Source organism: Brienomyrus brachyistius, chromosome 16 (assembly GCF_023856365.1).
Source record: "Brienomyrus brachyistius isolate T26 chromosome 16, BBRACH_0.4, whole genome shotgun sequence".
NCBI classification, from domain to species: domain Eukaryota; kingdom Metazoa; phylum Chordata; class Actinopteri; order Osteoglossiformes; family Mormyridae; genus Brienomyrus; species Brienomyrus brachyistius.
The window spans coordinates 14,754,335-15,014,918 of NC_064548.1; the positions used below are offsets into that span (position 1 = coordinate 14,754,335).

The 260,584-nt window shown below is 41.4% G+C and overlaps 14 protein-coding genes and 1 long non-coding RNA gene across 82 annotated transcripts; 12 read left to right on the plus strand and 3 right to left on the minus strand.

Annotated features, from left to right (window-relative positions):
• The first annotated feature begins 5,947 nt into the window (after positions 1-5,947).
• Positions 5,948-26,264, plus strand: gpr156 (G protein-coupled receptor 156). Its single transcript, XM_048979656.1, has 11 exons — positions 5,948-6,137; positions 6,476-7,142; positions 12,282-12,464; positions 13,092-13,219; positions 14,101-14,236; positions 16,404-16,514; positions 18,492-18,617; positions 20,056-20,151; positions 20,918-21,154; positions 22,853-23,014; positions 23,948-26,264. The coding sequence occupies exons 3-11, from the start codon at positions 12,348-12,350 to the stop codon at positions 25,247-25,249; spliced, it is 2,415 nt and encodes an 804-aa protein (XP_048835613.1). The 5' UTR covers positions 5,948-6,137; positions 6,476-7,142; positions 12,282-12,347; the 3' UTR covers positions 25,250-26,264.
• A 1,912-nt stretch (positions 26,265-28,176) lies between these two features.
• LOC125710202 (glycogen synthase kinase-3 beta) lies at positions 28,177-74,839 on the plus strand. Of its 7 annotated transcripts, none has more exons than XM_048979657.1 (12): positions 28,177-29,179; positions 53,109-53,302; positions 56,856-56,939; positions 66,332-66,385; positions 66,710-66,820; positions 67,401-67,531; positions 67,791-67,897; positions 68,383-68,480; positions 69,236-69,343; positions 71,793-72,012; positions 72,331-72,429; positions 72,607-74,839. In XM_048979657.1, exons 1-12 carry the CDS (start codon positions 29,092-29,094, stop codon positions 72,672-72,674), a joined length of 1,362 nt encoding a protein of 453 aa, XP_048835614.1. In that variant the 5' UTR covers positions 28,177-29,091; the 3' UTR covers positions 72,675-74,839. The 7 variants fall into 7 exon arrangements, with proteins under 7 accessions (XP_048835614.1, XP_048835616.1, XP_048835615.1 ...); XM_048979659.1 differs by having other exon boundaries at positions 71,826-72,012; XM_048979658.1 differs by having other exon boundaries at positions 69,236-69,331.
• Positions 74,840-87,488: 12,649 nt separating this feature from the next.
• Positions 87,489-118,063, plus strand: LOC125710206 (cell surface glycoprotein CD200 receptor 1-A-like). 7 transcript variants are annotated; one of them, XR_007382937.1, is made up of 9 exons: positions 87,713-88,141; positions 89,064-89,138; positions 89,564-89,878; positions 107,343-107,606; positions 107,711-107,819; positions 109,957-110,034; positions 110,545-110,853; positions 113,226-113,374; positions 115,628-118,063. XR_007382937.1 is itself a non-coding variant. In XM_048979716.1 (7 exons), the coding sequence occupies exons 1-7, from the start codon at positions 88,072-88,074 to the stop codon at positions 109,020-109,022; spliced, it is 861 nt and encodes a 286-aa protein (XP_048835673.1). In that variant the 5' UTR covers positions 87,489-88,071; the 3' UTR covers positions 109,023-110,093. The 7 variants fall into 7 exon arrangements, 6 of the variants coding, with proteins under 6 accessions (XP_048835673.1, XP_048835672.1, XP_048835668.1 ...); XM_048979716.1 differs by lacking the exons at positions 110,545-110,853; positions 113,226-113,374; positions 115,628-118,063 and adding an exon at positions 90,047-90,178 and having other exon boundaries at positions 87,489-88,141; positions 89,564-89,890; positions 107,475-107,606; positions 109,007-110,093; XM_048979715.1 differs by lacking the exons at positions 109,957-110,034; positions 110,545-110,853; positions 113,226-113,374; positions 115,628-118,063 and adding exons at positions 90,047-90,178; positions 108,068-108,604 and having other exon boundaries at positions 87,493-88,141; positions 89,564-89,890; positions 107,475-107,606.
• On the minus strand, positions 89,536-135,223 carry LOC125710212 (uncharacterized). Its single transcript, XR_007382938.1, has 5 exons — positions 133,462-135,223; positions 133,224-133,259; positions 130,170-130,263; positions 120,018-120,135; positions 89,536-89,657 (listed from the first exon to the last, which is right to left on the minus strand). It is a non-coding gene; the product is annotated as an uncharacterized LOC125710212 (long non-coding RNA).
• LOC125710211 (uncharacterized) lies at positions 94,959-102,308 on the plus strand. 2 transcript variants are annotated; one of them, XM_048979722.1, is made up of 7 exons: positions 94,959-95,102; positions 96,232-96,321; positions 97,104-97,244; positions 99,205-99,513; positions 99,866-99,992; positions 101,641-101,680; positions 101,980-102,308. In XM_048979722.1, exons 3-7 carry the CDS (start codon positions 97,178-97,180, stop codon positions 102,067-102,069), a joined length of 633 nt encoding a protein of 210 aa, XP_048835679.1. In that variant the 5' UTR covers positions 94,959-95,102; positions 96,232-96,321; positions 97,104-97,177; the 3' UTR covers positions 102,070-102,308. The 2 variants fall into 2 exon arrangements, with proteins under 2 accessions (XP_048835679.1, XP_048835681.1); XM_048979724.1 differs by having other exon boundaries at positions 97,170-97,244.
• LOC125710209 (uncharacterized) lies at positions 119,203-121,348 on the plus strand. The gene is made up of 5 exons (XM_048979719.1): positions 119,203-119,476; positions 119,924-120,238; positions 120,374-120,637; positions 120,761-120,884; positions 121,012-121,348. Exons 1-5 carry the CDS (start codon positions 119,467-119,469, stop codon positions 121,109-121,111), a joined length of 813 nt encoding a protein of 270 aa, XP_048835676.1. The 5' UTR covers positions 119,203-119,466; the 3' UTR covers positions 121,112-121,348.
• On the plus strand, positions 128,476-131,008 carry LOC125710210 (uncharacterized). Of its 2 annotated transcripts, none has more exons than XM_048979720.1 (6): positions 128,476-128,735; positions 129,048-129,113; positions 129,958-130,284; positions 130,445-130,510; positions 130,618-130,732; positions 130,872-131,008. In XM_048979720.1, exons 1-6 carry the CDS (start codon positions 128,678-128,680, stop codon positions 130,933-130,935), a joined length of 696 nt encoding a protein of 231 aa, XP_048835677.1. In that variant the 5' UTR covers positions 128,476-128,677; the 3' UTR covers positions 130,936-131,008. The 2 variants fall into 2 exon arrangements, with proteins under 2 accessions (XP_048835677.1, XP_048835678.1); XM_048979721.1 differs by having other exon boundaries at positions 128,478-128,735; positions 129,958-130,272.
• A 55-nt stretch (positions 135,224-135,278) lies between the features above and the next one.
• On the plus strand, positions 135,279-144,095 carry LOC125710207 (OX-2 membrane glycoprotein-like). Of its 2 annotated transcripts, XM_048979717.1 has the most exons (8): positions 135,282-135,911; positions 136,111-136,844; positions 140,102-140,440; positions 140,532-140,828; positions 140,921-140,971; positions 141,073-141,134; positions 141,812-141,863; positions 141,975-144,095. In XM_048979717.1, the coding sequence occupies exons 2-8, from the start codon at positions 136,745-136,747 to the stop codon at positions 142,037-142,039; spliced, it is 966 nt and encodes a 321-aa protein (XP_048835674.1). In that variant the 5' UTR covers positions 135,282-135,911; positions 136,111-136,744; the 3' UTR covers positions 142,040-144,095. The 2 variants fall into 2 exon arrangements, with proteins under 2 accessions (XP_048835675.1, XP_048835674.1); XM_048979718.1 differs by lacking the exon at positions 141,975-144,095 and having other exon boundaries at positions 135,279-135,911; positions 139,172-140,440; positions 141,073-141,863.
• Positions 144,096-144,851: 756 nt separating this feature from the next.
• On the plus strand, positions 144,852-165,542 carry LOC125710203 (nectin-1-like). Of its 50 annotated transcripts, none has more exons than XM_048979668.1 (18): positions 144,853-145,335; positions 145,829-146,167; positions 146,300-146,590; positions 146,676-146,726; positions 147,065-147,134; positions 147,331-147,372; positions 148,262-148,291; positions 148,670-148,708; positions 149,114-149,134; positions 150,853-150,882; positions 151,152-151,190; positions 151,706-151,729; positions 151,835-151,861; positions 152,651-152,677; positions 153,032-153,052; positions 153,178-153,201; positions 153,317-153,335; positions 153,584-154,504. In XM_048979668.1, the coding sequence occupies exons 1-18, from the start codon at positions 145,278-145,280 to the stop codon at positions 153,653-153,655; spliced, it is 1,224 nt and encodes a 407-aa protein (XP_048835625.1). In that variant the 5' UTR covers positions 144,853-145,277; the 3' UTR covers positions 153,656-154,504. The 50 variants fall into 50 exon arrangements, 42 of the variants coding, with proteins under 42 accessions (XP_048835625.1, XP_048835637.1, XP_048835638.1 ...); XM_048979680.1 differs by lacking the exon at positions 153,584-154,504 and adding an exon at positions 154,686-154,842 and having other exon boundaries at positions 144,855-145,335; positions 150,853-150,891; XM_048979681.1 differs by having other exon boundaries at positions 144,856-145,335; positions 150,853-150,891; positions 153,583-154,504.
• Positions 165,543-166,410: 868 nt separating this feature from the next.
• On the plus strand, positions 166,411-184,500 carry LOC125710327 (OX-2 membrane glycoprotein-like). The gene is made up of 9 exons (XM_048979913.1): positions 166,411-166,439; positions 166,653-166,769; positions 167,574-167,649; positions 167,946-168,267; positions 168,571-168,897; positions 170,051-170,335; positions 171,111-171,212; positions 183,407-183,544; positions 184,457-184,500. The coding sequence occupies exons 4-9, from the start codon at positions 168,111-168,113 to the stop codon at positions 184,498-184,500; spliced, it is 1,053 nt and encodes a 350-aa protein (XP_048835870.1). The 5' UTR covers positions 166,411-166,439; positions 166,653-166,769; positions 167,574-167,649; positions 167,946-168,110.
• On the minus strand, positions 178,334-186,196 carry LOC125710118 (uncharacterized). The gene is made up of 5 exons (XM_048979434.1): positions 184,064-186,196; positions 182,713-183,036; positions 181,574-181,735; positions 181,368-181,408; positions 178,334-181,261 (listed from the first exon to the last, which is right to left on the minus strand). Exons 2-5 carry the CDS (start codon positions 182,945-182,947, stop codon positions 180,899-180,901), a joined length of 801 nt encoding a protein of 266 aa, XP_048835391.1. The 5' UTR covers positions 182,948-183,036; positions 184,064-186,196; the 3' UTR covers positions 178,334-180,898.
• A 4,091-nt stretch (positions 186,197-190,287) lies between these two features.
• LOC125709901 (splicing factor U2AF 35 kDa subunit-like) lies at positions 190,288-194,809 on the plus strand. The gene is made up of 5 exons (XM_048978891.1): positions 190,288-191,152; positions 193,452-193,501; positions 193,763-193,861; positions 193,993-194,126; positions 194,680-194,809. Exons 1-5 carry the CDS (start codon positions 190,939-190,941, stop codon positions 194,807-194,809), a joined length of 627 nt encoding a protein of 208 aa, XP_048834848.1. The 5' UTR covers positions 190,288-190,938.
• A 1,227-nt stretch (positions 194,810-196,036) lies between these two features.
• LOC125709900 (cystathionine beta-synthase-like protein) lies at positions 196,037-209,519 on the plus strand. Of its 2 annotated transcripts, none has more exons than XM_048978889.1 (15): positions 196,037-196,170; positions 198,377-198,628; positions 198,832-198,938; positions 200,567-200,701; positions 201,964-202,043; positions 202,505-202,709; positions 202,975-203,066; positions 203,332-203,457; positions 203,719-203,803; positions 204,045-204,150; positions 204,423-204,500; positions 204,708-204,842; positions 207,796-207,904; positions 208,421-208,505; positions 208,882-209,519. In XM_048978889.1, exons 1-15 carry the CDS (start codon positions 196,160-196,162, stop codon positions 209,010-209,012), a joined length of 1,737 nt encoding a protein of 578 aa, XP_048834846.1. In that variant the 5' UTR covers positions 196,037-196,159; the 3' UTR covers positions 209,013-209,519. The 2 variants fall into 2 exon arrangements, with proteins under 2 accessions (XP_048834846.1, XP_048834847.1); XM_048978890.1 differs by having other exon boundaries at positions 196,061-196,170; positions 198,512-198,628.
• A 3,636-nt stretch (positions 209,520-213,155) lies between these two features.
• Positions 213,156-217,675, plus strand: LOC125709700 (alpha-crystallin A chain-like). 2 transcript variants are annotated; one of them, XM_048978388.1, is made up of 3 exons: positions 213,156-213,457; positions 214,381-214,503; positions 216,894-217,675. In XM_048978388.1, the coding sequence occupies exons 1-3, from the start codon at positions 213,272-213,274 to the stop codon at positions 217,092-217,094; spliced, it is 510 nt and encodes a 169-aa protein (XP_048834345.1). In that variant the 5' UTR covers positions 213,156-213,271; the 3' UTR covers positions 217,095-217,675. The 2 variants fall into 2 exon arrangements, 1 of the variants encoding a protein (XP_048834345.1); XR_007382813.1 differs by lacking the exons at positions 213,156-213,457; positions 214,381-214,503 and adding an exon at positions 214,655-215,193 and having other exon boundaries at positions 216,894-217,031.
• Positions 217,676-226,840: 9,165 nt separating this feature from the next.
• On the minus strand, positions 226,841-236,859 carry LOC125709699 (serine/threonine-protein kinase SIK2-like). Of its 2 annotated transcripts, none has more exons than XM_048978387.1 (14): positions 236,730-236,859; positions 235,538-235,752; positions 235,241-235,357; positions 233,154-233,217; positions 232,748-232,909; positions 232,251-232,375; positions 232,003-232,126; positions 231,554-231,759; positions 231,128-231,277; positions 230,914-231,012; positions 230,580-230,805; positions 229,901-230,149; positions 229,578-229,737; positions 226,841-229,367 (listed from the first exon to the last, which is right to left on the minus strand). In XM_048978387.1, the coding sequence occupies exons 2-14, from the start codon at positions 235,688-235,690 to the stop codon at positions 228,920-228,922; spliced, it is 2,283 nt and encodes a 760-aa protein (XP_048834344.1). In that variant the 5' UTR covers positions 235,691-235,752; positions 236,730-236,859; the 3' UTR covers positions 226,841-228,919. The 2 variants fall into 2 exon arrangements, with proteins under 2 accessions (XP_048834344.1, XP_048834343.1); XM_048978386.1 differs by lacking the exon at positions 236,730-236,859 and adding an exon at positions 236,443-236,705.
• Between the last annotated feature and the right edge of the window lie 23,725 nt (positions 236,860-260,584).

Consider the following 260,584-nt stretch of genomic DNA (forward strand, 5'->3'; position numbering starts at 1 on the left):
CATTTGGATCTGTGAATGCAATCAAAATAATAAAAGTGCCAAAAGTCTTGTATTTTGGTTGGTTACTTATGATTAAGGTTAGGGCTGGGTAGGGGTTAGGGGTGTCGTGATTGGGATTAGGGTTTTTCCCCATAGAAATGAATGGACGGTCCCTATTTAGATAGGAAGACCAACTTGTGTGTGTGTGTGTGTGTGTGTGTGTGCGCACGCATGAGAAAACCCGCTGATTAACATTGTAAAGCATTATTGCAGGACTGCACTTGTAAATCCACTCCAACTTGTAAATTTAACTAGTTTCTGACCGACTCATTTTTAAACTTGTTAAATTAGTTTATGACCAGCACAGCAGATAAGCAGCCCCTCAGCATTTTTCCCGAGTCTCAAGACTGAGCACGCCGGGCCTGGTTAAGGTCGACAGTTTCTATCTCTGCACCATTGCAGCTTTCCACACAGGCACACGTGCCTCATAGGTTTTTGGTCCTAGGATGAAACCTATCAATGATAATGTCTCTAGGTGCTTCAGACTGTTCCTTGACCCATGTTGGGCAATGTTATTCACAGCAGGGAGGAAGTATCGCTCTTTGGGGTTCTTTAGAACAGTCGTGTTGTCAGCTTTCAGTATCTTGTGTTCTGACGCAATTATGGGACCCACGACTTGACAGGAAAATTAGCTTAGTGTAAATGGGGAACCGCTGAACCTTTTGTTCGAGGTATTTGACACTTGAGGCTGTCGAGTGCTTATTGCCAGATTAATTCACATCAGTTTGTCAATGGTCAACGGACTACTCGTCAGGCCATGTTGCATTTTTTCACTCATCCGTAGTTCTGAATCCGTTTTGATGCACTCAGCAAATCTACTCTCCAGTCATGCAGTTCATATAGGACACTCTTCACGATACTCTGCATTGTTGAGATATAAACAGTAACGTTGTACATTACACAGCTAATTCCGCTAGTTAGCCAGCTGCCGTTGAGAACAAATTTCGAGTTTGTATCTGACACATTTGCATATGAACATCATTACATCATGCAGACAGAATACAAAGCACCTCCTTTTCACCTCAAAACAAAGGGCCCCGTGTATTTCCATTTAGGCCTGCCTTTCTAGACGCTGTTTTGTTACACAACATTAAGGGTCCTTTATTCTCTAGAAAGTTCTTCCAAACAATGCTGACAAAATCCATTTCTGCTTCTCTTTATCCTTATTTCTCGCCTGAACAGGGAACCGAAGGCTTTGATAGGTTTGAGAGACAGATATTTTCCCCCTGGTTTGTTCTTTGGCTCGATTGACCTTTGTTCCAATGCTTTTCACCTCTGTAGAGCTCTCTATGCCTGAATTGGACTTCCCACTGTCACACAGTAGAACTTCCTCCAGGTCTACTGAATACTGTTCACTGTCTGCTGACTGAATTCTTTCTCTGAGCATTCCGGCTATCTTGAGAAACACATAATGTGTAAACGTGGGTTGGCAGCTCGACTAGATGGTGTGTGTGTGTGTGTGGTGGGGATTGGAGATGTGCTACTATTCAGTACACAAACTTGTTATGAACAATAACAACACCCCCTAGAGTCATGATAGGAGTCTGATAAGTTCTCTCTACTTGGAATTCAGGTTCTTAGCACAGGCTGTGAATTCCTAAATCCCCCCCCCCCCCTCAATTAGATTAACAGAGCAGTTACATAATGCACAGTGTGCAGTGGAGGAGAAGACATGGAAGTTAGCAGCTATTTCATAAAGCTATTCCCTAATTTTAATTCTTATAGTTCTTCATCAGGCTTTCATGAAGTAAAAACTATTTGAAATGGGACAGTGAAAAGATTTGGTCAAACAGATTTCATGTCATGGAAGTAACTGCAAGGACATCCCTTAGCCAGGCAGAGGATCGATTTATGGAGACCATTCTAGATCAATGGTAGACCACTGGGCCAGAAAGGTTATCTTTACCACCCATAAACAAATATATACCACTCTGCTTAGATCTTCACCTACGTTAATGATGGGTTTACAATCCCAAAACTTCTACATAAAAACAAGATTAAGCTGACTAATCAAAAAGCTTAGAATGACAACCGCGTTAACATGCAACAAAGCACCGATGTGATGTCATATTTTTCTCTAATTTGACAAGTTCTCAGGAGACCATCTGCCAATTTGTTATTCTCAAAGGAGGAAAATGGTTTCCTATATTGTTTTTTGTTTCTATTCTCCCCCCAAACTCATTACAAATGCAGCCACCGTGCCAGCATTCATGCATGTCCTGCCTGCCACTTCAAGAAAATTGCACCTACTGTGATAGCATAGAGCCGCACGAGGATCGTGTTACCACAGCTGCGCGAATGCCAGAGGGGTGCAATAGTCCTGTCAGCTGAAAACTAAGACACACGTGCAAAAAAATAAAAATAAATAAGATCCTAATGCAGGGTTTACCCAAGAGCAAGCCAGAATTAACAGATTATGAGGGGAAAGCCACCCAAAATAAAGATTAAGTTCTATTACAGAAACATTACCATGAACATTGATTTTATCATATTTATTATACTGAGATGAATGTTTGGAAGGAGGACCACTTACAACTGGACACTTGATATGGTCTGACACCACATTCCTAACTGAAAAAGGTCATCTACTCTTACTCTACTCTTTAATACGCTCAGATTTTAATTTATAGTTATTTCTATCTCTGTAAAATACTTTTTTTGCCATTAAAATGCCCCTTCTTAAGTTTCTGCTGGGATAATAAAACCTGAATTTTTGAATCTGAATTACACTGAGTGTCCCCTCGGTGGAGAAAAGGCCGACACATATTTCAAGCGATAGAGTGATGTAAAATTCCGTGCAGAGCAGCAAGTCCTATAGCAGGGACGGATTACGGACCGGGTCAGCGGGGCCGCTGCCCAGGGGCCCTTGGGGTGCAGGGGGCCCGTGGGGCCCCTAGCCCAAAACAATTTGCAACGCTTATCAACAATGTATTTTCGTTTGTCTATTTTAGAGGGCCGACATTCTTTGATCTTCTGCCTACAAGGGCCCCTGACCCTATAGGGAGGGCGTTTGGCTGCCAAAGGCCCTTGAATTGTGGTGGTTGTGGTGGTGGTGCTGGTGGTGGGGGGGGGGGGCTCATGAACGTTTTGCCCAGGGGCCCATACAACCCATAATCCGTCCCTGCCTATAGGGAGTGCAGCAAGTGCAGGAACTGATTAGAGTCACAGAGGCACTAAGCTCATCTTCACCACAGTAAAACGAGAGAGCAAAAGTCAGCGGCCAGAATACTGCTGGCACAAGGCAGAGACTTTATTCTGGGTAGCATGACCGCCCTAAATACTCGCAGACACCCTGTCCTGGTATGTTCTCTGCACGACACAGGGGAAGCTTATCAGAGCAAGAATACAGCCCTTATTACACCGTGGCCCTCTGGCTAATGTGTATTGCATCTTGTTCGCGGGATTTGCCAGCTTAGCTGATATGGTGATCTGCTCGCTACCGCTGAGCCCTTCTGTCTCTCTGTACCGTCAGGGACATGCACCAGGGGAGTCAAAGTTCCCCAGCCTGATGTGGTCAGCGCTGTGTTTGCGCTCTGCTAGGGCCCCGGCCATGTATCATCACTGTCACTCCAGATACTGCTGACATTGGCGCTGACGCTGCCCCTTTCGCCACATCAACTCCGCTGCTTATGAACTGAAATATATAATTAAAATGGGTGCTTTTGTGTATTGGGCAGATAACAGGCTCTTGTTCACTGCATTGGGGTAACTGTGTTGTAAAAGGCACTATATAAAAATAACCTGAATTTAATTAAACTGAATGAGAGCAAAAGCAGTGAAAATGAGCATTAGTCAGCTTGGTTTAGTCATATCTGAAATGTTCAGATAAACGGCAATGAACGTCTACTTAATTCCATCTATCCATCTATCCAACCATCCATCTATCCATTTTCTGAAACCGCTTATCCTATTCAGGGTCATGATGGCCTGGAGCCTATCCCAGAGGCTATGGGCTCAGTCTACTTAATTAAAAAAAGAAATTAAGACAAAAAACAACCATGACACCAAAACAAGTAAGACGTTCTACTGTATGTGTCGCTCTATAGTAATGGTAACTACACTAAATATCATGGTTATTTTTTTTTGTTTGTTTTTAGGAAATACTTTGGTTGTTGGTTTTGTCTGTGCATTTATGGACAATAGAACTTTTTTATCGCATGCAATAGTTGACAAAACATATCTTAATTTCCTTTGTCGATGAGCTTCTTGTGATAAGATAGTAAACAAGGTGAATGAGTTCGCGGACCTTGTTTCTGTAAGTGTGACAGGTCCAAGTCCTGCTGGGTTTATTGTAGTGCAGCGATTCTCAACCCATGGGTCGGTACCCAAAACTAGCAAACACTCGACCAATCCAAGAAGTCAAACCACAGATGATTAAGTTGAAATTCCCTGGCACATCCAATCAGATTTGTGCGATAGGCATCGATTGGCGTAAACTGCAGAGTGCACTGTGCGCTTGATCATAGCGTTATTTTAACCCGATACTTGATATAGGTTTGTTACTGAGTTGGCATGGTAAAAAAATAGGTTGTGGTACCGAAAAGGTTGCGGACCGCTGTTATAGTGTGTGATTTGTTCCTTGCAAGGCCTCACTTGCGTAGATAGCTGGTTCAGCTTACCTGGGCTCAAATTTGTCTTTCCAGCTTTATTCTGAGATGTGACTTTAGGATGGGCACCTGAAAAAGGTGTCCCCAAAATAGCACAGTGAAGTGATGGTGGCTGGCCAGTTTAAGTCATCATGCAAAGATTTGTCATTGAGAACGGGTGATAGGGAAAGGTTTTTGGTTTACTGTGTGTTGTTTTTTTTAGCCTGGTTGCGAGTATTTTTAAGATACCCTCATGTTTTTGCATTGCCCTTTTATAATAACATAAATAGCCCAGACCCTATGAAAACAGTGAGTTGTAGGACTGTTGGCAAACACTTCTTTCCATACTCATTATTAGAATAAGCCTGTCCCTGTCTGAACATTTAAGATGGTGGACTGAACTAACCTGGCAATGGGTCTCTCAGAATTGTAGCTGGTCAAATAGCACCTTATGTTCCCTTGTGAAATATTAATTCTGCTGCAACATGAGTCTGGATGCACTACACCTGCTTCAGTAAACCTGATCCTGATCATTATGATGGATTAGAGATTACTTTCTGCACAGTGGGCAAGATAAATAACAGACTCTGTATCCACACCAGGGTAAATGGAGGATAGAATGGAACAATGGGTGTGGATCCGGCTACAGTAATGGAAAAGGACATTCCTTTCTGGTTGAAATGCAATAATTAGTGTTGCCCTATAATTAAAGCATGAGTCCCCCGAGCATTTGCGGGTTAAGCTGACATAATGTTTCTGCATATCTGTTCTTGTGAACATTGCTCAGTCCACTGAACGGACTTCAACTCCATCCGAAGTACTGCAGTTTGTTACTGGTAATAGCAAGCACTGCCATCTACTGGTCCATTGACATACTGTGTTAATCACGCAGGACTGAAAAAGGAATTCCGGGCCTAAATAAAGCTTATTTTCTGCAAGGACTTCCATAACTACAGAAAAGGATTGCTGTCACGTCACTCATTTTTATGCCGATTGTATCCGACAATCACACATTACCCATAATTCGTTTGAAATGAATACTTTCCTCTCCTCCATTCATTGAAGTGAGTTTTTTTTTGCATTAACAATTGGCGGACGGAAATAACTCCGTCTTCATTCTCATGGCGGGTTTCCCTGGATTAGTAAAGACTAGATACCTCTCTGACTCTGGGTGAGACATTTTGAACGCACAAGAAACATTTCACCGGCTGCCCTTTCGGAAAGGTGTCTGAGCGCGCGGCAGAGGATGTGTTGGCGCAGCTGCAACGCATATGAGTAAAAAGCCAACACCCTCAGAAAACACAGAATATGTTTCCCCTCTTTGTTAATGTCGTAATGGGGCTGGGTTTAAACATTTATTTTTGTTTCCAGCAACAATGGACGGTGAGGTCTGATAATGAGATGTTTTGACGATATGGATTTGCGGATCAACAAACACCTTGTTTGCCGCCCTCCTCCATGTGTCATCCAACCCGCCTACCACGTATCTTTCACCTGGGTGTTGGTCAGGGGGTGGGGTCTACATATTGTTTTATTAGTGGTCGCTTAAAACAGTAAAAGATTTTTTTTAATTGTCGAAACCATTTCAGAAGTACCTTATAGGCCTACGCTTAAAATCGTTTTAATTTTATAGCTGCATCTATTATGTAAAGGATGTCGCGATGTCAACTTTTTAAAACATTATGATCAGTTGTATGATAAATCTTCAGCAAGTTTTCCAGACGACATCCGCGAAACATAGCATTACAGACGTGTAAAAAGGCTACCTGATGAATATTTTATTTTAATGATTCCTTTTTTTTATTATTTTAATCGCTTTACTCAAACTAATTCTTTGTGATGCCTTTTAGCAGGACACAATTTTATTTTATGGCGGCTGCGATGGACCACTTGAAAGTGCAGATTATTCACAGATTATGGCTATATTAATGGTAGATACGCTTTTTGCATTTATCGCATCGATATTTTCGTTTTATGCCGTTTATAGTAGTTTGTAGTAATTTGTATGCTAGATAATGAATGACTCTACAAGTGACGCTGCCTCTTGCGGGAACGTGGATTTTATTAAGTAATTCGCATTCATTTACATAGAAAGGGTTTATAAATTCGAACTCGCGGCACTTTGCACGCGCTTGAGCACGCGGACAGTGTTACTCCCTTCTTCGACACTCCCGCTCCCATGCTAGTACTTTTGCTTAAAAGCGACACTTTGTAATTGAGACGTGCCTCTCCTGTCCCTCCCTTTTCTCGGCACTTTTCCTGTCCCGGTTTCTGTGATGTGCTTCGGTTTTCATCAGTCAATTGCCAGTTCCCAGTGTTTAACATGAATCAGTATTAAGCATTGCTAATAACTGAAAATGTTGCTACTTCTGGATGAACGAAAGCACTTTTTAAGCAATCGAGGCGCCAAGGCGCAATCCCTTAGGAATTTTGTTTCGTTTTGTAAGACACGGACTGAGGACAGTCGGGAAACGCTGGGATTATACATCATTGGAATGGCATCAGCCTCGTACACAGGTACGTCTGGTCTCTTTGGATATTTCTTTTGACTTTCCCCTTTTAAGAGCTACACAAGTAGCACAAAACGCAGTCCTCATAGTGTTATTATCCCCTTACTGTAAAACTGAAAAGGTCTTCAAAATACCATCCAGGATGTTCAATTTGTAGTCTATATGTCTGAAAAAATATGCAGAATCTGAGATATACTGTATATAACTTGAAATATATGATCATTGCAAGCCAAAAATAGTAAAGTGTTGGACGTGAGCTCATTGCAACATTTCAAGCCCTAATTCACGCACTAATACTTCGAGGCAAAGGAATTAGACGATTAATTAACTAATATTGTTAGGACAATCTTCTACACTTTTCAAGAACGCTGTCTGCAAAGTTTGCATTGTCCACTACTTAGTTGAACGTTGAACCAGACGACGTTTTATATGTATGATCAATGGAATTGTCACAAAAAATGTCACTTTAAAAGTGTAATTGGGTGAAACATATTGCATTTACTACTTTAAAAAGTGCAACACGCTAGTGGATAAAGCCTGTATTCCCTTTGAATTACGGTATTATTGTGCTGCGCGTGAAGGGGGGTACCCCAATAGGCTTCATTTCTTAGTGTTGATCAGCTTAGGCAAAATTTCTAAACGGATTACACCAGGAAGAATTTTACAATATCACAGTCTACCCCAAAGAAGTTCTGTCCGCCTGCAGTTCTTTTCATTGATCCACCCCCATTACAAAATAATATTAAAAACCGACGATAACACGAAAAGAAAAATTAAGGGGAAACCTAAAGATCCGCAGTCTGCTAAAATTGATTTTAAAAGAAGTCTGAATAATATGTGAAAAGGATGGGCTTGAAAACATTGACAAAAATTAATGGAGGACTAAACGTCAAAACGACAGTTATAAAGACTTCTAAAAGGGATCTGTATTAACAGATTCCCCACGAAATGTTTTATTTTATTATTATTTTTTATCAAACTCTAAGCGTGAGGTTAATTCCTTAGACTTACATCAGTGTAGGTCTCACGGAGTGTGATGCATTTTCATCATTTTGAAGAAAGGAGAGTAAACCCACCTAAGAAATACTGCACATTAATAACCAGTTTGCAAAACCTATAGACACGCGGCGAAAGGAGCGAGACCCATTCATTAAATCATCTATATGTAACGTCCACGTTTGTCTAACTCTTACATTTCTTTCCAGAAAATAAAGGTTGCAGGTATATCCCTACATTTGTCTTTTCAAAATGTAATTTAAAATTAGCATAACTGGCATCATTAGAGATCCATAAATAGGCCTAAATATAACTATGCGCACGAATTAAAATAGTTACGTAGACGTTAAATCGTTTTTTGCGGTTTCTGTTAATAATGATACTCAATGGTGTTTTCTACCCAATAATAATAATAATAACAATAATAATAATAATAGTAATAATAAAAGTAATAAAGTTAAGTAACAGGAGAGACTGCATTGAATGTTTGAATTAAATAATTTACGGGGGTGAGAATGGGAACCTTTCCTGAAGTATGCCTATTTTAATTTACTAACTAATTTAAGTTGTAGACCTACGTTATACTTTTATGCGAATAACAGTTGTAGAATTCATGATGCGAGGAGGGAGAGAATAGTGTGTTTCTCTGGCGGTTGTCTTGGTGTTTGGGGCTCGTGTTTCCGCCAGCGCGGTGCGTGCAGGGCCGCTCACCAAGGAGAGGTCGAGCTCTTTGTAAATCCGGTACCGTGTGCAGCACAACCTCTCTGACCCCTCGGCTGCAAATTTCAGGATATGACAGTCATCTGCAGCCCACACAAAGCCTGGAATGCACCGGGAAAAAATACAGGTGGTGGTCAACTTGAAGAGGCATTTTAGAAATACACGTCGTGTAACCCGTTTATAATGGAAAATATTTTGCGGTACAGAAATAGCACGTTGCGCGTAGATTGCGTGTTGCGATATGTTGCGCATAATGGGAGTGTGAGTGCTTAATCACCCAGGAACAGGAGACGCTCAAACCAAACAATAACTGCACATTAAAGCCTTCTTATATGCATTTAAATGCCTCCAGTTAAATGTTTGTTATTTTTTCCCAGCGTGTACAGGGGTGGCCAGTCTGTGCAGCCTTTATTTGTTTGTGACAGTCTGCACTGTATTCCGTAAACAGAAATCCCCGGCAAAATGGAGGATGTTAAATGGATATAATTGTTCTGTAAATTGCAAACAGGAAATGACACACTTAGCTGGCTCTGCGAGCAGGAAACTTTATAAGCCAGAGAGATGACTATACCCTGAGAGACAAGGGCAAGAAATTAACTGTTTTAAATTGCTAAAAATATAAATAAATAATTCTTATCACTATTCGCGTGGCAGTAGGATAATTTTATTCCCAGAGGGTAATTAGCATTTTAATTGTGATAGATTATACATGTGGCATTAATTATAGATATCCCTTTCAGAATTAAATGATGTATCATGCTGTATAAACAAAGAAAAATCTATTTTTATAACAAATTATTCTCTCTTTATAACAAATTATTCTCTACAAAACCCCAGCCAGTATATATATATATATATATATATATATATATATATATATATATATATATATATGAACTAAAAAACATACCATTCCTAATTTTAAACTTAGAGAAATTTACAGGGTCTGGGTAAACAGCATCATTCGAGTGACATCCTTAGACTCTATGGACAGAACCATCCCTCATTAAACAGCTGTTTATTTGCTCAGGGTTGTGGAGAAATTGCACAAAAGGCAAAGCCTCAGTGGCATGTCAGTCAATCAAAGAGTGAAAAATATTCACAATCCAAATATTACAGTGTATGTCTAAAACATCAATAATCACAGTAATCCAATGAAACCTTCAGATCTAGACAGAATACAGGATATTTCGGAGAAATATTGTATGTATTGACGACACCAAATAATAAATGATATGTTGCAGCAAAAAAAAATGTAGGGAACATTATGCAAAAACTATGACACACCCAAAGAGAAGGTGGTAGGTGAATTCTTTGTTCTTTGTATTCTTTGTTCAGGAAATCTGAAAATAAACATTTATCATGAATATTTTTACACTTAAAATACTGTTATCATTGTTAAGTGTATCAGTGAAAATGAATTTTAAGTAATATCCTGTTTTATGATGTATCCCATGCATGACGTTTCCTTCCGCACTCAGTGTTGCCGGGCTGATTTTATAAAAGGACTACAGTTCCCTTTTAGCCATTCCCAAGTGATGTCGGGGAAATTTCTGAAATAGCCAAACTTGAAGTGTTTTTAACTATGCACAGCACCCTCTTGTGGTGAATAGAATATTTGTCAGGAATGTGGGTAAATAAAATTGAATTTTAAAGTCAAATCGTTTAGATAATTTCACAAAAAGGTAAAGGAAACATGGAGGGAAAGAAAAACCTGATTTTCTGAACTGACAAAAAGTGAAAATAATTCTTAAAAGTAATTCTGTAAGAATATTCCTGAACAGAGTAAAGGTGCATACAGCACAGATAAAACTGAGAGGTACATAATAGAGTCACACGGTGCCAGATTTCTTTGTGCAACGGCCTGAGAATTTATATCCAGTTTTAAACAGACTGTTATTCAGGTGAATGTTCTAGGATGTTAAATGCTGAGAAAAAAAACAAAAACACACTTTTAACGTAACATAACATCCATCCATTTTCCAAACCACTTATCCTACTGGGTCGCGGGGGGTCTGGAGCCTATCCCGGAAGCAATGGGCACGAGGCAGGGAACTACCTAGGATTGGGGGCCAGCCCATCGCAGGGCACACTCACACACCATTCACTCTCACATGCATTCCTACGGGCAATTTTAGCAAGTCCAATTAGTCTCAGCATGTCTTTGGACTGTGGGGGGAAACCGGAGTACCTGGAGAAAACCCCACGACGACATGGGGAGAACATGCAAACTCCACACACATGTGACCCAGGCGGAGACTCGAACCCGGGTCCCAGAGCTGTGAGGCAACAGTGCTAACCACTGCACCATAACATAGCATAATAGAAATAACACACAGAAATTTTATTGAATCTTGTCTAGTGGAAATTTCTAACTTCATTATAAGTCATTGCTTAGGGAAAACAGTGAACGTACAATCATTAGGAGCATTATAAGGAGGCAGCTTTTGCCCCCAGGTTCCAGCTGATGAGGGGTGATGAGAACCTTTGCTCTAACTTCACCGCAAATGCACCAGCATCCATTACTTCCAATGTGGTCCAGAGGCCTGGCCTGAACCTGCTTCACACATTAGGACACTACCACATAAAACTCACCCCTTTGGTATCTCATTTATGTAACCTTCCTCTGCAAGGGCTCTTTCGATTAGTGAGCTCGCTCTCAGACATATTTAGAAAATCCCTCTTCCATTATATAGGCATTATCATGGCCAGATCCAAGCACAGACAGACGAGACAGCTGCCTAGGGCCCGATAGTCACAAAGGGATCCAGACAAAGTCATAGCAAAGTATATGTTGTATACATTGCCAGCAGAATAGACAATTACCTGGGGCCCCTGCGTTGTGGAGGAAGTGAAATGATCATCACTTTTCTTGGTGGGGGGCTGACTAGTTTAGGCTTGGGCGGTATGATGGTGATAACCCGCCCCACACACCCCCACCCCGCACATTTTCTTGGGAAATACTGGAATAGCGTCACTTTTTAAAATACACTGAAAATACCGTATTCCAGAGTTTAATGTCTGGACTGTCACATCAAAATTTTAATTAAAAATAAGATACTGCCCGAGCCTAGCGTCACCTGGGGGACAGAGGGGTGCTGGCGATAAAATTTGCCAAGAAGGGCTAGAGGGGGGTAGTAAATTTTGCTGACCAGGTGGGGAGGAGTTGCGGTGATAAAACTTCTTGCAAATTTTCTGCCACTGGATAGCGGAGTGACAGATTTCTGGGACATTCCGCATCAATCAAGGCAGTGAGGAGCTGCGGTCAATTTGCGGAGACTTCCGTAACTTCTGGGAGAGGTGGGATGTCGGAATATATTGGGGAATCTGGCAGTCATACTCAGTAGTTTATTTAGCTGTATTGCCCATGAAAAATCTTACCTGAAAAGGCAGACAGTCACCAGTCTGATGTTGTCTTCTAACCCTGCAGGGGTGCAAATCTGGCTGTGTGGCATCAGGATGATGGTGTAAGGCCAGGCTGCCACCGGCTGGCGTTATGGACACAGCCCTGAACTGCAGCAAGGAGTGCAGCTCTGGTCGCTGCCTCATCGACCCCTGGATCAGCAGCCAGGAGGCCTGGATGCTCCTTCAGAGGCTGTGCACACTCAGCACTGTAATTACACACTGCTGCTGTAAATACGCACCGATTCACTGTGGCGCTATTAACACGAACCTTAAATACACACTGACTCACCGCCCTGTTCACATGAACCACTGGAATTACACACTGATTCACTGTCCTGTGAACATCAACCACCATGATTTCACACTGACTCACTGCCCTGTTAACATGAACCACCAGAATTACACGCTGATTCGCTGTCCCTTACAAATGATGTCACCAGTCAATGTGTGAGAGCCTGAAACAGAAACATTTAGTATTAATAATGGGAGGATTGATTCTTGGTGCCTATTTACTGCAGAATGAACTAAAGAAATAACTAATAGAAAATTAGGGCTTGTGGTGATGGTTCATCTTCAGGTATTTGCAGGGTGATTCTTGGCATTTTTGCTGATGTGGGGCATAAGAGGGGCCTTAATTTATGCAGCGGGGCCAACTTTATCATTAGCCAATGACATATTTAGAATCCGTGCGTGACAGGGGAGGGGTCACTCCAGGGCCTGTCAGCTTTCAACTGGGGCCAGTGTCCTTGTGGCCCCGCCCCTTTACATGTTTCAGTATCTATGCGGGGCTCTGGACTCACTGCTTGTCGTGTCTCGTCCGGCCCTGTGGGTTCAGGCAGGCTGGGAGGCTCCTCAGCGACCCCTGTCCCCAGTGCTGCGTGCGGTGGTGTGGACGCTGCTGTCGTCCGGCATCCTGGTAGCCCTGCTCTTCCTGGCGTTCACCCTGCGCTGCAGGAACAATAGGTACGTACGCCCCAGAATCAGTGGGCAGGACCACACCTCCCTGTAGGGCTGGACCCCGCCAGCTTGTCTGACGCTAAACCTGTAATCTCCAATTCAGATGAGGGAACTATGGAAAATCTCAGAAAGAAGGGCAATTCAGCCTAATAACAAAATATGCCACATCCATGCCCACACATTTCAGGGATGTGGAGGAGGGATAATCGAGAGGGTCGGAGCTGGCTAGGCATGGGCAGTATTATGGTAATATCGTATACTGTGGTTTTTTTGTTAGAAAATATCCAGATGCTCCAACCACATTATTGGAATTAGAATATCTGACGGTTTTAGAAATGAGATGGTATTAAAAATTAGATATCACCCAAGTGTAGTGCTGGCTGGGGAGGGTGGGTGAAAGGCGCTTGTTGGGATGTGGGTAGCAAATTTTGCCAAGTGGGAGGTGGGGAGGGGGGCTGGTAGTGAAATTAGCCAACTGGGTTTATAGGGTGGCAGTAGAATTTGCTGACTGGGAGGGATGGGGTTGTGGTGTTAAATTTCATCGCAGAACAACAGATTTCTAGGACACTGCACATCACTTGTGAGTGTCTGGGCGCTACTGTCAATTTGCAGGAGAGGTGGGATGTCTGTATAGAAGTTGTTTGTCATTATAAATCTCTGTAATTCATGAAACTCTACCAAATATTTCACTGTGTTTGCATAACATTTCAAAAATAACATGCCATCATTTGATACTTTTACCAAATGTGTTGATGACAGGGTTTCTGTTGTGCGTATTTGGGATTGCAGTTTACTGCCTTCCAAGCTCAGCCCCTGCTTCAGTGACGGGAGCATCCGCTCTTTGTCCTTCCGCGCTTCCACTAAAGCCCTGTGCCTCGTGTCCTCAGGATAGTGAAGATGTCCAGTCCCAATCTGAACGTTCTCACCCTGTGCGGAAGCCTGCTGACCTACAGCAGTGGCTTCCTCTTTGGCGTGGAGGAGAAGTCCCTCCTTCCCAGTGCTGGGCCCAAGACCGTGCTGCAGGTACGTGCTGTCATCCGACGTGCATGCAAGCGCGCAGTCGTGCAGGATATCGTCTGTGAATTTCAATTTTGAAGCTATTCTGAAATGCGTCGAAGTCTGGGGATGTCTCATGTTCTAAGATAAGGGGAATAAACTGGGTAGGCCAGAAAAATCTTAAATATTAATATGAATTTTAATATTAATAACTTTTTCCACAGACATATCGTTGTTCTGCTCTCTCATCCGTGGAATTGCATCATCAGAAAAGACGTTCAGTGCCACTTCACATGTTTCTTCTCTTTGAAAAATTAACAAAAGCCTATTTGCTATGAAGCTACCATTGCAGAATTGCTGTTGCTGAGGGGGGGGGGGGAGGGGCTTGTTTTTTGCCAGATCAACGGTGCCTGCAGGAGATTTTGATTGTGGTGGCCATCAGTGAAGAGTTACATATATGGCCAGGTTGAATGTTTCTGGGGCTCCGTAGCTGAAAGACAAAGGATATAAACATGATGTAACGTTCATTATTTATTTGGGGGGGGGTTTGCTGAAGAAAAAACTGACTGATTTGAAAAAACAGGTCGACCGGGAATGGAGGGTTAGGGTGGGGCATGATTGATCAGGCAGGTTTATTGATGTTTATTGATGTTTATTGATGTTTATTGATGTTTGGTGGCTGCATGTTTCCTAGGAGCTAAGGTCAGCCTTCTGCTCCAGCCCTGGGCCTGATCTATGCATTATAATAATAATAATAATTATTATTATTATTATTAGAAATAATAATATTATTAATGTTATTGTCTGTAAACCACATGTGTAAAGGAATCAAGAAACAGCAGGTTGATTTTGGTGTTGTAGAGGATAGAGATTCAAGACAGAAGGTCTCTGATTAGCAATTTTTGTATATTTGACTCCCGTTCTGTGTTTCCTGGGACGCCAGGTCCACCGTCACCATGTTGGTTTAAAGAAGATGGGTAAATTGGTGTGTTTATTTTTTTTGCTATCCAATATCAATTTTGTTACAAATGTATGTATGTATGTATGTCTGTATATATATATATATATATATATATATATATATATATATATATATATATATATATATATATATATATATGCTTTGTGATCTCAGATAAGTCCATCGGTACCTGGTTGATGGATAAGGTGGTCATTAGATAAAAGGTTAGTGGAGATGCCCTTGGTTGTTTGCGGGATGCAATGCAGCGCAATACGAATGCGGCGCTGCGTAATTGGAGGTGAGGGGCAGGCTACCAGCCAGTCATCGACCGCTGCAGGTTCAGCCTGAGATGGCAAGACTAATGCCTGGCAGCTGAAGTCAGCACTGCCACATACGGGCTGGCATGCGGGCGAAGAAGAGGCTGGGTCACCCCAGCATCCGTGCTAAAAGTGCTGACAGACATATAGGCATTCACAGTTAGTACATTTTTATACGAATCTCCTGCCTTATCAGAGATCTGCAAGTTACGACACAAAGGTGGTTGGTGGAGGTTGGGTTTTGAACACTAGGATATAATGCTGGTATGTTCTTCTCCTCATTTATGGGGCCTGACTCACATCCTAAATTAATTAATCCTTAATTAATCCTAAATTATTCTCTGCCTTGCGTCCGTATCTACCAGGATAGGCTCTGGACCTAACGCCCCACAACCTTGCATAGAAAAAGTGGTATAGAAGGTGAATGAATGAATGAAGATGATATGAATAAGTATTTTACTATAATAATTATTAATAAAGTATTTTTTGCCAAGCTCTGCTGTTTTCCATGGAAATATCAATGCCATGCATTTGTCAGTCATGGGTAAAAAATGTTTCTTACTCACACCTGACCTTCTTTAGGATGGCAAAGTCACCAGAAATGCTGGTATGTTATGTATGGTAGGTCTGATTTTACGAGCTGATGAGCAAGTGCACTTGGCATTCCTGCACGTCTCTGTTTGTATGGCGTGAATGTAATGTCAGGAAGATTATGGGCTTTAGATTGCCTTGTTTACATGTCTGAGCTTGAGAGATGTGGTTTAATAAAATGTCTGTAATGTATCACTTGTACGTCACATGGTAACTCTTCACTGGATGCCTGTTTACGGTCATACCCCCTTAGGCAGCTCGATATTGAACAGTTGTTGTCCCTGAGCATTGTGGGAAACCATAACGCTGTGCCTCTCTGTTCCAGGCCCGAATCTGGACGCTATGCATTGGTAGTTCTCTGGTGTTCGGACCCATCCTGGGGAAAACTTGGAGGCTGTACCGGGTGTTCACCCAGCGAGTTCCTGATAAGAGGGTGGTACGTGACTTCATCTCTCCTCTTCCTCGCTATCTATGGTACAACAGTGGTCCAATAAGTTACAATTTATGTTTAGGATTTTTTTTATACCCAGGTAGACCTGGTCATTTTGCATTCCGAAAAACGTTTTATATTTTACCGTTTCAGATTTGTATTTCTTTTAAAACATTTCACAGGTCAAATAAAAGCATCTAACTTTGCACCTCAAGTTCTTATAGGAATTCTGGCTGGGAGCATGTATCTCAGTAATATCAGCTTTAGGTATTGTGGTGCTCACCTGGGTAGCTTGTCATAGTAGGCTGAATGTTAAAGGCAACAGCTTTTTAATGAGGCAATGCATTCTGGGATTATCTGGGATTTTCTGCGTACTTAATACATTTAAATAGTCTAGTGTATTTTTTTTCCTCAATACTTAGTCCATCATTATAGAAACACATTGATACATCTGTGATCTCAGAAAATCCAGAGCCTTTTAAATGAACCCCAGTCGTAGCTTTATCAGGAGCGTTATTTAACTTCAAATGGGAATCTAAACTTTGTCCCGGCCCTGGAAGAAAATTTAAATGAGTGCCAGCGCATGTGGAAGTTGCTGCTTCAGCTGTATTTTCAGTTGCCTGGATTGCATAGTTATTCTTGTCTGACAGGAGCTATGCAAGTGGATAACTAGAAATGAGATAGGGGCTAGAAGGGCTAGACCTGAAATTATGGTAATTTCCCAGAGGTATGACAAAGCAGTGAGGAGGATCGGTGAGCAGGTTGTTTGTCACTTGATGGAAATGGGTAAACTCAAGGGTCTCATGTCCCTCAACACCAATTTAAATGCTAAGCTCACATAATTATATACTTATAGAGCTGTATATTTCACTACAACAGGTTGGATTAAGCAGCATGCTTGAGGACCCTAGAGCTGAGTACTTCCTGGGACTTGAATCACCTTCAGTGCACAATGCCATGCCCTTAACCACCATGCTACCTGCTGCCCAGAGTGCCTTCTGAAGTACTACGGCCATTTCTAATCACAGACGAGCATGCTTTAACGTTAAACCATACCAGGAACCTTTGCCACGGTCTAATTAAAAAATGAACTTTGCGATGAGGCTTTATTATTACGTGATTTTGTTACCATTCATCAACCGGTAGATATGATACTAAGGAGATGATGTCACTGCCACATTGCTATTTTTAGTGCCACGACTGAGACGGAGGTAATAAGCTCTTAGCTGACATATACAACCTGACAGTCCTGCCAGCTGAAGTTAACAGGTATATAACGATAATTTATAGTAATGATACCTGGACACAGGGGCGGCATGGTGGTGCAGTGGTTAGCACTGTTGCCTCACACCTCTGGGACCCGGGTTCGAGTCTCCGCCTGGGTCACATGTGTGCGGAGTTTGCATGTTCTCCCCATGTCGTCGTGGGGTTTCCTCCGGGTACTCCGGTTTCCCCCCACAGTCCAAAAACATGCTGAGGCTAATTGGAGTCGCTAAATTGCCCATAGGTGTGAATGTGTGAGTGGATGGTGTGTGAGTGTGCCCTGCGATGGGCTGGCCCCCCATCCTGGGTTGTTCCCTGCCTCGTGCCCATTGCTTCCGGGATAGGCTCCGGACCCCCCGCGACCCAATAGGATAAGCGGTTTGGAAAATGGATGGATGGATGGATACCTGGACACCTTATTTGACTTGTATGTGGCTGGCATGTTCGAGCTGCGTGTGGAGGGTGGGATTGGATAATTGGTCGGTCCTGGAGCCCCCAAAGATTACATTTGCATCCGTTGTAACTGCACTAACAGTTTTTGTTGTTCCTGCTCTTCTTTCTGCTTCAGTATAGTACAACATCAATTGCGGATATTGCTTTAAGCAAGCATGCATGCCCGTTGGTTCTTTGTTGACGTGTTCTTGGAAAGGACATGTCATAAAAATAAATAGAGCTCAGTTTTGCTAAGAGTGCTCACCAGTGGAACAATGGTGTTTTCAGATCATCAGAGATTCCCAGCTGATGGGTCTTGTGGCCTTGCTGATTCTGATAGATGTTTTGGTTCTGAGCACCTGGGGTCTGACTGACCCTCTCCAGTGTGGAAAGTCCATCAGAGCAGCTGCCAAGGTACAGTACAGAGTCATTTCGCATTTCACCCAGGTGTAATTTTTACGTTACATCTGCTGCCAGCCACTCAGGATCAGATATAAATTGCATTTGATAGATGACATCTGACATAGCCCTTATTTGAAGTCTTATCCATCCACACATATTTATATCAATTTTCTATAAAGAAATCAAAATAGATATTTTAAAGAACACCCTGAAATACATCATCATCTCTTCTTATTTGAATTCTGTTTTATTTTAATGTAGATTTTATCTATTTTTTCATTCTATTTGTAAATCCATTTTATTTTCAAACATGTATTTCACTAGTTATAGATGTTTGAATGTAGTGATAGGTTGGCTATAGGTTGGTATTTGGTTTTTCCCTAACTTGAGCCTGTAGCTTCCAGGAAAGGGATGGACTGCCGTGACTATAACAATCGGGTATAAAAATGGATGGATTTATGAATGTATGGAGCAAATCTGATTGGGTGAGAATAACTGTGAATACCACGCAGGATTTCTAGTTTGTGTTAAAGTTCATAATGCCAGGCCACCAGTCCTCCAAAATGTATTCCTTTACTATGTATATGTCAGGGTCAGTTCCTGTTGACCCACTCTGTGTCCCTTCCCCGTTTGGCCAGCAGGCGTTGCTGGTCATCCCGTCCCTCGTGTTGTCAGTCTTTGTGTTTTGCCCTGTTACTTGTTGAGCATGTGGTTGTCTGTGAATCCCCCTGTCATGTGTTCAAATCCTGCCTTCTCTATTTTTGTATTTTGTTCCCTAGTGTTTCATTTGTAGTGTATTGTAGTTTTTCTACTTCCTGTGTCTGGTGATTTGTATTTGGTTTTGGTTCCGTTGGTTTGCCCGTTCTTGTGTTTCTCCCTGTCTGTTATTCCTCCAGTGTTAGATTTTGTTTTCCCTATTTCTTGGTTAGTTCATAGTTTTAATTCCTTGAGTTAATTATTAGTTTCACCCACGACCTGTTTTCCCAACCTTGATGATTAATCTCACCTGCCCCTTGTTAGTCTTGTTACCTGTATTTAAGTCCCCTCTGTTTAGTTCGCTAGTGATTCGTTGATTGTTTGTGAAGTTGGATGCTGCTTACTTTCCCTGGTTTGTAATTAGTCTTTGTTTGAGCCCTTGTGGTTGTTTTGTAAATGTTTTTTTTTAGTTCAGTTACTAAACCCCATTTGTCCTTTGAGCCACCAGTGGGTTGTCCATTCCCTATCTGCCTCAGCCTTGCACCAAGTCCACCCGGATCCTTAACAGTATATTTCCCTCACAAATAACCCTTCACCCTAAATGTATTACACTAATTTTTGAACAAAAGTAAGTTCTTATAGAAAAATGGTGATTAATTTGGGATCTTTGCAGATACTGGTAGCGCATTAACCCATTTAAAGGGCTAGGTCTGCATCTGCTCTTCTGTGATCTAGCGCCATCTCTGTGTCGCAGGTGGTGGAACATGAAGTGTCCTACTCCTTGTTTCAGCAGGAATTCTGCTCTTCACACTACTCTGATATCTGGATCGTCCTTCTCTCAGTGCTCAAGGTGAACTGGACAAGTCAGTTCTACCCACCCTCTGGACTGACTTCATTCGCATGTATTTGGATAGCTGCTGTTTTTAATGACAGTTTACGGTTTTTCCACTATGTCTGTTTACAGCCGAGTGTCTTACTGGATGACTAGAGTAAGTAAGGTTATTTAAAGTGTGAGTGTTCTTCAGCAGGGCCTCTCCTGGGCCTTGAGTCAGTGACCTTCAGGGTACTGTGTTTTTCATGAGACACTGTATCACCCAGTCAGTAATAAGCACCACGTCATCCCTTCCCTTACAAGTGCCATATCCCTTACTGTCTCTCTCTCTCTCTCTCTCTCTCTCACACACACACACACACACACACACACACACACACACACACACACACACACACACACACACACACACACACACACACACACACACACACACACACACAGAGACTCCCTCTCACTGTGTCATGCTGCTGCTTCCTTCAGTAGCTTTTCTCTGTCCAGCCACTTGCTGCATCAGCATGTCTACAAAGAAGGTCCTACAGGAATCCCAAAAGAACTGATTCATGCTGACTAGAACTGAATTCATTGCTAGCGCTTATGTTTTTTGCACAGTGCAATAAAAGTGAATCACGATTTCTTTGCACAGTGAATGACATTTAATTCATGGTAACAAGTATGGGTCACTTGTTTTTATTTAACTTGTCCCACTGTAGACAAGACCTATTGGATATATGCCAACAATTTCTTGTCTCTCTGCCTCCTTCCCTACCTTCCCCCTCCCCAGGGCAGCCTCCTCCTATACGGGACATACCTAGCTGGTCTAACAAACGATGTCAGCTGGCCCCCGGTGAACCAGTCCCTCACCATAATGGCGGCGGCTTGCCTAGTCACCCTCTCGGTGGCTCTGAGCATCCCTGTGTCCAGACTTTTGCAAACGTGGCCGAACGTGGTCTACAGTGTCGTGTCGGGGTCCATCTTCATCTGCACACTGGCCACGAACTGCTTGCTGTTTGTGCCTCAGGTGAGCATTCATCTTCAGAGTTCACCTTTTAGCGATGGAACATCTCTTACCAAGCTGTCGTTTGACTACAATGGATGCAGCTAAGCAATCACACTCACGGGTGATACAAAAACTATTGACTCCCATCCTCTGTCAGACGTAGGATCTAAGGGATGGGTGCTATCACTCTTCTCTTAGATATTTAATAATGTTTTGTTCTGCAGTGACACACAGCAGGCCCCATTCACTGATGAGAGCAAAAAGGAGCGCAGTCACAGTGGCCTTGGTGTCGGCTGTTTTCGAAACACCAGGCGTACGCGTTCTTCCAAATCCCTTTTAACAAAAACTGCAAGTTTCGTAAGAGGAAACAAACAAATGAAAATAAGGAAAACTGCCTCAATAAGGATTTGGAACAAGAAGTGGAGAAGTGGGAAAACAAATGTGAATGTGAGAAATATCCTTAATGAAAAGGTCGTATATAGGTCACATGACTTCAAAGGGCTAAGAAGCACTTAACTCCTGTGTGCTCAGTGGCTCTTGGCTTTTCTTTATCTCCCGTTAAGGGAATAGGCTCATAAAATAAAAATGAAACTAAATGAAGGTCATGGAAGGGCTCATCACGGCTAATAAACGAATTAACATGGACATTTGCAAATCCTGAAATATCTGGAACTTATTTGGCTAGGACAACTCAAAACGCTGAACCTCCAGTGCAGATAGCAATCACCTGTAATCTCTTCAGGTGAAATATCTGGACCTCTCATCTCGGTCCTCTTTTACTGGCTTTTCTCTGAATTACCGTGAGACAAGCAACAGTTTGTTCAAGATAAGAAGTATAAGGCAATTTCTGGGACAGAGTTTCTGCTTCCTTCGTCAATGGCAATAACGATCTTTACTCATTACTCCTGACATACTCAAATCCTTGCAGCTATCGTCATTTTACAATATAAAGAGCACAATGTATTATGAACGTACTTTTGTAATGACACTACTTGAATCAAAAAGCTTAATGAACACCATCTACCCATGCGATAAAGAGGTGAGATGTTGCACGAGGCCCTTTCATTTGCATCCTTTACATGTGGAACTTTTTGCAGTGTCTGGCTCAGCAGGTTAGGTGGGTTGTACCTGTGGTGGGAATGTCACTGGTTCCAGCCCCAGACAGGACAGATACATCTCTCTTAGGCCGTTAGGCATGGCCCGTGACCCCCCCTGAATGCTCCAGGGGTAAAAGATAAATGGCTGACCCTGCACTTGGACCTGCAAGCTTCTCTCTCAGGTGTATACATGAATTTGTACACTGTCAGAAAAAAGAGTACCAAATTGTACCTTTGGTTGTCATTGGGGCTGTACCTTCAAGGGTCTGCCAGTTATACTCTAGTTGTAGGTAAATGTACCTTTTAAGGTACAGAAATGGACTCTGGGAACAACCCCAAGGTACAAACATCAGTGTACCCCCAATGGTACAAAAATGATCCTCATGGTCCATTTCTTTACCTTAAAAGGTACATTTACCTACAGTTATAGGATACAGCTGGCAGACTCTTGACAGTACAGCCCCAGCGACAACAAAGGTACAAGTCGGTACTCTATTTTTCTGGCAGTATATGTCTCAATGAAGAGCAAGATGTGATATGAGACAAACAAGCATTTCAATGTACCTGTACTTGTGCAAATGGCAAATAAAACATTATTTAATTTATGCCTTCCACCACCCAGGTAGCCCAATGGAAGCAGTTTCAGGAGGAGCTGAATCCCAGTTCCAGTCAGATGGCCAAGTACTTCAGCAGCCCCAGCAAGAGTCTGCAGTCCATGTACAGCGAGGATGAGATCTACTACCTTCGAGGGGAGAACAGCTCCATGAAAAGGCTTCTCATGGAGGTAAAGCCGGGGAGACGGTCAGCATGTGGAGATTCAGCCGGTGTCATACACCTCACCGCTCTCACTGCATGCATAAAATGACTGTTTAAATTTTCTTATCAAAACCATTTAGGCAAAGTTCTTTTTTTTTGCCTTGTTCCATTTACAAGATGCATAATTAAAATGCAATAGGTTTTCCATCCACGAGGGCAGCAACAACACAAGTACTGAGTCAGCTGGCGATTGTTTTGGTTCTGTCCGGTCGCCTTTCACGGCCATTGACATGCTTGGAAGATCTGGGAGCAATCTGTTAATGCCAATTCGCTAAACCGAAACCTGTACAGGAGTGCACAAAATAGCCAATGCCCTGTGAAATGGCAGCACGTACGGGCAGCCAGACAATGATTCTAAAGGGCACTTATGCATCAGTCAGCATTGGTATCCTGATCGACAATGCAAAATAACGCCTTGACCTGGAATGGGAAGTATATTCTCTGTTTAAACACAAGTGTTTTAGAACACATCCAATGTATAAAATTTGAAGAGAAGAAAAGATTCTCTTGAATTGATTGAAAAGATTTGAAAACAGGGAAATGACACCAGTGGGTGTTGTTTTTTAGGGTTTTCATTGTCCCACCCCCATATAATTTATTTGTTCCTCCCCAGTTTCTTTTGCTGTCTTAGCATGGCTGAACCATAATGAAGAAATTGCCCACACTAATTTCCAAAATGCTGGAAACACTTCCAATTGTTAGAGATTGCAGAACTTTATTCCACTTACTCCAGTTACTTATTAAATCATCCTGTGTATGATATTTGTAAACATTCTTTGATTGTTTATAAACATTACCGGCAATATTTGTGTGGTCATTTTTAAAGCAGAATGCCAAAAATGTTAGGTATTCCCACACTTTTGGTCACTAGCGTACGTGTACTTGTTGTCTTGCTTTGTAGAAGAATGCTGTGATTGACAGCCTCCAAGAGCAGGTGAACAACGCTAAGGAGAAGCTGCTGAAGCTAATGTCAGCTGGTGGTCCTGGTGAGCACCACGAGACTAACTCCTCTGCAAACCTCAACTCCTCCTCCACACAAATAACGCAAGTGCAGCCTGAATCTGCTTCATCATCGTTAGAGACAGATGCTACGGCTATGGATGTTCCTCTTCCCAGTCCTCCTCTTCCAGGGCAGAGAGTTACACAGAGGCCACATGAAAATGTTTCTAAGGACACTGACTATGCAGGGGACAAGTCAGACTACATTCCTGAGGGCAGCAAGAATGAAAGTGATGTAGCAGAGACATTATCTACGATTGCAACCGTCTTCAACACTATAGATTCTCCAGGTTCTAGGAATCTGTTGATGAGTGATGTACAACAGGCTGATTCTGGTAGTCCCATGGATAGTGTCACTAATAACAGTCCCACTGGAACTGAGGAATTGATCCCTCAAGTTAAGCGAGAGACACCTCTACTGGGAGGCAAGCATAACTTTGTCAGCAGTGAAAAGCTACAGGAGATCCTCCTTGACCTCAGTGTGGATGCCATTACCACGTCCCTCAAGTCACCAAAATGGGATAAAGGTCCTGCCAGTCCCAGTCCTGAGGAGTCCTCTCATAAGTTCCCCTACCGCTATTGCTACCCAGGCATTTCCCCCTATATCATGAGGAAGAGGAGGCCCCCCTTCCATTCTTCCAGGGCTGGTCTATCTTCATATTGTTACTCACGGTCTGTGCCCGCTGTACACCGCAAAAGTGCAGCCACCTCTTACCAAAATAAACACCCTCCCGTCAGCCCGAGCAGAAGTGAACCTGACACCACGGTGTGGCAGCCTCAGCGTTCGGACTCCGGGGTCCTCAGCGGCGGAAGGGAAGGAGAAGCCCAGGCCTGCCACTCCCCAGGCTGGCAGAAACCAGCCTCTTCAGGACTCCACGGAGGAGCCACACGTACCTGTACCATCATGTCCTTCTCAGGGTGCGATCCCAATGACGTTCCTACAGAGAGAGAGCGCCTCCGGGAAGAGCAGGAGCTGCATGAGGATCAGTACAGCTATTCCGACTCCGATTCCAGCAGCTCCGAGGAGAACTGCTGCTGCTACCACAGCTCGTACTGCAAGACATGCGCCCACAGACAGTACGAGTCCATGGACAGCACCACCTCGGAAACTTCCGACAGCGAGTTTGGTGGTTTCCCTAGCTACTGCCACATCATCCATCCAGTGGTAAATTTTAAAGATGACCTTCAGCCTACTTTTGTCTGAAGTCGCACCAGCATGCGATAATAAGTCACAGTCCTGCTGTAAGGAGTTGTGGAGTTAAAAAGCCACAATGACATGACTTTATTACAAAGACGTAATGGTTTTTGTGTTGGGTCATAAATGTTCCTTTAAATTTAGAATAATTAGAGGAAAGAGGCAGTATTCCTTTTGCTGTATTTGATTTTTTCTTAGGTCTTTGTTCTGTGGCACAATGTGAATGTATGCCTTACTAAACATGAGTTGACTTAGCTCCCTGTAAGAGTTTAAAAATTAATGTGATTTATTGCATGAGGTGCCTGGATTGCCACCATTTTAGCTCAACTCAAAACTTGCTGAACTGTCCTCTGTAGAGGTGAGCCTATCATATGCCTTTTGTGCACATATATTCTTATTTTAGTGTATTTTATTGTAATTATTTGTATTCAGGTATTACCAAGATCTGGTCTTTTAACCAGACTTGTATGTAGAATAAGTTAGTTTGAAGGTTATTCTGCCTTTGCACATTTTGAATGCAGGACCTGAGAATGAAATTTAGTATGTAAACAACCTGACCATACACTTTATTATCTTTTGCATATGGTTAGTTACTAAACTTGTTGGGGAAAAAAAACCTGTCAACAGTAGTATTGATAATCTATCCATTTTCAGGAACCATTTATTCAGTCTGATTAGCTTTTGTATTTTGCTAGGAAAAGGTTACTTAAACATACCGTCAACTCACAGTATGGTCAGTGTCTTCCTGTATTAATCTCTTTTGTATGCATTTTTTTTGTCTGTGACGGCAAGGTTTTTGAGTTCTCTGTACATTAGACGTAATTTATTTCAATTTCTTTCCTTAATTTATTACATGCATTGCATTTGAATTTTTATCATATATTCTATTAAATAACCTTGGGATAAAATCCAGCATGTAACATGTGTGGTTTACTACACCTGAAAGTGTTTTTGCATATTTTACTGAGAACTGTATGTATAAGCGGTAATTTGCCATACCTAGTAAATGTTCTGATTAATTGTCGATTGAGTTTTTGTATCTGACTATGAAAGTGTGTTCCTCTCATTAATCATTCCTGTATATTGCCTGCAAGCAGCTACAGGCCTGTTTAATTCCCTGCCGCCCCGCTACACTTCCATATATGCTCAGTGTGAAACCTTTGGATTTCGCAGGACTGGATGCATTTCTCTCTTAGGCTTTTGAATGAGAAAGCGTCTCCTTTCTTTCACCCGTTCATGTGACGGCAGACATTTAGTTTATCTTATCCTTCTAAATGAAAGAAAAATACTTTTCAATTTGCAGACGTGATGAGATGGTTTGCTGCTTGCAGAACCTACTGGTACTGATTTCACAGCTTCACTGTACCTCTGTCTGAATTCATTTGACTCATGACCTTGGAGTATGGCACGCATCGTCTCCATAAAGGGATTATCTGGTAATCCCAAGCAAAATGAATTTACAAGAGATTTTTTGGCAATTTCGTTTTAAAAAAGTACTTTGATATATAAATAACATCAGATCTTGACTCTGCGTTCGCTGTCAAACATACCCGTTAAACTTTGAAAGTTGGCCCTTGTCATCCATGTTCATTGACACTTCTCTGCCATTTTGCTCTAAACCCTTCACAAAATAAAGACCAGGATACCCTTCTCCTCATATGTTCTGGGTAAACATTTACTCAGACAATTAAAGAATTAAAATGACAAACATGCCTAAACTGTGATTCCTGTACTACTAAACAAAATAAGCCTACACGTAATACACACTAATTGTGGAGTTTTGGTTAATTGTATTACTGTGTAGGCATTGTGTAACTTTTACATTAAGACATATGTAACCTGCCACCTGCAGATTTCTCAGCAATCAATCTTCCAACCATTTATCCCTAACAAGCTTATGCAGTTGCCTGCTAGCACAGGGCAGAAGGCAGATAACCTGATGGTGCATTTTTGAGGGTGGAAACTAGAGATCCCCGAGGAAACCCACACAACAGAGTGAGAACATGCACACTTCACACTCAGAGTGAGATTCAAACTCCCAACTATGGAGGTTTAAGTCAAGTTTAACTTGCCCCTGAGCCACCCATCTGTGATTATAAAAACAGGTCATATTTTTTGAGTCTTCTCGCTTCAATGTACTTTTGAGTTTCATAATCTAGCCATAGGAATTGCTATTCCACTGGGAAAGGGACTGTGCTTAATTGATTCAAGAATAAAATAAGTTAAAATAGGTTGTAAATCACTACTTTTACTCGACTAAGAAAGGACAAAAGTTCATTCTATCTACATATTAGTATGACACTGAAACAATGAATACCTGGGTGAATCAGTAGCTAAACATATAGTAAATATGTATAGTAAAACTGAATAATTTACTTCAGTTGAATTTTATTATAATAACAATAAAAATAAATATTACATTTATTAACAAATACCATTATCAACTAAACAGACAATACTAAAGTACAATAAAATAAAAATAATAAAACAATTCTTCAGCTACTCGTTCCATACCACTTTTTTCCAGTTCATGAAAAAAGAAGGGGTTATACTCGGCCACGGCATATCATTGGACAAATTACAGGAGCCGACTAGCAACAGCGTTACTTAGCCACTGGGGCTCGCTTTCGGCGCCCGTCAAATTCTGTTGGTGCACTACCGGCTTTGTTCTTAACCCCATTGGTAGATGTCTATGCCAGTTTACTGTGCGCCGACAGATTCCCCGCCCTCCTGTACAGTAGCACTGTGCTTTGCGAAAAACAAGTGGAAGCCTTCGGCAATATTCGGAAAGTGTGACGGAATAGCCGCAGATTCATTGGGCCGCGGTAGTTTGATTTCTCCGCCTTTCTTCGTGGAACCCGCTTTTTATTGGTTTACGGAACCCAGTCTCCGCCCATGTCGGCTTGAGCGTGCGCAGTTTGCAATTCCCTCTGTAGGAAAGTGGCGTAGCCCTTTGCTGCATCTATGTACCAGCCCAGCCTTTGTACGTAACTTACGCACTGTGGGCTGGAGTGACAAAGAGCGAGCGGAGACAGACGGAGAAGGAATAAAAAAAGAAATTCAGAATTTGTGGAGCGGTATCGGCTAGAATCGTTTGCGGTTTTCCCCCCACAAGTAAAGGGGTCTCGATGGTGGCGTTTCGACCCGTTATATCATAGGTTAGGCTTCAGATTCTTACTTCCGCGTTTTAGAACTGGACGCGAGACTAGGTCTGTTCTGCCAATTTCATTTTTACATTTGGGGATTTGAAAAGATTTTTTTCTTCATTTGAACCGTTGGCCGAGCCGAGCAGAGGGGAGCCGCCATGGCAGGAGCAGTCGGATCGCTGAGTCTCCACCTCAGTATATGAAGGGTTATGGTGCGGTGCGACATTTACGAAGCGAAGAACGCCGTTAGCCAGCGCAATTTAGACCATGATTTCTCTATTTTAGATCAGCGATAAGACCACGGACAGCGTCACGAAACTGCACGGCGCTGATTTTAATATAAGGACGCAGGAAAGGGCCGTCGGTAGGTAATTGAAAACGGGCCCCCACCTCCAAAGGCCTGGCGATCCGGTAGATCGAGCTGTCCCCGGTAACGCTATAGATGCCTATAATCTAATGTTCAAAAAAGAGGATGATCTGAAGAAAGAAGAAAGCTGTTGGACGGATATATCCAGCTAACGAGAGCATTCGGGGAAGGGCTGACGGAGGAATCTCCCCCTCTCTTTTATGCATTAAATAACAGATTGAACTACTATCCGAATAACGGAGGACAATAAATACGAATCAAACCTATAATCGACGTTACGGAGTCAAGGGACAGTGTGGGTTTTTTTTTCTTTTTTTCTTTTTTCTTTGGATCGGAATATGTCGGGTCGGCCCAGAACCACCTCCTTTGCAGAGAGCTGCAAACCGGTGCCGCAGCCCTCGGCCTTCGGGAGCATGAAAGTTAGCAGTGAGTATTCGTGCGATCCGCCGTCGTTTCGTCTCGGCTACCGGTGCCGGTGCCCAGCCTTTATCAGGGTCAATACGATCTCCTCTTGGTGCTTTTCCTTTCATCCAGCAAGTGTCACCTTTTTATTTATAAGGGATTAAGAGACCTGCCACCCCTTGAGTTGGGACAACTTAAATGGGCCCCTTTCTTTTCTTTCTTTTTTTTTAACCGTGGTGGGGGATCTGCCAATGCAAGACTGAGGCGCTGAATTATCAAGATAAACCTTACAGCGGAAGGTAGTAGATGACCATCTCGATTCCGGTTGCTAATGGGTGACTGGCCTTGTAACTTCTTTACCCGTTATTTTAACCCGCTTAACTAGTTAAATGTGCTGTTTATTAGGAAGGTAATACCGAGGCTCGTTGTTCCTCTCTAACAATCGGCGATTGGTTTCGAGATAATTCACGTTGTGGACGAATATCTGAGGATAGTTCGTTTTCCGCTGGATTTTAACGTTCATGCTACGGGGAAGGCAGTCTGTGGTCATGACAGCTGGCGTCCGGCGTGTCTCATAACACCTGAAAACATACACTATATGAGTATTATATGACTTTTCTGGGTTGCTCTAGCCGTCCGTGTCAGTTTTTCTTGCTGACTGGCATTAATACTTATTTCCGTGGTTGCGATCATGTTCTCTGCGCATCCTTAGGCGTGCTGTCGACTTACAATAGGAACCAGTGCGACCCAGTGATGTACTTTAATATGTTGCCTTTCTACCGAAATTCACATTTTTATTTGGGGAAAATGTCACCTGCGAAGTCGGCGTGTGTGACATTTAGTTCCCTGGACACCTGTTCAGCCTCCCGTGTAGCGGTGCTTAAAGATGGAGCTCCGCTGCTCGGGTCTTGGGGCCGTGGGGGGGGGGGGGGTTGGGGGCTGTAACTGTCCTTGAGAAAACGTACTTCATCAAAACACCCTGCTGTTCACGTTTACGTCTCTATGGATAAAATCGTTGACTAAACATAATAGATAAATACAATTGCTGTTAATCGGTGTTTCGTTTCCTGTTTTCTGAGTCCACCGTTGCCAGTGATGACCCCCCTGCACGCAGCGTTGTTTGTGGGCTTCTGGCTGTGCAGTCTTCAGCTTCCCACTCCTTTTGATGTGTAAATGCTCCTGTGGTAATAAATGGAGGAGCTGTGTAACTCCGGGCCACCTCTGAAGCATCGAACGGACAGAGTAAAGCTGGGTGTCCTCACCACGCTCCAGGGCCGCCGTCCGCAGGACTTTCTCCCTCCCTGTCACTTTACACGGGAGATTGGCCTGCACTGCCTGCCATTGTGTCCTCTCAATTAAAAGCGTCTGCATATCATTTTGTTCATTGTGTTTTATTGTCTCTGGATGCAGCTTAAGCTTCTATATTCAAGAAACAACAGTTTGTGCGCTTGTGTGTTAAATTAAGATTTATTGTAGTAAATAAAGGCAGAAATTCGTGCATCTGGTCCCCTTCCGACATGGTTTCAGTTAAAGGTATTAAATGCTATTCACTGCTGATATAGCTGTAGCAGTACTGTTTGTGAGGTTGCTGTAGTCACTAAAATAGTGTGTTACATTAAAGTCCAAGTTGCTAGATAAGTGAGATTAATATGAATGGGGAAGGCAGACTGAATGCATCCTGTGCATGTGAGTCTGTGTCAAGAGCTGAGTGCATGTTTTTGGCCGGGCACTGGTCAGCTCGATAATGAATCCGTAGAGGTGCTCGTTCCAGCACTGCAGTGCAGTGGCTGCAACGCCCCCCCCCCCCCCCCATCCCCCCCGTGGTGCACAGGCCATAAATGCTTCCAAGTAGGGGTGTTACTGCTGAATCCTGCATCCTCGCTGCATTCTCAGTGTTGTAAAAACCACCTGTTCAGCTGTTCTCCCTTTGGGTCATTAGGGCAGTTTAAACTTGTCTTCATTGATTTCTTATTGGCTTAACATGGTCACACTGTCTAAATTAATGTTTATTTTTGTATAGACTGTATATTGGTATATGAAGTGCTTGTAAATCTAATGACTAGGGCATTCTTTTTTGTATTGTGTGGTCTGCAGGGGGGTCCTGTGATTGGATGAATCTGGGATGTGTGGCACATTTGGGTGGGTGGAGCCTGGGGTGAGTGAGGCTGTGATTGGGTGTATTCTGGGTGGGCGTGGCCTGTCTGGGTAAAACCTAGAGAGGGAGCTCGCTCACTTGGGAGCACAGGGTGGCGGTGGTGTGTAGCCACCTGACTGGGGCATGTGGGAGGGGGGGGGCAGCTGAGATGACAGCCTAGACTGAAAAGTGGAGACAGAGGGAGTAAAGGAGAAAGGCAGCTCAGCTGTGTCTTAATTTCTGGCGCAGACATGCTGGTTGGGAAGGGGCTGAGGAATGACAGTGATTGGCAGTCTCCATAATGAATGAGGTGACCCACACCCATTAAAGGATGTCTGTTTTTTTTCTCTCCTTCCAAAGCCAGAAGATGGGAATGTGATGGAAGATATACTGTGGGATTTGACCTAGAAGTACTCTTACCATGAGCACTGTGACCGAGAGGGTTGCATGCCTGTCTTTTAAGGTGTCTGGTTTTATTGTTGAGAAGTGCCTGGTTTTTCATGAAGTCATGGAAGTAAATAAAATTATGAAGTCATGTACTACCTCAGTAACTTCCTGTTCTACTCTACAGTTGCATTGTATTGTAGGTACTCTTGGAGATTAACTGACACTTATCCTTTCTGGTGTGCAAAACATAGATGTAAGACCAACATACTGTCCACATTGTAGTCTTGAAGATGGAATGTAAGGATTGGCAACCCAGTGGAAAAATACATTGTATCTTTTTATTTAGTTTTTTCTTTCAGATAATCAGTAGCTTGAATGAAAAGGGTGTGGGGGATTTGGTCAGATGCTATCTAAAAATGCGGCTTTACGCACTGCGTAATCTGTCGTGAAAGCAGCATTACGTAACATAGTTTTTATCTTACGCTCTTATTTAAAAAAGAACTGAAAGACGGAGAGCCAGAACTTCTGAAAGAAGGTACCAGGGTGAGGTTAGCCCTACAAATGAGTTATTTACTACTTGCACTGGAGCCTGCATCCTTACCAAGGCTGATGCAGGTCTTAGCTGGAGAGAAGCGCTCCTGTGGAGAGGTAGTCCAACACCCCAACCGGGCTCGCAGTTCTGTGGCTTGGCTTTGTGGGTTGAGTGTAGTGGACTTGAGGGGGAACCTGGAAGTTCATGGGGAAAACACATTTAGCGTTGGCTGTATTGCCATTTAGCTAGTTTAAGAACAAATTATGGTGCTATTGTTGGAATATATGCAATTAAATTAATGGTTTGTGTTCCTTTGGGTTTGGCCTTGTATAAGAATATCGAAGACACTGGCACATTAGTGGGGGAAAAATCCCCCTCCCCCCCATGACAAACGAATAGCGTCTTCCTTGGCTAAAGGGAACACTAAAGATTTGCATGCGCATCAGGGGCACTGACCCCATGGTGCTGTTTTTTTGGGCCACCCAGATTTTGCTGGTCTGCTAAAGAAATCCCATTGAGACCAAGAGGCGAGTTACGACCTGCTGTGTTCTACGTGTGGCTGCAGAACCCCAGTGGGGCAGAGGCCCCCTCCTCCCCCCCCCCCCCCCCCCCAATAAAAACTATCTAGGTTAGTGGTCCAAGTGTGGAGATGAACAGGTGCTCTTGAGGATGTCGTCTCCCCACCTCCCCAATCACTCCCTCCATCATGTCGCCTTACAAAATGGGGACCACCGGCTGACTCACCTCAGCGTGGGGACCTGCTAACTCAGAAAGCTGTGACTGGCTGTGGCTGTGTCCTCATTCTCCTGGTGTCCCGCAGAGATCTGCGTCACATGGTCACGTCAAGTGGGCTGCCAGCGATGCTGAAGGGAAGGGAAGCCCCTGCTTTTGGGTCCTGTCATGATCTAGCCCATAACCTGCTGCGCTATTAATAATGCTGCGGTTTACAGGCTTCTGTATTTGCCAGTTCTGCCCTGTTGACCTGTAACCCTGAACTGAAAGCTTACATCTCTTTAGACACCCTCATGTAGTTCCCTTGGGCAAATGACTGAGCTTGAATTGTTCTGGTGAGGTTTTTTTTTTTGGCTTCTGAAACAGTACGAACAAGTCACCTTGGATAAGCTAAGCAGCCAGGAGCTGCTGGTGTCTCAGAAAAAGCTTCCGGTTCCCCATCGACCTGCTCACCCCCCCCCCCCCCCCCATTGTTGTTTTAAAATTTCTCAATGGCAAATGTTAGTCTGAGGCTGTGCGTGCGAGAGATTGATGGTGGCGCATGTGTGTGTTTTTGTGCCCTTTCTGTGCCCCGAGTTCCCTCCCCCCACGCCATGAGTTGTCTCCAAGCACCGGGCCACCGTGCAGCGAGGTGTCGGGTCACGCCAGTGGAATCACGGGAGTTTGTGGGCCCTGCTGCTCAGATTTTATTTTTGTCTGCACCTGGGTACAGACTCATTTGTGTCCCCCTCCCCAGCTGCCACATCACAGGTGTCGCTCAGCTGTCTCCTCCTCCATTTCCAGCCACACGTGTCCTTGTAGAAATTCCCGGGGGATGAAGGAGCGTTCAAGCCAGCCATTCTCACCCCGGGGGTTTGAGCTATGCCTCTCACCCCACGGACCCACTTGGTGCAGTGCGTACTCTTTGCTGGCTTGCTGCATCCTGATTCAGAGGAAGGAGCAGAGAGAATCCTAGTTCTCCAACTGGGTCCGGTCTTTGCCCATAGGTCTAATGTCTTTCAATATGATTGGTCCAGGGTCTGTCCTGTCCTGTTTTTCTATGATAACATCATGACATGCATACATAGAATAACTCCACTGAGATACGGATGACTGAACCTTTGACCAAAACATCACATATTTCAAGAAAGTACCAAAAGTATGGTACTTGAACGTGTTGGTTTTCCACTGGCATAGAAACTGGTAACGGCGTGAGATGACATAACGGCGCGAGTTGGGGTATTTTGTACTGAATTTGAAAGATGTCTGTCGTATGTTATAAAATTGGATGATATTAACATTGCGTGTTACCTGTAATTCATACGTCGCTAGTCAGCTGGATTAAGATCAGCCTGTTTCTTACTGTCAGTTCTATACGGACATTATAGCACAGGGATTTTAAGTTTTGCTAAAACAATTTTTGCCAAAAGTTTTTACTCTGTCATAGGAGAAAAGGTTTAGCAAGTTTTTGTAATTTTAGTGATTATTCCTTTTCAGGATTATCTAGTATAGGTTTAAAAATCAGTTTAAAGTTTTACCTCCGCTGCTTTTGCATGAACGCTGCATGCGTTCTCCGAGACGATCATAACCATTTTCATCCTTGCTGGATGGGTTTTTGAGAAATTTATGTTCACTTTATAAATACCCCAATATTTATTATGGTAAAATAATACTGTCCTGCCCTAGTATATTATACAAAATACTTTCTTGTCATGCCATCCTGATCTTATATGTTTCATTCATTTACATATCCGTTATTATAATTTTATTTTTATTTTACTTCATTTATCGTTCTTTTCTGAGTTCGCAACTCGCAACTATTTTTAAGACAGCAGCTGTGTCGTGTTTCAGAAGCAGGCTATTTGCATAACTAGTTGACAAAGACAGGGTTTCAAGTCGCACCCCAAAGTACCAAAAAAGTACCCCAGTCGGTTTGGCACTTTAGGTCCTGGAATTTTTGGTACTGGTACTCGACCAGAAGTCAATGGAAAAAGGCAAGTGCTGTACCAAAAGTACGGTACCTGGTGAGGTGGAAAAGCGCCCTTAGGCTCTTGACACATGAGACATTGGCGGTTCCCCTTAATGCTGCGTCAGGGCAAGATGTCTATTTAACTACAGCATGTCAACCTGTTTTATTTCCCACTCTGGTCATGTTTGTCTCTCAAGATGCTGTTATTTTTGTTGGAGAGCCATGAGTAGAGTGAGAGTATGCATGTGCACAGGACTACATCTTCATTAAATATCTCAGAGTTTGCGGTTCGCCTGTCGGTTCCGTCAGATCTGCTGTTGGGTGGTTCCCGGCATCTCCCAGGCTTGTTTGACTAATTGGGATGAGCCTTTTTCCAAGCCTGGTCTTCATTCTTTTGGTCTAGCCAAACTCTTCATTCGCTGTCATCGTATTGCTGTTTTGAATTTAATATTTATATTAAAAAAGTGGACTTTCATTAAAATCATGCCGAATTAATTAAGCTGAATGCAGTTTCTGAAGATACTGTAATTATAATAGTGAGTATCATTAGCACAGTATTACTCTTAAGTCAAAGATGACTGGTTCTCTTGAAAGATAATGGATTAACTAAAGGAATAATTAATCAAGGTAAAATAAACAGGCATGGGTATTATATTGCATTTTGGCAAAGTGGTCACACAAGGTGAGCATATTAGCATGAATGTCCTCAGCTGACATTTTCTGTCCCCCAGTTTGAATTCATTCGCAGTTAAAAGCTCAGCCTGCATCAAAAGTAGCCTGGTGAGTTGTGGCCATTAGGACTGAGAGACAGTGATCCTTGTGGTAAGATTATGACAAGTTCGATATTAAGGATGGCTAAGCCAGTTTTTTTTTTTCTCTGTGACAGCTGACTTGACAGTAATAGTTTTAATCCTTCTGTCGATTACATTAGCATTTGACGTGCTCGGAGGGGCAATATGGGAATGAAGCGAAGGCTCTTCCTCACTCTGTTTGCAATGCCGTGGTGTCAGTGGTGTTTGCTTTCACATGGTGACAAGTGTTGAGTCTGCCTGCCTGCATGTCTGTCTGCGTGTCTATTTACATCCTTCCCTGGTAATTATGTCGGAGCTCTTGGCTTTTCATTCAGAATTTCTATCCTTGTGGAGTTTTTAAGAACTCGGTATGTAAAAGACTGGAGGGAAGCATAAAACTGGTCCGGAACGCTTAGAAGTTACTTATCATTTTTCTGTTTGGAAATGTCACAAAAGTATTGGGACACCTCTCCATTTCACCTACAGGAAATTTTATGACATTTCATTCTAAATCCATAGGTATAAATATGGAGTTGGTAGCATATTTCCAGCTATAACAGCTGCCACTCCTCTGGGAAGGCTTTCCACAAGAGTTTGGAGTGTGTCTGTGGGAATTTTTGATCATTCATTCAGAAGAACATTTATGAAGTCAGTTGGACGTGAAGGCCTGATTCGCAATCTCCGTTCTAGATCTATGTTTTCGATGGGGTTGAGGTCAGAGCTCTGCGTGGGCCAGTCAAGTTCTTCCACATCAATCTTTGACCCAACCATGTCTTTATGGACTTTGCTTTGTGTCCTGGGACACAGTCATGCTGGAACAGAAAAGGGCTCTTTCCCCAAACTCTTCTCACACAGTCTGAAGCATAGAATTCTCATCTGGCATTGCATTTGGTAATGTGACATTTGCATGCAGCTGCTTGGCCATGGAAGCCCATGGCATATAGTTTTTGCACTGGGGTTATTGACAGAGGAAGTTTGGAACTCTCCAGTTACTGAATCAGCATAGTGTTGGCACCTTTTACACACTATGCACCTCGGCACTCAGCGACCCCGCTCTGTTACTATGGTCTTCCACTTCGTGGCTGAGTTTCTGTTGTTCCTAAATGCCTCCACTTTGCAATAATACTCCATGGTCAACTGTAATTGGTATCTAGCAGGGAAGAAATTTCACAAACTGACTTATTGCAAAGGTGGTACCCCTTGACAGCACCATGTTTGAATTCACTGAGCTCTTCAGAATGACCCATTCATTCATAAATGTTTGTTAACTTGACTGCTTGGCTAGGTGCTTGATTTTTTTTTATGCACCTATGGCACTGGGTCTTAAACACCTGAATTCAGTGATTGAGAGATGTGTCCCAATACTTTGCCCATATAGTGCATTTCATAAACCATTAACGATAATGAATGAATGAAAAAAACGTGACATCAAGTTATGTGGATCTAACGGAAGTGGAGCTGGTTACACTACTTGTAAGCATTGTTGCCCCCTACACACCCTATGTCCATGTTGGGCCTGGCACACGCACAGTCCTTAGACTACAGCCTCTCGATGCCAGCAGTGACTATGAGTTACAGAAACAAAGGGCGGAAGTTCTGGCTTGATTAATTACTGGCCAGTTATATTTCATCATTTTGTGCTCATTATATCGTCGTATTATTATATCATATAATTCGGCATTCCACGCCAGGCTTCTCCGGCATTTCCCGTGTCTATACTGCCAAGACATCGGTGCGGCCGTCTTGTAGGTGCTGCCGTTTCTGTCTACACCCAGCTCAGCGTGTCGTAAGAGGTTGGGGAGCCGAGACGACGGTTAACCTGTCTGATATGACGGAGTCAGTCCATTGAAAGTAGTTCTGCTCTCATTAAATGTCATTTCTGAATTAATTTCTTACTTCAGTCCCTAGATCTTCATTTTTCCATGCAGAGTTTTCATTTGATTGAGAAAGATTCATCAGCATTATTTAAGGCGTCATCTTCCCGTTTTGATTCCTAATTATGCCCAGCTTCCATTTCAGTGGGTATATGACTCTGCTAGGTACATATTTGAGAATTATGGTGCTGCAAACTACAGGGAGACAGGTTGTGTGTGTGTGTGTGTGTGTGTGTGTGTGCTTTAAAAAAAAAAAAAAAAAAAAACATTTCCTCTTTCTTCATAGCTGGCAGCGGTGTTCATTTGTGTTTTTGCAACAGTGACCTGGCTGTACAAAGAGCAGCCCAGACTGCTGATGTGAATGGAGCCTCCAGCTGTGAGCAGCAACTGAGCCACCTTCTGATACACAACGGAGACCTGTTGTGACTATCCTAACCCCCCAGGCTACTGTCCTGTCGGACGGCCGGTGCCTCCTGCTCTCCAGATTATGGCTGCCACGTCAACTTATTTGCACCACATCTGAATACCCGGAGGTGGACTATTGGCACGTTAAGAGATGCTTTTAGGCATCCTGGTGCTCTTTGAGACTCGGGCTTGAATGTCTTGACCCGAATGTAAAGAGGGTCCGGCTTGCTTGTTTCCGAGCGTCTCAGCGCGTCCGAGCAGCGAAAGCTGGAGAGATGGTCCCATTCTCTGCGCTGACTTGTCTCTGCCGACGACTCTCCGTAATCAAAAAAATATGTCGGTACATTCCCAAAATTCTTCCTCCGGGCGCCTCTGTCTCAGCGGCTTCTTGCTGCGCCTTAGCTGCAGGCTTTCAGATAACCTTTCAGGTTGGAGAGCAAGCTTCCGGTGAATGTTAAAAGTAATAGTAATTCACAATTCTGAATGCCCCCGAAAAGTTTTTCTTCTCTCAGTCATGGAGACTAATGTGCAAGCTATTAATTAACCCAATGTGTGAGGTTACCTTACACGAGTTGGGGGGTTTTGTGAAAATGTAAAATTTGTGTGAGTATGTACCTTGTGACGTGTTACTGAGTAATTTCACTCTTTCAGGCCGCTTCGTGCCTCCATAAGATGTAGATTCTTCAAAATCATTCGGCAAACATTTCCTGTACATATTCAGCCACTGACTGCAGTTTTTTTCACAAACACCGGTTCATGGTGACCACAGCGTGGGTTGATACAGGGAGGCTAGATTTGATATTTCGTAAAAAAAAAAATGGGAACCCATTTAAATAACCAATTTCTTAAAAATTATTTTCTTATGTTTTAAATGTATTTCAAAATGCCGATACCATTTTGCACACCGTAAAGGCGTAACGCTTTTCGTCTTCTGCCCACGGTTACCGAATTATCTCTTGGTGGTCTGCGGTCAGCTCCCATGCATGCCTCGCTGCATTGCACCCATCACTAGTGGGAGTCTTCATTGACTCAATCGACTTTCTTCTGTCTCCACTGACTGTACAAGCAAATGTTTGGTCAGGTGGACTTTGAGTTCTGGTTTTGCGTCACTTCTCTGCATACGGGCAGTCAGGAAGCAATCGACTACTAAGAAAAGGAGGTACCTAAGTAGCACTTCTGACATCGAACAGATTTTCTTGTGGTAAAATGGTAACTGGTAAAGTTAGGTTATATTAAAGTTTTTGTCGGCAGGCTGACAGACATTGCGTAGTCCTGTCACTGCATAATGGCTAGCTGCTTGTTTGTTTTTCGTCACCCTTTCATTGAGTATTTTAGTCCTTTATGTCATTCCATAATGATTTGATGGGTGGGTTGTCTCCTCACATGTTCCTGTGTTTCTTGGATACTCTGTTTCTTCATGGTTGAGCTTGGAGGCTCTAAGCTGTTCATAGTGTGTGCGCCATGTGATGGACTGGCATCCCATCCAGGCTGTCCCCAAAGCTTGTGTCTTCTGCTGCCTGGGAACAGCTGCAGGCCCCCTGTAACCCTATCATGGATGGAAGGATGATCTTCTCAGAGATTCACATACATTCACAAACTCTAGGAGCTTATTGTTTTGTCAGTTGCAGTGTCATCTTGGATCAGTAGATTGGATCTTGCCCCGACTTTGCTTTGTAATTAGCCTAGTAGAGGTACTCATGAGTAGTTGCCCTAAAAAAGTGTTTCTATGATTGGAGGAGGGTAATCAATGACCATGACTTGTTCAACTCTGCTGGTTTCCTCTACCGCAGATGTAGTTTGGCTCTTTTTAGGAAAATGATTGCTCACTTTCCTGCTGCTTTGGACAGCTGTAAGAATGCAAGAGGTGTGGGATGTACCTGTGTGAAGGCTGTCAGTGCTTTGTTGGATCTTCACCTCCATTATTATCGGCTGTAGGGATGTAGCAGGCTCTCTCGCGTAATCAGCCGACTTCCTTCAAGCTGTAATTTTCCAAAAAAATATACCTCTGTTCCGTCTGTCAGTCCATCTGCGTGGGATTGCCTGTTCATTGGTGTTACTAGCAACTGCTTCTTTGAGAACCATCGCTCAGTATGTTTACATGGACTGCTAAGTCGAGCTACGGTTATAGCTTGACTACGCCATTTAATCGGACTACTGTCCTTCTCCCGCTATACATGCACGGGAGGGGAATCGATTTATTGACCGAAGTTTCTGACTCCACTACAATAGGTGGCGATATGGCTCCTTTCAGGTTGTTAGTATTCCAGTTGACCTATTACATCATAGATGTGAAAAAAATTCTAAAATTATTGATAGTGGCTGCGTGGACAAATTAAGTGACACGAGCTTTTATTGAGATCTGGTTGGAAGAACAGATGCAACATCAGGAAAGCACAAGAAATAAGTATTTTGTATAATATACTATGACAGTACTGGAATTGTTTTGTATATTGCAATGCAATTTGATTGAAACAAATATTGGGGTATTTATGAAACAAAAAAGTTCAACATAAATTTCTCACGCACCTGCCTAGAAGTGATTGAAACAGCAAGGATGAAAATGATTATGATTTTGTCGGAATGCATGCAGCACTCATGCAAAAGCAGCAGAGGTAAACTTTAAACTCTTTTTTAAACATATGCTAGATAATCTGGAGAAGGAATAAACATTAAAATTGCAAAACCTGCGCTGTTTTTTTCCTATGAAAGAGTAAAAATATTTGAGTGAGACTCCCTGCACTATAATATCTAGTACCAAATAGTACCAAACATGCGATGTTGGTATTAATATTGCACGTCATCCAGTCTTACTACAGGCATTTTTTGAATTCAGTACAAAATACCCCGGCTCATGTTGTGATGTCATGTTCAGCGCCGGTACCAGTTTTTATTCCAGTGGAAAATGAGCACCTTGAAGTAAAGTACTTTTGGTACTTTCTTGAAGTACCAAAAGTACAGTACCTTGTGTAGCGGAAAAGTGCCCTTCAGTTGAGCATGTTTACAGCCCTGTACATTCCGTCCGTATGTGCCACTATTCCTTGTGACTATGGTGTTATCCGAAGGCAGACGACATCGCTGTACGGTGCTGGAGTTCGCCAACAATGCGATCTCTGCCATGCTCCATGCTTCCTCTGTGTACTGGCTTCTTTTACTTCCGGGTCAAAGCCCAGAGGGGGAGAGTGGAGCATGTGCAGAGCACCTAGGCCAGTTTGAGAGCTTATATATGCAAGAGTAAATCGAAGCCCAGTCCCATTGTCTAGTTGTCTTAGTCCGACTTGGAGAAATTTGATTTAGTACAATTTCAGTCAGACTAACATGTTTACATGTACATTAAAAGTCCAGTTTTAGTCTAACACAATAATTCATTTTCCTTAGTGTGCATGTAAATGTACTGACTGAGAGAGGAACCGTGTCATTTAAAACTGATGGGAAGCCATTCTTGTCTGTGAAATTAAAGAAGCTTTATGATGATGTTTTTGCTATAGCTCTGTATTATCGTAGAATTAGGCATCTGTGTGTCTGTGCACTGTTGGCTGTTTCTGGGATTAATTTGCATGCAAACTCTGCAGTAGTGTATCTGTGAAGGGGTAAAACTGCCACTGCCTTATTAATTTTGCAGGTATGCTTTTTAAAAATATATATTGTACACCCACACATCTTCTGAAGGGTCTGAGGTACTGAAGCTCTGTATTTTTCAAATGCAGCTAATTACTCCTGAGTCACTGCTTCCCCAGCCAGTGGCCTTTTCTTCTTTAACTAATCTCCGTGTTTGATACCTTCATGGTTTAATTGATAATCTTCATTGATGGTGAGTCAGTCACGACGCGCTTTGCTCTTTTCATACTTTAAGTTTCTTAAAACGAGGTTTAATTGAGTATTTAGTGCCAGTTTTTATCTGTCTGATGCTTAAACCTACCTGTTTATCTGTGTCGTCTTTGGCTAGATGTAATCTTGCGTAATTTATGTCTGTGGGCTCTATAAGAAGGCTCATTTAAACTTTTCTTGGCCCGTTGTACTCTTTGCTCCGAAGATCATGTTTAATTGTTTCAACCTCAGTTTGGGTTAAAGAGAGTCCTGAGAATGGGTAACCGTCAATGGGGACATCTTTTTGGAAGACAGACATGCAGGCACTGTTCACTTGAAACGGAAATGTAGCCACGTTCCATAGCAGCTTATTCATACGCACATTCATTCATACTTAGTTGCAGAAAAACTGAGCGGCAGTGTTGGTGCTCAGCTTGACTGCCGCAAAAAACACATCTAAAATGGAAAAGGGTTGTCGTGCGATCGATTGTGCAAACAGATTTGACATGAAATAGGAGCAATCTTTTTAGAGACGGCCAAAATCTAAATAAGTATCGGACATGTATCGATCACATATGGCTGATACCTGATCCGTCTAATAGGTCTGGATCGGTGCCAGTACTGATCTGAATATCGGATCGGTGCATCTCTAGTAACGTGGCACTGTTTTGTTAATTGTCTGTAGTTTGTGGAGAAGACATTCAAGTAAGAATTTTGTTGTACTTATGACACTGCTGTTCACAATCAGAAGAAACTTAAACAGCTATAAAATTTTGAAGACGCTGTACACAGAGGAACATGGTATTTTTTTCTCTTGTCTCTGAAAATATTTAATGTTTGGAATATTTTCCGGCTAGTTATTTAGATTAAAAAAAAAAAAACAAAACTTCAGATGCCACTTGAATGCTAACTGTGCTGTATATAAACCCCCCCCCATTTTCTCTGGTGGAGTTATACTTTGGGTACCCATTGTGACCCCCCAATGGGACTCCAAGTGGAAAAGAACAAATGTCACACATCTCCAGGTATACTCCATCACAACTCAAGAGCTGCACCTATGGCGTAAGAAATGGGCAGCTCACAGCTTCAGAATAATAGACATTTCAGACTGAAATATAATATAATGCTAATAACTGCTTGTGGCTGTCAAGAACTGATATGTTTCAATTATAGTAACTGAACGGTTAACTCAGGACTTTTCCCTAGGATTTTAGAATGTTATGTCCTATCCATGCTGGCTAAGAGTGGAATTGTTTTACTGGCAGGTGACTGTGGTCCCTTCATTTTAGGAGATGCTTCTGTCTGTGGTGTATCTGTGATTCTACTGCAGGTGCACTGTGTCTAACCATGTCGGTACTGGCAGCTGGGCTGTACTGCACAATGGCTCCATGTTGTCTGATCCAGCCAAGGAGATGAACAGGAGTTTGGGCTCATGCCCTCCGCTTTTACTGTGCTATTAAATGGCTTCTGTTTAAAGTAGAGAGGGGGACAAGCCTGCGGCCCACTAATAAAAACGCCTCTGGGAGGACTGAATGTCCTCCGTCATCAGGTCTTTAAATTTCCTCCAGGGTCATCGGTAGCACTGTTCCTTGCTCCCTTTGAATAAGGAGCCAGTGACCACACTCCTGCAGTTTGGGATGCTCTGTAGAAGGAAGTGCTTCATTGGCTCATCTCTTACTGATGGAGATTTTGTGTGGAAGCCGGGGGAGGGTCGTGCAATGAGATCATCTCCCTGGGTCTTGTGTTGAGTGTGCTGCACCATGGGGGCACGCAGAAGGCTGCCCTGGCGGTAGGGACAGCTGTATCTCATCATTCAGGGCTGCAGTCCCCTGTCTGCTTGGCTGCCTCTCCCTTTCTGTCGCATTAGTTTATCTGTTTATAGGGGTCTGCGGAAGGGGGAACTTCAAAGCCAGCCCAGCCTCTTAAGTGGGAGGAGCTGTGCAAAGCATTCCCGGACTTGACAGGCCCACTTCAAAGGCCTCCAAGCAATACTGGCCCCCTCCTACCCCCATCTCTCTGAAACGCATGCAGACACACACATACGCACAGTTTGCTGGGTCAACATGCTTCATGTGTCAGAGAGAGTCTCTGGCACAAAGAAAGAGCTATTAGGACTCTGATGACTCTTGTATGAACTCTGAAACTGTTTGTTTTTTTTTGTTTTTTGTTTTTTTTGTACTTTTATTTTTGTTTGTGTTCCGAACCCTTTCACCCTGCTGGTGCTCTTGGATGGTGACATGGCTTGAAACCCATCCATAAAGGACTTGTTTTGCATGAATCTGTCCACCGCTGCTCCTTCTGGTGGTTAGGGTCATGCTACATGGTCTATTTACTAAAAAGTAGCTGGAATAGAGTTGGCTGGACAAGATGTTTTTGGAGAAAATTTATTGCTTTCAGGATTCCCAGCCACCCTGTCTTCTCACCATTTGCTTTCCTTTCACCAGAAACAGAAAGCCTCCCGTACCTTTTCTCATTTTGCAGCGGGAAGCGGTCTTTGCCGTTTCTTTTCTCTGTCTGTTTATTTGGAAATCCTTAGATAGACTTACAGAGGTTTCGCGCTGTATCTGACTGAAATGGTGACGTTTCTTGTCGGCTTTGCACATTTTCCTGGCTGGGGACCTCCTTCAGCGAGTGGTAAGTGGCTGACCTGAGCCACTTGTCATTTCTTTATTTATTTTTTTTGCTAAGTAATATGACAGGACTTTCAAGACTTAGCTATTTCCAATGCTTTCGCTGCTCTGGCATTCACATTCACCCAAGAGGACCCATCGCAATCTAGTAGCAATCCCTGTTGGCTCTCAGTGGCTGAATATATAGGTCTACTGGATTAACAGTGTTGTAGGCAAGGCTGAATGCTCTGTGTGTAATAGAAAATCTCAAGAACCAGCACTACTTGGATGTTTGAGCTGTGGAATGAGATGGGAGAACCCAGGGGAAAAGTGCGGTAACTTGTTGAAGATTCCAGGTTTGCACCCACAGTACAACATCTTCGAACCTGGAGCCAGCTGCTGAACCATCCTATTGTGCACTGATGAGGATACATGCCTGAACTACACGACTTGACCTCATTTGTGGTCGTCTGGCACTATATATAGTGTAACTTGACACCAGCATCATTCTGACATTTTGCGGTGGTGGTGGTGGTTTTTCTTTTGGTTTTTTTTGTGCCCTGTCAGGAACATAGGTGTTCTGGACGGTGCCTGTTTCGCTTTCTGCATTCTAAACGAGCTGGAAAGCAGGCTTCTTGGAAAGACGGGTCTGTGAAACATGATGCTGGACTCCATTGCGTAATGCAGATCAGAGGGATGCCGTCTAGCCTGGGCATGGAAGAGTGGCCGATGCACCAGGGCTCTGCTGGCCTCAGCCTGGAGCTCGCAGCTTCTGTTCCAGAGTTAAGCCTCTATGAGTATTATTATGGGTCTCTTATGTAATTTTCCCAAAATTACATCTGAGATGGTGTGGAGTTTGACCTGGGCAAGTCAGAGGTCAAATTCTTGACTTCTTACATATAATCCCAATCAAAGTGAAGATACTCGATCCTTCTTACAGTTGTAGAAATTAGGTGTCTGCATAGGTGCTCCATTAGTGTGAGGCATGACTGGAGAAGTGGCCAACCAGTAATCTGTGTAGGGTCAATCATACAAAGCTATCGCCCATGAGAAATCGTCTTGCTACTGTCCCATCCCGTGCACTTTGTGTGTTTTTTGAGTCCAGTTCTTAATATGCTTGTTTCTTTGTAACGGAGAACCAGGAAAAGGCGGAGATAAAGGCAGCTTTATTTATTTATTTTTGCAGAGGTTTCTTTCACTGCCCTTTTGCTCTCCCATCTCCCTTTGTGTTTACGGTAACGCATATCCAGTTTGGAGGCGGTAGTGAAAATGCGATGGTTCCGTTTGATCCTTTTGTGTACTCCAGCTATCGCTTACGAATGGGAGCGGACGACTCCTTTGTAGTGCCGCGTCCTTAATTTGAATCGATTGGCTGAGCACGATGCGGCTGCTCGCTTGTGGATGGCTTCCGTAATTGTTTTTGATCTTTAATTCTGCCGCATAAACGGCCTGTTGCGACGGCTTGGCAGAAACGCTGAATCCGGTTGCTATTTTGAGACCCGGTTTTCACTGAGGGTGGGGGCGGCAGCTCATTGGACGCAGCTTGTACCACCCAGAGTTGTGTTTATGTATCACTTCTTTAGCTGGCTTTTTAAACATTTTTGGGTGAAATGTAAGGGATGCGAGAGGGTGTCAAATTCGGGCTGCATGGAGAAAGTTCCCTCAAGGCTTCTGTTTTGGAAAAGTCCTCATTACGGATTTGGGCTGCCATTCATTTTAAAAGCAGGTGTTGTCTGAAACCATCCTGGAGGCTGTGAAAGGTGCATCCCATTGTCTTGCTGTTTCTATGTTTTTTTTCTCCTTTTTTGCTTTGCTTTCTTCTCTGCTTTTCTAAGGCTGAACCCCAAGATGAAGTCCTTTCTGAGTAAGCTTGCCTTTCAGTGAACATTTCATGAAGTCCCCATCTTAGACCTTCTCCCCATAGGTGGAGAATTGATTCTTTTTACCACATTTTCTCCACTCTGCTGTTTAGGTCAAAGCCCAGGCATACTGAGTTAAACCTCATAACTCATCAGTCCTGCTCCACCCTCTTGCATTTTTCTCCGTGGCTTTTGCCTGGTCAATATTGTGTGGGCATTTAAATGGCTGGTGTTCACCATGAGCTACCTGGGTGGGTAAAACTTTTTAAATGTCATATTCCAACACATTTAGCTTTAGTTGACCCGTCATTCGCAAAAGAGGCCTAACAGTTGAAGGCCAGGTGTATTTGTTTGTGTTTGCTGTGAAACCATGGTATTAAAACCCAGTCGTCTACTTCCAAGGTAGCTGGCATGTTCGATGAGGCCCGGCGGGTAACATGACAGACCACGAGCGGATTAGAGATCTCTGGAGCCCTAACCCCAGTTAAGGTTGGGGTCATCAAACCACTTCCCCATCCACAGACATGCTCCTGAGCCCAACTTGTGGTTTTTATCGCTTTTTCACTCTCGGGAGGAAATATTCTACCGCCATAATTCTAGGGACATTGCTGGGGAGGATTTGAACCTTGGCAAGCACCTTTAACTGGAGAACCTGCCCATGTTTGTGTCAGTGTCCACTCTCCAGCAGACTTCCACAGCCATCTAGCAGGAGGGGCTGTGCTCAGTTCCTGCATCAGTTGGCCCTGTTCAGCCGTTGCGGCGTAGGTGGCATGGAGGGAGAGAGAGAGTGTGAAAGAGAGAGAATGAGGGAAAGTGCTTTTATTTATAGAGGAGGTTCAGATCTGGGTTCCGTGAGTAATGCTGCCCTGCTGGAGGGGTTTGCCAGTGGGAGAGCGGGCAGCCCTGCAGGGGTCGCCACAGGAAGGCATCGTAAGGCTTCACTCTGACCCGCAAGGATCCCATGTGTGAGTCCTTTGTTACGGATCCAGTGACCACACTTCTCCTCTGGCTGCAACGATGCGTGTGGGACCCGCTGGGGATCTCGCGTTGTGGTGGCTCGGAGATGCACGCCATGCTGTATTCGACTCAACGGTCTGGAGCAGTTGAGAGGTTTTAAGGGTTACCGTATTTTATTGTGGATGTTAATTTGCCTCCTTTGGGCGCCGCTCCCTTTTAAACCTCCAATCGAAGTTTCTGCCTGTGTAAGCAGTTCAAGGTGTATTTGAATGGCAGTTATTTTGGATCAGACTGGAAGCGCTTTTCAGTTCTCATGCTGTCGGCCTTTACGGTAAATGGATATTTAGTTTCATGCAAAGGGTTGACTGGACATTTACACTCGGGGCTAGAGTTAGGCGTAATTCAAGGTTTGTTTCTTAAGAGAAATATTTTAAAAGGTAGCTTATAGAGGATGAACAGAAATTGGTATCGCCAGGTGGTCGTCGCTGTTGTTCCACAGATCCCCATGCACGTCTGCAGATATGTGCAAACTAATATGCACCTCCTTCTTCTTTTGCATTGGCCACATTTCCAACCACAAACCAAAGAGGTTTAGGGGGGCTTCCTTTAAATGCCACACTGGTTAGAATGTCGTGGGGGGGTGGGGTTGGGGCAGTCAAGTAATTAGCAGAGCAGCTTTTCTTAATGCTGCCCTTTTCCTGCCACAGCAGCATCCAGAACGCACTGCAGTCATGCACCGGATGAGTCCAGTCGATACAGGTGCTGCCTCAGAGGGTGTGTGTGTGTGTGTGTGTGTGTGTGTGTGTGTGTGTGTGTGTGTGTGTGTGTGTGTGTGTGTGTGCGCATATGTGTGTGTGCGCATATGTGTGTGTGCGCATATGTGTGTGTTTGTGTTTGCACCGCGGTACAGCTGACACATGCTGTTTTAGAGCCCGACAATGTCTTGTTTCTGGATTAGTTTATAATGCATTACTGCTTTTAAATTTTGATCAGTACTTTGTCTTATGTATTTTTCTGCTTTTGATGGGCTGGCATTAACATTTTATCTTCGTAAATAAACAAACATTCCCTCAGTTCCTACCTTAAACCATTTCAGACCCCCGTGTCAGTGTCTGCATCACTGTAGGCCTCATCCCAAAATTTTTGGTTTACTTGACGGCTCTGTGAGTGGCGGTCTGTGGCCTGTGGGGGTCCCTGGTGAGCGGCTTTCTTCCGCCTGAACCAGGATGGAGCCCCACGAGCCTTTTCATTCAGGTCGTCTGGGTCCCCCGGTGGACTGTGCCTGACTGAACGCGGTCACCTCGTGGAGGGCAGGAGACACTTTGACCCATTTCGCTTGACGCGGATGAGATCCGAGAGCGCCGGCGAGTTTCGGTAAACATTTAATTGGCTTTTGGGCGCTTTCGATCTTGACATGAACGCTTCTTAATGTCTTTGATTGAAAAGGAATAGATTCATCCCCATCGTTTCCTCACACACACTTTCTGTCTCTCACACACACACACTGTAAAGGCTCATACCACAGACTTTACACCCTCAAACCAGAATCCCCTTTCCATTAAAATGGAGCCTTTCTCTTTAAAAACATGCATGTGTCGATGTGCATAGAGAAACGCTTGCGTGCGTTATAGGGCTCCCCACGCCAATACTGAGGGGCTGAGAGGGCTGGGCTGCACCTCCCCCCTGCCACTCTCACACACACACGCCTGCCAGATGTGCCCCCTCCTTCACCAGGGACTTAAATTGATGCTGGATCGCCTGTAACTAACTATCAGAGTAACTTAGTTTATATTATTGATTTTTTACGCAGCATCCGGATAATTGGACCTTTCTCTCTAGAAATTTAAAAGTGAGAGTTTGCAGTAAACCGGACAGAGGGGGCAGGCGATTTCAGAGACCCTCTCAGTGGCGTATGTGATTCCTGCTTGTATTGTTCTTTTTTTGACTGGTTAAATCACCCCCCCCTCCTTCAGATTCAGAGTCAACCTCAGAACATGGTCTGAAAATAAAGGAGAGTGTCAGAAGGACGACATATTAAAACATGCGCTAAAATCATTTAGCACATCGCTGTGTGAATCAGCCGTTCTGGTGTCATGTACAGATCAGTTGTTATCTTCTGTTTATTTTGAGGTTTGGATCTCGGTAAAAAATAAAAGGCATTTATGATCATTAATTGTTAGGTGACTAAACCCTGCTGCTCCTGCCGGCTGCCATGTCTGACAGAGAGCCGCACACAACAGTCTTTGGGTCTTCAAAGCGATTTTTTTTTTTATTATTCTTTTTTTCTTCCTCCTCCACCTCACCCCCCCCCCCCCCCCCCACCCCCCCACCCCGCCACACTACTGACTATTGTGTACAACGTGTAGGCATGCAAGACCATTGTCAGTCTGGGAGTCTGTAGATATGTGTGCTTTAACTGCTCACATCTTTGCTGATTTTATCTCTTCAGTCGCTTTCAAGTGAAATCTGGGTAACGTGGCTCCAGCAAACACGGTAAAAAGGGGAGGCGTGAGTCACAGCAAAACCATGATGTTTGGTGATGCTTCAATTTGAGCCCTGCACACTGTATTTAAAAAGAAACTTCGGAGTTGGGAAACAGTCACTGAAATAGCAAAAAGGTGCAGAGGTTCTGCATCCCTCCACAGAGGCTACAAAACAGGGCTGTCAGCGACTCCACAGGCTACGGCCTCGGAGCTCTCATCGGGAAGGAAATGCCCGTTCAGGGAAAATGTCAGAGGGGATTTGAATTCGCTTGTTTGAATTTCTTACTGCCTGCTTTCCTAGGCCATCAACAGGGTTAAAAAAAAAAGAAAATTGAGAGATTGTAAAAGGTAAAGATGTTTATAGGGCTGCTGGTTTCCTTTAGAGTATCATTGCTCCATTATCAGCAGGTCAGTTGTTAGCTCACCCACTAATAACCGATCACTGGTCCGTGCGTGAGGAGCTCCTGGTGCCTCGATGGCTGCTGACACAACCTCAGAGCCCTTGATTCAAGCTTTAGACTTTCCGAAGTGCCCTTTTTCATATATAGTTAGTAACGTTTCGCCGGCTGGTCGCAAGCCCTTTGTGAAGTGTCTGAGGCAGCTTGCTAGAGTGAGTTCACCAGGATATGAGGCGACAAGGTAGGTGTGGCCTGCGGACGATGGCAATGGGTAGGTCTCTGTTCGGGGGGGGGGGTTGCGGACAGCTTGCTTAAAAGTTTGCTAAAGCGTGTTGTCTGCTGGTAAGGCCCTCCCTGTCTGAGCAGGTCACCCCCATTCGAAAGCCATCTCTGTACGTCATCTGTCCAAGGCACAAAGGTGCATTTTCTGATATGCAGGCTTTGCGGGAAAAGCAAGCACGGCTAACCTGAGTCTCCCAGGGTCGCAGGGTTTTCCGCCCGCCTCTGCTGAGAGCCGATTTGGCGTGTGCTACTGGGTTGGCTTTTTATCATCATTTTTTTTTCTCTGCTCCCACGGAAACCTTTGATCACCGCTGTGCGATTTCCCAAACAGAACTTGGTGAATGGCCGTGACGCGTACAGCGGTGTCGAAACGTCCCCCTTAAGGTTGCCAGGGCACTTGCCTGTGATCTGACTGCTGTGATGTGCATTTAAAGATGCTTGGTCAGTAAGGGAACTTGTATGTTGACAAACTGTGCACTCGTGAGTTAAGGGCGTTTAGCCTTTAGACGCAACCTTGTCACGTGTCTCTTCATGCCATCTAATAATTGGTGAAAGTGTGTTCTTTATTACACTGACAAGGTTTACTTCAGTAAAGTATGGGTTCTTTTTACTGAAATTTACATTCAGATACAGTTCCTTTCCAGATCTATCATGAAATGTGCGTCTGTTTTACTGCATATTAAAGGAGGTGTTTAATCAATCTTGTTGCAACTGTTTGATATGGTTCAAGGACTCGTTTTTTTTATATTGAAATAATTTAATTCAGCTTTACACCTGTCTTGTCTGCAGAACAGTGATTTCTTCCAGTCAAACCCATTACACTGTCACCAGCCTGGTTTATCTTTAACAGCAACTAACAAGACCTTTGGCCCTGACGCCACTCGCTGTCTGCTGTCACTTGTGCTATGTTAGCTTTGCCCCTGTCCCCCACCCTCAGTTGTAATAGTGAAAAGACTGAATTTAGTTTCGTTCTGTGATTCCTCTTCCTCAATCTGTACCTTTGACTCTTGGTGCTGGTTTCAGATCAGGGGTCTGACCTGATTTTGGTTTAGCGTGTATCAGGAAAGAATTCATAAAACCAGAGAAAAATGAGAGAAATGTATGCATCTTTTGTAAAGTCTCATAAAAGCTGTTCATTTGAATGTGTAACGTAACTGTTATTATCATGAGTAGTAACAGTTGGGGAGTTTGGAAGTGTTAGAGTGTTGCTTGTACTTCAAAGAGCTGCACATCTTGCATGATAATCCCACAGTTGGCATGGTACCGCCAGTTAACCCCTAAGCCAGATGTCTTTGTTGAGGGCCTGGTCCATTTTGCACCACGAGGCTCTTTGTTGGGAAATCGTTACCCGTCTGAGAGCTCGGGGCTGTTAACTGGAGCTCTGTGTGCTACAAAACATGGCCACCACCGTTGGCTGCAGGCTTCCCTTTTAAAATCAACCTAGCAGGTAGGTCTCTGTAAGAGGCCGACAGCGTAGCGCTGGGGTGTGGGAGTGGAAAAACCTACTCTGGAGGTCTGCTCTGGTCTCATTAGCCATGCGGGCAGTCGCGAGAGCAGAGGATCATGGGATTGAATTCCAGCAGGCACAGCTGCAGAAGCCGTGTAACAGATGGCTCGGCCGAGGTCTGCGTCAGGAAGGTATTTCAGAATGCATATGAAATGTCCCAGTGCCAGTGGCCAGGCCCTGGACATAAATCACGGGGGGGAATTTGAAACGGCTGGGTTGGCGTTGACTCATGGTTGTGCTGCTGTTGTACGCACGCACATTTGACACACTTTGTGACGTATTTTTAGTGATGCACCGACAAGGAAATTTCTGTGCCGAATGGATTTTCAGAAACGCATACTTTTCACGGTCTCTCTTTAAGGCGACCAATCAAATTCATTGTGCTGAAATCAGGGCTGCCGCGATTAGTCGACGTAGCTGATGACGTCGACGCTGACACTGCAGCGGCATCAATATTTTAAATCGACGTATTGTTTTTTTTATTTTAATGAAATTACCGATATGATTTCAAAAACGGTTCATTATAATAAATGTTTTCCTTTAATATCGCTGCATAATTATGGGGATAGTTCAGTTGTACACTGCAAAACTGGCGGCACTAGTGCTTTGGGGTTGTTGGGGCTAGTGTTATCTTAAACTAAAACAAAAATAACCATAATGTGACAGACTTAAATATGCGAGAAGTATTGCGGCACCACCAACGTCTTTTACCTTGTTTAACCGTAGTAGCTCCTCTTTTAAAAGGTATAGAGCTGTGTGTTCCTTCATCGCCACTTCAGTGCTTACCACATCCCTGATTTACTAAAACAGTCGCATCTGGAGTGCTCCTCTAGCTTAATTTAATAAGCATAAAGATATTCAGAAATTATGCAGATAGCTAACGTTTCGACATCACTGTACGCATCTCTCTAATATTTTAGGCAAACTACTAATCTGATTATCGAATCATGGGCGAAAAATAATGTCCGTATAGTTCCGAACGGCCAGCCTCCCCTATCTAAAGTCCTGCAATAGCATAAAGATTGTTGTTGTCGAAGTAAAATTTACTTGAGGAAAATTAATCATTTAGATTAATTGACCAATTGGTAAAATAGTTGATAGATTAATCAGTAGGAAAATAGTTGTTAGTGGCAGCCCTAGTTGAAGTACTTATTAGTAAATCCTCTTCCTGAAATTTTATCAGAGCAATGTTTTGTGGCAATATTGTTGTAACCCAAAATTAAACATGTCGCTCTACCTGTCACTCCGCAGGAGACAAAGATGGCAGCAAAGTGACGACGGTGGTGGCGACGCCAGGCCAAGGGCCCGATCGGCCGCAGGAGGTGAGCTACACGGACACCAAGGTGATCGGTAACGGCTCCTTCGGTGTGGTCTACCAGGCCAAGCTCTGTGACTCGGGCGAGCTGGTGGCCATCAAGAAGGTGCTACAGGACAAACGATTCAAGGTGAGGATGCCGGTGTAGGTCTGGTGCTTGCCTCACCAGCGTGGGTTTGGGGGAGGCACCCTTGAGTTTACATCAGATGGAAGTATTTTGAGTTTCAGAAGGTTTAGCCCGAATTTATTCACCGCAAGAAAATCCGGGCATGATGCAGTGTTTTTGGTGAGACCCAGCTTCTTATCAATCTGCTAACTGCTCTTAAAAAGGATCTCGGCTGGGGAGGGTATGTTGGCCCTGGGCTGTGATGGAGCCAGTGTACCTGAAGGTCTGAAAACTGTCAGAGAGCCTATGATGAAGCAGAGAACACTGTTGTGCTGTTCAGGGGGGCTGTATAAAGTGTAATGGTCTTGGTTATAGATGCGTCCAGCTTTCGTGTTCTCAGTAATTTGGCACCGTCCCTTCCACAGCTGGATTTTTTGATCCCACACTGTTATATTCAAACACACAAATCCCCCCTCCATTCCCACATCATGTGTATTCCTTTTTACTATAAAACCAGTGCAGATACCTTGCTGCTGTGGTATTTCCTGTTGTTTTTCCCCCTCGGGCTTCTCGGTCCAGCTGCATGGCATAAACATGCTTTCAGTTTGCGTGTAAGTCAGTAATGGTACCTGGGAGGGGGAAAAAGGCCCGGACCGCCTGTGTCAGAGGTCCGCCGAGGGTGGGTAGCTGGGTGAGTGGCCCACAGCGCTAAGATTCCCCAATACAGCAGAAGAGGTCGAAGTACATTTATCCATACCTGGGCATTGGAAGTACCAGAGGCTGTATGAACAAGGCCTTTTTAAGGCAGAGGATGACATCACACGAAAACATGGAGTTACGGGTCTCAGCAGGGGGCTGGGAATAGTGCATCTTGACGTGCCCCCTGACAGGCAGCAGGGCCCTGACCTTTCACCGACACACTACAAGGAAGGGCATAGAGCAAGAGCAGATGAATGAACATGAGAAAGATGTTTTTCGTCATTGGACCCCTTGGTGAGAAACATAAAAGCTGTATCCTGTCTTCAGTGAATAGAAACCCCCCCCCCCCCCAAAAAAAAAATACTTTGTAGACACAAACATGCGTGTTCTCTAACACACAAAGTCCTCATTGAGTCCTGCCTTATCCGCCCACACATGGCCTTTGCAGCATTAGTGTAAGAGAAGAATGTGAGGTGTGTCCCAGCAGGGTTTCCATACACACCCTGCTTAAGGCTCCTCCTTTGTCAGCTGGTGGGTCCCTTCAGCACCTCAGGACGCAGGAATTCCGTCTGTACGTTAGCATACAGCACCCTGTCTGCTCAGGAGACTTTCTGTATCTGGCAGGGATCGTGAAGTTCAGTGGTGCAGTTCTTTATTACACTGATGGTTCCGTCCTATGGATCCCTGCTGTGAAAGGTCAGGTGAGGTCTTTAGATTGCAAGGTCTTCAAGGTCGGAGGTCTTTGAAGACTACAGCCAAAAAAATGGCCCTGGTTTCCAGTGGTGAAAGACTAATCACTAGCCGGTCTCCTGACAGCAAAGATCTCCTATATAGTGTCCAGGGAAAAAGCTGGATGCGGTGGGCCTGGGGTACTGACTTCAGACCTGCAGGGTGTCTTCCACTCTTCAGGAATATCCTGCCCCCTTGGTTCTAAGACTTTGGTCACATGCTTTTTGTTGGATCTCCAGACCACTGTGCACTGCCTAGATATTTCCACAGAGAGCATAAAACCTGACAGATTGGTGTTATGGGGGTTTCTGTAAAAAGGAAGGTCCTTTGGCGTGTAAATATTTTATTGTTTCAAAGAAATATTGAAAATCTAAAAAATGTGCCAAAGTGTGCATGAGAGAGAGAGAGAGAGATGTGCAAGTGAATATCATCATGACTGATCTCTGCTGAGAATGAGGTTCAAGTTTGACGCAGAGATGTACATAATCACACCCCCCACCCTGCTTACTCAGCGATTCTCCCACGCATATCCACAGAAACACACCACACCCTCGCCTCATCAACTCTGATGTATAGAAATGTTTAAAGAACGTTGTCCAACAGTCTACAACCCACCATGCCAGAATTCCCACTGCCAGCGAGCTGTAGAGAGCATGTTCTGTGAAAAAAAAAAAAAAGTCAAGTAAAAAAAGAAAAAAAGAGAGATCTAGTGCCCCCCAACCCAAGATGTGGTCACAACCCTCGCATGATGACTTGTGGTCAGTCATCGGATTTAATTAGCATGTATGGTTGGTCTCTCTGGTAAGACTATCTCATTCTGCTTCATATGTGAACACACTTACCCTGACTTCTGGTTCTGCATTAAAATCGCCTCCCAACCATTGCCCTCCTCCTGAGTCAGCATGTTGTAATGTTTGACCGTTGGAGCCGATATTAAACTGTTGATAGTTGCCATGTGACTTTGTATGTTAAGTTACCAGAGTCGATCTCTGACATTGTCGTGCCAGCAAAGACCATGACGTCACCGGGGGTCCTGAAATAAACATTCAGGTTGCGATTTCACACCTGGAGGAGGAAGAGCACATTCGCTGTTTAATGCTGTTTGTAAGAAAGCTGTGGGGTTGTGTCGGGCCATTAAGTAACCATATGTGTGTGTGATCATCGCTCAGTCTAGATCTTCTCACTGCTCATGTAAGCACTGGCCCAACGGGGGCGGGTTGCCATAATGCTGAAAACACACTGAATGAATTCCCCCCACCCTGAAAGGGATTAGCATCTCTGTCCAAATTCATCTTTTTTATGCCACCAATCCTAAAGCTGTCAGGGGACCCCCACAGGCCAGGCTAGGTAGGCTCCCCCTCATTTTGCAACCTTGAGGCAATTCACACAACGATCATATGTATGATGTAATAATTTAGCTGTTAAAGCATTATGTATTTTACACAACTTCATTAGATTCAGTATTTTCGGTGCTCCTCTTTTCACCGTCAGTAAGTTTAGTGATCGGGACAGTGTGTGCCTTAGGAGAATGTATTCCTTTGCTTGAATCACGCTGGAGTGGCGTTTCCAGTGGAAAACATGGCTCAGCTCTAGTAAACATGGTATTAATCAACACCAGCCCTATGGAAGGAGCCGGAATTCCTTCGGTGTGTGTGTGCTTCAAAGGGCAGCTGAGCCAGCCAAGGGCCAGAATGTGGTCAACTGCATGTTATGGGATCGGAGCCGTCACTCCTTTTCATGCTCCTATTTCACACCCATCTTTGGGATTTTGGAGACACTTTGAATTGGTGTGTGTTTCGATTTAGGGGGATTTATCTCGTAACTCCGTCCTGGTCGCAGTATTTTTGAGGGAGCTATGTTTGTGAAACGGTGAGATTTAAAATATGCTTTTACAGGATAAGCTGATGTAATTGTTTACGGAAGGTTTGTGCGACGCCTGAGTTCCTACATCATCTCAGAGCAGAGAATTCACAGGTAGATAAATTTCACCCCCTCATGTCACTTATCCCTCTTTGAAAAAACTCAAGGCTGGTTGGGGACATTGGAGCTTGAACATTGATGTCTTGGCTTCAGTAAACCTGAAGCCTTCTCTGATTGCCCCCCTTGTCCCCCACACCCTGTATTGACCATGTTCTCCCATTCCTTTCAGAATCGTGAGCTTCAGATCATGAGGAAGCTGGACCACTGCAACATTGTGCGCTTGCGGTACTTCTTCTACTCCAGTGGAGACAAGGTGAGTCCAGGCCACACTGAGGTTACCATGTTTCTGGCAGAAAGTGCTGTGGAAGACCCTGGGAACAAATAGTAGATGAAGGGAAAGGTGTAGTTACCTGGGTCAGTGTACGTCCTGTGTTTGTCCCGCTGTGCACGGTGCCTGCAATTGCATGAATTACCCAAGTGTTCAAAGCCTTTCCCCTACTTCTCTAATGACCCAATCTGTAATGCAACTTGAGATTACAGTCTAATCAGCCTGATCAGATGGTTTGCTAATAAATTTTCCATAATGGGACCCTTTGAGGTCCTCGCATACGTTTTTCATTAGGTTTTGCCCTTGAGGGAACATTTTGTGTGTGCATGTGTTTGTGTGTGTGTGTGCATGCATGCGCACGCTCATGCAAGTACATGTGACTGTAAAAAGTGTGTGAACCCTGCTGTTCTCGCCGTTTCCTTCCTGTCCTCGTCGGGCTCGGTTCCCAGCAGCCGACCGATGACGTTTTTCAGTTTCCGGAGCGGCGAGGCGTTTTGCTGGCGAGAGCTTCCTCTCAGTCAGAGCGGCTAGGAGCTGCAAGTGGTATTCGTAAGCCTCTTTCGGATCCTGGTAGAGTCTCGCTCTACTTAGTGCCTTGCCTGTTGCATGCACTAATGTTTCAGATTATGATTCAGGGGTGTTTTCTGAGAGGGAGGGTGACGTGTGAACGCTATTTGTTTTTTTACATCCATCTGACATTCTTCAAGCAAAATCATTCTCATCCACAGTGATGCACCTTGCCAAAATGGCTAAAAGATTATATGTTTAGTGCTTCAGTCGTGTCGGATATTCATATTTTAAATACGTGTATGGTACATTCTTATTTTGTTTTGTGATTGTAAGAAGAACATGACTTAATATGAATAGCAGCAGTTTTGTATTAGTGAGGTATTTCTGAAATCTGGAGATTCATGGAGTTCTAAGTGTGTTATTTTGCATAGGACCAGGGATTTGATTGACTTGGCAGTCCTGGTATGTTCTGGAAGCCCAGTCTGCTAGGTGATTGCAGTGGTAGAGAATCAGCAAGCCCATAAAATGCAGTTCCGGTTAGTAATGGCTGTTAACAAGTCACTAGCAGGGATGGAGGGGATGGATGACACTGATAATGACATCCTAAATCATCTGATATCTACGGGTCTGCACTAGGGGCTTGAACTTTAGTTGCAACTTGGAGTCAGTGATGAGAGAGTGTGTGGGTGGTGATGCTGCATTCAGATGCCGCATTGGCGCTGCATCGGTGTTTCATGTTATATGCTTAGAGCGCAATTTAAAGCAAGTAGGGTTTTCATTTTGCTTAGGTGGAAATGTCTATAGTTGCCTTTGCCATCTGGTTTGCAGCAGGTAGTCATCCCAGGGTTTTTTGCAGGACGATTAGCTGACCTGACCCCCCACACCACAGTTCCTGCCCCACCTGTGTTTGCCCTCAAATACCCAGGATTGGCAGCTGGTCTTGGCACAGTGTGAACAGTTTCTGCTCTGCCAGCATACTTGTAAGACAGTGGCAGGCCAGAACTTCCCATTTGCAGGTCTCCCCTTACTTGTTACCATTTCGTTGACCTGGACAAATAAATCACGAGAAACAAAATGTCACCCGTGAGGTCGGAGGTCACTCTAATTACTTTGGAAAGCTTGTGAAGTATGTTGCACTGTAGAAACCTGCTGACCTCAGCTGTTCTCCTGGGGATTTGGGTTACTAAACACTCTCCACTAGAGTTATGGGATGTGCAGGTCAACTTGACTTCTGGCTTATCACTGTTCCATTGCCGATTCTGACTAAGGATTGCTCGCCCTGCCACGAGTGTTAAGCCGGACTTGATGGCAGCATACAGGCGGCATCAGTATGACGGCATTAAGGGAGAATGTTTAGGTCTTGCTGTGGCATCAACCCACCCCAACATTGACTTGGCAGGTCTGTAGTGATAGTGTTTGTCACTTACACAGCCCCGTTGCCATTTTGGCTATTTTTAAATAGTTCCTGTCTAACACAGAGCTATGTGGGCCTTGCTTCCCGTTTTCCACTCTGAGGAATTTTGCTTGTCGTTGGCAGCCAAATTTCCCTAAACTCTGTCATTGCAGCTATGCAGTGATACACCATGAGCTCAAGGAGCTGGACTGACCACCCCAACCCTTCCAGGTCTTATGACTGATCACCGCACTAAAATAATATGGTTGTCATGTCTGGATTTAGTCCTCTTGAGTGCCAAACTCTTGAAGTAGTTACAGCTACGATCTGCCTGCTGTCTGTTTTCTTGTGTAGCAGTGGGTTGATTACAAATATTCAGTCGTTCATTTCTATGAGTTTTTCCTGTGTTATTAAAAAACACATTTGGAAAAAAACACCTGAAAAGACAAACCTGGTTCTTTCCAAACTAAAAAATTATTGACCCATTTCAAATCTGCCCCTCATCAGCAAGGTTATTGATGAAGTTCTTTACAGGCAGGTAGAGCTAGAACTTTTCTTTTTGGTGGCTCTGGACAACTTTTAGTCACACCACAGTCCTGAAACTGCTCTCATAAAAGTGCTAAATGATACTCACCTGAATACTGATGCAGGTACAAGTTCTAGTGTTTTTGGACCTTCAGGCAACTTTTGTTGTTGACTCGACAGGTTGGAAAACTGGGCCTGGCTATTTGGATTAATTTTGACATTGTTCAGAATTGATTTAGAAGTCGAGGGTTATTTTGTTACTATTGCCAGATCCGAATAAGTGAATTGGTGTCCCCCAGGAATCAATTCTTGGGAATATTTTATTTTGCCTTTATATGCTTCTGCTTGGCCAGATTCTTCAAGAATTATGCACATTACAGCCAGATCTATTTATCTCTTTTGCTTAATGACTGCAGCTATGGACACTGTGTGAGTGCCGGGAGAAAATGAACAACTGGGTGCAACAAAACGTCCTTCAGTTTAACAAATGCACGATTGAGACTATTCTTATTGGTAACAAAGGGGGAAGGCTTTGATTTAGTTGTATTCCTTGCCTCTCAGGCTCTAAAGACAATGACCAAGATCAAAAATTTTGGTGTAATATTAGACAAGGATATTAGTTTCAGATGCCATATTAAAGCGACCACTAAATCTGTACTTTGTCATCCGAAAAATACAGCTAAATTCAGAGGCTTCATGTTCAAGCAAGACATGGAGAAGCTTATTCTTGCCATTACTTCCAGTAGGGTGGACAATTACAGTGGTCTCCTGACTGGCCTTCCCAAAAGGACCATCAGACAGCCGTGACTCATTCAAAATGCTGCTGCTAGAATTTTAAGAAATGCTTAGAAAAAGCCCATTACTCTTGTTTTTAAATAACTGCCGTGGCATTTACTATTATGTTTGATTTTTTATATTGGCTTATAAAACTTATAAAAGTCTTAGGCCCAAAATATATCACTTATTGTTTGACGAGTACAAGCCTGGTTAGTGTCTTAGATCCTTGGGAGCTGGTCACCTTGTCGTGCCTAAAGCTGAAGTTAAAAATGGAAAAGGCTTTTAGCCATTATCAGGTCCACGGTTGAACCGGTTCCAGAAGAACCTTAGATGTACCCCAGCCTTTGCCATTTTAAAATCAAAATTAAGCCTTTTAATTTTCTCATGCTTGTATTGTTTTATATCCTGTCATTCTATTCCCATTTTTGGAAATCGTTTTGTCGTTGTTTCATTTACATACACACACACACACACACACACACACAGTCGTGTGTGTGCATATCTTCCTTCACTTTTTCAAAGAACCTTTGAATATCCTCCCCTGGATTTTTCATTGATAGCCCTTTACTACAGTCAAGGTACTTGTTTTATATAGGTCTTTCCCTCTGTTTTCAATTACCATCTTAAGTGTGCTTTTGTATCAGAAGAATACTTTTATACTGTAGTTCTGATGGGCAACAAGGGCAGTATAGAACTTGGGCTGTGGAGCCGAGCTAACGAAAGGGCAGCATTTTCCACTTTCTGTTCCTTGGACTGCCATGCCAGCCATACTAACACCCCATTGTGCAGGCAAACATGACTTTTTTAACTAGTCAGGGGCAATTTGTCCCTGATGCCATGACCGGCTTGCAAAGCCTAGCATTGTGCAGCAGTGATTCACTGACTTGCTGGAGGTGGGGTGGGAAACATGATTCCCTGTCTGGAGAGGGCACAAAAGGGCGGGGCAGAGACCAATGCCGCAGTGAGGTCATGTCTGATAGGCTACTTCCGGCTTTCAGAGGAAGTGGGGTTGCCGAGGTGACACATGTGGGCCTCTGTGTCCTATGATGTCCTCATTCCATGCCAGCAGCAGTTTGTTTTGGTTGGTGAGTGTCCATGTCAGGCTATTTCCTGAACAGCTCCTTCCCTATCCTCTTCTCTTACAGTGTCTCACAGATTGAAGTTAATTTTGTCTCCTGGGTCAACCTGTAATTTCATTTGCTCTATAATCCAAATTGTGCTTTTTGCCCTTTGAGTTGAGTTTGCCCTTTTGTATTAATATACAGATATTTATGATTAGAAGTTTATTCTGTACTAGTTCCATCTTTCATTTGAATATTCACATTGCTGTAGAATGGGCCTAGCAGACTGCTCTTTGTAAATCGGATGATTAATGCTTTTGGTTGCATGTAGAGCTCGAGCAGGTGAATAAATGAATGTGCCAGGTTTGGACAGTGGTTAGAAAGCTCCGCTTTCGTGGTGTGACCCCAGGCAGGGTGGATGCCGATGGGTAGTGTTTGCATTGTTTTGAGATGTAGAGGCTTGTTTAGCTTGCAGGTGGGTTGGGGACGTGGTCAGACGCAGAGGAAAGCCCTCTGCTTTTGCGTTGTGTTGAGCCGCCCTCTGTGCCTGCAGCTTCCTGCTTCTTTAGCTGTGGGCTAGCTGGCTAGCTGCAAAAGCAGCCGCACGCGATGAGGTAATACCGGCAGTTCTTTCTAGCTGAGGGTCGCTAAAGGTCAACAATGTCAGGAGACTGTTTTCTGTCCTCCATCCCACAGCCATGCTCAGCTCAGCTTCTCTGATGAACTGTTAACTCCTCAGTTTAGACCTACCCTCAGCGAAGGGCCCTAACATTCAGGTAAACAACAGCACTCAATGAACACTCAACCCCTAAGTATATGTTATTTGTCAGTGACCTGCGTAATTCCCTGTCATTGATTTGACTCGCTTGTTCCAGGCGTAAAACACTTTTTTGCAGAGCTTTTATGGTGCCCTGGCTTGTGGGAAGAGGATTTTCTGGATTGATTTCAACCGGTGTGTAATAATAATTTGTGACATCTATGGAGGCAACTGGGCATAAAAGCCATTAGCAGTACAGCTTGGACAGCCTCCATCTGGGTGTGTTGCATTTTCAGCGCACAGAAGCGAAACGAAAGACGCTGAGGAACAAGAGAGCGATCCAGCCAGTTGCTGGCAGCCTGGCGACTGCCGCTACGCATGTCCCACTTTTCACATGGTCGGAAACGCGAGTGTGAGCCGGTGGCATTTCCTGTTTCCGGACGGTCCGGTTCAATTTCTGGTATTGCTGGAAAATGCCCTTCCTGAAAGTGCACAGGACAGAGGTGCTGATGCCACTTTCTGGGCCCGCTGTCATCGCAAAGCGTCAAGGGGCCATGCCGGCGTTATCGAGCGCTGGCTGGCATTCTGCTGTCGGCTGCCTGAGTACGCCGATGCAGGGAATAGTGTGAGGTGGCAGCAGCATCAGCAGGGAAATGGAATGGCAGGGTTCCAGGAAGAGCGCGGTTAAAACGTGCAACTCCTGTGCAGAAGGGTGACTTTGGATTCCGGCGGAGGATAACTGATAACGCGCTGTCACCGGGGGTGGCTGTGTGCGGAGTACCTGAGGTCAGAATTCCATAGTGCCCCCCCGAGTCCATTCATGGAACAAGAAGATCTCCATGTACAGAGATGCTGTTTTGCAGACCATCACTGAGGCCGTCATGGTTTAACAAGCACATTTATACTCTTGAATTTGGATTAAGGACATCTAGCAATCAGCTAATGTTAACTAATGTTCTTAGACAAGTTGAGATCCCGCTGTTCCCTCTATAAGGATCAAACAAGTGTAAACAGGTTTACTTAGAAGGAATTTCCTTCGTTGTTAATTGCCCGACAATTTCAAATGGGTCAAAAAGTGTTTCCCAAAAAAGAAAATACCTTGTAAGATCAAGGTTAATATAGAATAAATACCTTCTTAGGCAGCTTTTATTGTAGGCTGACACCAGTTTGAGCACAGAATATCACCAAGCTCAGCTCCTCGTCCTCACAGAGTGGCGCTCACCTCCCCCAACCCAGCAGACCGCTACCTGCTCCCATGTGTCGCCCAATAGCAGGGTGCACCTGTGAACCAATGGGCTTCCTGCGTGTCCAGCTGGGCGCCGCTTAGGAGCCAATCACCTCTCCCGTCTCGCCCTCTGTAGCCAAGGGATTGCTGTTGCCGTAGCAAGGCGAGGGGCGGGGTGGTGGTTGTGAGTCATCTTCGCAGAGCTAATTTTAGAGCCTGAACTGTGTCAGGAGGCGTTTAGCTGCTCTGCCTGTCAGAGGGAGCCAGCCAGGCGTCAGGGGCTCACTCGCCCCCCCCCAAGGAAGGTGCAGCCCAAGCCAGCGCACTCGGTGTAAGGCCATTGGGCCAATTTCTGTGGCACTGCCATGCCAGGTTGTTCAGTCAGATTATCATACGTAAATGAACGAAGGTGACTTCGGATTCTCTGTGCCATGCTTTTCTTCTGGGTGGGGAGTGGGGGGGTGTTTGCAAGTATGTTGTTTATAATAATCACAGACGGCTTTCATATTGGGATCTGGCAATAGGATGGTTTTTATTTTCTGGCAAAACGGTGTTGAAATATTAATTTGTCACTGAGAGCCGGAGGTGCGAGGGACCCGACTTAATGTGTGTTTAAGGCTGTTTCAAGATTCTCTGCCTTCATATGGAAGATTTGATGGTTAAGGGGGTGTTATTAAACATATAAGGTCACAGCTGCCCCAGGGACACGTGAAACACCTCTGAGGGGGTCCACCCACCATCGGGAGATTAGGCAGTCAGTCGCTTGTGTCCCGTGAGTCTCCGGCCTCTCAGTCTGCTTTCTGATCGACCTGCAGGGCTCGGGACAGAACGTGAACATTGGAGTCCGTTCTGGCGAAAGCTGACCGAGCCCCTCCATCATAGCACAGGCCTCTCGGGCAGGTCGTCACATTTTCCTGACGCGTGACTCAGCGACGCGCCTGTTTTTGATGCATCCGGGAAAATGCATCATCTCTGCCGTTCAGAGCCATAGGGTGAGGGCAGGTGGTGGACAGCAGCACCAAAGTCGTGGTCTTCCAGGTCTCCTTTAGTGAACTGTGTGTGGGTTGACATGTGGATAGCTAGATGTTTCTGTACCCATGATGTGTGCTACCATCTTCTACCCATATTCTGTAGCTGTTTATCCATCGTCTTTTCTCCCTCTTTCTGTCTTCTTCCTCTATTCCATAGACTTCTCTTACTGGCTGTTTGCCCAGTCTTGTCAGAAACACACATCCTTCAGTCATATCTGCTCATTTTCATCCTTAAAAATCATTCCATGTCAACCTCTGCCTTGACTCCAAAATGATCCTTTACGATAATGTCTCGCATGGAAGCCAGACTGGAGTCTTTTGAGGACTCGGTCTGGGATTGTTGCTAGTTTCTTGTTTCATATGTTTGAGGCTTTTCTGATAAGCTGTGTTCATCTTTTGGTGCATGTGGCAGCCTTGCTGTCATACAGCTCTCACGAGAAGCCCCAAGGTCAAGCGTCTGCGCCTCACGGGCCCCCCCTAGGGGGGTTGCAGGGAGAGCCGTCACAGCGACTCTGCCGGTTCTCGGAAAGCAGCGGCACTTTTTTTTTTGAAAAGCTGCTGCAGTCTGGCATTTTGGGTTTAATAATAGAAAGCCGTGGGGTTCATACTCTCCCTGGCACACTCTACTCTCCTTCTCTCATCCCCTCTTCACTTGCCCTTGTATTTTTAGAATGGACCATCGCGACACGAATAGCAGTAGAGCGTTTCACCTTGGACACCTGGCAGACACTTGGGCGTGTGCCCGCCTCTTGTGAGTAAGCAGGAAGGCGATGTTGTACATGGAGGTGGCCGCAAGGCACGTGAGAGGCTGCGGCTACTGGCCAGGCCAGTGCTGGAAGGTTCTATGTGGGAACCTGTTCCGGGGTTAGGGAACGGGTCGGGCTTTGTAACAGTAACGGCACCGGCTCAGTCCACCTGCCTCGTTCAGCAATACCATTTTGCAGGGGGTGGTGAAAGCCCTGTGCCTGCGATTGGAAGGTGGTTAATTCAAACCCCAGGATCAGAGCAAGGCCCTTAACCCCCAGTTGGCGGTTGACCCTGCTTTTTCAAAAAATGTTGCTTTGGATGCAAGCTACAGTTAAATAAAAAAAAATCATGTACTTGCGGGACATAAAGTGCGAAAAGGGTTTTACAGCTGTTTTGTTTGGTTATATACATTTTAAATAATTTCTAATCCATTTTATGAAGTCTTCCTGTCGATTGCATTTTGAAAAGAATGTGCACGTTTTCTGAGCAGGCTCGCTGCAGGTTCTCAGGCTCGCTGCAGGTTCTCAGGCTCGCTGCAGGTTCTCACTCGTGCTCTGGCGGGCACACTAAAGCCTGGCTGAGCTTGCACTGTAGGTGCTTCCATAACCTATAACGCCCATTCCCAGGAGGCACTCTGCTTTTGCAGCTAGCCAGGGAAAAATGTGTGATTTTCATCTGCAATATTAAAACATCTTAATGACATTAGAATCTTACCTAAATCAAACAGGCATTTGAAGGAAATGTGTAATTTACAAATGAAAGATGAACAAGCAGTCAGCGATTCAGGAGACTGAAAATATTGAAAACATAAATGAGGCCTATTGTTGGTGTGTGTTGGGGGGGTTAGGGGGGGTGGGGGCGGCCTACTGGTAGCTTTGGATTTGTAAAAATCAGCAGCTTAAACACAGTGTATTTCAGTATGGGTTTACTGATGCTGTCAGAGCTATCTTTATATTTTCCCCATATAAAACAGGAGTTCCATCTTCTGCAGTAGCCCAGAAGCACCACCTACACATTAGAACTCTATCGCAGTTGCTAATTTTGACACGTACGTAATTTTACTGCCAAATCTATCTCTGGGTTTCTTTCTGGGAATTGCGTTTTAGTGGGACGGTAAAGATTGACGCTTGTGGATGTGTGGACGGTTTCACACTCCCATGCCTGTGACTTCTCTTGATGATATGGTTTCTATGGACACCTGAAGACATTCTCTGCTTGTTCGCGTGCATGTGAGTGTGACTGCGTGTGTCGTCCCGTGTGCCTTTGATTTTTCGGATGGCAGTCGCTGTCCTGCCTCCTGCAGCAGGCGATGTGATCGGGGTGATATCTCTTCTTTTTCTTGGGTCTGAAGGAATTGTGCGGTTTCCGAAGGAAGTTGAGGCCTTCAGATCGATCGGTTTTTCAGGTGTGTCTGGCGGAAGCAGACCTGATGTTTGGCAGGTTTTCTGCAATGGGCAGTATGTGTGGATCTCACTCACATGTGCTCAGCGCTTCCTTGTGGCTTACAAAAACAGATGTGTTAGTTTGCTGGCAATTAGTTTCTTCTTCCCTCACACAGCAATTTACTTAACTTGTCGTCTCCTGCAATGCTGCTTGCCTTCAGGACCTGTGCTTTGTATCGGTGTGTCCACTCTAACAAAAAAAAGTGTGTTTTTGTAGATGTTTGTGTGCCATCCCTCCTAGCAAGAGGAAAGTGCTCTTAATTCCTGTTCTCTCCCAACTTCCACAGAAAGATGAGGTGTATCTGAACCTGGTGCTGGACTACGTTCCTGAAACAGTGTATCGGGTGGCCAGACACTACAGCCGAGCCAAGCAGACTTTGCCCATAGTCTACGTCAAGGTATGCTTAACGCTCAGCAAGGCCGTGCTACACCCTGACGTCCTCTAATGAGTCCCAGGAGCACATAGATCTCCTCTTGCTATTTACTATTGGGGGGGGGGGGGGGGGCTGTAGTCAGTAGTCATTAGACGATGGTAGTCTAATTACGGTCGTTAGACCAAAGGTGAGCAGCAGTTATTCTGTTGGTTTTACATTTCGTTTGGAATCTTTTGCAGTGCCCAAGCGTAGGCCTCTCTGTGGGTCACAGCTACACAGCAGGACGACCCCAATTAGCCGCCGTTCAGAGCAGTCGGTGCCGTGCATAGCTCCACATGGCACAGACCCCTTTGTAGCTGGCCTGCAGGGATCTGTGCATTCACTGATTCCATTAGGCACTGGAGAAAGATCAGCAAACTTGGCTCTATTCTCTCTCACCCATATGTTGACTCCTGTTTTTTTCCACATCTCCTATATCAAAGGCCACACAATATACATATTACATTTGTTGGGCTCCTCTATATCCATAGAAGACCTGTAAGTGAAGTAATTCTTCGAGACACATTGAAATCCAGTCTCATGCTGATATCTGATCTTTTTCTAGTTGTACATGTACCAGCTGTTTCGGAGTCTAGCGTACATCCATTCCTTTGGGATTTGCCATCGGGACATCAAGCCGCAGAACCTCCTGCTGGACCCGGAGACAGCTGTGCTCAAGTTGTGTGACTTCGGGAGGTGAGATGATTGGAAGTCCAGAGTGTGGGGACCTTCTTGTGTTTATGTTTCATTAGACAGAAGAGGATTGGGGTTACATTGGTATGGGGATCAGGAGAACGAACTGACCTGCAGAAGCTCTTGACTTCTGGTCAGGTCTCTCTATCTCGGATGACGAGAAAATGAATCCTTGGAAGACGAGACCTAGCATCTCATTCTGAAGGAGGCCATTGAGGCCACGGCTTTCTCTGCTACTGACCTTCTGGTTTCTCACCCACAGTGCAAAGCAACTGGTGAGGGGTGAACCCAACGTGTCGTACATTTGCTCCCGCTACTACAGAGCTCCTGAGCTCATCTTCGGAGCCACGGACTACACTGCCAGCATCGGTACGTCATAAGCCGCTCTCTCTGTGGGAGTCAGGCCTCAGGGAGAAGGATACTGGTTGAGGGGGAACCTCTTTGTGAATTGTCTAATTCACCCCAAACTCCAGGCACTTTGATCCAGAAGAGGTCATGTTCATAACCATAACAGCCTGGACTAGCTCTGTAGCTCTTGCATGACGAGTTCTCTGGCTTCTCAACCCACATCTCCATGAAAGTTCCTCCAGCCTGCGTCCAAAAGAATTACAGCACCATGGCTCAGATGATGAGCCGACTGATTTTAGTGTCATGAACGAGGCCTTTGAAAAGCTCTTTTTTAAAACAGCCGATTCACTGAGGATGGCGTCTACAGTTGCAGAAGAAGCACTTTAGGGCCTGCTGAAGGTTTCGATTTGTGTGTAGCGCTGTCGAGCTGCTTTAGCATTGTTTAAATGGCTTTCAGGTCCCTTTGACGGCTTTCTCTGCTTCTCACCCCACCGTTTATCTCACAGACGTATGGTCGGCCGGCTGCGTTCTAGCAGAGCTGCTGCTCGGGCAGCCGATCTTTCCCGGAGACAGCGGAGTGGATCAGCTGGTCGAGATCATCAAGGTAACAATAGCTGACGTCTGCACTGAGGTTTTGTCTACGTCATCCGGCATATTAAAGCCTTGCACTCATCTTGTCAGTAATGGTGTCGTGGACAGTGACTTTCTTAAGGTAGTGCAGGGTGGATAATGAGCTCTAGTTGACGTCATCCTCTCTATCTATCACATCACATCACATCACATTGCATAGTTTGTCGTCCTACACCTTTCTTACCCACAACACGTTCATTTTAATATAGTTGCTCAGCCTCCACACAGAAGTGAAATTTGGCTATGAGTTTTTTTTTCATATTTACTACAAGTTCTACCTATAACTCTCGTCAACCCATTGTGTCCCTTGCTAGCTAGATTGTCTAATCAGTAACCTAATATTTGTCTAGTTATATACATCTTGCATGCGTCTGTGTGGGAGTGTATTTATTTTGCTCATATCTGATTTAAATTCCACTTGTATGTGGAAAGGAGCGTGTATCTGGTGTGGTTCACGTGAGCTCAGGACGTTGGCGTGCAGGGTAAAGACCATGTGCTTCTGGTGGTTGTGAATTATTGCACGCAAGTGAAATTTGTCCTGTTGTGTACAGTTTAATTTGTTAATTTGCAGTTTTTTCTCCCGTGCAGTCAGTGGCTTCGGAGCAAGCTTTAATTAAGAAATAAGCCTAAAACTCATTTAAGTGGATTTCAGCACTGTGCTCGCGTTTGCTCTCACCTGTTCTCTGCTAAACGTGTCCCGTCCTCCTTATCTCTCCTCATCTCGCTCAGGTCTTGGGAACGCCTACAAGGGAACAAATCCGTGAGATGAATCCCAACTACACAGAGTTCAAGTTCCCCCAGATCAAGGCACACCCATGGACTAAGGTGAGTCAGCAGGTACAGGAAATCTTTTACTACCTTTTCATTCCTCCACATCTCCTGGCTTCTTGTCTCCATCGACCTCCTCGCTGGCCTTTTTTCCTGCTCCTCCCCCTGCTCACTCAGACCCAGGTTCCACGTCTCTACTTGCTCTCAGCTGAGAACTTGCTCACTGCTTTTATGGGTTATCATAATTATGGGAGGTACTATGATCTCAGAATGAGGTGGATGTCGGTCTCTTTGAAAATGGAAGGTTTGTAGATCAATAAGTTGTTGATGCATGGTAAGGTAACTCTACTCAGTTTAGTGTGGAGGTCGTCGCTGGTTTTAGGTGTCAGCTGGCTACAGCGTTCTGCCGTACTGGATACTTCAATTAAGCCAGCTAACTCATGTGGTACTAATAAACCAGTTTGGCATTTACTGAGATGAGTCATTTTAAATGAACCTTTTGTAGATGTTAATGTTTTAGAAGTATATGTTTAACGTCCAGGTGTGGATGTGACTGCTAATGCTTCTGGTTTTTGCCTCTCTCTGACCAGCCAGATGTGTTTCTCGTTAATTATATGGGTTAAACAGCACATTAAATTTGAGTCAGACACCCTAGTTACTCTGCTGCACTAATTTAGCCGATATGTGCGTGTTTTTAAGTGTCTCTTAAAAGCCAGGCAAGTTCTGGTGGTGTGCCGAGCAGGCTTACGAGAAGCCGTCCGTGTCAGTGCCTGTTCACGCAAGCTGGGTGGACCCGAGTATGTGGATCGGGTTTTATGACCCCTGCTCAGCTGTCAACGGGCCCTGATATCAGCCCTTACAATCGACCTCTGCCAGCTGCTGGTTTATCTCACTTCTGACGTTTTTCCTCCTAGGCCATCCTCTAGGGTCTCTCGTAATAAAATGATTCAGAGGAACGTATTCGGAGAAGGCTTATGACCAGTTTCTTGCCAGTGCTTTACAGTCTCAGAAGAGCGTTGGTGATTCGGTGGTAGAATTCTAGCTTCTCACATGGAAGCTTGGGTGTGAATCCGGGCCAGTGTAGTTTCAATTTGGGGGCAGCGTGGGGCTCAGGTTAAGCCGCTTTGCCTGCGACTGGAAGGTTGCCAGTTCAAATCCCAGTGCTAGCAGAGTGTTTTCACTGTTGGGCCTTTGAGCAAGGATGTTAACTTCAATTGCTCTAGGGACTGTCTGACCCAGTATGTATCGCTTTAGATAATACTGACTGCTAAATAAATAAGATGTAAGTGTAGGGAGCTGCGCTGGAAAGCTTAGCTTAATTTTGGGAATTTGTGATGTCGGTGTTTGTTAGAATTGTGCGCGTTGGTATCTGTGTCCCCCTCTTGTGGTTGACTTGATTGATTCAGTTCAGCGTGCGCATGCAGTAAGGCTTCCTTGGTAGCTATGCTTCGTCGCACCTGTGTATTTAGTTCTGCCAAATTTTAAACTGATTCAGAGCTACGGGGAGATGCTGAAGACTCGACACGAGTGCCAGCTTGCGTTTGCTGTCAGAAACCCACATATTGCTCCGGTCTCCCTGAATATCATCATCGCCATTGCCAAGTTTTCTGTTATCGCTCTCAGGCACTTAGTATCACGCAGTAGAGACCCATCTGTGGTACAGACATAGACGCATGCCTTTTGTTGTGGCGAGAGAATGAGTGAGATTGGTTTCCGTCTGCTCCTCCCCATTCCCGGGGGGGGGGGGGTCCATGTCAACGTGTCTCATTGGCGGGAGTTTTAGGACCAGTCATGGTCCTAAATACGAGTTTGATTTACAGGACATTCAGAAACCGGGAGGTTAAGCGTGGTCTTCTCTTCCTGGAAGTGATCTGTTGTGGATATGGAGTTTTATTTTTTTTGCTTGTTTTTTGCTCTCCTGCAGCAGACTAGAAAGAAAGAGGTTCCATATTCCTCTGATCAATCTGGATGACTGATCTGAAGTCAGGCCTTGTGTGTCTCCATCTGTAATGGACACCTGAATTAAGACTACATTTAGCTTAATGTAGAATGCTGAATAATGCTGAGCAGTATGGTCTTTGGGTCTTATCTCAGTTCCTCAGCTCCATAGTCTCAGAGATGCTTAAGTCGAATCCACTGGGCCCTCTGAATGACAGGCAGTATGTCTTTAATAGAATGTTGTGATTGTTGAAGGAGGAGGCTTTTTTTTCTCCTTGAGGAGTTAGTGAAGATCTGCACGCAGTCGCAGTCACAGAGAGGGTGTCCCTTTTCATGTGGAAACTGACATCAGGAAGCTCTTTGTGTACCTGTCCCTGCTGTCTGCCATTTTCTCTGTTTCTCATGCTCTGCACCGAATGAAATGTCTTGTTTCTGGCATCCAGTGGGTCACAGCATGTTGCCCTCACCCTTGTAGCATAGAGTTAATATTTAAATAACCTGTGTTGTAGTTCCGGTTGCCTTGAGTGCGCCCCCTGGTGGTGTGAGGTATTAGGTTGGCGTGGGTGTTTTCTTTGTGCAGCGGCAACACACTGCCTGTCTGGGCGGCCCGCAGGTGTTCCGGCCGCGCACGCCGCCCGAGGCCATCGCGCTGTGCTCGCGGCTGCTGGAGTACACGCCCACCGCGCGCCTCACGCCCCTGGAGGCCTGCGCGCACTCCTTCTTCGACGAGCTGCGGGACCCCAACGTCAAGCTGCCCAACGGCCGCGAGAAGCCGTCCCTCTTCAACTTCACCACTCAGGGTAGGACCCCACAAGGTCGAAAGTTAAAGGTTTTTACCGCATCCTGGGGAAATTTGTTCCCACAATGTAATTATAAAAAGGCACACGCACACACACACACCCACACACACACAGTTATGCCCTACATGTTCCACCTCCCACCACACAGCAGGTATTATTGTATTGCTCAGCTCAGAAAATCTTCCCATCTAAACTCAGTTTCCACGTTCAGGTTTCCATAAGTGTCCTGATTATACAGCCCTTGTCACTGGCATAGGTCAGTGTATCAGTGACAGTTTGGTGACGGTCTCTTGCTCTGTCTACCCCCGTCTCCCTCAGAGTTGTCCAGTAACCCCTCCCTGGCCTCCATCCTCATCCCTGCCCACGCCCGGAGCCAGCCTGGTGCTTCCACCCCCACCAATGCCTCTGCTGCTTCAGGTATGGCCCTTGGCTTTCTGCCCCCTGCCCCCTGCCCCTTTCCTGCCCCCTCCCCTCAAGGCACCGGGGTCCCCATTCCACCTCCTTACCCTCTGTGCTCTCCACCAAGGCTCCTCATATTTATCTGCCCCGGTGCCTCCCTTGCCCCTAATGGGGTCTCTTCTGTCCTCGTTTCAGATGCCAACAGTGGAGATCGTAGCCAGACCACCAACGCAGCCTCCGCCTCTGCCTCCAACTCCACCTGAGACCCTGCCCCCCTCCCCCAGGGCCCATCCCGCTGACCAGGCCTCACCTGTCGTCCTTGGCTGCCTTTTGGGGAGGAGTCGGGGGTGATGGGCGGGGTCACGCACACACACACAAAAAACCCACAAAAAAGGAGGAAACCAATCTGACCGAGTGCCCCCCCCCCCCCAACCCCCGTCTGCCTGTTCATTCGTGTGTTTTTATTTGTACAAAGTGATAGCGACTATGATGACTGCTATTCATTTGTGTGCTTGCTAAGAGAGACGTGGGGGTGGCAAGGGGCTGTTGAATAAGTAAATATATAAATATATAAATATACAGTAAATACAACATGTATTCATGTTTCTCCCTTGACAATCTCTCTATTGAAGCAGTATTGTAGCTATATTTATCTTTTCTCACTTTTTCCTCTGGGTTTGGGAGAAACCCTCCCCCCCCCCCCCCCCCCCCCTCCCCCACTTGTGACCTTTGACCCATTCTCAGAGCTCCTTGTGCATGGCTTGAGTTAGGAGACTCTTACCACAGTCAGTTTATAATCGGCTGAAAGCTATTGCTCTTTTTAGCAATTAAAGGGTCACAATATTTAATCCTTAAACCATTTAAAAAGCCCCCATTAACAAAAAAAAAAAATCTGGCAACCCCAGAGAAGGTAATTCCAGTGTGTTAGACAACTGTGAATGGTGCACAGTTTCAAAAAAGATGGACTAAATATTTCTTTTAGTAATGGGACTGGGGGAGATGACACGGGTGGGAAGTTTTTAGCGATTGACATCTGCATCCGTGTGCTCGTGTTGTACTCATACATACGGTTCATGTATTACTTTGCATTATGTAAAATATTTACAGTATATATCAAATTACAGTTCAGAAGTCAGAGGTCAAGAGCTGATATGGCTCTGCAGCAATATTTGCTGGTGCCTGAAGCTTCTCGAGTCTCTTCAGGAAGAGTCTTCTGTCCAGCAAGCACATTTCCTGCTTCTGTCAGTCCGTGTTGATTTTTATTAGTGACTTAGATTTGTATAGATTTTAAATCCCCCCCCCTACCTCTCCTCCCCAGCACCTCTTTTACCTTTCCTTTCAACTTATTTATTATTGCATGTGACTTGTCTAGACTTTGGTTAAATGGATCTGTCATAGCTTTGAGGGATTTGAGCTTGAACCAGGCTGAGGAGTTTTCACCCAAATTCTGAGGTGAGGTGTGGGCCCGCTCAGGACATTTATGCGACGCGATTAATCCGCTGTTCCTGCCGACACGTTGATACACGGTTCCTTGTATGTACACGGAACTCCTTTGGCTCAGGCTACGTTTGCGATATCCTAAACGAATCACAATTCTTACACAAAATTATTTAGAATAGGATTCTTCATTGATTGAACGAAAAATTCGGGCGCCTTACACAGGAGTTGCCATGTCCTCCCGATCTCCAGTGACACTCTTGGGTTACCAAGGGAGTCTGCGCCAAGATCTTTGGGCAATAATGAGTTAAAACCAACTGAAACTTAGCACGGGGGACTGGCAACGTCCGGAAAGTTCTGCAGTTTGATCTCTTCTCATTGGGTTTCACATTAGTTTCTGTGTAATTAATATGGCTTTGCTCCAAATCTATGTCCAGCACCTGACCTACAGTGGGATCAGCATGAAGGCAAAGGTGGATCTTAGTATTTTTTTTTTTTATTATTTATATTTTGATTGAACTTCCTCTGCATTCTTTTGTAAGTTTGGCTAGTGTGCTCTGTGGTTAAATTTCATATGGCTGCTGGGTACCTGCTCCTCCTACAGGAGGAGTCAAGTTGAAGGAACTGTACAGCCTTGGAGGAGTGTTCAGCTTCTCCTACTGACATCCTCTTTTCCCTCCTCTACTGAAGGAGCGTTGAAATTGGTCAGTAAGTGTTCAGTCTTTTGTGTTTGTATGCCTCCGGTTCTTATGGTCCACCTTGTAATCTGCACCCACCGCTCCTCATTACAGTCCTTCAACAAGTCTTACAATTGTAACAGAAATGTGTGTGCGTGTGTGTGCGCGTGTGTCATGTATATACGGATGCTCCTCACCAAATTCTGGCTTGTACTTTATTTTTATGTGTATGTTTTGTAAATATGCGGACCCAAGAACTGTTAATTAGCAAAAAAAAAAAATATTGATGATAAAGCAGGGGAGGGGGGATTCAGGGCAGAAATCGTTTATTCAAAAATGTAGATGAGCATTTTCCAGCCATATAGTTCAATCTGAAATGCACAGTAGGTGCCAGCTATATTATTGTAATAATAACTAGTCATGTATAGTGTATCTATAGTTTGGAGTGCCTTGCTTTCTTTAGGTTATCCCTCTTCTGTCCTTGAAACACCCCCAGAGTGCTGTTGAATGGCCGGCTCCCTCCAGAGCTTTTTTTTGATCACATCCTTTGCTGGTTCATCAGCTTATCTCCTTTAAAACCTTATATTTACACCTTAATTCCCATTCCTGTAAACATCATTTTGAGGTCACGCCGAGTGTTATTTGCGTACGCTTTTCCTAAGGGTCCTTTTGGGAGAGGAAGAAGAAATGCTTCAGGTAGGATACCTGGCGCTCTCCTCATCGTAGGGTGGGGGGTTCGCGCTCTCCTCATCGTAGGGTGGGGGGTTCGCGCTCTCCTCATCGTAGGGTGGGGGGGTTCGCGCTCTCCTCATCATAGGGTGGGGGGTTCGCGCTCTCCTCATCGTAGGGTGGGGGGTTCGCGCTCTCCTCATCGTAGGGTGGGGGGTTCGCGCTCTCCTCATCGTAGGGTGGGGGGTTCGCGCTCTCCTCATCGTAGGGTGGGGGGTTCGCGCTCTCCTCATCGTAGGGTGGGGGGTTCGCGCTCTCCTCATCGTAGGGTGGGGGGGTTCGCGCTCTCCTCATCGTAGGGTGGGGGGGTTCGCGCTCTCCTCATCGTAGGGTGGGGGGGGTTCGCGCTCTCCTCATCGTAGGGTGGGGGGGTTCGCGCTCTCCTCGGTGTAGGATGGGGGAGGGGGGTTCATGTGTGAGGCACGGCATTTAATTCCTGACCCTGTACCAAAGAGACTCTGCGTTTTCTCGGTGAACCGGTGAGCAAAGAGGCAATAACATTTCGTACTATAGGACTGTCATCTGCGGGACGCATTCAGCAGCACTCGGTGGGAGCAATATCATGTAGCCTCTTCCCAAAAAAAAAAAAACAAAAAAAAAATTAAAAACATGACAAAAAAATGCTTGCTTGTAATATTTGCGTTCATAGACGTGTTGCTATCCAGTCACCTGACCTGTAAAATGAACCGTGTGACCACTTCTTGTGACTAAAGTTAAATAAGAGTAAAACGTTATAAAAACGCAAAGTTTAAATACTTAAAAAATAAAAAAAGAAATGGACTGTGGGTTATATACAGACTATCACATACTTGTGAAAAAAGCTGTCATGATTTAAAAGAAACTATAACGAAAAACAACCTGTATAACATTACTACTTGAATGCCTGTTTGTGACTGAAATTTTTATTTCATTTTAAATATAAACTTTTTTCTGTGAAAGTATGCTAAATGTTTTCCCTTCCCTGTAAATATTTCCATTTTGTCCCTCTGTGTGACTTGGTTCAAAGAAATAGTTACCTGGTACTGTAATTTGCATTAAATAAAGAATAGGATAGCCTGGAAATGAACAAGTATGCATCTGTGCCTTGTCTTGTTGCGTTGATATTTGGAGTGGATTGCGTGTCTGAATGGACTGAGAGGTCTCTGGTCTTTAAAAAGGCATGTCCTGTCTGAGTACCTTTACCAATATCATGTAAACATTTTGTGGATTTGATGTACGCCAACTTAATGGGACTCTTGGCACCAGCTTGTAGATTTCAACTCCTGCATTGTTGGACTGAACTGTCATATCTGGTTTCCATGCAGGAAACCTGTGCCACTTGGAAAGCATTGGCAATGATGTAGCTAGCAACAAGGCTGTAGTCCATGCCAGTCAGATTTTTATATATATTTACAGTACACTGCCCTCCTGGCTCATGCTTGTTACATGAGTATTTCCATGGTTTTACCAGGACTGCAAGTTTTTCTAAAACCCAGGATTTCTCCTGTGACGAGACCATAGCGTTCTTTACAGTATTTGTAATCACTATCCACATTAGTCAGTTACTGACAGGTGCAGCAGTTTCATCCTTGAAGAATGAATTTTTTTGGTTAAGGTGTGTGCATTTGCTTCTGCATATAAATTAAATATACTGTCTCCACAGGACAATAAAATGCCCTTCATCTGCTCCTGTAACAGCTAAGACTTAATTGTGTTTATCCTGTCCTGTTTGTTCTTCCACTGGTGTAGATTTCATATATTTGATTTGTGGGACCTATTAGGCTTTTCTTTGATTTCTGGTAGGTCTGACTTGTTCTTTTATTGCATTACACTCTGCAAAGACTGACTCTTAGGTCCATGACATTGGTAGCTGTGTACAGGCACTGACCAAGCCCAGTACATGTGGGCACACGACCCTCACTATACCATCCACTGCTCTGCTCTCCAAAGACATGGTTTGGGGCATTAGTGAACTACATGGTTCCCATAAGAATGAAATGCCGCATACTTCTGTAGACCCCCGCGCTATACTGAAGTACTTCTCTAGCAAGACATTTGAAACATTCATTGTTCCCTGTGAAACCTCATCAGTAAGTACCTTTCATAGATCATCTTTTAACTACCTATGTTAAGGCATGCCTTGTTCTTAAGGGGTTGTGGTTCACCCTTATTAGGGGAAGCGTATGTATGTATGTACCACTTCTGCATTCACTCTGATGAGTGCTGAGGCTTTTACCTGAATGTTTGGTTGCCTTGGAGCAGGAAAATCCCGTGCCTGTATTTCTGCTGGCCGCTCCGGCCTTTATCTGATGTGCTGTACCGCAAATGCTACCCATAGGTATATTCTGAGGAAGAGCAACTGTATGACCTTCGTCAGGTTATTCGATTTGGCTAGATGCAGGGTTCTGGTGGTTGTAGTGGCAGAAAATGACCAGCAGATGGAGCCAATATTCCTTTAGCAAAGATGGCATTCACAGGTAAGAATGCTAGTATAGTTTGATACTCAAGTGTCTTCTGCGCAAAAAAATAAATAAAATGACACTTTAAAATGTGCCTAAAAATGTGTGGTAGGGGAACAAGTAAGGATAAATAAAATGTGTAACCAGCCAGTTTATTAGTCTGACACGGAAATTGTTCAATGTTCAATTTGCATTAACTGTTCTTTGAAAGGGCCCGTGATGTGGCACAGCACAGGTCTGCCACTCATTATGCACCTATTGAAAATTGAGGTAATTCTTTCCATTTGGGGGTTGCATAGTGCTTCTGCTGAGTCATATACAAACCACTTTCATTCATTCTGGTCTCTAGAAAGCCAGAACATATTTTTAGTGACACGAAGTAGTATGTGATCCATTCTATTGATTAATTGAATTGCATTCGACATCTCTGTGTGGATTAGTGAAACAAAAACTGCTGCCTGAAATAGTGTCATGTTTTGGTTACCAGAATTCTGCTCCACGTGTGCAATGGAGGAGCTGCAATACATAGTGAATTCCCCCAGATGGCAGCATTCTGTACAAAGGAAATGACGTGTAATCAACTTCATGTACTTTGGATGTTCTGATAGTCATTGACATTTATATATTATGGAGTGTTTTAGCAAATTTTATATCATATCTATAGCCAATAAGTGTTGCAATAAACCAATTCAGTAGAATTTCACTCACATGCAGTGTCACCAACTTTGGTCAGCTGACTGGAGTGAGATTTTCAATTCATTTACATGTATGTAAGAGTTTTATTACATTATAGTCTGTAGGGTTTGCAAAATACCCCAACGCTTTTGATGTAGTTAATTTTAGGTTTATGATGGAATGATATAGATTTATTGTAAGGTTTCTTGCGTGAGAATGAGTAAGTGTGTGTCACGAGAGATGTGCGAGTTAGCAACCCTGCTCGGACGTTCTGTTTGATAACGAGGAAGCTAAGCTGATGTCATCACCTATGCTCCAGTTTGCCATAAGAATCAGCAGGAGGACAATGTGACAAAGAGCTATTTATGTGCTTTTTCATGATTTTCAATATTCCAGGCTGCTGTCAGCTGTTGGTATTTGGTCAGGCAAAATCATAACATAGAAACAAGATCCAGCAACTTCCCTACCTGCCAGCCAGTCCCTGAGAAGTGACCCACAAGAATCACACCTGCTGAGCTTGTAGCGCCCTGTGGACGTTATGGATCAACCTGCTGAACCATAAGCTGGAATGTGTAGGTTGAACCAAACCGGGGCAAATATGACACAGTCAGCAAATACATTAAATGGAACTAATGACTGTTAAAGCTTCACGAGTTGCTTGAATCGTGTTTTTGAGATCAGGGAGAACTACCAGGCCTCACTCTTACGAACATGCCTTAGACGAAACAGCCATTCAACTACAGTACTGAATCTATGAGAACATAACACTTATGTTGCGTTTTTAAAAAGAAAAGCTATGTTAAAAGTAAATGCATATATATGAGGGTGAAATTACCCTTGTTTCAATCCCACGTAGTTTGATAATGACTTTCAGATTTTCAACTGTGAATTACCTCAATGGTTAATTGACCAGATCAGGCCAATAATGCAGCTAAAAGCAAATGTTCTGAGAAATTTAGCTACCATTATTTAAAGGTCTTCTCACAGTTGTCAGAGAATGTTCTTAGAATGTTAGTGGAGCCTTATTTCTGTGTGTTGCATTTCAACAACAATTCTGACAACCACAACATTATTACCTGAACAACCTTTTTAATACAACCAGTTTAGTTTTTATATTGCGCCTTTCTCAACAAAGTTGTCCCAAATCGCTTTACAGGGTTGTGTTGTTACATAAAACATAATTAGAGTAAGATACAGAACAGGAAAATGGATGGTCAGAACATGCGTTGACACATAAAGGCCATGTTAAACGGTAAAAGTCTGTAGCCTGCTCTGGTGTCTGCGCTGTTTCCAGACAAAGGTGAAGCTCTTGAATACATGTGTGACAACAACATCAAACAGGAAGCCCCATTCACCACCATAATTAAACAAGTTCTTTGTTCCCACTGAAGACCACAAGAGGCTTTTCGGACTGAGCCCTGTTCTTAACTAAAAGAACAGAGTAACAAACGACAAGGTCGTAAAAACTGATGAGAAACAAGCAGCCCTGTGCTGTTTCTGCAAGAATCTTGTGCACACGCTCAATACCGGTAGTAGCGGATGCCTTAACCAAGCAGGGTTCATGGGATGCCCTTTCAGAGATGATCATATTCCAGTGCTCATATTTCTGTGGTTTTCTCTGTTTTTCTTTCGCTTTTGTGAGAGATGTTGCCAGCATCCACCTGTGTCCTTAGTGATCACACTAGTCTGTATTTCAACAACGTGCGTTTTTACCTCATGCTTCAGTAATGTTTCTCACGAATATAATGACACTAATAATCACAAATATATCATTGATAATACAATTGCAAATAAAACGAACGCTATGTCATCTGCCACATAGTAAGTCTGATCTCACTGGTGGTAGCCATGCTGCGAATTACCCTGAAAGACGTGATGCAGCTCAAACAATAACAGGGCTACCTCACGGTGTACAGAAGTCCACCAGAAGTTTTGTCATCAGCTAATCAAAACTAATATTGATATGCTTGTCTTTATCTGGCACCAGAAAGGGTCAGAAGGTCTCGACACTAGACCAGAAACCTCACAGCCAAGGCAGGAAGAAGGTTTTCCTTATAGCACCAGAAGGGTGACATGTTTAGGGAAATGAGGTCACATGCTGCTGGAATCTTCTGGGCAAACCGTCTGGTTGGAGCGCACCCGTGACCGATAAATCGACGGAAACTGCTGTATGAGCAACTGCGGGGGGGGGGGGGGGGGTTGAAATTTGCTCCTCCCTGCCGGGTGTCACTTCTGAGAAGAGGCACTTAGGGTGCCCACATGAAACTCCCTCCTTCAGTTGATATTTAGGCACTTTCAGAAGCATCATGGGACGTGTGGCCCACATGGCGGTCCTTAACTCATACGCCCCCTACGTCTTCCCTCGCTTTCCCACGCATCGAGCAACCGATGCTTACTGTTACCACAGCGGTAAGATCTTAGGGGGGCTTCCCCTGATCGCACCGCATTGCACCTAGAATGTGACAACTTTGCTGCAGACGTTTATCATGAGCTACTGATTGACCGATATAATGCAAGGACACATCAATAAAGTTTCCGTCTGTCTATCAGCAATATTCAAAAAATGTACAACTGTGACAGTCCTGTAATGCTCTAAAATTCTGTTTCAAAGATTGCTGACTAAAGCAGGGATTCCTTGGGGAATCTTAGGTGGTTTCCCGGTGTCTTTTGAGCTTATTTTCCGGCTTTTGATCATGGACAATGCCAACCTGTTCGTCTCATTGTAATACACTATCTCATGTTTTACATTAGGACATCTTCAATGCCAATTTTTCTCAGTACAAGCGCAAAATACATAAAAAAACATTTCTTTCCCTTAAGGTAATACCTATTTGAACATGCCTTTGAGAAGCTTATTATACATTTTCACCAAGATGGACAGAAATACACTCAATGGGGCAACTCAGAGGCAACGATTAGCCTGGTTATGTTTGAATAAACCCAAGCATCAGCGAGAGGGTAAGCAAACTCAAAACCTACAGAGCAGAGGTGGGATTTTAGCCCCCAACACTGGAGTAGTGACACAATGCTGCCACTGAGACAGTCATATTTTACACTGATTTATGCCTTGTAGGCGATTCAGTGAAGGTGTTGGTGTTTTAATGGAACACAGAGTGAGGTATTTTGTCATCGTCTAATCATTAAAGAACTTCTTAATGCATTTTACCTGAATCTAAGGCCTAAGAGGAATTATTAGACCCTACAGACACCCACTTAACAAGAACTCCATTCTTTTAGGTGTACAGTCACTTCAAACAGAAAAATCTACTTATAAACATCAACATTTTCCTACAGCACGTTTATGGTAAGACCACTTCATCATAACAACTTGCTTGTTTGTGGGGGCTGAAAAATATGTGGGCTTATGGCCTGTATGATATTATACAGATGGGACTGTGAGAGAAGCAAACCAACACGTCTACAGTGAACGGTAGCATCACAGCTTTGCTTGATCTCACATACACTCAGAAACCACAGACCCCTATCGTCTATATGGTAAGTCTACTCTCTCGTGACCAAATGATATTCAGGTCAGATTAAAACTACAGTTTACAGTGCTTGAGTCAAGAGCCTTGTGGCTTTTGAATATTAGACCTCTAGGTTTGCAAAACAGTTGAAGGATGGAAGGATGGATGGATGGACGGATGGGTGGGTCCGTTTACAAAAAGAGCAAAAGAGAGATACATACTAAGAAATAAATCCTATGAAATCCAATGGTAGCATGGTTAGAACATTAGGTTACCGTTTTAAAACCTACAAGGGTTGGAGGAACCATCCTTCAAGCAGCTATTTTTTCATCTTCCTCAAATAAGGATGGCCAGCTCATGGTCACACACACCCTGCTTCGCCAGCATTTTGTTTACTTCTTCCATATTTAGACCTCTGTTGTGCTATAATGGCATGAGTGCGTTGCATGCAGATGATGCACACTTGCTGCAATACTTACTGAAGTGACACTGCCAGGCTTAAAACCAGGCTTGGTAAAACTCAGCCTCCGGTAACTAATAATAAGGAATGCAATAGCTGTCTGTTTGTATTACCTGACCATGTAATATTTCAAATAAAAATGTGACGATTAATAGTTTAACAGTATATTACTCTTAATCAATTGCTTGCATTTTGGGTCCTCCAGTTAGTTTAACTGGTATTTGCAGCTGGAGTGAAATGATAAGGAAAATACTGAGTTACGGGTAGCTGAACCACATCCCTTGATGATGCCTAGCAGCACTAAACCACAGAAGCATTTTTGTTGGTGTTTTTCCGCAAACCCCCACAGTAACAACTGAAAAGATAACTATACACCCACAATGTATCAGATAGAAGGCACACTAGCATTTGATTCACTGTTAATGTCTGATACACTATTCAGAATAGAAATATATTATATATTGTATTGCCTAAGACTTACAACTTGCAGCCAATGAATTATTGCTAGAATCTTCCAATCCCTGGATCTGGAGCCTGTCCTGAACTGGAAATAAACGGGTCATTCATTGTACTGGATGGCAATTCATATCTGGGGAAACCTTTCGTACTAAACAAGGCAAAAAAAGTCATATGGAGCTAAATGTGTCCAACACATTTTTGTTGGACAGTATTTACATTTTGTGACAGATTGTATAGCAGTGATCCACTGCAAGGACATGATTAATAAGCGAAATGCAGCCTTGTTCCTACATTTCATCGCCTGCCAGCGAACATTCTTTAAACACTGTTTGCGGCTTAACTGATTGTCGTGTGTTTGATCAGAAATGAGGTTGACACACTTCCTGAAATAAATTGCTGACAAGATGCTTAATTCAAGTGTTAACTTGCAGTATAGCACCACACCCCCCCCCCTCCCCCCCCCCCCCGTTAGCAGAAATGAGTTCGATAAAGCTACTAACCGCAATCACCGAACATGATGCTGCGTGACAATGTATCTCACTGCCAACTGTTCAAGGCAAAGTAAAGCAATGCAGACCTGTGTTTACTGCAAAATACTGTGTAGTTCATGTTGCGCTTAATGGTGGCATTCTTAAATTCCAAGTATATGATTGTTTTGTATTGTTTTACATTATGTGTCTTGAATATTTTCTGTATTATATTTTACTGATAAAAAGTAGAGTACACTGCTTGTAAAAAGATCAAAATAAATCCTATTCCAGACTAATTAAATTATTTACAATTACAATTATCGGATTTGTACCAGGGGCGGCATGGTGGTGCAGTGGTTAGCACTGTTGCCTCACACCTCTGGGACCCGGGTTAAAGTCTCCGCCTGGGTCACATGTGTGTGGAGTTTGCATGTTCTCCCCATGTCGTCGTGGGGTTTTCTCCAGGTACTCCGGTTTCCCCCCTCAGTCCAAAGACATGCTGAGGCTAATTGGACTTGCTAAATTGCCCGTAGGAGTGCGTGTGTGAGTGTGCCTTGCGATGGGCAGGCCCCCCATCCTGGGTTGTTCCCTGCCTCATGCCCATTGCTTCCGGGATAGGCTCCGGACCCCCCCGCAACCCAGTAGGATAAGTGGTTTGGAAGATGGATGGATGGATGGATGGATGGATGGATGGATGGATTTGTACCATGGCCAATTTAGGATTTGACCCTTGGGGGGGCTCAGCCCCTAGTAGGATTGGCACCTTATATGTGAAAAAATATAATGCCACCCCTGGGTCCACAACGAAAAAAAAAATCTAAATGTACGTGAAAATACAGAGAAAATTTGTTAAATGTAAAAAAAAATTAACTGAATGAACTGATCCTTTATTTGTCACAAATAAAGTATGAATTCAGGTACATTGGAATACTCTTCTTGGCATTTCTCATCATGCTTTGAGACACACACAGACACACAAGTATATTCAGTTGAGAGCGTGGCCTGGGGTCCGAAGGCAGGGCAAGCCATTACTCCAGAGCCCATCGAGCATATTCGTTTTCTAAATGTATTTTCAGGGAGGCAGATACACAAAATAGTGCGGCTGATGCTCCCATAAGTAAGATCTGGAATTGACTGTTTTGCACCATGATTTATTGCAGGAACTATTAATGTGAATTATCCATCCATTCATCTTCCGTAATTGCCTCTTCAATGTAGTCATAGTGAGCCTGGATCTTATCCCAGAAAGTGAGGTGCGTGAACATCTCATACAGGATGATTCCTCTGAATTTGTTTCCCATTTTTAACACTCATCTGCATTAATTGCATTAACGTGGTAATGTGAAGAAAGAGAATTAAAATGCTCTTTGTTAGAATTCCAATGAACCCAGGCAAGGTTCTTGCATTAGAAGATTAATAACTTGTGCATATTTTTTCCTCCATGGCTTTTAAAGCAGAATTTGAACTGATCCATGGAGAGGTTTATATAAGGTTTTTTTTTACTATGAGGTTTTCAGTAATTCATTCTTTTAATTTTACATATACCATAATTACTCCCATGCTACCAATATTAGCTGGAAGCGAATAGCTTAGTACCCTATTCCTTAGTGCAGTGGTTCCTTTTTGCACCACAACGAAATTTTACCAGCTCAGTTGTGACCCTATAAGCTGAACCGGCAATCTGCGCAAGTGAGGCTTTGCAAGGAACAAATCACACACTACGACAGCGGTCCGCAGCCTTTTCTGTCCTGTTTTTTACCAAGCCAACTTACATGACAGCAATAACCCTATACGAAGTATAATGTAAACGCTAAGATCAATCGCGCAGTGCACTCTGCAGTTTATGCCAATTAATGCCTATCGCACAAATCTGATTGGATGTGCCAGAGACTTTTAAATTAAGCATGCATGGTTTGGCTTCTTGTGGTGTTCACTTGCACTAAACATTTGCAGACCCAAGACCCGTTTATACAGGTTTATTCTAGGATTGGAGCGACCCATGGGTTTGGGTCGCGACCCATGGGTTGAAAATCGCTGCCTTACTGCACATGGCTGATGATTTGTTAATAAGAAATGCCATTAACTTAGGCACAAGGTAGATCATAGTTTGCTAGCAAGCAAATGAATAGTGTTTTAACGTCAGATGAAACTCAAACTGGATTTACCCACCAGGTGGACAAGCCCTCTTATCATGTCCCCGCCACCCCACCATGGGCAAACTCCAGTCCTTTATATCGTATCATCCAGGAATCCTCCTGTAGCTGAAACCTTATTACTCGACCCTGAGGGCACTCTCAGGTTTGTCCTTCGCTTCATTTATTATCGATTTCGGTTTCAAGAGGCCCAAGCCATTGTTTGAAATGCAAGATATAGCACAATCAAGTGATAGAAAGACAAAGAAGAACAATACTGAGGGACTAGTTCAAGTAAATCCTTCTGTGAATGTAGCTCAACAAATAGCATGTTGAATGGTTATAAAAGGTTTCTGATTCAAATCCCAGAAATGCATGTTGTAATCTTCTCTCTGTTACAATTTACTTTGAACAAAATTTGTCAAATATAATGTAGTGCGGCATATTTCATGCATATATATAGTGTATGTATGTAGAAATATTTATTACATATATAAATACAGACGCTCCCCGGTTTATGATGAACTGCGTTATGATATTTCGACTTTATGATGGGTGCTTTCAGAGGTTTACGTTAATGGTGAGTACTCATACAATCATTCTGTTTTTCACTTTCAGTACGTTATTTAATGAATTACATGACATATTTGACTAATGTAAGTCTTTGTAAGCATGTAAACATGTTTAAGGAAGGCTAGGCTAGGCTATGATGTTTGATAGGTTAGGTGTAGTGCATTAAAATGCGTTTTCACCTTACGATACTTCCACCTTACGATAGGGTTATCGGAATGTAACCCCATAGTAACCGGGGGAGCATTTATACAGCAGTCATACACATATACAAAGTTCAGAGACTAGAGAATAGGGCTTTTGCAAGGCTGTCAGATGGCCATGCTTAGGTAAGCTAATAAAATATACCGATGCAGCATTTTTGCAAAACCATGCAGAACAATGCAGGAAGCTGGTTCATTTTAAAAGTGTCAGTAACATGTATGTAGGCGACAGTGCATGCACTTCACAATTTCTGACAGATAGCTGATAGCAGACAGCAATACAATTACGTTTCGTTTATTTAGCGAAGGTTTTAATTCAAAGTGACGTATATTTCGTTTTTGAGAAAGCAGGATGAGAAAGTCCTTGGAGGAATTGGGGTTTAAGGGCCTTGCTGAAGGCTCCAGTGGTGAAAGCAGTCTGCTAGCCCTGATATTTTTGGATTATCGTGGTCCAAAGTAGTACTGTATGAAGCTTGGCCAAAAAACATAATGCATGCCGAGTTCCTTGCTATACGTTTACGAATGCACAAGACAGTTTATAACAAGGTATAGCGTTATTATATCTATAGCAGGAGGCTAAGCAGTAGACTACTTAATGGTGATTAATGTTAATGTTTTTAGCTATGAAGAGACACATAATGCTAAAATAGCACCAGTGTAGCTACAAATTCTGGGTCCCCTGTTAAAATGTCACCTTAAGCCCCCCGCGAGAGTTAGCACCTTTGACTTTCCATTTGAAGGAGTACGGGTACCAAAGTATATACGATAGACAGAATTTGCTGCATGATAGAATTTTGGATTTGGAGACCCTATAAAGTACTAGGCCGTCTGAATCTGTAAGTGTACACGTGCCTCCTCGACGCCCATGAAGTACTGCAATGTTTATAGCATAGGTTCATAATGGGGAAATATTATTTTTCTTGCAAAAATTTGCAGAAATTGCAAAAATTGGGCATTGAATACAGATAGCGGTTCATCTTGTATGTCTCCTAGCTTGTAGCCATAGGCTGAAAGACCCAACATGGCCCTGAACAGGATAAAGGGCTACAGGTTTATTGATGATGGATGGATGGATGGATGGATGGATGAAAGAATGACAGGCATACAGCTTCAACAAGAACTAGCTACACTTAGAAAGAGTATGCATAGTGCTGCATAATTCATAGGCTTCATGGTTAAAAATACTTTGATATAAAAACATTATTAATTTTCTTGCGTTTATGTTACATTTTAAAGGTATTTGAAAGTTTCTAATAGATGAGTTAGATTACAAAGATCAGTTAAAATGGTTTTTAATTTATCAATAGCAAAACACACAAAAAATGCATATCAAACTCCCTTCCTTCCATATGGGCATCACAGTGAGTTCCATACCATTCACATTCTCCTGCTGTTCAAACTAGTGTTCAAACAGCATCAGACTACTGTTTAGGCAGATACACATTCAAAACACAAAAACTCTATAAGATACAAATTGACTGTTTAATGTATGGCTTAATTGATAAACTTCATATCCATGTTTTCATTGAAAAGGAGCTGTCAATGCTGTGATATGCCACAAGAATCTGAACTCTAAATGAAGATTTCCATATTGTTTCTGCGGCCAATCATAAGCTTTGCTTTCAATTTAATTACAGAAAAATCACACAAAAGAGCAGAAAGGCGGGACCTGTGGATTCTCTAGTAACGCTTTAGTATGAATAAGTCAGTCAGTTTATGGTATCTCTCCCGAAAGGCCCCAAATCAAAGATGTGGTGACGTCTGCGAGGCCCCAAACTTTCCAGTGCAGATAAACAGCAGACATGTGACCAGGGGAGCGATGTGTGTGTGTGCAGGCGTCAGGAAGTTAGGGTTTCTGCTCGAGCCGTTTCAGAAACGACGACAGTTTGTCACCAGGTCTCTCAGAGGATGTGACTGAAGAGCCACGGAGAACCTAGTGAGAGATGGAGAACCTGAAAATCTGGAAGTCTGTCTTACTTCTGCACCTTTACATCTTTGGCACTCTGGCAAAAGGTATGTTACCATACTGAGCTGAAACTCTTAAGACTTATTGTCATGTGACAGGAAGGTTTCCAAAATGACTTTGTACAATATTTTTGAGGTGAAATTTTTCAAATTTTCCCATCAAGTTGAGCAGCACATGTTGAGTCTGATTTCCAGTGTATGAGAGTGAGAAATGAGAAAAGGTCATTTTCGTAATTTCAACAACCATACCCATGAAAACGTAAAAAATGACCAAAAGCATTTAGAAGATGCAATGTCCAAAAAAAAGTGTATTTTCGACGCCTGTTAGATAGATGGTGCGGATTCACTATAATAAGAAATATTTCATGGGGGTATATATGCAAAAAAGAGTTTAACTTGGTTATTTTGGTAGCCTGGCTAGTTTGTTTTGTACAAGTTGTATTTTAAACGCTCACTGATTATGCAGGGGTCGGCATTTACAGTAAAAAAAATTATGTATTCATTAAAAGAATACATGAATCGACTACTTGGGCAAGAACCTGAAAATATCGCATGAATACATTTAAAAGTTTGTAAGTATATATATATAGTATATATGACATCTGTATGCCTGAAATGTCACACCTGAAAAATAATGCATGTAGTTGCATAGTTGTTGTTGTTATTTGTTGAGATTGTGATAATATGAATGTCTAATTCATCTAGATAACATTTCACAAATTATATACAAGTAACGCTAAGCGACAGAATGCTACCGCTGCAAAATGAACCCTGATTTTATCTACTAACAGAATGCATAACCTAAAATAACCTAACTAACATAAACAATGAGAATGAGTCTCTGAAATTAAGAAAAGCTTTGATGTAAAGCTGGTAGATGAGATTCTACCAAATGATGAAGGCTGTATGTTGTCTTACTAACATGATGTAATACTTTCCCACTTACAAAGTATGTAATTCCTCCTCTCAGGAAATAGCTCTAAAGTCACGCAGGATACTAACCTCACTGCATACTCACAAAATCCAGTTTCCACAACGCAAGATGGTAACTAATGTTTTTCTTATAACATCAACGTTTCTTGTGCTTCCCGAGTCTCAATATTATTCTTAGATTTCAGCTCCATTTGCAGAAGGAATATGAGGAAGTGGTCCACATATCTGCCATTTCCATACAGTATTAATAGGATAAAGCGTGTTGTTCTTGTGTCTAGTTGAGTGTCCTGCAGAGATAAGACAAAATATCTGGCAGACATGAGCTTTTGTGGCATTATTGCTAAGAAATGGGAAGTGTGGTGTTTTCATCTTAATTTACACGTTCAGAGTCAACATGGTCCATTGAAATATGTTAACTGTATATTTTTATGTACATATATGTATATATTTATGATTGCATATTACATTAAACATTACGGGATGTCCAAACTATATTATCTTAATCAGGTATCTCTGCTACTTTCTGTCATCACCCAGCATTTACAGAATACAGAAGTGAGTACTTTGACTTGAATAGCAGCGTTACTCTGAACTGCTCCAATAAGACATGGGCTTCGATTATCTTCATTACCTGGATGATAGACATTGACGGAAAGCAGTGTCAAATGGCTCATAGTGATAACGATTCTAAACATGATACATGTAACGATGGAAAGATCCTGCGCAACAACACAAATGGAGAAACATACCTGTACATTCCTCACTTTACAAAACGAGATGAAGGACGGTATCAGTGTGAGACAGTGTACAACGGTGGATCCAGTAAAGTAGTAATAAATGTATCTGCCAAAGGTAAGAAAATATGTAAGTACATTTATGCATCAAAGTAACTATGGGGTAGCAATCCCTGTTTTTTAAAATCAATTTGATTAATTAAAACAACAGTTCCTTAGTTGTACAGAAAATCAAATGTCATATTTGAATATATGTTCATAATCGTGATAATGAGTATTTCTGCAGTCCCTCAACAGATTTCCACCAGACTGGACCTTGACCACAGAGAAGCTGTGTGTTCAGCCGCAGGGGTTAAATCAAACGTCTCCATCTCGTGGAAAAATGTATGGAACACCACTGTAACCAGCAGCTCTGTACCTAACCCAGATGGCTCCTACACCATGGAGAGCCGACTCAAACTGCCCGACCATGTGAATGGTACCGAGCTGCAGTGCATAGTGACACACCCCAGCTGGACAGAGAATTACACAGAGACACTTCAGCTCCCCAGTATGTGTTACATTTATGCAAATGTGGAATTCGTTACTAACATGATATTAAGTTTCATGAGAAACATGCATGATTATTTTTGTGTTGACCAGGCCGTCTTACAATGATTTTCTTTTCCAGACCCATTAATAGGCGGAACCTTTGAACCGTGGCATTGGATAATTATCTCTCTGGCTCTGGTCTGCTTTTTAATGGGTATATTTTTTGGACTTTATATCTTAAGGAAACATCTCAGCAAGATAAGGTATGCAACCCTATGAAGCATTCATTACACGATGTCATTTAGGAAAAACCATAAAGGATTCTTCTTCTCAGTTTTTTTTCCCTGTGCAGATTATATTTGAAAGAAACAGATGTCATTAATATTACTTTATGTTGATCTTTTACCCTCCAGAAATTGTTGCAAGTTCAGCCTGTCAGCTTCACCCCCACAGACGACAGTGAAGGTGTGTATAATCCGGGCAGTAACTGTGAGAAGCGTTAGTATGCTTGAAACTATACACCCAGGGAGCCAACCAAGAATTTTTATATACTCTGGAATAGCATCATATTATCTGAAACTGTATTATTTGTCTCCAGATCTATTCCATATATATTTATAATATATTATAAAGCAATTTAAGCTCATGACATTAGTCACAAAGGATTTACACAAAAGATTACTCTGTCTGTCTGTACATCCATCCATCCATCCATCCATCTTCTCACTGCTAATGCATTCATGGGGCATTTTTAAAGAATGACGTCACATGCCTGGATTGTTGAAATGGATTTGTGTTGCTTCGTCCAGCCACAGGACGTGGAGGATGTAGAGCCCTACGCCAGTTATGTGCAGCGCATCAACTCCATTTACAACTCCTCCGCGGATCTCCTTAACGTCTAGGACTGAGACTCTGTTCAGCATCAACAAGCATGTCCTCGGCAGAAGACGAAAGGCTTCTTCCCGGGCAAGCATTTCGGGACACCAGGATCTACAACGAGGGGGTGGCTGTAGTTCAGGTCCCTCCCACATACTGCGATGATGCCTGCCGTTCATGACGAAGACGAAGGGGGTCTGCTGAAATCGAGGAAGGGGCCTCAACAAGTGGAGAGATGGAGGAACAGAATCTGGCTAAAGCCCAGAATTTTGCATACTTGAGACAGAACAATTATGTGAATGAATAATGGGAAGCTGGACGTGCAGCTAAGATGGACCCTGTCTCTCGCAGTATTACTTGGAGGAACCACAATAAAACAATGAAGACAGTTTTCATGTAGCATAATGTATAGGTTCAAGTAGAAGGAGTCAACTGTAGGAACTGTTGTTTTTCTTACAGTCGGTGCAGAAAACTGATAATATTATGGGATACTAGTAGATCAGTTACTTCTAGAAACCAGAGCCCGTATTCACAAAGCATCTTACGGCTAAAAGTTCTAACTTGCGGATTTAGGAGAAACTCCTAAAAATAATGGATGAGTCAGTCCTAAATGTAGGATTCCTAATTTTTTGACTAAGAGCAATTCACAAATTCTAATTCTAAAAGTAGCACCTAAATCCTGGTAAAATAAAAAGTAGTCGAGAGGACTCATATGTCACTAAGACCGGCTCACAAACATTCGCAAAATGGCTGCTGTCAATCCACGTCGCAATGTGTTGGAGACTTTAAACTAATGCTGAATTACTTTAAGGATACCGACGAAGTCGGGAGGGGATAATGATTGTCGTGGAGCTTGTGAGGGATGCGATCTCCAACAAACCGAAACAACCCAATCATATACAACGGAAACCGTGATCAATATATCCGATTTCTTATTTATGTTTTAGACAGATTACCATCTTATTGAAATGTATATATTTATTACATTCATATAAGGCAATAAAACGGACAGCGTCGCTATGTAGGAATACTGAATTCTGAGTCATTTAAAATACAGTACAGCATATTCAAACACTTTTCAAATTACTGAACTGTGTATAATTCAAATTCGCTATAACAGAGTACTGTACATAAAATATACCTTATAGTGTCGCTGCTCAATTTCGTTGGCTCGGATTTGGCAGTTTATCCTAAGCTTTGATGAGTCTATATTCGTAATTGAGAGAAAATGCCTTTCGTCTTCCCGTCCTGTTTTCTGGGCAAGCAGCATTAGCCTGTTAGCCTAGCTAAACAGACATAGGTGGCTTACCGCAAGCCAAAGTTGGGCAATCAAAGTGAAAAAAAACGTGGTTTTAATTGTTTTCCATAAGTTGTCATGCTTAAAAAGACCAAAAATTACTATAAGCGATTACTACCAGCGAATTATTTAAATGGTATTTGTACAGGAATTATTCTGTTACAAGCTATTTGATCTATATATGCGGTTGATCACTATAACCAGTTTCCTTCTGTAAGCTCGGGCGTGAGAGCTGACGTCAACCGTAGAGACGGAGTTTGTTCTTTTCCTAACAAAAGTTGCTATCGACCACTTTGTGAATCAGTTTTAGGGGAAAAAGAACTTACAGTTAAAAACTGTTAGTGCGATGTAGCAGTACTCTTAGTGGCAAGATAAAATTCTCTGTGAATACGGGTTCAGACTGATGTGTGAAAAAGCACATAAATTGCTGTGGCACATATTTAGTGATGGTAGATAAAATACAACAATCAAACTATGGTTTCTGTTGCAGCATCGTTTGAATCTGTAAGTTTTATTGAAAGAGTACAATTGCATTTTTTTTCTGCAAACACATTATTCACTATCATTATATAATGTCTGATTCGTATGTTAATGCACTCTGTAGTCACTAGAATAATGCTACTTTGTATTTAATGTATAGTTCCAAATGTTTATATTTAATGATAATATATTTAAATACAACTATTGGCTTTAATTTGAATTAGCATCTATTACACCCACCCACACACTCAGAATTGCAGGTTTGATTCCTCCTTCCAGCTCTATATGTGTGGACTTGGGCATAGGATGCGGGGGTGGGTACCCCGAATATGTAACGCGGCTTCATTCGTCCCTTCCAAAATATAAACCTTTGCACTCAATTGATTAGATAACACGTTATTTGACGGAGCACAGATACTTAGTAATAACTCAGTTACTACTGAATTACAAATTATGGACAAATATAATTGCTACTTAAAAATAATGATGCGTCACGGTCGTTAATGATGAATTAACATGAGATCAATATGTAACAGACTTAGTTTTTGCTTAATTAATACATACTGTAAGTAGTGGTATATTTTGTGTGGAACTTGCAAGGTCTGCATCCGAGTCCTGCATGCGGATGACCCGCAAGTTTTATTATTATTATTATTATTATTATTATTATTATTTTAATTATGCAGGCTACTCCTGCATGCGGCCACACAGAAGTCTACTTGAGATCGCACCGGGGGTTGTGATTCGGGTGCGGTTCAGATCTCGGAATCAATTTGAAGGGGGTCGGGCGGACTATGGAGTAATAGTGCTGTTGTCAGATAACGATTCAGATGCGGTTTTAAGCACTGTAGGTACGGCCAGGTGCAGGTGGACAAACCAGGACCCGTGCAGGATTCTGCCCTATACATCGGTTTGTGTGGATTTTTCAAGGTTTACTCCCACAGTGCAAAAACATGTAATTAGGTGATTAAATTGCCCAAATTGTGTGTGCACACGCGCCTTGTTGAAAATGTTCCTGGGATCTTACTGGAATATACTCACCGTGACCCGACAGCAATCAAGGATGATGGATGGATTTTTGTATAACATTGCTCCACTAGCCCTGAATGAAGACTGTGACTCGGTAAGTTAGGAAAACACATTCTGTATAACGTTTTAGTTTTATAGGTTATGATGGCAAAAGGTTTTGTTTTTTGATATTTTTTTATGTCCCTGGGGTAGAAAATGATGAGTCAACTTTAGAGTTGATCTGATTAAATAGTGATAATTCAAAAATCAAAACGAAGGCCCTTAGAGTTTAACAAATTAATGTCTTTAAAAACAGATCATTTGCTGTCTTTTAAAGTTTAAATGTTTATTGGCCTATATACGTTTAAACTACTAAATACTATATCATACAACAAGAACAATAACATTAATAATATAATAATACATTTTTACAAAATTCATATTTTCTACCTTCACAGGCATTTTCCCCAATTCCCTTTCAAATCACTTAAGCTCCACTCCCACCAAGCGACAGATCTTGTCATTGACACAAACGCCGCTTCTCTTTCTATGCTACTCCCCCTGCTGGAGAAGTGTGTGAAGCACAGCTGAAGAAAAAAATTGGACAGTTGTAAACATGCAATCTCCCCACCTTATCAGCTTAATTAATATTCAAGTATTTTATGAACACTTCCATTCAGCACCCCTTTATTCAAGGTTGAAGAGCTTATGGTAGTAAATAGTCAGTTCCACTATGCAATGAAATTCTTGCCCTACAAATTCTTCCCGAAACCGGAAGACACAAATGAAACGCAAAACACAGATGACGAATGCAAATTAAGGCACTTACAGTAAGACAATTTATACGATTACAATTATGACAATGATTACATTTAAGCAGTGCAATATAACATGTAGCAATGTAAACTGAAAATACTGTACAGGCGTACGTTGATAACTAAGAACGAGAGGAAGGTGACGAGTCTTGCGTGCCGGGTATTAGTGCAGAAAAAGGAGAACAGAACCTCAGTGTTTGGAGGTAGACAGTTTCTGCAGAATTAGGGAGAGGGGTGGGGGGCGAGACACGTGCCTAAGCCTGATGACCTGCATGTATATAAACTTCGCAGTGTTGAGGACCTTGAATTCGCACATCTGTAACGTCTGCCCGATGGTAAGAATTAATGTGATTAGGCTGTGCTGATTTTATCTGCATCATACAGCATTTAAGAATTACTTGTCATCACCAATACGATGTATTTCAACTTTCAATAGTAACCCTAAAATAACTTCTTTTTCCTTTATTTTTAAACTTGTATTAAATTAACTGCGCAAAATGACATGATTATCGTATGCAGAGACGGAACGAATAGGGTATATGTATGGGATGAGGGTAGCTCGATGTCTACTTTTTAACATTATTTATTTGTTTATTTATTGATTTATTTCAAGAGCTCACGTGAGGCTGGCGGTCGGAACAGAGACGTGGGTCTTGCTGAAAGGCAAATGCTGCCTTTAAGTGCTACTCGGAAGGTCCCATGCAGTAGGGAGCAGGAAAATCGTAATTACCGTTATCGTAATTAATCGTAATATCTACTTTTTGTTTTGGTTAATTTCTCGTTCCTCCAACATCAAAACATATTCGCAGCGTTAATTGAACTTGAAGAAAACTAAAGCAACGCATTTGTTTGTGTTGCCATATATTTACTATAGCTAGTCCAGTTTACAAAATAAATCCATCCATCCATTTTTCAAACCGCTTATCCTACTGGGTCGCGGGACTTTTCGTAATCCCTTGTTTAAAGAACAGGTATAGCTAACTAACTAGGCTACATACCATTTTTTTGCCAGAAGTAATCACATTTTTTACCTTACAACATTTAATAATCTCAACATTCAAAGCAATTAAGAGTTTTGCGATGACGCGCTAGATAAAATGTACTACTTTATACATAATTTGCATTTCACTGTGGAGCTGTCCGTTGTCTCCGCCGTGATTGTCGTAACGATGCGCCCCAGCACGGGAAGTCAGGGCTTAAAGAGTTTCACACCAGTAAAAACAATGGCGGTGAGGTGCTCTCATCCCTTATTTACGATTTTTCCGAGATCACGGCAGGGAAAGCTATTGATGAGCCCATTCAGTCGCTATTGTCTGATAATCGATGATATTTAAAGAGTTTTGTTTTGTCCTTTGGCTCATAGGCCACATATAGAAATACTGTTACCCAATCACAGAAAGAGCAACGATAACATTTTGGGTGCTGCCACACCTGCTGCTGAATCTATTTTTTTTCACTCATTAGCCACAGCTTCTGGCTGCCAGTGAATGGAAGCATAACGAGGGAGCTAACGAGTGGTAGCTGGAGTGAGTAACACAAGGGCAGGAACGAGAGGTAAGACAAACGAGGGATGGACATGGTTTGTTAGGAAGGAGACAGGAGGGCTTGATGGGCAGGGCGTAACATCATGCAAAGCACATTAAATAAAAAGCACTTTACAGAACAAATACGGCTTATTCTGATTTCAGTTGTAGTAAATCAGTGGTAGAAAAATATAGCAAAGGAGCTTTAAGACATTTTACAAGTGTCACCTTATATTTATTTCTCAGATTCTTTTGCCCAAAGCAATGTACAAGTGGCATCAGAAAGTGGGTCTAACTGGATCCATGAAGCAACTTTTTTATTTTTATTTTTATTAATGACGTACAATTTGGAACATTAAACAGAACACCAAAGTCCATGTTACATTAACTTAACTTTAACACATAAAATAACTATGTTAACAAAATTACTTAAAAAAATACCATACTAGATAACGAAAATGCTGACTTGACTGAGTTTTGGAAATTTGCTCTTCAGTTAGATCTTTTTTTGTAACCCCATGTCAGCCATGGCCCAGTGCCCTGCACGTGTCTGCCGTCTGTACACTAAACTCCGATTCTCAGACCTACCATCATTTTTCTTGATTTGTTTACCTCTGTGAGAGTGCCGCATTGACTTCTGACACAATAATGCAACCCGCTCTCACAGCCTGATTTAGCTGCACAGATGATGGGAGGACCAGCTACTGTAAATAAAGCCTTATGGAGTTATTCTGAAACATCACATGACCAATAATGAAAGCTACAGTTTCTGCTTTTGTTGCTCACCTTCTGCTAACCACACTTTACTTTCAGATTGTCTGCCATTAACAGTGTGAACACTGCATTGCAATGGAAACTTAAAAAATAAACTTTCAACAGTCACTGCAATGCAGAGAGACACACTGGAGTACGCATTTTATCTCCTGCTGTGGAGCGTGCACATATTCACCGAAGGTAAGCAGATGTAGGATCTCTAAAGTTTGATTGTTTGCACCACACGTGTTAATGCAGATGTATAATATTCTTTTCCTACTACAAAAATATTCTATGATTGAAGGAAATGTGTGACATATATTTACAAAAACAATGTAAGAAGGAAACATTTAAACAGTATAAAATGGAAAGGATGTAGATTTGTTTGAATACAGTCAGGACCATAAATATTTGGACAGAAACAAAGTTTTTCAAATTTTAAGGTCTGTTCATCACCACGATACATTTTAAAAGAAACAAGTTAGATGCAGTTGAAGTTCAGACTTTCAGCTTTAATTCAGTGGGTAGAACAAAAATATTACATAAAAATGTGGGGAACTAAAGTAATTTTTCTACACAATCCCCTCCTTTCAGGGACTCATAAGTAATTGGACAAATTAATATAACTGCAAATAAAATGTTCAATTCTAATAGTTGAAAACCCTTTGCAGGCAATGACTGCCTGAAGCCTTGAACTCATGGACATGAGCAGATGCTGGGTTTCCTCCTTTTTAATGCTCTGCCAGGCCTTTACTGCAGCAGCTTTCAGTAGCTGTTTGTTTGAGGGTCTTTCTGTCTGTAGTTTAGTCTTTAGCAAGTGAAATGCATGCTCAGTGGGGTTTGATCAGGTGACTAACCTGGCCATTCAAGAATATTCTACTTCTTTGCTCAATTTGGCTGCATTTGGCTGGATTCCAGCAGACATGATGTCTCTGAACACCTCAGCATTCATTCGGCTGCTTCCATCCTGTGTCGTATCAAGAAACACTAAAGACCCAGTGCCACTGGCAGCCATGCACGCCCAAGCCATCACACTGCCTCCACCACGTTTTACAGATGATGCAGTGTTCTTTGGATCATAACCTGTCTGTTCCAGCCCTTCTCCATACTTTTTTCTTTCCATCATTCTGATACAAGTTGATCTTGGCTTCATCTGTCCAAAGAATCTGTCCAGAACTGTGCTGACTTTTTTAGATGTTTTTTTGCAAAGTCCAATCTAGCCTTTCTAATCTTAATGCTTATGAGCTGCATGTTGCCGTGAACCCTCTGTATTTGCTTTCATGCAGTCTTCTCTTTATGGTAGACTTGGATATTGACACGCCTACCTCCTGGAGAGTGTTGTTCACATGGTTGACTGTTACAAAGGGGTTTTTCTTCACCATGGAAACGATTCTGCAATCATCCACCCCTCTTGTTGTCCGTGGACGTCCAGGCCTTTTTGCGTTGCTGAGTTCTCCAATGCTTTCTTTCTTTCTTTCTCAGGATGTACCAAACTGTGGATCTCGCCTCTCCTAATGTTGTGGCAATTTCTCAGATTGTTTTTTTCTGTATTTGCAGCCTAAGGATGGCATGTTTTACCTGCATACTGAGTTCCTTTGACCACATGTATGTTCACACCTCAGTCTTCCAGATGCAAACAAGACACCTCAGATCAACTGATAACGAAAGAACGAAGGAATTGCCCATGAAATAGCTTTAATCGAGTTGTCCAATTACTTCTGGCCCCTTTAAAAAGATGGCATGAGCTGAAACCCCTAAACCCTTCATCCAGTTTGCATGTGGATACCCTCAAATGAAATCTGAGAGTCTGCACTTTATGTCCATGCCCATTATATAACTTCAATTGGAATATATTTCAGTAAACAGGTAAAATAGTAAATCGCTTGTCAGTGTCAAAATGTTTATGGTCCTTTCTGTATTTTTTTACATACTATAAATGGCTTTATTCCAGTCAATGAGCTTTGAATTTAGGTACATATAAATTATTATATGTACCAGTTATATCTTTCCCAATTTCCCAGCAAATAAGTGAATGCCAGTCTCTTTCACACAAACAAAACAAACAAAAAGCACCATGACATTATCATTTATCACTTACGTTTTTTTCCTGCACACATTTCTTAATGTTACTCTTGCTGGATCTTACACAATTTAACTACAGGATTGATGAACGACTGTCTGGAAGTTGGAAGCAGTGGCTTATTCCCATGCATAAACAGCTTATCCAATGAGTCAGTGTTTGTGACTTGTAATGTGCAAAAGGCTGACGGCAATAAGTGCACAGTCGCTTTGGACCTTAACACTTCTGAATTAAGCAGCACATGTGACCCCAGGATATCATTTAACAAAACGGGGTTCACAATGTTCCTCAGCATCAGCGACATACAGCAGGCCGATGAGGGAAACTACTCCTGTCAATATAGTTACAGTGGTGGAACGAATGTAACTGACTTTAACATCTGTGTATCAGGTATGTAACATTATTGAACATGCAGAGTCAACTGATTCTCTAAAGAGGGTTTTAACCTGTGGAGAATAAATATCGAGTATAAAATGGAATCAGCACACAGCAAGAATGATATGAATAATTTTCTCCTAAAAAGTGCTTGTATCTGTTAGATAAGTAGCCTGTTGTAGAAATTTCCAAAATTATGTTAATATTTTTAAACTTTTATGTGGCACTGTAAGCTTGTTAATGTGATACAATTATAAAATACAAGTCTGGCCTTTTAAAGTGATAGGTAGAAAGCATTCTATGTTTTTCCAAATCAAAATCTGCCCTTTCGGAAATGTTGTATAAAATGTATTAATTTTTCTTGCAGAATCCCCCTCAGATAATCCAACAGAACCAAACAAAGAATATTCCATACTGTTCAGTTGTTCTGTATCTATTGGCATACTCTGCATTGTAATTTTAATCTTGTGGAGATTACTGCTGTGTCGTAAAAGGTAAGAGAATAAATGTTGAATGTAGATGTTTCTCTCTTCGCCGCTGTTCACCAGTCTTTTACACTGTCTGACTGCCGTAGCATGTAAGAAGGAAGAAGGGATCTGGAGAGAGACTGGATATTAATAGTATTGGTTTATAGCTACATTATAAGGGAGAATTCACTCCAGATGTATCTCTTCTTGCAGATCCACTCACTTGAAATCAATGTTTCCTGTGAGAATAAATTTCTCTACATAAAAATCTTTTAACACTTCCCAAAGGGCCTGATTGTGTGTTGCTTAATTAATTTGAATTTTTCATTTACTTCGTGATAATCACTTTCCACATTATTAACGGATCATTTATCATTTGCAACCACAGCACGGTTTTTTGTTGTACTCATTTCTGAACTTATGGCTGTGCCTCTGTGAATAATGTACTGTATACTTTTTTTGCAAACTTCAGCCTGGCTCTTCCCTGTTTCTCATTAATGAAGGGCTTCTTCCTCCTTTAAGGGACCTCAGTCCCGCTTCTAGAAGCCTGATATGAACTGTCCTAGCAGTGCACCTCACACCTGCACTTAATGTTTCCTGTTCCTTTTGAAGGTCACTTGATGTCGTCCTATGATTCATGAGAAAATGTCGGATAAGTTAACAGTCACCTCTGGCATTAGAGAGTCGCTTCTGCCGTTTACCTGTCTGGTTTCTGGTCGTTCCCAGTGTCTCCTGCTTCACCTTATTCTTGTGTCCTGCTGTCTTAGACATTTTGAACCTGGAAGCAGCCTGCTGATCAGCATAACCTTCTGCCAGCAGAACCAGGATTAAACCAGGATTTAAAAATGCAGATTTGTTTAAAAATATACAGTGGTCTCTTAGTTTCTTCCACAGCTGTTTATTATATAAAATATTGTGGCGAGTGAAATTAAATATTTTTATGGTATTTGGCTGGCACAGGATAATACTACTTCCTCACACCTGTAGCATTGAGGGTTTAACTCTTTGGAGTTTGAGGCCTCTCCATCCTTTTTCAGGTTGTCTGATATGCCTTGACGTTGAAAATATTTCACCTGTCTAAAAACCATTTATCCCAAAGTGCTACAATTGCTTTTATTCAGCACAAACAACCAGGAACTGTGTGTGTGTGTGTGTGTGTGTGTGTGTGTGTTTGGGTCAGGCTAGGTTAGGGCTGATTCAGGGTTAAGGTCGTCATAGTTGGGATTAGGGTTATGCCCATAGAAATGAATGGACGGTCCCCACAAAGATGTACAGAGTATATGTGTTTGTGTCTAGATTGTACATAATTTCCCCACGTTGCTCAGCCTACCTTCCGAAGTACAAAAGCATGCAATTAGGGAAACTGGCATCTCTGAATTGCCAGTAGTGTGCGTATACCAGTGGGTACGCTACTACTGATTGGCATCTGGTCCATAGTGGAATAATGGAATAAGCTCCAGACTGTGCACAGCTCTGTATTGGATAAAAAGTTGGGCACTGGATGAATGTGATGTGTGTTAAAAGGCATAATAAAGTGTGATGTGTAAAATCCATCCATCCATTTTCTGTAACCATTTGTCCTGTGAGAGTTGCGGGGGGTCTGGAGCCCATCCCGAAGGCTACAGGTGTAATATATGTGTGAAATGAACATGCTAATAGAAATTTCTCTATACAGCGGAACACAAAGAGAGAACCTTTCTTCGCATGCAGATGAGGTACAGAAAATGATTTTTAATGACTCTATAAAGGAGTATGTGTATATATGTGACTCGTCCATTTTATTTTGGCAAAACTAGCTAATGCATACAAATGGCCAGAAATATACTGTAATGTGTTGAAAATGCATGTACCCCATATTAGTTTATTATTAAAGTTTTTCAGCCTTATACCAAAGCAAAGGTTGCACTTTTACAGTAAGTGCCTTATATAGTTATATACTAGACAGCCCTGTGTCATTGTAGGAATTTTGCACCGTGGTGCTGCTTTTGTGATGTGGAAATGAACTGTTTTACAGGACATGAAGGATTTTGAACCTTACAGCACCTTCATTCTGAAGAACGATGGACCCTATTCAGTTGTGGTCCTGAGCAGCAAAAACCCATAAGTGCTTTTTAAACTAGAAAGGATACATGTATGATTGTTATTTATTCAGTATTATACTGACAAAATTATACTTTGTTCCTTCGGTATGAAAAGCATATCCGTACAGTTGTGTCCAGATTAACTTGCATCCATTTACATGAAGTTTGACAGTAATTCCACTGACTAATTTCTAATTGATGTTTCCGACTGTAGAAATAAAACTTCTGATTTTCTAAATAAAAATATAAAACACATGTAATAGGGAGGATTGGCATCTCATCCAGGGTGTACCCCAGCTTTGCGCCGTGTGCTGCCTGGGATAGACTCCAGACTCCCAAACAGCTGTGACCGAGTGGTTAGTATAAAGCGAAAGATTAAAATATTCTTATTTTGGTGTCTGGTATTAAATAAATATGCTTTATAAGGAGTTAAGGAGGCAGAAACCCCAGAATGCAGCCATGAATGGAGGCAAAGCCCTCTGAAGGGGACTTAATTTATAAGAAGTTGGGGCGACAACAGGGAACAATGACAGAACTGGAGGAGACAGAACTGGGAAGCACGTATATACCAGACTGAGGGACTGATACGACTCAGGTGTTGATGTTCACCATGTTAGGATTGGGGATTTGAAACAGGAAAAGAGCTGAATAGCAACAGGAGGGTTCAGGAGGACCAGCAGTCACCCCTGCTGGTCATACCAAGGGGTTGAACGGACAGGTCTTCACAGAGCGCCCCCCCCCCCCCCCCCCCCCCAGAAGGGCACGGGATATCCGTCCATGACCAGGACTGGACAGATGTGACCAAAGACGGGACAAAACATGGCCAGATCAACAGAACACACAGGACAGACACCAGATGAGGCCCAGAACAAGACCAAAGGGACAGAGACCAGACCACAATGGAACCAAGACAACAAACACAAGACACAGAACTGGACCAGGAACCCAAGGTCACACTGAACACAAAGAGTGACATCAGGCAAGACACACAGGGCAGAACCACAGGACAGGACATTCAGCAAGACTAGAGGGATAGAACTGACAAGGGCAGGACAGGACAGGACTTTTGCCCAGACTACCTTAAAGGGTACCTACACGTTACCCTGATAAGCCAGTAACCCCGCTTCGTAATGCAGGCCACTTAGGTGTGGACAGAGCGGCCCTCTCAGGGCCAGGTGCAGCCGTAGTCAGGATGGGCTCTGGGGCCTCAGCAGAAGCAAGGTTGGGATGATTGGGCCCCTGTGGGCCAGACTCTGGAAGACTGGGCAGAATAGGCTCCTGTGGTCCAGACTCTGGAGGTTCAGGACGAGCAGGTACGGCCCTTCCCGGGCTGAACTCTGGTGGAGGTGGAGTGTGTCTCTGTGGGTTGGACTCTGGAAGATTGGATGGAGTGGCGGCCCTGCCTGGGCCGGGCTCTAAAGGTGCAGCTACAGCCTCTCCTGGGTTGGGCTCCAGAGGCCTTTGGCTTACTCACTGGGGGGTCTTTACGTGGCAGAAATGTAAAGCGCATTGAGACAATGTAATGTTGTGATAATGCGCTATATAAATAAAATTGCATTGCATTGCATTGCATTGCACTGGGTCAAGCAGAGTGGCAGCCACAGGCACAGCTAGCTTCCTCTGCTTCAGGCAGGCAGGACTGCAGCAAGCAGGAAGCCAGCAGGCAGATCTGTGGTGGGTGGATCTGGGCGGGGGGGGAGCGCAGATCTGCACGGGCATCTGCAGTGAGCTGGTGGGCTGAGCCGCGGCGAGTTATGGGGAGGTGTGAGGTGCGGGGAGTCTGGCTAAGCTGCCACAAGCTGTGGGGAGATGGCAGGCTGAACGGCCTTACACTTGCCTATCCAGCACGCTTTGAGCATTAGGCGCCGGACCTTCTCCACCTCCTGGAGATCTGCATCTGGGGTGAGTCTGGACAGCAGAGCGCATGCAGGGCGGGCTGAGGAGGAAGCACGGGCTGCCGGGGCTTTGTGTGAGCTCTGTCATTTTGTAACCTGAGCGAAGGTGGAAGGAACCCCAAAATGCAGTCATGTATGGGGGAACCCCCCCACAGAAAGGGGTTCTGGAGGTCCAGTAGTGACCCCTGCTGGTGATATCAGGGGATGGACCGGAGAGGTTGTGACATGAACATAAAGTTAATAAAGTAAACAACATTTTTTTGTATATTATGTTTAGCATTCCAGATAATGTTTCAGTCAAAACGTTTACTAAATGTGAAGGAAGATAAGCATATTTTGCGGTTCAGCCACTGTCCAGGGCTGGTGTTTGGGCAGTATTTTCACATCCAGTTTCTGTTCACAAATTATTTCCGACATGGAATAGTACACAGTGCAACTTACAAGTAGAATCTGAATCGGCAGGATTTGCAAACAGATTTGTGATTTAATGTTCTGAAGGTTTTTAGCAAGTTGCTTCATGTATTGTAGAGGAGTGGAGTCTGTACTGCATAAGGAACATCCAGGTACTTCAGGGTCGGAGAGGAAACGGGTGTAATAAAAGTAGCAGGGAAAAAATTGGAAAGAAAAGGCACTGACACATCCCTCCAGGAGAGGAGTCTCCAGCCTCCGCACGTCTGTGGGTCCTTGAGCGAGGCCCTTAACCCCCAGCTGCCTGGGTGCTGCTATGGGTGCCTGTCCTTCGTGGACAACTACCTAGGGGGAGCTCAGGGAGGCATAAAGACAATTTCAATAAAGTATTGATTATTATTATAAACAGGGGTTTCTCTAGGTAGCAAGGAGGTGGTCACAGGAATCACAGTAAAGTAGTTTAAACTGTCTGTGTTTCTGTGCATGTTGGTGTTCTTCTTGAGTCAAAATGGCAGCTATAGATATTTGGCTCTGCGAGTTTGTTCGCTTCAAAGAATTGTTAATATAGTCAGGCTTGCTATCTTTGGTCAGCTGGTTGGCGTGAGATTTTGAATTTGAGACAAATCTGTGCACAGATTTATATGTATGTAAGAGTTTTATTACCTTGTAAATAGTCAGTAGGGTTTGCAAACTACCCTTTAATGTAGCTAATTTCAGGTTCGTACTAGAATAATGCAGATTTTCCATATTATTTCTTGCATGAGTGTGAGAGTCAGGAAGTGTGAGTGTTAAAAAAAAATGTACTCCCCTGAAAACTGCCCTAGCAACACCCCTGATTTATGGCCATGCAAAGGCCCAGAAAAATTTTTCCAATGCTGATGAAAAATATACTCATCGTGGTAAAGCAGCACTCATGCTACAGGAAGCCAGCACCAGCCCTTTGAACTCAGGGTGATAGTTCCTCACTAAATGCTGCAAGCTGCTGGACAGAGAGCAACAGGGTACTAAGACGTTCATGAGAAACCTGGAACCCAAAAATGAGGACGTTTATTTCCATTCTGATTATACCTGTCACCTTCTGTCATCTGACAAAAGGTTTGTTTGTTTTTACCATCATTGTTTTCAAGTCATAAGGGTATAAGAGGAGCCTTCAAAGTGTGTGTATTTCACATATCTCCTTTCTGGTAGTGCAACAGGTATTTGAATTTTGGCTGTTCTTTATATAAAAACAACAGTAAACTATTTCACTAACATTTTAAAAAATGCTTTATGAGTAATATGTCCATTTCTCTTAGGAGAAAGTCAACAAAATCAAGTTTCCACAACACAAGGTGGTAAGTAATATTTTTTATTATAACATCAGCGCTTCTTGTGCTTCCTGTGTCGATGTTATACTTACAGTTGAGCTCCATTTGCAGAAGGAATATGAGGAGGTGGTCCACATACCCACCATTTCCATACAGTATTAATAGGATAAAGATTGTAAATCCTGTATCTATTTGGGTCATCATGCAGAAATAAGACAAGATATCTGGCAGAAATGAGCTTTATTCAAACTTGATGTATATATGGATATAATCAAAAAGGAAGGGAAAGTGTAGCTCAAGAAATGCATGTATTCAGTCACATTAAAAATGGATTATATTATGTATTCATGCAGAAATACCACCTATAGACCTCTGACTGCTCTGTGTTTTATCTTTTATCACTATATAATGATATTAAACAATCTTACATTCTGTTAATTACTTGTTTTTGCCCCTTTGCTGTTATGACGCAGCATTTTCAGAATACAGACATGAAACATTTGACCTGAATAGCAGCGTTACTCTGAACTGCTTTAATGTGACATGGACTGTGATTGTCTTCACCACCTGGACGATAGACACTGACGGAAAGCAGTGTCAAATGGCGTTTAGTGACGACCTTCCTATACATGATACTTGTAACAATGGAAAGATCCTGCATAACAATACAAACCTGCACATTCCACACTTTGCAAAAAGAGATGAAGGACGGTATCAGTGTGAGATAGTGTTCAAAGACGGGTACCACATAGCAGTAATAATTGTAACTGCCAAAGGTAAGAAAGATCTATGTACATTTATAGATTAAAATAATCTTAATGATAGGATGCCAGTGCTTCTTGATTTTTGAAATCATACATGTGATTAATTTCTAAACACAATTCGTAAACATTAATTCATAATTCATAAACATAAATGATTTAATTAGCGACTGGGCTGATACCTGGCAGATGAGCAGAAATATAAAGTACAGATATTTTATAGGTTCCACTGAAATAAAAGTAGCAGATTATGAGAAAGATCTTGGTGTGTATGTTGATGCTTCCATGTCCCACTCTCGCCAGTATGGGGAAGCAATTAAAAAGGCCAATAGGATGTTGGGTTACATCTCTAGATGTGTTGAGTTTAAGTCAAGGGAGGTGATGCTACAATTATATACTGTAATTCCTTGGTAAGACCCCAGCTAGAATATTGTGTACAGGTTTCGTCACCATACCTTAAAAAGGACATTGCTGCCTTGGAAAAGGTTCAACATAGGGCTACCAGAATGATTCCTGGTCTTGGAGGAATGTCTTATGAGGAGAGGTTAGCTGAGCTGAATCTGTTTAGCCGTGAGCAAAGGAGACTAAGGGGGGACATGATCCAGGTGTATAAGATTCTAACAGGTCTGGATGCTGTTCAGCCAAATGGCTATTTCAATATTAGTTTAAATACTAGAACTAGTGGCCATAAGTGGAAATTAGCAGGAGAACATTTTAAAATGAATTTGAGGAAGCAGAGTTAAGTTAGACTATGGAATAGTCTTCCTGTTAGTGTAAGCTAAAACCCTGGGTTCCTTTAACTCAGAACTAGATAAGATATTAACAACTCTGAGCTATTAATTAAGTTCTCCTCAAACGAGCTTGATGGGCCAAATGGCCTCCTCTCGTTTGTAAATTTCTTATGTTCTTATGACTATGTATTTAGTCCCTCAACAGATTTCCACCCGACTGGACCTTGACCACAGAGAAGCTGTGTGTTCAGCCGTAGGGGTTAAATCAAACGTCTCCATCTCATGGAGAACTGCGTGGGACACCACTGTAACCAGCAGCTCTGTACCCAACCCAGATGGCTCCTACACCATGGAGAGCCGACTCAAACTGCCCGACCATGTGCATGGTACCGAGCTGCACTGCATAGTGACACACCCCAGCTGGACAGAGAATTACACAGAGACACTTCAACTCCCCAGTATGTATGAATCTACAGTCTTGCTACTAATTGGACATGAAGCTTAATCAGACATGTATAACTGTTTTTAGTGTGGACAATACTTACACGTGATTTTCTTCTAGACAGGACTGTTAAACCCTGGAAATGGATCATTTCTCTGGTTTCATTCTGCTTTCTAAAGGGTACCGTTGTTGGACTTTGCATCTTAAGGAATCATCTTAGCAAGATAAGGTATGAAAATCTATCAAGTCATGCTTCCATCTATCCATCCATCTATCCATCCATCCATCCATCCATCCATCTATTTTCTGTAACCGTTTGTCCTATTCCCTGGGGGTTTGGGCCTATCCTGGAGTACTGGGCCAAATTGTATTATGGAAGTCAAAAATTAAGTCCTACATTTTTTTCTCAATGTAATAATTTTGTCTTGTAGTAAGAAAAAAAAACAACCAGTTTGCTTATCATCTCTTACCCGCCAGAATTTGCTTCAAGTTCAGCAAGTCAGTGGCCCCCCCATTCCGCAACCCCTGATGAGGTATCGGTGAAGGTGTGTAAATGCTGGCAGTGTGGCTGAAGGGGCTGTATTAGTATTGTCCAGCTGAGTACTGTCTAGATGAGTACTGTCTAGATGAGTACTGTCTAGATGAGTACTACCACAGTATGGTCTGGAGCAACATAGTTGTCAACAAACCCACTATGAAACTGTGAAGTTATAAATTCCATAGTGTCAAGTAGGATGAGTTAGAGGAGCTGTTGATTCTCTTACAGTAAAAGAGTAACCATTGGGATCCATACTGATATGTCGAAAAAGCTCGCAGGTTGAAGTAGCATATTTTTAATGAATATACGTTAAGGAAAATCAGGCAAATCATTGTTATAGGTACATCTAGGGACATTTTTCAACTGTATGCTATGATTATTAAGCACATTAAGTGCATAAATGTAATTGCTGATCCATTTCATAATGTTTTATTTAATCAGAAAAATAAAAAGTTTCTTGATGCACAATGTACAAAGAGTTTTTCCTTCCCCAGACCCTACACCTGTTTTGTTTACCAGAATAGTTCTTCTAAACTCTGTATGAGGTCTTAATTGGATGGATGGATGGATGGATGGATGGATGGATGGTCTTTATCATTCCCCACTGGGAAATTGTTTTGTTACAGCAAAGGTTTTTCACAGTAAATATTTAAGTAATAAATAAGTAATAAATACAGACAACAAATGTTATGTAACAAGGGGGCTGCAGCAAGGAGCCAAACAGCAGTACTCTGTGTGCATTGACAGCTGAGGCTGAGCTACTATGCAGTCTGATGGCTGTCAGTAAGAATGAGCTCCTGTGTCGCTCTTTGTGACCACAGACTGAAAAGCCTGTTCAGAAGTTAAATGAAACCTCATGTCAGTTTTTCTCAGCGCAGGGGGACGAGGGCGTGAGTGTGAGAGCAGACTGCTGTAGCGCATTGCAGGAGTTCTGTGGAAATTTGTGAGGCACATCTACACTGTTTTTTTTATGTTTTATTATGAAACCCAGCAGCCACAGCTTCTGGCTGAGAGTCTACAGCAGCGACCTGTTTTCCTGCCTAATGATGCATTATTAGTTGCATTGCTAGTTACATCAATTACAGTCAAAAATCTACAGTGTTCCAGTATGGACAGTTTTGTTAGAATTAAATACTGTAACTATACTTGTCTTCACTTCTGAGCTATCCAACATTAAAGCACCTCATGTCGGGTTATGACACAGTGCCATTTGTGTGCCTGTCATTTGTACACAACACTGTGCATCTTAAGTGCTCCAACGCATGCTGTGTACATCAAATTCTGTGGAATGAGATTATTATTGTTTTGTTTTTCGTTTGCTAACATGTAGAGTCCTATGGTACTACATTTACACATTTACTCAAAGACATTTTACATACTCACATTTATACATTGGCTAGACAACATACTCCACACACCATATACTGTAAAAGCAAAGTGTAGAAACAGGGACACGAAGATAAGACAAGAAAGACATAGTGGTGCAAACATTATGTACAGCGGATGTAAACTGAATTTTAACCCCCAAAATGTGTCAAACCTCCACACTGACTTTTTACAGAACAATGCAGCCCGATGTGACAGACTGGGTTTTTGCTGCTTTGGTCGTTGGGCGGAAGCTCACAGCCACGGTCAGCTCAGATAAGGTCTTCTGGAGTCATTGTGAAACCTCACATGACCTTTAATACCAAGCGCTAAGGCTGCTGATATTAGCACTTGCATTCTATTGACTACATTCTCCTGACCATAGTTTTGCCTTAAATTAACTATATTAATCATCTGAGCACCAACTCAAGAAGAAAACTTCAGTTCAGTGATACTGTTTCAGCAGATGCAAAAATGCAGAGGAAAACACTGGGGTTTGCAATCGGTTTGCTCTTGTGGAGTGTGCATGTACTAACTGAAGGTAAGGAGATTTGCAATTATGAAGGTAGATAGTTCAGACAAATCGCATTTAGGACTGGGATTAAAGTAGGAATTAATGTATGGCATATACAGTATTTATAAAAAAAAACAGCTTAGAAGGTAAAAGTGCCCAAAAATATGTAACAAATCCTTTTTAGATTCATTTAAATGAATTTCACCATATTGATAAAATGGTTTTATTCAGCCATTAAGCTTTACATTTAAGTAAATATAAATTATAAATAAATATACAAAATATACTTCCCAGTATAAAAAATGAATACTATTATCTTTCAGACTTTACAAGAATATCCCAAGAGATACAAAGGGTTTGAGTATCTAATTAAAAATTAAGCAGAATTAATATTGAATTTTTACGTGATTCCTTAACAAATATGTATTGTTTTTCTTAAATGTCAGAATTACACACTTTCATATAACATAATGTACTATGTTACTAGATAATACAAAACTGCATTTAAAGTTTTAAAAATGCCTTTTAAAACTACAGGATTGATGAACGATTGTCTGGAAGTTGGAAGCAGTGGCTTATTCCCATGCATAAACAGCTTATCCCATGAGTCAGTGTTTGTGACTTGTATGGTGCAAAAGACTGACGGCAATAAGTGCATAGTCGCTTTGGACCTTAACACTTTCGAATATATCAGCACATGTGACCCCAGGATATCATTTAACAAAACGGGGTTCACAGTGTTCCTCAGCATCAGTGACATACAGCAGGCCGATGAAGGAAACTACTCCTGTCAATATAGTTACAGTGGTGGAACGAATATAACTGACTTTAACATCTGTGTATCAGGTACGTACTGCAACATTATTGAACATGCAGAGTCAACTGATTCCCTAAAAAGGGGTTTTAACCTGTGGAGAATAAATATAGCATATAAACTGGAATCAGCATGCCTCCTGTGTTAATATAGGATCAGTGAAGAATTATGGGTATTTCTGCAGTGGATTTTTGCTTGGTTTGTAGTTGGTTTTGATTTGTTTTTTGTACTTTCCCTCTAATCAGGAATGAAGACATTAATGTTAGTTATGTATAGCTATTTTCTTAGTGAACATTTTTACTATGGCACATTAAATTCACTAACATTTGCACTGTAGTGAGTGTGCGCTTCATCTTAATAAAGGAGGGGGGAAATATCCATCCATCCATCCATTTTCCAAACCGCTTATCCTATTGGGTCGCGGGAGGTCTGGAGCCTATCCCGGAAGCAATGGGCACGAGGCTGGGAACAACCCAGGATGGGGGGCCAGCCCATCGCAAGGCACACTCACACACCAGTCACTCACACATGCATTCCTACGGGCAATTTAGCAACTCCAATTAGCCTCAGCATGTTTTTGTGGGGGGAAACCGGAGTACCAGGAGGAAACCCCACGACGACATGGGGAGAACATGCAAACTCCACACACGTGACCCAGGTGGAGATTCGAACCCAGGTCCCAGAGGTGTGAGGCAACAGTGCTAACCACTGCACCACCATGCCGCCCCCGAGGGGGGAAATATAAAAAATAAAAAGCATACAATAATCTTGTTGCATAAGTGTGCACACCCATAAATTAATACTTTGTTGAAGCACCTTTTGATTTAATTGCAGCATTCAGTCTTTTTAGGCAGCAGTCTATCAGAATCTTGACTTGGAATATTTGCAGACTCTTCCTTGCAAAACGCTCAAAATCTGTCAGATTGCGAAGGCATCTCTTGTGCACTGGCCTCTTCAGGTCCCCTCTCAGGCGTCCAATTGGATTTAGGTCTGGGCTCTGGCTGGACCAGTCCAAAGCTTTCATTTTCTTCTGGTGAAGCCATTCTTTTGTTGATTTGGATGCATGCTTGGGGATATTGTCGTGCTAAAATGCGAGATTCCTCTTCATCTTCAGCTTTCTAGCAGACACCTGAAGGTTTTGAGCCAAAATTAACTGGTATTTGGGACTGTTCATAATTCCCTCCACCTTGACTAAAGTCCAGTTCCAGCTGAAAAATAACAACCCCAAAGCAAGATGCCTCCCCCACCACGCTTCACCGAGGGTGTGGTGTTCTTTTGGTGATGCGCAGTGCTATTTTTGCACCAGAAACACCTTTTGGAATTGTGGCCAAAAAATTCAACCTTGGTTTCATCAGACCACGACACATTTTCTCCACATGTTTTTGGGAGACCTGATGTATATATATATATTTTTTTTATTTAGCTGGGCCTGGATGTTTTTCTTTGTGAGAAAAGGTTTCTATCTTCCAACGCTGCCCCATAGTCCAGAGAAATGGAGAATCAGGGAGATTGTTGTCATGTCTAGTACACAATCTAGTACTTGACAGAAACTTCTGCAGCTCCTCCAGTGTTGCTGTAGGCCTCCTGGCAGCCTCCCTGACCAGTTTTCATCTTGTCTTTTCATCAGTTTCGGCGGGACGTCCAGTTCTCGGTAACATCACTGCTGTCCCATATTTTCTCCACTTCTTGACGACTGTCTTCATGGTGTTCCATGGTATATCTAATGCTCCCTTCTCCTGACTGATACCTTTCAACAATGAGATCCCTTTTGTTGCTTTGTAAGCTCTCTGAGAACCATGACTTTTGCTGTAGGACGCAACTGAGTGAATGTCAGGAACATCCTACTAGGACAGCTGAACTTTATTTGGGGTGAATCAGAGTCACTTTAATTGATGGCAGGTTTGTACCCAAAAAGACTGAATGCTGTAATTAAATCAAAAGGTGCTTCAACAAAGTATTAGTTTATAGGCGTGCAGACGTAGGCAGCCAGCTTCCATCCATTCATCCATTTTCCAAACCACTTATCCTACTGGGTTGCGGGGGGTCCGGAGCCTATCCCGGAAGCAATGGGCACGAGGCAGGGAACAACCCAGGATGGGGGGCCAACCCATCGCAGGGCTCCAGCCAGCTTATTGTTCATTTTTTACTTTTTATATTTTCCCCCCAGGAGACAGGACAAGCAGGTATAGAAAATGTATGGATGGATGGATGGATGGATGGAAGACAACAGGTATAGTGTGTGCTTTATACCTGTATGTGCCACTGGCATCCCATCCAAGCTGTACCCTTTTCTTATGCTCTGTGCTGCCTGGAATAGCCCCCCCCCCCCCCCCCCCCAAGATAGTTGGCATTTGGATTGGTGGAGTTAAATCTTTTATTAATTTGTGTATTTGGTTGACTGCAGAAAGCTGGCAGAAAAAAACGAAGGAAGCAGATGGTCGTGATCGTCTCCATCTTGTGATGTTTATGAGCTCTGTAACATCTATAGCCGCAGTGTGGGTTATTTTCCTAATCCTAAGGAGAAGACAGGAGATCCGAAGCAAGACAGAAAAGGTGAGAAAATCTTATCTATCACAAACTTAAACATCCATCCATCCATCCATTTTCCAAACCGCTTATCCTATTGGGTCGCGGGGGGTCCGGAGCCTATCCCGGAAGCAATGGGCACGAGGCAGGGAACAACCCAGGATGGGGGGCCAGCCCATCGCAGGGCACACTCACACACCATTCACTCACACATGCACACCTATGGGCAATTTAGCGACTCCAATTAGCCTCAGCATGTTTTTGGACTGTGGGGGGAAACCGGAGTACCCGGAGGAAACCCCACGATGACATGGGGAGAACATGCAAACTCCACACACATGTGACCCAGGTGGAGACTCGAACCCGGGTCCCAGAGGTGTGAGGCAACAGTGCTAACCACTGCACCACCATGCCGCCCCCAAACTTAAACATAATGCTTCAAAATAAAAGTGCCTTCTAATCTGAATCGCATGGAAAATCTATGGTGAGGCTAGTAACCAGTAGAGGGGATAAAGGCTTTCTTACACCAGCAAGCTGCAGTAAGAAGCATTTAGAAGCGGTTATCATTGCCAAAGCTGTGCATTGTAGTTATAGTTCATGGGTGCCAATGATTTTACTCAGAACTGTTTTTAATTCCTAAACAAAATATACGAAGCATTACAATTTTATTTCTCTGTTATTTTTTTTCCTTGCACACATCTCTGTGCCTGTGATTGGGAGACTCCCATTTCAAACCCTGCCCTTGCCAGTATAGTCAATAACGTTTTACATTAACTCCACCTTCATAATGCATTCATTAAGTATTCATAAAATATTAAATATTAAGTATTCATATAAATATCATGTATGTATACCTTAAGATCCTAACATCCCTTAACAGCTGTAATATACATTAATAACAAACATTATATAATAATAATAATAATAATAATAATAATAATAATAATAATAATAAACATTATAATTTATATTATAAGTATAAAAACATAAGAAATTTACAAACAATTAAGAGGAGGCCATTCAGCCCATCAAGCTCGTTTGGGGAGAACTTAACTAATAGCATAAAGTTCTTAAAATCTTATCTAGCTCTGATTTAAAGGAACCCAGGGTTTTAGCTTGCACTACACTAGCAGGAAGGATATTCAATACTCTAACTACACGCTGTGTAAATAAGTGTTTTCTCAAATTCAGTTTAAAATGTTCTCCCGCTAATTTACACCTATGGCCATGAGTTCTAGTATTTAAACTATATAATCATGTAATGTTTGCTATTAATGTATATTAAAGCTGTTACGGGATGTTAGGATGTTAGGTGTACTTGCATGCTGCTTATGAACGTCCTATGAATGCATAATGAATGCGTTATGAAGGTGCACTTAATATAAACCGTTACCGAATAGTCAGCTCGGTGCATGTATGTCTGAAATGAAAGCAAGGTGCAAAATGAAGCTTCCATATACCTGTACTCATGTGTCTATATTAAAATAGGCAAACAAAACACCTTTTCATTTAAATGATACTAGTACAGTAAAACCTCGGACGAGGTTACGTTCCAGAATTGAGGAGGTTCGCGGATTTTGGTAAAAATTGTAATATGTGCTTATTTCTACAGTTTAAACCCTAAATATGCTCCCAAACACTTAAATTTCATGTAAAAAGTTAACTTAATACATTACCTTAAAAAACAAATGTTTGATGAAAAAATAGAATACAGTATCGCCGAACGGATATTTGTCACACTAGCACATTTACAGTACAGTATACTAATGTTACCCCTACTAATTCATTTAACACGGCATTGGCTGCCGTTTTCTTTTGCATTCACAGTAAAGTAAAATGAGTAAACGAGCGGGACTGTACACTTATTTAATAAATTATTTAATAAATTATTAAAATACGTAAAGAAAACATGTACTGTACGTACAGGGTACAGGTATTCAATCAATTAAAAATTGCGGAAAGACGTACAAAAATAAGTTGTAAAAATACTATGTGTGCGCTAACCACGAAAAAGAGAGAGAGAACTAAAATACAGAAACATTAAAAATATTTTTTTTAAAAACAGTTCGGTTCCGATTACATTTTCGAGTATCTGAATTCGCGAACGCACGATGGCTTACTGTATAACTGAGAAGCCTGTCCTTTTCCATTTCAGTTTAGTTAAAAATGCTACATGCAAATACATTTTATTTTGTGTGAGTGCATGTTTTGATCTAAAAGGCAGCCTTTTATGTAGTGCTAAAATACAATGTGTTATTTGTTTCTGCTTATTTATTGCAGGAATTGAAGAATACTGAACTTGAATAAACATTTGAAGCAATACAAAGACAATCTTTTGACACTGATTGTTAGTCTTCTTGTGGCATGAGCAGCGGTGTCTGCTCTCTCTGTCTTCCCTTCCACGACGCACTTTGTGGCTAACATTGCAAAGTGGTAGCACGTATTCAGCCCATTACGCAACATAGGCAACACAGCCCACCATGGTGCCATCTTCTAAGGCAGTGCGGACTTCATAAGCCAGTTTCATTTTGTTTTGGAAGGCATGTGTGAAACTTGTCCAGGGGCGGGAGGTGTGGCATCGAATACTATGTTGGGGTGTTTGTCTGCATTAGTTGTTTGTATTGTGTCACCACTGCTGAAAGAGGGTTAGCTGCATTCCATTTTCTTCTCTAGTTTCTGTCAGAGTTCGAGGTGGACGAATAAGGCGAAAGGGCAGGCGGGCAGGAAGGATCAGGCAGGAAGGCGGAATACGGAACAAAACGGGGATTTAATGGAGGGTTACGGGAATCAGGAAACATCGAAGACACTAACATCAATGACAGACACTGAACTCTGGTAAGACATGGACTCAAATAGACAGGACTGGTTGAAAATAACTAGACACAGCTGGGCAGGGACGGATTATGGGTTGTGTGGGCCCCTGGGCAAAACGTTCGCGAGGGCCCATGGAGCAATAAAATCATCAGTTCATTGCAAATTATTTTGAATAAAAATAGGATAAAAATTTTGAAGTGTATTTCATATTGTTATGTTTTTGCCTCTTTATTCAAATGGCAATGCAATCGTGCCCCCAGTAATTACATTACATGTCACCAAACTCTTTTTACACCAAAATTTAACTGAAAATCCAATCTATCTGTCCTCTCATCAAGGCGGGTCTTCGTTATCCACCTTGTTATCCATTGTTGTAAGCTACGATGGAATGCATTCACTTTACTGTACTTATTGAATTGCCAATTGCACAATGAAATTGCACATTGAATTACCAATTGCAAAATGAATTGTCATTTGAAATCTGGTGCCAAATATCAGCATAGTTATTAGGAAGTTACTTTTACTCTTGTGGCTATTAAGTGTTTATGGGAGAGGTTAGTGATCTGTTTTCTTTATTGCTTTGGCCGAGCTTACCAAGCTTACCCAAAGAGACATGGCATGTTTGTTTGTCCTCATGTGTGTCTGGACATGCCTGTAAACAGGGCTGCTCATTGCTGCTCCTGCAGATCTACCACCCTGCAGAACTTAGGTGCAGCCCTAGTTTAACACGTCTGATCCAGATAAACAAGTCTTTCAGTGGCATCTCAGTATTAGAGCCAGCTACTGTATGTAACATAAAACACATCCTGCTTTTCCTATGTGTTAATGCGCATATCGAATGCGCACATCCTATTATTTTGTCTACCTGTAGGGTGCCAATGAACCACTTATGCAACTGGTGCAAAGTGCCAGCGTAGAACCCAATTATATCCTCATAACACCGTCGATTTTGTAGGCCTGATGATGCTGAATTGCATTCATACAACTAACCAAAACAAATAACTGCTGAATTTATGCATACACTGAATTGGTATGGTAAAAAAATAATAATTCAAAAGCATAAAAACTATAAAAACAGCACTGTCACCAGATCTAGAAGGGCATGCAGGCAGCGTATTGCTGACAGTGTAAATGTATATAGGTGGAGTGTATATCTGATAGGATAAATGTATCTAGGTGGAACATATTACTGGTAGCGTAAATGTATTGTATATAGGTGGAGCGTATCTCCGATAGGGTAAATGTATATCGGTGGAGCATATTACTGGCAGCGTAAATGTATTGTATATAGGTGGAGCGTATCTCTGATAGGGTAAATGTATATAGGTGGAACATATTACTGGTAGCGTAAATGTACTGTATATAGGTGGAGCGTATCTCCGATAGGGTAAATGTATATCGGTGGAGCATATTACTGGTAGCGTAAATGTATTGTATATAGGTGGAGCGTATCTCTGATAGGGTAAATGTATATAGGTGGAACATATGTCTGACAGGGTAAATGTATAAAGGTGGAGCATATATCTGATAGGATAAATGTATCTAGGTGGAGCATATTACTGGCAGCGTAAATGTACTGTATATAGGTGGAGCGTATCTCTGATAGGGTAAATGTATATAGGTGGAACATATTACTGGTAGCGTAAATGTACTGTATATAGGTGGAGCGTATCTCCGATAGGGTAAATGTATATCGGTGGAGCATATTACTGGCAGCGTAAATGTACTGTATATAGGTGGAGCATATATCTGATAGGATAAATGTATCTAGGTGGAGCATATTACTGGCAGCGTAAATGTACTGTATATAGGTGGAGCGTATCTCTGACATGGTACTGTAAATGTATTTATCTGGAGTCTGATTGTCATTAATAAAATTGTCTTCATATACAAACTTGTTTTTATGGTTTTCTTAATTATTCTTTGTCTTTTTATTCATAATCACAATCACAGAGAATACTTATTCATAATTCCCTTTCTATTATTCAGCATCAAATAAACTCATCACCAATCAGTATTACTTTATAAATCACACACATAGAGAGTGTGTGTGTGTGTGGGGGGGGGAGGGGTATTCCACAAAGCAGAATTTCTTGGTTAGCCATTTAACTTGATGGATTTTAGGTAGAATTATCTTCATTGACTTACATTTAGCCCAGATCACCTTAAATCCGACAATTTTTTCGGCTAAGCAATAAATCCTGCTTCCTGGAACACCCCCACACATTAACAGTACCGCAACTCAGGGACGTCACTAGGATTGAAAGACAAGGGGGGCTTAGTGCCCAGGGTTGTAGGAAGGAATTAGCGCTTATTGAGGGCTGAAAAATTTTCACCAAACCTAAACAGGCTTCTTTAATTTTATTATTAAAGTGTTAGAAGCTGTATGAGGGAGGTATCGGTAAGATGGCACCTCTCTGGGGGCGTCGGTAAGAACACCAGGGAAGGCAGATGCAGCTCCAAACTTTTTCAAGCCGGAGATCATCCATCCATCCATTTTCCAACCCGCTTATCCTACTGGGTCGCGGTGGGTCTGGAGCCTATCCCGGAAGCAATGGGCACGAGGCAGGGAGCAGCCCAGGATGGGGGGCCAGCCCATCACAGGGCACACTCACACACCAGTCACTCACGCATGCACTCCTATGGGCAATTTAGCAAGTCCAATTAGCCTCAGCATGTTTTTGGACTCCTAAATGTTCTGCAGGCTCTATAAAATACTGGGTCCCCTTAATCTGTAAGTACATGCATGTCCCGTCAACCCCCCTGAACGCTGCAGTATTTATAGCGTAGGTTCATAATTGTGGAATATTATTGTTCTTCAAGAGAAAATGAGAAAATGCAAAAATTGGGCATTGAATACAGCGAGCAGCCTATCTTGTATGTGACCCAGCTTGGTGCCCTAGGCTGAAAGTCCCAACATGGGTTAGACATGGATGAAGGGTTAGAAGATCGATTGATGATGATTATGATGCTGATGATGATGGATGACAGGTGTACAGTTTCAACAAGAACTACATTTACATCTATATATATATATGTAGTTGCATAGTTGTTGTTATTTGTCGCAATTGTGATAAAATGAATGTGTCTAAAACATTACCCCGCATGGTCCAAATACATGCTCAGGTGAATTGCTGTTGCCATGATGCCCATGGGTGTGAATGGCGTGAAGCTGTATGTTGTCTTACTAACATGATGTAATACTTTTCCACTTACAAAGTATGTAATTCCTCCTCTCAGGAAAGAGCTCTAAAGTCACGCAGGATACTAACCTCACTGCATACTCACAAAATCCAGTTTCCACAATGCAAGATGGTAACTAATGTTTTTTTTATAACATCAACGTTTCTTGAGTGTCGATGTTATATTTACAGTTGAGCTCCATTTGCAGAAGGAATATGAGGAGGTGGTCCACATACCCACCGTTTTCGTAGAGTATTAATAGGATAAAGTTAGTTGTTTTTGCATCTACGTGGGTGTTTTGCAGAGATAAGATGAAATGTGAGTCTGACAGATAAGAGATTTATCCATACCTGTGAAGGTTTCAATGTGGCATTATTGCCAATAAATGGGAAGTGTAGTGTTTTCATCTTAATTTACACGTTCAGGGTCAACATGGTGTAATAAGTCCATTGAAATATGTTAACTGTATATTTTTATGTATTATTTTATTACTTGATTGCATATTACATTAAACATTACAGGATGTCAAAACTATATTATCTTAATCAGGTATCTCTGCTACTTTCTGTTATCACCCAGCATTTACAGAATACAGAAGTGAGTACTTTGGCTTAAATAGCAGCGTTACTCTGAACTGCTCCAATAAGACATTGGCTTCGATTCTCTTCATTACCTGGACGATAGACATTGACGGAAAGCAGTGTCAAATGGCTCATAGTGATAACGATTCTAAACATGATACATGTAAAGATGGAAAGATCCTGCGCAACAACACAAATGGAGAAACATACCTGTACATTCCTCACTTTACAAAACGAGATGAAGGACGGTATCAGTGTGAGACTGTGTTCAACGGTGGATCCAGTAAAGTAGTAATAAATGTATCTGCCAAAGGTAAGAAAATATATACATTTATGCATCAAAGTAACTATGGGGTAGCAATCCTTGTTTTTTTTTTTTATCAATTTGATTAATCAAATGTCATATTTGAATATATGTTCATAATCGTGATAATGGGTATTTCTGCAGTCCCTCTACAGATTTCCACCAGACTGGACCTTGACCACAGAGAAGCTGTGTGTTCAGCTGCAGGGGTTAAATCAAACGTCTCCATCTCATGGAGAACTGCGTGGGACACCACTGTAACCAGCAGCTCTGTACCCAACCCAGATGGCTCCTACACCACGGAGAGCCGACTCAAACTGCCCGACCATGTGCATGGTACCGAGCTGCACTGCATAGTGACACACCCCAGCTGGACAGAGAATTACACAGAGACACTTCAACTCCCTAGTATGTGTTACATTTATAGAAATGTGGACTTAGTTAGTGGACTTAGTGGACTCATCAAACACTTCATTATTTTAATGGGGGCCTGGCTGTCTTTTAATGCTTACAGATGCTTTTCTTTTCCAGATCCATTAAAAGGCAGAACCATTGAAGCCTGGCAGTGGATAATTATATTTCTGGATTTATGTTGCTTTTCAGTGGGTATTATTATTGGACTTTATATTATATGGGAACATCTCAGCAAGATCAGGTATGAAAGTCTATCAAATTTTGTTATGAGCATCAAAAAGCAATAGCTTACCTCAATCTGATGATTATGTTTGGAGAAAAAGAGGACCAGGTGCTATTGTGCTTTAACTGCATTATCTCTGTACCAGCAGAAGCTGCTGCAACTCCAGGACATCAGCTACCCCCCCCACCCACCCCACTCCGTCAGACCCCAAAACGTTGGTAAAGGTGTGTAAAGGCCGGCAGTAGCTGAACCTAACAGCGTGGCTACATAGGTTATATCAGCAGTGATTAGCTAAGACGGATCGTACCTCTCATAGTATGGCCTGGAGGAATGTCGTTTTATGTGTTGCTATTCTTAAATACATGAAGTGTGATCCATTGTGTAGTGCAATAAACTGAATCAATAAAATAAAATGTTTCTTGGTCTGTAATGTACAATTTCACCTTGTTAGCTTCCTTGGTAGTTCTTCCTCTGTGCTTTGTAGCAACTCTCATATTTCTTTTTGCTAATAAAATATAAGCCCTTCTGGGTGTTAAAAAGCATAATGAGCATAATTTCATTTCTTCTCTGGGGGCAGAGGGTCTGAGTTTGAGTGCAGTTTGCTGTAGCGCTTTGCAGCAGTTCTGTGATAAATCACTGTGCATGATATCTAATGTTTAATTCTCCCTGCCATAGGATCACTCAAGGTCTAGAGCAGAACTCATTTGTCAGTATCGTGGTTTCTTCTGTAATGATGCTTAACTAGTTACATTTTTAATTACATCAAGTACAGTCAGAAATGCACAGTGTTTCAGTGTGGACAGTATTGTTAGAATTAAGTACCTGTACTGTGATTTTCACTCCTGAGTTTTCCAACACTTAAGCATCTCATATCAGTCGCGGCGCAGTACCAGTTGCATGCCTGCCATTTTCACACAGCACAGAGTTTCTCAGGTCTACCAACATTTGCTGTGTTTATCTGATTCTTTGTTCTGAGATTATAATCTCAGTTCATTTGCTAAAGTAGACCTATTTTCAGTTGACCTCTTTTTACGTGCCCAAAATGTGTCAAGCTGTGAGATTATGATTGTTTGGTTTTTCATTTGCTGACATGCGGAGTCACATGGAGCTGCATTTACTTAACATTTTATATACTAACATGTGTACATTGATTAGACAACATACTTCACACACCACATACTGTACAAACAAAGTGTAGAAACAGGGACACAGAGACAAGGTAAGACATATTGGTGCCAACATTATGTGCTGTGGATGTAAACTGAATTTTAACCCCCAAGATGTGTCAAACCTCCACACTGACGTTTTACAGAACAATGCAGCCCAATGTCACAGACTGGGTTTCTGCTGCTTTGGTCGTGGGTCAGAAGCTCACAGCCACGGTCAGCTCAGAAAAGGTCTTCGGGAGTCATTGTGGAACATCACATGACATTTCATACAAAGCTATTTTGCTGCTAGATTTAGTTGCTGCTAGATTTTATTGACTAGATTCTCTTGAGCACAGTTTACTTTTGCTTTTGCATTAAACTAACTATATTAACTATCTGAGCACCAACTCAAGAGGGAAACTTCAGTTCAGTGATACTGTTTCAGCAGATGCAAATATGCAGAGGAAAACACTGGGGTTTGGTTCAGTAAGCTCTTGTGGAGTGTGCATGTACTCTCTGAAGGTAAGGAGATCTGCAGCTTACGAGGGTCAATAATTCAGACAAATCACATTTAGGACTGGGATTAAAGTAGGAATTAAGTTATGGCATATACAGTATTTGCAAAAAAAAAAAACTTAAGGACAATGCACCCAGATGTATGCAGCAAAGTCTTTTTGGATTAATTTAAATACATATCACCTTATAGATAAAATTCATAAGTCATATAAAATGAATAATAATTCATATAAAAATTTATAATAAAGACTGGTGGCAATAAGTACATAGTGGCTGTGGACCTTAAAACTTAGGAATTAGGAAGCACCTGTGACCCAATTACTATTCCTCAGCATTAACAACATACGGCTGTCTTATGAAGGAAATTGATCCTGTGAATATACTTGCAGAGACGGATTGAATAAAACCGACTTCAGTACTTAAACACTAGGTAGGCAGATGAACTTTATTGATCCTGTCATGCCCGGCTCGTCCGCTCCTCCTGTGTGCCACGCCCCCTGCCTACCCACGTGTTTTCTCCCGATTGTACCCAGCTGTATCTAGTTCATTTGCTCAGTCCTGTGTATATCAGTCCGTGTCTTACCCGAGTCCAGTGTCCGTCATTGATGTCTGTTGCCGTCCTGTATTCCCTGCCCCGGATTGCTCCTAATAAACCCCCGTTTTCCCGTATCCTGCTTGCCTGCCTGCTCCTTGCACGCTCTGCCCGCTTCGCCCGACCGTATCCCGTGACAGATCCAGACTGGGAAATTCATTTGTTATAGCAGCAAGCATAAATTAGACAACAAAGCACAGTACATATAGCTTAAATATGAGAAAAGGAAGATTTTAGATAAGATAAAATAGAATAGAAAACAGGATGCACGAGAGAAAAAAAATCAGATAAATAATCAGATAAGTAAGTATGTAGAAGAATTCGAAATAACCACCCTATACTGTAAGTAACAGTAACTGGAACAGCAAGTATTCAGGGCTGTAAATGTTAAAGGCAGTGCAAGTGTCGGGTAAGAATGTGCAATATGCGGTCTGCAGTTTAAACAGTGTGCAAGTACACAGATGGAAATGCACAGTGAAAAACAATGAAAATCAGTACATAAGAGGGGTTCTTCACAATAAATAAGTACCAACAACAAAGGCAATGTAAGAAGGAGGCTGTAGCAGAGAGCCAAACAGCTACACTCCATGCCCATATGACAATAGGATGAGCTGGGTTTTCCATGATGGATAGAATTTTCCCGAATGTCCTCCTCTTATCGACTGTTTCAATGATATCAAGGTTATTACCAAGTATGTATTGCAACATTTGTGAACATGGGTTTTGACTTATGGAAAAAACAGTGTATGAAATCTGTCTTAAGAGGAGTCAGGGACTATGGTATTTATGTATTGAATGTTCGGTTTTTTTGTTTTGATTTTTCCTCTAATCAGGAATTAAATCATTTCCATTAGTACAGATATTTTCCCAGTGAATGCTTTTACTATGGCACACTGGATAAAATTCACTATTTTATCTGTACTTTTGGCATGTAATACAGACTATGTAAAGGCAGAAATATTAGTCTCTGTCAAAACTAGTCTTAGTCCAGTACTTCAATAAACGAATATAAAAATAAAGGCTAGGTGCTGTCGGCATGACAACAATGTATTCCCCACACCACCCTGTCACCCCCGTACCCCCACCCTAATCCTTACTCCTTTCACACCTCCAACCTCATAACACATCTTGCTGACTGGCTACTGGATTGCTACCGATAAAATATAATATATAAAATGTAAACTTCATTTTAGAACATTCAAAAACATGTAGACTCTACCTGCCACCCACCCTGAAAAGGACATGCCATTACAGAAAATGGAAGTTCAAATAGCATTTTCATATTACCAGTAGGAGGCGCAATTACACCCCAGGTAAAATTGCCATTGCCAGTGAAGTTTAAAAAGGATCCAGATTAACTGTCTTCTGTCTTCAGCTGCCACTTTTTGCTGCTGCTTCACCTTTGTCTCAGGTGTATCGTGTAGATTTTATCCATATAATGATTTTGTAAAGTGGTAATAGGAACAATCAAATAATTTTAATAAAGTAATATTATCAAATAGAGTTATGTTGTTCACAAGATCAGGCATCTTCTATAATCACCCTCCCCCTTGCTGCCACTAAGCAGCATTTCTTCAATTTTGTTATGATTTGTTTCAAAATTTTAACAGGTTCCGATCGTAATCCATTACGCTCAACTGCTTGGTTGAAACAAAATCTTGGTCTGGACTTTTACTCTCTTTAGCTGAATTACCCAACTCTGATAACTGCCTATGTCACATATACTAGGAGTTACAGATATTATGTAAGTCTCTGCCAGATTTGTTTAGAGCAGGCTAGCTAAGAACACAATATGACCAGTCATGATAGGAGGAGACATCTAGTTTACTTTGGACTGAACCTTTGACCCCAATGGAAATTAGGCGTCTGGTTTTGCTTGCTCTCTAACCATGTACATCAGTGCTCCTCTCCATTTCTTGAGCATTGGTGTGCTGGTACCAAAACAACCACCATGTCCTGCACTGATGATGTATTTTCCAATGACATCGTACTTTCTGGAAATAATGATGTGAATTCATTTCAAATTACATGAAACAACCATGAATCAGAAATGTACATTTTAACAAATCTGATGCATGCTTTACAACAAGGTTTTGAAAGACTTCTGAGTTACTCATCTTGCCAACTCTTACTTGCCGCTGACCCAAATATAAACAATGAAAAAAAAGATGCCCCATTAACAACAAAAGAACATGAGAAAACAGTTAATAAAATGTCAAATAATAAAGTTCATCCCTGACCAAAGGTTGTCTTCCAGCCGGCTGGCCAGCAGAGGGCAGCGGAGGAGAGTCTCTGCTGCTCCCCAAGACACAACTGCAAGGCTAACCTTATGCACGTTTGCCTATGAAGACACCGTCTTCAGTGCTAAATGACTGTTAACCAGTGTCTCTCACCTCTGTCATAATCAAGAGTTTTGAATGGCTGGTCATAGGACACATTCATGCAAACCTCCCAACATTCTTTGATCCATATCAGACCTTGACCCTTCACACCACCGTGACACTTGGACAATAAAGACTCTTATGTGACAATGCAGTTCGTTGACTTCAGCTTAACATTCAACAAAATACTTCATCCCGTAGTAGATAAATCACCCCAGCTTGGTCTGAAAATGTCACTATGCAACTGGATGCTAGACTTTCTGACAGAGGGACCGGAGTTTGTCAGAATAATGGATGTCATTTTGATCCCCTCAGACAGAAACTCCCCAAGGCTGCTCCCTCAGCCCCCCCACTATCTACACTCCTGACATCCAACTGCTTCACCAAGGTCACCTCCAATCACATCATGAAGTATTCAGCCAACACCACTGTGATTTGCCTTAGAAGTGCAGGCAGCATTGCTTAGTTTACGATATACTGCATAAACGCAGACAGATAATTTAACAGTCTAATGCTGAATGTTTGTCGCTGTTTATTTCGGCCTGTATACACTAGGATTGGTAAAGTGAAATTTGAGAATGAAACCTTCAGTCAGAATTTTAGCATCAAACAATAACATTGCAGCGCATTGACACTGTGTTTATGCGTGGGAGGTTTTCCAGTTGCACAATGGGCACATTCTATTTAAATTGTTTCGACGGAACTCTACATGGAAAATTTTGTAGTGCACATATCAGTTTTGTGTATTTCACTGCATTTCCAGTTTTCCAATGCAAACTGTCAGTAGGATCTGGTGTGAAGAGGGAGACCCTCACTGCCTCTTAGTCGCTTAGTATAAGGTGTCAGGGGTATTTTAATTCCTTTCTTTTAAATGTCTGCAAACCACTTTGTAAACCCTGTGGTTAAAACAGTATTATATAAACAAAGACTGATTGATTTATTAAATTGTTTGATTGAAATGTTTTAGCAAGGGTTTGTACTGCATAAGGAACATCCAGGGACTTCAGGGTCGGACAGGAAACTGGTGTAATAAAAGTAGCAGGGAAAAAATTGGAAAGAAAAGACACTGACACATCCCTCCAGGAGAGGACGGCAGCGTGGACAAGGTCCCTTCATTGTGAACAACCTGGAAATGAAGGGGGGGGGGGGGGGGTGACGTGTCTGTAATAACAGAGGGTGAGGGGAGCACTTCTCATAGGAGACACTCCAGCATGATTATGATGTGACCAGTTTCACGGCCTGAGATCTTATGGCCAATGGACTCCACAAGACTCTGCTCGCAGTCCCCCGTCTGAGGTAAAGGTTTGGAAAAGACGAGTGACAAAAAGAGTGTAAAGGGGGATGCAGTCCTAATAGCCAGCGACATAATGTACTTCTGGCATATGTCTGTTCATTGGACTCAGGTGCTCCTTTTTAGAAAAGGTCAGTAAGACATCGACCAAAACTAAAAAACATACCTACAGTTTTCCCCTATGTGGTTAGACTGGCTGAAGAGGAACTTTCATTGGCTGTGAGGTTAACCTCACTTTTCTCTTTATTGGTTTCTTAATGAACAACCCAAATTAGGTATTAATGCTATTCAATCAAAGTTATGGGATGGTATGTTGCACAAAAGAAAGTAGGAAACAGCAGGTAACATCTGCACTATTAGTCATTTAAGTCCATTTTACTGAACCGCAGCCCTAAAAACATACAGGAGGTGATGAGGCAGGCAAAAGGCATGGAGGTTTGTTAACTTAGGGTCTATTATAACAATAATGTACATCCTGGCTGCTTGTTTAATTCATGCTGCAGTCTTATGTTTGCATTGTTTCTGTCAGTCATCTAGTTTTTATCATATTACATTGTATTCCTAGTGAACTAATATACAGTGATAGTTGAGGGATTGGTGCTATTCAGATGATACAAAACTCTAACTCTGCTGTTATAACTGAAAGTGAAAATGATTAATTGTTGACATGCTACAACAAAATCCATCCTCTGCATTAACCCATGCGTGACATAGCAGCTAACAGCTATTACTTAATGGATAGGCAGCAATCCCTCAGTGGTGCCTTGCTGGTCAAGGATTCCAGCCAGCAACCTTCCAATCACAACCACACTTCCCTAACCCTGCGATTCCCACCACTGCTATTATTGCGTTATTGATGTTGAAAAACCTTTATTTTGCTCATTTTAAAACCAATGCAGAACAGAATATACAGCTGTGGAAAAAATAATAGGTCACTCCATATATTTTAAGAATTTGCATTGTTACGTTTTGGTTTAATCCTGGTTCTGCTGGCAGAAGGCTGCACTGAGAGGCAGGCTGCTTCCAGGCTCAGCTTCTAAGACAGCAGCACACAAGAACAAGGTGAAGCAGGAGACACTGGGAACGACCAAAAACCAGCCAGGCAGAGGGCGGAAGCCACTTTCCAATGCCAGAGATGACTACCAACTTATCCAACAGTGCCTCTTGGATTGGAAGATGACATCAAGTGACCTTCAAAAAAGAATGGGAAACATTTAGTGGTGTGAAGTGCACTGCTTGGACAGTGTGTAACAGGCTCCTAGAATCAGGACTGAAGTTCCATAAAGCAAAGGAAAAGCCTTTCATCAATAAGAAACAGAGAAGAGCCGGGTTGGAATTTACAAAAAAGAACATGATATTTTACACTTTCATTTTTAATTTTGCTGTGGTCTATTTTTTTTAAAGCTGTACATGTAAAATCTATGGCTTGTGAAATTAAAAATGTATATCATAATGCGGCACCAAAACTATAAAGCAAAACTGAAAGCATTTTAATACCCCAAGTAAAAGCGTACTTCAATCCTACAGTAAGTAGAGTACTCGTGAGTTCTGCATGCAGTAGTTGTACATTTCAGTGAGGAATCTAAACTTCACTGCTGCATGTGGTGTGTGTAACAATTTCTTGATGACATTCACTTAACCTACTGCTGTGGCTCTGGGGGAAACAAGCATGTTAAATCTGATTATGGCCATGCAAAGGCCCAGAGAAATTTTCCAATGCTGATGAAAAATATACTCATCGTGGTAAAGCAGCACTCATGCTACAGGAAGCCAGCACCAGCCCTTTGAACTTTGAGGGTGACATTTCCTCACTAAATGCTGCAAGCGGTTGGATAGAGAGCAGCAGGGTACTAAGACGTTCATGAGAAACCGGGAACCGAAAAATGTGGACGTTTATTTCCATTCTGATTATACCTGTCACCTTCTGTCACCTGACAAAAGGTTTGTTTGTTTTTATTGTCATTGTCATTTTACTGGTTTATCAAAAGAGCCTGTTCAAAATTATTTACATTCAAGTGTGTGAATTTCATGTGTATGGTTGTGCAAGTTATTTAAAAATGGGCTTGTAATTTTTTTTCATATTTTCAACATCTGAGAAGAACAGAATTACTGTATGGCAGCAAAAGCACCTGCAGCAATGAAGCAAATTAATGTACTTAATATAGACACAGGGGTATCGCGTCATAAAACACAGTAAACTGTTTTACTATTTTTAAATTGCCTTTCAACTAACAAAATATTTAATTCTCGTAGGTGAAAGCCAGAAAGCCTTGCGTTGTACTAGTGAAAAAGCTAGTACAGATTCCGCGACGCAAGATGGTAACTAATATTTTTTATAATGACATTAATGTCTGTTGTGCTTTCTAAGTGACGATGTTAGCAATAAACTCACTAACCTAGAATAGAGTTCCGTTTGTATTATGCGACCAACATATCCTCCAGTTCCATTCATACTTAAGGATGTTTCCACGTGACACCGCTGTAATCAAAAAGGAAGGGGAAGTGTAGCTCCAAAAATGCATGTATACAAACACATCCAGAATGGAATATATAATATGCAAGAATACCACCATAGACATCGATTTGCTCAACATATTATCTATGTATTCATTATTTACACTTTTGAGTCACTTAGAAATTTTCTTGTTTCCAAAAGAAAAGTGATTATTTTTTTGTCCATTAAAATAACATCAGGTTAATTGGAAATTGTTAGACATTTATAATGTTGTAAACGACAACTGTAGCTGGAAACAGCATTATCTGCAAACAGCAGCCTTGTGTTCCGGTGGCACGTTGTGTTTGCTAATCCGAGTTTATCATTTTAAAAGCCAAATTTGATCATTAGAAATCCATTCTACGTCATACTGAAAACTGTTAAGATTGTTAAAGAAGCAATAAAACTGGCCTTCTTTAGATTAGTTGTTTACCTGGAACATCAGCAATTGTGAGTTCAATTAAAGTCGCAAAATGGCTAGAAACGAAAAATGTTCTACTGAAAACCATCAGTCTGTTCTTTTTCTGAGACATGACGCCTATTCCTTGGGCAAAGCGTTCCCAAGCTTTTGCACGGTAGTGTATATTACATTTTATTAAAGCAGTATAATTACCAAAATAACATGATCTTATGTATGTGTCCTTTGCTACTTTTTCTGTTATCACCCAGCATTTACAGAATACAGAAGTGAGTACTTTGACTTGAATAGCAGCGTTACTCTGAACTGCTCCAATAAGACATGGGCTTCGATTCTCTTCATTACCTGGATGATAGACATTGACGGAAAGCAGTGTCAAATGGCTCATAGTGATAACGATTCTAAACATGACACATGTAACGATGGAAAGATCCTGCGCAACAACGCAAACGGAGAAACATACCTGTACATTCCTCACTTTACAAAACGAGATGAAGGACGGTATCAGTGTGAGACAGTGTACAACGGTGGATCCAGTAAAGTAGTAATAAATGTATCTGCCAAAGGTAAGAAAAAATGTAAGTACATTTATGCATCAAAGTAATCTTAACTATGGGGTAGCAATCCCTGTTTATTACAATCAATTTGATTAATTAAAACAACAGTTCCTTAGTTGAACAGAATATCAAATGTCATTTGAATATATGTTCATAATCGTGATAATGGGTATTTCTGCAGTCCCTCAACAGATAATGTCACACCCCAGCTGGACAGAGAATTATACAGACACACTTCAGCTCCCCAGTATGTTACATTTATAGAAATGTGGCCTTTAAGTTTCAGTTTCATCAGAAACATGCATGATTCTTTTAGTGCTGGCCAGACTATCTTACAATGATTTTCTTTTCCAGGCAGAAGAAACTTCAATGTCTGGCAGTGGATAATTATTTATCTCACCCTAATCTGCTTTTTAATGGGCATTTTTGTTGGACTTTATGTCTTAAGAAACCATCTCAGCAAGATAAGGTATGAAAGTCCATCAAATTTTTATTATGAAAATCAAAAGGAATATTCAAAATAATTTCTTAATGTGATGATTATGGTTGAAGAAAAAAAATCACCAGTTGCAAATGTGTTTTTATCTGCATGATCTCTTTCCCCCCAGAAATTGCTGCAAGTTTGGCACGTCAGCTGCCCCCCCACTCCGCCAACCACAAAAACGTTGGTGAAGGTGTGCAAACTGTGGCAGTAGTTGAACCAAATAGTGAGACTCGGGGGGCGTCGTTAGACCTATTTTAGGGAGGCCTTTGTGCCCCTTTAAAATGTTTTTTAGTCCCCTAAATAAGTGTGTATTTATTGACTTAAGTCGTGAATTAGATGAAGGAGTCACATCCACAGGGACTGCTGACTCTCTTCTAAACTAGCACTAACTGATTAATTTATTGTGATAAATTGTAACTTCTGAAAATCAAACTGATGAGTGGAAAAGGTACACAGGTTGAAGTAGCATAGTTTTCATGTTTATGCATTAAGGAAAAGAAATCTAGGGAAGAGCTGCAATTATATGTTGCTATTGTTAAGTATATTTGGTGTATTTCGCAATGCTTTATTTAACCAATCGAAAAAAAATGTTTAATGGTGTGAAATGTACAATTTCGATAGCTTTCTTTCCTGAAACCCTACACCTGTTCTGTTTCCCAGAATAATTCTTCTGTACTCTGTAGCAGGTCTTATATCCTAATAAAATATTACCCCCTTGTGAACGCAAAATAAAACTTTATTTAATTTCTTCTCCGGGGGGAGAGGGTGTGCTTGTGAGAGCAGATTGCTGCAGTGCATTGCAGGAGTTCTGTGACGATTCATACTGCACATCTACACCGTTCTTTATGTTCTGCTCTGAAACCCACCAGCCACAGCTTCCGGCTGTGACCTGTTTTCCTGGCTAATGATGCATTATTAGCTGTCTTGTGAGACATATCACAAATGATCAGTGTTCCAGGGTGGACAGTACTGCTAGAAATAAATAACTATACCTGTGAGATTTTCACTTCCAAGTTCTCCAACATTAAAACACCTGATATGAGCTGTAGCACAGTACCATTTGTGTGACTGTCATTTCCACATAACACTGTGCATCCTAGATGTTCCAGTGCTTGCCGTGTACATCTAATTCTGTGGTTTGAGAGTGTGATTGTTTTGTTGAGTTGAGTCATTGCGAAATATCGCATGACCGTTCACACCAAACGCTTTTGCTGCTACTTTTAGTGCTTGTATTCTCCTGACCACCACAGTTCAGTTTTACTTTTGCCTTCAATTAACAACATTAACAAGCCAAGTACCAAATCACAAATAAAATATCAGTGCACCAAACAAGGGTACTCTTTAGATGGGATGCCAGTACATCACTGGGCACATGCATGTACAGATGTACAGACACACCAGCACGCACCATGACTGCAGTCCGTCCATCCATCCATCCACCTATCCAACCCACATCAACCCAAGATGGGATATGTGAAAAATTAACTCCAATGTACTTGTACTTCAGTGTACACACACACACACACACACACACACACACAAACAAACAAGCATATATACAGTCATGTGAAAAAGAAAGCACACCCTCTGGCAATTCTAAGATTTTATGTATCATATCACATAATAAAAAATCATCTGGTCCTTAGCAGGTCTTAAAATTAGGAAAATACAACCTCAGATGAACAACACCACATGACATATTACACCGTGTCATTATTTAACAAAAACTAAACCAAAATGCAGAAGCAGTGTGTGAAAAATGAAGTACACCCTTACTGCCTCCATGGGAATTAAGAGAGTAAGTAGCAGCCAGGTGCTGCTAATCAAATGCACTTGATTAATTAATCATCAGCAAGTGTGACCCCCTCTATAAAAGCAGAAGTTTTAGCAGATTGCTGGTCTGAAGCATTCAGGTGTGTGCGAACACAATACCAAGAAGGAAAGACATCAGCAATGATCTCAGAGAAACAACTGTTGCTGCCCATCAATCTGGGGGAAAAACCCAAGAGCTACATCTCAGACTCCACAGGCCTCAGTCAGCATGTTAAATGTTAAAATTCATGAAAATTAGAAAAAGAACAAGTGTGGCCTGTTAGGAAGGGTTGCCAGGAGAAAGCCTCATCTCTCTAAAATGAACATGCCAGCGCGGCTTAGGATTGCATCTGAACAAACCGCAGGACTTCTAGAACAATGTCCTTTGGACAGATGAGACCAAAGTTAAGATGTTTGACCTTAATGCACAGTGCCATGTGTGCCGAACACAGCACAGCCCTACAGTATAAGGAGGTCCTCCAACTTACAGGGAACACTTGGGGGTTGGTGGCAGGATTGGCAGTCACTGGGAAAAAAACTCAGAGGTCCATTCAGACTAGTGTGGTGCTGAGGTATCACCCACCGCATGGCTGCACTCAGGTTCTCACCCCTGCGGTGGTTTGTCATGTGATGGGTGCGGCAATAATCAGTGCATACTCCTTACCTCTCTCCTCAACCTGAGATTTGTTGTACTTCAGATCTGTGACAAAACATGTGCCAGATTAAACAGTTTTTGGTTAAAAATATGCATACATGAAGCACGTCTCATTTTATTACAAAAGCTTAAAAAGAATTGAAAGTAATTTACAATTATGCATCGTAATTACTTTGTGCGAGCAATTTCATGAGTATCAAAAGTTACAATTAAAGTATGATTTAAATGTACTTTCTAGTCCACTGACCTTGTGTCCTGAGTTATTGTCGCTGTCATTTTTTAAAATGAATAAATTAAAAGAATTATTGAGGGTGGGTAAAACTCCACAAAAACACCTCATACAACTGTCAAGCACGGTGATGGAGGGGGTGATGATTTGGGCTTGTTTTGCAGCCTGAAGACCTGGGCACCTTGCAGTCATTGACCTCCTCTGTATACCAAAGTATTTTAGTGTCACGTCAGGTCAACTTTCCGACACCTAGAGGTTGGCCGAAATTGGGTCATGCAACTCGACAATAAACCAAAGCACACCAGCAAATCTATAACAGAATGACTGAAAAAGCAAGAAATTAGGGTGTTGCAGTGATGAAGTAGTAGCAGTAGAACATTATTTATCCAAAAGGAATTTCCAAAAGAGCTACAGTAGCATCACTGTACATATAGAACAGAAAAAGACACAATACAATACAATACAAAATTGCAGTGTGCAGTGTGCAACATTTAAAGAATACAATGGGTGGGGTGAGGGTCAGGTGGGACACTTCACCGATCATCTCTGGCATTAGAAAGTTGCTTCTGCTTGAGCCTGGAAGCACCCTGCTGCTCAGTGTAGCCTTCTGCCAACACAACCAGTATTAAACCAGGTTTTAACAACACAGATTCTTAAAAAAAATATGGAGTAGGCCCTTAATATTCGCCAGAGGACTTCTTTATCACTTCAGTCGTTCGAAAACAGGCAGGCTTTATCAGGAGAACTAAGAAACTGCCGAGTCAAAATATCTGTGACAGGCTAATTCAGATATACAGTACTGTGCAAACGTCTTAGGCAGCCATGTTTAAATACCTGTCATGTTGGTGTAAAACTATGCTGTTACACCTAGCAAAGTGTGTCAGCTTAGCCATTTCAAAACCACTGCTAAAATAACCCTATTATTTCCAGCAACCATACAATACATCCGTGTATTTTTTTACCTGACCACTAATTTTCATATGTTCCACTCGTAATTTTCATATGTTCTTATGTTAAATTGTATATTTTTTTTGTTCTAAGAAAATGGGCACTTACTACCCAGATAAACATAGCGTTAAACATTTCTTTTGAGTGCCTAAGACTTTTGCACAGTACTGTATGTGTATATATTTATAGCCTGTAACAGATATTTTGACTCGGCAGTTTCTTGGTTCTCTTAATGAAGCATACCTGTTTTCAAACGATTGAAGTGGCAAAAATTAAGAGGCTACTCCATATTTTTTAAGAATCTGTAGGTTATAACCGCACGTTTCAGGGATCTCCTGTTTTAAAAACCATAAAAGCATAACCAACGTGCGATTATAACCTTATCTCATCCTGCTTGTGTGGAAACTTCATTCAGAGATAGAAGACGACATCTGCCCTCTGCTGGTCTAGAAGGATATCATTGCAGTACGCATGCCAACCGCACTCACACTCACTATTAGACATTTCTGTAAAATTTACAGTTAATTACTGTATATCACTCAGTAAGATACAGTAAATCCTCATTCCATCAAATAAGTCCAATGCATTATGATAATTTTCGGTGACATCAAACACCATATACCGCGTTTTACTGTATTTTTAAAAATTAATGTTTATTACTGTAGTTACCTTAACCGCTCGTTTGGCGCCCATGCACCATTGTGTTTCTTTTAAGCACAGAGTTGCTTTGTCTTTTTTCAGTTTTTACTTTTGGTTGTAGAATAGAACCCTTTTTGACTTAGATTAGGATTGTTGCGCACATCTCGGAGTCCTCTAACGATTCATCCGGACTTTTCGTGTCGCGCGAAACGACGTCACATGCAGCGACTTGGAGTCCCCAACCGAGAAACCGCGGGAGCAGAGAGACACGGAGACTCCCTTACCAGAGAGAACATACTCTTCATTAGCGGTCCTGAAAAAGTCTCCAGCAGGGACCTAACCGACACCGAACCAATTACACATAGGAAACACAAGGTTGTCAGATGCCGAACTGTAAGACGCATACATGGTAGGAGATTTAGGTACGATTAACACACACGAAGATCGGACCACACGCGCGACAATAAGGAAATATAACCATTGTTGTTAACAACAGTACAATGGCTATTTACAACTTCACGCGGGCATGCTGGGACATTTGCCCCGCCAGTGCTACAGTATCCATCCATCCATTTCTCAAACAGCTTATCCTTCTGGGATAAGGTCCGGAGCCTATCCCAGAAGCTATGGGCACGAGGCAGGGGACAACCCAGGATAGGGGGCCTGCCCATCGCAGGGCACTCACACACCATTCACGCACACATGCACTCCTATGGGCAATTTAGTAACTCCAATTAGCCTCAGCATGTTTTTGGACTGTGGGGGGGAAACCAGAGTACCCGGGGGAAACCCCACGACGACATGGGGAGAACATGCAAACTCCGCACATACGTAAATCAGGCGGAGACTCGAACCTCGTCCTACGTAATGGTTTTTCCACGGTGAGTAATCGGCGATCAACAAAATCAATAAACCGACAGTTTTAACGAGCAGACTAGAGATCAGACTAGAGATAGGGTCATTGTCCATTTGGAAGACCCATTTGCGCCCAAGCTTTAACTTCCTGGCTGATGTCTTGAGATGCTGCTTCAATATTTCAACATACGTTCAACATGTTCTTTCTTCTTTCTTCTCCTGCAGCAAAACACCCCTACAACATGATGCTGCCACCTCCGTACTTCACAGTTGGGATGGTGTTCTCAGGCTTGAAGGCTTCCCCCTTTTGACTCCAAATATGACGATGGTCATTATGGCCAAACAGCTCGATTTTTGTTTCGTCAGACCACAGGACATGTCTCCAGAAATTAGGGTCTTTGTCTCTGTGTGTATTTGCAAAGTGTAATCTGGCTTTTTTATGTCGCTTTTGGAGTAATGGCTTTTTCCTCGCTGAGTAGCCTTTCAGCGCATGTCGGTACAGGACTCGTTTCACTGTGGATAGTGATACACTCTTACCAGCTTCAGCCAGCATCCTCACAAGGTCTTTTGCTTTTGTTCTGGGATTGATACGCACATTCCGCACCAAAATACGTTCATCTCTTGGACTCAGGAGCCGTCTCCTTCCTGAGCGGTATGATGGCTGGACATTCCCATGAAAGGGTTTTGTATGATTTAATGTCAGACAGTAAGAAAAAAAAGTTATATGTCTTTTTATACAGTGTATGTAAATTTTCGGTTTCAACTGTATACGTAATGGTTTTTCCAGTACACTCCGATGACTAATCGGCGATCAACAAAATCAATAAACCGAAAGTTTTAACGAGCAGACTAGAGATCCATGTGTAGTATGCGATTGAGAATTAAAAAGAAAAATTTAATGGATTTCCTTCATTCTTTTGTCAGGATCATGGTTTCACTTCTCATGGTCTCCCCTCCTGGTAAGTAATTCGTAACTATAAAATGTGTAGGTAGTCTAAATAGCACAGACTAGGCGCCCAACAGAAATGTCTGCGCGATGTTCTGTGAATAAAGTCTGAAGAGTAATTTTAGAATTATTAACGATGAATACCCTAATTTCTTTATATATAAAATCGTTGTGTAGTAGATTAAATAGTAAACTAACTGAGTAGTAGCTAGTTCCTCTGGGGCAGTAGTTGCCCAGTGGCGGAATCGGATCTGCAACCGGACAATCGAAACCCGGGAATCGTAGCCCCACTCTCTGGCTAGGGTTCCCACTAGAGCTATGCATTGGGACTGGGATCCCGCGGGACTCAACGGAAATCTCGCGGGAGCGGGCGGTTTTAAGGTTGCCGCGTGCGTGAGCGGGCGGATGAAAATAGACAGCTGGTCCCAACATTTTTGGTAGGATGGAGAATGCAACTGATGTTATTTATTTTGTGTTATATGTTATATTGTGTTTGTTCTGAGCCATTGTATTAAATTGTGATGTTCAACTAGTTTGAATGTATTTCTTTGCAGTAGGGTTCGGAGTTCTCTTCTGTTTTAAACTGCTCTTGTTTGTTTATAATAATGTGATATTTAAACATTTGTTGTATAGATTGTTTTTTATATTTATCAGATATTTAAACATCTGATTAGTTTTTGGGCTCCGTTTACATTTATCTGCGATTCAAAGTTGAGAGATTTTTTTGTTGAATTTGTTTTAGTAATTCAGTTCTTGTTTTACTGGAATAAAACATTTAATGCATATAAACATATGTCATCATACAGTATATCCGTTAATGGATCTGCGGGTGCGGGTGGGATTGGACAGAAATATTGCGGAGCGGGCGGTAGTGACAATTGAGTGTATTTGGTATTCATTAAATCATGTCAGTAATTTCCAAACTGTCTATCTCAGTAAGACATTGCCAAATTCTCATTCTGATTTACATGAAATTATGAGGATTTTACAGCAAATTATCAGAAAAGCTTCTTAGTTCTTAAGGAAAGGGCTTTATTTGCCATCTGGGACTTTTGTGTAGTACAATTCAGGTGGGTCAAAATATTAAAACTCTGATGGTAATAAATGCTAAGGATGCAGGTTGTCAGAGGATCATGTTTAGAAACTATCGCATCAATCAGAAAAATGAAAAAATAAACCAAAAAAAAACAATAAAGATCCAGCACCACTGGTGCTTGGACCCATAAATACAGGGAAAACTTAGGGGTTGCATATAAACTTATTTCATCGTACAGCATATCTGTTAATGGGTTTACGGGTGCGGGTGAGATTGGACAGATATATAGCGGGAGCGGGCAGGAGGGACAGAGACAGCGGGATTTAAAAAACAGTCCCGCACAGGGCTCTAGTTCCCACCTCCCTGGTCCACGGAACCATGGGCTTCAAACCGCGGCTATCCACCATCTAGTCAGTTTAAATGAAACTGAAACCGAAATTAAATCGAACCTGAGACAGCCCCTGGGATTGTTCGCTGACACATAGGCAGAGTTTTATAAAATTTTCTGGTCGCTGTTGGGGGAGGCCCTGCTGGGCGTGCTGAATGCCAGCATTGCAGCTCCGAAATTCCCCTCAGCTGACAGAGAGTTCTCATTCTATTAACTAAAGGGATCTGACTCACCTCAGGACCTGGTGCCCGCTGTCCATTCTCTGCCACGACGGTACGGTTTTCTCCAAATTGGCTGCTGAGATAGGTATGGTGATGGACCAAATAATTAATTGCGATCAGGCGTATTGCGTGCTGAAATTATCTATTTTTGATAACACTAATTTCATTTGTGACACTTTCGAAATTTCTAAATTATTGCGCTTGAAATTTGGTCCAAGAGAAACCCTTTGACCGAGTTAAATATAAGTACCCGTGGAACGTTTTAAAGGCATTTTTAATGTAGGTTTTATAGGCAAGGTAACGTTATTGTACAATTATATTGCGAGTATATTAAAGGTTACTGGTGGCTTCTGTGCTCCTTTTAACGTCTGCAGGGGTGTTAGGTAAGGATGGTCATTATTGGGAATATTCTACGCCATCTTCGGTGAAGAAGCTACAGGAAGAAAGGGTTTTTAGTTGGCATGACTAATCAGTGGGGAAAAACTGGGAGGGGGCACTGAAAAGAATAAGAGGGCATCTTCAGAAATGGGCGTTATGATCCGCGGGTAAGGACGGGCAAACAGGCGGGCAGGAAGCGTGGAAGGATGAGGCAGGTAGGCAAAAGACGGGGAAAACCGGGGATTTATTAATGGGGAGACGCAGGGTGACGACGATGAACATTACACACCGTTACTAACATAAATGACGGACCTCAGACAGGGCAAGACGTGGAGTGATATGGAAGAGACAAGTCGAAATAACAAGGAACAGCTGGGCACAATCGGGGAAGCACACGTGGATGATGAGGGGGCGTGGCACACACGAGGATGGGACGAGCTGGGCGTGACACATGGCCAGTTGGTAAATTTTGTCAGGTGAGGCAACAATGGCTATATATATCACTAGGAATTATTTCAACAGATTTCTTTGAGGAGAACTCAAACGCAACAGCTAGAGTGATGTTAGGAAATTGGCGCATTGTAGTTCTATTATTCTTTAGCAAAACATTAGCAACATACTAATTTCTCTTATGTGAAACATTACAATTTATCAAAATGCCACTAGTAACAAAGTATTGATCTCATGCAACAAAACATGAAGTTTGTTTTGTCGGTTTTCTGAAATTCCATTCACTTTTCTCATTGGCCTTTTGCCAAGAGAACCAAATGGTCAAAAATGTTATCAAATCGCCTACAAAATAACGTCAGACTTTCTATTTTTATTGGCTGGGAACCTGGCAAATCTGGCAACACTGGCCTCATGCTGGCGCTGTTTTATATTGTAACATCAGGCACTGGTTGCTCATGTCAGTCTGACGTTAACATGCATATACCAGCCCTGGAGTTAAGTCATCTCTTTAGTGTGTGTTTGCATTTGTGTCTTGTTTAAAATTTGTCTTATAATTCTAGTGTGTGTGTGTGTCTGTGTATACTCTATTTTGGCCCAATATATTTCTCCCCATGTAAAGCGGGTCACTATCATGTACATCGCTGTCCTTTTTGCTCACCCCAGAGCATCTTCCCCGTTAGTTGTAGTTATGTGTCACTTGGTGTGCTTCTGTTAGCTGTGTAGTTAAGGAGCATTTTGTAATGAAGAGTGAGTCTTTGTTTCATGCTTTATGACGGTCTTTTCCATTAATGATTTAGGCTTTACAGAACTCGTGAGAACACAGCGACTTGTGATGGCTTCCCTTGGAGACGACGTTAACATCGCATGTGAGCTTACACAACAGAAAAATGTGAAACAAGTGACCTGGCAGAGAGTGTCGGAGCAGACGAGCGAAAACATGGCAACGTACAGTGAACGTTTTGGTTCGAAAATCACCGAGTCCTTCAGAAAAAATGTCAGTTTCATGGAAACGGAGCTGCAGCAATCTGCCATAGTTATTAGGAGAGTCCAATGGAGTGATGAATCATGCTACAAGTGTCTGTTTAATGTCTTTCCTGATGGAGCTATCAGTGGGAGGACCTGCCTCAATATCTATGGTAAAGTAATATCAAAATACTCAAAAATAATAATGAATCCAATGATTTCCTCATTATAACCGGAGACTGTTCTGTACTTCCTTTCTTTCAGAACTACACAATCCCGTATTTGAAGTAACTCCAGTCAATGTCGGGGATGACAGGAGATTATCGCTTTCCTGCTCTGCCACCGGAAGACCTGCACCAAAGGTCTCATGGAGTATTGAAGATTCTGCTCTGGAAAATTCTACAACGTTGTATACCAAAAATCCTAATGGAACTATAACCGTTACTAAAACTGCTACAGTTCAAATAACCCCCACACTTCTTGCAAATACAACGCAAATCAAATGTGCAGCACAGCAAGAATTTGGAGAAAGGAAAGAAATTTTCATTACAATCCCAAATGGTGAGACAGCTGATCACCTTATGAATAAATGCTTAATGTTCCTTATGGCTGAACTATAAACTCTTATTTTTCTTTGTTTTTTTTTTTTCAAGATGACATAACATCAGATACAAGACATACAGTCTTCTCATACGCTGTCCCTGGTAAGCGCAGTCATCCTCCATACTTCATGATATATGGTAATTGTGTGTTTCTCACATGTATTTGACATTATATTCTTGGTTGTATTTCTCCTCATCTGCAGTTCTCGGAGTCCTTTGTGGTTTCCTTGGATTATTTCTATGCGTGTCAAGGAGAAATTTAAAGGTCTGTTGTTTTGTCTATAGTGCTGGACATGTCAGGGTTAATGCGTGTACCTTTTGTTTAGTTAAAATCTGCACACTGTACAACTGCGGGAATTGCCTCGAATGGTTATTTTTTTCAGTCTAGCATACATGTTACATTCTTTATCCTTGCATTTGTATGTATGTGCTTCAGATGTCTAGGTTTCTTTATAGGGAACAGAATTCAATGTCGTTTAGTGGGTCAACATCACAAGTCACAAGTGCATAAATATGTTCCACTACCCGTGATCGCAGAACTGCTTTGAACAGAATCTGTGTTAAACCTGACTTACTATGCTTCAGATGCCTTTGACATAAATGGACAGTGTACCTAGGGTTTGTGCGGCTCAAAAGAATTAAAATGCATAGAATCAATTTAATAAAATAAAGGCCCGAAATGGCATTACATATGATTCCTGAAGGTATGAATGTTTTTGTGGCAACGAATTAATTGTGGCAACAAATTAATGTAAAACAGTCAAACCCTCCTGACTCATGACCAGGTTGCACAGCCCTAGCCTGTCTCCTGTGCTGTGCCATTGGATACTAGATTTCCGACCGTGTCACCGCAAACCAGATAAAGCCATCATGAAATCTAGCCGCCTGATTATCCCCCTATATCTAACTGGTTAATTTTCTCCTGCCCCTTTACCACCTTAGCCACTGCGTGGTGAGCGAACTGTTGCAGAATTGCTGCCGTCACATCATCCAGGTAGGTGCTACACAGTGGTGGTGGGTGAAGTGGCTCCCCATTGCTTCTGTAAAGTGTTTTGGGCGTCTTGAAAAGTGTTAAATAAATGTAACATGCATTTATTCACTACAGTGGGTGATCTGGATAACCCAGAAAATCACAGGAGGAGATCTCTATTCACTATAAGACATCTATGACAAGATAATCTGCAGTTGGACCAGCAGTGTCATCAGGGATTCCACCCACCCCACCCATCAAATTTTCACTCTCCTGAAGTCTGGCAGGTGATACTGGTGTGTTGATACCAGAACATCCAGACTCCAAAGCAATGTATACCCCCAGGCCATCAGATACATTAACAACTGTCACTGTCTACCTCTTCCCCCTGTGTCCCTACCCCAAACATCATGACAGTGGTCACACTGCACTCTGCACTTTATATGAAGTTGTACATACTTTTTACTGAACTGATAGCCACCAGTCACGCTGCACATTTCTCATATGGAATTTCAACCAAGGAGACCTCAATAGGTACTTGTTCGCAACCTTGGAGTTACCATGGATGATCGGTTGTCCTTTTCCTCACATATCGCCAGTCTTTCTCGCTCTTGTCGGTTTCTCCTCTTTAACATCAGGAGGGTACGTCCATTTCTTTCCACTCAGGCTACCCAGATACTCGTCCAGTCCCTCGTCATCTCACGCCTGGACTACTGCAACTCGCTTCTAGCGGGTTTACCACTGCGTGCCATCTGTCCCCTCCAACTGATTCAGAATGCAGCTGCTCGACTGGTTTTCAACCTTCCCAAGTTCTCCCACACCACTCCTTTGCTGCGCTCTCTCCACTGGCTTCCTGTAGCCGCCCGCATCAAATTCAAAACACTGATGCTCGCATACAAAGGCAAAAATGGTCTGGCACCATCCTATCTAAAAGACCTCATCACACCCTGTACTGCGCCCCGATCTCTCCGATCCTCCAGCACTGCTAGACTGGTCCCACCACCCCTCAAGGCACAAGGACGACACACATCTCGGCTCTTCTCTGTCCTGGCACCTAGTTGGTGGAATGAACTCCCCCTTGATGTCCGAACAGCGGAAACCTTGGCTATCTTCAAGCGACAACTCAAAACTTTCCTTTTTCAGAAATACCTGAAGTAGTACTCTGTATTCTTACTCAGCTCTTTTCTGTGTGTGTGTGTGTGTGTGTGTGTGTGTGTGTGTATGTGTACAAAAAAAAATTGTTGCACTTTCTCAACAGTGTTCAGATAGATAGTATTCAGATAGATAGTATTCATAGCTTGGGTCCTTATTGAGCTAGTATCGGAAAAATTCATCGCAGCGTCTTAAAGCACTTATGTAAGCTCTGGCTAAGGGCGTCTGCCAAATACTGTAAATGTAAATGTAGTTGATGCGAGTGGTTATTTCATTAAACAATTTAAATGAGCATGTGAACAGTGACTTGGCGAAGCCCGTCTCTTGGTCGTTGGTTCCATCGACTCTGAAGCCGACAGATCTGGCTGGGCGACCAGGCAGGAGGCGAAGGAGCCGACCCCGGACCAGGACGGGGAGCCGAAGGTGGTGGGAGGGAGGAGGCAGGAGAACCGAATAGCTGTAACGGCAAAGAAGTGGGTTAGACTTACTCTTTATATAAAACCTGGATCGATGTGATTGGATACTCTAGCATTCCTTAGGTGTCCTTGTTTGAACTTTCATATTCACTTTCATTTATATGTATATTTTGTCAATTTGTATTTATTAGACCTGCTGCTGTTTCTTAATTCTGCACATTCTATTCCAATACCAGTATGTATACTTTATATTTTTATGGGTATTTTACTTTTTGTCTATTTCATTACTGATGACTTATTAATTGTCTTACTCATTGACTTACTGATTATTTCTTTTCTTCTCTTTAATATTTTAAAATAAACAATAATAAGTTAGATGGTAGGTGTGCAATATACTGTTTACTGTTTATTATGTGCAGTATGTGAATCATTTATGTTGCTGGACACTGGTGAAATAATACTTGTTCTGGTTATTATGTTGTGGTTGGAAATCTCTTTGAAGATTTAACATTGCATATGTCATCCATGCAAATACTTTGACGTTTTGTACGATTATCTGTCTGTCTGTCTGTGTAACTGTCACTTTATTTTGTATTTACTGTATGCATTTTGTATTTTACTAATGCATTTTGGGACTGTCATAAAAGTAATTTTGTTGTGTTAATGATAATAAAGTGCTTGAATTGAATATTGTGTAGGAGTGGATGATCCTGCCATGTTCCTTATTTGTGGGCTAACCCATGGCCAAGCCTGTCAGCTTAAAGATATCGAGATACCTTCTTGTGTGATGGCAGTATTGATCATGGGGATGAATCAATTGCTCCTGAGTTTGTCGGTGGGGAGAATGATAAAAAAAATTGATTATTTTTATTGATCCAAAATATTATATTCTTGTCCCACTCAGTTGTGACTCGGAGTGTTGATTAATGCTCATCAAACCCTGCATGAGAAAATCTTTTCATTTATAAGTATTACTGTCATACCTTTCTGGGGTAGTAATGAGCATAGCGGATGCCGGTAGACTGGCATCGGCGCTGGTCCACCATTGCTGCTGTAGATCCTATAAGTCAGTTCGTAAAATTAATGTTCTCCTAGATATTCCACAGTGAACTGTGAATGGTATTATTGCAGGATGGGAGCTTTTAGGAACAACAGAAACTCAGCCATAAAGTAGAAGACCATGTAAAGCAACAGAGCGGGGTCGCCGAGTGCTGAGGCGCATAGTGTGTAAAAGTCGCCAGCGAATATTATGTCTAAAACTAAAATTAGTTAGTGGGTAATGAATGTCCAGTCCCGCTGTTAATTAAAAATGTCCGTGGCACTGACCTGTCAGTCAAAAAATGTATTAGTAAATGGGGACGCGCCCCTGAAAAAATCCGCCCACACGAGGAATTTGTGTCAGAAATACAAACAAAAAAGTCAGACAGCCAAGCAAGGCAGTTGACAGCATAACTACAGTCAGGCATCGCAAGCAAAGGAGCACATTATCAAAAGACGTATAATTTGTTTGCAAGTAATAAATTTTACTTTTGAGATGACATTTCTTTTGCTTCACTGAGAAGTTTTGCTTGATAATATTGGCACAAATCTGATTCCATAAACATGCTGCGTCCTCCTTAAAGTGCAAGGAAGAAGGAAACTGATTTGGTCGCGTGAGACTCGTCACACGATGTTGCTCCATGAAACAAACTCGTTTAATCACTGTCTGAACAGCTACAAATTAAAGGCACGATACACAACAACTGGTTTTACTTTCAATTTACCTCTAACCAATGAGAACCACTTCCTACCAAAAAAAGACGTTCATTTTGTCTTCTGCAAAAAGGAAAAATTCATGTTATTACTATTAATAAATAATAATAATACATAAATGTATTTTATGTTTACCTTCGTGAATTTCATGTTTTCGCTCCCTTGGATTTCTCATGGTAAGTAATCTGTCCTTCAAAAATGTATGAGTAGTTCAAACGTCACTTTGGCAACGTCTGTGAAACATTTTGTGAATAAAAGGGTAAAATGGTCATTTAAAACTTTTTAATAGCATACAAAATTTTACTTGTATGATATAAAATTGTTGTGTTTATATTGTTACGGGGTAAATTCATGGGCGCGGTGGCGGTGGTGTGTGTGTGTGTGTGGGGGGCTGTAGCTCTGACAATGTCGGCAGCTTGCGTCTCAACTGTAACTTTAAATGGAAAACGGAAGACAGAGAAGTGCTGCAAAAACTGAAATTGCCTTAGAGCCCCTATGGTGTAACATTTACAGTTGGCAGCTGCCCTATTTAGAAACATCTTCCCCTGCATATGTGTACATTGTGAATTAACCTGCCTGCTCATATCAGTCATTTATTCAGCTACTGCACATGCTCATATGATTTTATATGATCATACTTTATGACGGTCTTTCCCACTTCTGCTTCAGGCTTGACAGAATTAGTGAGAACTCAGCAGGATGTGATGGCGTCCCTTGGGGAAGATGTTAATTTGACATGTGAGCTTACACAACAGAAAAATGTGAAACAAGTGACCTGGCAAAGAGTGTCGGAGCAGACAAGTGAAATCATGGCAACGTACAGTGAACGTTTTGGTGCGACTGTCAGTTGGCTCTTCCGAAAAAATGTCAATTTTTTAAAAATAGGGCTGCAGCATTGTTCCATAGTCATTAGGAGAGTCCAGTGGAGTGATGAGTCGTGCTACAAGTGTCTGTTTAATGTCTTTCCTGATGGAGCTATCAGTGGGAGGACCTGCCTCAAAATCTACGGTAAAGTCACACTTATCTGCACATTCAAAAAAAGACACCAGTAATTTTCTTGTTATTTCTAAAATTGAAATGGAAACAGGCAACATTTTGAGTTGTTAAACAACAAATAACAAGACTCTTCTGCTCTTTCAGAACTGCACAAGCCTATATTTGTAGTGAAACCTGTCAGTGGTGAGAGTAAATTATTGCTTACCTGCTCTGCCACTGGAAAGCCGGCACCAGAGTTGTCCTGGGATATTGAAGATACTGCTCCGGAACATTCCACAACATATTGTACCGATAATCAAAATGGAACTATAACCGTTACTAAAACTGCTACAGTTCAAATAACCCCGACACTTCTTGCAAATACAACGCAAATCAAATGTGCAGCACAGCAAGAATTTGGAGAACAGAAGGAAAACTTCATAACAATCCCAAACGGTTAGACAACTGTTGACCTTTTGAATGAATGCCTCATGTATCATCCTTATGGCTATAATGTAACACTTTATTTTTTTTGTTTAAGATGAAATGCTATCAAATAAAGCACGTGCAGACATCTGGCCTGTGGTCCCTCGTAAGCACAGTCGTATCATATCCTTAATGCTGGATGACAATTGTGTATTTTTTGCTGGGTGGCATGGTGGTGCAGTCGTTAATGCTGCTGTCTTACAACAAGAAGGTTCTGGGTTCAATCCACGGTTCTTTCTGTGTAGTGTTTGCATGCTCTCCCTGTGGTCCTCTGAATTATTGCCAGGGGCTCTGGTTTCTTTCTACAGTCCTAAAGCATGCTGGGCAGGTTGTTCCTGGGTTGGACTCTGGGCCCCCCCCTGCAACCCTGGTAGGGATTAAGCAGTTATGATAATGGATGTATATTTTGACATGGTTTTTATACTTGGCCATATTTCTCCTCAGTTGTCCTTGTAATCCTTTGTGTGATGGGATTCGGTTTCTACAGGTATCTACACAGGAAAATACACAACAGGTAGATATGAACAGGTCTTTAGTATCGTCTATAGTTCTGGAGATGTCAGAGATAATTCCTGTTACCTATGTCTGGCTTAAACGAGTATACTGTATAATTGAATCATTTCAAGAGAATTGTCACATTTTCAGTGTAATACATGTTATCACCTGTACATTTATAGGCTTGCTTTTCTAATGTCTTGTTTTCTTTGCAGGAAACAAAATGCTTCTTGTGGGTCAACATTGCAAGCGCAGAAGTATGTTCCATTGCTTGGGATTACAGAACATCGGCTGCAAACCGTTTACTCAGGATTTTGCATGTTCATATTCATTTATCATTCTCAAACTATTAATAACATAGATGGACAGTGTGTCATCTATCTTCTTCACTTAGCAGCTCAGGAAAGTCTTCTCCATTAAGTGAAGACTGTGAGCTGTTTGGCTACACTAATTGTTCTTAAGTAACCTACTGTAATATGCAAAAATTTTGCTGTATTAAATAAGCGGATGCTTTTCAATATGATATGGTTCAATCAACATTAAATGCAAAGCAATGATAGTATCTTATATTCTTAATGTAAACCGTATGTTTTTCCACCATTCAGGCTCTTTAATTCTATAAAAATACAAAAGCAATCGGTTAACTTTTTCCACAGTTATTAATGGATATAAGGAAATGTTTCAAAATATATACAGACAATCCAATTATGCAAATTAAACAGTTATCAAGTTGAAGTTTCCTTTAGACCTTTTCTTTATTCAGAATAACTTAAACAATTACCTTTATTTATAGTATGTAACTTAGAGCTGATTTCCTCTATTCTGTTTATTACAGTATACAGTACACTACTGTATAAGCATTTAGAAATATACTAAAAATGTTATAAATGGTGCAGGGGTGACATTAAAACACTATCTAAAGATGGTTGAGACAAACCCACTATCAGTACAGTGTGCTTGAAATATCGTTAAGGGGCGGCTCCTCGCTTATTGACTAAATCGCTCAATGACCTAGTTGTGGGAACGGAACTCGGTCGTTAAGTGTGGAGTGTCTGTATTGGTTTAACACTTTCAGCATTTCTTTGTAATGAATAGTCAAATATCATCGGAAAGATGTAATATGATGATTTATGAATTCCTTTTCAGCGCACCAGATTCTTGTCAGGATCAAGTTGGGTGAGGCCTTATTATTTTCTGCAAATCATGCTTAAATACACAAACTGCACTGAAGTGACCTTTAAGGAAATGAAATTTGAATTTAGCGGATATATAGAATATTTTCATGGGAGTGGTGATGGAGATTACAAAACAAGTACAGGACACTGACAATGACATTCTGACTAGAAAAAAATAGGGGTGTCAGTGCTTGTAAAGGACTAGCAAATGATTTGAGATCTGGGTGTGTGTTCTGTGGTACATCATTAATAATAAAGTACAGGTAAAGTCAATAAAAGTGCCTGTCACATGACTACACCCAGCTACGCAACATCCATGCCTCCCTCATGTCTTAGGTTTCATTTAATATTCCAGTACATGTGTGTTATTACCTTTCAGATTGCTTGATGGAGCTTTAGTAAGGAGAAGTCAATCACGGTAAGTCTTCATTTTTTCCATAATTGTTATCGCACTTTTAAATAATTGTGAGTGTAGATGTGTGTGTATATGTGTGTGAAATGTCCCCATAATGTGATAAAAACCTGTTATTTTGCTGACATGTGGACTGTGTTCCTCAGTCCCTACAAGGGGAAACTCAATTTTATAAAAATCTGTGACTGTAATCAAAAACTTAAAAATGTCAAGTCTTCTTTACTTAAGGTTAGGGCTTGGTAGGGGATAAGGTTGTCATTGCTGGGATTAGGGTTTTTCCCATAAAAATGACTGAATGGTCCTCACAAACGTGTGTGTGTGAGTGTGTGTTTTTTTTGTTGTCAATTTTGTGTGGTAAGAGACAACAGCGACAGCACAGTACTAATGACTCTCTATCTACATTGTTTTCAGGTCTTTTTCTATGCAAATCACGTAAGGCTTTAATTTGAAATCATCTGTGAAAATGTCCTTTTATAAAAGCCTTTGCTGTTTTCCATACTTTAGAGCTTATGGACATTGAAAGTTAAGTTTATATCGTTTGAGGTCAGAAATCTAGGAATGATAATTTCATTGCAGTTAAAATTTTCAATTTATTTATATTTTTATGTAGTGTACAGCTTGTGATACTTTGTTAAACAAAACTATTAAATGTAACTCTTAAGGTGACACACATTTGAGAATTAGAGAGTGTCAAGGACTCAAGGCTTATTTGTCACAGACAAGATATACAGTCCAACTATGGCCTGCATTGAAATGCAAGGTGGTCAGCTCTGATATATTAAGAACTAGTGAAAAGCAATAAGACCTAATGTACCAGTAAATAAATGTATAACAAATAAGGAACAGTAACGGAAAACTAGGTATGTGCAACGTTGCTCCATTAAAGTGCATGGTGCATGAAAAAGGAGCAAATCTTTAATTGCAGCTGTTAAGCAGGTTGATGCTTTGAAGGTAGAAGCTCCTTCCAAGGCTCTTGGGTCTCAGTGAGAGACACCAGAAGCACTTTCCATACCTCAGCCTGGTAAAGTAGTAGGAGGTAGTTGTTTGGAGGCTTCTGTCCCTGCTGATTTTGGCAGCTCGGCTAATGCGTCGCCTGAGGCATGTATCCTGTAGGGGGGGGGGGGGGGGGCTCAGCCTTGCTGTACCTCCCTCTGCAGAGCTTTGCTGTCCAGGGCAGAGCAGTTACCAAACCAGGCTGTGATGCTGGTGGTGAGGATACATTTTGACACGGAAGAGTAGAGGGCTTTGAGAATGGCTAGAGAGAATGGCCTGGAACCTTCATAGCTGCCTAAGATGGTACAGCCAATGCCTGGCTGTAGATTTCTGAGTCTGTGCATGATTAGACCAGGTGAGGTCCTCAGAGACCTAGACCAGATATATGCCAGATATCTAAATGTATTCCCCACTCAACTGGGACCCCATTGATGTTCAGAGGGTTGTGTGCATTGAACTGCTTATGCCTAAAGTCCACCATGATCTCTTTAGTATTAGAGGTGTTGAGTGAGAGTGAGAGATTGTCTACCTCATCCAGGTAGGCCTTCCTGTAGTTATTGAAGATCAGGCCAATTACTACTGTGTCACCTACAAGTTTGATTATTTAAGCTATGTTTGGCCACACGGTCATGCACGCACAAAGAGTACAGCAGCAGGCTCAGAACACAACCTTGTAGGGCACCAGTATTGAGGGTGATGGGAGCCAAAGCGATCCCACCTCTACTACCTGAGGTCCGCCTATGAGAACTTCTAGGAACCAATCACAAATGAGTGCTTTCAGACCCACGTTCTACCCTATTCTAATTTCACTTTTGTCTGCTTGGCTAAAGAATGCAGTCAGTTCCTGGATTTCTCCAACTTGAGAAACTGGGGATAGATATTATAAAACAATTTGGGAGGAGCAAGTACAAGACGCGCATTCAGATGTCTAGACTAGGAAGACAGTGGGGGGTGTCAGTGCTTGGAAAGTGCTAGAAGATCATGTGGGGTCAAACATCGGGGTCTGGGTGCGTGTTGTAACGTGGAAATACAACCTAGTTACATATGATTAATAATGACGTGCAGCTGAAGTTAAGGAAAAGTGTTTTTCAATTGACTGCCCTTATCCAGTCTTAGGTCTCGTTTCATATTCCAAACTACGTTTCATTACCTTTCAGATTGCCGGATGGTTCTTCAGTAAAGAAAAGGCAAGGACGGTATGCCTTTTTTTTCCCCACAATTGTCATTCGTTGAAAGGTCTTGAAGATGGTGTGGAGTCAGGCATCAGGGTCTGGGTGTGTGTTCTTATAAGGAGATAGAGCAGAACCCAGTTTTATATGATTAATTATAATGGGCAGCAGAAGTCAATGAAAGTTTTTGTCGCCTGACTTCACCCAGCTATGTAAGATCCATGCCACTGTCATGCAGCCTTAGGTATCATTTGATATTGTAATATGTGCATTTTATTACCTTTCAGATTCAAGGATGGTTCTAAAGTAAAAAGAAGACACACACTGTATGTTTTTTTTCTCACAATAGTTATTGTCAAAATTTATAGAATTTATATAAAAGTGCATGTGTTTATTAAGTCTATTGCAAACCGATTGTTTTCTTTAAAATTAAAAAATATTTACCCACTTAAATATGTCTAAAAATAAGAGTGATGCCACAATGGCGAGTGAAAAAAAGGAAAGTGATTAGACATTAAACTTGACAATATTTAAATGTGGTCAGAGTAAAAGTAACATTAGAAGAGAGCTTTAACGAGTCAACAGTACGGACCATTCCCTACAAGAGAATGTTATGTAAGAGTATTATATACCCATAGGTTATGTATGCTTCATTATATTGAAATCAATCAATAGTGAAGCAGTTGTCATTTTTATGATTGATTAAATTTGATTAACGTGGCTTCGATTAACCTGGTGACATCTGGGGATTGATTAATTGCGTTAATCAAGAGAAGCCTATATACACTGTCATAGGTACAGCACAGTACTAATGCTCTTTATAAATATTCTTTCTTTTCAGCCTACCTAGTCCTACTCAAAACACGTAAGGCTTTAACTTGAAATGCTTTCTTTGAAGACGCCCTTCTTAAACGAAGTGACATCATTTAGTTTTGTGAAAATTTTGCATTCATTGTTTTCCATATTTTAGAACTTCTGACATTCCAGACAATGAAAGGTAAGTACTTATTTCTTGTTGTCGGGCCAAAAAGCATCCAATTGCAAATTAATTTGAGTTCTGTGAACGCTTTTAGATATTTGCATTCAAAATGACTTATGAAATGTTTGTGGTGTAAGCATATATTGGACTTTATTATTTGTAACCCACAGAAAACAATCCACAAATATGTACCATGATCCACAAATATATCACTCTCCACAAATATGTATTTTTATTTGTGCTGTGTAAAATCATATCCACAAAAATACAGAGCAATTTGTACAAGTGAAATGGGTATTGCATATTTGTGGAGCATGTCACATTTGGGCCTTTGCTCCTATTTGTGGATTTTTGTCCACCAGCTGAAAAAATCCACATGTGAGGTGAAGTTAACCAGCAGGGGGGCGTGGCGCACATGAGGGCTGGACGCGCAGTCATGACACTCCATCACAATGCTGCGTGAACCACGCAGGCAACGTAATTTTTGAACTGCTGTAGGTGAAGTGCATCTGTGCGATTCGCGAGTTGCACATACTCCATCGTGCTGATACTGAATGCTGTAGCACTCTCACAAACACATACGCACACAAAAGACGCTATTAATAACACATTTGAATTATGAATGCACTTGACCCACAGACATTTTCAACTGCTAATGTTTTTTTTTATTATTATTATTCAGGTCAATAGTTAGCTTCAAATTTTATTTTTTGCTGTAAAAAAATGATCAAGGTCCAGACCTCGGTGACCTCATAGCTGGCTATGGCCCTGATCTTAACCCTTGACCATTTATGAATTCTGTTTCAGCTCACAAGATTTTCCAGTGCAAGAAAGGTAAGGCTTTATCTTCATGTTTCCTGTAAATCATGCCTGATTACATGAATAGCACTCAAGTGACCTCTCTGAAGGTGATATTTGACAGTATGAAATTTAGGTGTGTGGAATATTTTCACGGGAGTGCAGATAGATATTACAAAACAATTTGGGAGGAACAAGTACAAGACGCCTATTCAGATGTTCTTATAAGGAGATAGAACAGAACCCAGTTTAATATGACTAATTATAATGTGCAGCCAAAGTCAATGAAAAGTGCTTGTCAACCGACTGTACCCTGCTGTGTAACATCCATGTCACCCTCATCCAGTCTTAGGTCTAATATTCAAATATATCTATTTTATTGCCTTTCAGACCAAAGAGGAGACACACAATGTATGTTTTTCCCCACACAATCATCATTGTTCCTTTAATTTGATATATTTTCCATTAATACATTCAATATAAATTATCTTTTGTACAGTACAGTATTAATACTCATAAATATTCTTACTTTTCAGCGGACCTTCTCTTACTCAAAACACGTAAGGCTTTAACTTGAAATGTTTCCTTTAAATATGCCTTTTTTTAAATCAAAGTGGTATCATTAAAAGTTTTGTGTTTTGTGTAATTTTGCATTTGTTGTTTTACATGTTTTAGAAATTTTGAAGGAGAAAAGGTAAGTCCAACTTCATTGTTACAAGAATGACAAATTTAGTTTGGCCTCTGTATGGCACATATTGTTTTGAATGTATAAGACTTTAAATTAATTGGTAATGCATAAAAATCACATCTGTTTTATGGATGATAATGACAATACTGCATGGTGTTATATTGGGGATTGATCACTATGATATCAGTATATTTGTCATTTAATAATTATGTGCATATATTAATTTAGCCTCCTTACCTTTCCTTCCTTTTAAGATTCTTAATGCACTTTTTTATGGCAGCAATGAAAGCAGAGATCACGTCAACGACAAAACACAAAAACTTTAACTACATAAAATCATCAAGACAATTTTTTTTAATGTGTTGTGTTCTCTTATTGTGTTGCGGTATCGTGCCTCTGACACCGATATCTAAGGTAGCTGATTAGTGTCGACGCACTACAAATTCAGAAAAGTTACCGACGTGTAGGTTTTAGATTTAAAAGATCTTCACCCTATGTTTTGAGAGCAGTGTCATAAACGGACATTTGAGTAAATCGCTTTTGTCGTGGCCGCTTTATTTAACCCATGCAACAGATATAGCCATACATTGATTTTTGTTTTTATTTTCAGATGTTTGGAATACATAAAATATCTATACTGAATAGTATAGATATAGTATAGTAATAGTATTTTTTGCAAAGTTACTGGCCTACGCAATGAATATTGATGAGATCGGTGTCACCACCCCAATAAGAGTTTGCATACCCCAATAAGAGTTTGCATACCGTCAATGCTCCATCAGTCTGGAATGTCATTGTCACTGCGTCTGATGTAAATGTATTAATATTATCATTATAGGAAGCATACCCATAAATTGAGAAATTAGTGAGAATAAAAATGCTGCTGTGGTCTCGATTTTTTTCCAGAGCTATGTATTGTTTTGTATTATTAAGAATATGAATTTATTGTTTTGTATTATTCAAATAATATAATGTGATTGCACTTTTTTCCATCACCATTTAATACATTGCATGTTATAACGACATATATACTAAAGCACGCTTCACTTAAATTGGTTTCACTTTCGACTCCTATAACCAATAGGAACGATTGTAACATTTAAACTTCGCGCGGAAACGAAACAGTGGTCCATGCATTTTGTAATCCGTGATTAATCATTTAAAATAACGAATAATGGATTTTATGAATGCTTCATCCATTTTCGGGTTTTTACTCCTCATGATTTCTCTTCGCGGTAAGTAATCGGTGACTTTAAAATTTATCAGTAATTTAAAATTCTTAATACCGTTTAACACCCGTCTACCTTGCGCAAGAATGAGCTCGTATGGTTTTATGTATTCACGTTTTCTTTTTAGGTTCCGCAGAATTAGTGAGAACAGAGCACCTTGTGAAGGCTTATTTTGGTGCAGATGTTAACTTGAAATGTGAGCTTACAAAATACAAGAATGTGAAACAAGTTACCTGGCAGAGAGTGTCGGAGCCGACGAGCGAAAACATGGCAACGTACAGTGAACGTTTTGGTTCGAAAATCACCGAGTCCTTCAGAAAAAATGTCAGTTTCGTGGAAACGGGGCTGCAACAGTGTTCTATTGTCATTAAGGGAGTCCAGTGGAGTGATGAATTGTGCTACGATTGTCTGTTTAATGTCTTTCCTGATGGAGCTATCAGTGGGAGGACCTGCCTCAAAATCTACGGTAAAGTCACTTTGATTTATAATATCAAAATGATCAAAAAGGGGGCGGCATGGTGGTGCAGTAGTTAGCACTGTTGCCTCACACCTCTGGGACCCAGGTTCGAGTCTCCGCCTGGGTCACATGTGTGTGGAGTTTGCATGTTCTCCCCATGTCGTCGTGGGGTTTTCTCCAGGTACTCCGGTTTCCCCCCACAAAAACATACTGAGGCTAATTGGAGTTATTAAATTGCCCATAGGTGTGCATGTGTGAGTGAATGGTGTGTGAGTGTGCCCTGCAATGGGCTGGCCCCCCGTCCTGGGTTGTTCCCTGCCTCATGCCCATTGCCTCCGGGATAGGCTCCGGACCCCCCGCGACCCAGTAGGATAAGCGGTTTGGAAAACGGATGGATGGAAAATGATCAAAAAGAATACCGAATTACCCAGTAATTTTCCCATTCTTTTTCAGTTTGATTTGCACACTTCTGAAAAGTGATGAAACGCTGACGCAAGCGAGATAACTGTCTTTCTGCTCTTTCAGAAATTCACAATCCTGTATTTAAAATAAAACCCGTCAGTGGTGAGGGGATATTATACCTTTCCTGCTCTGTCACTGGAAAACCTGCACCAGAGTTATTCTGGAATATTGACGATACTACGCTACAAAATTCTACAACATTCTACACGAAAAATCCTAATGGAACTATAACCGTTACTAAAACTGCTACAGTTCAAATAACCCCCACACTTCTTGCAAATACAACGGAAATCAAATGTGCAGCAAAGCAAGAATTTGGAAAACAGAAGGAATCTTTCGCTACAATCCCAAATGGTGAGACAGCTGATCACCTTATAATACATAATTAATTTTACTAATTAATCCATAATTAACCTTATGGATACACTGTAACATTTTTTTTCTTTTTTTTTGGAAGACATGCCATCAGACACAAAACAAACAGACTTGTACGCTGTCCTTGGTAAGCATAGTCAGTCTTCATACTTCATGATGTATGGTAATTGTGTATTTCTCACACATGTATTTGTCATTTGGCTTTTATATGTGGTTGTATTTGGTTTTTTATACTTGATTGTATATTTTCTCATCTGCAGTCATTGGAGGCCTTTGTCTTTGCGGAGGCCTTTGTATTTGTGGAGGCCTTTGTATTCGTGGAGGCCTTTATGCTTTTTTGAAACTCTCTCTAAGGAAGGAAAACAAGCACAGCAGGTAAACATGAACCAACAGCTGTTTTTTTTATTGTCTATAGAGCCAAACATGTCAGGATGAATTCCTCTTTAGTGTTTTCCCTAGGTTAGTGGTTCTTAAACTCGGTCCTCGTGACCCAAGCTGTAAACCTAGGGCAGGGATAGCTGGAAAACAGGCAGGGCAGTGGGGCCTGAGGACTGAGTTTGATAATCACTGCCCTAGGTTTACAGCTTTTTTTTTTTTTGGGGGGGGGGGGGCAGACTGACACCAACTGGATTTATGGTGTTCGTGTGTTTCTTTTAATGACAGCAGTCAATATAACAGTTCAACAAATACATTTCTTTTTATGACAATTATCCACACAGTGTGCAGGTAGAACATTTCTAGAGCCTCTTATATGGGAAGTCAGAAACGTCTGGCCCATTTATTGAGATCCGCATGCAGGCTGCAAGATGGTCTCCTTGCAGCCTATTGCAGATGTTTGTCTCGACCTGCAAATACATTAACTGTTAGGCTTTAAAAGTGATAGCTGATAGCTTAAAATAGTGATAGTTTAAAGTAGAAAATCCCATTGTGAAACATATTTATTACCCTGTTCATTTTTGTCTGCTTTTCAGGTGGTTGATGCAACATATTTCCCAACGCGCGCTCTGTCCGCTGTTGGGAGTGTGTTCACCTGTGTGTGCGCGCATGTATCTGTGCATATTAAAGTGGAACTCTGCCACGTGTGATACAGAGAGCAGAGGGGAATTGTAAACGCGCGACCATGTAGAGACAAAAATGACAAGCTGTTGCGTATAACATGAGTCTATTTAGCTTGTTTAATAAAAGGACAATATATATATATATATAAATGACTTCTGTTGTGATCTGGCGCTATATAGAAAATAAAATTAACTTGACCTTCAAGGGGGGGCGGGACACCACCCTATTATAATGATAGGGGAAACACTGCTCTTACCTTTGTCTGTTTAAAAATGGGTGCACTCTACATTTAATTCAGTACCTTCGAGAGTGTGGTTATTTTTTTCAGTCTAACATTTATGTTACAACCTTTTCCCCTATATTTGTATTTCTGGGGGAAAATAATGTCTTCTTCAGTAAGGAAAGCACAATATGTCCTAATTTTTTTACAGTTCTCATGTGTAACTCATGTAGTTGTTTAACAGTGACATCATTCAGCCAGTGACAAGGTTTAACCATAAGTTCTAACCTGTAGATCCACATGCTACTCCAAGTTCTTGTTTAAAACTAACAGCAATTTAGGAGGGTGATACTGTTAATGTACATGCATTTCAGGTATAAATGGAAAAACCAATTACTGAACTTAATGATATGCTTCAGATAATAGATGTGCTGGCTGCTCTCACTCTAACTGCATCTTCATTCAGGTGTCAGGTTTTCTGCACAGTGATGCATGTAAAATAAATCCTACTTTACACATCAGTTTTGCATATTTCACTGTATTTCCAGTTTTCCAATAGTGTAAACTGTCAGTGGGATCTCGTGTGGAGTGGGAGACCCACACTGCCTCTTAATCACTTGGTATAAGGTGTCAGGGGTATGGTGACGTGCAGAAAGAGCTTTCAGAAGGTTCATCCTTTGATAGGCTTGAGGCTGCTTGTCTGAGCTCTGCAGTGAGCTCCTGCATTCCTCCATCTTGTGTTTACACTCTCCAGTGTTTAAATTGAACACATTTAGTATCCATCTATGTTATGAATTGTAAAGAACCATATGGATGGTTAGTAATATGACCTATTATGAATTCCTTTTCAGCACACCGAACTGTTCTCCAGTGAAATCTGCGTAAGGCTTTAACTTAACGTTTCCTGTAAATCATATTTAATAACATGAATAGTGCTGAATCTTACAAAGCTGAGATTTTACAGTAAGAATTTACCCAATATACAGTATATTTCCAAAAGAATGGAGGTGTATATTTCAGAAAGTTTGATATCGGAGGAACAAGGACAAGATGTTAAAACTAGGAAGACAGTGGGGGGTGTCAGTGCTTGGAAAGGGCTAGAAGATCATGTGGGGTGAAGCATCAGGCACTGGGTGCGTGTTCTGATGTGGAGATGGAACAGAACCTAATTTTACATGATTAGTAATAACATGCAGCTGAAGTCAGTGAAAGGCTTTTTGCCCCCTGACTGCATGCAGCTGTATAACATCAGTGCCACCCTCTTCCACTCTTAGGTCTCATTCAATATTCCAATCTACATGTTTTATTACCTTTCAGAATACTGATGTGTTCTTCCCTGAAGAAAAGACAAATACAGTAGGTGTCACTGTAGCTTTGATAATGTATAAATATATGCATTCCGTAATTACTCTGTATGTTAGGGGTGGGAATTTCTAGATTGCTGATTCCATACATATTCCGATTTCATGTTTTTTGCTGAAGAGTAGTTCATGTCAACATTTATTGTAAAGACAAGTGCTGTAATGGTACAAATATTCAGAAGGTTCATCCTTTGATAGGCTAGAGGCTGCTTGTCTGAGCTCTGCAGTGAGCTCCTGCATTCCTCCATCTTGGAATCTGGAATTCAGGCGCAGCTATGAGACTCTGATTCTAACTGAAGCTGTAACCTGTTGAACTGCCAAGCTCTTAACCTATGCATTTTAAATGATCTTTTATCACTTTCTTTTCAGCACAACAGATACTCATAAAGTGTCAATCAGGTATGGCGTTCACTGCTGAAAGTTACAACTCATTTAGAATGCTAAGGAGAGTAACATCATCCTATTTTCCATTAGCTACACACCAAAGTCTTTTCCATTAAATGAAGACTTTGAAATGTTTGCCTGCACGTTTTTGTCCTGCTGCTGCCTTCTGTAAGATGCAAATAAAGTTCAGTAGGAAACGAGCCGATGCCTCTCAGTGTTTTATCATGCAATCAGTTTCAAATACTGATTGCATGTAAGAGAATAATCTATGTTTCCATTCGGGCTAACTGCAAAAAGATAAAGGCCGCAACTTAATTTTTCCCCAAAATTTTGTGATTATTAGTAAACCTTTCAAAACAGTGTTTAAATTGAACACATTCAGTATCCATCTATGTTATGAATTGTAAAGAACCATATGGATGGTTAGTAATATGACCTATTATGAATTCCTTTTCAGCACACCGAACTGTTCTCCAGTGAAATCTGGGTAAGGCTTTAACTTAACGTTTCCTGTAAATCATATTTAATAACATGAATAGTGCTGAATCTTACAAAGCTGAGATTTTACAGTAAGAATTTACCCAATATACAGTATATTTCCAAAAGAATGGAGGTGTATATTTCAGAAGGTTTGATATCGGAGGAACAAGGACCAGACGTTAAAACTAGGAAGACAGTGGGGGGTGTCAGTGCTTGGAAAGGGCTAGAAGGTCATGTGGGGTGAAGCATCAGGCACTGGGTGCGTGTTCTGATGTGGAGACGGAACGGAACCTAATTTTACATGATTAGTAATAACATGCAGCTGAAGTCAGTGAAAGGCTTTTTGCCCCCTGACTGCATGCAGCTGTACAACATCAGTGCCACCCTCTTCCACTCTTAGGTCTCATTCAATATTCCAATCTACATGTTTTATTACCTTTCAGATTACTGATGTGTTCTTCCCTGAAGAAAAGACAAATACAGTAGGTGTCACTGTAGCTTTGATAATGTATAAATATATGCATTCCGTAATTACTCTGTATGTTAGGGGTGGGAATTTCTAGATTGCTGATTCCATACATATTCCGATTTCATGTTTTTTGCTGAAGAGTAGTTCATGTCAACATTTATTGTAAAGACAAGTGCTGTAATGGTACAAATATTCAGAAGGTTCATCCTTTGATAGGCTAGAGGCTGCTTGTCTGAGCTCTGCAGTGAGCTCCTGCATTCCTCCATCTTGGAATCTGGAATTCAGGCGCAGCTATGAGACTCTGATTCTAACTGAAGCTGTAACCTGTTGAACTGCCAAGCTCTTAACCTATGCATTTTAAATGATCTTTTATCACTTTCTTTTCAGCACAACAGATACTCATAAAGTGTCAATCAGGTATGGCGTTCACTGCTGAAAGTTACAACTCATTTAGAATGCTAAGGAGAGTAACATCATCCTATTTTCCATTAGCTACACACCAAAGTCTTTTCCATTAAATGAAGACTTTGAAATGTTTGCCTGCACGTTTTTGTCCTGCTGCTGCCTTCTGTAAGATGCAAATAAAGTTCAGTAGGAAACGAGCCGATGCCTCTCAGTGTTTTATCATGCAATCAGTTTCAAATACTGATTGCATGTAAGAGAATAATCTATGTTTCCATTCGGGCTAACTGCAAAAAGATAAAGGCCGCAACTTAATTTTTCCCCAAAATTTTGTGATTATTAGTAAACCTTTCAAAACAGTGTTTAAATTGAACACATTCAGTATCCATCTATGTTATGAATTGTAAAGAACCATATGGATGGTTAGTAATATGACCTATTATGAATTCCTTTTCAGCACACCGAACTGTTCTCCAGTGAAATCTGGGTAAGGCTTTAACTTAACGTTTCCTGTAAATCATATTTAATAACATGAATAGTGCTGAATCTTACAAAGCTGAGATTTTACAGTAAGAATTTACCCAATATACAGTATATTTCCAAAAGAATGGAGGTGTATATTTCAGAAGGTTTGATATCGGAGGAACAAGGACCAGACGTTAAAACTAGGAAGACAGTGGGGGGTGTCAGTGCTTGGAAAGGGCTAGAAGGTCATGTGGGGTGAAGCATCAGGCACTGGGTGCGTGTTCTGATGTGGAGACGGAACGGAACCTAATTTTACATGATTAGTAATAACATGCAGCTGAAGTCAGTGAAAGGCTTTTTGCCCCCTGACTGCATGCAGCTGTACAACATCAGTGCCACCCTCTTCCACTCTTAGGTCTCATTCAATATTCCAATCTACATGTTTTATTACCTTTCAGATTACTGATGTGTTCTTCCCTGAAGAAAAGACAAATACAGTAGGTGTCACTGTAGCTTTGATAATGTATAAATATATGCATTCCGTAATTACTCTGTATGTTAGGGGTGGGAATTTCTAGATTGCTGATTCCATACATATTCTGATTTCATGTTTTTTACTGAAGAGTAGTTCATGTCAACATTTATTGTAAAGACAAGGGCTGTAATGGTACAAATATTCAGAAGGTTCATCCTTTGATAGGCTTGAGGCTGCTTGTCTGAGCTCTGCAGTGAGCTCCTGCATTCCTCCATCTTGGAATCTGGAATTCAGGCGCAGCTATGAGACTCTGATTCTAACTGAAACTGTAACCTGTTGAACTGCCAAGCTCTTAACCTATGCATTTTAAATGATCTTTTATCACTTTCTTTTCAGCACAACAGATACTCATAAAGTGTCAATCAGGTATGGCGTTTACTGCTGAAAGTTACAACTCATTCAGAATGCTAAGGAGAGTAACATCATCCTGTTTTCCATTAGCTGCACACCAAAGTCTTTTCCATTAAATGAAGACTTTGAAATGTTTGCCTGCACGCTTTTTGTCCTGCTGCCTTCTGTAAGATGCAAATAAAGTTCAGTAGGAAACAAGCAGATGCCTCTCAGTGTTTTATCATGCAATCAGTTTCAAATACAGTAAGAGAATAATCTATGTTTCCATTCGGGCTAACTGCAAAAAGATAAAGACCACAGCTTAATTTCTCCCCAGAATTTTGTGATTATTAGTAAACGTTTCAAAACAGTGTTTAAATTGAACACATTCAGTATCCATCTATGTTATGAATTGTAAAGAACCATATGGATGGTTAGTAATATGACCTATTATGAATTCCTTTTCAGCACACCGAACTGTTCTCCAGTGAAATCTGTGTAAGGCTTTAACTTAACGTTTCCTCTAAATCATATTTAATAACATGAATAGTGCTGAATCTTACAAAGCTGTGATTTTACAGTAAGAATTTACCCAATATACAGTGTATTTCCAAAAGAATGGAGGTGTATATTTCAGAAAGTTTGATATCAGAGGAACAAGGACCAGACGTTAAAACTAGGAAGACAGTGGGGGGTGTCAGTGCTTGGAAAGGGCTAGAAGATCATGTGGGGTGAAGCATCAGGCACTGGGTGCGTGTTCTGATGTGGAGACGGAACAGAACCTAATTTTACATGATTAGTAATAACATGCAGCTGAAGTCAGTGAAAGGCTTTTTGCCCCCTGACTGCATGCAGCTGTATAACATCAGTGCCACCCTCTTCCACTCTTAGGTCTCATTCAATATTCCAATCTACATGTTTTATTACCTTTCAGATTACTGATGTGTTCTTCCCTGAAGAAAAGACAAATACAGTAGGTGTCTTCATTGTCATTGTACCTTTCTTATTGTATTTATATGTGTGTTCTATAGCTACACTGTACATTAAGGGTGGGAATTGGCAGATTATTTACCGATTAAATTAGTATTTTGATGTTTAATTTTTGTTTCTGAAGAGCAGTTCACATCTATTTTTATTGTAAAGCCAAGGACTGTAACGATACAGATATTCATCATGTGCTTTTCAGTTACATCTATTTTGGTTTATATGAAACAAATGAATACATTTTTTGACACAGACAGAACCTAAATTCATTAGTAGATGATCATCATGGAAAATATGGTAATTGTGCCCTTGAGTTGGTTAAGGCTCGTGCTTGAGATCTCCGAGACCCTTCCACGTCACATAAATCGCTAGTTTGGGAAGATTCTGGTTTCCCAATAAGTTATACTAACACCGGAGAGTAAGTAGTTGATAAAACTAAGACTCCCCATCCGCTCTGTTATATCAAACTGGGATACGTTGCTGGAAACGCATCCAACATGCAAACTCATTTCAGATGACAACGTTCAAGTGTGTGTAAAACCAGAGCAAGGCAGACACAGCTCTGCAAGTTGGGCTCCCCATGGCATTTAGGACGGTTTGGCGAAGCAATTTAGACTGGACTTCATAGGACTGAAAGATCATAGGACCGACTGCTGCAGATATGCAACCATACTCTGTGGCAGAGAACATGGAATTTAGTTCAAAATGTAATTATGAATTGGTTTTGTTATTCGGTCACGACGATAGACACATTGCCTTATGTTCGGTTTACATCCGTTGCTATATGGTTTGCTTTATTAATAATGAACAATTTAATAACGAATTCTGTTTCCCTGCTGTACTGAAATCGAACCAAACCATGAACCCCAGCAGACTCATTCACGTCTAGGCTTATTTCACAGAATCAAAGTTTGCCCAAACTTCGGATTTCAGTTGAGGTGCTGCTCATAAAGTCTCTGCACAGGCTTGTTTGTTCATGATGCCACTGTACCAGGCCTGCACATGTCAGTCCTTTAACATAACTGTGCAGTGTGCAACTGGGCACGTATATCAGAAGTAACAAATGAGGCCGACATTACAGCAACCTGCAGTTAAATAGATTTTTCAAATTTGATTTTTAATTTTCACAGATATAAAAATCTCCATGTTGAGGAATCGTGATTTGTAACTGAATCGATTTCCACACACCCGTACTATATATGCACTATATATGTCTTTTTTGTGAGTGGTCAGAGACAATGAGTATAGTACAGAACTATTACTCTATAAGCATTCTCCGGACACGTTAGACTATAAAGTTGAAATGTCCCCCGTGAAACTTTGATTCTTAAATAAATTTGTCACATTTAAATGATCATTTATGTAAGTTTTGCCTTTGTTTTCCATGTTTTTAGTTCTTGTGAACATCCAAAGGTGAAAAAGTAAGTTCATCTTTCTTATTTCAAGGATGAAACACATCTACTACTATAGGAAAATAAAGTTTGGTTCTGGGACAGTGTCTGGATATCTGAATTCCAATTGGCTTATAAAATATTGGTTGTCCATGCACATGTGTATAATAAATACTGTTGATTTTAATTAATTTTAAAAGCATTAAAAAAAAATCACATTTTCAGTTTGAAAATGGCAAGTTGTGAAACTGGTTTTTTTTTATCACTTTGGCATCAGTGTCGTTTCTTCTGCTAGGAGCCTGGACTTCAGTGAACAGAAGCATTTATTATGATGGAGGTCGTGAAGTGTTGGCTGGACTTGGTTGGCGTTTGTGATTGTAACGTGGCTTCCGAAAATCTATGCAAATGTGAAGTTACATATCTGTGATCTTGAACACAAAACTTTCTTGTAAGCAAAATCCTTGCTGCACGGGTGGACGTAATTAAATATGCAACTCTGTTTTAAACAATCACGGAATTATGTCTTAAAAATCACTGCATAATTATCAGGGGTCCATGCAGTATCAGCTGACTTAACAGTCACAGCATATGTGATAAATGTTTTATGTGTCATTGTTCTCTGATAATTTAACCCTTGTGTACATGGGAATGTCAGCAAACACTTTACTAAGTCTAACAAAACGGCCCACTTACTGTAAATACGTATGTGATCATACAATCGCTTTACCATGTTTGGGTGGCTATAGCCCGTCACTTGTTTGGCAAATAAATGTTCATAAAACAATAATTTCAAGATATAGCCTTAAAGTTATAGTAAATTGTTGAGGATGATGAGTGTGTAGTGTAATCTGGGAATAGCATCCACACCGAATCTTATGATGTCATGCCCGTCTCGTCCGATCCTCGTGTGTGCCACGCCCCCCTGATTATCCATGTGAGCCTCCCTAATCGTGCCCAGCTGAATCCTGTTGTTTTGCCCTGTCTGTGTTGTATATCAGTCCACGTCTTGCCCTGCTTGTTGTCCGTCATTCATGTTACCTGATGTTAGTATTGTTGCGATGTTCTGTCCTGCCCGTAGCCGTCTTCCCCTTAATAAATCCCCCGTTTTCCCCGACTTTCGGCTACCTGCTTCATTCTTCCCTGCCAGCCTGCCCGTCTGCGCCCGCGATACCTGACGTATGACATGACATGATTTGTAACTGAATCTATTTCCACACACTTGTACTATATATGCACTACAGTATATATGTCTTTCTTGTGAGTGGTCAGAGACAATAGGTAAAAAGTGACAACGATGTAAAAAGTTAAGTTTCTTTAGAAACTGTTCTTGATGTACAGTAATGAGGCATTCCGTTCCTCATTTGCACAGTTCAGTTGTGGTTACTATTGCATTCATCAGGAAAAAAAATCAGTTTTTCCAGTATAATGAACCGATCACTGTTTTTACGAGTAATGTTTTTCTGAATTAATGAGAACCTTTCTGTTTTTCATGATGCACGATCTCCGAAAACTTTTGTAATATCTCTGTATACTTTGTATCATAATTACAGTGGCTTTGTAATTCCATGCCAATTGCCTCAATAAGTATGAATAAAATAAATGCTTTGTGACTTCATTTTTGACTTTGCAAACCAGCAACATTGGTGGCCAGCTGTTTAATGTTGTTAATTACGCAAGGAAGCCATTTGCAGGCTCTGGTTTCAGTAAAACGGTGGTTTATTGAACAGCACAAATGATATAATGTAATATAGGGTAGAAATACACTGGGTACTGAAACAGCTCAAATACAAATTCAGGATAGTCCTTAAACCACCTTTATACCCCAGAGGACACTGCCCGACTAGGTACTGTGTGTATAGGTGTTGCGAGTGAATTTGCATATACAGGATGACCGCCTGGAATGTGAGGATCCTGAGACAGGCATGGAGCAGGACAGAACAGAGACTTCTGGTGAGAGCAAATGGTAACTCGCTCTGCTCACTGCCCTCCTCTGGACACAGTAAATTCACTCACTTCCTTATCGCCCTACTGGTGCAAACTGGAGCCCACATTCTCTTCCCGAATTCCCCTATGGTCATAAATAACTCAGTTTGTATTTAACCAAGAACGCTGGGGTGTCTTTACCACTTTTCCTTACAGTTATGACAAATAATTAAGAAATGTTGTTCCTACAAAAAGTTTAAGAACTTATTTTGTGATCTACTCTTTGGCCTGAGGAGGGGGACACATTCAAAATCACATAATTTGACTTAACCAACTTGCTCACCCATGCTGAGGGCTTGCAAATCCACACACACTGATGGGAATGAGACCCACAACATTGTAACTGTAGCCGCCAGAGGGCAGCATTTCCATAATAAATACAAGTAGTGCGATAGGAATATGTCTGCGTGTACTGTTATTACGCTACGAAGTGAGCTGCTCTGTGAAAACGCGCATATATATATATATATATATATATATATATATATATATATATATGAACAGTTTCACACTAGTTATCCCGGGTAAGAGCAGTTTAAGATGCTTTCTGTATAGGCTGTAAATATCCTATAAATTATTCGAATTATTTCATGTTAATTTACGCGGTTTCCCCCAATAAGATGCTGCGCGGCACTGTCGTAGCCTATATTTTGATTTAGGTTCTTTAAAAATATGTAATTTTATTTTTCGAAACATCTCGTGCCATTTGTCTGTTCCTTCTTTGCTCCACTTTATAGTAAGACGAGGGGTGGTGCGTGTCCGGAGTTGGGGTACAATAAATCAGGGACGTGAGATTATATCGGAATAGGAGTTTGTCAAAGGAGCGCTATACATGTGCTGGCAGACGCTCACCGGTAAGTCTGAAGGAGGGAAGACCTTTGGATTGTGTTATACTTGTATGCTGACAAAGATGTGCTTTATTGGTTTATTCGCTGTTTGGGGCAGCCTATTGAGTAAAAAAAAAACTAACTGAAAACTGAATAAACAAATCGCAAATACATCCATCAGTTTTGTTTAATTTAAATAGTGAATTATATGAAATATAATAATAATAATTATATATTTTTTTGTGTCATTTTGTGCGCATTTGAGACATTTAGCTAGTCTTAACGTATGGAAGATTTTTTTATTTCCTATCTAGCTTGATTTGATTACATCTGCAGTTTTTGTTAATACTCGAGGAAATTATGACGCACATTTAAACGCTGATGTTTAAAAGCGGTTTATCGCAAGGTTTCATCCTTTAGGCGTTTTGAACTGCGCCATGCATACAACCCAGAACCCATCGGAAAAGCAAAGGGAACACAATAATAACGAATTACTTTTGAATATCTCAGTAGAAATAAGACCGCTATGTCCTTTATTGTGGTTGCATATCATAAATATTTTAAAGAGAGGTGCTGTTGTATGGAAGAATATATTTCTGTTTTGTTTTATTTTATGTTCCAGAGATATTAGTGCTGCTTTTTGGTAAGCTGAGGACCAGTACAGGCATTTAATTGGGAAATACTTTATTAATTAGTTTAGCCGAATATTATGTAATGAAATAGGATGCTTTTGATATGACTGCTGAAGTTAATCCTGCCCTTGTAGAACAATGAATGCAGCCCAGGTTCCATTTACGAGGCAAACTGAACAGGCGTGTCCTTTCTTTGCAGACAGACATGTTATATGCTGCCCTACTGCGACTCTCGCAGCTTTTTGTGACCCTCATTACGATGTCCGAAAATCAAGGTATTCATAAAACTTTATTTCTGTTATACGGAACCAGAACTGCTGCAGCAAAACATCACTAGTTATTCTTTAGGATATTTCTGATCTGTTTTATCCTGATCTTTTATCTTTTCACGCCAAGAATAAAACAGAGACTCACTATAGACCATAAAATGTTAATCCCTATAGGGAAAACTTCCAGCCAATACTTAACATACTTAACATTGACCTTTAAATGTTTTGGTTGATGTCCGAGGTCGATGTGTGGAAAGAACGCGGCACTGCCACAGAGCCTGTGTTCTATCTTTGAGGCCCAGGTAAGGTCACTGCCCCTTGCGAGAGTAAAGGTGAGGCAGAATCAGCCCGTCACAATATACTGCAAGTTGGAACTGGAGCAGGGGGAGACGTTAAAGCAGGTTCTGTGGCAGGACAACCATAATCAGACCCTGTTTGTGTACCATCCTGATGAGCTTCCAAGCATCATGGACAACCAGAGCGTAACCCTGGAAAGCCCCACCTTCCACACCACTGGTGTCACAGTCAAGAAGGTGAGCCTAGAGGACAAGGGTTGCTACATGTGTGTGTTCCACGTGTACCCCAGCGGGTCTCAGGAAAGAAGCATCTGTCTAGAAATTATGGGTGAGTTCCTTCAAAGACACCTGGGATACTGTATGATGTACAAAACAGAAAGCATACTTATGTTGACTAAAGGATAAAATATGCCCCCAATTCCCAGTTTTTAAATATTTATTCAGAGATGTAATCAGAGAGGCGTATTACTTAGGACCTCCATTTGAGTAGGGTGCTACATTTGTGACCCATCACCACAAAATGAGTCTCATGCATCTTGTCCAGCCACACAGCAGAAGGAGCCACGGATATGAATTTTCAGCCAATTTTGTGTTTGTCTTTTAATTATTCAAAATTGTTTTTATTTACCAGCCAATCTGAGTACAGAGGGGAACAAAACAGCAGTCAGCGGGAAGCCGGCAAAACTGTCCTGCCAGTTTAGCCCCTCTGAGGGGGTCAAGCAGGTCCACTGGAAGAAGACAGAGGAGCAGGGGGACACGAGAGACGTGGCTTTCAACAGCAAGGATGGAAAGCCTGTTATTGAAGAGCCGTTTAAGGACCATGTGACGCTGAGCAATGGCATCAGTGAGACAAATCTCTACATCAAGCCAGTGAAAGTTGAGGATGAGGGCTGTTACACCTGTGAATTTACCTACTATGGTGACATGGAGAGTGGCACAGCCTGTCTCGCCGTCTATGGTATGGACATAGGAAAATGGCTCTTCTCAGCCCAGCACACTACAGCACACTTGATTATTGGACTAATTATTTATTTCACTGTTGCACTCTGCCATGCATCCACACATACAACTATTTATTCATGCATATTTGATTTCAGTCATATTTTCTTGCAGAATTTATCTGAATTATATACCTTATTCTTTTAAAACACATTTTCCCAAATCCTGCCTGCAGCATTTTAGTTTAAAATCATCAAAAATTACCTCAGTCAAAAATGTTCCCTATCAAATATCCCAATGTTCATTGTTAAAACCAAGGAATGAGAATTTTGTATTTTGTTGTCTGGTGCTCAAAATAACTAGTGCAGCATCTTCCATCCATCCATCCATCCATCCATTTTCCAAACCACTTATCCTACTGGGTCGCGGGGGGTCTGGAGCCTATCCCGGAAGCAATGGGCACTAGGCAGGGAACAACCCAGGATGGGGGGCCAGCCCATCGCAGGGCGCACTCACACACCATTCACTCACACATGCACTCCTACGGATTTAGCATGTCCAGTTAGCCTCAGCATGTTTTTGGACTGTGGGGGGAAACCGGAGTACCCGGAGGAAACCCCATGACGACATGGGGAGAACATGCAAACTCCACACACATGTGACCCAGGCGGAGACTTGAACCTGGGCCCCAGAGGTGTGAGGCAACAGTGCTAATCACTGCACCACCATGCCGCCCCCAGTGCAGCATCTTTAAAATGTGAAACTTCTTACAGATGTTTGATGTTCTTTTTGCTTCACAGGTCCAAGAAAATGTATAGCTCTAGCTCCTGCAGTTACCATTTTTTAAGAAAAGGGAAATGAAAACAGTCAGCGTAATTCCTTCTTCTCGCTGTCTTTGGTTATTGGACCTATTATTCCATAGGCAGTATGCAGAGACCTTCTATTGTGTCCAGTATCAGAATGTCTTTCATCTATGTGTCATATGCATACCATGGTCGATGCATACCAATTGAAAAGCTTGTTCCATTTGTAGTTGTAGTGATACTACATTTTGCGCAGTAATTCAACTAAGATATAAAATAACACAGTTGGTGTGTTGATAATTCATGAAGTTTAAGTGTGTCAAGAAGTCATTTCCAGACATATCAAATGTGTGTTCGTTCTCTTTGTAGTTTTGCCCAAAACAGAATTGAACTATAGGACAGTATCTCCAGAGATCATTGAGGCAAACTGCACAGCGCTGGCTCGTCCGGCAGTCCAGATCAGGTGGGCCGTGGAGAAGGACAACAGGACACTCAGCCCATCTGTGTCCTCGGTCTTTGAGCAGGGGGACGGGACCTCGGTGGTCCATAGCACTCTGCTTGTCAAGGCAGATCTTCTAAAGGAATTGCATGTGAAGTGCCTGGTCTACCATCCTGGCCTTGAGTCCCCCATCTATGTCTCCCTGAACACCAAGAGTGGGTGCATCTTTTATGCCTCTTTCACAACAAAAAATCGTTTATGTGAAATTCCCTCCCCATTACTGTTAAACTTTAGAATGATTGTTGATTGTCGTAGTTTCCTAAGAGCATTGATTGAATCAGTACAATAAACACCCAATCAGTAAAGAATATTAAAACACATATTTCGTTGTAAGAAGAAAGATCACGTTGGTTCAGATCCTTATCTTTAGTTGTGCAATTAGGCTTATTTTTCCTTTTACTTTAATTATATATATATATATATATATATATATATATATATATATATATATATATATATATATATATATATATATATATATATATATATATATATATATATAGGGCAACCAAATTCCAGAATTATTTATAATCTAATTTTAATGTATGATTTGTTAGTATTTGATAGACAACAAAAAATTGTTCTATGTATGTATAGATCAATTTAATAGATACATTTTCATGGAAAAATGACCCTGGAAAATAGTCCATCAAGTTTATTAAAGGTATTATATTCCTTCAGACTCATGAATTAACTGCCCATTTGGCATCGTGTGCTGTCTTGCTCCCCCAGAAGAACTGAGTTTTAGCATTTACATAGTAGGCTCTCAATGGAAATTAGTCCTGAATATAATATTCTTGTTTACTGGTTTTCTCCACTAAAGTCAAACATAAAGAGCTAAGATCTGACAGGTTATGGAACCGCTGCATTAATGTAAAAACGTTTTATATGTGTGAATGTTAACCTGATTGCATGGATTTTATATTGCAGTTGGGAAACCCTTTACTGTTCTTATCTGCGTGACAACAGTCGCAACTCTGCTTATCCTATGTCTATGCATCTATCTGTGGAAATGCGTCCTGCGCAGTGACTGTAAGTAGAAGGTTTTGTCTGTGTTAAATTACCACCCCATACTGCATATCAGTGACAGCAACAGAAAGAGGAACATATATTTTATTAAGAAGATGCTTTTATCCAAAGTGATATACAGTTGAGAAAGCCGGGTCAGACAGTTCCTGAAGTGATACAGGGTTAGGGGCCTTGCTCAAGGAACTAATAGCGAGATCATTTTGTCAACTGTGGGATTTATACCAACAACCTTCCAGTGACAGACACAGTCTCCTAACCTATAGAATATAGTCTGAATGCCCGAAATGACAATGAGACATTCCCTGACGCGTGACCCTACAAACACTGCATGTTTTTCTAAGCTCAAATCCAAGTTATTTTTGGTAATTCATTGATGTGTCAGGTTTTTAACAGGATCTTGTAGGTCATGATGTTTCAGGACATAAAACAGTGGGTCACATCCTTTTATTAATCAGGAAGGTGCGCTCACTTCACACAGGAAAGCCAAGTGCCATCTTCTCTGTTGAGTTTTGTCAGCATGGCTTGTAATAGTGATCTGTGTGATGGGGAAGGACATCCCACGGTAAGAGAGGCAGTACACAGTTCTTCAGCTAAGGAAGCAGCGCCTTTTTCCTGGTCATTGTGCTATGGAGCACTCTGATTCTGGTGATTCAGTATGGCTGAATCAAACCGTTGTACGACATCAACTTTGTTTTGTAGGCATCACAGATTTGTTTTGACTTTTTTCAGAATCAATGTCCCATAAAACTCTTATTGTCTTCATTCACCTTAGTAATGTTTTTTCCTCTCCCAAAGAAATGCAGTCCTAATCATAGTAATGGGTTGAAATGTCTTGTGTTTACCCGGTTTGTATTGTCCCGCCAGTGACGTCTGGCATGTTTCATTGGCTGAAAAATAGTTTCTCTGTGGGGACAATAAAGTACCTACCTACCTATCAACCAACCAGCTAACAAACAAACAAACAAAGCAAAAAAACAACAAGCAAAACAAACCAAACAAACAAATCAACCCAAAACCAATCAAAGAAGTAATGAAGAAACATTCAGGGATGGAACTTAAGAATTTTGGCTACAAACTGAGCTTTCTCCATTTATCCGTAAAACTATGGCATCCACGCTCTTGATCATTCACTCTCCTGAACAGAGGGTGCCACTGAGGTACTAGTGAAAGGCTTTGTGACATAAACAGATTCTAACGCTGTGCACAGAGAGGGTGCAACTGTGGTGTGATGGGTACGTGAACTGGGATGTGTCAGACCACACTGTAGGATACTGTGCTTTCTGCAATTAAAGATGTAAATGGCAAATTCATATAGGGGCAGTTCTCTTATTTTAAAATCAAATCAATAGAGCCTTACTGCTGTGTTTGCTATGCAGGTCAGCAGGTCATCAAGGAGTATTATAACCCGATATAGGTTGATTATTTTTATATATATATAAAATCTCCAATAGATTTTCAATGAACTGATGTAATAAAGAGTGGTTCTATAAAATGCGATGTTGATGTAATACTTTGAGTTCTAACTTAAACAGCGATATCCTATTGAATTCAGTGTTCTTCAGCTATAGTGACCCAACTGAAATAAAACTAATGCTGCAAGAAAGGTACAACCAACTAGGGTGAAAAGCGGTTAGAGTGAGCTGGACAGGGCACTGGGCCAGGTCTGGACAGTACACTCATTGATACCACACACTGCTCTCCCACTCGCTCTGCTCAGAGCACCCAGCTACAGTAACAATGCAATGTAAATACTTTTATGCCAAGACAAGAATAGCTTCTTGCTGAACAACAGCAACATGGAAAAGGCAGAACCATGTCCTTCCTTCCTGCAACTTCTACATTTTCTAACTATTTAACCTCTATATAAAAAGTTTTATACACCTTCAGTTCCTCATCGGAATTGTTGCATATTGTAAGAATTTTATTGAAATTCTTACAGTACAAGGACCATGTTTTCCATGTGGTTTTTGATCACTGCTTCTTGACCGATTCTTTGCTCCCTTCCTGCCAGACAGTGACCGTTTTTTGTCTAGTGTTCCCTGAGGACCAGTTTGGGAAACATTATTTAGACAACTCAGTGTTGTCCATTCTAATATAACATAGCAATACTGAGGGAAGGGAAGTTATATTTATATTATTTTATATTTTTTAAGAGATAATATCTGAAGAAGATAATAGATAATACCTTTGTGCACTATAGCATGACACACCCTGTTTCCATCGGATTTTTAAAACAGTAAATCAGTCTGGGCCAGGACAATGTCAACTTTTCTATATAGTGGGGTACCTGACGTGTACTGAGAAGTTGATATTAGCCTGGCACAGAGAGGTTTAAGGTACTAAAACGGTCCCACTACAGGCACAATCGCGTCATTGTATTGGGCTGTGAAGCATTTAAGGTGGACCAGAAAATCCGAATACGGAGCTGCGAATAAGTAGCCAACTCTAGCCTAATGTTTATACTCCACCCCAGCAGCCGATGGCAGATCTTGCTCCACGGCACGTCAGCTGCAGACAGACCTAAGCCCAAGTCGAATGCACCCTGCTTTTCTGAGTGTAAGCATCCAACATGTACAGCGCGCAAACTGTTTAAGGCGTCGCTCAACCACCGAAAATGATGTCAGCATCACAGAGATCATCTATGAATGAAGGACTGAGCCTAATCTACATTTAAAATAATTTGCGAGAAAATTAGGAGACCTTTAAAACACAAATGGACAATTCGTAGTTTAAAAAAATCTAAAATTTAATACCTCGTAAATTTGCTTGTAATACCTTTTAATACTTTTTAATGGCCTTAATTTTTGCTTATGTGATTTACTACCTTTTAATACTTTTTAAAACCCTACGGACACCCTGATATTGCAAGCGTGCCTGTTCTCCACTTCTGTAGCATGTACTGCTTATGTCAGGAATTTCTATCAATAACCACAGTACATGAAGTCTGATAAACAAACCATATTGTTTTACATACTCTGTCAACCAGGTCATCTAATAGAATTACTAGAGTGATTTGTTTCAAATCACTGAACAAATGATTAATTTTGCTTGTCATCTTTCCATTTATGTGGGATATTTTTAATGTGAAATGTGGATTTTGTGGTTAATATCCTTCCATGATTTCTGATTAAGACCAGTAAAGAGTTGCTTATATGAAATTGTCAGATTTGACTGACAAATTTAGTATAGTTGGAATAACTGTCCAATGTTTGCAGCCCAGTTTGAATCTGACTTTTCAAAAACCAGAACCAGATTACTAAATTGAAAAAAATTATGTGTAAGAATTGACTCTAATTCAACAATCTTTTTTCACTTTTATGAACCTGATCAGAAAGAAAGTGGAGAGTTGCCTTACAAGCCATGATGACGACCAAACGGGAGAGTTTCCAAAGATGACATTCCATTTTGCTCGTAGAGTCAACATGTACTCTGCCTCGATAGGTGGGACCGACAGAACTCTGCAGAATCCTAAAAACCAACTTGTGTATTAATTTATGTGTTTTTTGCAAAGCTTGGTTAATACTATGCATTTTTTGTAAACTGCAGAATTGTGTATTACAAAACAATGTCTGCCACAGCAATTTCTTTCTGGATGAAAAGTAGGTTTGTCGTACTGCACTGTATTTATTAATGGATTACAAACTGATGAAGTACAATATCAATGACCTGACCACAATCTCTCTGTGCAAAATAGTTCTGAAGCTTTTCAAACCATGATTTCAAGGAAACACAGTCTTGATAGCAGTGCTCAGCCTGTCCTTCTTGATGCAGTCTATAAAAAACTTTCTGTATCAGTCTCTTCTAATGATGCCAACATGTTCTGTAAAGCCTGTAAAGTTTTGTGAAATGGGTATGCTGTGCTAAGTGTCTCCACAGTGCTGAGAACAATGCAATCGGCAGTAGATGCAGAATCTCTGTTCTTGTCATAGAACCAACTCAAGAACAATGTTCAAATGTTAATTACCCATAACATACATGATAATGATTGCTGTAGTATATAGTTTCTTTATATATATGTATGTGTTTGAATATATACATACATATATATATATATATATATACATTTGTGTGTGTGTGTGTGTGTGTGTGTGTGTGTGTGTATATATATATATATATATATATATATATATATATACACCTCACACACACACATGTATATTCTGCCAACACAGAACACAATGAACAAGCTTAGAAATGTGCCATACATTGTTTCTTCCTTAGTAAATCTGCATCAGTTGTTTGTGAGGCTGGATAATGCAACATTAATAGGAGACCCTCCCCCATAACAAATAGGTCTGAAATGATCTCTAACTGTCTAGTTAGACCGGTGAGGAATGTATCCTTGTCAGACTTTAAAACATGGAATGACAATTCACGTAAGGGGAAAAGCATCGTTGCGCTACTATTTTCCAGACAAAGAGAATGCCCACTAGAGGGCACTGTGCATCAATTTCTTATAACACTCACAAGCATTTATGTTCTATTGGTTTTCTGGTTAAAACGCACATTTATCTCTTGTCATTGTTTAGCTCATTGGTAATAATTATTAGTGATGTGTGGTTGTGTCTGAACTATGACATAGAAACCTGTCAGGGGTGGGTTCTGTCCCAAATGCAGACAGGCACGGAAGAAAAAGCAGAATATGCAAGCAAAGGGAAAATCTAGGAATGGGCCATGGGTCAAATACACTATGATCTTCAAATCAGGGTAATGAGCAGGAGCACAAGACAATCTGAGAAAAGAGACTTAAATACACTGGGTAAGAGTTATCCGACAAGAACCAGGTGCAAGTACTGAGAAGACTGATTGTTAGGTTATCTCTGAGACTGGGAGATTGGAGACGAGGGACAGTGAGCTGGAACACCACTGGGGGTGGCAAAAATTGGAGAAACCCTGACAGAACTCATTCAATTTCAATTTATTTATATATAGCTCTTTCCATGGCACAGTTGCACCAAGGCACTTAACAATAGTGTGTGATCATACATTATTAGTTCATGGATATTAACTTTTTCATTAAAGAGGAAAATGAAGAAACCCAAAAAAGATGACAGTGGAAAGGAACAAAAACATTTGGTGGTCTACCCCCCCCCCGAGCATGCTAACAATAGGAAGTGCAAAGAAAATTATCATGTATTATAAACGTGTTATGTAAACTGTGGTCAAAGTCCATCAGTTCTCTATAAAGATCTCTTTAAGCCGATAGAATGTAGGCTACAGCCATAATGTCACACTTGGATCTGCTTGACTAATGCTACCCCGGGCAGCATCGAGACCGACAGGGAGGAAAAAAAGGAATGGATGGTCAGACAGACTGTTCCATAATTTAGGACGCTTTTTTTCATTTTCTTGGTGGAATAAAAAGAAGCCCCCCCTTTCAGTGATCTGAGTGGATGATTTGGATTATAAGCATTAATCATAAGGTAGACATCTGGTTGACCTTTTAGTGCCTTTTTAAGTTAGCAAACAATTTTTGAAGTCAGTCCTTTATCTAACAGAGAGCCAGGGAAGGGAATTTAGAACAATGGTTATATGTTCATATTTTCTGCTAATAGTAACAATTGCAGCTGCACCTTTTTGAATATGCTGCGAGATGTTTAGTGTGCTGTACCTAAGTGCCTTCGCTTGCCAGTATTTTGCAACTGTAGGACACACACCTTTAATATTACATGAACATGTACTTTGAATGAGAGGCTCGTATCTAGCATGATACTGAGATTATAGGCCGAACTATTGATCAAAAGGTTTAGACCCTCTGGGGCAAAGGCTGAAATCATAGCAGTCCTGTCTGTGCTCTTGTCTCCAAACAACAGAATCAAAAATTTCTCAGCGCTGCTGGTTTTCTTCCCCAAACTAAATAGTGTTCATTGTGTATTTGAATGTTCCACCACCAAAAGAAATCTACCCAAAGGCAGGCCAGTGATTCAAAGTGGCTCATTGATGAATGAGACAAAAGGAGATGGAGTAGATTAACAGACTGTCTATGGTTAGTTCAAAGCAAACCCAGTGCATCGGTGAGTGGTGTTAAGACCCTCTGGCAGTTGAGGTCCTTGCAGAGTTTTATTTCATTCAACGCGACAGATAAAATCAATGTTGTAATTTGCTAACGAAAAAAGAATAACATGACCTGTTCTGATAAACGGAGCACAACAAAACCAAATGAGTTTGTGCATCAGTCATACACTGTGGTTAGTGCTGGTATGACGGTGTAGCCTGTTTTAATGACACATACCGGGCCTCTTGATAAAATTGGAGCTATATATGAACATCGCAGCCAATTGGCTGCATGACCTTCATTGAAACAGTGTATAAATATGTTAACAGATTGTATCAGAAACATAATAATCCACTCCTCAGTCAATGATAAATAATTCCACGAGCATAGCAATATATACATTACCTGATAGTAATATTGTAGGCATATATGCATGTAATTAGAAATATGTCAAATATTCACAACAATATTTTGAACTACTGTCACCCTCTCCAGGAAAAGCAGTAAGAAATCATGGTGAATGGTGACATATTTTGACCTATATCTGCTAGTCATTACCCATCCTCCAATGACCTCTCTATATAGAAGATTTTCTCATTGAGAACTGATCTGCCCTGCGGATATCCTGTGTAATGTTCAGGTAAATTGCAACAAAGTGCTCCTTTAATGCATGCTCTGAAACTGGTGCACCTCAACTTTTGTCTCTTCTGGTTTTACTAGCAGTATATTAGAACATCAGTGCACAGGATTGTATGCTGCAGCTTCTTTAAAGTTACGGGACTTTTTCAAAGGTACAGGACTGCACAAAAGCAGATTATTAAAAATGACCAAAGCAACTTGTGACCATAGTAGGTGCAAAGCCAAATTTTGAGGCCAAATTAAATGCAAATAGCAGGACAACAAACAAAGCTTAATTAGTATCCATTCATGTGATGTAGCTTACATGACTGATTCATTGAGCTGAAACTGAGCTCATCAAAAACTTGGCAACATGGAAACTTGGCAAATAAGGCCAATTTAAGATAGATATTCTACCTGTCATGCGGACTTTACATTAAAATCATAAGTTTGTGATTAGTCGTGGTTAGCTTTTAATCCATGATATAAAATCAAAAAATGCAATGAGAAATTTAATGATCTTGAGAGTTTTTATGTGGAACTGAAGTATCAAAGCTCACACTGATGTGAGACGCATTAGATTGGTCTACAGTCTACAACTTGGAATTTTTACATGAATCTAGCCACCCGCTTCATTACCACAAAATACCACAAAATCACTTATGAGATGGAATCAGGCTACTTGAGTCACATTAGCCGATTTGTCAACATAAAATAATAGGTACAGATGCAATCTATGACCTTCCACAGCTATGAAGGTGAAGTTATTGATTGAATGACAGAATTCAAGTGCACCCTGTGAAGTGAAATGTTTGCATTAATCATGAAGGTCATTAGGTTGTTAATGCATTGGAGGTATATAAAAAAATTTTACAAAGCAGAAAAGGTTGAGGGTAGGCAGGGATCGTCAACCTGTCCTTACATGCACAAATGTGCCCGTGGCAAAGCTGTCTGTGTCCGTGGTAAAAAGCTATGAAGGCGACATTTTTAAATGCCATGTCTGTGGTAAAAAGTTTCATCAACTTTGATGAACGGGCTGGCCTGAGATTTTCGACTTGAAACTGCACACATACTTTCATGCATGTAATAGTTGTATTGCCTTGTAATCAGTATGTGGGGTTTGCAAATTACCCCAAACGCTTTTGATACAGCTAATTTTAAAACTGAATAATATAAATTTGCTGTAAGATTTCTCTTGTGAGCGTCTGAAAGTGTGAGTGTTACACCAGATGTGTGAGAGAGACGATCCTTATAAAAAATGCATTTTGATCACAATGTCCATTAGAGTTTGCCATGCTGTTGATTGCTGGTTGAGGAAATAACTCATTAAAAGCAGGTTTTAATAGGTACACTTTAAATTTGACTACTGAAATTAACCAGGCTTGTCTTCTGCAAACGATAACTCCTAAGATGGACGACATAGTTATGCAGATATGTGAAAAGAGCACATGTTCCTATTTTCGGACTATATAGTGTACATTCTTTAATTTACGATGATTCAATAGAAAAACATAAGGAACATTATAAGATCCAACATTCCCATAAAAACCTAAAAGTCGCTTTGTAGCTGTGATAGTACTTTGACTGAGATTAATAACCAGGCCAGACAAATACATATCGGGCAATTGGAAGCTCGTAGATGATGAAAATATTACTCACTTGATCAGAACTCATGCCTCTACAACCTACTATTCAAAACTTCCAAATAACATACAGCAGGCATCGAGTAAACCTCTTTAGCCTATCTAGTTGGATTATTCCGTATTTCTTGAATTAAGCATACAATATGAATATACAATGTGAAATAACATTAGTAAAACATTCACAAACAATGCAGGCGGTGGCTTGTAATTCCATGCAACACGCATGATATGCTGCGATTTGAATTATTTTACAGCAGTTTCTCTATTTTCTGCACCTCAGCTGAACACTGTGCAACTGACCACAATTCTGCAAATTCAGAAAAAAAAATGTATCAACCCACGTACCACTCTGTGCTGCCCTTGAAGCAGGATTTATCAGAAACGAAGGGCTTGTAGGCACCTTCAGTTGACAAAACGGGACCCTGCCCGACTCTCTTGCTCATCCACCTCTTCACATCTCACCTGAAACACTGCTCAGGAGTCAATGCGTATTAAGACTGCTGCGTCGGCTGTGAGCATGTGTGTTTCTGACACACGTACAAAACCACCTGAAGAATAATTTGAGCTGCCAGGTAATGATCTGAAGGTACCAGGTGCATATTAATTAAGGCAGTGTACATCTGACATTTTCTATAAGGAACATCAACTGAAAAAGAATCGGTAAGGTCTGGAAAAAAAATGAGACAAAAATCAGAAAAACCCTCCACTACCACACATCCAAATCGCTATTTACATTCTATAAAAATGAAAAAGGACGTACTATACCAGGGCAGGATACAGTCTGGTAACACGCTTAGTTATTTACTTCACCTCTGCCTATCTTTAGCTCACCTCTGCCTTGTTAACCGAATTGTTTTTTTTTTCTCTCTTCCTGCCCCAGCGTTCGCACTCAGACCTTGACATCTGAGCCCGTTTTGTTAAACCCCGGCACCCAATGTCAGTCCCTATTTTCTCTTCCAGTTCCTATGTGTTTTCACCATTCCTCCAGCCCAGGTCTTACTTCCAAATTCACAAGCTCACTTTAGCATGTATTCCTTGAATGAAAATCATCTCACCTTGATGGTAATAAGGGGAACATCATTTGCAGAGGTTTATCTCATATCTGTCACCCTTCCACCCCCATAACTGGAACTGAAGTCTGGATTAGATTAACTCATTTTAGCTGCCTATTTTACTACTTCTTTTTCTTGGAGCACAGCATTTCAGACAATTGACAATAAGTATATTGAAAAGGAAACAAGGAAACTAGAATTTTGAAAATTGTTTGTTTTTTTCCCCTCAGTAACTACTTTAATATTAACACCAACATTATTTTTTTTTCCAGAAGAATACATTCAGTTCCAGCAAACTTTGGATTCCTTTGAAGCAACCCAGTAATGCTGACCAATCAGGAGCAAGAACAACACCTGCACACATCCAGACCTATGCAGGGTTTAGTGGACACGAATGGGGGCATATTCACATGTCTCAAAAAGAGAGCGGGAGGTCCGCACAGGGTCAGGGTCCTGTTGGGCAGGCTGGTGATTGAGAGTGGCATAAACAACATGATTCAACTCTGGTGTTTCTCCGGCACTCTCGTTGTTACATAGTCCAACCGAGGCCTTATCGGGCGTGCAGGTCCTGGCAAGAGGGCGTCGGACTGAGGCCTTAGTGTTCCTTTTCTGGGACATTCTCCTGTTAGTCGGGATGTCATAAACAGGGACCTCTGAGGTGGGGGTGGAATGTGTGCGCAGACTGTTCATTCGGGGAGGGACTTCAGGCTGGGGTGCCACTTTACAGGATTCCCCTTCCTCATGCTGTAACCAGATTTAAAATTAATCAGACTCCATACTGGTCACCGACATTTAAATATTCATGCTTTATTTAGTAATATTGAAGAATGTGAATTGGTTGCTGTTTTACCTGATACTGGGGTATTAGGACTGTTGCTGACTGCTTTGATCCTGGGAAAAAAAACAGACATACATTACTTACCAAAGCATCTGCTTTTACTAAAGTACTGCATAAGAATCGTTTAGCAGCCATTGTCCGATTCTCTAACCATAAGGATGATTAGCTCATCGTCTACAGGCATTAACGTCAAGAAGAAAAAAAAACAGGATTCTGACCCTGACGTCTTTGCACAATGAAACATGAAATTCCCATGACCAGGAAGGTGAAGATCACTATGCCGACAGATATATAGACATAGAGGAGCCAGTCTTTGTTTCTGAGTATTATTGTTGAATTTTTGTTTTGAGGTCTTCTTGTTGAAACCTCTACAGGAGCATCTGGAAGATAAAAAAAATATTTATAATGAAATAAAACTTGCATTAATGATCATTCTTTAATTTTTCTGGGATGTGTTCATACTTACTGAGGTTTAATGCACTAATAAAATCACAAACAACCTTAATTTTACTGTGATTACATGTATATAACTTTATATAGTAATTTCTGCCACAGCATATTTTTTTAAACAGTTTCTATATATTCTGAATTTCAGAACAGTCATTATAGAATTTAGTCTTGCTGATTTGCCTTATAGCCTGTTCAAGATAGGGCTGAACTAATATGTCATACTAGGCATTTTCCTGGTGGGCTGATGGGCAAAATTTATCATGGGGCACATTTAGCATTAGCAAGACTGATTTTTAATCGTAGTCCAGCCATGGGCCTAGGCCATTCATTTGGTGCCTAAGGGGGGGGGCAGTTCCGAGTTCCAGCATGTCAGCAGGAGTCCTTTCTTAATAAATATTTTCATGACCCATGAAAGCTACAAAATTAGACTTGTTACCTTTTTTTGGAAAGACACACAAGTAAACCAGTCAATTTTTCCACATTTAACCTAACTTGTATCTTTATTATTAATTTTAAAAAAGAGTTAGGTAGGAAATTATGGGCAAAACTATGTTAATCTTCATAGACTTAAACTTAGAATATATGCATTTTTATTTCAGTGCGGGTCAGCTTTTTCCCCGGCCTGCTGAGATCTGAATATACAAAATCAGGGGGGTTAAGCTAGTTTTAGCTACTAACTAATAACACACATTTAACAAAGTTCCGAAAAAAACGTTGATGACATTCATCTTATTAGATAAACATAAAAGGAACATGGATGGAAAATACTAATACTAATGTTAATATATATTATTATTAATATTATTAATAATAATAACTAATAATAACAACATCAATAATGAAAAGGAGAATCATCCTCATCTCAGCATGCTGGAATTTCATTATAGAAGGCGTATGAACTACTTACCTGTGACAATTACATTAATAGAATGGCTTATAGAGTCAAACTCGCCTACAGTTTTACATCTGTAATTTCCGGAATCATTTACCAGTGTGCTGGTAAAATGGAGGCCTGACACCCATTCCTTTGCATTGCTGTAGGAGGCATTCCACTGGATTCGATCTGGCTCGTTTATGGTTCTGCACATATTTGACAAGTCAAGTTTGCACCATATAACACTGATATTTTGCCTGCAGGCCATGACATTGCAGTCAATTGTCAGACTCTCCCTTGTGATTGCCCTCCACACCACGTTGCGTGGCAATCGGATGGTGGGAAAGCATTCATCACCTGTATGACAGACAAATGGCAATATCAGTAAAGCGCAATGCATGAGTCACACCACCATTTCTATTCTCCCTTCCATTTAGGTTGATTTCTCTCCAATTGTGTACATTGGTTTTCTGAGCTGATGCAAGTATCACTTACGTGTGCACCCTTGTGCAAATTAGTTGAAACAAGTTGTTGCATATATATGCAGACTGAGTGACCACAATATTAATCCATGATTATCACCTGGGGTCCAGATTTAGAACCTGGTGGATTGATAAAAATTGCATGGGAATAACCCAGGACAGCGTGCCAATCCATCACAGGGCACACACACCATTCATTTCTGTGAGGAATTTGGCAACTCCAATTAACCTTACCATGTTTTTAGGTTGTGGGGAGAAACCAGAGAACTGGAAGGAAACCCCACAACGACACCTGGATGCACCCGAGCCCCAGAGCATTCACCTGAAACATACATGGATGGCTGGACCACACCCAACTGTAACCCCATCGAGCAGGCCAGCCAGTTTGTGGGCACAGTGCCTTCTCTGTCCACTCAGTCACACCACCCAGTCCTAACCCCACCCAAGGAGGCCTGCCAGTTTGTGGGCACAGTGCTTCCTCTGTCCATCCATTCAGTCATACCACCCAGCTCTAACCCCACCCGAGCAGGCCTGCCAGTCTGTGGGCACAGTGATTGCTCTGTCCATCCACTCAGCTCTAACCCCACCCGAGCAGGCCTGCCAGTCTGTGGACACAGTGCGTGCTCTGTCCATCCACTCAGTTCTAACCCCACCCGAGCAGGCCTGCCAGTCTGTGGACACAGTGCATGCTCTGTCCATCCCCTCAGCGTACCCTGTACATTTATTTACTTTGCACTGGACAAAAGCATGTTCTAAGTACAAGTAAGGGAAATACTACATTACAAACATATAGATCTCTAAAAGCCAAATAGACATGTGCAACTAGGCTGAGCTTCCAGTGAATGCCGAGTAACAAGTGCATGGAGTATCAGAGCAAGAGCTATATAATGAATTTCACATACATTTAGTAGAAAAGTCTCATCTTTAGGCAAACTGTTGTCCCGTAGCAGTTTCTGCTCGTTAATAGCGTGGGTGAGCAGACTTAGGGGGAATCCATGGAAATGGCAGGAAGCACCTGCAGCTCTTCTCAGGCTGACGCGGCCAACAGATTAAGGTCACTCATGATGGGTCTTCAATAGAGTTGACTTGCGTATGTAGATATGCAATACGAGTCAGAAGTCTGGACACACCTGCTTTTAAAGCATTTGTCTCTTTTATAGCTGTGCTTTTCACCTTATAGCACATTCCTTGTGGTAATGCAGTAATGCACATCAGTAATAAAATAACCAAGAAAAGTGTTCAGTATCTCAAAGTTTTCTCAAATTTTAAGCTATTTAAAATTTTTGCCTCTTCAGTGCAGACAGCACTGCAGACTCTCAGCATTCTTCCCCAGATGTAGCCACCTGCAAAGCTTCTCCTACAGTCCCGAAGGTGTTTTCACTAGTTCTGTGCAGAAGCTGGCCTCCTTGCTCTTACTCCTCGATCCAACTCAGGCCAAACCAGCTCTACATTGTGCAGGTCAGGGCATTATGGGGGCCATCCGTCACAGCACTCCATCTCTTTCCTTTTTCACAAGACAATACAGTACATACATAACCTTCATGCGTGCTGCGGGTCATTATCTTATTGAAAACCAAATGATTTTCAGTGGTCAGACTTTCTACTGGTACTGTAAGAGATTCTTTCATTTTTGACACATTCTGTGACCCTCTACATGTATTCTTCCTCCAGTTTTAGGAGCACAACAGTGCAGATTTCCATCATCATAAGAAATACTGAATGTGTTTATTTTAACTAATATAAATGAATGTATGCACCTATTAAGGAAATCAGTCTTGCATTAAAAGTTGAAACTGTATTTATACTCGTACTTGCAAGTAAAGTAAATGAAAGTAAACTTTGCTTACGGGTCACATGAATTAAGTAAAGCCTAAAGTAAATTAATCTAAACTGCAAAAAGTGGGTAATTTGCTTATTATTACTTTTATTACTGCATTACTTTTATTACTGCACACTCTTGGCATTCTCTCAATGAGCTTCAAGAAGTAGTCACCTGAAATGGTTTTCCAACAGTCTTGAAGAGGTGTTTAGCAAGTGTGCAAAGCAGTAATCAGAGCAAAGGGTGGCTATTTTGAAGAAACTAGAATATAAAACATGTTTTCAGTTATGTCACCTTTTTTTGTTAAGTACATAACTCCACATGTGTTCATTCATAGTTTTGATGCCTTCAGTGAGAATCTACCAATGTAAATGGTCATGAAAATAAAGACAACACATTGAATGAGAAGGTGTGTCCAAACTTTTGGCCTGTACTGTATGTATAAGAAAATCTACATTGCCTCAAAACATTGGTTGAATAATCTTAAACAGGACTGAAGACTACTTCACCAAAAAGAGGGTATCATTCTACTAGTAGGGGCGAGAGAGGGGCAAACATCATGCAAAAGGTGCCCTTTTTGATTTTTTTTGCCCCTGCCCTTTAAACGGCCTGAATCCACCACTGCCAGTCACCCCTTATTCAATGTAACATAATGCATCACTGTTGTTTTCTGATTTAAAAGACTTTTTCTTCTCGGTGCTGTAAGAACCTGGGCCCACATTTCCGCTCTCCAGAAGAACACTCAAACTGCTTCCTTTTGAGGTTTTTGCAAAGGCAAACAGAATCTGTCACTCAGTTAAAGACAGACTTCAAGCAGCTTATGCGGGCAATTTCTGAATATGTCTTATCCTCAGCTGTTGTTTATCAGTTTTACGATTCACCTTAAAATGTAAGTATTTTTACATGTCACATAAAATAACTAGCTTGAAATATACTGGTATCCTAATAAAGGCAATCTTAATCTTAATCTTATCCCTGATTTACAATCACAGGTAAGCATGATCTGTGTCTCACTAATAAATGAAAACGCGTAACTGCTTACGATACGAATCCATGCCTTGTATAAATGAAATAAATGCACAAAAATATGTGAACGACAAATGGTATAAAGACATCACAGTCACCCCTTTCTGTATTCTTTTAACCTCTAACCAATTTACACCGATGAAGTAATACTTCCAAAATGGCCTGTCTTCATCTATTCTTCATTGTTTGACTCAGCCACTCACCCAAGGCATCACTGAAGAGGTAATGTAGAACCACAATAGGCAAAACCAGGCTGATCCAGCAGGCCCAGAGTCCCATCCTCTCTCTTATAGGCTAGCTCATGTGCTCTGACATCCACGTTCCTTATGTCGGCGTTTAAGACCGCGTGTTTCTGACAGAGTGGCAATACTGGAGAAGAGCCTTCTCCCTTATACTGTATATGCCAGGCTCTCCACATCCTCTGGGCTCAGAATGTGTAAATGTTATTCTTGTAGTTTCACATCCTCTGTAAAGACTCCTCCTCTTTGGGGTGTAATGTGTTTTTTCCCTCTTCATAGAACTTTTGCACGGTCCCTCCCCCCACATAAATTCTCTGCGCTATACATTGAAACAAGAAACATATTTGATAGACTGCGGTTAGTAACAAAGTCTTTCGAAAAACCCGGCTTTTAGTTGTTCTCAAAAGTCACACGTAGAGCCAATTACAGGAAAATCATTGCTTTACCACACTCACTAGTGCAACAGACTCTAGGTCTGATTAAATGGTGGAACTTGCTCAACATGAGTACGGATAATCTGTATCGTGTATTTTATGCAGCTTATGGTCCTTTTTACTTTCATATTCTGGCTGCCGCCGCATCAAATTTTATTGGTCTTGTATTCTATGAACAAGTCAGCTAAATTTGTCTAATTGACAGAAAATCTCGAAAATGCAGCATTATATTTTATTATTCTGATGGACTCAACTACAGCAATTATCATTGTAAATGAAGGTCTAACTGACTCTCCTTACTACAATAAACTGACAATTGGTCATTTAAGCTTGAGAGCAGTGCTTAAACAACTCCGCCATCTCAGCGTAAAAAAAAAAATGTGTGATATTTATGATGTGGGACATCTTTTTGATAATGGAAGTCAGCATTCTGATGATATGAAACTTTCAACCAGAGTCCAGGAGTAAGAAATGCTTACAGGCTGAGAGGTTTGGGTCATGTGATATACTCTGTATTTGCTGCAGCAGTGGTTAGTCCTAGCTGTGAGTCTTTCCCGCATCTTGTTCAGACAACTTTAGTGTGAATTCCCCTGCTTCACTGGGAGATTTGCACATCTGGTAAAATTGGGAGCCTCAAACACTGCAAAAAGGTCATTCGCCATTTTTGTTCTGATGAAAATTGTGATCTGACATATCTGTCGACTGCAGATTGACTTTATTGATCCAAAAAGGGAAATTCTAGTACGTATAACTGCAAGTACGAAGTATGAAGACAAACATACATATAGCGCCAAACAGACATGGTGCAAAGAAAGTAAACAGTGCAAAGAGATTTAAAATGTACACAGTAAACAAATGAAATGTCCTGAATAACAGTACATTGTGATATTAGAAATAAATATTTAAAGATGGTCTGTAAGCCTTCCACTGATTATTTTCATCCAGTTTCTTTTTGCACATTTGATGGATTTATAACCCTGATACCACGTAATTGTCAAACTTGGATACAATGTTTCATGAAACTGGTTTCATTCAAGACTGAACGAGACACAGACAGACAGCACCCCAAACTGGATTGTCCCACGGTACTGGCAGCTTTTCTGCCAAATGGTCTCCCAAATATTTTACACGGTACACGATGCTGGTAATTGTCAAGACTAGGGGATGCTGAATGGGAGGAAATTTCTGGAAAAAAGGTGTGGTGTTGGATTGGAGGAGCTAGGGGGAACGTAAGCCAGAAAATGTCAGTAAAAGATAAAAACCAAAACTATAATCACTGACATGAAGCCCATAGGATGGGATCAAAGACAAATGCAAACCGATGGACTACTGAACCAAGACTTAAAACATCACAGATCCCCAAGCACGATTACTGTTCGCGACATATTTACTGTTGGCAGCTTCCGTTTACAATTAATTCCCAGGCGGTGCGGATAATACTTAAGTATTACTGGTTCTTTGTTGTCGTAATATTTGCCCAGTGATTTATTGCAAATTTGAGCGTGGAGGTACAATAAAAAGTTAGTTATTTTTGGTTAATACAAAAATATGATTATTATTTTGATATTTTTATTATCGCACTAATTATATACCGCTTTTTGTGATCTGGTTCGATCGTATTAGTATTACTTTCGTAATCCGTCAAATATATTTGCAGTGTTAGCTATGTTTATGTAATCAAATCTGCTTCTTATGATTAAATATATATATATATATATATAATTTACATGATATTTAAAATCTTTAGAAAACGACAATCTACATTAAGTTACAAGTTTTGTTTTCGTGAACCAGCAGCCGCGTTGGTTTCGATAAATTGTTTGCGTAGTGCCCCCTTGTGTTGAATTGCCTTAAAATCCATATTATATAAAGAGTGTATTGTTGACGCAGAACTCACTTAATATAATTTAAATTCCTAAATATATTTGTATTGTCAGAGAGTTTTATAAAACGACTGCATTTTAATCCAATGATTGTTGAGATGCCGTGCAGGTACATATGTAAGTGTGACACAATAAATACGCTCAATTGTCACTTCTATTAGTGGATAAGAGCATCCCGGAATATACCTCCCTTTTAGCAAGCATGTCTACGCCTTTCTGTTTTCGGTAATATTAGTATGCTCAGTTGGGTTGGGCAGCCAGTTGACCTTGGACCCCCAGCGGTTTTTTTCCCCCTACTTGGGAGTTTTTGGTTCCTCGCCTCCGTCGTCTTCTGGCTTTCTTCATTCAATTTATTTCTTTACTTTTCCTCTACTTCTGTTTCATGTATCACAACACGACCATGTAAAGCGCTTTGGGACAACTCTGTTGTGAAAGGCGCTATATAAAAATAAATTGAATTGAATAACACCAAAAGTAGGGCTTTAAAAAATAAAATCTACCAATAATCAAAAATCTAGCGCTGAATCTGTTTTCATGAGGAACTGCAAATATTTTGTGTAAAGTCTTGGGAGAATCTTGACCATAGATAGCATTTATAATTTACTGAGTTTTGAAAAGTTTAAATAGAGGTTCCTGACAAAGTGAAAAAGCCTTGATGCAACTTACAAACGGGTCGGTGCCGACCCTAACACGTACGATAGCAAGGTTAAATCTAGTCGAAATTCTAATCCTTGCTCTTGCATTAGAACTCTAATTATATATCCAGAAAAGTACGAAATAAAAGCCCTCAAAGCACATTTATATGTCATTTGCACCACGCTACAAAACGGACTGGAAGCCCATCGTGCGGGAAGCGCATCCAAATGACGCAGTGCCCTAGTTTGCCGCACTAGTAGGCTAAGCTGAAGATGGCGGAGTACTTGGCGTCCATTTTCGGCACAGAGAAAGACAAGTGAGTTAAAATACAGTCAGTGCGCGTCGGAGCGGTGAGTTGGTTAAATATAGCAGCGCGGGAGGTGATCCGTTTTGAGTCAAACCATGCGGCGCCGCGCCGGTGCTCCGGGTAGAGCGACTCGCTGCCCCACAGCTTGACGCTAGCCGCAGACAAATTTAGAGAGGGACCGCGCTCCGGCCACCTTACTTAAACCCTTTGATCGTAAGACATTTTGGTAATGGACGCATTAAATTAAAAGAAATCCGGACTTTAAAGTGTCAACAAGCAATAAATCTCCTTTGCTATGCAACACACCTTCTAGCACCGAGTCAATCTGGTCAGGTCGAATGCCTCACTACTGTATGTCTTAAAGGGCACCGAGACACCTGGCCGAATGCGCCTTTTAAGAAGTTAAGGGCTTATAATTCTAGACCTAGTTGTTCTACTTTTTAATCCCTATTTTTCTAAAGAAAAACGAGAACACAGTATTTGTGCTCTTTAGGAAATCCATCCATCTGCTTCAGGATCAGATGAATCAAAACTATACTATCAACTAGCCATTTAATTTGAAGCCTGGCCTTTTACATTAGTTTCAATTAAATAATTTTGTCTTCATCATTTTCTTGCAGCTTGACAATAACTTAAATAATAATGTTTTTATCTTCCAACAGAGTTAATTGTTCTTTCTATTTTAAAATCGGGGCTTGTCGCCATGGCGACCGCTGTTCCAGGTTGCATAATAAGCCGACATTTAGCCAGGTAAGGGTCATGCACTACCCCCCCCTCCCCCCGATGAAATATTGGTGTGCACCTTAGCCTACTAAGTTGCTTGCACCTATGTGCTTCCATTGGAACTCAGCCACCTGCAGGTGGAATGAAGTAATGTTTTTCTTTATAAGCTTAATGAGTCATTATGCTACTAATGGACTTGTCTGTTGCAGAATACAACAGAGCAGCTATTATGCATACGTGCTGATGAACCTTCACAGAATAGCTATACCTGATAGGGTATTAATAAGGCAGCTGATCCATAGTGATTTGAATTTCAAAATTCAGCCTCTTATTTCATATGACGTTAATCTACATCCAGGCCTGCAAGCAGGTCCTTCAACTTACAGGGAGAATTTGGGGGTTGGTGGCAGGATTGGCACTCTAGCTACCGGGAAAATCTCACACTGGTCCATTCGGCATGGTGTGGTGCTGAGGTATCACACGCTGCACAGCTGCACTCGGGTTATCACCCCTGAGGTGGTTCGTTTTGTGGTGGCTGAAGCAACGCGTTGTCAGCACAAACTCCTTACCCTTCTAATTAAGCACTATGCAGTATATCAGTTATTCATCCATCCATCCATCCATTTTCCAAACCGCTTATCCTACTGGGTCGCTGGGGGGTCCGGAGCCTGTCCTGGAAGCAACGAGCACGAGGCAGGGAACAACCCAGGATGGGGGGCCAGCCCATCGCAGGGCACACTCACACACCATTCACTCACACATGCACTCCTACGGGCAATGTAGCAACTCCAATTAGCCTCGGCATGTTTTTGGACTGTGGGGGGAAACCGGAGTACCGAGAGGAAACCCCACGACGACACGGGGAGAACATGCAAACTCCACACACATGTGACCCAGGCGGAGACTCGAACCCAGGTCCCAGAGGTATGAGGCAACAGTGCTAACCACTGCACCACCATGCCACCCCCACCAGTTATTCATATTTACTTTATATTTGATCGAAAAAAATAATTAGTATTATTAACAAATGCAGTGTGAGACAAGAGTATATAAAGACTGTAGTCTATTTTGGGTATTTTATGCTGCATCTTCTGCTCTTACCAGTCACCCCCCCCCCCCCCCCCCCGCCCAACACTCATAAAACCACCAGTTGGTCCAAGGGTTGCCACTCTCACGTCGTTTTGTCTCATATCTGCGGCTATTTCACATTTGCTGTATTGCAGTGTTATTGCATAATACTATAATGCAATTTTGGTGTATTAGTTGCAAAGTTTTAGGTTATTTGCGGTCTCCTCACATATGATGTGTAGTATTGCACTAATCCTTAGGGGATTGTTTTTTCTTTCAGAAAACGTTATTCATCATGAAAAATCCTTCTTATAGTGATTGTAGCTTGTATTTTTTTTTGTAGGCATAATGTTCATTTGTGGCAGAGAGTCTAATTTTCAGCTGGTTAAAACAGATTGTGTCATTACAAGTTCTAGCTCATTATCTCCACTTTGTTTCGCCCCGCAACATTAACTTTGAGCTGAGTGTGGCTCATTAATTGGCATGAATTGGCCTTGCTGTGTGGGATTCAGTTTTTGCACTATGCCCAAATAGTACTGTAGGCAGGCACTGCAGTAATTGTGTTCTCTTCATACATTTGGTTCATACATCTGCAATGAGCCCTAGCTTCAACATCACCTGGCATTGATCCTTAACACTAATTTTGAATAACTGAAAATGTTTTTTTTTTCCATTATGTGGCATGAGCATTAAGATGGAAGCTTTTCACTGACCAGTTCTTCTTAAAAAATGCTGTGCTTGCATCTCACCCCACATGTAATGGGTTGCTTTTTTTCATAGAAAAGATATCTCAAGATTTTAGTTATGGTGCGATACAGAGCATTGTGGAAGTGGAGAAAAGTTAAAATGCCAGGAAATCAGATGTGTCATATAAATCACCTTCAACCCAGTGGAGGTGACCCTGGGAGATTTCTGATAATGTATCTGGTCTTAATACATCTATATGCTCAAGTAAACCAACTATCTCTGATGCTACAACTTCCATTCATATCCAGGTTTAAAGGATTTACTCTTTGTGTTTATTGGGAGCAAATCTTTTGTCAAAGTTAGGAATGTTTTAAGTTGTGTGTTTATCCAAGGTTCTGTTTCTAAATTACGGGACTTGAATAAGGCTACTGATTTCAAGTTTCTTTTCTGTGTTCTTGAATTTTTAGTGAAGGGTTTTGAAAATAGTTGTTTATATGGAGGAAGTTTGGTGTATTCCTTTAGAATAAAATTTGCATGTATATTTGTAATCTGTACTATATGTGCATTACATATTTTAATCCCACCCAGGGTATACCCCTGCCTTGTGGCCTTTTCTGCCGGGGCTAGTATCCAGGTTCACCACAAACCTGTACTGGATATGCAGTTGGAGAGATTGACAGGCAGATTTGTATAAACAGAATGCTCACATAAAATTAGGAGTTCAAAAATGGAACTATAAGCAAATATTGGTTTTGCAGCATTAACTTTTCTCTCTTTTACCTGCATCTTTGTACACTCCCTGTTTCTGCCTGTGTCTTTGTCATGGGACTTTACAGCCAAGCAACATGGATTTTTTATTTTTATATATATATATATATATATATATATATATATATATATATATATATATATATATATATATATGGAGTTTCATGACTCCACATAATTCCTGTGCATTTCATAAAATGACAGTTGAAGAGGGGAGAATGAAGTGGAAAATTTGCACTTGCATATTATAAGGCATATGCAGGATTCTTCTGAAGATCTGAATAAAGATAAGCATGTTGGTGCTGCAAATATAGGGTATATTAACATTATTTTCCAGGCACACGTGTACACACACACACACACACACACACACACACACACACACACACACACACACACACGTGTATATTAGTTAACCTATCTTCAAATTGCATATCATTTAAAAAAAATATTTAATATATATATTTTAAATGTGCATCCTTTAGCATAGAAAAACGTACCGTCATACAGCTATGCCATAGTAAGTCTTTGTACACGTCCTCTTTTTGCAAAAGGTTCCTGCAGTTTATATAGGTTTTAATTGTGAGGATCTAGTCTTTCTTAGATTTTACCAAAATGAAATTGCACAAATCCTGCTACGGTGCCTTATTGTTTTTACTTGGAGGCCCTTAATGCTTCGATTGTTGCACTTCTGCTCTAGGTGCAGTCACCGATGTGGAAATGCAGGAACATTACGATGAATTCTTTGAGGTAAGCCCTGCTTGGAATGCGATTTTTTATTTTTTTTTTTCTCTGTAGAGGTGTAAGATGCTAGAGCATCAGATCTGCTGTGTGATCCTCAGTCAATAAATGCGTAACTGAATATGCAAGCTCCTGAATTATTAAAACGATACCCCTGAAATCCATTGCTCAATGTCAAACCTCTCATGAGGGTGTGGATGTCACGTCTTTGACAATTGCTTGCTGGCTGTGGGAATGGCTTGCGCAATGAAATCCTATCCTTATCCTTAGGAAGTCTTTACAGAGATGGAGGAGAAGTATGGTGAAGTGGAGGAGATGAACGTATGCGATAACCTGGGGGATCATTTAGTTGGCAACGTGTATGTGAAGGCAAGTGTTAGAAAGGCCTTAAAACTTAATGCACGTGGATAAAGATGCTCCATGAAAATGAGGATTTTTTTTGTGAAGTGGGACGTCAAAAACAGTTATCCAAAAATCACCAAAAATGTTGTGATATGCAGTTCTGTCGTGAAGAGGACTCAGAGAAAGCAGTCATAGACCTGAACAACCGCTGGTTTAATGGGCAACCTATCCATGCTGAGCTCTCCCCCGTCACAGACTTCAGGGAAGCCTGCTGTTGCCAGTATGAGATGGGGTCGGTCTCCTATTCCTCCCTCTACCTTTTTACGTTTTTAATTCCTTCAGATAAGATGGCCACATAGGCGGATTGGTGGTAATGGAATAGTGTTTTTTTATTATTATATATATAATGTATATATAATTATAAAGCAGTGTTTTCCAGTCTGGTTCTTGGGGACGTCCAGACGGTCCAGGTTTTTGCTCCATCCCAACTCCCGGGAGCAAAAACCTGTACTGTCAGGGGGTCCCCGAGGACCAGGTTGGGAAATACTGTTTTTAAGTTTGGTATAGAATACATTTCCTGCTTTCCATAGAATAGAATGAATGAATAAAGTTACATATGGGAAAAATATGACCTAAGTAACAATCCGATATTTGAACCTTGTTTTGGATGAGGTCATTAACTTGTATTTCATACAGCAATTAGATGTCTTTTTTTTTTAATAGAGAAATTATCTTTAGAGATATAAATGGCTGACTACATCTTGTGTTATGCATCACTCTGATAAAATATTAACTCTGTTGTCCAGATACCGATGTCTTGGATCGTGGCTCTCTTTCCATTTCAGTGGATGCACACGAGGCGGTTTCTGCAACTTCATGCATCGGAAGCCCTTCTCCCGAGAGCTCCGGAAGGAGCTTTATGGCCGCCGTCGTAAAAGGCAGACGACTGCCAGCGATCTGAGTGCCGCAATGTGACACTCTATACTGGTATTACTACACGCCTTCCAGTTCTTTACAAAAACATTACCGTCTCGTCTAACAGTCACAGTGGTAAATAATTATTGTGATCGCTAATTCTTTTTGGCATAACGGTTAAGGGAGGCAGTGCGTGGCTCAGTGGGCTAAGCCTCTGTGGCTGTTATCAGAAGGTCGCCAGTTTGAGGCCGGCTTCAGCAGGATGGTCACATGTCCATGGGCCTGTGACCAAGGCCCATAACCCTCAGCTCCCTGGGTATCACAAGGTGGCTGCCCTCTTGCTGCGACCCACCCCCCACCCCCCAAGCTTGCTGCCACCTACATGGACGGCCACAGCTTGACAGCATGGCTGCATGTACAGGGTTAGGTCAGAGGGCACTGTGTTCTTTCTGCAGTCTGATTCTTCCGCCTTCCACTTCCATATTAGGTGCTTTTGTGTATGTCTGTCATCACCTCCCATTGTTCAAAATCCACTTAAAATGTTTAAACATAATATGCATTGATTGACATATGGGTAAAAATATATATTACTGATTTCCAACTTATTTTTTCCCTCATCAAAATCCAGACTTTTGTAAATTAGTTCATATAAATTATGCCCAAGACCTTAATTTCTTAACTCCTCATCAGCAGGAGGGAGAAATATTTTACAGGCGGACTTGGACTATTTTGAGCTGGTTTGATATCGTCCTACCGTTCTCGCGAATTTGGAGTTCAGTTTGCTCCTTCTGTGATACATGTTATGCAATAGACTTTACAGAAGACATAGCTGAGGCTTTTGGTTTTACGCAGAATTGGAAATTGTGCATAATTTACAGAAATTCAAACAATATTCTATGTTATCACTAGGAAAAACAGTCGTGTCATTGTGTAGATTTGGTAAAGAAAACTTGGTAATTTGGTACCTTGTTTTAAAACCAATCCAATGCTTTTGGGGAAAGGGTTTTTTAATATATGGTTGGTACATGCCTCATGTGCAGAAGATGACTCACAATGGGATGAAAAGTTTATATGACCCGAGTTTGGGTTGCTTAAAGACATACAGGCTTTCATACACTGGGAGAGTCGGCGAAGCGTGTAAGTTTCTAGATAGCATAATCAAATAACACAAACCGATATTAAAACATTAGAGTTAAGTAAAAAAAAAATACCCAAAAGTACAGCGAACTCTGATTGGATAATGACCGCAAACACGCCCACACATGAACCAATCAAATCCTCCTCGCACATTACTAGCGTCCGATGGTTAATCTTTCCTCTTTTTAATATCCGAGAGCGGAGGCTGTCTCCTTATTTTGTATCAGACGAGAACTTAACGCAGGCTTTGAAGCCGATTTGCTACAATTCCGTATGAATCGCAGGTAAGGGGAGAATCATATAAATCATGATTCGTCGATATCGGTATTTTAGATGCTCGGTGTGTTTCAGGTATTGTAGTCCATAACAATACTGTACCTTTAAATAATTATCCCAGAGTACAAATCATTGTACTCTTAAACATCGCAAAAGCCGACATAAATATTAATATCAGTAATGTTTATCAATTAAGGAAACGGGTAGTTTTTTACCCCTTCAGTTAAGTTGCCGCCTCCTGCTACAAAGCATATGAATGAGCCACGTGGTCGCTTAATAAAAGTAAATACACGTTCCTTGGAATGGGCCGCACCAAGTTTAAACGCCGAACTTAGTATATTAAATAGCTGCACGTATTAAAATATCTCAGTTTTTGTCTTTCACTCGAAAAATTCTTTATTCTTAATTTAGACGAAAGTATAATAGTGAATTTGAATATAACTTTACCTTGTGTTCCGTAACAGTTGCAAATACGACGATTCATTACTCCCATGCAACACACGCAAATAGTGATTCATTACACCTTCCATTAAATACATTTTAATGTCATACAACCAGCAAGTGTGAGATTGCTACTAGCAATAGTAAAGCGTTCGTTTCATGATTTTAAATAAAAATTTGCCAATGTTTATATTTTATGTTTTTATTTTATTAAATCATACGGTTCTTGTACATGACGTTCTCCTACACCATGATATATTTATACATGCACTACAACTCTCTTCAGATCTAAAACATCTTGATATCAATATTTTATATACATATATTACGTGAAATATAAGATTATTAAATGAAATATGACTCAGTACATGTAATCATATAAAGAGAAATACATTTTTTTTACCCCAGTTACTTGTGTTTCATACTCGTTGCGTAATTTCTAAATACGGCATGCTGAATAAACGAGATTTATTTTTTATCACGTTAATAAAAATAGCTCATTCGACCTGACGTTCATCATTCATCGTGACAAAATGTGGTGGCTGGCGTCTCCATCGTTTCTCATTAGTATCTTAGAGACCTCGATCTGAACCTGTTTTAAATTTACAAACAGTGGAAAAGATACAGCCAACAGACCGTGTTTGGCCGCTGCCAAATCTACTGACAAGCTGAGTGAATCTGTGCGTTTGGTACGGTGGGACGTAGCCAAGAGTAGGTGTAGATCAAAACTACGAAGTAAGTGAGACGATTGCCAAGCCGTTCTGCTGTTCCTATGGCCAACAGGTGAATTGTTAACTTTGACAACTTGCTACCAGAAGAGATTGCAACAAGATTTATTACGATTTATACGGTGTCTGCACAGATAAGGAATATTGTTTTCGTTACATAAGAGCAGCAAATTAATTTAGATAATCCCAAAACGGTAACTAACAGGCTGGTATGTGTTAGGTGCTCCCTCTGTGGGCCGATACCTTTTCCTTATCTTCTGGTGTCCGCGTAATAAGTGACCTATGGTCATTGCTGTGGTCCTGGGTGTTCTTTTTTATTTATTTCCTGGTGGCCAGAAGTATTAATGTAAAAACAAACGGTGTGAAAGGGAAATGGTAGATACTGTTTAACGGCAGTCAGTAACACACTCGTTATTGCATTTTCCCCTCAAATAAGACTCGGTAATAGTAATTCAGTTAGTTGGATTACAGAAAACAGATCTTGTGGGCTATAGATATGAAACCTGATTGACTTAATTTATTTTATTTTTTTTTACAATGTACCAGTGTGATTTTAGTACTTGCCTATATTACGCAGTTGTCTAGATGCTTGATTTGTGAAGAAATAAAGTTAAATATTTGGTTTAGAGAGTTCATGTAATTGTTTGATCCATATTAGATTATTAACAGGTTTGCAGTAACTAAGCACATTATTTTTTTAATAATAATAATAATAATAATAATAATAATTGATACTTTTTATTGTCTTTACGCCTCCCACAACTTGCTCTTTTTTCATAGAGGAAGTTGTCTGCGAAGGGCTACCACCTGTAGCGGCACCCAGGGAGCTGGGGGTTAAGGGCCTTGCTCAAGGACCCACAGGCTGAGGCTGGATTTGAACCTGTGACCTTCTGATTACAGGCACACAGGCTTAGCCCACTGAGCCACACGCTGCCCCGTTTTTCCTGGGCATAGTACCTCTACTTCGATATCCGAAGGCTGCACACTGCATTCTTTAGTTATGTGCATTTCTGATATCACCTTTGTTCTCATGATTACTTCACAGGACAGCAATGTCTTCTGTTCCCTCCCACAAAGAAAGTGGCAGCCTTGCCCCCAACTGTCCCCTTGCGGTTAAGAGTAGCGCCAGTCAGATCCAGGTTAATGAAGATGAAAATACTATGTGGTCATCATCTGTCAGCACCAACAGAGAGGATAACGCAATGGAAAGGAAGTGGATCCGCCCTGACCTTCCCAGCAAGTGCACCTGGAGACTGGGCAGCTTAGCCTCTGAGTCCCCTCATTTCCTTCCTGATAGGTTTGCATCAGTATTCTTCTTTCTTTTTTTCCCTCCAGTTTCCTAGCAAATGTCACATCACTGTTCAATTGTTTCACTGTTTGTAAAGATACCGAGTAAATAAAATGCACTGAATGCAGCGAGTAGATTTCTTTCATCTGTGCTTCTGTCTGCATACAAATTCACGTAACTGTGTGTGTGTGTGTCCCCCGCCCCACTTTCAGGGTAAAAACTCCCACCATCCTGCCCAATATCCTGTGGAAGATTGGGGACACCCCCCTGGTCCGTATCAACAAGATCTCCAAGGCTTTTGGACTCAAGTGTGAACTTTGTAAGTGATTTCTCTCTCTCATGGGTCTAGCAGAAAAATTGAATTTGACTATAATGTAAGATTCGTAATTTTTGAGTCATTCTTTAGTCTTAACCTATGTTCCTGGGAATACTGATGTCATAAACTCAGGAGAATAGCTCATATATTCACAATAGGATGTTTTTTTGAGAAGCGAGCAGCAGCATATTTCTAAAAACTGACTTATAGGCGCAAAAGGCAAATTATTTATCTATTTGAAATAGTTTTAACTGAGCACACAAAAAAATGAAAATATATAAAATATGAAGCCATTTTTGCTGACTCTGCAAAAACAAAAGCCCTGACACTGTCCCTTAGTCCAGTTTTTCTCAATCCGGTTCTTTGCCGCCCACTGACAATCCATGTTTTTGCTCCTACCCAGAGCTGGGAGGGAGTAAAAATCTGGACTGTCTTGGGGAACTTGAGAACCAGGTTGAGAAACTCTTCTTCTTTATTCTACACTTGCTTAAAAGGAATAGTATGCATAGCAAACGTCTATGTCACTTTGTATTTAAAATGTTTTTTGGCTCTAAATGCTGATTATTGATCATCTTTACAATATGATATCAATGAAGCTTCTGCACCAAGTCAGAGAAATAATGTGTAGCAGAAGGTCGAAGTACATAAGTAACTAATAAATTAATGTTGAAGCAACAAGAAGTCTTATGATCCTGTTATGGATTAGATTTAGGTCACATGTTTTGGAAGAAGTTCCCAGACGTAATGTGACTCAATTGTTATGTTCCCAGTTGTTTGGGAAATTTGTGATTGGTAACAAGTGAAGGTTAATGGTGGGGATTAACCTGAAATTTAAGGTGTGGGATTGTTGTATGTCTTCCTGCCCAAGCAGAACACAGAATGTCATCCTTTCGCTTGTCTATATTTGCCTTAACATGCCAGACATGCTGGGTTTTTAAGAGACCCTCCCATTGCTGAGCAATTAGTGTTTTACAACTTCACTGTCAAGTCAGGGCTTGTTTCTGTGAAGCAATTGAGTCACTGGAATGTGGGTTAGAGATGCTCTTGAACTGGTTTACACTTGAGTCTAAGAATAATTTATATATAATTTGCTGATTGTGTAATAAGCTACCGCTTATCTTAGGTGTTGAAAAGGGAATGCTTGATCATTATTTGTGCTGTTCCACTGCCATCAAGAACCAAGCCAATCCTGAGCCGTATTTCCATTGTAAATTATCCGGGCCAGATAGTGTGACCAAATCAAGCTGGCCGCATCACCACCATCTGATTGGTCGAAATGCACAGAGATACCAGTGATTTGAATCAATATACATGGATTATTTGAAGAAAATCAGGTATATTCTACAAATTCATTATTAGTACTATCACACATTGCGATGTATTGATGCATTCCCAATAACGTGGAACATGATAATATCCAACCATGTACTTCAAAAATTACTACAGAACCGCAATAATAAGATAGTGATTGTCATAGACAAATCAGCACATAGTAACTTTATGAAAATATCAAATCATGTGCAGCAGAAAGCTAAGCGCAATGACTTCAGGGTGCGAGAATGTTTTTCTTTGCCCGCGCTGCTGTGGTTCCTGTGTAACCCGTGAATGTGTTTGTGTGGCTGCCTCCATAGTGGCAAAGTGCGAATTCTTCAATGCGGGCGGCAGCGTGAAGGACAGGATCAGTCTGCGCATGGTGGAGGATGCTGAGAGGGAAGGGATCCTCAAACCGGGAGACACCATCATCGAGCCCACATCTGGGAACACTGGTATGGCAGGAGAGCAATCCTCAACAGATGGCAGAATTATCTGAAATGATAGGGATGACCTCGCTCAATATAGAAAAGGGAGTTGCTTTAGCATGGGTACAGAACTGGATGTATTTATTCAAAGGCAGCATTGTAACTCTTGCGGGACTGATGATCATGCCGTCTCCATACCTTGGCGATGGTGATGGGTTTGGATGGTGTAACTGTGGTCAGAAGGTTGTTGGTTCAAATCCTAGGGTCGGCAGAATGATTTTATTGTTGAGCACCTGAAAAGGGCCCTTTACTTCCTATTATTCAGGAGACTGGCGGACCCTGCCTTTTCAATTGTGCTTTGCTTTGCGTTAAAGCATCTAATAAATGAAATGTCAATAAATGCTTAATACCTGCATACATAATGTAGCACCAGGGAAACCATGGCATGCCGGGAGAGAACATGCTCTTTATCATAGTCATTATCAGGACTGTAACAGGCACCCAACGAGCACCGAACCCAAACCCAATGGGGAAACACAGGGAAGTCAGACACAAGACGGTAAAGCTCACAAGTGGTGGGTCATTTATAAAACATTAAAGACATGCGAGGATCGTACTGGGTTCATTCAAGCCACGAACACACACATGCGAGGTAATAGGGAAATACAATTATAACCATAGCTACAACAACAGCAATACAACATGGGTCTATTTAGAATTGCACGCGGGGCATGCTGGGATATGGAGACTCCACTAGTGCTACAATATTGTAATGTCTGGCCCACTGAGGCATTGCAGCGATGACAAAAGCCGAGGAGGGTTTTTTTTTAATGGAAGAATGCACTCATTTATTAAGCCATTAAAAGTATCAACACATGCATTAACAACCATCGAACCCACATAACGGGAATAACTAAAGTGGTCGGATGGCAGATGGTAAGGCACACAGATGGTGGGTAGTTTGCATAATAACTCGGGACACATGAGGATTGGACAGGGTTCATGCAAGACACAGGCAAGGGCACACAGAACAACCGGGAACACGACAAACAAGGGCTATTTACAGACATTTCTGGGCTCTGCCATGTGGAGCCATCCTGCTGGCGCCACAATATGTTGGGTAGAGTAAAGTCAGGGTTTTGCATAGGAATTAACAGCTTTGTAGTGTAGTGATTGAAAGTTCAGGTCATTTTATTTTTCAGGGAAGCAACTTTAATACTGGAGGAGCTGGTATACGAAGCTGCTTTTCTTTTGTGTTTTATGGATGGTCGCCCTCCTCTTCGCTCTAGGTATTGGCTTGGCCCTCGCAGCTGCTGTCAAAGGCTACCGCTGCATCATCGTCATGCCTGAGAAAATGAGCCTGGAGAAGGTGTGGGAATCCTGTGCATAATCAGTTGGCCACCCCAGTGGACATTACCAAGGCTTTGTGCTTGTGTCAGTAGGGACAAGCTAATCTCTTTAAGATGATTGCAATAAATTTTATGGCACACTGCTGTTGTATGCGCTGTTTGATGGCGCTCTGTGATGCGTACATCATAGGCAATTTTAGGCTTACCCCCCCCCCCCCCCCCCAATTTTTTGTCTCAGCCCCCCCTGAAAAATACTTCTTTCTTAAATCATGTAGCGATTTTTCCCGGATTTTTGTTTGCATGTGCTACCCCCAATTTGGCAAATTATGGAGTGGGGATCCCCCTCCATACATCAAATTTAATCATGGGGGTTGGGGGTCCCGTATTTTTTCAGTGAGCTGGGTCACTCTAAGGGTCAAATCCTAGGATCGCTTATGATGTACGCTCTATCCTGAAGTAAGATTAATGTCAACATTTTTAGGTGGATGTTCTGCGAGCCCTGGGCGCAGAGATTGTGCGGACACCCACCAGTGCTCGTTTTGACTCCCCTGAGTCCCACGTGGGTGTTGCCTGGAGGCTGAAGAACGAGATCCCCAATGCTCACATACTGGACCAGTACCGTAATCCCAGCAACCCCCTGGCTCACTACAGCACGACAGCTGAGGAGATCCTGGAGCAGTGTGACGGTGGTTCTCATCCTGTTCCTTCTTCTCAGAGACGTCTGGTCTTGCCATGTTAACCTTGTCAGTCTTTCTGTGGTTTACATAGTTTTGAGCTCTACCACTGGGCAGGTGAATTTAGATAAATCTGACTTGACACTGGAAAAATTTGGGTACCGTTTTTTTGGCACAAAACATAATTGTACCACCTTGTATTTGACAGCCTGCCTATGCTAACTTAAGTCCTGACTGGTGAAACTTACTGTGCACACGCTGTATTGTACTTCTGCAGGCAAGGTGGACATGGTGGTGACTGGAGCTGGCACTGGAGGTACCATCACTGGCGTTGCCCGCAAGCTCAAAGAGAAGTGCCCAAATGTCAAGGTTGGGGCGGCTGCCATGTAATCTGTTTCAGTCACGTTTTATTGGTCTGTTTCAATCTCCCTTAGATGGAAGATACGTAGATTATCAAATATTAAATAGTGCCTATATTAATCTCTGATCAAGGTGCAAAAAGTCACCTTTGGTATGGTAGTAATTAAGTATTGTTTGGATCAGGGTTAAAAATACTGTAACAGGTAGGGTTGCGCACTGATCTTCCAGGCATGTGGTACTTTAACACATTTTGCTGTTTGGGAATATTTTCCAGATTATTGGAGTCGACCCTGAGGGTTCAATTCTGGCAGAACCAGAGGAACTGAACAAGACTGATAAGACCCAGTATGAAGTGGAGGGTATTGGCTATGACTTCATTCCTACTGTTCTGGACAGATCTGTAAGTTCTTTTACAGGGCTGTCAAAATATCCTGAACAAACCTTTCCTTGCCGAAAATGTTAAAATACTTCAATGGAAATTATTATGGAACCAGCAATCAAGACACGGTGCATGGTGTTCTTGTGCATTTAGCTTAAGATAAGATATATTTTATTGATCCCAGTGAAGAACTGCAGTGACATACATTTGCATGTGTTGATAACATGAGCAGAAGATAACGATCTGATTCTCACTTTGAGATGAACAATGTAACTCTGTCAGGTGGTGGATGGCTGGATCAAATCCAGTGATGAGGAGTCCTTTGCCATGTCTCGCATGCTCGTCAAAGAGGAGGGCCTCTTGTGTGGTATGTTCTCCAGTCTGCTGCTCATCATTGTACTGAGGAACCTCAGCTGAATTTCGGCCTGGAAGGATGACGGCTAATTGGCAGCTGTGTTGTGGTGGAACAGTAGGATAATGAATTAATCATTTCGGAGTTCAAGGGTATAAGTTTTGGCCTTCAAGGTTTCTGTTCTAATAGGGGTTTTTATTTTCAGGACCATGGTTCTTGTATTGAGGTTTTCTCATGTCTGTCTACGTCCCAACAGGTGGCAGCTCTGGATCTGCCATGGTAGCAGCAGTAAAGGCTGCGAAGGAGCTGAAGGAGGGACAGCGCTGTGTGGTCATCCTGCCCGACTCCATCCGCAATTACATGTAAGGAGCAGTGGATTATGGGAAGACCTAGTGATAGGCACCGTGTTTGTTTACAACTGCCTCACGTATCAGAAGCCACTACCACACTGTCATTATGATTCAGCCCAACACTGCATCCAGCTTTGCAGTGTATTATGAGCCTTAATGTTTTAAGCTTTCAGGCTTATTCACTGTTTTCCCTTGTGTATATGCACAGTAGAGGCCTCTTCAGGATGTCCAGTGACGTCTTCTATTGCTGGAATGCTGAGTCTGGAGCTTCCTGTCTTTTCCAGGTCCAAATTCCTTAGTGACAAATGGATGTTCCAGAAGGGCTTTCTGAGGGAGGAAAACATCATGGTGTCCAAGCCCTGGTAAGGTCCTGCCTCAATATTCCAGACATGATGGAAGGATGAAATTCTTAGATGCAGCACTCTGATCTTTTCCTATAAACCATGGGTGTGTGGTACTGAGCTTCCATAGTCCATTTTTTGTGATGCTTCACGTGAAGTGACCTCTCCACTTCTGAATACATGGAGCAGAACTCAAAACCTGCCGGTTCTAATATGTCATCCTCATAGGTGGTGGAATCTGAAGCTGCAGAACCTGAACCTGTCTGCCCCCTTGACTGTATTGCCCTCCGTTACCTGCCAGAAGACAATCAAGATACTGAAGGAGAATGCCTTTGACCAGGCACCTGTGGTTGATGATTGTGGGTGAGTCTGGCAAGCATAGACATGGAGAGGATGGCTGTCTCTCAGTTGGTCACCCTGGACAGATCTGGTTATTTGACTTCTTTCCAGCTTTATTTATTTGTAAACCTTATGGACCAAAGTGCTGCACAGAGCAATTAATAAAAGAGAATAGTTGCATAATAAGTAAAAGACATTAAAACATTCACACACTTAAAAATACAAACGAAATATTCCACATTTTAGGAGCTGCAATTGCAAAAGCTTGATCCCCTCTAAGCTTATGCTGAGTCTTAGGAACCATACTGCCTCAATTGTAAAAGCTTGACTTGACAACTGCCCTTATCTGAGTGTCAAACTTAAGGTCGGTGTCTACTGTAACCCCTAGGTTTGTAGGGTTTACGATATTGTTCCAAGGAACCTAAATTTACAGTGGGGATCAGAGTGGAGCTACCAAAAAACCAACACTTTTGCCTTACTGTCATTGAATTTAAAAAAATTTATAGCCATCCAGGCCTTTATATTCTCTAGACGCTCAAGCAGTAATCTAACAGAGCATGCATCCTTCTTTTTAAGAGGTACATAGATCTGAGTATCATCCGCGTAACAGTGGAAAGAGATGCCATGCTTCCTAACTATGGAACCCAGCGGAAGCAAATAAAGGGAGAAGTGGGCCTAAAACTGAGCCCTGTGGAACCCCACAGGAGAGAGGAGCAAAGGAGGATCTATAGTCCCCAAGACCAACACAGAGAGTTCGGTCTGCCAAATGGGATCTGAACCAATTCAGTGCTACGTCCTTTACACCCACCCACTGTTCCAAACGAGAGAGTAAAACATCATAATCCACTGTGCCAAAGGCAGCAGTTAGATCTAAAAGCACAAGAATAACAGTGACCAGTCGGTAGCTAAAATTATATTGTTAAAAACTTTTAAAAGAGCTGACTCAGTGCTGTGTAAGGTTTTAAAACCATATTGGAAAACCAATTCAAGGATTTTAGAAAGAAAGGGTAGTTTGGAGATGGGCCTGTAGTTATTGAGAACCGTGGGGTCTAGAGCAGGTTTTTTGATCAAAGGCTGGACTACTGCATGTTTAAAATACACCTGAGGACAAACTGCTATTAATAAGTGAAAGAACAGATGGCCCAATGGTGGGGAAAACCTCTTTAAATAGTCGAGGAGGGACTGCATCATCTGGAGAACCTGAGGGTTTTCTCCTGTAAGGAGGATAAAGTCACAGGTTCAACTTGATCAAAAACAGCAGAGCATGGGACAGGTACAGAGGGATCATAAGAAGAAGGTGAGATTTGAGCCATTGTGGAAGTGACCTTATCAATAAAATGGAGGAAGTTTTCACAAGCTGCAGGTGAGGGCTCAAGATAGTCAGTCTGTGGGGCATTGAGAACCGAGTCAACAGTCTTAAACAGAACGTGAGAATAATGATAGTTTGACACAATAATATGAGATATGTGTTTTTTTTTGGCATCCGTCACCATTGCCTAATAATGGTGCCAACTGTCCATTAAATTCTGAAATGATACCTGCAGTTAGTTAGTCACAGATCTCTACGTTAAGAACAGGCGAACCACGTGATAAAACAAGATCAAGCATGTGTCCGTCTTGTTGTGTGGGACCAGACACAAACTGCACAAGATTAAGAGTCAGTGAGGTTTAGAAAGTCCTTAGCAATTGGCTTATCAGGGCAACACACATGGAAAATCAATCTCCAACAATACGAACGCGATCATATTTAGGCATAATTTCAGGCAGAAAATCAGAAAAGTCATGCACAAAGTCCTTATTGTATTTGGGAGGCTAATAGACCACTGCAAACAACGCTGTGTGAGAGTGACACAGCCAAACACGCTCAGTTCAAAGCTGGTGAATGAGGATGAGAGCGACAATTGCTTACATTTATAATGACTCTTAAAGATAGTCACTATTCCTCTTCTTCGGCCCGACATCCATGGGGAGTTAAAATAGCACCTTGGGATGTGAAAAAATCCTTTGTGATAAAAGTTTTGTTTGCTAGTGATCTAGCATTTATCAGACCAAACCTTGCGGGAACCGGCAGATCGGCGTTGTTAGCCGTCCTGGGAGCCCGACACAGGGATCGCATGTCCCGCAGGTTTACCGCGGCGATGGAGAGAGCAGGGGTGGTGTGGCGGGAACTCATCCAAGCCGATGACAGGTACCAATCAGGCATCAACAGTGTCCAGCGAGCACCGGGAAATAAAGAGACGAGGCACCACGCCATGCTTCTTATAAGAGGTTGTAGAAAAGCACCCCAAACAAGCCCTTAACCTCACCAGGCGACTGCTGCATTTACACCGGCAACAGGTGCGCTTACGTCGGGGAATTAGGGCCGGGGAGCGTAGAAGGTGAGCTGGGATTCCCAAAAGAAGCAGGGGCAAAGTTTTTCATCCAGCATGATATAGCTTGACCAGATCTTCAGCAGAGTGGCGAAGCTCTAGCAGTGTTTGGTGATCATACACCAGTAGAGAATTGACATTAACAGTAAAAATCAACATATGGAACACAAAGATAGTGTTTGCAGTGACAGACCGCAAGCCAAACCCACCGGCGCCATCTTACCCACCATATCCACTAAACCTGCATTGTCTTCGTGCACTGGCCTGTTACGTGTCATTAAGTACTCTGCCAAGGACAAGCCGCAATTGTCAGGTTGCAAGGGCATCTGAGTATTTCCTCGAGCGGTCATATTAAACAGCACTGAAAGAGCTAAAACAGCTACTTTAGGGGTGTTGTGTGCCTCAGCAGGTTAGGACACTGTGCCTGTGATTATAAGGTGTCTGCAGAGTGATTTCACCACTGGGCCCTTGACCGAAGCCCTTAACCCCCAATTGCTCCCGGAATCTCACCCTGCTTTCTCAAAAAATGTATGTTGCTTTGGATAAAAGCATTTGCTAAATAAATGAAATGTAAAACATGCTAAATCCTCCTTCGACTCTTCCCCTAGTCTGATCCTAGGCATGGTGACCCTCGGGAACATGCTCTCCTCTGTGCTGGCCGGGAAGGTGAAACCTTCAGACCCTGTCAGCAAGGTCCTCTACAAGCAGTTCAAACAAGTGAGTATAAGGGGTCTTGTCTCAGGCCCAGTATCTTCCAGCAGCAGAGGGCAGTATAGACAAGAAAAAAAAATTCAAGCGTTGAACAATTTGAAACGGAAGGCAGGTTTAAACAGTGGTGTTCATGGCCTGGAAATCTAAGCCCTAATAGGCATGTATGTACATAGTTGTACCTGTGTGAACTCACAAGCCCATACTACCATTAATTATTTACTAACCTAGTAAACAGATGCTGGGAAAACTTGGTATACATATACAAAACACTTTTGCAAGACTTATTTCAAGCATCATGCACATGGTCATGTTTGAGAGCAGTTCAGTTTATTTTCAAGGCTTTATAAAAAGCAGTTTCTTAATGGTTTGGCGTTTTGGTGGAATTTTTGTCCAAGTCTGTTTCCTTATTGACTGATAAGCTGACGTCGCTGTGACTGTTTAGCAGGTGTTGAGAGGCTGGGGGAGTGTATATTTGGTTTTATTTGCAGCAGGTCATCATACTCGTTTGCCTTCCTTCTGTAGATTAATCTCACCGACAACCTGGGGAAACTATGTCGGATTCTGGAGACAGATCACTTTGCTTTGGTGGTCCATGAGCAGATCCAATGTGAGTCGTTTCTCTCAGGTCTGATGGGGGTAAAATTGAGGAACTCTATTAGACCAACCGCTAGACCTACCACTAACCTCTGTATTATAAATCAGTAATATGTCTTCAGGTAAAATGGTTAAATGAAACAGTTTGACCTTCATATATTTGCAGGAGTGCTGTTTGGAACCATTGATTTCATGGATTTGATAACTATGAAAATGTACTTTGACAGCTGTCCCGTTGCTTGCTGGACAATTTTATTTCATTGCCATTTGGCACGGTGGGAACAGTAGGCAACTAGCAGTAAATAAGTAGAAATGGAAGGAGGACATCATGGTGTTTTCTCTTACACGTCTGTCTTTCTTCCTTCTGTCCCTGCCCTCTCACCCAGCAGACATGGCAGACGGTTCCTCAAGCCTTAAACAGATGGTATTTGGAGTTGTGACCGCCATCGACCTGCTCAACTTTGTCACCGCACGGGAGAAGAGGGAGAGGTCTCAGTCCGAGTGCACTGACGATTCGTAGCACTTAGGCCAGAAGCGGAGCTGGGGCACTGCGGTCTGGTTACTCCCTCAGGACTGTCCATGATTTCAATCTAGCCACTATTACATTAATAGTATTAATTTGCCAGGAAATGCCTTGTGTTTTATGGATATATTTTTGATACAAGTGATTGATTTATAACTGGATGGACGACTTAGGCCAGAGATTTGAGACCCTCCCCTGTATAAATCCATGTCAATATGGATTTGTGTTACACCCAACCATGGGTGTAAATTATGGGAGGGTGAAGTGCCTTTTTCACTACTTGACTGTGTTGGGTGTTTGTTCATAATGGTTTTTTGAAATCTTAAAAGCAGTTGTACTGTAATTGTTAATGGTCAAAATACAGCGGTGGATTTTTTTTATTAATGTCAATCCACCCCCCCCCCCCTTTCAAGAAGGCCTGTGATTTACTTTTTTTTCTGCCAGCCATGACTCTGCCTGTGCCTCATTGCAATGCTCTATACATTGAATAAAAATTCTTGCGTTTACCCCGTAGTTACTTTCACTTAATTCCCCTAGCAGCAGAGCTCTGTAGCCCTCTCAGGTTTGACATATATACACACATATTACATTTTTAAGTTCTTGTTTTAATTAAGAAAATTTAGAAGCTGTAGCCACAAGAAAGAATATTTCAGTGTTATACTTGGGTCCCTGACAACTCACCCAGTTGCAGGTCTCTTGACTTGGCTTGAACATGACGGCAGTGGAAACAGGGACAGTCTTGGGAACCATGTGAAACAGGAGTCTGCTGGAAGATTATCGCCTGTTTTTCCAATGTTTCTCCAAAAGGTGGTGCTACAACCACATTATTTCTTCTTAAACTCGAATAGAATAGAATGTACCAGCAGCAAGTAGATTGAAACATTCAGATTTCTAACCCACAGAGCCACACACTGCAAAAAAAAAACACAAGATTTAGTGCATACTCATGTTTTAAATATGCCTGTTTAATACCCCACAGTTTAATGGGTAGCCTTGCTCTCTCGCACCTCTGCAGTTATGGGTCTGACTCCCTCGGTGTATGTGGAGTTCACCTGTTCTCTTGGGTTTCACTGGCTGTTCTGGTTTCCTCTTGTAGTCGAAAGACATGCAGTCAGTCTAATTGTTGTATCTAAATTTAATGCGCGAGTACTAACTACTAGTCATGGAGTACAGGCCCGCAGTGACTCTGACTATGGTACGTGCTTAGAAGATGCATGGTCTACAATTAATGAACAATATGTACATATTTAAATATTAAAAATGATTTAATAGCATGATAAATAGGTCTTGCTGGCAGAAAGACAGCATGGGCCTGCTGTGTTATAAGCAGTGATGTGATCAGTGTTCTGTTACCTTAACAAAGTTTCTGTTCATGTCGATTTTGTCTGCTCTTGGCCCTAATGGTTTTGCTGAATACATTGCAAAGACCTAATGACAGCTGCAATGGCAATTAGAGAATATAATAGGCACAGTTTTGGCGGTTTGACACAGCCTGCCACCCCTGAGACCTGGACTCTAATGTTTTGTGGCCACTGACTTGAGCTTTGCATCATATGTTTTAAAATGAGCAGAGCTTTGCGTCTTTGTGACTTCATGCGTGGTTTAAAATGAGCTCCCGGGAAGAGACAGTGGACGGCAGCCCATCAATAAAATCGCGGCCATGCGTTTGTGCCCCCAAACCCAATGACTGTGCAGAAGTTTAGTCTGGGCTTATCCCCTGTTACATTTGCCCCCGATTAGCACCAATCCCCCTGGTGCTTTCTGTACTTTGGCTGGGCCTGTTTGCAATGCCGCTGGGGTCTCTGGACTGGAAAAAAGGCCACGCTGTTGGGTTTTTCCATAAGCCTCTTTGCAGAGCTTGGCAAACACCCTTGGGGATTACATCAATACAGCTGCCATCAGACCAGCATGCAAGGCGCCAGGTCCTCAGTGGGGCAAGTCAGAGGAGCTCTGTATATATGATGTGAGGAGAATTGTAAAACTCTCTTTTATTTCCCAAACCCGATAAATTCATGTGTATAACAGAACCTTTTCTCCATTGCTGTGCATTCACATGAGAGGAAACACACATTTGTTATGAGTATCTGCTCCTATGTGTGTGTGTGTGTTGAGGGGCAACATATTATACATTAAACACAGTTGGATGGACTGCGCTGAATGGCCACATTCCGTGTGTGTGTATAGGTCTGTGGTTGCTGGCTAGTTGGATTCAGTAACCAATCGATAGTGTATGTGACATGCATATCACACTCCTGTAAAGAGCAGGTGGAACAAAGGGAAGCATTCACATGCAGGAGGCCACGGCCTGGAGCTTCAGGAAGGCCCCAAATGTAGGGCAGAGTCTCTCTCCCCATAGCAGTAACTGTCTCTGTGACGCCACATTATTTATGACCTCCTAAGCCTCAGCACACATGGGCGTAAAGACCATGAATCAACAGAGGAAACTGTCACAGCAGTTTTGCCCATTTTCACATTGTACTTTTTAAAATTGCTGTTTAATTTCTAGAATAGAATCCTGTTTTGACTGACAAGTGGCTAACATTCTGACAGAACAATTATTATTATTATTATTATTATTATTGTTGTTGTTGTTCTTTTTATTAATGTTGTTTGAACCAGAATCTTGCATAATATAATCAGTGAAGTTTACAGTGATAATACAGTGATACAGTGAATATAATCAGTGAACCATGCATAATTTAATTAAACAGAATATAAAATTGGAATTTGTCATGTCATTTGATGAAGGACCTTCCACTTTTGACTTGGCTCAGGGCCACTAGAAATTCCCTCGCTTCTGGTGCCTGCTTTCATTGCTCCATGTACATGTAAAGCCGTTGGTTCAGGAGGTTGAAAGTGGTTCCTGGTTTAAGCTGTTTTCGCCTTCATTTGCTGATTTCTGTGGCTTATACTTTACCAGATGGTGAGATGTTCTGCCCCTGACGTGGAGCAGGCCGGCATGAACATTCATGACTGCGTTCTCTTTGCTGCCTCTCTCTTCACCCCTCACTTTTTACTCCCCATTATCTTCTCTTCTTTTCCTATAGTTTTGAAATGATTTATTGCTGCCTTAATAAGTCTATGCACTTTAATCTTTCCACACCCATCCTGTTTCCCATGTCTGTTATCATGGCGATAAAGAGGACTGTGGTGGTTATGCTGATGTGACATTTAACAGACCTGTGGCAAAGGGAACGAGTTTGGCGTCTACCAGGAGCTGGCTGTCCCCTGATGTAGCTGGATCCGGAATCCATATTGAGGGATTGATGACTTAATGGTCAGCTATGATGAAAGGAAAAACAGAGCGTGATGCCAGTTCGACTACAGGGTCATTTCCAGTTTCTCAGCAACACTTTTCCTTTTCCACAAGGCCTACATTTGTGTGATCCGGCAATGAGATCCCAGTCCTGTGGTCAAACAGGTGAAAAACACATAAGAAGTAGCAGTTTTTCAGCTGTGCAAAATAAGAATTAAGTTTTGTTTCATTTCAGCCTAGGAAGAAGAAGCTGTAAAACACAATGTTACTGTATTAGTAAAATACAAAAAAACTGACTTATTAATACAGTTAACAAAGGGGAACATTTACCTCCTAATATTTAATTTGATTTAATAACTATGCTGCCCCTCAATATCAAACTCTTTCCTATACCCTTGAATACAGCTGATGAAAGTTAAAGTAATTATTTATGTTTTACTAAGGTAATGACTTTTGCTAAGCATAAATATGCTGTTTTCTGAATTTTTCCGTTTGCTGCATTGAAATTTGGCCTGCCATACTCAACTCAATTAAAAGCATTTTCCAGCTGGATAGTCAGTCTGTAGCATGTGCTCATGCACACTTGTGCATTGGAGTTCTCCCCTGTTTCCCTAGGCCCTAGTTCACAAATTCACATTAACTCCCTGACTTGAAAGTGGTAGGAACCACACTCACCACTGGCCACTGTCATTATCCCTGCCGCCCCGCTTGTTTTGGCCGAAGCTTTTTCTGGCACCGGGTCCTACTTCTACCAGGCCAACTGTAGCTGGCAGGTCATGGCACTGTCTTGCCTATTCTGCTGACAGGATGGTCTTGCCATGAGATGATGCCATTGCAGAGAAATCCAGGCTAATTCTGCGTATTCTGTGGGGCAGGTATATATAGAGCAGCCAGCAGGAGTATTGGGACACTGTGTTGTCTCCCCCCCGTTCTCCTGTGCTCTGAACCTCGATTTACTTTGTCATTTCTGCTCCAGAAACACAAGCTAAAGCCGAACACCATGGACATCGCAGTCCAGCGCCCCTTGTCCCACCGTGCCCGGAGCCCCTTCTATCTTTTTGACCAATTCTTCAGAGAGGGCCTCTTTGATTATGACCTCCTCCCGTTCTCCTCCTCCACCATCAGCCCATACTATAGACATACATTCTTCCGGAACCCGGAGTCCTTCAACTCTGGACTCTCCGAGGTACGAAAGCAGATTTCTATTCATATCGGCAGGAAATTGGGTTATTCAGCACAGTGTTTCCCAACCCGGTCCTCGGGGACACCCTGACAGTCCATGTTTTTGCTCCCTCCCAGCTCCCAAAAATGTTGATTGTCTTGCTGGGAAGCAGCACTGACTAGGAGCACTGGCTGGGGGACCCCAAGGACCGGGTTGGGAAACACGGATTTAGCATATAGTGCACCAATAGTTATTCTTTGTATTACTGTTGTTTCAATTTGTTTTTAATCGGTTTTCTTAACATTCATGATGTTCATCATCCTTAAATAATTTTCCCTCATGTCACTATGGGGTTTTAGTGTTAAGTTAAGTCAAACGGCACAATTATGCATTTTTTATTTGTTGGTGCTTTTCCATGATACCACATTGATATTGTGGTGATATTGTTGGCTCATGGGGGGAAAATTACATTAGAAAAACTTCACTGTAGGTAAAAGTAAACAAAAAAAAAAAAAGAAGATTCCATAGCCAGAAGACACCTGATGATGTAATGAATGAGAATGGCATCATTGTCTTAACCCCTTCATATCATCTCATCCGAATGCTGCATCCAGATTTTTAGATTAGATTATGTAAGATTAGGTTAATCTTTATAGTTATTGTGCTGAGTACAGCTACAGAGCCAATGAAATGCGTATGAAATGCAATGAAATATATACAAATGCAATAAATACAACAAATTCTAAGAAATTATAAATTACGGTTATGTGGAAAAAATGCATAGCATAAGGTACAGACAGAAAGAAGAAACTGACGGATCAGATGAGGTCAAATATCTGTAAAAATAGTTTAAGCATAATCACCATAATTATCGATAAGTTATAAATAATTGCTCAGATTTCAAATTTTTTAAAAATACATGCATGGATAATTTCTCCTCTGTGCAGGTGAGGTCTGATGGGGACACGTTCACAGTCTGCCTGGACGTGAAGCATTTCTCCCCCGAGGAGCTGAGCGTCACGGTAGAGGATGACTGCTTCGGAGTAAAGGGCAAGCACGCTGAGTGCCGAGTAAGAAGCCAACTCGTCACAACCCCTGGGGAGGATGAGTGTTGCGGTTTCTCACCCGTTTATGAAATTAAGGCCTTCTGACGTTCTCAGAGATTTAAAATGATCTTCACATATGAGGCACTCCGGGAAATGGCTGTTTGTCCCTGGCCTTAGGTTCTGAGTCATGCCTGCAGTGAGCAGGACGTTCTTACATTCAGCACTCCAGGCAAAATGTTGCCCTGCCGATGGACGTTTTTGCAGGACCAGAGCGGTTTGGAAGAGGGTTTATTTTGTCGGCTTAATTTCCGAAAGGACCACATTCAGATGGAGAACATTCTGTTTTCTCCAGGAAAACTTGGAAGTCTTCCATATGTACTCTGACCTTGATTCCTTGAGAGTGTACAGTGTGTGTGTGTGTGTGTGTGTGTGCGTGTGTGCATGTGTGTTACAGACCGTCTCATGGGGGAGTCTGTAGAAGGGTAAATATTCCACGGGAAGTATTGTCGTCATGGCCGTGACCTCTGGACCAGCATGCTAGGGCTGTGCCTGGAAGCAAATAAAACCTGACATAGGAACTCCCCAAGACGCAAATTACCAACCATGCGAATGACTCCTCCGCAGGCGGGAACTGAACACAATGAAAGCTCTGTTGCTAGAAACTGGATTTTGTACCGTACAAGGTAATCAGTGACGCCAGCTGTAAAATCTCAGGTAATATCTTTCACTTCAATTTTTATTTTTTTGCTTCATAATCATGATGACTTAAAACACACAGGCAACAATTGTTTCTGCTAATCCTTCATATTGGACAGTGGGTTTTATTCATAACAGTAAGTTGGAGTCCTGGGATATCGTGACTAACCTTTCAGCATAGAAAAATATGTCCAGCATAGCCACTTGCTGAACCCTGTGTGGACAGCCATTATTAAGTCCATCAGCCAGCCTTTCCCTTTTTATTTAAAATTTAAAATATAACAAAAAGACACCAGTCTTTATATTTAGGTGCCATTTAACACTCAAGTGTTTCCCAATCCGGGCTTCAGGAACCCGCAGTCAGTCCATGTTTTTGCTCCCTCTCAGCTTCCTGCCAGACAGTCCACATTTTTTGCTCCCTCCCAGCTACTCCAAAAACATGGACTGGCTATAGGTTCTCGAGGACCGGACTGGGAGTCACTGCTCTAGTCTATTGTGAAGGCAGCAATAAAGACTGGAGTATGGAGTAGTTTGGAAGTGATAATTGTCCAGAATTAATGAGAAGCCTGAGAACTTTCTGCTGGCACAGTGGCCCAGTGGGTACAGCCTCATCGTCTCCTAGGCTGGCGGCATGAAGCTACCTCTGCTTTGTGCATGTCGACTCGGCACATTCCCTCCGTGGATTCTCTTTGGATACTCAGATTTCACTCTTGCAGTCCAAAATTAGTTGGCATCTCTGAATTTCTTATAGTGTTTTCGTATATGTGACCTGTGATGAAATGGCGTCCTGTTTGGGGGTGGGGGTGGGACACAAACCTGCAGCCTGGGCTAGTGTCCCCCCATCCCCTATGATGATGCCTAGGATAAGCTTCTGGAAGATGGATGAGTGTTTTTCGTTCTTCTTAAAAATCAAGTTCACATTTCCAATAAACACATGGGCACCCTGCATATATTTACTGTATGCGTACCTGGGCTCTCAACCCCTTATAAACTATGTAGTATAATTTGTCATTAATCATTTAATTGTTTTTAGGAAAAAATCCCCATTTCCACCCTCTCAGTGCTATATTGCTTGATACTGGTGAAGATATATCATTGCTCCTCTAGACAATGGAGCTCACATGAAATATAATTATGTTCAATTCAGTAATACTTCTCGCACAATAAATCCTTAGGGGTGCAGTCAAACTGCAATTTTGACTGCAAATTTCTCTCATTTGTGTGCAAACTGTAGATTGTAGAGGGTGCGATATTTAGAATTTCCCTCTCAAACAGCAGGATTCCTTTGGTGAATTAATGGTGAATGAAGTACTGAACTGAAGTCAATTGAAAACCTCAATGAGCAGTTAAAAAAGTGCATCAAGCGTACATTAGAAATGAACATTAATATTATAGAACATCCTGGATGTTGAATGCTTGCTTATTTCTTACTGCTTCAATGAAAACCTCTCTAATTTAAGGCACAAATAAAAAGTAAATAAAAACTTTAAAAAAATTGCAGACAGCAATTACAGCATTTAGCTATTTTTGATGCATCAAGTCTCATACTGGCTACTGTTGAGAAGTCATGGACAAATTCTGCATCTGTGTTCTTAATTCCCAGATTGTCCTTTGTCACATTACATTGTGATCTATTTTTCACTTATTCTACTGCCCTTCTTTTTCCATCCTTTAATCTTCTTTCCTGTCTTTGGCCTGACCATAACTGCCTGACCAAGGATGACCATAGGTTCATCTGCCGGGAGTTCCATCACCGCTGCTGCCTGCCCCTCACTGTGGAGCAGTCAGCCATCTCCTGGACGCTGTTTTACGATGGACACCTGACAGTCTGTGCACCCAAGGTCTCCATGGCAGCAGAGTCCCACAGCAGCATCCCCGTCACCCATGAGGACAAACTGAATTCTGCTGTCTCCTCATAGGCAGAGAATGCCAGGAGATAAGGGGGGGGCACCAGTGGATGTTTTTGAAGGGCTTGGTTTCAGAAAGACAAACAAGGAAGCTGGACTATGCCTGAGAGGCAGGGCATGTCTCCAATTACTCATCTTCATTAGTTTCCTTTTTCTCTGCCTTCAGATCCCATTCACCTCCTCCTGATGTCAGGATCCGTCATGGATACCACAGATACGACCTGCTTCTTATGTTCTCTTTATAGTGATATGATTATAATTAATGAGAGCAGTGGGAATGGGTGGAGACAGATACTCTTTGAGATCAAAGAAAAGTAATAGAGAATGACATCACCTAGTCCAGGCATCTTTTCACAAGGTCATCATAACTTTGGTCCTTGGGCAGCTACTGCTCTGCCTGAAGTGAAGTCAGAATAAAATGGTTGGAAAAGGAGACTTATAGATGCCTATTTGAAAGCGGAAAATGTGAATAGAAAGTCTGAGGTAGAGAAAGCAGGATAAGTCTCTCCTGTTTTGTAGTTAATGCTTTGTCATCTGGTATCCTTTCATCGAAGTCTATTAAACATTAAATAAAGTTACTAAAGTAACAGAAACATTGTGCTCCTTTCTTCTAGGTTCAGCATTGTACAAACAGTAATACAGTGAGACTGCCTGATCTGTCCTTATGTGGCCTGTTATGAAATAAAGTCCTGCTGAGTCCCAGTATCAGGACCCTGGAATGACGGACGTTAGGTAAAATACGGTTCACACAGTTTGGTTTTGTTAAAGTTTAACAGAATGCACTCACAGAATATCCTGCACTTAACTCTCCCAAGGGGTGTAATCAGTGACGCCAACACATTCTGAACATTACTCATCCAGGGCGTCTCCTCTTACCTTCATGCCTTTTCTCTGCTTTTCAGATTCCAAGTCCTTATTCTAGACTATTGCTGTGACCTTAAATGCCCGATAAAGAATTGATTACCTATATCAGTTGTCTGCTAGATCTATCTGTACCAAAAGAAATATTGATGAGAGCATATTGACGCGAGGTGAGGATTGCGTTTCGTCTGTTAAAGAGGGTCACCATTTTATCTGCTGGCCTGCTTAATGTTCACACAGTGCTGTTATGCAGAACGAATATACGTGCTACAATGTGGACTGTCCACCAAAATGAGAAGAGCACAGCTGTGTCCCAATCAGCATATCAGGGAGATACCAACTCCTACGTGACATGGCTCTGACTGGAGAAGAACACGTAACATGACCCCCCCCCCCCCACCACCACCCCCTCTGAGGTCAAACTGCATCACAGTTCTTTGACAAGGTGTCTGAGACAGTCTCCAGACACCTAATGCTGCCATCAACCAGGTCCCCAGTGACGAACGTGAGAATCAGTCCATGTGCTGCGTTAACCAAGGCCCCTTCGCTAATCCGTTCAGACCCTGCTTCCACTTTACAGGAGATACTGGCTGCACCTTTGCACAGCTTTTAAACACAGCCGCTTTTTAGATTAACTATTTCAACTCCAGATTCAGAATTTATTCCCTTATTTTTGATAGTCAGCATATCAGCAGGTCATCCAAGAAAAAAAAAACATATAAATAATTTCTCCACATAATACCACAGTTTTGTAATAGTATAAAGGTTATACGTGAAATAACTAATGAATGACTATGGGTGTAGCGAGATCTCATGTCACGAGATCTCGCGATATTACAGTACAACATGACGAGATTTCTCGTCGGAGTGAAAAGTGGTCTCGTGAAGGCGCTGCAAATCAGCTGCTGTAAGCATGTCGGCATCTTTGAAGTTTTCCTTAAAATATTGTTAAAATATTGTCTTGTTCTCGTGAACCCAATATCGTGTCTCGTCTCGTGGGCTGAATATATCATTACACCCCTAATAATGACACACACACTGGCCAGTTTATCAACCTGTCTGATTCTTCATATAGTGAATATTGTGGCTGCAGCTGAATTTACACAACACACAGTCAGGCTCATGCAGTTCATTTACTGTTTGACTAAGCATTAGAATTGCTAAGACACTTGATCTAAGCGATTCTGAACATGTTGTGACTCTCGGCGGCAGACGTGATTCCATTTCATGCACAATGGCATTTCTGTGACAGAAAACACTTAATTAACGAGAGAGGTCAGAGGAGAATGGGCAGGCTATAATTAAAGCTAACAGGAGGTCACAAGGGCAAACGTACCAGTTCAGTGCAGCAGTGATGTGCAGAATGGCTTTTCTGAATGTATAACTCCTCTACTCTTACAGCAAGTCAGGAGGCAAAAGCAGGTCCAAGCTACAGTCAAATAAACAGTCACTGGCACCCTTCATAAAAATGAGCAAAAATCAATCTATCCGTATTCTAACCACTCGTCTAGCTCAGGGTCATGAGCCTATCCCAGAAATCATACTGCACAAGCGGTACAACCTGTATGCGATGTCAGACCGTCAGTGGTGGATCTGGGGGGTGGGGGGGCAGTGACCCCCATGTCAAGATGCACGTGCCCCCCTAAATATGTAGTATGCTACTTGGGTTTAAAATATATGTATTATTATTATTGTTATTGTTATTATTTACATGAATATATGTGGGCTAAATTTTGTTTACTGGGAATAGTCAAAACTGAAGCCTAAGCACATTTTCTTGCTTACGGTGGTTGAGTCACTACAGATGGGAAAAGTTAACAACAGAAAAAATAACCAAGCTTGTGGAAGCATTACAGTCTAAACAAGAAATAAGGGCGAGTTACATACTTGTAAAAACTGTAAAATGTAACTGCAAAACATTACGGTACATAGAGGTACTTCAGAGACACCAGGCTAACTGCGTGCCTTCAGACTGCCGTAGGAAACAGTGTCTGGGGCAAGTGTTTATGAAAGCCATATACATGGTCTTTTAACACAATGATTTTTCTAACACATATTATTTTAAGTGATACATTTCTGCAAAGCATAGTTTTCAAAAGTATGAGCAAAATGAAACCAAAGAAAATAAGCTTTTAGTGGAACTCGGTTCTGTTTAGTTGTTTTTAGTTCCTTGCTTTTCACCAGTTCCCATGTCCGTATGGTGTAATTATGAGGGAAGAATAGACAGCAGTAGCCATACACAGATCAGGTGACTTATATTAAAAATACGAAATAAGAAACACTAATCACCATCAGGACGCATACAAAAATTTTAAGAAGTCTAAACATTTGCCAAGAAGACAATCAATGTCTGTATTTCTCTCATGCACAGTGAAGAAGATCGTGAGGGAAGAAGTATCTTCAAAACCAACTGCTATACTCTACTTGCATGTTAAGGAGCTCTTTTCAAGGTTGGCACCAATGAAATCCTTAGCAGCACTCGTATATTAGAACTCTGACGTCTGTTAAGCATCATTGGAAATGCAATTTGAATTAGATGCTTTGGTCAGAAGAAACTAAAATCAATCACTTTGACTGTGCACATTATGACTATATTTCGTGTCAAAAGAGGACTGGATACCAGGAAAAGCACCTAATGTTCACAATAAATCTGATGAGTATTATTGATGCTTTGACTGCTGTTTTGTTGCCTTGTGTCCTTGTTAAGATCAATATTATAATGAATTCCACCAAGTACCAGGATATCGTCACCCAATGGCTGAGAGCAACTGACAACCAGAGACAAATTACAGGAACACACTTTGCCAAATAAACTTCATTAAGATTCTGAATCTGAAACCTAGTTACCTCTTGAAAAATTGTGTTAAAATAAAAGTTTGCAAATTATATTGTTTTGTATCAGTAGAATGTTTATTAGTGCTAATTTTATTAAATTGATTTTGTACCTTTTCATGATGCCATTCATTCTTGAGCTTACTGTAGGTGTAGCTAATGATAATGATGACTGATGGCTTGTTACCTCATATCTCCTCAGAATGGAGGAATGTAAAACGTTATGCACTGACATGTTTCAGGAGGTTTCTTACAATTCTTGTGTGTTAGGCGAAAGGCATTCTCAACACACACCCTTTTCTTCTACATATATCTAGACTAAGCCTTTCCATGTCTCAAACAAAGCAGGTACATGTCAGGGGGGAGGAGTGTATTATTTATCTGACAGTCCTGATAAGATTGTCAAGCCAGCTGCAGTCAGGGAATAGCAGCCTGTGGTGCATTGCAGTTTTTAAGAGAATGGTCTTACACAGTACATTGCAAGGCCACTAAAAAGAATAAACTGGGCTGCATGTGTTTACTTACAGGCGGTATAAAACGAGAATGGAATACAATAAGAAAAATACAATTTTTTTTTTGCTCTCTAAAAATGACTGTTATCGTATTGGATAGCTAAATGACCATATCTCTGGTTCCCAAACCTCTCCTTCGGAGTACCCAGCAATTACATGTATGTGTTACATTTTGCTACCAGCTCACTTATACAGCTTAGTTAGTCATGAGGTAGTGATTAGCTAAACAAGAAGTTCTATTGCTTGTGGGGCTGCCTGGTACTTCACAAAGTAGCCCACCATTCTTCCAATGTTGCCACTCGGATTGTGTTCATCATATTATTACTAACAAGGGAGGTTTGGGGTCCTATTACCAGTTACATATCCAATAAACATTTTTCTGATGTTTTTCACCACCCTGTCAAAGGCATATCTTCTGGAAATAGTTTGCTTGTTCTTTGGGGAATATGACTGTGACTACGGAGTCCCGCAGGGATCAATTCTTAGGCCTTGCTTCATTTCCAAACAAGACTCGGAGAAATGTATTCATGCACTTTCAGTAGGGTGGACTTTTTCAATGCTCTCCTGACTGGTCTTCCCAAAAGGACCATTACACAGCTGCAACTCATTCTAAACGATGCTGCTAGGATTCTAACAAGAACATATTACTCCTATTTCAAAATCACTGCACTATTACGATTGATTTTAAAGTACTTTCATTGGTTTATAAACCTATGAACAACTTAGGCTCAAAATGTATCACTGATATGCTTTAAGAATACAAACCAGGTTATTCTCTTAAATCCTTGGAAGCTGGTCAGCTTTTTGTACTTAAAGTTCAAGCTAAAATGGTTAAAAGGCTTTTAGCCATTATGAGGCCCACAGTTACAACCGGTTACTCAAGGACCTTAGGCTTTAAACCTAGGCCAAGATCTATATAATCCTACCATGGAATGCCTTTCCTTGTTACAAAGGATTCACTCTAATTCTAATTCTAATTCTCATCATCTCATATATATATATATATATATGTATATATATATATATATATATATATATATATATATATATATATATATATATATATATATATATATACCTCTTTGATATATGAAATCTATGGTGGTCCTTGTTTAACTTAGACCTGACCCTGTTTGTCAATGCCTTTCCTGAATGGGTCTAATTTATGTCATCTCATAAGCTGCCCTTTGGACTCCCAGAACCTCTACTGATATCCCACAAACCCTGGTCCCACATATTGATTCATTTAATCAGAGATCTCACCTGTTTTGTTGGATCACCTTCCATCCTTGTGGCTATGGATAGCTTCTTGGGTAGGCCTCAGGTCTGACCTTTTTCCACAAACTCCCCATGCAGGTTAATTTGTCATTAGGATATCACCCCCAGTCCAGTGACCAGAAAGAACATCTAAATCACAAGACAGTGAGGTTTCTTCCTACCTACTGTGATTCTTACCAACATGACTGGTGAATGATTTCATCCCTGGCTGGAATATGTCTAAACTTCCCTTATTAATGAATCCAATAATCTGACCCCATCCTAGTGTATTCTAGGTTGCCAACCTCCTTTGTTTCTGTAGTCTGGTGAGCTGTTGAACAAACCAGCCACAGACAAGTGAAAAGGTGAAGTTAGCTAATCATGGGCACCTCCAGTAACATGTGTGGTAACGGAGACACCATGGAGATCGGTGCTGATGTCCAGGTTCCCAGCACAAATCCGGTCAGCAAGTCTATTCACCCAGTACATCTCTCTCCAAGCTTCTCTATAAAAAGTACAATTCACAGCTTTCCAGCTCATTCCCAATTGTTAAGCAGGTTAACCATGTGACTTACCACCTCAGATTACCTCTGCAGAACAAGTTAAATCCCACATACTATGTTCTGCTGTTAAAATCAGTAGTACAACTTTAAGGTTCCCTTGTTACTCCGTCCTAGCCTGCCCCCTCCACTCTTGATTCTAGATGATGGCGCCGTATATGCAGTCTGGACTCCTGACTCCTGACATTGCCAAGGATGTCTACAGTTCATGGTGGACTGGGAAGGTTACAGGCTGAATGAAAGCTCTTGGGTATCAGCGTCAGATATCTGGGATTGTGCCTACTTGGGTGTCCCGCTTCTTGACCTTCATGAGAAACCCAGATGCCCAGAAACCACGTCCTTCAGTGTCAGTCAGTCTCACCCACGCAGAATCACCAATGCTATCCCTTGGCAGAATACTAATTGGACGATTATTTTCACCTGTGATTTGTTTAGACATCTAAACCCCTGTGCCATCACGTTAGTTGTGAAATCTTGTCCTCGTTCCTGAGCTACAATGTATGTAATTCCCTTCCATGTATTCTGCGATTTTGGATGGCCCTCATTATCCAGTTAGACTTCCCTATCTGTTGGAATCCTGCCATCTTTTTGAATTCAAGAAATGCATGAATTTGTTGGAGGATAACTCTACATAATGGGGTGACGTGAGGAGAGGATTTGAAATGCCAGACATAAAATCATAGTTTCAGACCAAAATAAACATAATTTAAACTTAATTTTCTTTGGTGGCCTTGCACAGCACTGCAGGTCTCTCTCCCTCAGTAGCCTGTTCGAGATTTCAACCATGTACCTAGATCAGGATGTGACTGCAGGAGCTTGCTGCAGTGTAGGAATACTAAGTACTGTGACGCTCACAGTCATGTGCGTAAGACGCATTTCCCCAGGCGAGTCGGCAAGCTTAAATATAGCCTGGTAAAGACAATTTGACTATTGGTACTGAAACTCTGTATGTTCAATAGAAAATTGTCAACCTTGAAACAAGGCTGTAATGTTCTAGTGAAGAAGACAATTCTGGCAGTCCTTTGAGTGTAAAGTTATAAACTACAGCCAGGGGGCGTTTGAAGCAGGGTGGGGGGTATGTGTACCCCCCAGGATTTAATTTAACCCCATTCACCCCTCCAGTAATTATACCTTGGTATTTAAATTATTAAGTTGTATTCCCCTAATATCATACTGTCTCGTACACCAATGTCTGTAGTTACAGTCACATGCATATTAAAAGAGTGAGGCCTTTGCATGTAAGGACATGTAATTTCTGTTGACTTGAATGAATACTGATACAATGTTTCTGTATATCTTGCACACTATGAACCACATGCACGTGCATCAGTAACCGATGTACAAAGTTTTTGTAGGATGCATTCACATACTTCAGTTGACTTGAAGAATGAATTTGAGTGGTCCTGTTTAAGAGTAGATGTGTTCAATAGAAGTGTAAGTGGGTATAGCTGATTATTGTCCAGTGGGCTGAGAGTGGGTAGTGGATGGATCACCGAGGGGCCGTTTTCAGCTGAAGATTAACCTCAGTTTATTCATTACTGTGCGATTTCCATTGGAAACTGTATTATATGTACCTTGAGACACTGAACACTGTTTCTTCTCTCAATATGTTTTCCCTACTTAACTTATCAAGGGTTTTTTTCTGATTTGTGTTGTCTGTGAGGAACAAGGAAAATATGCATTCTGCAGACTGTGATAAATTCTTCAGTATCAACACGCCCACTGCTGTGACTAATCCCACCAGTAGACAAAATGTGAAAATTCTCCCTATACGCTGGAAATCCCCATCAACCGGCACCGATCCCAGCTGCTTCTTCGCCTCAGGCCGCAGTGTGGAAAACAAACAAGCCACGCTTGCAATAGCTGCCTTTCCAGCTCCGTGCAGATACTAACCCTTAGGCTCCGCGAATGTTAAAGAGTGAGAGGCTGCAAAGCAGCAGAACCGGTTTCCGATTCAATTTGCCTGTTGTCACTGCAGAATCCTGATAATGCTGTGAATGTGCTGAAAAGAGAGTGCAAGGGAACCGTCCCCTCACCTTCACCCGGTCGTCTCGGAGCCGAATGACGCACGCGGGGCAGTGGAATGTTACGCACTAGTTAATATTATACAGGAGGCAATAGTGTCTAAAAGAATGTTCCACATCAGTCCTTTCCATTCAGAGTTACTAATCACCCGTGTGCTGTAGTACTTGTTTAGTCTCTATACATATGACAGTCAAAAACAATGTCACGGCAAACAAAGAAAAAGATATTGGCTGCTGTGAAGCAGTTTCGTTGAAAAATATTTAATGTGTTTAGCATACTCAGTACTAGTCATTGACCATTGTCATTTCCTTGTTTTTTTCTCCAGTTCAAACTCATGAACTATACTTTTTTTTCACCTTGCTAAAATACTGTAGAATGAATTTTATCTAGTGTAGTGTCACATTAATAATAGAATAAAACTGCAATATTCAGGCAATGCTGAATAAGGAATTTATTCTGCAAGGTGAGTAAAACATGCAAAGATGGAACTTATTTAAAAATTGCCTAGCTGGCTGGATTGGTATGTAATGATGTTTCGAAAAGGTCATGAGCTTTTAGGAATGGAGCTTAAGGGGCGACGTGTGTCTCAGTGTGCTGAGCCTTGGTGCCTGTTATCAGAAGGTCTTAGTTCACGCCGGACCTTGCCATGTCTACAAAGCCCTTAACCGTCAGCTTAAGTTTAACACCTGGCAGGAATGGGTTAAGCCTAAGAACTGTATTGATTTAAATCATGTTTAGTAATTTGGGACAGATTATACAAAATAAACATGGAAATTCACTGCCTAAAAGCAAAGCTTGCAAATAAAACCAAAAAGAGTTAAGAGAATTTTGGCATTGAAACATAACATTGAAGTTAGTATTATGTAGCATAGAAGCATAGCTTCGTTGATGATAAAAAGCTTATTGCTATGTTAGACACTGGCTTAGAAATTGTTATATTACTAATGGTCTCGGTCAGTCAAACTGGATAAACTTGCAAAATACCTCTCAAGCAGAGATAAAGAGTCTAAGACAAACAGGCAATAGGAAGTTATTAAAATGTACAAGGATCCTCCAGCCAAAATGTAAGAAATCCATTCTCTGACATTTAAAAAAAAAAAACCTCATTAATATAGCCACTGAAACAGGATTGGTGTTCATTGAGACAGCTAATTAAATTTCAAATACATTTTCCTAAAATACAATAGTATCTTCACACATTCCTGAGACCCGAGAACAAATGAACGAAAAACTGGAATAAGGTGCGTTTCTGAATGTTGTCACAAAAATTATGGCACAGATTTTGTCATTTTCTGCAGTGTAACTACAGCACAGCACAGCACAGAAAGATCTTAAAGATCAATTTTTCTTTTGCTGTTAGATTGTCTCGCATAACTTGTCATAATATATGGGTCATACTGCTGTACTCATTATGGCCTACGAATGCTGCTTGCACAAGCGCAATTTTTGTGGAGTGTTTCTCCTTGATGCAAATTCCAAAATGCATGCGTGTCTTCATATTACTGGGCAGCATTTGTCTGTATGCTTGAACATGCCGTTTAAAAAAATGGAGTCTGAGGTATAACAGACACAAGTGGCATAATTCTGTTTTTAAAGTAAATTTATTTTAATAAATAATTTAAATAAATTCACGTGAAATACAGACAAATAAAGGAGTCAACTTGAGAATCTCAAAAAGCAAAAAAAAAAAATCTGCAATAATGACGTTACATGGAAAGCAATGAAATTTTAATTTTAGTGTGTCAAATATTCCTCAATCATACAGTTGGATTGAAGTGCCAACATCAAGCATCTTCACCAACACCAAGACAACTTACGGATGAAAATATTGAAAATAAAGTGCATCCTTGAAATATGACTATTGATCCGGTAGCCCATGCCTTCACAAAAAAATTGGTTTGTTTTTTCAGAAGTCTAAACTTTATTCCAGGGATGTAGAATTATGTTTTCCTTTGTTTTGATTTGTTTGAAGATGCAGGGCTACGTTTGTTCAAAGGCACAACCTTTCACGGTGATGGTAACACTGCTAACATATTTTATTACAATTAGCCAATTATTACGGAAGACGAGAGGTTGCAAGACTTTTAAAACCAATTTTATGACCGATCAATATGAGCAACAATAATTCTTCGTGAAGTCTATTGCTACAAGTACTCAATGATTTCCATAAAAAGATACAAAGGGTAAAAGGATTAAATAGCCATTGCCTTTTGCCAATCAATATCCGTCACCTTGATCCAGGCTGTCACTATGAACATGAAGCAAATGTAAGCATTTTTTACAAACCAAATCCAATGTTGTGTTCAAGTAGTGCCCTACAGATTGTACGACGGCAAGCAGCGTTTTTACACATAGACAGGACTCGTCTTTGGCTTGCTAATACTGTAATTTTTCTACAAAGCCAGTTACAGCGGAAAGGCAGCGCAATGGCCTGTACCCTACAAACCTTTCAGCATACAAAAAAGTTTGTCCTAATATTATTCTCATATTTATTTTCACATTTTTTTTCACATAATACTTTTAAAAAACTAAACTAAAATGGTTCTTCAGTTGCAGGACAGAAACATTTTTTTAAAAAAAAAAAGAAACAAAAAAGGAAATATATCATACAATTACCCATGCCCAGTTAGCCCTGTGCTACCATGCTGCTCTCATACAATTCTTTCCTCTTGATAATTGTATTTGATTTTTAAGTATTGCACATATTCTAAATTGTAGTCATATGCTAAAAGGTATTCTACAAACCAGTAATTGTTGAAACCAGGGGTAAGTGAACTAAAAACATTCTATAGGAGCTGATACTAAAAGAAAATAAATTCAAAGTTTTGGATACTGAACAAGATTTAATCAATATGTTTCATTCAAGACTAAACTTCTAAAGCTGGAGGTAGTGAAAATGCTAGGTATTGTAAAATGCAGAATAATTCTGATTTCTTTTCTCAGGCTTACGGACAAACTGACATTTCCTCAACCTACTTTACGAAGACTGACTGCTACGCTCAGTACGTAGATGACCTTAAAGAAAGCACTCTGTAAATGGTGACTTTGCCATTCATAAAGCAGTTATGATTTCTGTGTCCTACCAATTATACCTTTCCTCTAAACTTATTGTTCTAGGTTATATGTCAAACTTCTCATACCCTTTGAGCTGTTTCTTCTTCTTCCTAAGGAAAACGCTAAAATCCTATCTGGCAGGTTCAACAAATGCTCCATATGGCATGTTTCCAACATTTCTGTGGTACTAAATGCTAATTCAAAAGCAAGCTTTGGTCATTTGTAACAAACGTGAGCTACATAAACCCAGGTCTGACATCAGTCTTAAGAAGGACAAAACATTCCTGTATCCCTCCAGACCTGCTGATTATCTACGAAATATCATTTACATACATTAACTTGATTCCTGACCAAAGATTGCCACATACCCTTGCATTAGAGTCTCTTTAGACCAACAGCCCAGTCTAGTATTGCTTTTCAGTGAATTCAATTATGGACTTTTACAGAAGTTCGATTATTGCTCATTTAAGATAATGCAGAGAAACGTAAATATAGAGATTCATGTGCTTCATGTGTGCATGAGTTGCATTTATCTTTATATACTCTCCATTCACCTTACACTGCAACTATGAACCTATATTTTTAAAGCAATCATATTGCTGTAAATTGTCTGTTTAACCACACCTGCAATGGTCCCTGCAGACTCCTTCCAGGTGGATGCTCTTCAGTTACATCTTCATCCATTTCAGTTTATGTAACATGTTTTCCTAGGTCTGTCTTCCAAAAAAGTGTCAGTCTAATTGACCATCAAACAGCTACTGATCTGCTGCTGTCCTGGGTTCACAAACTGCTGCAGCTCAGAGTTTCTGCTCTGGGCTAGGCCCAGATTCCAGCTGCCTTGCTGGGGCAAAATGGAGAGGTGTGCTGGTAGTGGAGGCCAGACGTTGGGCTGGGGCCGCTGACTAATGTGCAAATGTGCCTCCAATAGATGGGCCGCTGAAGCCACCGGGGATAAAGAGGTCGAGAGAGAACAGGAAGACTCAACAGGTTGCTGCCAGAAGGTCTTCTGCATGTTGAGGGGGGTTTGACACTGGGGTAGCAAATGCTGGTGCTCAGTCATAAGGGGAGCTACGGCAGGGGGGTCAGCAAACAGCGAGTTCGAACAGAAGAGGCCGGGGGATGGAGCAGATGTTTGTTGCTGTAATGTCAAAGGTTGCATCTGTTGGTGCTGCATTTGGAGCATTCTGGAAGAAGAACAGAGGAGAATTTCACCGCAAGAACGTAACATGCTAAAGGAGCAAAGGCAAGGAAAAATGACCTTGCATGTGATGTGCTACAAAGTCATAGATGAATGATTAATATACAGTATTTGCCTCAACTGATATGTCTGACTCAACAGTCTCTTGATTATATAAATGGCTGATGTGTATAAAACTAAGTGGAAGGCCACTCACCGCTGTTGGAGCAGCACCTCCTCAAGCAGACTGCGGTGCTCCCGAGGACCCGTGGAGCTGGGAGCACAAGAGTGTCTGCTCAAACCCTTGATCTTGTTGAGCCCCAGAAGGCCTTTGGTTCGGCTGGTCTTCCTGAACTGCTGCCGGAAAGCCCTGATGCCTGAAAGAAGAGATTGTAGATGCTTGCCATTAATGGCCTTCAAGCTTCACGAGGAAACATATTCACTGTTAACTCCTCTGATAAATGAAAGAAATCCATATCTGGAAAACGTTTATAACGCAATATACTTTTGTGCCTATAGATCCATGCCGGAGATGCATACCTTGTGTGAGTGAGGTATCTGAGGCACGTCGGCCCTCCTGAAAGCTGGCCCCAGGCATGCCGCCCTGGGTCTGAGGCAGCATGGCAGAGGAATGTGTAAAAGTGGTCCCCATGGCTACAGGGGACCCAAGACCTCCAGCAGAAGATAGGAGAGCAGACAGGGTGGCGCTGCTGCTGGACGTGGAGGAGGACATCAGGCAGCTATCTGAGGAGGCACCATCCGTGGGACTGACGGAAGATACTACGATACCTGTACGACGTGAAAGATGAAAGAGTCTAATAAGCAGGCAGAAAGGCAGCTATTGTTCAGCATTATATGCACAAATTTCTTTGCTTGGTATAATCTACTATGCATGGGTGACCAGATAATCAATGTCAGGGACAATACTTTGAGCTAGGGTAGGATCTGTAAACACTTAAGTGCTGAGTTCTTGCTGTGTACTGATTGGTCAGTATCCTATAATCATACGTGTGTCACTAATGTGAATGTGAAACAGGCTAGATGAGTCTTTTAGTCAAGGAAACAAACCAGTCAAAGTGCAAGAGGAACTGCATGATTTAGCCAAGCACAGGAGCTTTTCAGTTTTAAAGTAGTTTGTAAAACTTGAAGTACCACAAAGTGCCATCCCTGACATAGATTATCTGGTCACGCTAGTTATGCATGACATAGGTCTACTCACAGGGAGGTGAGCACTGGTGAAAGCGAGCTGAGACCTCAGCCAGGGTGTGTCTGCGGGACGTGGTGCTGGGAAGGTGGACAGGAGAGGCCTGCTGATGCCCTTCCTCCTCCTCCAGGTCTCTGGAACAGGCCTCCTCGCTGATGGTGGTCTCCAGCAGGCTGTTGGGGGAGATGGATCGGGTGCGTAGCAACCCGCTCAGGCTGGTCTCCCCTGGGAAGACCACAGGCTGCATAAAAAAGAAGGGTGTTAGACAGAAGACACAGGACAACGGTGGCTGAAATTGCATTCCCGCCACAGCCGAGCAGCCCAGAATAATGCTATAAAAATAACTCACCTGGAACAAGCTGTTGGAGTCATATTCTACCTCAGACTGGACAGGAATGTTCTCTTTGGCTGGGAAGGGAAAGGCTGTCCTGAAGGATTCCTGCATTACCTAGTAGAGAAAAGGAAGACTGCTATCAGGCAACAACAACAAAAAGGCAAGTAGTACATTAGAAGAATAAAGCAGTAGTACAGTAGACTGCTGCACACCTGCTAGTTAACCTCACCTCTGGGACGGACGAATCAGAGGTGCTGCGAGACCTCTGGTTCCAATTCCCACACTGCCGGCCCAGCTGGAGACTACAGTGATCTTTCACCCTCTCTTGAAGTAAATAGTAGATGGCAGAGAAGTGGTTGTAGCTGCTGTTCTGCAAGGACTGCATTGGCATGCAGAGGGAAGGAGACACAAGAGCCAGACATAAATATTGTAGACTGCCCCGGCATAAAACCCAAATTAATATATTCCTTGACCACAACAGGAAAATAGGAACACAAAGCAGCCTTCAAGACTGTCATATGGAGAGCTGTCTAATGGAATAGCATGCATTTAGTAGCATGAAAACTGAGACTACAGGGATTCCACAAAAACAGCCGCAGCACAAATCATTTTCGTAACATTTTCACACAATTCAGCTGCGCCCATATGCTGTTACCTCAATGGTTCTCTGTCTGTCGATTCCCAGTGTCTGCATGATCTTCAGTACGTGCTCGCTATAGTCACCCAGCCTGGAGTTATAGGTAAGGACCTGATGGGGTGCTGTTGGGTCAGTGAGCATCCAGCGGTGTTGTTTAATCTGGGAAATGGTGATTCGCTTTGCCGGGTCTAACACTAGCATTTTCCGGATCAGGTTTTCACAGTCTGGATAAAAAGGGAACAAAAGGGGGCATGTCAGGAAACATCTCCTGGTCCTTCAGATGAGTATATTTCTGACGTTTATTTGTGGGCAGGAAGAATGCTGATGCAGAAATTAGAGGTTTGCAGGTTCTTTTCTCTGCACTTTAGAGATCTGTCTCTAGGCAAGTCAGCATTTCCCAAGAGTGAATGTGTACGCATGAGCATACAGGCGATCGTTATCCTTGGGGCCATAATCACAGTGCATACCTTCAGACATGAAGAATGGAATTCGGAATCGGCCCTCCATCACTCTCTGTCTCAGTGCAGGAAGGCTTGCACCATCAAAAGGAAGGGACCCACACACAAGTACATAGAGCACAACACCGAGACTCTGTGAAGGAGAAGAACAAGAGAAGATTACTGGCCATTCTGTAGATTCTACTGAAGGTATTTGTGGCAAGAAAAAGCCTGAGGGATGAGTGAGTTGTCTTCTTGTAGCGAGTTGGCCTCCTTACCCAGATGTCCAGCTGTGGCCCTTCATATTCCTTTCCCTCAAAGACTTCAGGGGCAGCATAGGGTGGGCTCCCACACCAAGTGGACAATGGTTCTCCAGAACTGTAGAAATTCCCAAAGCCAAAGTCTAGACGAAAGAAAGAAACAGAACCACACTCTGTATTATTCGTGCATAATTATGGGTCTCTCACATTTCATTCTGCTTCGTGATTTGGCATAATGTGGTGTTGAGGTATCGGTAGAGATTTGGGGCCCCATGAAAGTACATCATCCAGACCAATCATATAATGTTCCAATATTTTAGGGCCCTTGAAATCATCCTAACTGCCCCCCTCCGCTTACAGTGCCCCTGATGTTGTTATAATAAATCTGGTTATAATATATTTATATAACAGATAACATTTCTAGATGTGCAACATATCTGTTGAGGATGCTAACAAGCCTCAAAGCTCCATTTTCTAAAGCATCAGACTTTGGCTCCTTAAGTAATTTGTTTTACCTGCCAGTTTAATGTTCATATTAGCATCCAGCAGGAGGTTTTCAGTCTTGAGGTCCCTGTGCACAATATGTGACCTGTGACAGTAATCGACTGCCTCCAGTATCTGCCAGAATTTCTTCCTTGCCTCTCCTTCACTCATACGTCCACTGGAGGTCAGATAGTCTGCACACAAAAAAAAAATCAAACAGAGCTGAGCACAACCATTCTGTGGAAAATTACATTTTATAGGCTGCGGTTATTCAAACACTTGTTACTTAACGAGTGCAATAAAAATCCGAAAAGAGATGCTCTAACCTTAACATTAATGTCATCAGCAAAAGCTGCCGTTGAAGTCAAAGTGAAATTTACCAAATATCAGGCTTAGTCAGTGATCAGAAGAGCAGGTTGATGGGTTAAGATCACTTACCAAACATCTCTCCATTTTCGGCATATTCTGTAACGATGTACAACATGTCTTTTGTCTCCATGACCTGCAAAACACAAAAAAGCTCTGTGTTAATTGGTGCATGAATCATGTGGTGCATGTGACTTCTTTCTGTAACTTAATAAATTCATACATTTAAAATGATACAAAGTAATACAGTGTCCACTGTAGATCTAATCCCTTGTATCCGAAGTGTCCAATACTTTTACCCACTATATCCTTAGACCTTATACATATACAGATATTCATAGTTTTGTAAATATGATGCGCTTTGTTTGTTTATAAAATCTTGTGAATATGATGCAGCATATTTGCTGTAAATCTAAAAAGGTAGTATAAAAACACTGAAGATCTTAAATCTAATTCAGTACATGTAAATGTCAGCTGGAGGGAATCATTTTAGAATAAATGTTGGTATATGCATTTAACCTAAAGAAATGCTTTGTTTTTCACTTTGAGTCCGATATCAATGGTTTCTGTTCAGTTAATCGGCCTCTACCCCTCCTCACCCTCCTCAGATCCCCAGAGACTCGGGAGCTGCAGTAAGACTAGAAGCAAAGCCGGAAGGGCTTGACCTTGCATGTCCAGAGGGGAGCAGTGTTGACGGTGTGCGCTGCTGAAACGCACCAGAACCAGTGGCAGCGACAACGAAAGACATCCTGCGCCTCAAATTTCTCACAGAAACTAAGTGTCGACAAGCTTTGGTGAAACATCTGAATGCCGAAAAATCATTTTCATGTAAAAAACAAAATGCTTCCTGCATAGTTTACATAATGCAAATATATTACACGATATTCAGCTTGCTTTCTGCCACTGATCCATCTCTAAATCTAACAATAAGTGTAAACTGACAATTTAAGAAACATGGTAAAATATAAGAACGATTTTAATGTGAAATTAATAGAACTCGATTACCAAAGCAATACAGACTAATATCCAGACTGAAATTAAACTGCATCAGATTTAAAAGAATATTTCAATGTTCTTTGCAAGCACTGTGTGTTGTGCTATATTGTCTGTATTGTGCTAAAAACAGTTTTCATCAGTCCATATCAGTGTTCTGGAATTTAACTATTTAACTGCAGTACTCCTTAAAATCTTTTAACCTACAATTCGTAGACAAAACCAAGCAGAACCCAGGCAATTAAAAAAAAACAGCAAAAGACCTTGAAATGCCCAAGATTAGATTAGTAGAGGGTAAAACAGCAGGATTGTACATGGAAAATTTTGCCCTTGTGCCTTAAACTTCAGGTGACTTGTGTGGCACTCTGCAAATGTCTTGACGCTAATCGAGCCAGACATTCGGACCCCTGAGTCTCTGATCACTTGTTCCAGCACTATCTACCTCACACGTCTACTCAAGTGCCAAAAAGCCAGGTAAAGGGCAAAAAGGGATTATGCTGATACCTGCTGATACCTCCTACTCAGTGACCATTACACATAGAAATCCATATAGGCGCTTTACAACGGGGACAATAGTTGTGGGGTTAGGGTAATGCCAGAATGTGAGAGACAAATGAAGACAAACATGGCAGAAAATATTCTAGATTTTCCTTGCCCAAGTTTCAGCATATCACTATATGCACATGCATATCCAACCTTGCCGAATCTCACTGACGTTATTCAGGCAGAAGAATTCAAAGGCCTCCATATTATTAATGGACCTTCAGTGGTCATTAGCCAACATTATCTTAATTTCTCAGTCTGTTCCTTGCTGTCATTTTCCTTATATATCTTCCAATCCTAAACCAGTGACCGTCACCAAAAAGAAGGATTCAAATTAGATGTATTAAACAAAATAAACAGGCAGAAACTAAAGCTCTGTGATCTAGCAGCTAACATACATCCATCCCTCTGGTATCTGAACCTTTATCGGATGGAAAATAAGGTGCTTTTCAGCCATTCTAGCATGGCACTCAGACAGCATGCAAAGACGAAGCAACCAGCTATTGTTCTGATATGGTGCATTTGTCTGAAGCATGATACATGCATATGCCCTGGGTATTGGCACTGGCATGAATTCATACATTTTTTTTTTCAGCTATTAAGCTGAAGGGGTGCAGTATTACCTGATACAGCTTGATGATGTGGGGGTGACTGAGGAGCTTCATTATCTGCACTTCTCTGTAGATCTTCTCGAGGTTTGACGGATCGAGTCTCTTTTTGTCAATGATTTTGATGGCCACCTACGTAATAAAGCATGCATCAACATTAGAACGCTACACATACTACAGAACATAAATATACATTATAGTTAAATGTCATCCTAAACATAATTGTGGTAGATATAACGATATATCTACCGCAATCCTGTGCAGGATTATTGATAGGATTTAAAATACCATTCAAATATACGGGAAACTTACCAGTGTTTTTGTGACTTTGTGCTTGGCCAGTTTGACCACAGCAAAGTTTCCTTTCCCCAGTGTGCGAATGATTTCATAAAAGCCAACCTGGAGAGGCCTGCAAGTAGATGTGCTGGTATGAGACCCTGGCCTGCCTTCGGAGATGATCACCATGGTGGCAGAATGTTGCAGTTCAGTGTTCAAGTGTGATTAGTTTTCAGTAGTCTTCGTCACACCTGCAGAACAAATGCTGTACATCAGGCGCGTGATCGGATTCTGTAAATGATCGCATCATTGTCACCCTATTGGCACATCTGCAGCTTAATAATGAAACTAGTGCGAATGCATAACCGTTACTTTACATCCCCTTTTAATAGTAACGTGTTTAAGCATGCCACTTCCCCGAAAAGCTGTTACCCAGTCGAAATAATAAACGCATAAATAAAAAATAAAGAAAATGAAAAACACATATAAATACGACGGTAACAATACATCTGAATTACACCAAAGACTCTTCCATTAAACCTATACCAAATAACAGAAGCTTCCATTTCAGGATTCGTTTCTCCATTTTTATCGGATATTTTAATTAGTAAAAGAAGGGGAAAAAACTAGATAAATCTTGTCCTATCGAATCGACTTCTACGCACCGTGTAATGATATAAAAGTGAAAGCATTACTATTCTTCTATTCTTGGATAACCGTCGTCAAATACAAACCGGTAGAAACGTTAGCAATACATTATAACATTGGTTAAAAGTAACCAAATTGACCAAATCAAATATTTAATATAAATTCAATAATATCTTTTAGTCATATCTGTTTTTTGTTACAGTATCTGGTCATGAAGCGAGATTGAAACATGTATTTTGTTAAGTATCTAAGGTCGAATATGTCCCCATACAAATTTCATCTTGATCACTTACCTTAAAAGACATTCGAAGTTTCTTCCACCATTCTATTGTCACTTCTGGCAAAATATCCCATAAAAACTGAACATGCAAAACAGCCTCAACCTGAACTAAAGGTTTAAGAAGGACCAAATTTATGCTATATTTTTAGTCGTGTATTTTATTTAAACTGAGTGTTTAACACTCTTAGATGCATTGTAGCTTGCACGTAGCGTGCATTCCACTGGCATGCACGAAGCTACAGGGCACTCTGTTGAGGAACTCTACCCCCCTCCCCTCTGCCATAACAAATTGATACCCACCTCATTAACGTCACACTAGCGTCAGAGCTCCAAGCCGGCCGCAAGGCCGGGCGAGAGCGCAAGGCGCCAGTTGCCGGGCAACCGTGGAGCTCCGCACGGTCTGACGCTAATGGTGATGGAAGGGTTGCCTGGAGATGAAGACGGTGACGTAAATAACGAAGACTTGCCACCACGTGATACTCCCTTTCAAGCTGTTTATTGTAAACGCGGAGTACGTCTGCTGTCCAGCGAAGAAGGCAACAGACAGTAGAAAAATGTTTGTTCTGGTTTTCACATTTATTTTTAAATAGCTGAGCGGCTTCGTGGATGTACAGCGTGGTGTGTAAACGAACTCTCTTAAGTTTTTTTTATATAATGAAGGCGCGACCTTTTAAAAGTACAATGGTTTTTCCGTGCATTTTTAGTTATGTCGCTCAAAGCATTATTGCATTGGATAATCTCACACTGATGTACGCAGTTGCACATTTCTGTCGTCGACTTCTTGTAATAGTTCCCAGGGCAAATAAACTAGCACAAAAAAAAATGAAATTCTCACTAGTGTATTGAACCGAGTGTATTTCGGTTTTGACTGATTGTTATTTGTACTTCGACTTTAATGTCAGAATGCATGGCAGCAACGCGTTTATACATTTCGATCTGAAACGTACTTGTGACCTTTTGCTGCCAGTAATCACTGAATCAGTAAATCTCAACCCTTAAATCTGTCGTGGCAATCGTCCAATAGAAATAAGGCTGTGCAGAGGAATGGAAAAAATGAAATTAATAAAATACCTGGAAGAACTGCAACAGTGCGTGTTATTACATCGTTGTTCTTTTGCTTCTACTTCTCCGAAAGCAGTCATGGTATCCTTCTTATTACGCTGCTACTTGGCGGTTTTCCAATATTTTGGAGATATCTGTTGTTTTCTCGAATATTCAATCGCTGATCGGAATTTGGTAGTTTTTTTTCTTTGAGATGTGTTTCCCATACAGTAGGTCTATTAAAACTCCACAATTACAGTTTTTTGCTGTTTCGGATTTGAAATATTTATTGTTTTTTCTATCACATTCTGCTTTACAATCATTAAGACCGTTGCTGTTTATTATTAGTATTTTTATCCATGACAATAATTAATGGGTACATTTTTACGTCTAACACTGATATAGAAAATTAAGAGTCACAAAACTGAGAAGCAAGTTCTCTCACGGCCCTCTCCATTACTCGGTGTTATCACTCTGAATAAGCAGTAATATTATGTTATATTATTAATAATATCAGTAGGAACTCGATTGCTTTATGGACGAACAGCCATTCTGCGTGAAATAAGTCTAGAACTAAAGAAATGGCTCGGTATTGGAAGGCCAGGGTTAGCAAAATGCCATGATATCAGCTAGCATTTTTAATGTGAAATTCGTGAACTACCATAGCAATTACCATAATGGAAAAAAAGAAGAGGGAAGTAGTAAACGTCACATTTCACCATAACATGGAAACGGTCAGCTCATACTGGTTAATTTGTAGAATTAAAAAATGACATACAAACCATTAACTTTGCTCAGATGTCATGTCAACCTCTGCGACTACCTCTGCAATAGCTACCTGAAAGATGCCCTCATGAAGTGTGTTAACACCCAGCAAAAAATGTACTGTGCATGTATTAATCATGGAATAAGAGAAAATACTTTGATATGACACCATTTCATACAGATCCCCAAAACCTGTTATACGGCCGAGATGAGAAGTGCACTTGCGTTAATTTTAACGATTCAGTGAGTTGCTGCTTGTTCAGAGCAAAAGCACTGAGTAATGCTGAGGGCCTAAAGGGAACTTGCCTTTCAGTCTTGTGACTCTTTTCTATAATACAGTGTTAGATGTAAAAATGTTCGCATTTTGAAACAGAAGTCAGTATTAAAGTGCCAAATTTTTTAAATAGATTGACCTTTTGCTACCTATTTCACAAACTAAGGGCAGCATAACATGAATATATAATACCATATCAAAGCAAGAAAACAGATTATAAAATATAAATAGCCATTACCATTCTGCCTCTATTACATATTCTGAGTAATTTTGGAAGGCTGCTGTAGATAAACTTGTTAAAATGTATGTTTCATTTTGAGACAGCCATTTTTGTAATCTATTTTGCAGACTCACTTCACTGTCTTCATACACTCAGCGAAACTGTAGTTTGATGTGTTTAATATTCAGTTGCTTCCCCTTTTTTTTGGGTGGGGTGGGGGGGGGGGGATGCAGAAGTACCACTACCGTTATATCTAAGTCCTTCCGCCACTACCCAGCCTTCTGACTGCAACCCAACACTGATGTCTGAGAGGATATAATAGGGCCAATGATTCATATCACTCAGGCCTCCTACTATGTCATAAACTTGGAGTATTTTTGACGAATGTGACCTCCACTGCCCCAGCCCATACACACAAAAGCACACACACCATATGCAACATCAACATATCTTGTGTCTTGTGCTATCATTTGTATGAAAAGCATAGCTGGTCTGCAAATCTCTTGTATGGCAGGCTTTTAGAACTTTAATTGTAATTTTAAACATGGGGTTGAGTTTTGAATGTAGCTCCAGCTCTGGATGTGCACAATGGGACATTCTCACTGTGGTCCCATGGACTTTCTCCCATGATTCAATGACATATTGACCATATCGATTTTCATGTGAGGTTCCTCGACGGTGGATCCATACTATCTACCCCTCCCAAAACTTACTAAACTATCCTCATCCTATCACTGATCCTCCCCTGTTTCTATGTTCATTTTAATATTCTCTAAAATTATTTCACGTGGTGCTACTAGATGCTGTGCTGTATTGTACACTTACACTAGTATGTCCTATCAGTATGTCCCTCCATCCAGTTTCTGACCACTTATCCTGGGTCAGGGTCATCTGGAATCCACCCTAGGCAACATAGGACACAAGGCAAGGTTGCAACCTGGATAGAATTCCATTCCCTCATCGGCAACATACTCACACTATGGGCAATTCAGAGATGCAGGTAGGCTAACAACAGCATGTCTTTGGACTGTTGGAGGATACCCTTTTAACATGGGAAACTCCACACACACAGAGTAAAAAGTATGAGTCGAACCCCAAATCCGGAAGTGTAAGGCAGCACTACCAGCTAATGTGCTGCACCCTACTAGACTTTATTTCTTTGAAAAGCTGTTTGCGGTGTTTCATATAACTCTTATTTCCTTAACCATCTTGCACATGTTACTGGTCACTGATTAAAACTTAACCTAGCACCAGTACTTGTATCAAACTTGGCTCCTTGACAGTTGTATGCCTTTGATGTATTATGTGCCTAACTTGTATGTTTCTTTGGACTAAAGCATTTGAGAAATTAATAAATATAAATATATGAAACTGTTCTGTGAGAGACTGCCACCCATTCCACAGAACACTTGCTCAACACTTTTCTATGCAGACTCTGAGCCGCTTATACTGTAGGACTGGCTGTCATTGAAAATGGATGGATATATGGAGAGTGCTGAAGTACCCTGGTAAATTGTTTTGTTGCACTAAAATTTAAATTGTCAGTTTCATCGCGGTTCTTGCACATTACAAGCTTTCTGTCAGGCTTTCCTCCATGACCTGCATTTTTTTTCCAAAATTTGTGGAACACAAAACAAGTTCCCATCATAATAACCAAGTCTTTTTGCATTTTAATGCCATGTTGTAACAAAGGAATTAAGATGTGATTTTTCTTCTACTCAGATGCCTCTAGGATGTGGTTGCAGTTGGTGTAGTTGTCTTAACTTGATGTCCAGTAGTCAGACAATTTGATTTGGAACTTTTCATAACTCATTTTAGGCAAAAGCTTGGGCATACTTGTTTTTTCGCTTTAGAGGATTGTGTCAGATGTCATTCTGAAAGAGAACCCCCCCCCCCCCCATATTAAATTAAAACGGTTAAAATAGGGGGACGTGGGGGAAGCTGTTTATAGTTGATATGAGGTATGTGTGTTATTTACAGGCATAGATCGAGGCAGTGGTTAAAAATTTTCCTCACAAACTTGATGAACCCACTTTCTGTTACACACAGGCCACAGGGAGCGAATAATATCACACCTGAGAACACAAAATAAAGGAATGGCTTTATAATCGCACACTTTCACCTCTGAGTATTAGACTGACATTGTCCCAGTGCCAGCAAATGAGAATAAAGTGAACTTCATGCCAGGAATATGCACAAAACCTTAGTAGTAATTATTGCTATTTCAAAATAGTCTAATGCAAAAGTAGAATATAATCTAACAAAGTATAATGTTTTTTTTTTTTTTTTTTTGAAAATCTGTTTGGAATAGTTTCATTCAAGGTGTTTGGTAATGTTTGTGCTATCTGCTTCTAATTAACCCATATGTTACAGAAAGGGTTTGCCAGTTTCAAGGAGTGTAGTAGCTGGTCTTCTACTCAAAAACCGAATGTCATTTTTGGTATTCAACTAATAGACTTTTACAAAAGTAATTCTATTTTGTTTTCCTCTATCTGAACAGGGTAGCACTTGTTGTTGTACCACACTGCAATGCCCACTGGGATGTTCTCCTCCAAGACCCTCGTGCCCTGATTCATTACTTTGCCAATTCACATTGTTTAAGTACTTAAGACCTCTTTGTTACACACCAGCAATTTTGATTTCAGGGAATAGAGAACTAATTCTTTATCGCTGGCGTTTAGCAGAAGTTTTTTTTTTTTTTCCTTTTTGCTGCTAGTCAGATGGTGCAACTATTTTCTATGTTGTTTCTCCAGAAAACACAGAGTTTCATGTGAGTCTGTACGTCAGCTACATGCAGTTAATAAGTCAGAGCTGAACCGCTCAACCCCCCCCCCCCACAACAGAGGTCAAACAGGAGTCCTGGAGAGTTTAAACACATGACTAGGACTTTATACCCATGGATGCACAGGGGGAACTCAAGCGAAACATTCAGGTTTAAGTTTCATAGCTTGCACAGCTGTGGCCAGACTTTGCATGCACGTCACGCGGTCTCATAATCAGATGTGGCTGAGGTGTTTCCTTCATTGCCAGGAATGCATGCTGAGAACATTGCAGCGTTCAAGCTCACGCAGCCCGTGGGAGCATGCTACGCTGCAAAAACAGAGGACCCAGCTGAAAATCCATTCTACAAAGTGCAGCTTTATGCAATGCATGAACCATTTTATGTGTGTGTGTCTGTGTATAATAATAATCAAAACCATCCAATACAACCCCCTGGACCCCTTAAATGGATGCAAACCATAACCCCCCAGTGCTCAACCCAAAGTTATTCCCTTGTTTACATCAAATATTGAAGAGGAAGATAAAGTAGATTTTATGTGTCAAACTAAACTTCTGGGTTGCAACAAGAAACAAGGAAGTGGGTTTTGTTGTGGTGTGTTTTGTTACCTTGCCTCTCTGTGCTATGATGACATTAGACACCAGTCAATGCATATAACCTGGGAATGGCCTTCGTTGCGTACCATCTCACAGCTTTCTAAATTCAAGAAAGCTGATGCCACATGGATAAAAAAGCATTTATTTATTTAACAGATGCTTCTATCCAGAGCAAAGTACAACTGAGAAAGCCGGGTCAGTCAGTCCATGGAGAAATTCGGGTTATGGGCCTTGCTCTCAAGGGTCCAACAGTGGAATCAGTCTGCCGACCTTCCGAACACAGGCACTGCACACACATCACTCCCATGGTTTTTGCTAATATTTTTCTTGAGATGTGTGTGGTATAAATATTGCTGTGCAGGGGAGGCATGCCATCTACACACGAAGTGTAACAAAACGTGTAGAATACAGATCTCATGCCTAGCATTCTTAAATGAATGTTGTGATGTCATGTAATGAGAGAAAAAGACAAGGATGAAACAAATAGTATTTGTTAAGGTGACTTAAACTAGGACTGTGATACTATACCTCGTTTTGCTATAAAAGTGAGAACAAAAACTAAAGATATTATCTAGAGCATCGGTTCTCAACTGGGTTAGCCTCAGAACCCACATTGTTCCTTAGTCTCCGCCTTAAGTTTATTTACTTATTTGTTTGTTTGGTTGTTTTCACCAATTGTGCGTGTGTGTGTGAGGGGGGGGGGGGGGGGGGGGGGGGGCAGGTAGTAAGAGAAACAGGACGACATCATTCGGATCCACAAAACTCAACCATTACAAAAGAAAATCGATTTTTTTTTTACCACACATTCTGTGACCCATTGAAAATGGTTCTGAGACCAAAACTGTAGTAAAACTACTTGACTAGAATGATGTGGAAAGTATCTTTCTGGGATGTAAACACATTATCAACATAGTGACATACGGCTTCAGAAGTTTCCTGCAGACATACAAGTAGAAATTTCTAAATGCCTGTCGATGTCTTTCTGCTGATTTCCTCACTTTACATGAGCTGCTGTTTTCTAAGCCACGGCATGATTTTAGCTTGTGCTGTTTTTGCTACATATCATCAACAAAACAGACACTCTAAGTGCCTGGAAGCTAATGCATGGTGTGATGTAAGAGTCTCTTTCTGTCCCATGGCCAGGCACCAACTCAGGGTCTGACTTTTCTTTCAGAGAAAGAGGAATTCATTGAATTTCTTGTTTTTCATAACACTGTAGATCAGACACGCAGATCACAGTGTCCAGAGTAGAAGAGCACCCAGTGGATTGGTCACAGCATGTGGTGGCAAGGCGACAGATGGGTGCTCTAGATTTGGGTGTCAGAAGGATATGGATACCCTAGCAGATTCACGGGGCCCGGCACATTACGGGGGCCTTTGAATGCTTGAAATCATCCATAAAAATTGGACAGGGGGTCACAAGGTCAGAATTTCCCAGGGGCACAGAATTTCTAGGTCTGCCCTCGGGTCTTGAGCCTCTTCCTGGAAGCACGGGCGAGGACGCACAGATCGATGAGTCGGATAGTTGTGCTTGTCAGACGCACTTGCCCTGGTGACTGGGGACAGGTGGTATATCAGGACAGGAAGGCACACATGTGAGCAAAGGTAACAGGAGGCGGCTGAAAAGGAAACGATGAGGGGAGGAAAGGCTGATGTCACATCACGCTGGCGTGTGCTTACCGCAGGGATGACCTGTCCCCCCCCCTCCATCGCATGTCAGCCAAGGCTTAGTGTCACAACCCTGACGATGTGTCCAGTTTCATTTGCTAGGTCATGCCCTCGGAGGGCGGGGGGGTATTTTCCTGGTACATAATATCAGGCTAGACTTGCACAACACAGAGGACACAGACAGGCTACAGATGTCTACCATGCAGATGACTCTCTTAGTCACCAGTAAGAGGTTCAACTGATGAAGGGGGGAGATTCATTGCCTAAATAGCTTAGGATGGTCCTTCTTTACATAAGCAAGCTAGTTGTAGGACAGATTTTAACTATGCTATTACATAGAAAAGATCCTGACCCTGATAGGAAAAAGATTTGCAAACATTTTTTTAAACGAATTGTTGCACATGGACTCATACCGATTTGTATCTGTTTAATTTAGACCCATGAGCATTTCCCACAATACATTGTTCAAGCTTTTCGGAGAAGTGCAGTGTGAATCTTCATTCCCCAACCCCCCTTGCTGCCAGCATTTCCTCCTTTGCTTAATCTTTAATCACCCTCAGCTTTGTTTCGTCAACACTGAGTCCTGACGGCACTGTAACTCGGCAGGCACGTGCGGGGACAGAGATTAATCAAAGTTTTACTTCTCAGACAGTTAAAGGGCTTTCGCCCGTCCTTAGTACCCACTGTAATCCAATGGACCTCTTCTCCTCTCTCCTGCCCCAGCTCCGCCCCCAGTCCCCTGTCCCCGCTGTCGCTGCTAACCATTGTGACTCATGGCGTGTGGACGGGAGAGAATTTAGAGGGGACTGCGTTAGTGAGAAGGCCGGCTTAGCTGGCATTACAGGATATTATCCTTGGGAGGGTACACCTGTCAGCCTTCCCAGGCCATGTGAGGCATGGTAGCAATGACTGGGGGGGGGGGGGAGTAAGCAACACGCCTGGACCTCACTCTTCCACCCCTACAGTCAAGGGGTCACAAAGAAAGACAGAAGAGGATCCCTCAATGGACCGTGTCTCCTCAGTGTAGAGAAGAAAAAGCTGAAAGCTGACCTACTCCCCCCCCCAACCCAGAGATTCATTTCAGCCTGATGAGTAATATGTCTGCCTCCATGGTGCGGTCACTGTCATCAGGGATATTCAACCATAGAAGTATGGAGCTAATAAATTCCCCTTATAAACTGCCACTGCTCTCATTCACCTTCTATTCGTCTTCCCTCTCTTTTCCTGCCCTTCAGCCTGGCTTTCCATATTCCTTGGTGAATCGTTTTCTACTGCAGACTTCTAAACCCAGGAATGCAGCTGAAGGTCACAGCTCGAATTACAACACAAAAAAAAACCTATTTGCGTATGTGTTCTCACACGTTATCAGAGTGCCTCGCGATTCATTTGCGGGAATAAAACATAACCCTCTCATAGGAAAATAGTATTAGCCAGAGCAGTACTTTTGTTTCTCGGGTGAGACACATAATTTGCAGCTCACTGCTATCTATAATACAATTCTTTAACAATAAAAAGCAAAAAAAAAAAACTAAAAATAAAATACAAGAATGAAATATCCCAGGATCAAATAACAAATTATTAAGATCAAGATATACATACTCAACAAAGCTCTGGAGAAAAGACAGTTGATATGGTCTAGTAATCACATTTTAAGATGTATTGATAATTGTAGTGATGATAAAGAGGGGCCTCACAAAAGCAGCCATACCTCCTGTGAGAAAAAGAAAAATCACGATAACATCACAGTTTTATGTAGGACAAACAGAATAGAAACCAGAGATCATAGTACATTATTCTTGCGCTCTGCACTAGCATTTTAGCCCTTTAAATTCCAATTTTGATGTGATAATTTACTTCAAATAGAACTGAACATAAATAATTAGAAAAGAAGATTTTCAGAAAACATCCTAGTGGTTTTGAACAGCTTATTAAATGAATACATTTGGATATGACCTGTGAACTGATGAAGAAATGGCTCTTTCCTCCTGGGCTTGTTATTTGCTGAGGTTGTCCATTACCGTCCTACGTTCATCTTCTCTTGTGTTTTTTTTTTTTTTGTGGTTCGTGGTGTGGCATCTGTGATGCATTAGCACATAAGTAATCCATCATTTTATGCTCTGAGGTAAACTCTAGGCTGAATAAGGAGAGACGGTTGGCCTGAAGTAACCCCTGATTCAGACGAGATGCTTCTTTGCCATTACGTTGTAGAATGTAAGAACTACTTTTTAGTCATCGTAGGTCACATGCTTGTCAGTGTGCATAACTCATATCTGTAGCAGTTAAGAAAATGGACCTGAGGTTTGTAGTTCAGGTCTCAGTGGGAACACTGCGCTAATGACATTGAAGAAGGTGGCTAACCTAACTGCCACCAAGAAATATTCCATCCTCGAACCTCTTACCCTGGTTAGGGTCACGAGGGGGCTTGGAAATTATCCCTGGCAGCACAGAGCATACAGCTGTGGTATCACCTTAAGGGGACACACACGCACACATTCACAGTTTATAGGCAAATTCGAGAATATCATTAGCCTAACTGCATGCCTTAGGGCCATAGGAGGAAAGATGAAAGCTCAAAAGAAACCCCCTTCATATCGGGGTGACACACAGACTCTGCACACACGGGGCAACCCACTGAGTCACCACGCCACCCAGGAAATATATCCAGGTATAAAAATAAATGTAACCAGCTTTTAAATGTTAAAGTTTATGACACAGTGATGGAGGTGGCAGCTTTGGTGTTTTCTAAAAACAACGCATCTGGAAGAAATGCAGAAAGTCCTTGCTGCATTGGGAATTCCACAGACACCCGAGCAGGCAGAGTAAACCTGTAATTGAAAGTAACAGAAGGTGGTGAGGTCGGAAGGAAGGCTGTCTTGTGGTTGAACTTGAGAACATTGTCTGTTAGAGCTCTTAGTAACTGCAGGCCATATGTATTACAGAGCTCTGACAAGGCACTAACTTTACCTTTACTAAAGCACTGATGCTTTTATAAAGGTTATCGTGTTTTTATGGATGCATGACATTTTAAGATATCTGTAATGTTGTTTATGTAGTTTTTAAAAAACTACATTGAAAAAATTCAATTTTTACGTTAGACGTATCTGCCTGCTGATGTAACTCTAAACTGCTGTTTTTAGAAATATTTGCCTTTTGCCAGAAGGAAGAACATCTGGCACCTCACATCCACACTGAAAGAGGAGAGACTGTTGTGGCTGATTCGTTGTGTTTTAAAACAAAGTAAATAGCTGGCCTGGATAAGTAAATAATAAAAAAAAAAAAAAGCCAGATGTTGGTTTCATAACTGGGCACACTGGTCTGTACTACACTCTGTTAGCAGCAGCCGCTGCTAAAGGAGGAAGCAGCCATGAGGTCCGGGAGGTTTCACTTCCCATTGAAAACTGAATACTGAATTCCCCCCAGAATATCATGTTTCAGGAACATACCGGCAGTTACGCAGACAGGTAAAATCAGATTGTGCCTCTACCGGCAGAATCCAGGGTGTCAGCATGGCGGCGGCCGGGGGGGGGGGGGAGTATTCTGCAAACCAACCAAATATTTATGAGACTGACGGATTTTTCCTGCTCTGCGTCTTCATTTTTGTTCTTGCAACCTGTAGTCTTACGGATCTGTGATCTCCTCTGACTCCTGTCACCTGAGATCGATGCCCATTCGCTGCCCCTCTCTGCTGGTGCCTGGTGACACGAGCTGGCCTGGGAGACGTCACTGGGACACAGAGAGACCAGGATGACGCAGACCGCTGTGGACAGCTCTACCCACATGGTGTGCTGCATAATAAGCTCTCAAGTCCAAGTGGACTGGTATGCTCTTTTTTTCCATGAATGAAGATTATGACCCAGTACAATATGCACTGCAAACTTTATATATTGCGTCTCTAAATATATATCTTATTATCTATCCAAAGACATTACTTTTTTTCTCATGTGATGATTTCCCCCCCCCCCCATTTATTGTACCTGCATTGTACCGTGTATTTTAAAAGAAGAAGGGCTATTTGCTGTCAGTCCCTCTTTTTTTTTGTCATCATATGATTACCAAACCGTTCCGATTACACAATGGTCCATCCCAGTGGCCTTTGAAATGTGGGTTAGTAGTGAGGCCTGTTATGTAAGCATCCAAGCATTTTGATTAAACGGCCCTAATCAGGGGTCACGTACTGTTTGCATCACTCGCTGTATTCGAGCAGGAAAAAAACGAAAACCTCCAAAGCAACATTCTGTTAGCGCTGAAGTTGATGAAATACTTGCCTGGCTTTGAAGTGAGAGGGTGGAGACAGAAAAAGAATAATAAAGATGTGAAATTTGCTACCAAAACATAGCTAAATAGCTGATTAACATTTGGGGTCTTAGTCTCCGTATGGAGAAAATCGCTAGGCTCAGTTCACCAACTAAAACAGAAAATCGATAGGCTGAAATCAAACATTTTAACTCTCGAGCAGCACTTAACATAGCTTAGCACACATACTATAAATATATAGCTATCTGGTGAAATGCTAATCTATTTTAGCTATGGTAAACATGGTCAGTTGTAGAAAATAACAACATAAGTGGTGACAGGAATAGCCATACGCTCTGGGTACCATCCCATTTTAAGAAGTCAGGGCTAAGCTCTATCAAAATTCAACCATCTTCAAGCCGTAACATATGCCTTGGACCCAGAGCTGTAAGAGCATGTATGCATACTGATCTTCTGCAGTGTAAGCTTTCTCCAAAACTCCCTTTGCTACAACAATTCAGACAAAAACGCAGACAGGCGAAAGACAAAAGAATGTTCTGCCTTTAAGAAATGGCCAGGCACCTCTCTGGAGTAGCTGTGTTTGTGAATAAGGGAGAAAAGGACATTACAAGGCCCATGTGATACTGCAGAGTTTGGCTGCTGATGGCTTTGGGAGTTCAGCCTGACCAAAGCCAGTGGCACCCAGGGGAACAAGATAAACACCGAAATGTGTTAGAACTATATGCCATATATTTACCAAGTCTACGCTTAACACCAGTTTACAATGTTCTAGAAGTATCTATGATAATTTAATGGGGTGCCTTGTGACCACAAGCTGAGAACAAGTTCCATTTGGAAGCCTCGAAGACTTCAGGGCAAAAGTTCAGTGTTAAATGGAGCTTTGAGAAAAGAGGGGATTCTGCAGCAATGTAAAACAATTCTTCCATTTTTTTCTAAAGTAATGAAAAAAAGCGAAAGCCTTGGCATCAAAAACATCATGAGGAAAACTCTAACAAAGCAGAAGTCCTACTTTCCAGGTTATGTGTCCATGTCACTTGACTTTGATGATAAACTATAAATCAAATGCTATATTAAGCCACCGGTGGGATAGTATATGTGTACCTAATTTTGGAGAATCAGGTCGAAGCTGTAATCTTTTACTTTAAAAATAAAAAGCAATTGCTTCAAAACAAATATGTACATGTGAGTGTTGTTTCACATGGTAGTAATTTATCCCAGTAAAAACAATCCCAACCCTCATAAACTACAGCCACAGGTAGGATAAATCGTGACTGTAATCATGAATAGCATGCTTATGTATTCTCCGTCTGTTTATTTATTAATATAATGCGAAGCCATGCTCAAAATTACAAGCTGGAAACCGAAACATGCTTTCAATTTGAACTTCCAGAGTCCACTAACTCAAGCTGCCCCCCGTCTTCAGAAATGATCTTCTGTTCCAAAATGTGCTGCCTCATTTGTAGCGAGATAAAATAATAATAACAATAATAATAATAATAATAAAAAAAAAACACAACTCTGATTGGTATAAGCAAGGTGCATATTAACTCCTGACAGTACTGCAGTCAACTCAACAGAACAAGTCTCAGAAAAGGGCAGAGTCAGTAAAAAAAAAATACACACACACACTTAATGACTTTGGGTTTTTGGTCTCAGATGCTCTCCAGAGATCTAGATGTGCGTCAGACTGCTCAGAGTCGTCTCTGTGTATCACGAAGGTTCAGGATAAATAAAAACAACTCGACTTACTGCAGTGCCAAAAAGAGGTGCGGGAACACGATGTTGGCACCTCTTTGTCATTTTCTGCACAATCAGCAGTCTGTTTTATGTTCTGTTCCACTGTATAGTGTCTCACAGCTACAAAAAAACTTTCTCTGCAAGTACTGTAAGCTGATTTAACCAAAAGATGCCTGAAACCACTCTTGGAGGGAAAATGTTTAATGGGAGATGTAGCATTGTAGCAAAGATTTCTTTATATTCGCTTAGCATAGAATGAATATTAGGCTACTAATACAACCAAACTGGAAGCCGCTTAGTATTTTCTAAATGAGTTAGAAGCAAAAAATAAATAAATAAATAAATAAAAAGTTCATACGCTTTTCAAAAGCGATACTTCAAAAAGGGAACAGGGTACAGTAACGAATAGGTCTTCGTGTTGTTTTTTTTTTTCTCTAGAGATGTCATTCAGGGAACAGGGTGCAGTTTTGTTTGACATTTCAAAACAGGGAAACCCAACCAGAGATGTAAACACTGAAACTCTGAACAACAAACAATGGTATCAACAAAAAAGATCCGAAGGACAAACATTTAAGGTGCTAGTTCCTGAGAGTACCTCATAATACTAAAAACACACAATAGCTGACACGCTGAAAAAAAAAATTACCTACCATGGTTACAGCATTTTCACATTAAAGGAGTATTTTCTCTCCATATTTGAATAGCACAGGATTCAAAAGCAAGAATCAATCTTTCACAAAACTTTTTTTGGACGCTGTTCAATCAGCAGACCATCTAAATAGGGCTGATCATGAGCTCCTAGCTACAGCAGTAGGGAGCATGTGAGAGGAGAAGAAAAAGGAAGGAAGGTTCTGGAAGGGCGATACCTCATCATTAGAGCAAAATGGAGGGCACCCCCCCCCCCCCCCCCCAGGCGGGCAGCAGCAGGACTGCATGACTCTCATCAGAACCCTGAAAAAAAAGCTAGACGTCAGAATGAGTGAGGAGCAGGCTTGTGATGTGGGAAGCTAATGCAGAAACAGCCACATCCCGTGGTACGCCTGAGCCCCTCTCTCCCAACTAGCGGCGGTGGAAAATTTAAGCTATAAAAAATTTAACAACTAAGTACTGTTTTATTGGGTCTTTCTTTTCTGCTTTATACAAGTTGCTTTTTTATTGTGGAGTGTGTCTAGCTGTTTTGAGCTCCTTTTCTCTGGTGAGGCTGGGCCTCCCCCCCCGGCCAACACAAAAAAAGAAGTGGGGGGGTGTTGCTTTCGCTTATGAAGTTTACAGTCGCTCTTAGCAAGTTGGCGGTTCAAGTGACTCACATCAAATAATTAACACGCTATTTGCGCTGCTGTTTGGTTTTGTCTCAGGCCGTGCGGCACATTGCGCTTTGCACTGTGGGAATTCTCAAAGCAGAATCCGGAACCCGTGGGCCTGAACCTAATCTTATTCACCAGACTTCAGCCTTTTTCCTGCCCATCTGAAGCTGCTCCTCTGCTAGTGTAATACCCCCTCGGTGCCCCCCACTGGGATAACTCAGTTAGCATTTTGTAATGCTTTTTATAATGTGTGAGCACCCCTGAAAAAAAGATACACTCCTTAAATAATTACCTATTGTCTGCTTTGCATTATCTGAGCTAAAACATTTGCCAGAAATATTTCCCCATAACAGGTAACTCATTTCCTATTTTGTTACCAGCAGCTCTAGAAAAACTGGCATCACCCACAGTTGTTGGATCAGATGCTTGTAATAGTATTCACAAGACAACCCTGGAGGACATTTCGTGTTTCCTGTCCAGATGTAGCCCGGCATCTTGACAAATGTTACATAAGAGGATAATTTGTACTATAACAAAACCCAGCCCTTAAACCCCATTACCAATATCTCTTGCAGTCAATTAGCAGTTAGCATGACTAGCTACAGTAGGCAGCCCCGCAACCCCGGCACCAGGTACTACAGCAATTAGGCACTTAAAACAAACCAGCTGGACATTTTCATTCATTCGTCCACCGGATTACACTCCAAACCGCAAGCTTGCCTTTTAATGGTGGGCTTCATTTGGGTAAGTGAAAGAGAACAGAAGAATTTCCCTTCCACTTCTCATGGGTTTTCAATCCGCCTTTCAAAGGCAGAGAATTGAGCCAGGCTTCTCAGGGTGATGGGAGACTGCATTGAGATTCACAGCCTCTGCAAAAGGTGATTTTCTAGGATGGTGTTCATCATCCTGGACATTCTTAACAACTTATATTGCCAAAATTTTAAATACAACCCTGCATTTTATAATATAATGGGATAGAATATATTCACATTTTAAGAAGTCATTAGGCTCTTATGGTATATAGTATATACATTCTTTGCATACTGTACAATCCAGGTCAAATTGCCAATCATGCGAATGACGAGTTCGAGCGACACACAGAGAAGCCAGTTTGGCCTGTAGCCTTTAACTCTGAACATCATGAAGAGCAGCATTCTGGAAATGCTTTCACGGTTCAAACAAGTTCCAAAGCTCACAATGCAAGCAGCTCTTACCATTATTACTGTATAGTATTTCAAATGTAATTGGCAGGAAAAACAAAACAAACAAAATCATGAAAATTGATGACAAATATATGTATTTTAAATCACTGTCCTGACTTCCCCTCCATTAAAAAACCATTATGTTCAGAATTAAATTTTACCAGCTCAAAATTTAGTGAGTCTGAATTTTTCTCACTATCTATGTAGACTCTGTAATGGGTTGGCACCTCGTCCTGGGCTGTTCCTTGCCTTGTTCCCTTAGCCTCCAGGATAAACTCCAGACCCCTACAGTTAGAAAATGGATGGATGGATCTATGTAGACAAATTGGTAGGTACTTTTCATCATGGTATAACTGCCTAGTTAACTGAAGTGAAATACATTAATACCGCTGTCCCACTTATGGTCTGCTATAACACCCATATGTCCTCGCTGTATGTTGACTATCACTAGTGTCTCCTGGACTGAAAATAAATGATGGTGTGACTCTCCCCCACTACCATATCTGGCTCTCTCCCCCCTTATTTAACACACAGCTTGCCAAATTGTCCACCTAATCTCTGACCAGTGTCCCATTCTCCTGCTACATCCAAGTAGCCCAAATAGCTGTTGGGTCAAGCTGTTCCTCAGTCAACATGACTTCTCTCTCTCTGATACAGCATTGTGTCGTCTGTATTTGGATGGTACTCCTGTTGTGACACAATTAATGTATGGGGCTTTTTACATGGCAGCCAAAACATGAGAAATTCTCACTACTACTCCAAACCCATACATCTCACTAAGAAGTACACAGAGGGATGGGCTTTTACACACATAACCATGTGAACTCCTTCTCTGCCAGTCTCTCAACTGCACTGTCTCTCTCACACAAACGTTCACATTCATACACAGGAATATGTATTGCTGTACAAAAAAATACAAAAGCAACAGCTATATAAGTATGAAATCCGAAACCTTTGATGCTAGCGGATTAGTTTACTGACCAGTAAAATGGGGGGGGGGGGGGGATCAATCTAAGGTTTAACAGTTTTAATTTGTTGCAGATAAGAAGAGAACATGTGAATGTGAGGGTTTTTAGAAAAAATTTAAATACATAGTTTATTCTTGGAAATTAACAGACCCCTTGGCAAAACCCCCAGCATTCTGTGGTCGGGTGGGATACTGGAACCTGTTTGGAACCCCAACTTTTTAGATTTATCCAATATTTTATACAGAAATATAACAATAATTGTACATTTCTTATATAAATACTTTGTGCATGACGCAATACATCATTTGCTTTAAAAACTCGTATAAAACAATGTTGGGGCCTGGCAATAACAACCACGTGGCTGTAAGACTGTAAGGGTTCGATGCGGCAGGAGCAGATGGCTGAGTTTGTGCGTTAACTGTCCAACATCCCTATCTAAAAGTGAGTTGTGACGAAAGTGGGGGTTAGCATCGACCACATACCACAACGGATCTGGCCAGCAACAGCCACAGACCTATCTGTGACGCATAACTAAATGAACTGATGTCTGAACGGATGCAAATGATACAAGAGACAATAGCCAACAGGTTATCAGCCCCATATATTTTTACATTTCATCTGACGATTGCAACTGCAAACCATACAGCTGTTTAAATACGAGCGAGCCGGAGTGCATAGTTCTCGGGAGCGCAGTAATCCTGTAAATAAGCTTCCTGGGTAAGGCGGCCGCAGCGCGAAGATAAGGAGAAACGGACATACATGACAAAGCAAATAAAGAAGTCAAGTTATATCTCTGTATATGCAACGTGAATAGCAGCACATGTGAATGTGGGCATGGCATAAAAAGGTCAGAGCGATGCTGCCTCTAATTCGCATTGCCGGGAGTCACGGTGAACCGAACTGCACATAACGTCGCGGGCTTTCGTGAAAAGTCATGGAGGATGGTGAGAGTGTTAGAGGTTCCATCTTTGAATAAGCCTGTATACATAAAATTTATAATGTCTCTATCTCTACACTCCTGCAATTCGCACTGAAACTTAATCTCACGAGATTTACATGATGTAATTCTTGCTAAGCAAAACAAGCGAATCAGCCTCTGAAAAAATAAGTCTTTTTTATTGTGTACTTGTTTTTAAAGGCTGAAATATATCAAGCCTTTTGGTAGTGGGTCCCACTGAAATTGACACCTGTGCTGCTGAAACCACTCCCCAGTATAACTGTCTCCGTGGACAATTCCGCCACCTGCTGGCAACCCATGTGTGTGCATGTCTAGTCCTTAGCAAGGAGGATGGGAGGGGACATGTCACTGATGACTGGGAGGCCTCGGGTCTCAGCAAATAATTACACCACATGTATTAACTCGGTTTGACACTCTTCGCCTCTCATATACTGTGCCCAGATTTGCGTCATTCTCCGTTGTTATTTTAAGGTCCCTTGCATGAAATGTCATTGCTGATGTCATCAAGTTTTCTTTGAACCTGCTGTCTCCTTAGTTCCTTTACTGAAGATACGTACAGCAGAAAGCACAACCCACTTTAGAGTTATTGTCCACAGGTTTTGTACATGCAATTCAATTTGAAGGCTAAAAATATTCAAAATAGTATATATTTGCAACTAATGTTTACAATTAATAACCGATATGCATAGATATCGATTCTAGTCACTTTACTGTCAACGATAAACAGACAATTGTGTACTGGGGGATAAATAAAAAAAAAGAAAAACACAACCCAACAACAATGACTCTGCAATAAGTAGGAGTACACAGGGGTGCAAAAACAGTATAGACAGTGCAAAATAACAAAACATGGTAGTACAAATATGCAGGTGGAGACCTTTTTCTATCAGCGGTTATGAGGTAGGTATTAGTTAGTCTGATAGCCTGGGGAAAAAAAAAAACTATTGCCGAGCCGGGTGGTGGTGGATGGAATGCTCCGGAACCTTGCCCCAGATGGAGAAGGGATGGACGGGCTATTTGATGGGTCAGAAGGGGTCATGTGTTTTGGAGTGGGCTCTGTTGTTGTAGCCTTTGTTGTCGAATTCCTTCAGGCACAGTGGTTCCTAAGAACTATTTCATTAAAAACTCCAAACACATGAATTACAACATGGTTCTTATTTCTGTATTTATGTTTCATGCATTTTTTTTCACATCAGTCAAATAGAAAACCTATAGAAATATAATTATATTCAAAAAGCAGTAAGCATAGAATAACCTGACTTGCTTCGCAGTGGTGCGGCTAAGCCCATGCAGGGAGTTTCAAAGGCTGCGACGAACAAAAAACGAATTTTAATCATTTACTGTAGAATGTGCAAATGTAATGGCCATTCAGTGCTCTCAGGAATCACTGCATTGCAATGCAGTGCCAGTGAGATGTCATGTTATTCAGGGTTTGAAAGATTTAAAGGATAAATAAAGGTTAAAGATTAAATAACCATGTTTCTGACTTTAATGTTACAATTAATTTTACCTTGTAATTTTTCTGCATACCCTGGCAGATATATAAACAAAATAGACAAAAGTACAAAGGCAGGATAACACCAATACCATCAGGATCAAATAGCAGGCACCGAGGAAGCAGACAGGAAGACGGTGATATTACTTAAACCTGATATTCCCTATTCCTCTGTGGCTCTGTATTATGGGTCTGCACAGTACTTTGAGCAAAGCGATTTAGAGCTCATTCACATCTCACACAACTCAGTGTCACAGGGCTAACGTGCCCTCTGAAACTGGAAAGACCAAATGAAGGCAATGGCTTTTAAGCATGAAACCATCCAGGCTTCACCGAAGCAAAGGAATGTGAAAATAAAGTACAGATGCAGCAAAAAAAAAAGTGGAGTCACATTCAGAGCAGAAATAATGTGGCTTTATTGACAACAACTGTCAAGACATCTATTTATCATTAAGGCTAAATTGTGGGGGGATGGAATGTTTATTGTGAGCCTATAGTGTTTCAGGCAACATTAAGTCAATCGAGTACAATCTGGAGTTGTACAGTAGTAATAACCAATGCAGTTCTGAGTGCTGAACTAAGGTCACTGGTATCAATTCATGTAAACACAGATTACAGCTTAGGTAATGTTTTACTAACACTGGGGAAACATGGTAGTCGATCTGATGAAGAAGAAAAAAAAATAGTGGGTGTGGTGGTTCAAGGGCTAGGCTCAGAGTTTTGTGGGTATGTTCACCATCTGTTTATGTAGGTTTCCTCCCATGGTTCAAAGACAATGAAAGGGTTTGGAATACTTTGAATTGTCCTTAAAGTGTATGGGTGTGCCCTACACTGGGTGTACACTGCCTTTTAGCTACTGCAGTTCCTTCTGAGAAAATGCTCCATGCTTGCCCTGCCCTGGCACACACATGGATTTATTTTTTGAGCCACCTAGTGTTAGGTCTATGAAACTGCTTTTTTTTCTGAGCTTACTCTCCTGTAGAGATACTAAATTGCAGTACATGATTGCCAAAATCAAATGTAGACATACAACTAACAATCTCAGATGCAAGAAAAGCAGGTGAATGACTAAAGAATAATACAAGGTAAACACACTAAATGTTGAACAGTAAACAAGTGAACTTATTTTTAAAAAGTATCACAAAATACACTTATATATCCATCCATCCATCCATCCATCCATTTTCCAAACCGCTTATCCTACTGGGTCGCGGGGTATACTCATATAGTCTATCTGTATTAATTCAATACTTTTTATTAACCAAAATATTTCTGGTTTTTAGTCACACTAATGTGTGAATGTTTTTAATGTTTTAGCAAACAAAAATATTTGCATTCTATGTGAAATTCCTTTAGAATGTAATGTAATGCAACAATTTTCTACAGATTTTTTTTCTCTGTACACAACAAAGCAGTAAATTCTATATCTGTTAGACTGTGCAGTCAGCTCGTATTTTATTTTAGGTGTACTATGACCTCTGAACTCAGGGTTAGTTTCGTTTACAATGCTTTGTTTTTGCTCTGTTTGTTTTGTTTGTATGTCAGTAGCACGCACTGGATTTTTCACCCCTCTCCCCTTTCTTGGACGCCATGTCTGCTTCACATTACTGCAGTCCTGCAGAATGTTTCTGTCGCAAGCCTTCGGGAATATAAGTAGGTCATGTGATTAGTTTAACTGTTTTTTTTAATGTCTCAAATGAGTCATCACAATACTGCGCTCAAAACCCTAAGAAGATCAAACCAAACCAGGCACCAAAATTCAATGCTGTAGACACAGTTTGCCATGTTTAAATATTAGTTGCGAATATTTCGGAATCTAAAATATCTCTTGCAAATGTACTTTTCCATATAATTCATATTAAAATAAATTCAAATAGTCATTCAGCTACAATATATGATTTATATATAGCTAATTTAGGGCAACTTTCATCTTCTGTATGACACTCCTGGTTGGTAAAATGTGCCATCAAATGCATAGTTGTGGTATGTACAACACAGATCTGATAAATATCAGTGCTCAGAAATCATTCCAGGACAACATGCTGGTGGCAGTGCAATGTGCTTTGCAATATCTGAGCTCCTGCAGACTGGCCATACAGTGCAACTTATTTGCTAAATATTCTACACTTGCTGCACAATGAACTTCCCATCACATTACAGAAACTATAATTGTTGCAGTTTGGTACAATATAAATGTTATTTGAGTCTTGCACATCAGCAGTTCATTAAAACATTATTGTCTTCGATATCTGAATCCAGCAGAGGCATTTCCTTTCTGCCCAGAGGTGGAAAATTTGTGGCCCTTGTTCTTAAGGTCACAAAACCCACGTAATGATAAAATTAAGAATTGTGTTTATTTATTTCCTCAACATAAAAAAAATAATAATTTTACAGTAATGAATTTTGGTACATCTGCAATGGGGATTCATTTTTTTTTCAATTATCTTGTTTGCAACTAATGATATGGCTTATTTTGCAATCGTGTTTTTGTTTATATAGGTACGATTATTTTTGAAGAAAAAGAAACATGGGACATAAGCTCCCCCTGGTGGAAGTAATGTAACAATGGTACGCCTAGGCTAATACTACTGGTATATTTACGACTACTTTGAAGGCTCACGGGTGGCGCGGTAACTCTCTGGGTAGCGCTGTTGCCTCATATCTCCAAGGATGGTGGATTTAAATGTGTGGAGTTTTCATGATCTCACAATGTGATATGTGCTTCCTCCTACCAACTAAAGACATGCAGATGTAAACTGTCCTCAGTGAATAAATCCATGCATTTGCCCTGTAATGGAATGGTATCCTTGCCAACAGATACTGTATGTATCATGTGATGCCTGGAATAGGTTCTAAGCCAATAGTCACCAATCTTGCTCCTGGAGATCTTCCACCCAGCAGAGCTGAGGTTCGGTGCCAATCTAACACATCTGCTACAGATAATCAGGTCCTTCATTAGTATCTCAGGATTAGAGCCGACTTAGTTTCAACATAGCTGGCTTTAGTACTTATCAGTTATATTAGGGCAACGCCTAAGCTCGGTAGGATGGTAGATCTTCAGGAACAGGGTTGGTGGCCACTTTTCTAGGCTCTATGATTCTGACTTAGCATAAGCAATTGGAAGATGGATGGATTTTTAGACTAAGTGAACCATCAAATTGTTTACTGTTCTTGTTAAACATTCCTTAGCCGGATTGTAAAATGCCTTACAGTAATATATTAAACTGCAATAACATACTTAAATCTACTGTGCAATACGATATAGAAGCATTATTCTCGTTATTGTAGTATTTTGCACTTTGATGTGGTGCACTTAAATTTTATACTGCAGTTTAAATTTTATGGTATTGTAGTAATTGCTAAATATTTTGTGTGGAAATGTGCTTTAATTGGTCAGTGGAAATAGAAACATAAGCAGAATGATGTTCAGTCTTCTGTTAACAAGACAAAAACAGACATCTGATGTTAATGAAACATAATATTTAAAAGTAATCTCATAACCCGAGACGATTTGCCTAGACATTGCTTCAAATGAAATGATTTAAATCCACCGAATTGGAACATTTATAATTATTTTTTAATTGACATTTTTAAGATATTGAACTTGGAAGACAGAGCGAAGTGGAAGATGTAAATACACACATGTAAGGAAGTATGTTTAATGTGAAGCAAACGCCGGAACACAAAGCAGCTGTCACAGACTTTTCCAAGGAACCATTAATTATGTAAACAGAAAGAGATGCTGTCACTGTGTATTTAATTCTTACAATCTCTGGTTGCTGCCCCTTTCTGTCATATTTACTCTGAAGGGGCAAAAAAATGACAAATTCCAGCAGACAGGTCTGTGCTACAGAGAGTTACTAGAATTGAAAGGGTGTCTATTCGATTGTAAGATTTGCCAGAAGTTACTAGGAGGATATATGCATCTGGAAATGAAATGCAGGCAGATCTACTATAACAGGCCAATAAATAAAGAACTAATTTTGCATTAAGTAATTACAGATGTAGTGTTTTCTGAACGTTATATTTCCTCTCCTTTGATAATAGAGGGGATCCAAACACGTTACATTTCTGCTGCCAGTAATAATGAGGTTGCGATAGCAGGAGCAGCAGTACGAGGTAGTAGTGGTAACGATTTAAATGGTGGATTGACTTTGAGCGTTATTCTGTGGAGAATTATTTGTTCATAAATCAGAAAAGTAAGTAGAGCTGACCTTTGGGCGTGGGACTGTTTCAGTATCCTATTTCGTTAATGGATGTTTGTTCCAATCACGGAAATATGGCCAGTACACTGATGTCATTTGCTCCGCGCATTGGTGCTGAGGGCTGGGCCGTAAGAAAAAAAAAAAAAAAAAACAACTGGAAGTTCTGGAAATTTCTTATCCTCTTTGCCCAGATGGTGTCACTTCTGAGCAGTATTTCCACAGAGCATGTTTATTTGGCTTGGATAAAGTGCGAACATCTTTCCAGTTTGCTTTTTCAAGGGTATTCAATATGGAGTCTTAAACAATGTCTACAACGGATACCGAATGCATACTGGCGTTTCAATTAAAGCAATCGTAGATAAGTGATAGAGATTCCAATAATAGCAGATGCAAAGACAAACCGTTAAATGAGTCTTTATTGTTTATTACATTAAACAATTTAATTTAGTGAAAATATCTCAGAAACATGTCGTGATGTTACTTTTTTTGAACGAGTTAGATGTAACATAATTTCAGACTAATAAATGAGAATACTGGTTCTGTGACATTTATTTTGTCTTAAAACGCACTATTCCGTGCGGCAGCTAACCCTAACCCTACGCCCTTTAGTGCCCCGAGCTAAATTGTTGAGATATAAAAATAGCACAGAAAAAGAGTTCCACCGGACTTTTATTATGAAGCAGTTCGAT

Coding starts and splice junctions, on each gene's coding strand:
- gpr156 (XM_048979656.1), top strand. CDS start 12,348: ATGGACACAGCCCTGAACTGCAGCAAGGAGTGCAGCTCTGGTCGCTGC. Junction 12,465..13,091: donor GGCTGTGCACACTCAGCACT/GTAATTACACAC, acceptor CTGTGGGTTCAG/GCAGGCTGGGAGGCTCCTCA. Junction 23,015..23,947: donor TGAAAAGGCTTCTCATGGAG/GTAAAGCCGGGG, acceptor CTTGCTTTGTAG/AAGAATGCTGTGATTGACAG.
- LOC125710202 (XM_048979657.1), top strand. CDS start 29,092: ATGTCGGGTCGGCCCAGAACCACCTCCTTTGCAGAGAGCTGCAAACCG. Junction 68,481..69,235: donor AGCTGGTCGAGATCATCAAG/GTAACAATAGCT, acceptor CATCTCGCTCAG/GTCTTGGGAACGCCTACAAG. Junction 72,013..72,330: donor CTTCAACTTCACCACTCAGG/GTAGGACCCCAC, acceptor CGTCTCCCTCAG/AGTTGTCCAGTAACCCCTCC.
- LOC125710206 (XM_048979711.1), top strand. CDS start 88,072: ATGGAGAACCTGAAAATCTGGAAGTCTGTCTTACTTCTGCACCTTTAC. Junction 90,311..90,430: donor AGAGACACTTCAGCTCCCCA/GTATGTGTTACA, acceptor TTTCTTTTCCAG/ACCCATTAATAGGCGGAACC. Junction 90,757..91,100: donor CCCCACAGACGACAGTGAAG/GTGTGTATAATC, acceptor TGCTTCGTCCAG/CCACAGGACGTGGAGGATGT.
- LOC125710211 (XM_048979722.1), top strand. CDS start 97,178: ATGCAGAGAGACACACTGGAGTACGCATTTTATCTCCTGCTGTGGAGC. Junction 99,514..99,865: donor CTTTAACATCTGTGTATCAG/GTATGTAACATT, acceptor TTTTTCTTGCAG/AATCCCCCTCAGATAATCCA. Junction 101,681..101,979: donor TTTCTTCGCATGCAGATGAG/GTACAGAAAATG, acceptor ACTGTTTTACAG/GACATGAAGGATTTTGAACC.
- LOC125710209 (XM_048979719.1), top strand. Junction 120,239..120,373: donor AATAAATGTATCTGCCAAAG/GTAAGAAAATAT, acceptor GTATTTCTGCAG/TCCCTCTACAGATTTCCACC. Junction 120,638..120,760: donor AGAGACACTTCAACTCCCTA/GTATGTGTTACA, acceptor TTTCTTTTCCAG/ATCCATTAAAAGGCAGAACC.
- LOC125710210 (XM_048979720.1), top strand. CDS start 128,678: ATGTGGACGTTTATTTCCATTCTGATTATACCTGTCACCTTCTGTCAC. Junction 129,114..129,957: donor AGATTCCGCGACGCAAGATG/GTAACTAATATT, acceptor GTTATCACCCAG/CATTTACAGAATACAGAAGT. Junction 130,511..130,617: donor AGACACACTTCAGCTCCCCA/GTATGTTACATT, acceptor TTTCTTTTCCAG/GCAGAAGAAACTTCAATGTC.
- LOC125710207 (XM_048979717.1), top strand. CDS start 136,745: ATGTGTAGTATGCGATTGAGAATTAAAAAGAAAAATTTAATGGATTTC. Junction 140,441..140,531: donor GACCTGCCTCAATATCTATG/GTAAAGTAATAT, acceptor CCTTTCTTTCAG/AACTACACAATCCCGTATTT. Junction 140,829..140,920: donor TTTCATTACAATCCCAAATG/GTGAGACAGCTG, acceptor TTTTTTTTCAAG/ATGACATAACATCAGATACA.
- LOC125710203 (XM_048979665.1), top strand. CDS start 154,504: ATGGATTTTATGAATGCTTCATCCATTTTCGGGTTTTTACTCCTCATG. Junction 158,488..158,861: donor CTGAAGAAAAGACAAATACA/GTAGGTGTCACT, acceptor CTTTCTTTTCAG/CACAACAGATACTCATAAAG. Junction 158,892..159,333: donor ACTCATAAAGTGTCAATCAG/GTATGGCGTTCA, acceptor ATTCCTTTTCAG/CACACCGAACTGTTCTCCAG.
- LOC125710327 (XM_048979913.1), top strand. CDS start 168,111: ATGGACAACCAGAGCGTAACCCTGGAAAGCCCCACCTTCCACACCACT. Junction 168,268..168,570: donor CATCTGTCTAGAAATTATGG/GTGAGTTCCTTC, acceptor TTTATTTACCAG/CCAATCTGAGTACAGAGGGG. Junction 170,336..171,110: donor TGTCTCCCTGAACACCAAGA/GTGGGTGCATCT, acceptor TTTATATTGCAG/TTGGGAAACCCTTTACTGTT.
- LOC125710118 (XM_048979434.1), bottom strand. CDS start 182,947: ATGGCCTGCAGGCAAAATATCAGTGTTATATGGTGCAAACTTGACTTG. Junction 181,409..181,573: donor CATTGTGCAAAGACGTCAGG/GTCAGAATCCTG, acceptor TTTTTTTCCCAG/GATCAAAGCAGTCAGCAACA. Junction 181,262..181,367: donor TCCTAATACCCCAGTATCAG/GTAAAACAGCAA, acceptor ATCTGGTTACAG/CATGAGGAAGGGGAATCCTG.
- LOC125709901 (XM_048978891.1), top strand. CDS start 190,939: ATGGGGGGCCAGCCCATCGCAGGGCACACTCACACACCATTCACTCAC. Junction 191,153..193,451: donor CTCGAACCCAGGTCCCAGAG/GTATGAGGCAAC, acceptor CTTCTGCTCTAG/GTGCAGTCACCGATGTGGAA. Junction 193,862..193,992: donor TTGGCAACGTGTATGTGAAG/GCAAGTGTTAGA, acceptor TGTGATATGCAG/TTCTGTCGTGAAGAGGACTC.
- LOC125709900 (XM_048978889.1), top strand. Junction 207,905..208,420: donor TCTACAAGCAGTTCAAACAA/GTGAGTATAAGG, acceptor TTCCTTCTGTAG/ATTAATCTCACCGACAACCT. Junction 208,506..208,881: donor GGTCCATGAGCAGATCCAAT/GTGAGTCGTTTC, acceptor CTCACCCAGCAG/ACATGGCAGACGGTTCCTCA.
- LOC125709700 (XM_048978388.1), top strand. CDS start 213,272: ATGGACATCGCAGTCCAGCGCCCCTTGTCCCACCGTGCCCGGAGCCCC. Junction 213,458..214,380: donor TCAACTCTGGACTCTCCGAG/GTACGAAAGCAG, acceptor TCCTCTGTGCAG/GTGAGGTCTGATGGGGACAC. Junction 214,504..216,893: donor GCAAGCACGCTGAGTGCCGA/GTAAGAAGCCAA, acceptor TGCCTGACCAAG/GATGACCATAGGTTCATCTG.
- LOC125709699 (XM_048978387.1), bottom strand. CDS start 235,690: ATGGTGATCATCTCCGAAGGCAGGCCAGGGTCTCATACCAGCACATCT. Junction 232,127..232,250: donor GGCCACAGCTGGACATCTGG/GTAAGGAGGCCA, acceptor TCTCCTTCACAG/AGTCTCGGTGTTGTGCTCTA. Junction 230,806..230,913: donor ACTCCAACAGCTTGTTCCAG/GTGAGTTATTTT, acceptor TTTTTTATGCAG/CCTGTGGTCTTCCCAGGGGA.